The sequence below is a fragment of the Bactrocera oleae genome, chromosome 6 (genome assembly GCF_042242935.1).
Source record: "Bactrocera oleae isolate idBacOlea1 chromosome 6, idBacOlea1, whole genome shotgun sequence".
Lineage (NCBI taxonomy): Eukaryota > Metazoa > Arthropoda > Insecta > Diptera > Tephritidae > Bactrocera > Bactrocera oleae.
The window spans coordinates 41287082-41534749 of NC_091540.1; the positions used below are offsets into that span (position 1 = coordinate 41287082).

At 34.9% G+C, this 247668-nt stretch overlaps 17 protein-coding genes and 4 long non-coding RNA genes across 44 annotated transcripts; 7 read left to right on the top strand and 14 right to left on the bottom strand.

The window, feature by feature from the left end:
* Positions 1-74081: 74081 nt before the first annotated feature.
* On the bottom strand, positions 74082-97194 carry Tmep (Transmembrane endosomal protein). Of its 4 annotated transcripts, XM_036366706.2 has the most exons (10): positions 96998-97194; positions 96755-96852; positions 82744-83011; positions 82477-82642; positions 82144-82402; positions 81912-82081; positions 81670-81836; positions 80539-80613; positions 80401-80485; positions 74082-76376 (listed from the first exon to the last, which is right to left on the bottom strand). In XM_036366706.2, exons 3-10 carry the CDS (start codon positions 83008-83010, stop codon positions 76093-76095), a joined length of 1473 nt encoding a protein of 490 aa, XP_036222599.1. In that variant the 5' UTR covers position 83011; positions 96755-96852; positions 96998-97194; the 3' UTR covers positions 74082-76092. The 4 variants fall into 4 exon arrangements, with proteins under 4 accessions (XP_036222599.1, XP_036222622.1, XP_036222588.2 ...); XM_036366729.2 differs by lacking the exons at positions 96755-96852; positions 96998-97194 and adding an exon at positions 87175-87312; XM_036366695.2 differs by lacking the exons at positions 96755-96852; positions 96998-97194 and adding an exon at positions 83160-83224.
* Positions 97195-97558: 364 nt separating this feature from the next.
* LOC106616506 (putative uncharacterized protein DDB_G0282133) lies at positions 97559-124488 on the top strand. The gene is made up of 3 exons (XM_014233183.3): positions 97559-97754; positions 109520-109832; positions 120485-124488. Exons 2-3 carry the CDS (start codon positions 109690-109692, stop codon positions 124200-124202), a joined length of 3861 nt encoding a protein of 1286 aa, XP_014088658.2. The 5' UTR covers positions 97559-97754; positions 109520-109689; the 3' UTR covers positions 124203-124488.
* Positions 98986-120544, bottom strand: LOC106616507 (uncharacterized). Of its 2 annotated transcripts, none has more exons than XM_014233184.3 (2): positions 120454-120544; positions 98986-101157 (listed from the first exon to the last, which is right to left on the bottom strand). In XM_014233184.3, exons 1-2 carry the CDS (start codon positions 120478-120480, stop codon positions 100003-100005), a joined length of 1182 nt encoding a protein of 393 aa, XP_014088659.2. In that variant the 5' UTR covers positions 120481-120544; the 3' UTR covers positions 98986-100002. The 2 variants fall into 2 exon arrangements, with proteins under 2 accessions (XP_014088659.2, XP_036222698.1); XM_036366805.2 differs by lacking the exon at positions 120454-120544 and adding an exon at positions 108519-108655.
* Positions 124489-126170: 1682 nt separating the features above from the next.
* Positions 126171-127808, bottom strand: LOC138857767 (uncharacterized). Its single transcript, XR_011396942.1, has 3 exons — positions 127326-127808; positions 126928-127149; positions 126171-126861 (listed from the first exon to the last, which is right to left on the bottom strand). It is a non-coding gene; the product is annotated as an uncharacterized lncRNA (long non-coding RNA).
* Positions 127809-129298: 1490 nt separating this feature from the next.
* On the bottom strand, positions 129299-132356 carry LOC106616513 (DDB1- and CUL4-associated factor 11). The gene is made up of 9 exons (XM_014233199.3): positions 132213-132356; positions 131704-132113; positions 131372-131645; positions 131149-131295; positions 130495-131082; positions 130278-130433; positions 130048-130154; positions 129834-129983; positions 129299-129761 (listed from the first exon to the last, which is right to left on the bottom strand). Exons 2-9 carry the CDS (start codon positions 131902-131904, stop codon positions 129744-129746), a joined length of 1641 nt encoding a protein of 546 aa, XP_014088674.1. The 5' UTR covers positions 131905-132113; positions 132213-132356; the 3' UTR covers positions 129299-129743.
* A 91-nt stretch (positions 132357-132447) lies between these two features.
* Pex10 (peroxin 10) lies at positions 132448-133769 on the bottom strand. Its single transcript, XM_014233168.3, has 2 exons — positions 133380-133769; positions 132448-133324 (listed from the first exon to the last, which is right to left on the bottom strand). Exons 1-2 carry the CDS (start codon positions 133686-133688, stop codon positions 132698-132700), a joined length of 936 nt encoding a protein of 311 aa, XP_014088643.2. The 5' UTR covers positions 133689-133769; the 3' UTR covers positions 132448-132697.
* A 290-nt stretch (positions 133770-134059) lies between these two features.
* On the top strand, positions 134060-137527 carry LOC106616499 (E3 ubiquitin-protein ligase RNF10). Its single transcript, XM_014233173.3, has 5 exons — positions 134060-134645; positions 134708-135239; positions 135302-136398; positions 136465-136619; positions 136688-137527. Exons 1-5 carry the CDS (start codon positions 134561-134563, stop codon positions 137180-137182), a joined length of 2364 nt encoding a protein of 787 aa, XP_014088648.2. The 5' UTR covers positions 134060-134560; the 3' UTR covers positions 137183-137527.
* Positions 137528-137567: 40 nt separating this feature from the next.
* Positions 137568-139198, top strand: LOC118681605 (uncharacterized). The gene is made up of 2 exons (XR_011396943.1): positions 137568-137762; positions 138932-139198. It is a non-coding gene; the product is annotated as an uncharacterized lncRNA (long non-coding RNA).
* Positions 139199-139989: 791 nt separating this feature from the next.
* On the bottom strand, positions 139990-157494 carry LOC106616500 (choline-phosphate cytidylyltransferase A). 2 transcript variants are annotated; one of them, XM_014233175.3, is made up of 5 exons: positions 157357-157494; positions 145827-146684; positions 141629-141952; positions 141381-141543; positions 139990-140665 (listed from the first exon to the last, which is right to left on the bottom strand). In XM_014233175.3, exons 2-5 carry the CDS (start codon positions 146268-146270, stop codon positions 140094-140096), a joined length of 1503 nt encoding a protein of 500 aa, XP_014088650.2. In that variant the 5' UTR covers positions 146271-146684; positions 157357-157494; the 3' UTR covers positions 139990-140093. The 2 variants fall into 2 exon arrangements, with proteins under 2 accessions (XP_014088650.2, XP_036222675.2); XM_036366782.2 differs by lacking the exon at positions 157357-157494 and adding an exon at positions 149074-149533.
* Mesh1 (Metazoan SpoT homolog-1) lies at positions 152940-157504 on the bottom strand. Of its 2 annotated transcripts, XM_014233177.3 has the most exons (3): positions 157357-157493; positions 156953-157274; positions 152940-153600 (listed from the first exon to the last, which is right to left on the bottom strand). In XM_014233177.3, exon 3 carries the CDS (start codon positions 153576-153578, stop codon positions 153039-153041), a length of 540 nt encoding a protein of 179 aa, XP_014088652.1. In that variant the 5' UTR covers positions 153579-153600; positions 156953-157274; positions 157357-157493; the 3' UTR covers positions 152940-153038. The 2 variants fall into 2 exon arrangements, with proteins under 2 accessions (XP_014088652.1, XP_014088651.1); XM_014233176.3 differs by lacking the exon at positions 156953-157274 and having other exon boundaries at positions 157357-157504.
* A 2192-nt stretch (positions 157505-159696) lies between these two features.
* On the top strand, positions 159697-162561 carry LOC118681608 (uncharacterized). The gene is made up of 2 exons (XR_004977347.2): positions 159697-160371; positions 161000-162561. It is a non-coding gene; the product is annotated as an uncharacterized lncRNA (long non-coding RNA).
* pns (DENN domain containing pinstripe) lies at positions 161836-170927 on the bottom strand. The gene is made up of 19 exons (XM_014233178.3): positions 170493-170927; positions 170312-170395; positions 169734-170200; positions 169510-169619; positions 168676-168846; positions 168376-168614; positions 168020-168309; positions 166905-167949; positions 166626-166832; positions 165235-165400; positions 164863-165175; positions 164750-164785; positions 164563-164692; positions 164243-164493; positions 164026-164171; positions 163847-163965; positions 163401-163780; positions 163094-163343; positions 161836-162919 (listed from the first exon to the last, which is right to left on the bottom strand). Exons 3-19 carry the CDS (start codon positions 170134-170136, stop codon positions 162730-162732), a joined length of 4446 nt encoding a protein of 1481 aa, XP_014088653.2. The 5' UTR covers positions 170137-170200; positions 170312-170395; positions 170493-170927; the 3' UTR covers positions 161836-162729.
* A 181-nt stretch (positions 170928-171108) lies between these two features.
* Cdk8 (cyclin-dependent kinase 8) lies at positions 171109-174731 on the bottom strand. Its single transcript, XM_014233182.3, has one exon. It carries the CDS (start codon positions 174604-174606, stop codon positions 173323-173325), a length of 1284 nt encoding a protein of 427 aa, XP_014088657.2. The 5' UTR covers positions 174607-174731; the 3' UTR covers positions 171109-173322.
* Srp54 (splicing regulatory protein 54) lies at positions 171357-173136 on the top strand. Its single transcript, XM_014233181.3, has 2 exons — positions 171357-171746; positions 171795-173136. The coding sequence occupies exons 1-2, from the start codon at positions 171357-171359 to the stop codon at positions 172890-172892; spliced, it is 1488 nt and encodes a 495-aa protein (XP_014088656.1). The 3' UTR covers positions 172893-173136.
* Positions 174732-174769: 38 nt separating the features above from the next.
* Positions 174770-175513, top strand: LOC106616489 (uncharacterized). The gene has a single exon (XM_014233162.3). The coding sequence runs from the start codon at positions 174910-174912 to the stop codon at positions 175492-175494; it is 585 nt and encodes a 194-aa protein (XP_014088637.2). The 5' UTR covers positions 174770-174909; the 3' UTR covers positions 175495-175513.
* Positions 175514-175787: 274 nt separating this feature from the next.
* On the bottom strand, positions 175788-189796 carry LOC106616512 (zinc finger TRAF-type-containing protein 1 homolog). Its single transcript, XM_014233198.3, has 9 exons — positions 188812-189796; positions 180906-180964; positions 180579-180693; positions 180364-180487; positions 180147-180299; positions 179832-179992; positions 179636-179752; positions 178136-178221; positions 175788-178057 (listed from the first exon to the last, which is right to left on the bottom strand). The coding sequence occupies exons 1-9, from the start codon at positions 189316-189318 to the stop codon at positions 178030-178032; spliced, it is 1350 nt and encodes a 449-aa protein (XP_014088673.1). The 5' UTR covers positions 189319-189796; the 3' UTR covers positions 175788-178029.
* A 1254-nt stretch (positions 189797-191050) lies between these two features.
* lqf (epsin homolog lqf) lies at positions 191051-214204 on the top strand. 16 transcript variants are annotated; one of them, XM_036366876.2, is made up of 11 exons: positions 191052-191290; positions 202730-202912; positions 205305-205393; positions 205486-206141; positions 206201-206366; positions 206430-206924; positions 206987-207089; positions 207153-207400; positions 207522-207620; positions 208180-209112; positions 211469-214204. In XM_036366876.2, coding segments are annotated over exons 2-11 (2856 nt in total). In that variant the 5' UTR covers positions 191052-191290; positions 202730-202911; the 3' UTR covers positions 211535-214204. The 16 variants fall into 16 exon arrangements, with proteins under 16 accessions (XP_014088664.2, XP_014088661.2, XP_036222769.2 ...); XM_036366907.2 differs by having other exon boundaries at positions 191052-191239; XM_070111619.1 differs by lacking the exon at positions 191052-191290 and adding an exon at positions 191400-191745.
* On the bottom strand, positions 192048-195139 carry LOC138857805 (uncharacterized). The gene is made up of 2 exons (XR_011397000.1): positions 192791-195139; positions 192048-192719 (listed from the first exon to the last, which is right to left on the bottom strand). It is a non-coding gene; the product is annotated as an uncharacterized lncRNA (long non-coding RNA).
* Positions 214205-215226: 1022 nt separating the features above from the next.
* On the bottom strand, positions 215227-220411 carry LOC106616491 (transmembrane protease serine 9). The gene is made up of 15 exons (XM_070111965.1): positions 220134-220411; positions 219854-220051; positions 219651-219733; positions 219459-219574; positions 219247-219399; positions 219095-219192; positions 218807-218949; positions 218431-218601; positions 217629-217812; positions 217182-217555; positions 216985-217100; positions 216553-216705; positions 216036-216133; positions 215659-215819; positions 215227-215488 (listed from the first exon to the last, which is right to left on the bottom strand). Exons 1-15 carry the CDS (start codon positions 220198-220200, stop codon positions 215315-215317), a joined length of 2289 nt encoding a protein of 762 aa, XP_069968066.1. The 5' UTR covers positions 220201-220411; the 3' UTR covers positions 215227-215314.
* A 2767-nt stretch (positions 220412-223178) lies between these two features.
* LOC118681675 (serine protease snake-like) lies at positions 223179-225894 on the bottom strand. Of its 2 annotated transcripts, none has more exons than XM_036367133.2 (8): positions 225772-225894; positions 225426-225620; positions 224295-224371; positions 224091-224212; positions 223875-224027; positions 223722-223816; positions 223502-223662; positions 223179-223389 (listed from the first exon to the last, which is right to left on the bottom strand). In XM_036367133.2, exons 1-8 carry the CDS (start codon positions 225833-225835, stop codon positions 223219-223221), a joined length of 1038 nt encoding a protein of 345 aa, XP_036223026.2. In that variant the 5' UTR covers positions 225836-225894; the 3' UTR covers positions 223179-223218. The 2 variants fall into 2 exon arrangements, with proteins under 2 accessions (XP_036223026.2, XP_036223005.2); XM_036367112.2 differs by having other exon boundaries at positions 225426-225641.
* Positions 225895-230709: 4815 nt separating this feature from the next.
* Positions 230710-232830, bottom strand: LOC106616487 (trypsin-1). 2 transcript variants are annotated; one of them, XM_070111649.1, is made up of 8 exons: positions 232264-232830; positions 231984-232199; positions 231824-231900; positions 231593-231717; positions 231383-231535; positions 231218-231312; positions 230997-231157; positions 230710-230931 (listed from the first exon to the last, which is right to left on the bottom strand). In XM_070111649.1, the coding sequence occupies exons 1-8, from the start codon at positions 232328-232330 to the stop codon at positions 230749-230751; spliced, it is 1077 nt and encodes a 358-aa protein (XP_069967750.1). In that variant the 5' UTR covers positions 232331-232830; the 3' UTR covers positions 230710-230748. The 2 variants fall into 2 exon arrangements, with proteins under 2 accessions (XP_069967750.1, XP_069967749.1); XM_070111648.1 differs by having other exon boundaries at positions 232261-232829.
* Positions 232831-247668: the final 14838 nt, after the last annotated feature.

Below are 247668 nucleotides of genomic sequence, written 5' to 3' on the forward strand. Positions count from 1 at the left end.
TTTGGTGCAAGAAATTCCAGTAGAGAGGGACATCTATAGGTTGAAACTGTTTAAAAACCGGGAGTGGTCCGGACCCCTAACAGGTTTAAAATACATATTTCACAAACCATTACACTGAATTCGACCAAACTTACTGACATCAAGTCGTTCCAGCACCTTCTTATACAGTACGAAAGTGGAAGAAATCGAATGATAACCACGTCCACTTCCAACATAACAGTTATATTGATAACTACAAAAAGTGCGATAACTTACCAAATAAATGCGCCAGAAGCTAACGTGGTACGAAAGGCCTTCATAAAAAATCGATTACTGGCTATGTTATAATATAGTTTAATAAAGAAAATGTGTGAAATCGGTTCGCGAATTATTTTTAAACATTTTTCAACTAAACAAAATCAATCTTGCTGATGTTATAATTGAACAATTTTTTAAGCTTTTGAATTGCTTTCGCTAAAACTAATTTTAATAATTTTTTAAAACTAATTTTTTTTACCGGCTTTACCATATTAAAATAAAAATACTTAATACAGATAACTTCCACCAAAAGCATATGAAAATCTTAGCGTACAATAGACAAAAACAAGAAATAACTTTAACTTCGGTTGTACCCTTCACAAATACAAATGTTCCTTACAAGCACTTGATTCCGATTGTTCAGTTTGTATGGCAGCTATATGCTATAGTCATCTGATATCGGCCGTTCCGACAAATGAGCAGCTTCTTGGTGAGAAAAGAACAGATGCAAAATTTCAGATCGATAGTTTAAATGGTAGTATGGGACTAGTTTTTATATATACAGACAGACGGACCGACGGACATGGCTAAATCAACTCAGCTCATTATGCTGAGCATTTATATATTTTATAGGGTCTCTTATGTTTAATTCTGGGTGTTACAAACTTCATGGCAAACTTAATATACACTGTTTAGGGTATAACAAGTAGTGAAAATAAATTGCTTTTTATTGAAAACTCATTGGAAATCAAGAAACCAAAAACTTTTCGCATTCAATCTGTCTACTAAATGCCGGCGCCGCAATGGAGGCGCACAAGGCAGTCAGAAAGCACTTTGCCCACAATTTCACATACTCATGCACATACGCTAACACATTGGAACACCAACACACATATGTGTAAGTGTATGAGAATGCATGTTTGTGTGTGTATAAGTGCAAATGCGAAAAAAGCGAAGAAAAAGCTCTACTGATGATAATAAAAATAGCAACAGCCACATGCACAATGGCGAAAGTAAGTGAAGCAACAACGACAACAATGCACGGAATATCAACTGCAGCAGAAGCCAATGTTGGCAACATACGGTTGATGCTGTGGCAGAAATGGCTGCGTGTGCGGAGATGCGGAGATGCCGACAGACAGAAGTCGAGGCAGGGGCAGAAAAAGCAAACGTGGCAAGCGTATCCTTGCCGCAACCATACAGACATACATATTCTTCATTGTGTGTGTGCGAGTGTTTAAAACTTTGCAATTGCTGGTGCTGTGATATTTGTTGCGCTGTGGTGGGAGCGGTGGAGGGGAGCTGGCGCAAAATTTCCCCATGAAAATCCCATAAAAGCTTTTTGGGCCAACGAAACGGAAAAAGCAACAACAAAACAAAGATAATAACAATGCAAAAAGAAGCGCAACGGAAAGCAAAAAATCAGACCAAGCGCACACACACACAGTCATGCACACAGGGGAAACAAGATTAAAATAAGTAGCAAATAAAAAATCCAACCGTTGCCAACTTTGACTATGCGCTTTGTTGTTGTTGTTTTAGCGCCCAAAAATATACAATTTTGTTAGAATTCGGCTGACGATGGCGGCGGTGGCACAGATAACTATATGTATGTATGTATGCATGTAGCGATGTGTGTGTGTGTGTCTATGGTTGGCGCAAGGCGCTATGGAAACTGTTAACTGAACTGAACTGAACCAAATGTGTCGGTCGAGTGCCATGGGAAAAAGCCGAAAAAGGCATGACGCCGACGACTTGTCAGCGTTGCCACGGCGGCAGGCGGCATACAGCAAGGATGCACAAGTGGGGGGGCCGAGTGGGCGTGCGAGAGGCGCCACGCGCAAGTGACATGTAAGCAGCGTATGTCTGCGTGTGTGTGTTGGGTAGGTGTATTGTCTCCAAAGCGCTGTGCAGCGGCGACTGGAGCGTAGGATGCGAACCCAAAAGAAGGCAGAAGCTCAAGCAAAAGAAAATATAAAAAATGAAAGTATGACGAGAAAAGGAAAAAACAAACGAAAATAGAATGTGCCAGCAATCACCTGCATCAAACCGACGATAGCCCCGCACAGCCCCTCGGCTTTCGGTGCGCCCGCTTCACTGACAAAGTTTTTGTTGAATGTTGATGTTTTATATTCAGCGCTGGCTTTTGTGTGCGGAACTTTTTCTGCGTGTGTTTGCAAGTGTTTTTTGATGTTGCCATTTTTTTCATTTTTTTCTTTTTATTTTCCTTCGCATTTTATCTACTTTTGGTTTTTCGGCTTTTATATGCTTCACTCTGTGTATGAGGCATGCTTGAGTATATATCTGTTTGCTCGAGTTTGTTTTTGTGTGCATATCCTAGTCTGACTATGTGTGTATGTGTGTGTGTATCGCTGTTACATTTTGCTATTTGATTTCTTGTTTCAGCACTGCAGCACTCGGGCTGCTGTAACTGTAGTATTCTTTCCCGTTGCCCCACTCTCTACACTCTGCTGACAGTTATGTAACCGAGCATTGAGCGTATGCTACTGCAATTTAGAGAAAATCTATTTTATTCACAAATAAAAAAAGGAACGAACTTAAACAAAAATGTTATTGAAAAAAGAACACGAAAAACCATTACACAGCATCACAGCGAAAGCAGAAATGGGCAGCAGCAGGGGAAATAAGTAAAGTAGAAAATAATGAAAACGGAAGTAAGCAAAAATTAAATTGATAAAATTTTTGTCGAAAACTTCAGCTATAGAAAGTACATGAGTGATGTGATGATTGTGGAGAACATGCAAGTCTTAACTTTTTTATGTTTTTTTCTACCGAAAAAAGTACTACTGGTATATTTTTTTAATTTCCTTCAAGTAAATCAAGGAAAAAAAATTTAATTCATAAATAAATTATGTAAATCCTAATGCAAAAGTTATGCCCTCTTGGAGCATTCAATTGTGGGTAACATTTGTTTAGTTTCTCGAGACTTTTTTTTTGTACTTTCAAAATGTTTCAAATTCTGAATTTCAAAAATTTTGTTGCATAGTGTATTCTAAACTGCACGATATCTTTCTCGTTCGGGAAACCTATTTTTAGGTATAAAATTTACTAAGTTCGAAAATTTTCCGATTTTGTAGCACAGTGTAATCTGAGCAACAATTTTTTCCTACATTTTTCCGAAACATTTTTATTGCTGTATATTTTTTCGAGATGTGTTGCACGGTATAATATCTATGTCATACCCTACGCTTTCTAAACAAGAACACATTTTTGTCTAAAACTTTTCTCAGATGAGAAAAAATCATAATTTTCAAAGAGGACCAGAAATCCAAAATATTGTAGATACGATCGCCAGAAGAAGTTGTTTGGAGATGGATCACGAAAAGGTCAGTAGCTCTGCTTTAGAAAACAGTTCAGCCATTAACATTGGTAAAAGAAACGGTGCTTACCTGCCCAAAGGACGATATGTCCCGTGTGCAATATTGGAAATCTGCTCCCTTGTGTAAGAATGTCCTACCGAAAGCTACAACAAATATATGTCCACTCTTTACAAGACTTTATTCAGTATCAATTGAGGAAAGATGAACCGTTTTATTCGTAGATGGAGGAAAGAGGGCTAATGTGTTTTCGTGTGACTTTAGGACGCGCTTTCGGAATTCTCGCAGAATCACTCTTTCAGCAGCAGAGAACGCCTAGCGCTTTTTGCGACATGTGTAGTAGCACGTACAACTTTATTTAGAAGAGACGACAACTTTATGACAGAAGTCTCTACAAGTCGAGAACCGTTAAAAGTGATGTTGATAGAAGTGTCAGATCCAGGTATGATTTTAGTCAAAAAAGGCGACTTCCATTTATATACAATTTTCCATTTAAACACAAATCTACGGTTTCGAGATTGATTTGGTTATCCCTACAACCAAATTCCACTTCTGTTGTCAATTATTATAACTCGACAAGCCAAACAAGCCTCAAAAAAATCATATCACATATCACAATGGAAGTAAAATGAGATTTGTTGAAGCGTTCGTTACTCCTCGAATTCAATTACACTCTTTTAGCAATGAAAGACCACATTTTTGACCTCAAAACGCCCATCAAGTGGTTGTTGCGAGCATTACCCAAACAAAAGCGGGCATAAATTGTTTCGCACTTACATTTGTATTTTCATGTGTATGCCTGTATGCTTGTATATGTGTATGTGTGTGAGCGTTAGAAAACACCGCCTTAAGTGGCCGCAAAGAGCACTTCACTAACACCAAATGAACGCCGAAACAGAGAGAGAGAAAAAAAGAAAGAAATAACAAAACAAACTAATTCAAGGCATAAAAATAGAAAGAAAGAAAGAGGAGAAAAAGAACGAAAAAGAAGGGGTATAAAAATACACGACATGAAAAATAACCGAAAAGGATAAAGTCAAAACCGTTGCAAGCTGATTGCTATGTATTAGTGTATGTGTGTGTGTAGATGCGGTTTTATGCACTATAGTGCCTCCATCACCCTTCAAACCGCTCCTCATTATCAAACTCTCACACATTTTCGCATTTCGCGGTTGCTTTTGTCTGAGACTTGAAAGAATTTTATGCTGCAGCGCTTTGGCGCAATGAATACACTCGCACACATACAGATACATGCACACAACTATAGATATTGATGTGAGTGTGCTTTGGACTATTTAAAAAAATGTGTTGTTGTTTATACAAGTATGTGTGTTCTCATATTCGTCTAAGTGTCCGTTTGTATATTAAAGGCGCATAACAAAACCCATAAATGCCAACACACACGCACACGCACCCATACAAGCACATGAACCGCGCTATAATTTCGCAAGCGTGCACGTCGTAAAATCCTCGAACCGCACACTGGGCAGTTGCACGCTTGTGGTTTCGCACAATGGGACGGAATGATAAATATCGAGGAATAAAGAGACATACATATACTTGTATGCGAAGAGAACATTATTAGGTAGAGCTAAGACTTTTAGAAATGAAGTCGAGCGGCGCTTTCGAAACTTTTAAATAATAAAAAAAACATTTGAGGGTCTACAAATTTTAAAATAAGAAACTAAAGTAGTTTTTAAGATCATATACTGAGATTGGCTCAGGGTATCCCACTTTAATTGTTCCAGCATACGAGAGACAGCTATATAGAGTTTCTCTCGATCTAACCTAAAAATGGAACTAGTTCGAACAACTTGCACGTTTGAACTACAGGCAAGGCAAACTTTCAAAGTTTTATAAAATAAAACGGTTTCTCCATTGGCAGTCATCTGACAGATATGTTAATGTTACACCTTTAAACGTATTTCTGTAATGACAAATAATTTATAAAATTCCCTAATTATAATTTCTCAAATTACACCTAAGCGTACAAATCGTTAATACACCTCTTCTAACTAAGCTTCTAACTAAAGTATGTAAGAAAGAATTCAAATGAAACCGGAATTAGGGAAACATATATAATAAGTTAACGGAAGTGAAGAACTATTAGTTTAGTGTATTTGTAATGATAGAGAATGATGGAAAACTTTGATCATAATCATGTAATAACCCAACGACTACCCTCCTCCCGCCCAACCGCGTTTATATGTCAAATGTGCTAGAATGAGAAGTAAATTCATGACATATACGGCGGAACGGTTCGTTTAGATCGAAGTTTGATTTACAAGATTTTAACAGTAAAGGTCTAAACTGTATCGAAAAGGGAACCGGGAATTATAAATTTGATTTAAGACAGGATAAAAGAACTGCAAACTGTTTCATTCAAAACTTTCACTAAGAATATTATGCCATATGGTACAGCTATTGAGATTAAAAAAATCAAAAGCGTTTTGAGTAATAATTAAAAAAAAATTATACCATATAATTAAAGCTGATAGAACCTCAGATTAGCCTACAGCTCGTTCAGTAATTGAAGATTCTTATATTATAAACACTGATCTCACAAATTTTAAATCGTTTAACGAGAAAATAGTGCTAGTATTGGAAACAATTTTTTTTTTGCAATTTTTGGATTTAATTTTTGAAAACCTTCCAAGAATCAGACGACGAACGATTGACATGTATTTGGCTGAACTAATTGGTTTATCTACTCGTAGTTGCACGTGGAGTTTCGGCGTTGTTTTTTAACTTATCTTCAATTAAAGTCTATTTGAGAACTGTCTAGTAGCAGTAGTGTAAAAAAAACTACGTTCCAGACATAAGTCAAGGAAGAACTTTTTCAGAAAGTTGGCTAGCAACAACGATGTCCAATGAATTACAGATAAGTCACACTTGTATGTTACAGCAATAAAGGAAATGCGCATAAAGAAAATGCGCATCGCCACGATGTTTGAATATAAAAACGCTGTGGTAAAAAATATTCTTTCGAGCTTGATTTAATATTTCTTTTAGCTAATAAATCATTGTCAAAAGTTTGAATGTGGGAAATTTTCTGATATTTATGTCAAAATTTCTACATAACTACAAATATATAATTTTTAATAGGTAAATCGATCCTGTGTTTATGGGGTTCAGCTCACAAGAGCCCAAGGGACTATAAAATACTTAAAAGTCTTCTTCAATCTACTTCAAGTTTTTCTAACAGCAATACTTACAAATTTATGCAAAACTCATCGCCCATATTAGACACTGTGCACAGTCAATAAGTATAACCGAGTCACTCTATTCTTCACATAAGCACACAACGACATATTTAACAAACCATATTTTTCTACTGCAACACAGTTTTTATTTCCAAGCTTTTTTAGTTTTTCTAGGGAATTTGTTTGTTTGTGTGTGTTACACAATATCAGATTATATATAAAAAGACGTGTGTGTATTGCTGTTGCTTTCTATGCGCCTCAAGGATCATACCATGCAAGCGCAGCAAAATCAACTGCCAACCCAAAAGCAGCAACGACAGCAACAATAACAATAGCAGCAACAAACAGCAAGCAGAAGCACTAAGATCTCACTCTAACGAGTTTATAGTGAAAATTCCATGTGCTAGGACAACTTTCCCTATTTGAGTGAGAGTGTGTGTGTGTGTGTGTATAGTGTGGATATGAAAATTCACTAACTTGTGCGTGCTGTGCGCCTGGATTTGTTGGCCTCCGTTACAGACATCGCTCTCACTTTGTCAACGTGGAAGAGTGTAATGCGCTACAACAACAACCACAACAACAGCCACAACAAGGCAAATGAAGTCAAAAGCAAATGAATTATTAGCAGGGGGCGATACGATGGTGAAATGCTATTAAAAGTGCTGCCTGAAAAGAGGGGGGTAATGAAGAGTAAGAGAGAGGCAGCAGAGCATATGACAAACAAAATGTAACAGACGAGAGTGCGAGAGGCGCAGGCAACACAGTGTGGCAAGCTGGGCAAAGGTGTGTCAGTGGCGCCACTGCACAGTGGGTTCACAAAAGTCATTTCGTTTTATCACCAGCAATGTTGGCTGGCTCCTGCTGCCACTGCAACAACAACGAAAACGAATAATCTAAAAAAAACTCGATGAAAAAGCGAAAAAAGTAGCAGCAGCAACGGCACTAAGCCAGCTTACTTGTGTGGCAGCTGCCACAAGTGGGTGGCACAACAAGTACAAATTTAACACTTCACATCAATGGCGGCGGTGGGGGCTGCAAATTCAGGGCCAGAGGTTGTTGTTGTCGTCTCCACACTTACTCGCACTTGGATTGTTATTTTTCGCTTTTTTAATTTTTTTTTTTTTGTGTTTGCTTTTTCAGTTTCTGTTATAAATAGTTTTTGCTGTTGTTGCACGCGTTGCATGCAGTAGTTCTTTTTCCGGTTGCACGCTGTCAAATATACTGCCGCATAAGCGTAATTGTGTATATGTGTGTGTGCTACTGTGTGCATATTTGATGGCATGTTGTTGTTGTTGGCTTTTGTCATGTTACATTTGTAATAAATTCAACTTTTTTTCTTTAGTGAAATGAAAAATTACACAAACACACGCTTAATATGCTACAACAACATACTTTGTGAAAGATATATGCTCGCACACTTGTCGACAAACTCGAGTTGAGCTGAGCGTAAAACATTTCACGCATCACATAGTTAATGCTGTGTGTGTGGCATGAAATATGTGCTGCATACTTTCAGGCGTTGAAGCGTTTTTTGTCATATTTGTCGGTAAATTTATGCAGCTGCATACATATTTAGTATGTAAACGTGTGTATGTGTGTTGAAAAGTTTACATTCGTGTTATTAATTTTTTCAGCAGCACATAAAAGTGACATACATACACCAGCGGGATGGAGGGGATTCACGTGCGTGCATGCCGCTGTGTGCGCTGTCACATTAATGTATTAATTCTGTAGAAGTTTATTGTGCTCTTTTCACAGCATTAAAAAGTGGCAAGCAGCGGTTGCACTGGCGGTGGTTCAACATTTAATTTATTTGTTTCTCTCAATTTGCGGTTAATGGATTTCATTCATTTCATGGAAAAGCAGTCGAACCGAAGGTAACTTTATTATGAAGGTGAGTGGATAAATTGATCGGTCTTTTTCCTTAAAGCCCACTTCAAGGGCTCGGAAGAATCTAAAAATATACATTCGAAAAGAAAATTCATAGCTTACAGTTAAAACAGAGCCTGCGCAGCACATAAGCCATAGCGATTAAATAATAATAACTGAACAAAATTCGAAAGCCACATTGCAAATTATTTTAATATATTAAACCTAGCCTAGAACGCTTCAAAACAAAGTAAGATTCTGAAGTCGCTGGACCTGACATATACATTTTAGCAACTACCAATGTTCAAATGCGCTATTCGCATTGATCTAACCACAAATCCTAGAGATCCGCATAACAAAACCTTAATAGAACAAGAAAAAACGTTAACTTCGATTGTACCGAAGCTATAAGACCCTTCACAAATACAAAATCTCGTCAAGCTGATCATATAATATATACATACATTGTATAAGGTCTCCGACGAACCCTCTGGGTGTTATAATCTTCGTGGCAAACTTAGTATACCTTGTTCAGGGCATAAAGATACTCACAGATATCGACATGGCCATTCCAATTAAAGAATATTCTTCTTTTTGATTTAATAAAGCACCGATTAACAACTGTTCAAATGAAATCCCAGTGATTTCGGTTGCAGCGATCGACCTCAGTACCTAACCTAGCTAAGAGAAAATGAATGTAAAAACTATCGGAGCACCCTCTAGTCTCATTTTTAAACCAAAAAAGATCCATATATAAGTAAGGCATTCCCAACATTTTATTGTTAGTGGTACTACATAAGCTGTTGTCGTTTTATTTTTGAAAAATACTTTCCAATTGACAGCCCTTGGCCGGATATAAATTCGGGTCCCGTAAAATTATGTAGATCCAACTAACATGGGAGATTGGCTGAGACGAAGATTTTTGTTTCAAAACTAGTATCATGCCTAACACTGTACAATTCTCGGCTGGGTATTGAACTAAACCAAAACTATATATTTCAAATATTATTGGACCAGTTTTCGAAAATTCATCATCATATGATGGCTCCTTCATTCTTTCTCCATGCAAGGTATTGTAATATTCGAGGGGTTTTTTGGTAAAAGTTTATAGTAAAATACTCCAACGGATATCCACACAAAAAATGGGACTTTTACCAACAGACCAATATTATTTATGTCAACCTTTCCACACTTTTAATAACTTTTTTAAGAAAATAACCGCAGGCACTCCTCTTTATATTCGAATTTTTTAAAAACCAATACCTAAATCTATTCTATAGCTATATTCAACATTTCATACATTATCATTTTTTCGCAGCTTTTTCTTCTTTAAGATGAAACCAAGAAAATACTAATACGTAAAACATTCTGTTAAAGTCAAAATTATTATCCATACTTATAGTCGTCACTGTAAACAGCTTACATATACAAAAGTTAAGTCATATTTTCTCCAAGCATGCGTGAGCGACTGTTTTTCTTCAAGTGGCACAAAAGTCAAAATATACATGAGACCCTTTGGAATGCGTGGAGAGAATGGGAGAGAACTTATAACATAAGTTGCGAATAATTCTCAGCACAAAATAAACTTTACTTTTGTCACGTACCACGTTTTTGTTAGCAACAAAGTAACTAACCGAAGGAGCTCGCCATACATTTTCTCACTGGCGTTGTGAGAGTGTGAGAATTTTTTCCAATGCACACTGCAATCGTTTCTCATTGCAAATTCCTCTGCTTTGAGTTTATTGAATACGATTTGTGAGACAGTTTGCTACAGCATTTGATGGCAATAAGAAAAATTGGTTCTTTAATGAGACTAAAAGTTGCTTATACTCTCACAAATTTCCCCACAATGAGCGCAACGGAATGCGTACTTTGCTGCGAAGCGCTTTAGAGGCACCCAAGTCACCCTGAGACAATTGTATGCTTCTCTTTTCGGAGAATTTCATTTGGTGTGCAGAGGTTGCCATATTGAAATAATAATGGGTATAATATATAAAATTAAAAGTAAGTCTTTTCAAAAGCGTTAATTTTATAAAATAAAAATCGTTAAATTTTCAAAATTAAAAACTCAATTTGTCATCTAAAGATCTAGATGCGATTACAGAAAAATGAATACAAGGTGTCCCCGAAATTTAGTTTATATTAAACATATGAATATATTTGTCTAATAATCACATAAAAGTGGTAGCGTTAAGATCGTTCCTTAGAAAATGTTTATAAGACTCTCTTAATAAAAAATAAAACAAACTAAGTTCAGCAAGAATTTTCAAAAGACTAGCTCCAATCGAGCTCTAGCTAGCTCCTTAGAACTTTAGAATTTTATATTATATATAAATATATCGTGCGATTGTTGATGTGTTTTGGTGCGAAGGATTTGGTTTCGCATTTATTGATACCGATAACGGCCGAAAGATTGCGCTATAGGACAAAAGCTTTAAAAATGTCATTTTTTGCCCATTCTTCGACCAAGAAAGTTATAATATCAATTTAAAAAACGGGCTCACTTTCCTGCGAACATCAAAAAAATATCTTACTTAAATGTCCTTGAAGAATTTAGATTTTTTGTGGTATTGTTAACTAAGAGCCACACCTAGTGTTTAAATAGCAGATTTTTTCATATTTCGATAGGTTATATCATATATCGATATCTCAAATAAGTTTTGAAGTACAGGCTTCTAAAGCTTTATCCAAAACTGTATTTTTCAAACTTGGTTGATTGATAAATTCGACACTTTTTATAATAATAATTAAAGTTGGTCAATAACCTTCATTTATTAATTTTTTTGTTGAGGAGTCAGTTATGATTTTTTTTTTTGTAGAAATAGTTGCTCAACATCCAATTATAATAACTCCAAATACTAAACATATTTCACAAATCATTTTTGATAACCTGTATGTTATATATTAAAATACCATATAATTTCTTTCTAATTCAAACCATAAAATTTATAATTCGTATTTCGAAACTCTTCAATTCAAAATTATAATATTAAGCCAAAAAGTTTGTAATTCCCAAGTCTTCATGCAGAATTTTCACATGAAATTTGCTAAACTTCGTGGAACAACATTTGCCTGCAGATTGCAATTGGGATAATTTGCATATAATGAAAATTTCAAGCAGACTCCTCACGACACATAATTATTTCCATTAAAGCAAAGGTACCACCTGCAATGTCTATGTATGGGTGTGAGTTTGCGTTTGTCTGCCGCATGCACCACACAGCGTGCAACATGCTCCAGTTAAGTCATTGAAACGGCGGATTACACACTAGCATGGCAATATGCAAGCGTGAGTGCATCGGTATGCCGTAATATTTAACGGTACATGCACACACAGAAGTAATAGCATACATTTCGGCGCCGACGCTTGCGGCAATGCCGAGCGAACTGCTGCCGTTTAATGTCCACCAACTGCCATTTTGGCCCTACTCTTTCTCTCTTCTCTCACTCTCTCCGTGCCCTACTGCTGACTGCTGTTACTTTATCTAATTTCTTCTTCCTATTAACTTGTCTGCCTTTGTTGTTGCTTAAACAGTCTGTTATACGGAAAATGGAGCAAACTAACACAATCGCATTGGAAATTATGCTAAAACTCAAAGCTGCTTGCCGTATATGTGTATGTATATATATGTGTGTGTAACTGTATGAATTTATGTATATTTGACCAAAATAAACAAAGCAAAATGATAGAGATATACATAAGCAGCTGAGAGAGTAAGAACTAACATAGCGAGAGAGAACAACGATAGTCAGAAAAAATTATAACAACAACAAATTATACAAGCACAGTAGCAACAAGCAATGAATGCAGAGGGACACCATGTTGTATAAGTGATTTTTAACTTGCAGAGCGTAAGTAATTAATAAATGGAGAGCCGAAAAGAACGTACGTTATAAGCGCAACACTAACAATAACAGTAGCGATTTTATTCAGCCACGGACACCATGTCGTATAAGTGACTTTTTTACTTTGAAGAGAGTATCAAACAAGGAGAGATATTTAGAGCATTTGCAATAACTGCAACACTAACAAAAATATATGCTACAGTTTATAGAGACACCATGTGGTATGAGCGACTTTCTTATCTTAAAGAGGGTAAGTCATAGAAACAATGAATTGAGAGCATGCCAAAAGTGCTAACATTAGAGAGCAAGGCGCTGAACATAGCGATAATATGATAGACGATGCAGTATGTAGGTATAAAAAATATCTGCTGAGATATCTGATTTCTGAGAAAATTTAAGTGCTCAGCATGACACACAAATAAAAAAAAGTTGTAGAGAGAGTTAATCAATACTTTCAGAAAGAGAGACAAAAAATGAGGGAGTGAAGTAGAGCGTAGAAAGAATGAATTAGCAGCAACTACAATGTGATATAAAGTCATGCTAACAGCAACATGTCTACAGAAGTTCAAAAACACATACAAATAAATAAATTACTTATATATTTACATGAGTATATGTGTGTATATTTTCTTGTGATGTGTAAATACAAACATATGTACATATGTGTACTTGTGTGAGCGGACAAACATAAATTTGTAAGTCACTTTGTTTGTTTGCGTGTGACAGCCGTTAAACAGGTTCACTTCATCTGTGAATTGCCGGTCGGCTTCGTGCGAACGTTAGGTGCAAACAAAGAGAGATAACAACGCATGCGAGCCAGGCGGAAGGTAAGTGAGTGGGGTGAGCATAGCAAGCACATGGCTGTCGTAATTCACAGTATGTTGCGCTTATGGGTATATTTATACATGTGACTGTGAACATACCACAAAACACACACACATACATATATAGCAGAGAAACATTGCTGTAAGCGCGCCTCGTGCCACATGCATCTATAAATTTCTTTCTATTTGCAAACATAGAAAAGCGCGCATGTGGGCGCGGATGAGCGAGTGGGTGATTGTATAAGTTTGTGTTGGTGTGTATGCGTAGGTTTCGCATATTCATTGCAAGTGTTTGCTTTTGTTATCCTACGACTTGTGGAAGTTTCATTGTATCCTTATGGCTGCTTAAGCTTGCGTAAGTAAATACCTGTATATTATTATATGTGTGTAGGAAGTGTGTTTGTAAGCATTTAAATTGAAATGGCAATTCATGCAGCGCCGCATCAAGGCTACGCAAATTAAGTTCTTATTGTGGGCTGCTCTTTAATACTCATTAATAGTTGTAAAGAATTATTGCAATGTTATCGATAAATTTAACGATTAATTTACAGCAGTATTTACTACGTGAAAATGTGGCTAATAACAGTAAATTCAAATTCGTTATAAACTCGAATTTATTAGATTTTTTTGAAATTTAACATAAAATTTTACTTACAAACAAAATTTACCACACAGAAAATATCTTTTAACACTCTTTTAAACACTACCTTTTGATGTTCATGGAGTTATTATGCTGTTTGGCAATAAAATTTGGCCTTGGCGTTTATTATTTTGGCATCAAACTGAAGAATTTGGCCACTATGATGACTGTTTGGAGAGTTACTAAGCCCAAAGTTTCTTAAAGCGCCAATGAGAATTGATGGCAAAACTCACAAACTTCTAACTCGAGTCTGTAGCCAAAAAAATCTTTAGATTTTAGTTAATATTTGATACAAAGAGGATAAATTGACAATATAATCGGTCACGCAAAAGTAAGACACACAGCTCCAATTCTAATTCGGCAGAAATTCGCAATGTAAACATGAAATCTGGAGTTTGAATACAATCGATTTCAGCAGAAAATAGGAAGAAGCTAATGCAACGTTCGATCTCCGAAGAGTTACAATGTGAACCAAGCAAAAATGGATCATTTGTTTTTTTTCCAAGTCAAGATTAAGGGATCCTCAAATATATAGGTATAAAAGGTCAGCAAATTGGAAACGAGTTGGCTGATTGGGTTTGAGAAAGGTGTGATCGTCAGCTGTTTGAAGCAAAGAATGCTCATTACAAGTCATTTGTCTCATGAGATCAGATTGTACAAGTAAAGCATGAGAGTGACGAAACGTTGGATTGTTACCCTAACATATGCCTAGCATTCGGTCAATGGATAGGTAAGATTTTTTCCCAAGTACCAAAAATTTTTGGCCTGCCAAGGTTGAAAAGTATATATCTTATAATTGCACAAAAGACTCTTGAACGATATAAGGCACACTGGGAACATATTATAGCATTGTCTGGGACAATAATCTATGTTAAATTTCGTAAAGATATATTGTCAAATTAAAGGTTTTCCATATTAGGACTTGAGTTTGAATTTTCACTTTGCATGGCAGCTATATGTTATAGTAGTCCGATATCGACGATTCGGACAAATGTGTTGATTCTTAGGGAGAAAAAGACGTGCGCAAAATTTCAGATCAATATCGATCGCGGACCAGTTGGCGAATATACAGACAGACAGACGGACATGGCTAAATCGATTAAGTTCGTCTTGTTGATCATTTATATATACATATATATAATATATATACATATTTATTAAACTTTATAGCAAACTGAATCTATCCTAAATCTTATCTACACAGGGTTTAAAAATTTTACATTTTTAAATAAACCCACGTAGGTAAAAATTACATTTAACATATGGCAACACCATTAAAAAAATATCACTTAGTGTTAACAGTCAAATTGATGGCGAGTGAATTGCGTTGCACTGTTGTATTTGCTTCTTTTTTATGCAGTTCAATTTTTATTTATTTACCTTTATTTTTCTGTTATTGTTGTTTGTAGCTTATGCCTATCAATTCATTGTAACAAAAAAGCAGAAGCTTTCCTTCCACTATTAAAGGCAATAAAGCGACATATGCACACAGCAACCAATACATCGATTATACAAACATATGTACATACAAATTTACAATTGTGTGCGTGTGGGTGTTATTTGACAATGCGAATTTATTTGTATTTATTTGTAGCATTTTCATATCAGCCCACAAGAAATGATGGCAATGCGCCATAAAATTACACATATGATACATTAAAACAGGCATATGTATTTACATAACTATATGTACTCATGTGTGTGTTTATTGAACACCACCTTCAGTATATGCGTGTGTGTGTAAAGCTGGCAGATATTTATATTCCCACTTCCATTGTATTAAATTTACATTTGCTAGCAGTAAACAATTGCTATTAAGCGAATGCATATTCACCGATTTATTTTCACACACACATACATATACAAACATTCATACATACATATATGGTATTACTGCTTGTTGGCAGGGTTTATGACGTGCATGGTTACGCTTCTGTGCCTATACCATACATGTGTGCATAAATGCGAGTATTTATTCATTTTAAGTATGATTCCAATTACAGTTATGCGCTTTTTAAATGTATGGTACATATCTATACACATATATACGTGATACAGAAATAAACCATACATAACATCTTGGAAAAGTTTCTAAAATGGTTCAAAGAGTGTGGTTTTGGTAGCTGTTTGTCTACTACGCGATTGATTTATCTGGCTATTTTTATCATCGAAAAAAAATTTAACAACGAGTTTGCCTGAAATTTTGTGTTTCCAATGGAATCACGGCTAAGGAATTATTGAAAATGCTGCAGAAGTGCTTTAGGGAGACTACTTTATCACAGACACAGTATTTAAGTTAAACAAATCATTCAGTGAGTCAGTCAAAGAAATCATCGAAAACCTTACTTTATGCGAGCTATCCATCCACCTCTGTTAATAACAATAATATCGAAAAAGTTTAAGAAACTGTGCTTTAATGTCGTCGTGTTGGCATCAAAGAGATAGGGAAAGATCTCAATATTCTTATGGACCAACTCAACACATTTTCGTTCATGGTATATGGGGTATGAAGAGTGTCATTGCTAGATTTGTACCAAAAGACCGAAATGTTTCTCACAAACGACGGCGAATAGTGCGACGCTTGCCTACCTTCGTCAAACTGGTGATCTGAACCCCACGTCAGTGTGGAACTTTAATACAAACTAAACCTCCTACTGTCATGTACCGATCCGCCGTTACCACCGTCATATATACCGTCTGGAAGATGTTTGAGCAATGCTCGTACGTTTGTAATAGTTTAAATGCGTTCAGCTACAAGTTGCAATTACTTGATCCCACCTCTGTTGGTCTTATCTTTGAATTCAACCATTTAGTCTATGAAGTATTCAGGGGTTGGGTCTATACCGAGTGCACTTTAGAGGTATCGTCTCTCCTGGTCGTATTGGGAACAATGGAATACGTATGCTCTAAATTCTGAATTGTCTCGTCACCGCAATTATCGCATATATCATCATTTTTATGTTGGGAACGTTTCAAATATGATTTAAAACAGCCATGCCCTGTGAGAATTCGAGTTAAATAAAAAGCTACTTCGCCGTGTAGTCTTTTTAGCAATCGGTCAATGTTAGGAATAACTCGGAACGTCCAACGTCCTTTTCGACTGCCAACTCCCCATCGCCTCCATTCGTGTATTTCCTTGTTTTGGTCCATGGATATTAGTATCATTCGGGTTAAAGCTCGACATAGTTTTGAAACTTTTTCACAGGTGTAGACCAAGTGTTCCCTAAAGAAAAATCTTGCATCAAGAACAATTCCTAAATATGTAAGGGCTGCTTGTGTAGTTATACTAACACCTTTTATGTCCATTAGTAAAGTCTGATTCGACTTATAGACGTGAAATACGAAACTAACGAGGAACTTCACTTCTCATAGTGAATCCCCCTGCCACCACTGCTATAAATAAATATAATTACTTTATTAGTTTCAACAAAGTTTAACACGACAAATCCACAATATACCTATATCAACAACGCTGCGTCTAAAGTTAAAAGCAACATTTCTTTTATTTCTTGCAACTTTTACTTGCTTCTACATTATGTTGGTTTGCCACTTATTTTACCTTCATCAAGCGCTTACTATCTATCATACATTAACACACACGAGCATATAAAGGATTGTTATATTTGAGGTTGCACAGTCAGCAACGTTCGGTCGACAATTGTTGCAAGTGAATTTATTTATAGGAAGTTGTATATATTTATTGTATATATACATGTTCGTATTTATATATATATTTTCTCTCATGAATATGTAGGCATCGCGTCTGCTAAGAAACTGTCATGCAAACTTTGCGAGAAATGCAAAATCTACCTACCAGTAGACTTCGTAGTCGAACAGCCATAACAAATGTTCACAGAGTGTCTCGGAGGGAGCAGTTTTGTCGGATAAGTTGACAAGCTGGCAAACGTAAACACTTCTTTGTGGAATTATATGTATATAGAGTATGAACTTATACCAAACAGCCTTCAATTACAGTGTGATGCAAATAAAATGCACTGTGTTTTCGTTATAGATTTTCACGGAGAACTATGTGGCATGTTATGGAGATTTTTCTAAGTTAAGTTAGTATTGCTGCATGTTATTTTATGCCTTGTTGTGTTATGTTTTGTTATGTTATGTTTTTGTATGTAATATTATGTTATGATATGTTATGCAACGTTCCGCTTAGTTATGTTATTTTATTTTATAGTATAAACTTTTTATACTGTCGCAACATGTTGCTACAGAGTATAATAGTTTTGTTCACCTAACGCTTGTTTGTATCACCTAAAACTAATCGAGTTAGATATAGGGTTATATATATATAAATGCTCAGGATGAAGAGACGAGTTGAAATCCGGGTGACTGTCTGTCCGTCCGTCCGTCCGTGCAAGCTCTAACTTGAGTAAAATTAGATAAATTGTTTTAAGTGGGAGTGGTCACGCCCCTAATAGGTTTAATGTGCATATCTCCTAAGCCGCTAATGCTATAATAACTAAATTCACTGGAAGCAAATCTTTCTAGAACCTCTACCTACAGTGTGATAATGTGTGTGTATAGTTGAAATCCGGTGGCAACTAAGCCCACTCCCCATATAACGGTACTGTTAAAAACTACTAAAAGCGCTATAAATCAAGTACTAAACACGCCAGAGACATTATATTTTATCTCTGAGATGGTATAAGATGACTTTATAGGAACCGCGTTCAAAATTAGACAGTGGGCGTGGCACAGACCACTTTTAGGTGAAAACCCATATCTTGAGATCTGCTTAACCAATTTCAACCAAATTCGGTGCGTAACGTTCTTTTCATGTTTCTATGTCATAGTGCAAAAATGGGCGAAATCGGATTACAACCACGCCTATTTTCCATATGACACCATTTTAAATACCACTTGATTCTTTCACTTTCCACTATGCAAATCAAGCAACAATGATTATATCGGCGTAAAACTTTGCGTGAATAATAAGTTTAAAGTATGCCACCTTGTGACCACAAATTATCTAAATAGAACCAAAACTGTTCAAGCCCCTAGGTACTGAATATGTGAACCCCAGTGCTTTCTACCGAAAATATCGGTCAATCCACAAAGAAATCTCCGTTACCATTTGACTTTTCGAGAGTATAAAATGTTCGGTTACATCCGAACTTAGCCCTTCCTTACTTGTTTTTTGCTTTATTTTATTTCTCTTAAAATTATTAAAATTACTTGTTTTCTATAATTGAAAACTTGCAACAGTTTCTTTGCACACAACTGTATTTACACACATTTCTCTGTTCGTACATGGCCATAATACTTTTACAGCACGCTGTAAAACTTTTTCAGAAGTTGGTCCCAATTCACTTCATAATTTTGCCTCAATGAAGCATAAAGCTTTACACCTTCATACATACACACATATGTACATGTCTCAGAACACACATGTGTAGCAGCATACGTCCATATGTGTGGATGTATAAATTTCGTTACTGCTCCGTTTAACTGTCTTGCTGGCATAATTTTATTGTTTTTTGTCGTAATCGATATTTTTTGTTTGGCTTTTCTTAAACTGAACTTATTTTACCCTTATGGCCTACCACCGTACATACTATCCACATATGTACATATACTTATACACGTTTATGTCTACGCTTTATTCTCATACTCTTTGTTTTTGACACTTACATCGCAGTGTGAAAGTGTGGCGTTTGAGCGAAGTATAAATTGCACTGGAAAAGTTTTCGGTATTAACATTTACGCCATTGCCACACGGTTTGTTACTACTGTGAGTACTTTTGTTGTTATTGTTAGCACAAGCCAAGCTATGTACATTTATATAAGCAGACTTCAATACAGACACAACCAACAAGCACATAAAAAATCTGTATGTATTTACAGCGAGGCTGTGCACCGCGACCAACAACAATAACGGTAAAATAATATTTTTTCTGTTGCCTTTTGCATTTATCCACTTATCTACCCATCTGCTTCCCAGCTTTTGCCTCGCAATTCATTATAACTTTTCTTATGCAAAAATAAACGTGGCTGTTGTTTTCGTTGTTGTTGTTGCACAGCAGTGGCGTCTAAAATTCGGCTAAATTATTAATAGTAATTTAAATCAGCAGCTGGCGCTTAGCAAATCATTTTGTTTTTGCTACAGAGGTGAGCGAAACGCAGAAGAAAAATTTTGAACGGCAGGGCGTATACGCAACAATTATGATGTAAACTTTGGCTCTTTCGCTGTTCGGATTTAAATTAAGAACGAAATGTCTTTAGAATGCGTTTAAGTTGAATCCAAATGAAGTTTTGAAAATATTTTCGCCATTATATTATGCGTTCCTTGTGTGAAGAAACAAATTAAATGAAAACATGATGTTTTATGACAGAAATTATTTAATATTAAAAGATTAATATAAGAAGCAGTTTTAAGTAAATTTCCTTGATATGAGATTAAAACAAAAATTGCATGCTAAAAAAATATGTGAAATAAAAATTTTGAAAATTAAGAAAAAAAACTCAAAATTGGAAAATTAAAAATGGGCTCAAAGAGACCTACGGTTATTTCTTATTTTTTTTTTTCAAAATAACTTTGATTTTGTACTCAATCTAGTAGTATATTCCTTTCTATAAATAAAATAATCTATATATATTAAAATGAAACCCGTTACCCGTTGTCACGCCATAACTTGAGAACGGATAGACCGATTTGGCTGTTGTTTTTTTTTTGTAGTTTTCTAATACTCTACCTAATACTCTGTCTCAGAAAAATTGAAAAAATACATTTAATTTTGCCTTTTTTAAAAAACGCGCGTAACGAATGTCATCGTCATTCACAGCCAGAGACTATATTGAAAGAGTATCGTTTGTTCGGAAATGTGGTTACATAATTAAATTCTATCGCACTAATTTACTAGTTTTTGAAAATTACTCGCAACAATTAAATGTACCGACTTTGATGGTAATATTAATAATACCAGAGATGATTTCATTTTAATGTAAGTATTTAATAATAATAAAATATGTATACTATGAGTAAGATTTAAGAACGCAGTATACAAATTTCGCATAACCTAGTAATCTGTGGTAATCTGACACACATAACCTAACATAGCGCTAACAATAATTTTAGTAAGTTTTTGATAAAGTTTGCTTTGTTTTAAAGACTAAAAGTTTGTTGTTTGCTAATAAGTGTTTGTTAGTCACGGTAAGTTCACACCTTAATATCGATTTTTAGAAACTTTTGATGACTACCAAATATTAAAATTTCGTATACATGATTAAACAGAAAATATAAGGGAGTAATTTTTTATTTTCAGTTGGATTTTCATTTTTAAAATTGCCACCAAGCAGACGTACAAACTTAGACCGCAGAACCCGAAATACTGCAAGTCAAAGATATATAAAAGCAAATCAAACAATTTTACTGTATTGAATAGTATGTAATTAATGTATACCTTAGCCACAGCAACGCCTGGACGGGGTCCTCTAGTATATAAATAAAATGTTTCTTCCCACTTATTTAGCCCAACTTTAATTACCTAAGCTTACACCGAGTCTCACTCAATCCCTTCGTTGGTCCGGTACAAAACTAATTATAAACACTTTGTTTGCTGTCGGACTACCCAGCATTTTGTTGTTGTAATTTGTTGCGCGTTTTTTGTCTTCTACTTTGTCGTTACTGTTTCTAGCTTCTTGTAATTGCGTCAAACTACCTTTATCTTCTTATTCTTAGAATTCATACCTTCTAGTAAGCACTTTTTCCTTTTATAAAAACTTATAGCTATGTTTGTTCTTATTTTTAGTTTGCTTGGCAACAAATGAATTATTTTTGTGTGTTCACGACTATATATACTTGGAGAAGTGAATATCCTGAACACGCTTTGATTTAAATTCTCTTAATTTTTTTGATTTTAGAAAAATGATTTGGCTAAACCCCTTAGAGTTTTTAAAGATTCACTCACATATTTTCTATCCGAAATATTAAAATATTGTAGTATAGTGTTCAATAGAACAGTAAATGCTCGCTTTTATCAATCTTTAAGCGGTATAAGAGTTGACATCGAAGCAGGAAATAAGCTAAGCTCACTACTTTAAAATGGCCATTGTCCCGACGAGGTAAAAAGTGTATTTCAGAAATCACTATACAATACAATTATTTAATCAAAAAAATAAGACAAAAGAATAAAAATTCATCAAAAATTAAAAAAAAAAATTTTTGATCACGTGATAACTTGATTTTCAATCGTAATAACCCAGAACTTTATCCTCGATATATGACAATGGATGAAACATGGATCTATCACTTCTCTCCTGAACCAAGTGGAATCCAAAGCGGAAGCATGGAAAAATTAAAATTATGGTGTCTATATTTTGGAATGCAAATGAATTTTTCTCCTTTTCTCATATTTCAAGAGAATGATCGCTAGAAAAAAATTAAGCGGCAATGAAGAACTTAATGCGGATACTGAAGCTCGTCATTGATATGATGATCATGCTATAAATACGGTAAGCGAAAATTTCAAGTTTTCTATAAACGGAGTATCGCGCTTGTTAGGCATAAAGAAAATCTCGGCTCTCCTACTGAAATTCTTGAGGTTCAAAAGTTTTTCAAAAAAGTGTTGTTAGTACTCGAAACCCCAAAGGGATAATAATATTTGTGTTCTCTATTGACGACATAGTTCCACATTAAAAAGTTGAATTTGTATGAATTTTATTGAGGACAGTTTTTCATCCTAACCTCAATTTCGCTGTAAATAATGACCATCCAGAATATTTTACTTGATGCTTGAAGAAGCATCTAAATTGAAGGAACATATACTATATTTACATACATACATATATATGTACATATACGCGTTATTTGAATCTACTAGCTCCGCTTATTTTTTATCCGGAGGCTATTGGCGGTTCTCGGAAATGTTTACATGTTATTATTACAAAAATAACAATTATTAGTTTGAACTCCCACCAAAAACCTTATAATGTTTGCTTCCTAGTTATTATTGTTGTTGTAAATTTACATAGCGTTTTTGCCTTAATAGCGTTTCATCCACGCTGTCAACCGCCAACCTTTGCCAGACAAATTCACCTCTACACCGAGCAAACCTCGCACCCACCATAAACACATATACACATGCGCACACAATTGTTGCCATAACGGTTGATGTCAAAGTAATAATTTCCATTTAGCACCATCAACGTTGCACTTTTGCTCATTCACCTTCCCACACACACACCTCCTTGTCATCCTTTTCACTTGGTTGTACTAGAGTCGGCCTTCGCACACCCCCCACTCACGCTTGTTGTTGCTGGGGCACTCATTGTTAATGCCGGAAATGTTGTTACACGCTTGACAGCGGCGCACTTAAGCTTGCTCGCGCGCCTAAAAATATTGTCAATTTTATGCATAACTACAACAACAATAACAGTTATGACAACAACAATAATGGTAATAATAGCAGTGACGTACAGAAAAAGCAAAAACAAACAACAACAACCAGCTAAATAATCATGGTTGTTTTTGTAGCGCGGCGTAACAACAACAGCAGCAACAGTAATAATTTTCGCAAAAAGCGAACAAAATAAGAAAAGTGCGCATTTAGCAAGAATTATAATATTTCACCCGCACCAAGCGACGGCTAAACTTTGTACCGAACACACACACATACACACATACTCCGTAGTATATGTGCGCGACGTCTTTGAAAGGAGCAGGCGGCAAGTATATAATGTCTGTCTATATGCTGCAAATTGTCAAGCACATAGCCGTTATAATTTCATTTATACTTATGAAGCCAACACACATACCAACCAACCAACACACTCAAAGCACATTTGCTTACTTAGCTTTCTTCTGCGCCACACGACGCTGCGGGTGCTCAGGTGAGGCATAAATTTTTGATGCGCTTCGCTGCCACTTTTTATTAAGTCGGCTTTGGTTGTTGTTTTATTTCCATAGTGTACATATGTATGTGTGTGTGTGTGTGCATGTAACTACCGCCATACGGTTTGAGAAAGTAGCGCCAAATATAAATTTTGAAAGGTTTGGCGGTGTGGTGGCAAATTAATGATATAATTAAATTTTACAGGCGCATAATATCAGAAGAAACAGATTTCTAGCAGGTCGAATTTCAAACATTTACACACACTAATTTATATATGTGTTTGTCTGTATGTGTGCTCATTTACCCATAAATAAGTGAATCTTTTTGAAGCAGAGGAGAAATAATTGCCAAATATGTGTAGATCTATTCTTGGCTTGTATTAAGAGCACTTACCCGTATCACGGCATACTAGCTGAAATAGAAGGACGAAAAAAGAAGTTAGCATTCTTGTGACAGGAAGGCAGATAATGATATATATCAATAAATGTTGGAGTAATTTGAAACTTGGGTCTAATTAGCTATCATTTTTAAGCTCACTTGTCAAGACTTTTCATAACCCCACATCTATTAAAGTAGACCCACCTCCATTCTTTCGTTTACTCCGCCATCTGGTATCATTTTTAGACTCAACCTACTGAACACCCCTTTATCCCAAAATATCCTAATGCAGACCCCAAAAATATAAGGAGACATATAAAAAGAACGAAAGCCTAAGGCGAAGCTCAGGGTAGCCGGGAATTAATGTTAAGGGGTTGCTTGAAGCAATGAACTCTAATAGGAGTAGCCTCACGGTTCCCAATATTCGAATTTAAAAGATGTTCATCAGCTAAGTTGAAAAAATGCGGTATTTTATCCACTGAGATGCTGCATAAGGCTTATTTAGTTACCATTTGGGAGCATAATGGGTCTAAGGCATTCCTGTGCCTCCGTTCTCAACCCACCAAAGGAAAGCCTCGGCCTAATTTGTGGTTCCATAATACTTCTTATAACATCACTAAAATAAACTCAAAAATGTCCAATTAAGTACCAACTGGACCCGGATTTATATTCGGCAAAAGGACCGTCAACCCGCCAGCACTTATTAAAATTATTTGAACAAGAGCAATAACAACTAAGATATTGCGTAATTCTTATTAGTGAGCGAGGTTAGCGGGACCGTCATTAACTGCGTCGTAAATTGGCATCAATGACAAATAAGTCTAGTACTTCTCTCATATGGGCATATTAAAGACGTTTATCAAAGTTGGTACGAACATCCTATCACTCCCTGAACAATACACAATCCAAGTTATAATTACACTTCTAGAGTATCATTACTCTAATAATGATCCACCCCAATTTTCTCCTTCAATTTGATCATTGATTTTAGCCAGTCTTAACAAAATAATGACACATACAAAGGCGACCCGAGGTTTTAGACCATTTCCCAAGAAGTCTTAACAGAAATTGGTGTGTCTTAAAAAGCTTTTACACATCGAATTCGCACGTTTATAGTGTCTATTAGTAGGGTAAGTTGAATTTTGAAATTACCACAAATGACTGTGATCTAAACAGTATAACCCAAAAATGTGTATAAAATTTGCGCTGTAACAACATTTAGACATTATACAAACTGACTTAGGGCAGACTGAGAAAAAATGATTTCCAATTCCGAAAAGACTAAACTGGGCTCTTTGACTAATTGGAACCACACGAATTTATATTCGCCAGGGAACTTGGGCTCGCTATTTCTGAAATGACACCGGCTGAGACGCCGCTCGTTTAATCGCAATCAATTATGATTTCAAAAAACAAACGATTGAATTGAACTATAAAAACTATTAGATTAAGAAAAATGAGATCACTCATTGGATACTCGTGTAAAGATTTGTGTGAGAGAAGAGAATTGCACAAATTCTTCCTGAAATAATATGACTTCTTCGAAGAACTTTTGAGTCCATAGAACACGAAACCTTTTAATGTATAAGGTTCTAAAATGAAGGTATTTTAATTAGGTATTTAATTTAGTATTAAGGAAAAAGTTTTCATTTACAAACATCAATATTTAACACATTGCCGGTGCTTCTTTCCACAGCAAAAACAACAATAACAACAATGTTAGTAGAATATATTATATATATTTTTTTTATATTAATGATAAACGCAAAGCATGTACATTTCCCTAATTAAATAATTGTCCTTTCCTCAACGAGCAACCTTCAAATAACCTTCTGTGCCACAACGCCGTCGTCTGCTATTCAAAAATATCATACTACAATACCTAGACGAACATCTACGCGGTTAGTATTCCATTTAGCGTCAAGTTATGTGTACATAATTTTATAGCAAAGCAATAAACAGACACGCACACACACGCTTACACATTGAGGGACTTACGCATTTTTTGCGCACACACATAACAAACAACAATGGCATACACAAAGCTAGACTGGTAGGTGTGTGTGTTTGTTGTAGGGGACGGTATTAGTGGGTCGAGGACAAGTTAATGTTGACATTGCGCTCGTCGCTTTCTCGCTGCAGGAACGGTGAGTGATGTGGGGGTGCCATTGAGCCAATGTGCCAGTGGCCATGACTGACTGTTGAGGTGAAAATTATTTTGCGATGACACACACACATACATGTAGCGGTATGTAGCCTCTAGGCGAAAAGGCAATGAAGGAAATTATTATTTATAAATGAGCACGAATTTGTAGAGACAATCAAATAAATGCTTATGCACTTAAGCGTGGAACTTCAATATAAATTGGAAACCATCTTATTGATTGATATTGGAATTTTATGCGAAAGTTTTCATGCGTTATTAATGATTACCGTGAAAAGTTTCGGTTAAGCAAAAGCCGAAGGTTAGGGCAAAACTGTTTTTAAGCATTCTGTAAAGTGAATTTTTGGTAATTGTACATATTACAATCGAGATACCGATATTTCTGGCGGCTTGAGATTATCATTACCATTAGCAAAGCTAGGGAAACTATTTAAAAAATTGTGGATTCATAAAATAAATATGTTCAGTTTAGCGTCTTAGGAATGAGTCTGTGATTCCGTTCTTCTCATCCTAAAAACTGGTTATTATCAAAATCGTACATAAAGATGGCCTAAAAGGCCTTAATTTTGAATCAATCATAGAGTTGTATACGATATTTTGATCTTGGGCTATGTGGCAACTCTAAAATTGAAAGAAAATTCAAACGTAATCAAAAAATACTAAGCTAATCGAAATCTAGCAATTTTTTATTTCAAAAATTGGACGATATTGATCCACTGAGATTTTGATTTATAAAAATATATCACATCTTAATGTTATAAGGGGCTCAAATTTCGCCTAGAATTTCATAAAATGTAATTAATATATAATTAATTTAAAAACTTTTAGTAAATTTAATCATTCAGTAGAGGTCCATGCTATTTTTGGTGTGACACAAAGCAAGCTCCAGCAGTGATGAATGCAAATCGACAAGATGTCACTGGTTAAGCCGGAAGTTAAGAGTCACAACAGATTGGCGCTCACCCACGTATAAACCGTTGCTATTTTCAACCTGTACTCGCTTAGGCGAACACACACCACCTACTCACAGATTAATCACGTCACAGTCACCTTGTTTTTTTTTTTCTATCGCCTTTAGGTGCTACTTCCTACACCGGCATATGGCATCAACCTTAAGGTGGTTACTGGTAAAGTGAGTCTCCGGAATTTCAATTTTTGCTTCCAACGACGGGTGTGCTCCCAATAGTATAAGGAATTAATAAATTTTCGAGTTTTTCGTAAGTAGCATTTATAGTAAGTACTCAATTCCCAATCAACCTTAATTTTGTCAACAAAAATTTGCCACTATTTTATACTATTAAAATCCACCCTAGTAGCCTACGTCCACCGCATTAACGAAAGCAAACAAACATAAAAAAATATCTGCCCATAAATACACAAAACAAAATCCGCAATGGATTGTCGTTTCCTTGCTATACCGCCTTCTGCTGCTCAAGGATATATTTACATTCCGTCATATTATAACCGTTAACTGCGTTGTTGTTCTCTGTCGTTGGACACTTCGTAGATCCTTTGGCGGTCGTCTGCGTTTGTAGCACGCTTCGTTCTATTTCCATTTCCTTTCAGTTTTCATATTTGGTTCATTTGCTGGTTTCCATTATCCTCTTCAACGCTGTTGAATGACGTAATTATCAACGCACTTGCACTCATCATTTTCCTACTTTCAAGCATATCCTTTGGCGCTCTATCCCGCTATTGCTAAGTAATCTATTCAACGACGCTATGACGTACGTCATCGTTTCGTTTGTGGGCACTTCAATCATCTCACTTGCGTCTTTGCCCATAATCACAATAAATAACGGTACAAATGTGTATACGCTAGTTCGTTATATTGCACTCACACATACATTTAATAGGGTACTAAAAGTATCCCCATTGTCCCACTTCGGAAGTAGCTCCTAAACTCTTTAGCTCGCCGCCAAATTTGTTGCTTTAAGCAATATGCCGAATATGTATGATTGTGGCGCTGATGACGCATTTCATCGGAGCGGCACGTGTATTGAAGTTTCATACAAGCGTTTCCAAGGAAATTGGATGAAAGCCTTATACTCGTGGGTGTTTAAATTTAAAACGCAACTAAGCGATAGCATAAACACCAGCATAGTTACTATATTATTAGTATATATATTCAGAGAGAGGCATTTGCAGAAAGTAAAAAAAAAAACAAGTGTAGTGGAAAAAATGTTAAGCTCTCTTCACCAAGTCGGGTCATACTGACGAGGGATATAGGTATATATAGTGAAATCATTAATGTTTTATGAAATTTGAACACGTCTAACTAACTTTGGATGTAGTCTTCCTTAAGCTCTCTACATTGACTAATGAACCTTCGCCGACTCTGTTTAATTAAGAGAGAGATGGGAGGAGAGAATGTATGTGGGAATATTATCCCTTCTGTAACGATATACTTGTACGTCCCTCAAGCTATTTTGAAGTTATTTGACAATTAAAAAAGACAATTTTCGTTGCTTTTGAAAATAAAGCAAGAGTTCTCCAATTTATTTCGATTCTAATGAAAATAAATAATATTTTTAGCTATGGTATATGGTAGCAAGACCTTAAGAAATTAATTTGAAAGATGTAGTCATGTTTTTTAATATCCACTCAGAAAATATAATATGCTTTGATATGGCTTAAGACTTATACAAAAAAACATATAGGTGAATTTAACAAACAAATTTTGGAGCATAACTTTAATTTTGGGCAAAAATATATAGGCCACATATAATCTAGTTTTTCATCCAGCTCTGCACCTTTATAAATACTTTTGAAGTGGTTCAATGAAGTCCCTACTTTAGAATATAGTAATTTTCGAATGTTTTGTCATAATCCATCAGATCATTCTTCGTGGCGCTATTTCTAAATTGAATTAACAGTTGCCCATTCAACCGTTCCCTTTTTCTTTAACCATAGTTCAATCATCGATTAATTTTGTACACTTCTAATTCCCTCGTCTCAGAATATATCAGTCTCGAAATATTAATAGAACGAACTATACTTGACACGTATAATATGCACAAACTTCGCTATGGTAACGTTTGCTGTAGAATATAGAGCACTTCAAAGCTTATTAAAAGCTTTTAATGAGCTTTCACCCCAAAGTTAAAAGCCTTTAAAGCATTTTAAAGGGATCTAAAACTTCATAGCAGTTAATTGTGTCGACGCTTTAGAAATCATTTGCTATTTATTTTCCTCAAAGTCTAGTCTAAATTTACCGTTACATACTTTACAACCGAAAAATTTCCCTGAGAACTTCTTTTATTTTGTTCTTATATTCCATTCTCCACTAAAAATCAATTATTTCTTCTGCTACCGCAGCTTCAGTTACCAAAAACGAAACCGTCAGTGGATTACCTTTTACAGAAAGCTCCGCTGCTGAGAAAATAACTTCTAAAATTTCGCCAGCAAATCTGCCACAACAAAGCATCGCCTATTTTGCTGTTGCCAAAAGAAAAATGAAAAAAATACAAAGTCTGGATATAACTTTTGCATTATTCGCTGGTATTTTATTCTTTCGATTTGTCGAGGTGTGTGAGAAAGTAGGTAAAAGCCGAAAACGTACGAAAGCTGTAAAGATTGTGCTGTGATTGTAAACCGGAGGAAAGGCAATGGGGACGATAGCGGAGAAGTCGCTGGTATGCTATGAGAATCTATGAGGCATCGTAGGATTATTGTAAACAGGTCCACCGCGCTTTGGCCGGCCATGATTCTATGCAACTCGACTGCAGTTCTCACCACTTTACGTTGGTTTGTTGCCCGTTTGCTTACTCATATATGGCTATGCAGTTTATGAGCAGAATAAACGTCAGAGACACTTTTTTGTTCGATCTTAAGCTTCGATGCTCACAATTGAAATGCAAATGGAAGAAGATGTGTGAAAATTAGAAATCAACAAGTAAGGAAGAGCTAAGTTCGGGTGTACTAGAAGATTTCATACTCTTGCAACTTTGGAGGAATTCCTTAAAATAATTCATTATATAATATTTATAAATTTATCGCGCTTTTAGTAGTTTTTAACAATACCATAAGTGGGCGGGCGGGTTATTATCATCCGATTTCACTCATTTTTACAGTTTCAGTAGTAGTGCTTAAGCGATTTATACTGAGCGAATTTCTTTATTACAGCTATATTGCTATACATTAAACATGTTTTTGTTGTTGTAACGTTAAGTGATAGTTTGGTTGTCGTCGACATCATCTAACGGGAGGCCCAAGAAACGGGCTGTTTCGACAGTGTCGGACCATAGGGAAAAGGGTGTTAGATGAGTTGGGTTTGTTGGGCATGCAAAGAGGTGGTTAGTATCATGCGGGGCCTCATTGCATGCAATACATGTGTTTGGTATGTCGGGGTCTATTCTGGATAAGTAGGAGTTTAACCTGCTACAATATCCAGAACGAAGTTGCGCGAGGCTCACTCTGGTTTCGCGGGGCAACTCGAGCTCTACGTCTGCTATAGGTGGTGGTTTGACTCCTAGTACGCCATTCACTGAGAGGGAGTCGATGTCTGATGTCTGTCTGATGTCGTCGACGTAATCAAGGAATGACTTCTTGATGTTCCTAGGAGGCGGTTCCGCTTCAAGCAGGCGACTGCAGGGGTGATTTATGCGAAAACACCTCAGCAGAAACTGCTTGGAGAGGAGCTCATTATGTTCCTTAACCGGAAGCATAATGGCCTCACTATGTAGGTGTTCAATTGGAGATATCAAGAGGCACCCCGTGATAGTCCGTGCAGAGTGCAGTGTTCTGACAAGTCTGAAGCTTCCTCGTCTGCGTTGTACTACATCCAGGCGACCAAATTGGAGATGCGTAGTTTAGGACCGGCCGGCCGATTGCCTTGTAAGTTGCCAACAACGTTTCTTTGTCTTTTCTCCAAGAGCTGCCGGCAAGCGACTAGAGGCTCTGTACTTTGGCAGTTATCGCGGTCGTGTGAGGAGTAAAGAAGCACAGACTATCCATTGTGACGCCTACAATTTTAGGGTTATTTACTGTCGGAATTTTTGTGCCATCGACTGAAATGTTCAGGTCCAGTCTGTACTCCTTCGTCCAATTTGTGAAGATGATCGCTGTGGATTTAGTGGGGGAGAGTGTTAGGCTCCTTGCAGAGAAGAAGCGAGAAAGATCGGAGAGGTAGCTGTTTACTTTTGAGCACCTGCCATCGATTCCATTGCCCGACGTCAATATTGTGCAGTCATCAGCGTACGAGGTCACTGAAATTCCCGCTGGTGGCTGGGGGAATTTCGAAATATAGAAATGAAACAGTAGTGGAGAGAGGACACCGACCTACGTTTGGAGTTTTGACCTCGAAACAGTACGGATGAATGCCGACCGCTCAGGTAGTTCATAGTCCACCGCTTCAGCCCTGGAGGGAGCGTTGATTGTTCTAGGTCCTCAAGTAGCGTTGTGTGATTGACTGTATCAAAAGCTTTTGACAAGTTCAACGCTACGAGGATCGTCCTCTCGCAGGGTGGCTTCTGGTTCAGGCCATGAACTATCTGGGCGCTTATGACGCCAAGTGCTGTGGTGGTGCTGTGCACTTTTCGGAAGCCATGCTGATGGTCTGCTAGACTCAGATGGTGAGTAAATGAATACATTAAACCTCTTAGAAGGCGGTTCGACGTCCATTTCTTCAAAAAGTTTAGCCCACAGGTGCCCTTTGCTACTACAATCTCTTGTGCCAAATTGCAGTTCGATATCTTAGTTAAATGCTTAATTATGGCACTTTATAAGTTTTCGATTAATTGTGTTTTGTGGGCGTGGTAGTTGCCCAATTTCCAAGGAACACGGGTACCAAGTTTCAAAGCGATATCCCAACTTTTAGGCAATCGGAAATCAACTCGTCTTGTCATCAACTCGTGTTATCATATATTTCTATCTCGATTAGTTTTAGGTGATACAAACAACCTTTAGGGGAACAAAACAATTATACCCTGTAGCAACATGTTCTAAGAGTATAAAAATCAGATTTTTCCACATGCAACTACCATACCCTGTTTTAGAGATATAATGAAAAGATTAAGACCTTAAGTAACCTAGAATATAACAAAATAACCGACTCAATATATATTGTATATAAGTAGCATCAAAGATGAACAACATCAAAGAGCAAATAACGTGATATTTTAAAAATTTTCGTCATTTATCGTCGAGACTGGCCGTCATGTAAGCACTGTTTCGTTGCACAAAAATCTTTTGATAAGGTCATTTTCCATAACCATGTAGTATGGGGAGAATTTTCTCTTTCAATTATGGAACCAGAAAATATATGAAAACGAAGGTATTTATGGTAGGATTCGTCATCGAACGATGAAACGTTTTCAATAATACAAGTATATGTTATGAACTCCAACGAATAAAGAGTAAAACTTCGGAAAATAAATTACATAAATTTCAAACACTAACATCGGGGCTCTTATCGCAAATTGTCGTGTAAATAACAGTTAAAAGTAATAAATATTTACAACAATAACGAAGCATCAGCAAATGGTGACGAAGAGTCTTAAAGCGAACAATCAATAAAAAACAAAACACCAACAATTAAGTCAAAACGAAGATTACATTCAAATAAATCGAGGTCGGTGATGCAAATGAAATCATTTACCGAGAAATGTGAACAAATTCCTATAGCAAAAACAACAAATACAACAAGAACCACAATGATGATGTGAACCAGAACGATAATTTCAATAAAAAGAGTTCTCATGAAAAAAAGAACGAACGAAAAGTCAACGACGAGTTTATCAGCCAGTGCCATACAAGGAGAGCGAAATTTACGATAAACAAGAGAATGCACTAACGACGAAATAAAGAAGCGTAAAAGCCATAAAAAATGTACAAAAGATGGCATTAAACTAAAAGAACAACAATATTAAGCCAGTATCAGTCTTTGCTTGTGAAAAGTGCTGAGATAGGGAAATGTGCGGCAGTGGAAAGAGCAGAGAAAGCGCCGAAAGCATGCAAAATTAGAAGCATAAATAAATAACACAAAAAAAGCAGGCAAAACCATTGCCACAAATAAAGTTTCGAATTGCAAAATCTGTCTTAACATTAAATGTAAAGTCTTCGCACAGTTGCAGTGACTTTTACTAGACTAGAATTCGTAGAAAATGGTAATTGCGCTGACTTTCAACACTTGGCGGCGCTACACAGCTGTGCCAGCCGGCCGGTGGTTCCACAGCCAGCACAACAGTATATGGCTCAGTTTTCAACTTAAATCTGTTCTGCTGCAAAATCGAGTTCTTCTTATGCGACAGAGCGCAATTCTAGCCATTTGTATGAATATACCCAGTGAGCAAAAGCTGTGTAAGTTTTTCAATATATTGTTCCTCTCCTTGGCAAATGATTGCAACTGATGTGCTAAGAGGTCTGCGGAGGTATTTGAGTTGTCCTGATTGCGATTTTGACTTCAAAAATTGTCCATCACCTATAGCTATTTTTGTCATTTTGGTAAATGGTGGTGGTTTAACACCTACACCCCTTGACTACAGCACAAAAAATCCGACGTGTTAGAAAATGTTTACTATCATTTTCGGTTTTAGCAACCCGAAATTAGCAAGAAATAGCCTCTAACATCATAGTCGCAAAATTACTGTAAACTAGTTTTATTATTGCTAAGTTTTACTGAGGACTTTTTACTGGGGACTACCTTGGGTCTATTGATGGTTTAAGTGTAATGACTTGCAGTTCGGTATTCCTTTGACATCGCTTTTCACCTAACCAACGAACCGACAGAGAATTAAGATCACGCTTATATCTAACGGAACGCTTTTCCATCTCCATCTCTAATTTACCGACATGAAGTTTTCGCAGAATCTCTCTCTCATAGCTTCTTGACGAGCCGTCTCATCGGTTGTTATCATCGTCCAAACATTTGCTCATTATATTGGCCCGGTCATGATTAGAGACTATTAAAGTGTTAGTTCTGACTACATTTTATAATCGCCAATTTCGGATTAAAGCAAGCTGCTATAAAATCGACTGAGTTCTTCTCAGTGATAATGTATTATAAGGCATTGATTATTGGGATTTTTTCCATACTAATGTTTCCATCAAGCCAGAGGAATCAGGATTTGTACTCTTTGATGTTTTGAAGAATACATCAAGATGTTAACTGGCAAATAGACTCCTAAAAATTGTAAATCGACGATTACTGGGTATTTATGTGTGCGCCTAAATACAGGCGTGTGTTTTCGACTTGCGGCTGCGCAACGAATTTGCGAATATTTCCATGGCATTATTCCGTATGTAGAGCCGTATCCGAGCACAGCTTGTGCCTAGCACTCCGTAAACCCCTCACGCTGATACTAGCGGAACTACACTGCGGACTGTTACGAGATTGCCGCCGGCGTTTTTGTGATTTTTGCGCGCTTTTCTCGCTGCTGCAAATAACAAACAATTCAGGTTGCCACATCTTGTTACAAGCCAGTGATCTGCAACAGCGACAGCAAGAGCTTAGCCACAGTTCGGCAGTGATCAACTCCGTTGCGATCAACTTCAGTGTGCTCAACTCAACTTAGCTCAACTCAGTTCATCTTAGCCAGTTTTGCAGATTACTCTTGGCCTCACTTAGCCAATTGACAGTTATATGTCTGTATTATTGTTGTTGTAGTGCTGCTTATTTATTGTTGCTGTTGTCTCTTCATCGCCGCATTTTCATTTCCAACGCCGCTGGCGTAAATGTCTCTTTGTCTTTTTTGTTTTCTTCTAGCACTTTTGACAGTAAGCAATGTCAGCGTCGTTGCTGTTGTTGCTTTTATTGTTGTATTTTATAGCACTGTTGCAACTGCTGTGTGTTCGTTGCAACTTCACTGGCTTTATTGCACTTAAATATCATGTAAATAGACGGAAAATTTCGCGGCCATTGACATAGGTCAACCGAAACAACAACAGCAACAATTACCGTTAATACGATTATAGTTGTTAGTTGTCGTGGTAATTGCTTAAATTCAATCAAAGTAGTAAAAAAATTCCGTTGTATCTATGTACTTGTTCCAGGCTTGTGACTTCTTGTATCTCATATAGTTACAAGCATCTAGAAGCTTTATTCGACTGACTAAAGTTATAGAAACAGTGCTTGAAAATTGTCATATTGGAAACAGAGAAATATCAGAGGATCTCAACATCTCGAATGGATCGACTGAACATATTTTAGTTAATGTTTTGGGTATAAAGCGTGTCAATGATATACTGAATCTCTTGCAAAAACGACGTCCAGTAGAGTTCGCAAAAGAGAGGCTTGACAACGTAGCTAAGGACCCGACATTCATCAAACGTATATTACGTCGAAACTGTCCAACAATCTAGCGAATGGCGCTAAAAATGAGACGACATCGAAAAAAACAAAAACCGCTGAAGGCACTGAAGACCATCCTGTTCAAGGCTTATAACAAGTGAATAGAGAATTGTATTAAGCCTTGGCAAGTTTGTATTGGCACAGGAGCCAATCTTGAAGGCGATAATAAAGATTTGTATTAAAATACGTAAAAAAGGAAGTTTGTTGTTTAGTCCGGGTCAAATTTGATGGTATGAATGTCAAGTTAGTCGCGATTGGTCATTAAGCTGTAATTGTAAAATAGGTCAGGTAAGATTGGCTGAGGCAGATACTCAATCGGGGATCACATTTAATGTGCTTTTGTCTACAGAATTTTCTTGCAAAGAAAGAAAAACCTGTATTGACAAATATCCTGATACAAAGCTGGTAAGGCGACTAAGTTGTCAATCCTTAGATTGACGTAGCAATTTGAAAAATTATATGTAAATCTATGCTAAACATTTTCAAAGCGATACCTACAAACTGGGGGAATACATCATAGCTTTGTAAAGTTTAACAATTTTAATCACATTCAAATAAGAAATTAAGGTCTGAACGATGCCCCGATCTTCAGGAGAATATATTTCCCATAAAAATTCTGCTTGAGTTTACAAACAATTCGCTTTCGCAGGGCACACATATTTCCAGAAAACTGTCTGTTTTCATCGAATTGATATCTTCAAAATACACATAGCCAAAGCTAAGTTTAAAATGTGCATGGTTATAGATAAAGATATTTAAGCTTCTGTATATGTATATATATATTATTAATAAAGTTGAATGAATTTTTCAAAAAACATTGAATAACATTTTTCAAAAATATTATGGCGCTAAAAGAGTTGAATCGTTGCAAAAAAATCAAGAGTAAAATTTTTTCTCTCGTATTAATAAAACAATTAAATTTAATAAAATGTGATTGATGCAATTAGAGAACTTTCTGCACATTTATGCCTACACATACACATATGTATACAGCTTTATATTGAACATTTAAATTGTATTCTTCTTCTTTAATTATACATTTTAAGCAGTTTTATATATGTACGTGTCCGCGAATGCATTTAAACCCATGGACATCATTCTTCATTTGCCACAGCGAGTTACCCGCCTGCACACTTGAAATATATCATTAGTAGATACATAAGTACGAGTATTTTTAGCTTAAACGTCGTCGCCTCTATCCTCGATTACGAAGGCAATGCGATCGACAGCCAAGCAAGCAGTCAAGCGAGCGCGAGATTCGCACATCAAACGCCAGCGCAACTAAGATGGTAATGCAGACGCATGCGCAGCAGCAGTTACTATGAATATGACTATATATATGTATATTCATACCTACATACTTATATATTTATATGTGTGTGGATATTAATGTGCGCTTATAGCACACAGTCGATCAGTGAAACTGCGTATCAAAATAAAATTAAATGAAATGAAAATTATTTACGATCGTTTTGTCGCAATACAAGGCACACATAAACCAGCCACACATGTGTGTATGTATGTATGTTCCTGCAGTCCTGTCTTGAGTTGTCTCGTCGTTTTGTCGGTTTGCCTTTTTAATTTCTTGGAATACCTACCGGTGATGCTGCGAGTTTATCTGCCGGCATTGCGCGCTTCACATTCAACATTCAGTGATTGCATCTGCAGGCGCAAATGTGTGACGATGACGATATACCCAATCGTACACTTGTTGATCTGTCCTCCTACGCCCGCCGCCCTTCGCGCCAGTCAACGAGCGCCACGACCATCCATCGCCCAAGCCTGCGCCTGCGCCACTGTTCTCTCTGTGCTCGCTGCGGATGTGTGTCGGCTGCACATTCGCACATTCCCATCGTAGTCTGATCTGTGCGGCCGGTGACTGACCTGCAGCGCTTAAACGCCTTGACAGTCGTGTAGTTATCTGTCGTCTTGTCTACAGCAGCGGCAGTCGTAAATTTCCGCACAATAAAAATGCGTTTTGCAGGAATCAAATATACATAAATCGATATGCTCACCTACACACACATACATACATATGTATATAGATATATGCGTTTATAAGTGGTGGCATAACCGCTTGTTTGGGCGCTGAAATGCCCTCTGTTTACTCATTAATTACGCCAATTTACCGAAACAAAATGCGAATTTTGGTTTTTTCGCCGTCAAAATGCTTTCTTCGGAAATATTAACGAATATTCTTTAACAGACTGTCCCGTTGTGGAGGTACATGTGAGGGGGTGTAAAGCATAAGTAATTGTTTGGAGAATGGTGGTATTAAGAAGATTATTAAGTCTGTACTTATCACAGGCTACGCTACATTTGAGGCACGAAATCGCTGGCTATTATTTACTAATAAATACACGTATGTATGTATGTATGCATTTACGTACAAAACTCTAAAACATATACAATTTTAGTCCGCTGCGGCTTACTGCTATACCTATATGTAGAAAATTAAAATAATGGTAAAATAATAATTTGCCAAAAATATAATTCAAATTTTTAAGGAGAAAAGTATGCGAGTAAACACTCTTTGAAATCGGGCTCAGTAATTCACCTTTTAACTGTAAAAATGCTCATTGAATATAAATCACGAATGAGACTAAAAAGAATATGAAGGAACTGAAAGACTGTAGTGGATACCAGGGAAGTTTCTTTTGATAATTGCTAGATAAGACTTAATTGGTTACTACTTGGGTACACAATGGGAATAAAGATGATGGTTTAAGTACGGCCGCCTGCAGTCGGGTGCTTCTGCGCCTGTCTTTTCAACCAACCAACAAAAGAGCTCGAAAAGTCTTATGTTACAAGCCTTGTTCATTGGACTTTTCCGACAAGTTTTCTATAGACAAAAATAGCTGTGGAAATATTTAGGTTAAACACAGTAGAAATTAATACCATTTGGCTCTGATGAGCCAAATGAGTTTGGGGTATCCTATTAAACCTTACATTTGGCGAGGCTTCTAATTTTACCACAGCTCCAAAAGAATTTCCACCATGAAACAAAACCATATTTTCTGCTAAGCTAACATGAAGACACTCCGTTCGAAGCGTTATGTGTGAAGCGTGAAGAAAGATTGATCTAAGGAACAGTATAAGTACTTTCTATTTCTTCAAAGGGTTATGAAAGCATTTAAAGAACTTCGTCGAACAAGCTTACCAATTATATATTTTTGCATTTCTATTGCAATTTGTGCAACAACAATTGTATTAGTAAATAAGCAGCTTATTGCTGCACCCTACAATCCATGGCCAATCGGCAAACATATGTAAGTACAACAGGCGACAGACAGCAACTTGTCCTTCCAACACAATACGGTACAACAGCGTTGAACCGTAGCTTGAGTCCTTGAGCTCTGCAACGCAATGCACAAACACATTCACACACACATATGTGTTGGTCGCAATGACCGCAAAGAACGGCATGTGCAACTCACTTTGCCAAAACACTAACAACAACACACACACACGTGTGCGTAGCTTCGTCCGTCCGCACCTGTGAGCGGTTTGCTGCAACCACAACAACAACAACAACGACAAAGTGCGCTTCATATTATTCTCGTCTTGACTTTGTTTTAAATATGAGCGAAATATGCGCCCAGATACGCCGATACGACATGCATCAACGGGTGCGCGACATAAAGCCAACTGAGTTCACGACGGCAGTCAACAGTTGCAACAGATAATCGCTATGGCTTACCTGCTGGCCTGTCTGCCACGCCGGCCGCTGGTGTCGTGGAATTTTCGTTTCCATTTTTTTTTAAATTATTTTTTTTTACTCCTTTTTGTTTATTTTTAGGGAATGCTTTGCATTTTGTATTTAATTTCATTTTAATGGCGGCACAACGGCCAGCGCTTGCGAAGAAGATGCGTTCGCTTGCTTGCTGGTTGGTGTGTATGATGTATGTGTTGCACGTCTTTCTGCAACCGCAAGCGACAATAGCAACAAGAGCAACAGCAGCGACAGCAGCGACAGCAGCAGGCACAGTGCCGCCAGAAAAATTCGACAAAAACGCACTCTTTGATGTCCGCTGTCTGGCGGCTCGCCGTTTTGCCTTCATTATTATTTTGAGCCTTCAACTTTTTTATTATTCTCCTTGGCTATTTTGAGTTTTTCACTTTATGCCTTAATTTTTTGCATTTTTATTATTTTTTTGGTGCACTTACTTATATTTTTTGTGTCTCACTTATTTGGCTGCCCTCTTTTTGTACTTTATTTGCGCGCACTCGCCGCCGTCTAGATGGCACTGTGTATGTAAATGTGATTTTATGCGAAAGTAGCAGCATGCACCCCGCAGGAAATTGCACATTTCAAACTAACACTAAATCTTGAGAACTTTATATATATTTTTATTTAATCCTTAATTTGTAATTTTAAATTTAAAAAACTAAACAATTATAAATGATATTTTAATTTTTGGTGAATTATCTTTACACTAATAATTTGATTAAAAAAATATACCACATTTTAGACATGTAATTTGAAAACTTAAAAAAAATTTCAAAATTATTAAACTTTTAACTGTTCATTTTAAGGAAATTAAAAAATTGATATCATATTCACAACAAAGGAAAACAAAAGTGTTAAATTTTGAAGTAAAATAAAATAAATTGCTAAATTTTCCTCATTTAAAATTCCAAAATTAAATTTTTTATTCATTTGTGACTTACTTGCAGTAAAAGAATAGAAAAAATTTTATACGACTTTTATGAAGGTAGCAGCCTCACAAGTTTTACAGCATTCGTCTCCAAATTATTAAAAAACAGGTGATTAAAATTATTTTTGCAGAGAATTTTAACCTTTATGTAAAAATAAACCTAAACATTTAAGGGACCAATTTAGTTAAAATTTTCTGCAAGATTATGTCTTGTATATAACTAAGACAGTTACTTTAACTGTAAAAAATTGCATTAAAATATTTTACTGTAAACCGGAAAAATTAAGTTTATCACAAAGTTTATAATACCTAGAAAGAACTTTTGTATTTACATACATATATACTCGTACAACTAATCGGCGTGACGAGATGAGTCGATTTAGTCATACTAATCTGCCTGCTTGTGTATATGCGAAGTATTACCTCAGTTTTTTATACATCCATCGGAAATTTTACACACGTCCTCTTTCTTACAAGAAGCTGCTGATTCGAATAGCCGATATCGACTGTCTATCTGTATGGATGTAAAGGGATAAAGAAATTATATTCTGTAAGGAATCCAATATAAAAAGACTTCAATATAACAGAATATAATTCATTATATTTCGGAATTTGGTAACCCTGGTGTTGCTATTCATTGTTATACATACTCAGAACGTTTGACAGCCCCATTTTTGTTGTTTACAGTATCTTAAAATATTCATCTCGACCAAAATATGGAATTGAATCGCGAACATTTTCGTGCCATTATTTTTAACATCTTTCGACGTGGATTAATTCAGCAACAGTGTACAAGGTGATTTCCAAAGTAAACAGGACTTAAAAAAAAGAGACAGAACAAATGGTTTTATCGGCAAAATCAATTAATTTTATTCAAAAAAGTCTCTTTCTGCTTTAATATAGCTTTTTGCACGGTCCAAAAGCCTGTCGAACGAGTGTTTTAGCTCGTTGGCCTCCACGTCTGCATAACACTTTCCTTTCATCGACAAATGCAACAACAAACGCCAACTTCCATCTTCGCGATATTCGGGCCGAACACGTCGAATACGGCGCACCAAACGCTTCAAAACTCCAAGGTAGAATACCGCATTAACATTTTGGCCAGGTGGAACCAATTTTTTGTCGACAATACCCTTTGAATCATAAAAACAATTTTAAAACAAAATTTAATGTTGGCTCTTTGTTCGAAGCTCATTTTCGCAAAGATGACAAAAACATACTGACACTTAAAACGCAATAACTTCACTTCCAATAGATGAAATGTCATGAAATTTTTACTGGAAGTCGATCAAGTATAACAGATTCTAACGCACTAGAGTTTACTTTATTACTTTTTTACTGTTTACTTTGGAACGCACCTTGTATATCGATGGTATGGTGAATTCAATCGAGGTTGTTGACAAATTTCGTGCAGGTCGTCCAAAATCAGTTGTTGTTCCAGAAACTATTGATGCTGCGCGCAAAATTATATTGCAAGATCGTCAAGTGACCTATCGGGAGATTGAGACAATTATAGTCATTAGTGGAACTAGCACATATTCAATATTGCATAAACATCGATTGAAACAACTGCATTTTTAAGCACTCAAAAGATCGATGTGATGAGTCATCCGCCGTATAGTCCTGACTTGGCACCGAAAGACATCTATTTATTTCTTTACGTAAAAAAGAAACACCTGAAGATGCGGTAAATGCTTTCGAAATGCATGTTTTGGAGATATCTCAATCAGAACGGCGAAAGAGCGTCGACAATTGTATAGATCTTAATTGAGAATATCTTGTAAAACAATAAAGCGATTTTCGATGGATTAAAATATTTATTTTTGTTCCTTAATACCGAAATATATGCGTAATCCTCGTATAAGTTTAAAATACCTATAATCAATATACATTTAGTTTGAGTAAATATTTTATAATTTAATATATGTATGTATATTACAATATCTTTACAAAAACTTCATAAAATAACTTAACGCAGTTAAAATAAATTATATAACATTTAATAATAATTTCATTAATATCACTGCCTTTTTTTCGATTTAAATGCGTAATACAGTTTCTTAGTATACTCTGACCATCATCTGCCACATATTTTTCCTACAGGGATTCTTTGTATAAAACACCGATAGCAAAACATTAATACGTGTGTGTAGCGCTATGCCTTAGCTGCACTAATTTTTTGCTGCTACAATTCGCTCGATATTTTTTCTGCACAAAATATCGCTAAATTATCTTTCCGAATTTTTTCCCCTTCATTCTCCCGTGTCTCTTTTTATCAACGCGTTTTTTTGACATTTTTTGCTCGCTTCATTGACCGTCGTTCGCTGCGGGTCTTTATTTTTGTTTACCCAATTTGGTTCATAAGTCACTGCCTGCGATGCGGTGGTATGCATTACTGCCTTTTTTGTTGTTGCAAAGTGTTCTGCTACGCTTTTGTGCCGCACATTTTGCTGCTTTGACCAAAAATGAGGTTTTCTGCTGCCCATTCATCGTTGCTTTTGTTCTTACTTATTACCTTTCTTTTATTTTCTTTAATTTTTTGATGGTCTTAAATTTATTACTCTTTTACAGTTGCTCTCTGCACTTATAACGCATTTACATACACACACATACATAGAGACGTACATATATACATATATATGGATATTTCTGGACTTGTCCTTTATATAAATTAAATTTGTCGCATTTCTTCATTTCTTCGATCTTTTTATTTTATTTATTCATATTGTTTTTGTTTTTTGTTTTTTTGTCATCACTCTTTCTTTTATTTTTGCTGAAGAATTTTAATTGAAACGAATTTAAATTGAAGTTTAAGCAAAACTGCAAATTTTGCGCCAATATCGATGCTGGATGACTGTCAACTCTTGTTGCCGTTGAAGAGTGTCTCTGGGAGAATTGTTTTTATTGTTTGTTGTTGTACTTAATTTTATTCAACGACGTTTGCTTTCGCGAATCTTGAGTTTTTGATTTAAAATATTTAATTTTAACGCTATCTTTTTGGCTTGTTTCTTTCAACTTCTTAACTAAAAAGATTACTTGGGGTTAAGATTTCAATTGATTAACGGTTTTCTTTAACAGATATTGTGAGGATTTACCACTTTATAATTTTACAAAAGTCAACACTCTTCACTGAAGAATATAAGATCTGAGGGACTATTGCATAAAACCCTCTGATCAAATTTGACCCGGACCGTCCCATTTGCATTTCTCGAGAACTGAATCGAAAAATAGTTTTTCTGATCTCCATATGTCAATTAGTGGTGGTTGGCAGCTGATTGTTTTAGGGAGTCTACTTTATCACAACAAGTACAAGTCGCAAGTATTTGAGTGGCACAAAACATTCATTGAAGGTCATGAAGTCGGCGAAACTTGCCTCAAGCGAGTTGCCTATCCATCTCTGTTAATAGAATACCATCGAAAAAGTTAAAGAAACAGTGCTTTAATGGCGTCGTGTTGGCATCAGAGTGGTAGCAGAGGATCAAGCATCTCTCACGGATCGACTCAACACATCCTGGTTAAAGTTTCGGGTATGAAGTATGTCTAAGCTAGACTCGTACCAAAAGCCCTGAATCTTTTGCAAAAACGACGTCGAGTCGAGTTACTGGTGACCAGGGCGTGCGTCGAAACTATCCAACAATCCAGCGAATTATGCTCCAAAAATGAGCCGAAAGTTCTGGTAAATTTTGCTTGAGGGTCTTCAATAAATTAAGAAGAAATATTTTAACAAAATTTTAATGTCTAAAGAAAGTTTAGCGACAAATTGAAATCATAATAAAAACTCGAAATATTTCTAAAGATTTCAGATGCTTTGAAGCTCTAAAAATCTAATATGTTAAACTATTTATTTCTTATTTTCCAATAATATTTTATTCTCAGGGATCATCCAAAATATATATCAACCGTCACCAACAACCGTACGAAACTATACCATTTCGCTAAAGATCCTTCAAGCTTTCATTTCTTAATTTCTTTCCTTGCGGTTTATGACTGTTCACTTGCATAAACTTTATATAAATTGCATTGTTCTTGTTGTTTTTGTTATTGTTGCTGTTGACTTTGCACTTATGCCTAACTTTACGCAGTTGATTTTCATCATAAAAATTCAATTTGTATTAAGAGCAGTCGAAAATGCGTGCAAACAGGTCACACAAACACCACAACCGCCAACAACAACAGAAACATGAGCTTTCGTTGCGATACACAAGCTTGGCAAAGCTGGCTGATTGGTTGGTAGGTAACGTTGCAGCTGTTATAATTCCTGGAAATTGTCTTTAATGTGTCCATATTGTTATTGTTGTTGTTGGTGTTGTTTTTCTTTGTTGTTTTAATTTACCGACTGCTGCTGACCGGGTGATGGTGCAGACCTTTCTGGGTTGCTGGTTGCATACAATTGCAAGTGCGAATTTTGCTGACACATATGTACATATGTACACACATGCGTTTGTATGCGAGTATGTGTGTTTGTTAACTACTCATTTCGTAAATAAATGAGCACGCATAAATGTAACTCAGCGGTTATTGTTGCACAAAACAAGTGTTGAAAAGCTTTAAGGCACAGTGGTGCATTTACTGTAAAAATTTTAAAAGCACAATTTTTTTTGAAAGATTAACCAGAAAAAATATTTAAGAGATACACGAAAAAACGTTAATTTCGGCTTCACCGATGCTTTTATATCCTGTGAAGGGTATAAGCGTACATTTCTAATAGTATAAAAGGATCGGTCTGTTTGTGTGGCAGCTATATCCTATAGTGGTCCGATATCGGCGATTCCGATAAAGGGGCAGCTTCTTGGTGAGAAAAGAGCAGGTGCAGATTCAGATTTCAGATCGATATCTCAAATACTGTGAGACTAGTTCACGTATATACAGGCAGACAGGCGAACGAATCGACAGACGGAATTGGCTAAATCGACTTAGCTCGTAATGCTGATCATTTACGAATATATTTTATAGGGTCTCCTACGTTTTCTTCTGAGTGTTACAAACATCTTGGCAAACTATATTAAGTTCCTGTTCAGGGTATAAAAATACTAATGAAATAAAAATTGAAATAAATTTAAAGTTTTTTTCTTTTAATAACTAATAAAATACAGCATCCTTTGTGAGAGCAAATAGAAAAAGCAAGGTGATGTAAAATTTTTATATATAAAGTCCTCTCTTTGCACGCATGTTTGTCACACACGACTGTAAACGTTCACGTGACTTAATTGCTTCTGAGTCAGTGTCAAACTTCGTACTTAGCGTCACACGTTGCTTACTTAAAGCCGCTTCTTTATTTATCACATGAGAATTATGACCAAAATTTACAGTTAAAATGTGTAAGACAATACAGGCACAAAAACAATAGCAATAAACAGCTCGACAACGGTATTGTGTTGTAAATTAACTACCAAAAACAAGGCCGCAAAAAGTAATACAAATAAAAGAGCGCAACTTGTGCAAGTAGACAGACTTATTGAGAATTTTAAAGCCAAAAAAAACTCAGATTCTCCAGAGCTGCACTCAATTTATGAAACTCATTTGAGCCTTATTCTTCTATCAATTCTCGTAAAGCAAATGATAGCAATTGAACCACGAAAATTAATCGAAAATTTCTTCGGAGGAAGTAATGACGCATAATAATTTCGTTAATAATGGTGTTAAGTAGAAAATATTGCTGAAAGAATATTGGTTCCCGAAGTCAAGAGAAGAACAAGATTCGAAGACTTTCTTGGCAAAACAATTTAAACAGAAATTTTAGATCTGCATATGTTGACAACCTTGTTATATTCCAAAACCCTCCAATTATTCTTGAGACTGTATATTTCGTGTGTGGCATGGCAAAAGGCCATTTGAGTACTTGAACTAAGGTAAGGATATATTGAAGGTACTAACATAGAGAATTTTAAAAGTACACTTTCAATTGAAGATCTTTTGGTTCAATGACAGTCGGGTCTATATAAGAGCATGAAGCCAAGCCAAGCCAAGCCATGAGATCCAGGATTGCCACTTGTGATGTTCATCATAACGTCATATCAAACTGGGTTCCAATCTAACTTCAGAGCTTAAGAATACCTCGACTTTATATAATTTTGAGCTTTGTAAGGTTTCTGGAAATCAATAAGAAACCCCTATGCAAGACTAAGGGGAGAGGCAAGAAACCATAGCTAACAATTAAATAAAATTGAATCAACTGAGTGAAAGCAAAAGAATGAAGCATTTTAGAGATCAGTTTCAAATACAGCAAATTTAACTTGCAACAAATGTGACTTTCATTAGCGGAGCTTGAGACACCCGCCTGCTGCATATACGCCCATATGAGTGCCTGCAGTTGCACGTGCAGAAAACCACACATTTAATGGCACACATCAACATTACAACAACAGCAAGTGGAGAATGCGCAAATAGACAACCGGTGGGCAAGTCGAAGAGCCAGTGGTGGCACTCTTTTATTGGCTTGTTTTTGTAATGAATTTCGTTGTTGTTGTTGTTGTTGTTGTTGCGTTCTGTTCTGACTAACTCTGTGGCAGCGTACAAAATGTTCTTCAACGGCAGCAGCATCATTAGAATTTCGCTCATGGTCATTACATTATGTGCAACATCGATAGCAGCAACAAAACAGAAGAGCCGAAACAGCAACAACAACCAAAATCACTAAACTATTATGCCACTCATACAGAGCTGTTGTTGCTTATTTATGCTGTTGTATGCTCTGCGCTGTCGTTGTTATTTGTTGCTGCTGCTGTTGTTGTTGTTTCTGTTGCTGTTGCTGTTGCACTACTGCTTTCAACAGCCATGGCCGAGGTCAATACTACGCGTGGAATTCGATACTTTTGCATCTGAACTTAGAACGGCCACAGAAGTCCAAATCACATCACAACAACAACACACACACACACATTACAACAAACATACATCGTATGCAATGTTGTTGTTGCTACACACGGTTGAATAGCTGCATTAGTTGCTGCAATATGCTGCTTGTGCTGCTGCATTCACTGCTCACTGCCTCGTCTCGCTGTTGCATGTGGCAAATGGCAAGTATTTGCACAGCTTAAATATGAGATTGCAGTTAAATAGCCACAAAAGCACACAAACTCCACAACAGACCCCATGGAACGTGTAGCGCGGGCCAGGAGGTGGAGGTGGACAGCGACGGTGGTATAGATGAAGCGAGTTGGCAGCATGACACAATGCGGCACACACAAGTCCAACGGGCAACAAGAGGCGAACAACCAGCGAGCGACGATTGTGGCAGGCTGTGTGGCAGGCAGTTGGGTATTTTGTTGGTTTGCCGCCATTGCGACAAGGAAGCTCGATGCACATGCCAAAACAAACGTGCAACACGAAGGTGACAAGCAGCGGCAAGGTGTAAGGCCATCGCAAGCCCCTCACTCTGCGATTAGCACAACATACGCACACACACACATATATATATATATACATATATTCTGTGCCGCATCACGTTACCAATAACTTAGCCACTTATAGTCGCTGAGTGGCTGGGTTTAGTTGGATTTGGTGGCAAGCTCCGAAGGTTTGCTTAATGCTTTTTAATTTTGTTTCGTTGAAATATGTGTTGGTGTGCGTGTTTTTGTGCATTTGTGTTTATAATAAGCGATTTGTCCTCTGGCTAAGTTGCTTTGCTGCAATAGCAACAATAACAACAAGCCAGTAGGCGTAGCGCTAACGAAATGCGGTGAGATTCGCAAACAAATAGCCACCAAAGTCAATGACAGTCGACCATTTAGATATGCTAGCGTGTGCGACGCCGTACATAAGTGCAAACTACAACAACAATAATCCGCAGAATTATTAAAAACGACTATAAGCAATTCAAACGGAGCAGAAGCGAAGCGTGAAAACAAAACGCATAGCTCGTATTGAATCCATTGCTACTTATACATATACACACATATGTACTCATACACTCATACATATGCATATAATAATAAGTGTACTGTACACCGTGAATAATATTTTTTAACTTTTGATTTGGTGATATTTTAATAGATTTTCTTAGCAAAGCAAAAACAGTTAGGGTGAAATATATACAAATAGAGTTGCCATCTATTTTAGAATAGCATGAGATTATAGAGTTGTTAAAATTAGCTCACACTGATTTGTAAATCTAAAAACAACAATCAAATACATTGAAAAGGAAGAGAGGATTAAGTGATTTAGATTAAAAAAATATTTAGAGTTGAAAGTTTTAGTATATACGAGTATATAAAATATACTACTTGTAGTTAAGTCAAGGTTACAACAGAACTTAAGTTAAGAGAGAAAAAAAGTTGTCAACTTCTTTAAAAAAATGTCAATAAATATAAGAAGCAAAATATATCTATAACCCCTTTCATAGGTGCATTTCTTAGATCATAAAAGGATGTAAAAATTTCTTTATCTTGATTTTGATCGATTGGTTTGAATCGTAGCTATATGCTATAGTAGTCCGATCTGAACAATTTGTACGGAGATTTTAGCACTGCCTGGGGTAATAATCTATGCCAAGTTTCGTGAAAACACTTTATCAAGCAAGAAAGTTTTCCATGCTAGGTGTTGAGTTCAATCGGTCGGTTTATATGGCCGATGTCGACGGTTCCAGCAAATAGGCAGCCTCTTGAGGAGAAAAATACAATTTCACATCGATAATTCGAAAACTGAGGACTACTTTCCGAATATACAGAAAGATGGACAGACAAATGATATATATTATATATTATACCCTGTTCAGGGTATAAATAATCACGGCATCGACAATGTTGCTACCTTTTAATAAAATTAATTGTTTCTTGTTGAAAACTCGTCCGAATCTAATACACATAACTCAGAATGGGACTGATTGGTTTGAACGGAGTGTTTTCAATCAGTCGCCAGGGTCGAATTCACGTACCATGTGAAATTTTCATGTTCGCACGAACAATAAAAATCTGAAGATTATATATTTAATATTAGGGTCATAAAGGGTTCTTAAAGAACTGGTTGCGAAAAGTGTTTAAAGATCATAGAATATAAATAAGCTTCTACTTACTTAGCTTCAAGATAAGTGCAATTTAAACCACCGTAGATTTCTCTAACCCCACAACATCTCTCCTCTCGAGTCATATTACCAGAGACATATAATCACTCTCAACATTCCTTCAAACCAATTTCCCATTTTACGAGCTGTGAATGTTGCCAATTTACCTAATTTTCCAATCATTTCTTTCGACAACATTTCAATAATCAGGAATTATGATTATCGCTATTTCCTTTTGAATTCATTTGCTTTACTCTATTTTCGAATAGCCACACTTTCAAGGCGTTCCAGGCGAATCACAAAAACAAGAAGCGATGCAACCCACAACAATAGCCGTTGGCCTTCAAAAGTGGCAAACAGCGAAAAAATGCGGCAAACCAATTTAACAAAAACAACAATATGGATATAAATAAAATAAAGCAATAACAAATCAGCAACAAAGCAAACTGGTTGAAAGAAACAACAGCAATAATAACAAAGTAAAAGCTTTGCATATGTGCCGTCAAAGTACAAAAACATAAAAAAGAATGAACCAGAGTTGCATGCAACACTTAATCTTCAGATCAACTGTTTGCCACCGATTGGCGCAAGAAACGCAGAGCACATTCGTTGCAAGTTTCAACCGTGGCTGGCTAGATGATGCACCCATCACGGCCGCTGCTGTAGTGGTTGCATTTTTGACGCCAACAACAACAACAACCGCAACAACTAGGCAAATTCACATAAATCCAACCGGAATCAAGTCAGCACCAAAGCTTAGCGCTCAACGTCCAATGCCATGGCAGCAAGAACAAACAGAAATAGGCGACTTTGCTGCAGCACCGCGCCATTAAAGCGCTGTTGCAAGGTAAAATTTCTTCTCCTGCCATAAGAATTATATTTGTGTTGTTTTATTACTTTTTCGTTTTGCAATTTTTATTTCAATTCGCTGCCAGCTTCCCATGACAAAGTCGCTGCGCTGCTGCTTTGAGTGCTGAAACTTTTATTGCCACCACATGACGGTCAATATGCAGCGAATTGGCACTGTGATGGCTGCAAATGTTGCTGCAACATTTGCGAAAATTCCACAAGTGCATGCAATATCATAGATTGCACACACTGTGGTGCAGTGTTGGAAAACATTGACTTACTTTCTAACTTCGAGAGTTTATTGGAGAAAAAATAAAAAGACGGTCACGGTATTAGCCCGAGAACTGTGATACCTGTATACACTGCACTCATGCTAGAAGACTAGTCTGGTGAACTTGATCCGACAAAACAGAAGAACTTAAATTTTTTCAGTCAGCGCAGGGAAAGTTATTATTTACAATCACAATTCATAAGACCGAGCGGTTCGAGCCTCTTAGAGAATTAGCTCTTTTTTACGGAGTTTCCTCCTAAATTGAATATGAATTTGGTGAACACATTGTCTAACTTATTAATTAGATGGTAATATGTGTTATAAAAACATTCTTGTCTAATTCTAACTCAAAACCTCTGCTCAAATTTACTAGTTTGGTAATCAACACAGAAAGATATTAAGTACGTAAGAACCTCACCAAGGTAGTCTCTGAGATCAGTGTCTTCGGCGAGCACAAATCGATATCTGCTCAACTACTCGACTAGGACTCGATTACAAACGGAAAACTATAGGGTTAATCATCCCAGTCAATCTTAGAGATATGAAGTTGTCACGGGTCTGCCGCTTACTGATTCAAGCCTAAAGGTGCACAATAGTGTCTGCAACAGGACACTATGGTACACTACAGACGTCGCCGTTCATAGGTAGTAGTCCATTAGTCTTTGAGACGTTGGTGGAAGAAGAGGTGGTGCCTCAGCTTAGCTCTCATTGCTCAGCTTAGCTCTCATTGCCTGCCATTTATTTTCAATCTTTACGTATTTCTACCTCCCCCTCCCCCCTAAGTAAGTAGTGCCATTTCATTGGTGCGCCCCCTTCCAATGGGCTGAACTGCTAAAATAGCCGCTGCTGCTGCTGGAAAGCTTACAATCATATAAGATTAGCAATATCAGCGGCGCCGACGTCTCAACACCGCGGGAAAAAACTAAAAATTATAACAACAAATATCCAGTTTGCGCATTATAGTATTTGCTGTTGTTGCTTTGGCTCTCGCAATTCGCTATTTGCTCGCTGCAACAGTTGCTCGCTCTCTGCAAACACTTTCCGATTAGGCAAGCCCTGCAACCAGTGTCGTTCCTTCATTCCTTCGTTCCCTGCCCTGTTGTTCTGTTTTGACTTGCCTTCCTTTAGCTGCGCTCACCAGTCACTTTGTTGCAGAACTAGTAATTTTCTGTGGTTGAAAAATTTGCCGAGGTGACAATGATAAGGTGTGCTACGTAACGCGTGTGAATGCTTTGACTGACAGCCCAACTAACACGCCCACCACGCACGATGGCGATGATAAATTATGATTTTCTGTACATACGGCAACATGGCAGCGAATGATGGAAGGGTAAAAGCGAGCAAACACGATGTATTAGCGATGTAATGAGCGATATTATTCAAATCATTAGCTCAACTGAGGAGCATTCGTGTAATTAAAAACGTATTAATTAGTCGATCAGTTGATAAAACGGTGAAGGGTGAGTTAATATAAAAAAACGAATACTTCGGAACTTTTCATGTAGGCACAAAACGCTAACCACAAATGAATGAGAGTCTTTAGCAATTACCACTCAGAATTTCTTCTTTAAGAGTCAAGATTCAACGCGTATCCTTCTCGGGTAAGCCGACACCTTGTAATTGCAATTGTCTTTATGATCATTTTGGTCGATTGAGTGTTAAGAATAATAGAAATACATATAAGTTTGCAATGTAATTTCGTAGCAGAAAAAGCTTGTTAAAGACCAATGAAGATCTCAGGTCTTGCTTATAATCTTATAATTTATTAAATAACATCTAAAGACAGATGTTTGACAAATCTTCTTTTCTGATTTCACGTGATATTGTCTGGTAAAAAGGGAGTCCCGATTTCGAAATAACCTGCTACAATAATAATATTCTAATTTTCTAAATAGCTTTGTGGAATGTTGCAGTGGAGTCAATTCTTGGTGGGTCATAAATCGACGATTTTTATAGATTATCTAAAGCCGACTGACTTCGGGGCTGTCGTATAAATTGCCACCAAAATACTACAAGGAACAATTCAAAAGTTCCAGGACTTTTTAAACAACGCGGCTTCTAGTGGCGCCATCTGTCTGAAATTTTTATCCCTCAATTGTGTATTCTTCAGTGTTGTCATATAAAATTTATATAACAGCTGACTTGTATAACAGCTGAGATATCGCGCTACATGTGACATTACATTTGTAGTGTCGGTCGGAAAATGAGCATCGAACAAAGAGCCAACCTTAAGTTTTGTTTTAAACTTGGTAAAACTTTTATCAAAACTCATCAAATGATGAAACAAGTTTATGGCGATGATTGTCTATCCCGTAGCCGTATTCACGAGTGGTTTAAACGTTTTCAAGAGGGACGGGAGGACTTGGAAGACGACGAACGTTCGGGCCGGCCAAAAGATGTTGTGAACGAAAAAAACACGGAAATTGTGTGTGAATTCATTAAATAAGTGCCGAAATCATCGCTTAAATATATGGAATCGGAATTATCAATATCCGCAGCGTCGATTTATCGTATTTTGACAGAAAATTTGGGCCTCAGAAAGGTTTGTGCTCGATTTGTCCCGCACACTTTGAAACAACACGAAAAAGACCTCAGAATTCAACATTCAAAACCAAATTTTTGACCAAAAATCGCATACATATCATCAACCATTCCCCTATTCGCCAGATATGGCACCCTGCGATTTTTATTTGTTCGGAAAACTATATTTGGCCATGAAAGGAAACCGCTATGCTGACGTTGATGTCATCCAAAAGGCGACGACCGGCATCCTCAACGCTATACCGACAAATGACCTAAAGTAATTCGATAACCTTCTTGAACGTGCAAAACGTGGTATTCAGGCGAAAGGAGACTATTTGGAAGGCGACCAATAAATTTTTCAAAAAAAATAAAATATTTGTTTTTTAATAAAAGTCCTGAAACTTTTGAATTGCACCTTGTATATACATAGAGTCACAACTGCTGTAGATTGTATAACACCACTTGATGTGATCTAACTGCAAGATCGAATGGTATAGAGTCTTGAGATTATTATTAAGTTTGAAGATTAAAGAAATACCCAATATTTCCGGTTGGGGGCTAAAAATATCGTGACAAACTTAATGTACCCTGTTCAGGGCAGAAGTAGAAAAAAAAATTTACTTATAGAAGACAACTATAACTATGAATATCTGAAATAGCCAAAACGGCAACCTTAACTAAATATTTAGAAATAGGGTTGCCAACTCGATGATAATACAAATATTATAAGTATATATTATACTTATTTTTAAAAACTTGCACTTTTTGCAGTTCCCTCAAATGACTTATATAACAAGTTATCTGAAACTATTAATTAATGCAAGTGACACACAGTCATGCAGACATATACATATGTAGCATAACGATGAAATTAACTGTATATGAACACACATAATTTCTGCTTTCCCAGAGTTGCAAGCAGTACCCTTTAATACGCATATTAATATTCTTTACCTAACCATATACATAGATATGCACGCCAGTGTGCTCTTCCTACTGGTGATGGCTTTTCTTGTTGCCGAAGTCGCAACAACAATAACAACAGCGAACAGCAACAGCAGCAATTTTCCAATGAAAGCAAACCGAAAGAAGGAAATACAACGCAAAACTATTTTCCCGCGAGTGAGCAAACTTGGCCAAAAACGATGGTTTAACGATGCAAATATTTTGTGAAAGCAGCAACAATGTAATAACTACACAGATGCAGGCATAAGTATATTAGTGGACAACAACAGAACTGGAGGGAGGGAAGACAACACGCGGCAATGGTGCAACACTGTGAAATAAGACACTGCATGCTTTTGTACGTCATTAGCTCAACAGCAACAACAACGACAATAACAAGAGCAATGCAGCAAAACCATTGAACGCATGCCCAGAAAAGTATGTTTGTATATATAGTCGTATGTATATCGTGTGTGCGCACATTGGTGGCAGTGTGCATGTTGCACAGTCGCTTTGTTGTAGCTTGCCAACCAATGTTGCCGTTGGTCAAACATTTGTCGACTTTGGCAGATACGTTAACGATCGCTTAGTTTCGCTCTTGCCACTGCTGCTGATGTATTGTGCGATGGCATGGTGTGGCACGTTCAACAATGACGCTTGCTGCAGGCGCAACAGCCACAACATCCTCGTTTGTGGGTATGTATGTCGATATGTAAATATATACAGATATGTTTATGTATGAAAATTGCTGTAGTGTATGCAACAACAACTGGCAATAAGGAAACCACTACAGTAAGAGGCTAAAGTTTTTTTGAATCATTTGGCGAAATAAATAGATGTTGTGCTTTATTCGTGGTTGCGCAGTATTATTGCTTTTTTTTGTAATTTACCTTTCGTTGTAGATGTTGATTATATAATAATATATTAAAAGTTTCCGAGGTCTTAAGTTTTTTGAGGAGAGTGAAAGTACAAATACAAGTACAAGTATAAGTATAAGTATAATTACAAATAAATAATAAGTATAATTATAAGTACAGATACAAATACAAGTACAAGTATAAATATAAGTATAAGTATAAGTATAAGTATAAGTATAAGTATAAGTATAAGTATAAGTATAAGTATACGTATAAGTACAAGTACAAGTGCAAATACAAATGCAAATACAACTACAAATACAAATACAAGTGCAAATACAGATATAAGTATAAGTATAAGTATAAGTATAAATATAAATATAAATATAAATATAAATATACCTAAATATAAATATAAATATAAATATAAATATAAATATAAATATAAATATAAATATAAATATAAATATAAATATAAATATAAATATAAATATAAATATAAATATAAATATAAATATAAATATAAATATAAATATAAATATAAATATAAATATAAATATAAATATAAATATAAGTAATATATATATATATAATATATATAAGTATAAGTACAAATAAATACAAGTAAAAGTATAAGTATAGGTAAGTATAAATATAAGTATATAAGTATCATCATGATATCATGAGAAAGAAATTGAGTATAAGTATGAAAGCGAAGCTGAATATTACTTTAAGCATACGTACATATATACTTTTAAATGAGTAGTATACATAGCAACAATTATCTTTAACACCAATAATGAGATCAAAGTCACTTGTATTCATTTGTTAAGGCGAAAATAGAAATTAATTTTTCCCTACAGACCCTAGTAACTCAACCGAAACACTGCCGTGTTGCCACATAAGCACTCACTCATCAACTCCACCAGAGCGACCATTGCAACCATAATGAACTGCATAGTACGAAAAAAAAAAAAAAAAACAACAACAACATTCGCAATTATACACCGACTCTGCTGTGCCAATTGTAAGGCAACGCTGGCCTCAGGTGTCGTGTATTTTGTCAGCATTATTTGCGCTTAACTTTCCGCTTGTTTGTTTCTGTAGCTGCGTCACAACACCAACAACAACGACAGCAGCAACAACAGCTAGTATGCCAGCAATCAAATCATACCTCAGCACAAGAAAACAACCGTGCAACAGACATGCAGTCAGTCACTCCGAATGGCCGACAGGTAGAACGCATCGAACTGAAAGCGGCCGGCAATTGACGCCGCCGCGACAGCGTCTTGACCGTACGATCGCACAAATGAGCGCGGACGATGAGTTATTACAGGGCATCGTTTTCAACGCGGGCGCATTCAACTGTTGCGCATGCGCGGATAAACGAATGCATGGCCAATGTAGCCAATGTAGCCGCCCAGACGACGAACGAATGGACGGACTAACGAGCGGATATACACACAGCGAAGGCAGGGCAGCGGCCGCGACTGCAAAGCAAAATGCACAGCGCGTTGGAAGAAGTCAAGAATTTTTATTTGCTGCAATGCGCTTTGGACAGCACCGACACGTTGTCGCCACCGCCGCCAGTCAATTCTCTCACTTTTTTCTCCCACTCTTTGCCTGCGCATTTTTTCCTGGCCTGCGATTTGCGGTGGGCCTTTTTCTTCTTCTTCTTTTTCTTTTCCATATTTTTTATTGCGGTGTTTATATTTTTTTATATTTATATTTTAGTTTATTATTTCTTTTTATTTATGTTTTGGCTGATGATCGCCGACTACGACGGCAGATCAAACAGTAAAGTGCAATAAAGCGCAGGCGCAAGGAGCTGCGAATGTTACGAGCGCTGAGCAAAAAGAAAGTCAGCGCTTGTGACGGTAAGTAAGTGGTGCGCTGTTTGGCAGCTGTGCCACAAATGGCTTATATACACACGCTTGTGTACTCGCATATGCAACATGCAGCATGTGGCAAGTTGTTGCTGCACTACTGTCTTCCAAGCTAACTTTATGTGTGTGTTTGTTCGTGTGCTTTGAACTTACAAGTTGGTCGTTTGGCTGGTTGATTGGCTTGCGTTGTGGTTATTTAGTAAATCTAAATATTTAAATTCAACATGCGTTAACTGCTAAATGGTATTTACTTGTAGTAAATACTCAAATAAATGGTCATTGTGGTAAACAAGTTGTCGCTTCACTTTGGTCAATTTAGTGGCGAAAATTGTTTGCGCATTTTAAGTGAACATTGCACACGAGCACCAGCATTTCCTACACATATTTGTGGTACATTGTATTTATGCAAGTGATGGTGAGCTGAAGAAGACATTCGCATATTGCTATAATTATTTTCTCGAATAGCCTGCATTTTTGTGGCAAATTCTCAGCAAAAACTTTAAACAGCCAATTAACGACTTAGATTCGTTGTAATAAGACCAGTATAATTATATTTTAAGAGAGCATCAAAAGAACACTCGCTAAAAAATGTTTATGTAAAGATACCACTAGGTTATATTTTCGAACAACACACAAAATGGAGCATATATTCGCCAAATGGAGTGTTACCAGAGTTAGCTAAGAGAAATATTATCCTCAATATGCGCATTCTTTTGTCACTCGCTACATCTACATTTTTTTAAGTTGCTTGGGATAACAGAGTTTCTGGAAGAAATGAAAATCGTGTTCAATAAGAAAACAAGATCTGATCTTTCTTTCAGAGATTCATTATTGAAGTGCTTCAGGAGCTAACCTCACTTCAACGGTTCAGAAGAGGGGTAAAGCTTTCGAAAAATGGGTGTAAAACAAATTCCTCTGCTTATCAGAATGACGGTAGTCTGTGAAAAGTTATTTTCTAAAAAATGTTTATTGTCACTGGAAGTGTTGAATAACTTTTTGCTCAATAGGAGTGTCCAAAGCACAAGTTGGCGTTTTCGATCAATGCTAAGTGAGTCAACACTTGGTATTTTGTGGGAATAAAAGGTATTCCACATTTTTTTTATTTTTCTGCTGAAACTGCGTTGAGTATTGAGTTTTCGACGTCGCTAACTTGACCACTTTATTTTCATTCTTACGAATTCAACCAAATCTTAAGCCATTAAAACCAAACTCAGCGAAATTTAATATTTTTCCGTAGCAGTACGAAAAGAGCGGAAAACACTCATATGTAGGAAAACACTAGCAATTTGGAGACTGCATAAAACTGGTCGGTGACCTAATGAAATGAAAAATCCGGGAAAATATACCATGGTAACTGGAAAAGTATTCTTGTACAGAATGTTGGAGATTTTTGAGGTTAAATATCTTCTGAAATTAAATGTAATACTTTCAGGAAAATGAAAAAGCTTTAGTACAACAAATACCAATTTCTACATAGAAATCACGCAAAACGTCACTAGTTCGCTTCTTTTCCAAAAAAGACAATTCGCTGGGAACCACCAACAAATGCATCAATTTATATGCGACAACCAGAAGAAGCACTCGTCATATCACTACTTCGCACCCAAAATAATGTTGTAATGCATGCGAGCAATGTGGTTATTACAAGACGCTGGTACGCATGCGTGTGGCGACCGGCAAACAACTTGCAGGCGCAGGCGCAGGCAACTGCCAATCAGCAAATTGACCATTACCAATTAAAAGCGAGTGTACAACAAGCGAACAAGCTCAAGCAGGTATTAATTGATTGCACTATGAAAGCGCCGCGCCGGCAACCACACAATTAAATGCACTGCAGTGCACACATAAATATGTATGTTTGCATGGCTGTGTGTGTGCGTGTGTGTTTAGATAAGGCAAAGCCAATGACTTGCAAGGCAAGCATGCGCAGGAAACACTTCGACTTCACACATTCGCCCATAGTTGCTTTGGCAGTGCGGCATCGTTGGCACATTGGCAGCGCCTTTTTAGGGAAACGCTCAGATATTTCGTTTTTTGCGCTCACCGCAAACGCTTTTGTCGACGCTGTGCTTTAATTTACTTTTTCGCGGAAACGATGCGACAATGAATGAGCAGCTACCAACAACAGCAACAACAATAACTAGCTAGCGGCCGTCGTATCAGCGAATATCTTCCAAGTGCTTGCACCTGGCTGACAGGCATACGCACACAATCAGCTATTATATTTATACCTCATACGCATATACACACATAACTGCTTACCCATATAGATACACATATTTTAGCTTCACTCCCACCATCACGTTGCTGCCGCCCGTCCATGACAACCGAGCTGCATAAATGCGCGCACTTCTATGCCGGTTTGTGCGCATGCGTGCGTGTGTGTGTAGTGGAAAACCAAATACGGCGTTATTGCCACTACGGTTGCTGGCGCATCTAACAGTCGCAATGCTTCGTGCATATTTAATATATTGCGAGTGCAAGTTGTCACACTAGTGGTGAGGCCGCCGCTTCCAGCCACCACCAGTAGTATTCAGCTAACTGTTTTGGTCTGATTTGCTGCCACTGCAATTGCTGGCATTTGCTGCACAAAAATGGCAGTAAAAATGCAGTAATAAAAAAGTTTTATTATTTCTCAAAGCATTTATGCGTGTGTGCGCTTGCGCAATAATTTTCCACAATGCTTGGAGGTTAATTAAGTGAGCAAGGAGTTCTTTGGGCTGAAAGTGACTTGCACATATTGGAAAATAACTGGCAATAAATTAGTGTGAAACGGTCAGCATTCTTCGGATGTTGCACTTTTTCGCACCATTTCCGAGGTACGCAGATATTTTCCTTAATTAAATGCATTTCCTTTTTTTTGTTAGAAGAATTCCTAACAGGATGTGTTGGTTAGATCGTGGGAATAAACGTTTTGGAGATTGGTAAACAGTCTCATATTTATATAGCCGAACAGCTTGCTCATATTCGTATCACGTACCATAAGTTTTATTGTGATTCCGAGAATGATTATGCCTTTACTAAAATTTTGAATATGGCAATATAATTCGAGGAAAGTATATAATTACCAAGTAAAGTTTTGGTGAAACCTTACTTACCATATTGAACTCTGAACGTAAAATACCTTTTCTGTAAGCCATTAATGTCAGAATGGTTTAACTAGAAACTGTATGGACATGGAATTCTTAATTTTTCCTGGGAACGTGCTCGGCTCAAATTCAATACTGCGGACCGTTATCCATTTTTATTTTATAGGGGCAACTCTAACCCGAGCTCTCCTTAATAGGCTTTGGAGATTTGAAATTCTAAGGCAATTAGGCACCTTTAGAAAATGTTCTCCTGTAGAGATCTCAAAAGTTTTCTCTGGCTCCGACGAGGAAAAGCAGCAGTGAGCTTCTTACACGGAAGGATCGCAACTTAAGAGGAAAATTAAAGAGGGAGTTTTCTGTAAGGAGCTCTCCCTCAAGCATAGTTTTAGGTTACCGGATCACTGTAGCGTTTTTCAAGCCGAGGTGTCTGTCATTAAGTTAGCAGTAGATGTACTGCTCCGAAGTGCAACCTGATTCAGCGAGTTGGGCATCGACTTCGACAACATAGCGGCAAAACTAGATTTGAGCTCGCTCAGAGTGCAATCAAAGTTAGTTAAGGAGTGTCTGTCCCCACAACCAATAGCATCAAGCTATTTCAATATCAGACTCGTCTGAGTGTCTCATCATAGGTGAATCGCCGAAAACAACAGAGCCTATGAGCTCCCAAGAAAGGGTACCCTTGTCTCGTTTACATCGAATCGGGATCGAGTTGGGTCTCCGTTGTCCTCTTGCGTTCTAGCCCTAGGCCTTTTGAATTCCGTGGACATTAAAAGGTGCTGGTCTAACGCAAGAGACTTAATTGTCGCACGTTAACTGTCAAGGTTGTATGAAAGTAGGAGAGGTTGAAACATCCTAGCTCTCTCTTCTGCCTTGTTTAGCTTTTGCGAGACTGAGGTTGAAACATCTCGGCAGTCATAGTTTTCCAAATGGGATCCGCTTTAAGATCGCCCTTTAACCAAACCCTAACCTGTGTTCTATACTGGTAAAGAACAATAGACGAAAAGTTTAATTTTGCGTAAGACGACCATTTACCGCTGTCGGCTCGTCACGTCGCTTTGGAAGAAACTATTTCACCAATTTTTCCTTTGTTACATGCTCCATTAGACCAAGGACACAGTAAAGCGTAGAAATAAGACTTAATCGGCTTAAATAATTGATTCCATTTTTATTTATGTCTTAATAGTTTTAGACCTATTTTTGCTAGATAAGCTAGAGTAGAGAAAATTTTTCTGACAAGCTCTAGTAACTGGGCTAAAGACAGTTAACCAGTAACTTACAGAGAGTAATTGGTGAACATCATTTGAGTTCATGTTAAGAAGAATAGTTGTCAAACAATATCATATGGTTATCTATTTGAAACACTGTTAAAAAACAACAACTTCCATTTCGATAAGTTTTCTAGTTTTCAATTTGAGCTTAAATTCGATATTACTAATATGAGTTTTGAGCGTTTTGGTTTTGTTAAATACTCTTTTACTCAAATATTTCCGCAACACTTTCGATATATGACAGTTATTCCATGTTGAATGAACTTTGTGAGTAACTTGTCGAGTAAATTGAGCATCTTAATTTCACTTGATCACTCTTAAGTTCGAATTCCGCCTGTCACAAAATCGAAAAACTAAAGAAAACCGAATAGAAAATCCATCAGCTATTCGAAAGCAACTCAGAACTTGCAGCATCCTCCATTTGTCATACAACACAACGCAGTTTGGGGGGAGATACACCGTCAAGCTTCCACTTCAGTATAAGCGCTTCATTATAAACATTATTCTAGCATTGTTGTTGTTGTTTTTCCCTGTCATTGACTTCTGCAATATTTTTTTGTTTCAAACAACGTTTACTCCTTCTTTCGGAATTAATGACTGCCATTGCGGCAATGAATGCAACATAACACTTCATGCATACACAAACACATATATGCACACTAACATAGGATCATACATCTTTGTTTGAGACATTCGTACATTAATATATACATACATTTGTGCAGAAGTAAATGATTAAGCAAGAGCGCGAAACTGGTTTGCCATTCTATGCACTTGCAACTTGCAACATCCAAATGTATGTGTGCGGCAATTGTTACTCTTATTACTATTGTTGTTGTTGTTGCTGCTGCTGCACTTAACTTAAGAAATACCTGTTGGCCACCTCAAATGATTGATTACATTTCGATGCCACAGCCGCCAGCTTTCAATGCTGCCACAGCAATATGAGAACACTGCGGCGTTGTTGCCAATAGTGTTGTTGTTGTTGTGTTTGCAACGTTTTGTGTTTTAACTGTTAGCATAGAAAAAGTAGTTCTACCGGCTACCACCGCTGCGCTCTGGGCGCATTTTAATTGTTATACAACAGCAATCGCTGAGCCTTAAGTGACTGTTGACATGATTGGCGGCTTCGTGTAAATTACGTCTGTCGTCGTTTAGAGTTTATTATTTTTATGTGTAAAAGAAGTAAAAAAAAACGCTTTAAAGCTAGTAAAGCATAACGAAGAAACGCAAAAAATAGACTCCGCTTCTGAATGGCTGTCATATTTCGCAATTAACTGTGCAAGCGCAAATACACATGCGTAGCCACGCAATGGGCGCTAGTCGCCCGAACACTTGTCGAATACACATGCGCATACACGTGCGGCATTGGCTGCTGCAGGGCGCCACCACTCTCTATACGTTTGCGCAAATGCTCGCCTTCGTTTGGTTTTTGCCTTTGGGTATGTGTTACAATTTTGCTGTTGCTCTTGTTGTTTGCGCTGATAGTGCGCTATTAATTGTATAGCGTTTTCGTTATTAAATTATGGATTTGATTTATGTGCGGTTAATTGTTCGGGCAAATTGAATTTCATTGAAAAAACGCGTGTGCACGGCAATCCAGTTCAGTCTGATGGAAGTGTGACAATCTAGCGGGTTGTTGCTTTAACAAACAAATGTATACATGTTGTATGTTATTATATGCGTATGGATAATTGATTTCATCCCACCGTTGACTGCCAATGATTTATTTGCTTACATCGAATGACAGTTGTCGGCGCGAATTTATATTTTTTGTTAACAAATATTTTGGAGTTATTTTTTTGTGGCGATTATGACGAGCGCAAATGACGCATATGGCCAAAATTGATACTCAAATTAATCATATACTCATATAACGGGTGATCCAAGTAGAGGTACTTTTTTAAATAGCATTCATGATTGGATAATATTCGACGGAATAGACCATGTCCAGCACGCAGTGAAGAAAATATAGCGGCCGTAGCTGAGAGTGTACTCGAAGGCCGTGGAGAGGCGATTCAGCGCCGTTCATAGCAACTCGGACTTACGTATGGAACGACTTGGCGCATTTTACGTCGAGATCTTAAATTGATCTAAAGATCCAACGTTTTCGAGCCAAATTTTGTTCAGCGATGAGGTACATTTCTGGCTTAATGGGTATGTAAACAAGCAAAATTGCCGCATTTGGGACGAAGAGCAGCCTAAAGAAATTCAAGAGCTGACATTTTATCCAGCAAAGACAACGGTTTGATGTGGTTTGTAGACCGGTGGAATCATCGGTCTATATTTCTTCAAAAATTATCGATAACGACCGTTATCGCGTCATGATAACAGACTATTTGATGCCTGAAATTGAAGCTCGTGATCTCGGCGATATTTGGTTTCAACAAGACGGCGCCACTTCTCACACATCGCATTAATCAATGGATTTATTGCGAAAACACTTCGGTGACCAGATAATTTCACGTTTTGGGCCGGTCAATTGCCCACCAGGGTCGTGTGATATCACACCGTTAGAATTTTTCCTGTGGGGATATGTAAAGTCTAAAGCACATACAATCCCGTATTTTTTTTTTTAAAGTAGGAAAACTCGAAATGGATCTCCCTTTATATAAGGTAAAGCAAGAGCATACAACTAATTTTTTTCCATAAGAGTAATATTCAAAAGAGAGGTGAGCTTTGAGCTCACTTAGAATTACTGATAGGAGTGTCTATTCTTATTATCGAAAACATCAAACTACTTCATTATCAGACTGGACTTAGCTTAATCGCGGGAAACTATAAAGCCTGAGAGAAGAGAAAGCGCCCTTATCCCGATTACATCGGATCGAACTTCTGGATTTGTGAGCTTTGCAGAGACTGGTCAATTACTAGCTTTAAGGCGACTTCGAAATCTTTCTGGCCTAGAGTACAACGTAGGAGACCTCAAGCAGATTCATCTTGTTGCAAACGTAGGAGTTTTTGCTGGACATTGTTCAATAGGCGTATATGCGATAAAGCTGAAAATCTTGTCGGACGTTAACAGTAAAAGTTATGTGAAAGAGCCTTTCAGGCACTTTCTCATCCATTGTCCAGCTTTTGCAAGACTGAGGTGAGAATATCGTGGCAGTCATACTTACGTAAAATAGTCGGAATAGATATTAGACGCCGCCACAAATCTGACGATTTTTGAGGGATTTCCGATCAATACTTAAGAGTATTTATTTGTAACAATGGACCGGCGTTCTCAACTGGGATCATCTTTGGAATCCCCCTTCTTACCTAACCTAAGTTAAATTCAAGTGAAATATTTAAGATATTATGCCGAAACTATCCGAATTATAATATAAAATGATTATTAGTCTATATGTTGGTCCATTTGATAATGGATTTTAAAATTAGTTAGTGATTTAGCAGGAAGGAAGAGTAAGGATCGGGTGCAAACTGAGGGGAAGGGTCATGGGTCACATAGATTCAAACTATGTAGGAGTCAAGCGAGATCCAAGTAGAAACCAGCCGGCCAAAATCCAGTCAGTTAAGGAGTTGAGTTGTTCATATTCGGTATCTGAAGGTTTGAAGGATTTTTAGTTAAGAGACGACACTTACAGCAGAAGTTATCGCACATGTGGTTGTTTTGAACATAATATGCTTAGTTCAAATAGTTTTTTGAATTTATAAGGTATGGCATTAGCATATTAAGCGGCTATCGCTTAAAACACAAGTCTATTATAAATGATGGCAGTTATTGTTAAAGTAAAACCATTAATCCGTTCTTATATGCTTTTCAACCTGAACAGAAATATTTCATTCAGTTTTTTAATTTAATTAACTATTCAGATAACATCTCATACAAGGCGAAATATACACATATTCTGATAAAATGTGTGTAAAAATATTCACTCACTTATGCCTGGCATTTTTGTAGTTACACTTTAAGGTCAAACCAGCATTTTTCTAAACATTTAAGGGATTGTAAACACTTTCTTTACGCCAAGAAATAAAATAATATTTGATATTTGTCAGACAAGTGTGAAATGTAAACTATTATCTTATAAAACGTTCAGGCAAAAGACCAATAAACAATAAAATAAACGACAAAGGAAGTGCACGTATGGAATTCAAAGGCCACCGGTGCGTATACGCAACATTTTTGTATTGCAGCTACATATATTTGCACACAAGAACTCTCTCACATGTAAATTTTCCTTGTAGACCACCTTTGTGTTTTAATAAAATATTGGTATTTAATACTTAAAATTCAATTCGCATTACATAATAGTTGCAAAATAATAACTTTGATTGAGTGAAGCCGTACGAGTTGTTGCAATCAACCACACATACGTAGATTCTGCACTCGGTGGCTTCGTAAGTTTTGTTTTACAGCTTGTTGAAGATTTTCCAGCTCAAGTGAAGCATTTTAAGCGCAAAATCCACTTATGTTTATCAAATTAACAAAGTTTTCGTTCTCGCAATTCTATGCAAACAATGTGAGTGCAATTTCTGCAAGCAGCTTTTATTGGTATTTTTGGTTGAGGATAATTTTCAAGTAGGAAAGTTTTGTTTTTCTTTTAGCGTTGCGTAAGCGGCAGTCGTTTGCACCAAATTTATGCTCTACGTATGGGATAAGAAGGTAATTTTTCTATGGAAATTTAAAATAATTTTCGAAACAACTGAAAATTGTGAAAAATTTAGATTCAAAATTTTAAGGAATTTGCATTACTAGACATTTCATAAAATTAATAAAAGAAATTATAATATTGCCACAAGTTAATTTATGTATCAGAAATAGTTAATTAAAATCACAAGCTTTTGAAGTAGCCACTACAATTTAATCCATATGTTTTTTAATTCAGTAAAATCGTGAGTATTATAAGGTTCGGGGTTGAGCGAGATCGTATAGGCGATATTCGCATCGAAGATGACGGAAAGAAACTGTAGTCAACAAATACATCAAAAACAAAAAAAAAACATTATATTCGGCCTCTTTGAAAATATTCTATGCCAAATTTCGTGAAATTTCTTAGGAAGAAAACAACATGTGCACAGTTTCAGATCAATATCTCATAAATTGAGGAGCTAGTTCGCGTATATAAAGACGGACAGACGGACATGGCTAAATATATATTTTATAGGGTCTCCGAAATTTCCTTCTGAGTGTGACAAGCTTACAATATATACCCTATTCAAGGTATAAAAACCACAAAATAGCCTTGGATGTGCAATTTTTTCCTGTTTTAAAACCTGAAGAAACCCGTAGCTAGTACCAAATTTGTGGACGATAAAGAGGTAGTCACTTATGAGACTTATCTATAGGTTGTAGTAAAAGACAATTCGTACTACCAAGATTATATCTAAAAAATCAGTCAATCTGCATATTGTATAATATTCGAGCAGGTTACTCATACGATATGTATGACCATTTAATTTTGGGATTTTAGAGTTAGAAAAATTTACAGTTTTCCATAAAGACGTAAAAAATTAACATAATAAGACTTAATTATGTACCCGATCTTCTAACAATTATATTACCACTTTTATGGTGAAACATACTTTTTCATTAAGAAACGCCCAATAATGGTATTATTGAGGAAAGCCAGAATGAGAAAGCCCAGAAAAACAAAGAAGAAGAAGGTATTATAATTTGATTACATAAGCTTATAGAGTCTAATCTAACCAATGAGATTGTGTAACCAATTTAGAGATTTTGTCTTCACTAACAATGAAAACTGTGCAGCCAAAGGCGCTTTAGGCCTAAAAACATTTAATACGAGTAATGACATTTTTAATGCAATTACGAATGCTTATACCTACACTAAAGAGCCAAAAAACAGATACTGCGTACGTTGTTTTTGTAAAAGAACAAAAAATCTATAAATCTATGCTTATCTGGTGCTTGTATACAACAAAACTGCGGTATAATATTAAATTCCGAACTTACACAAATATTCGAGTAGTATGCAAATTAAAAGTTAAGAGCAAAAATGAATTTATCATAAGCGCACATTTATGCAAATCAAGGGATGGCAAATGGCCTGCAGGAAAATTTAAAGCAAGTTTTTATATAACAAAAAACAAAAAAAATATTTTTGCTACTCAGATTGTTCTTGAGTAATTCATTTCTATATTTAACAAAGAAAAATGTAAAAAGTCGTTTTTTTTTTTAAACACAGCCAGAGAGTGCGAGGATTTAAGAACCCAAGATCATCCACGAACGAAGAAATCAAGGTTTGAAATACGCGCTGGCGATACGAAAGGCCTGAAAATTTTTTTCATGAATAAATGCACATTTTTTGATAACAATACGGATCATTTTTTGACAAACGTCGAGGAGTTAATCAACCGGCTACCGTCCAATTCCAAAAACTTTACTATACCATTGAAAATATATATATCGCATGCGAAAAATTTCTCATCCGGCATTTTACCCACATATTTGCAAATATACGCATACTTAAATACTATAACTGTAAATGTGTTTATTTGCTCTGGCGAAACTTTTATACTCGACACGTATTGACATTTTTATTGGTTTCATATCGCCGTCGGAACGTGTGTAAACAAGCGCAATGTAATGTAATTATTTTAAAATTTATTATTTAATTAATTTTAATTGTAATAATGCTAAGGGCCGTACAACAAATAAACACACACACACGCTCACACGTGTGGCAGCAGAGGATGAGAATGACGCTGCGAATGTGCAACATGAAGCCACCGAAAGCCGCACGTTCGGCGGCCAGAACTCGATCAACCATTGCGGATTGTGGTGCGAATGCGTGCACAACTGCATTTGCATAAATACGAGCGAGTACGTGGCTACACACTCAGCTACACACACATGCACACATCACATACGTGTGTATTTGCAGTTGCATTAACAGTGCGCGTAGCAGCTTGTTTGCCCTTTTGTGGTTTACAATGCTTTTAATTTATTTGTTCGGTCGCGGCCGATGCACTCGACCACGCCCACTCCCAACACACTCATAGACGCACACATGTACATGCGTCCGCCCACTTTTGGCAACACTTCTGTTTGCTCATTGCGTGTCAACATGAAAATAATAATCATCATCGACAATAAGCGCTCGCAATCGCTGTTTGCCCTTACATCCCCATATACATACATACATACATAGTATGACCGCATGTGCGTGTGTGTGTATATATGGATATTGTTTACTTAACGTCGCCCTCACCGCTTGCACATTGCACCACATTCATCTCGTGAAAATCATCGCAATGCGCGACGCACTTTCTGCCACCTGCACACACCGAATTATCAGTGGTTAATTGTTTTTCGTGCAATGCTTGTGTGGCCGTGAATTGCTGCTGCTGCTGTTTCTTTTTTGACGCGAAATAATTCAATTGACTACAGTTACTGTTTCTCTATTAATTTCGTTGCTTTTAACATAGTTGCTCATGGCAAAATACCCAGTAGAAACATTTGTAATAAATGGAAAACCTCATCCCATGTACATATGTAACACATACATGTATAAATTTGAATGAATCGATAAAATATATTTCCTAAATAGGGACAACCTTTTTTACGTTCGTGTGAAATTCGATCTCCACATGTCAATTAGTTTGGGTGGCAGGGGTTGTCTGGTTATTTCTACCACGAAACAATAATAACGAGTTCCCCGGAAATTTTATATTTCCAATGAAAAATGAAAATGAAACAGAATCGTTGGTAATGTTGCAGGCATATTTTTAGTTAGCCTACTTTAGCAAAGAGGTAAGTATTTGAGTGGCACAAAGCATTAAGTGAAGGTCGTAAAGTCATCGGAAACTCGTGCCAAAAGATTTGAATAAAAAACCATTCCGAATAAAAGCAAAAAATATCCTGACAACGTAGTACCCTACATTCATCAAACGCTTCATTACTGGTGACGAGGCGGTTCAAAAATGAGCAAAACCGGACATTCAAGCCGAGGCTTATAATTGTGCATGGAAAATTGGGTAAGGCGTTGGCATGCTTGTATTGGCTCATGAACTTATTTTGGCTGTATGAAATTTGGATTTGTATGAAAGTACGTGAAAATGTCAGTTTTTGTTTTTTTTTTTGTTAGTCCAGGTCAAATCTGATTAGATATAGATATCATCGCAGGCAAAGTGCCTTAACCATAGGTATTCTCTAAATAGTACTGGCAATCTATAAACAGCTATTTCTATAGTATTTCTCTGACTTTGGAGCCACCGTGTTCTTTGTAATAGGTTTGGACAGAAGAAATTTGCACAGACAAATGGCAATGCATACCTTAAGGCACCACCATATTTTTCAAAGTTTTAATAAATTATAGTCACATACTCAGATCATGTCTAAAATTGTTGTTTCGTATTGTGAATCACTACTATCTTTTTAATAATGATAGTAAAAAGTGTATGCAATTGGGTTTCTAACCACCTTCTGGAGCTTTGAAAGAAATTTTGAAAATGAAAAAAGAAATGAAAAAAAAAGAAAAATTGCATCTACCACAAAATGTATAAATATTTGAAATATAATATTATCAGAAATCAAAAGGCTTAATTTTGTATATACCATAGTTCAAAGGGACAAGAAACATACAAAAATGTGTGGAATTGTGCACCTGCAGACGCACCACCTTCACTTATCGCATTAAGCACTTTGTATGGTGCATTCACGAAAGACAAAAACCTACAATTACAAAATATTATAATCCAAAAATGTTATACCTTGAATGTCCTTTCATCGCCAGCATGGAAAAAAAGCACTTCATAAGCTTTTAAGCAATAAATCAGCGTTACTGTATTCATATAATTAAAAGATGCACTTACGTGCTTTTCGGTAAGTGATGAATGCAAACTACGGACTTTTTTTTGTTTGTTTATTTGGTTGCACATATTTCCTGCTTATATATAAAAGATGTATGTACGTAGCTTACAGCACTAAAGTTCGCCAAAAGCATAAAACTCGTATCTCAAAGTCTCACTTAAGGCAATCGGAGTCACTGTTACGAAATCTAAAATCATTCACAACCTTAAATACTACTCCTAGAAATGATAATCATATCAATGGGAAACTCTTGCAAGTTTACGAAACCCCATTATTTCATTTACTTTAGCAGTTGAATAAAAAATATATGAATACTTTTTAAGATAAAATTGTAGCAATGATTTTAAATGTATTCTCATATGCGATTGACTGCGTGAGTCTCTGTATACTTGCAACACTCAATTACACAACAATAAATCCATTTTCGCCCAACAGTGCGTATGAGTGCTGAAAAATCTGTAATCACCATAGGTACATATGTATGTGTGTACACGGGTGAAAAATTTGCTGAGAATGAGCAGTAAACAAACATTCGCAAAAACTGAATAAAAAATCATTAATTTATTATTACATAACTTTTTCATAGATTTTGTCTTCACATACAAATGTTATATGTGTTATGTTTACAAGCGACCCGATAGGGAAAACGAGCACCTGCGATTCTAAAATATTAAATAAGTTCAGGAGTATATAGAAGGGAACCTAAAATTTGTATGTTAACAGAATAATAAAGCTCCTTTAGATAAATCGATATTTAACTGAGCTGAATGATTATTTTATTTGAAATAAATTTTAGATATACGAAGTAGATATACATATGTAACAATTTAAGATATTCACGTAGTTGATATCAGCAAATCTCTCCAAAGCCTTTATTTACCTGCATCAACAACTCAGTTTTATCCCTTCCTTGCAGTTGTCGAATGGATTAATGATATATTGGAACATAATTGCTGGTCTTTATGGAATTGTCAGTTAACTTCCGGAATGTAAAATATTTGGCGAGAGCAATTAATATTGCACTCATCTTTTAATTTTAATTTTTTTTTTATAATTTTTACATAAACTTGTATATATTCATATGGAAGCCATAAAAAGAACCAAAAAAAGTGAACAGCGACTGGTATCATTATCTTTGGTATATGGAGTCTAGGTGTAAGACTAGAACTAATTTTATTCATTTACTTAATTTTATTGGAATTGCAAAAATGTTAAATAATGTGGAAATATTTACTTTTCTTACATAGAATTATATAAATTGATATCGTCCAATCTTTCTTAATTCGTTTTAGGTATCGACTCATTTAAAGCTGGTGTTAGCTTTTTGATATCAAGTAAACTGATTTATATTAGGGTTTCATAGAAAATAGGGATGGTTGTGACGCAATTTTTATACTCTTGCAACATGTTGCTACAGAGTATAATAGTTTTGTTTATGATCAGGAAGAAGAGACGAGTTGAAATCCGGGTGGATGTGTGTACGTCCGTCCAAGCTGTAACTTCAGAAAAATTGAGATATCTTGACAAAACTTGATACAGAAATAAATGAATGCCCACAAAACGCCGTTAATCGGAAACCAATAAATTGTCATAACTAAGCCCCACAATAAGATACAAAACTGTTATTTGACACAACGAATCACATAAGTAGCATCTGCAGATTAGAATGTTTTTTTAAATGGGCGTGGTCCCGCCCTCTAAAAGGTTTAGTATGCATATCTCCTAAACCGCTGAAGCTATAATAACCAAGTTCACTCAAGACAAATATTTTTAGCACACCTACCGACAGTGAGCAAATGGAATCGAAATGGAAATGGGGTGATAACCCCGCCCACTTCCCATATAATGGTTTTGATTAAAACTACCAAACTAACTTATGAAATAAACTAGTCAGAGACGTTGAATTTTACACATACCATGGTACAATTAAGCTTTATTGGAGCCAATACAAAATTGGACGATGGGCATGGCACCACCCACCTTTAGGTAAAAACCCATATCTCGAGACCTGCCCAACCAAATTCGGTGTATAACATTCTTCTAACCTTCCTATGTTGCAATGCGAAATTGGGCGAAATCGAACTGCAACCACGCCTCCTTCCCATATAACCCATATTTAAATTTTATCTGATTTTTTGACATTCCAGTATACAAATAAAGCAATAATGAATGTATATAGATAAAACTTTGCACGAATAATTCCTTTAAAGTATACCACCTTATGTTCAAATCGAACCAAAACTGTTCAAGACATTAGCTACCGAATTTGTGGACCCTAGTACATATAGTTGACTTTTTACTGAAAATATCGGTCAATTTGAAATTCAGAGAGGATCCTCTCTTAGCCGCTTTATAACTAATATCTTATTTACGAACATCCGGCTTACTTTACTATATATGATTGGTAATAATATGTGAGGTACCTTAATGAAATGCTTAGAGCCTTTTATTAGTCTGTGGCATATTAATAGTATGTGGTATTGGAAAAAGTTTATAAAATTGTTGTTTGTATCACCTCAAACTAATCGAGTTAGATATAGGGTTATGTATATATAAATGATCAGAATGAAGAGACGAGTTGAAATCCGGGTGACTGTCTGTCCGTCCGTCCGTCCTTCCGTCTGTGCAAGTGGTAACTTGAGTAAAAATCCCCATATAACGGTACTGTTAAAAACTACTAAAAGCGCGATAAATCAAGCCCTAAACACGCCATAGACATTGAATTTTAACTCTGGGATGGTATAAGATGACTTTATAGCAACCGCGTTCAAAATTAGACAGTGGGCGTGGCACCGCCCACTTTTAGATGAAAACCCATATCTTGTGATCTGCTTAACCGCTGCAACCAAATTCGGTACATAACATTCTTATATTTCTAAATTGTCTAAATCGAACCAAAACTGTTTAAGCCCCTAGGTACTAAATATGAGGACCCCAGTGCCTATAGTTGACTTTTTACCGAAAATGTCGGTCAATGTGTAAGATATATAATTGAAATTTATATAATAAAACAAATAATTGAATCTCTCGATAATTATATGTCTTTGTGTCAAAAATGGGTTGAATCGGATCAATACTTCCTTTAATATAAAATTTTGCCAGCACCTGAAGGAATTTCCCTGGCTTCTTGATTCTCGCAAGTTGCAAGAGTATAAAATGTTCGGTTATACCCGAACCTAGCCCTTCCTAACTTGTTTCTTTTAATAAGCTATTTCAAAATAATTTCCAAGTTTATAATTTTAATTTAAATGCTTGATAAGGGCACATCTAGTGTGGTATTACTGCTTGAAATATTTTAATATTTGGGGGATATATTTTTATAGGAATAAAAAATTAATGTACATAACAAATTCCAAAATCAGTAAAATGTTGACAATACAATGTCCTACGTTTGTTAAAAGAATTGATATTTAACAAAATGGCAGACTCTGTCGTCGTTTGCAATACATTTGAGATAAACTGATTGGGCTGATTGGACCCAACGGCTATACTTTCGAAACTTGTTACTCAAAAAATATTTTTAATATTAATTTTACTATGGTTTTTTAAAGGGGGAGTAGAATTTAAAAAAAAAAATTACGCTTTCTCCTTCAAAGTGTTCCCAAAAAGTGAAAAATTTTAATTTCGGAAAACCCACTCAGTGTTCCTGGGCAAAGCAATTATCTAACGATATAATTTTGATTTTTTGATTTCAGATGTTCCAATACCGAGTAATGCACTGCAATTCAACTTGTTTCCGCTACAGAGTAATTGCTGCCACTGCCGTATTTTTTTTAAATTCTTTATGAAAATTTATTGATTTTTAAAAATAGATTTTAATTGTTGCAAAAATCATAAAAATAGGCATAGTTTTACACGAATAAACCCTTAAAAGGTATAAGGAGTATTCAGACCGAACATGTTAATCTGATACTTCGTTTAAACACTTAACTGTGAACATACTTTTTTTCTCTATATCAGTTGTGTGTTAAATTTTGTTCCAAAACAACTGATTCAATTATATTAAATACTTACTTTTAGAATAGTAGTCTCAAATTATTTTGTACAGAGCAGCAAATGTCGTTGCCTATACGACGTAAAACAAGCAGCTGATCTGTTATTACGAAGTAACGTAAAGATTACCAATCTTGCTAGACTGCTACTTCGTTACTTGGTAGAATGATAACCGTTAATTTTACAAAAACAAAAAGGCACGTAAATAACCACCCCTATAGACTTCCAGAAAACTATAGACTTTCAAATATGCAAGTACCATAAAATAATTTTTTTTCGAAATTAAAGACTTAAAACCGACACGATTCTTTCTCAACCCATTGCATTAGAACTAGTTGTATACTGTCGTGTTTTATTTTATTTGTATTTCTTGCATGTTCAAAAGCCGATGAGTATCTCATTCACAAATCGTTTTATTTTCTAATAGACTACTATTTCACACAATGTTGGTATATACATATGTATATATTTTCAGTAAACTTACATACATATATTATTAATAATTTATTTCAGCTTTTATTTTTAATATTTTTATTTTTTTAATACATTTTTATACAAATTTTCTTTACAGGAAAAAAGTAATTGTTTTATTTTAATATTTTAACATAATTCAATTTTCTGCGCTGTTATTAACCGAACGAGAGGCGTGTAAGAGTACTGGATGTAATGTATTACAGAACTGTACAATATTTCATTTAATTTGTAGTGTTGATTTCTCATGTGAAAATAGTTGGGGAACGGAATACCAAGCTGGAGGCTTCGAAATACTTATACTTATAATAAGAAATAAAATTATTTTTGAATTTGTATCTGTAAATGTGTATATACGCATTTTCAACTAATTTAATACAAAAAAAAATTTAAAAAACTAAAAATATATTAATAAATACAAAATAAAATAAAAAAATTAATAAAAAATAAATTTAAAAAATAAAAAAACTTTTAAAAAAATAAAAATATTTAAAAAAAAATTTTTAATTATAAAAACGTAAAAGTATTAAACAATTGTTTTTAATTTTCCTAATAAATTTTCAAAATTAAAAAACAAATAAAATAAAAAGACATGATGAAAAACTGTTTTATATAAAATATTCTTTTACAAAATTTTTAAAATTAAAAAACCAACGTAATAAAAACTTTTATGATGAATATTTTTATATTAATTATGAGTTCACAATTTTTTTTTATTTTGATTTCCTCACTACTCTCCACTCTTCAGTTCAGTTAATATACTACTTTCTTAAATTTCAGTGCTTTTTCTAGATTTTTGAAAATTTCTTATATCTAGCCGCTTCCGCTCTACTCAAATACAAATTGTCGCTCTCTACAAGTACCCACAAGTGTACTCTGCCCCTGCCACAACTTTTTTGAATATTACAATCCGTAATACGCTTAAAATTTGAATGCAAAGCATACATATTGTGGATTGTGGATTTTTATTTAATTTCATTTGCAATATATTTTTATTTTAAAATACACACACACACACGACCACCGAACGACGGATGCGTGATGTACAATTGTACTTACATACAACGTACATTAATAATAATACATAATATTTGTTGTTAATAATGTTACAATAATAGAAACAATTTTGGACATTTGTTGGTTTTGCTGTAGAGAAGCGCGCCAAGTTTACCTCAAAGGATTACATATTTTGCTAGCTTAATTACATACAAACATACAATAATTCTATATGGTAAGTAAGTGTGCGACTGAGGTCTATTAAAAGCACAAAATAAACAACGGCAGTTCAGTTCTGCATTTTGCAATATGCAATAATAACTTAACGAAATTAATTATAAATAAAAGGTAATAAAATAACCTCACTTATGGTTCAACAAAAATGTGGCATAAAATTGCATATTTTCTAGTAAAAATTTTATGAAATCTATAAATAGCACCTTAACTGCTCTTGCTAGCATTTAAAACTTTTTTTCTTTATACATATATACTCGTAATTATTTTTTGTACTGATACTACACATTTTTGATAAAAATACGAAAATTAATTGCTCAATAACAAATTAAAAATTCATTTGCAGAAAGCACATACTATTTGCAAAAAAAAAAACATATTCTTCCATTTTTCTATAAAATTCACCTTCGGCTACTAATTGTGCCAATCGTAGCTAATATCTGACAACACTTACACATCAAAAAATCAAAATAAGCAGCAAATCAAGAAGATTACAATCAAATCACCAACACACGTCCAAAGCATAACGACTCTTCCACCTGTTTCTTAAGTGTAATCAGTGAGCCTTTATGGTATTTAAAAAGTGCTGTTAGGGCGGCTCGCTTCCATTACTCACTTCTCGACGACACCTCGATCCAGCGTCGTTTACTGGTACTCATCATCGCTGCTCAGCAGCATCGTCTTCTCATTATAGTTCTGGCTGATAGTGGCGACCCTTTGGCCGCCGGGCATGAATTTCCGTTGATTGCCCAAGGTTTTTGATGCGATGCAGCCGGCGATGCTGCCACCTGGTGTGCCTTGGCTGGAGTTGCCCAAACTACTCAACGTGCCGCTATTGCCGCCTGTGTTGTTGCTGCTGGCGTGATGTGTGGCATTCGGTTCGTCCGGATCGTAGGAAGAGACGCGTATACCACGCGAATTTTTACCACCTAAAGAAGAGTTTTGAGAATTCCAAATTTCGCATAGAAATTAAAATGACGTTATATTTATGGAAAAATATGGCAACGCGCACAAAACACAACAGTTATTTATTGAGCGAGTAATTTGCAAAAATAATTTTGAGCATCTCATTCATGTCATGCCAAAAGAGTAGTGAGGTATTAAAAAAAAACAGTTAGTTTATAAAAATTTTAAAATAAAATAAGTACAAATTTTTTAAATTTATTTTTTGTATTGTTTTATCTGATTTTTTTCTTATTAGCGAAGATATTCTTAAGTAACGAATCAGAATCAATTCACATCTCAAAAGAACGCCGGAATTAGGTATCTACAACTGTAAACTGACAAGTGCACTTGGATAACAAATTAAAAAACAGTTAGTGCGAATTTATGGTTTTAAAAAATAAATATTGTTAAATTAATTAGTTTTCTATATTATGAAAATCTCTATGCAATGGTTCTGAATTTGAACGGTACATACAAATTATTTTAGTATATGTGTTCAAAGATGAAAGCACGTCAAGATCAGATTTGACCTGGACTGGTCAGTATATACATATATACTTCGTGTGAAATTTTATATATTCGGTCAATGGTCCCATGATACTCGTTTTGTGTGACAGCGCAGATCCATAAGAGAGCTTGAGATCGTCTACTACCTCTACTAACAACAACCTCTCTGATGCCAGCATAACGATTTTTAAGCACTGTTTCTTTAACTTGATGTTATCGTCATTAAGAAAGTTGGCTGGAGGGTGACTTGCATGAAGCAATTTTTCGTAGACTTCACGACCTTTAGTGACTGTTTTGTCAGTTTATATGGACCAATCTGGGCCAAATTTGATCTTCAGATCGTGATCATCTGATCACGTATATAAGACAATATTTCTGCAAAAAATTAGCTAAATTTTTTTTTTATACTACTCCAATAACTTAAAAAAATATTTAAAATATAAAAAAACAACAAATAATTACAAAAAAACGCATTCAATGATACTTATGCAAACATCTTTTATTTAATATTTATAATAAAAATTCATACAATATTTCATTTAAAAATAATTATTTTTATAAGCAATTTTCATATAATTTACAAAGTTTCATTTATATATTGGTAAATAATCTTTAGTACAATGATATTGTAATATTGTACAAGGTAAGCATAAAATTTTCACATGCGTATTGTATAAGGCTATCACATAAAAGCTAAAAAAGACTATTGTGCAATACTCGTACAGTAGTATATGTGTTTATAAAGGAAAAAACACAATACACACAAAAAAGTGTACAAACATTAAATAGAAAACCAAAAAGGTGTATAAAAAGCTAAAAAGCTGTTTATAGGGTGGTTAAAATTTGTATGGTTTAGTGCTATTGAAAACAAAATCAAAGCAAAAATATCAAAAACAATATAATATAAATAATATAATTTAAATTGAGGCAATTAAAATTTTATCATTAGTTTGTTTTGCAAAGACAATTTAACTTTTTATTTTTTTTATTTAATTTTTTTTTTTTTTTGAGAAATGTGTAAATTGCGACAACTGCAAATGATTTTGATAACTGTTAATAAATTATAACTGTGTACTTTTGGCAAAAAATAAAAATAAAACCCTTATATATTATAATTCTTTAAATCCGATAAATACAAAATTCTTTCAAAAGCGGTACACCAAATGAAGAAGCTTGTTAAAAACAGTAAAAATATCAAAAGCAATGATCAAAAAGAACCCAGAGGAAGTCTACACAGAAGCTAAAACTTGTTTAGTTCCAACTCATTGAAATCGCACGCTCTAAGACTCAAGCGGCCACTTTCAGATGTGCACCGAAATTTATCACCAAATTTTAAGCGAAATATGACGCCTTCCTACAGCAAAACTATGTATATGCTTTGATAAAATCTGGAAATTGATTTTGGAATTTACATTTGAAATTAGAACGCCTGAATATTTTAAAACCAAAGAAGAATCTCTTGAAATGCATAAGGATATTTATATTTGTTTTTAATAGAACAAATTTCTAAAGTAGTGAAAACAATACTTTTGCAATCAGAACTTCGAAAAACTGTTTAAAAATTACTAATGCTGTGACAACAACAATGTCGAACTCGAATCGACATGCCCTTTCATTTTCAGTAAATAAACAAAACAATTTCTCTTGGCGGCAGTCAAATTTTTGTTAAGAAAATAACACAGTATCGACAAAATTTGCTGTAAAACTAACGACACCAGAAATGCAAAGAACAATAAGCACGATATTTTGTAACAAAAAATTTATTTATAAAAAATTGTAATTCTTCATTGTGCAAGTTAAGTACTTTGTGCTTTAGGTTCATACTAAAGTAACATAATTTTTTTTCATGGATTAAGTACCAGAAGGAAGGCGGCAAAATTCAAGCAAGTTCTGTTTTAACCAAACTATAGATAAATATGTAGGTGCTATATTGGCAAACTAATTATTTTATTTGTTTTATAATAACCTATAAATATTTTTTATTTCTGCAGTTAGTAATAATAACCTACCTAGTGGGTAAACAATTAGATCAAATTGAAGAAGTTGCCTGGTAATAAATTTTTAAAAATATGTGCTACAAAAAAGTAAGAATTAAGAATTCAAAGAATATAAAATAAAAACCAAAGTACATATTATCTATCAAACAAGCTACGATTAACAGGAATATGTTTTGAATACAGTTGGCTTAAGCAGGAATGTATTGGGGCAAATTTAATTTCCTATTCATTTTCTCGATCAATAATATTGTTGTTAATATTTGTATTTTTTATCTGTCGCTTTGTTATAGCAAGGCAGTGCATTGGTCCAGGTGCACCTTGAGCTACGCCAAACAAACAACGCTTGTAGAAACTTAAAGGTATGAAATAAAAAGCAGTGTAAATACATACATATATATTAGAAAACGAACGAAAAACGCATACATCCTTCGCAATACACACATGTGTATGTGTGTGTGTGTCTAATTATATTTTAGTTAAACTTAAGAGCTACGCCATTTTTATCGTTTGCTTGAAACTCCTCTTATTTTTTTATTGATTATCGCTTTTAGTCGCTTATCGTTTTTCAATGTATAAATATATATTTATATGTACTCGTGTATGTTTTGTACAAGGCAATTTTGGTAAGCAAATGCACTTCGCAAAGGTATTTTGTCAACGCATTAGCACTATAAAAATATTGTTTTAGAATTGATTTTGTCCTTTTTTTTGCTTCTTTTTCAATTATTTTTATTAAATTATAAGTAAGTACTATTTCTTTTTCTGTTTATGTTCGCCCTCTTCAACGCTCATAACATTTTATGTCTTCCGGTCGGCGGCTCATTTGCGTATTGTCAGACATTGATTTTAAAGTTTCTCATAACGTTGAGACGAGGTAACTTCTGTAAAAGGAATAGAAGAGAAAAAAACAAGTTTTTGAAGAAACCTAAAGCGGTAGGTAACGAAAATAAATTGTTGGTAAAAATAATATGAAACCGAAGTGGAACCAAAACCAAAGTGAAAATAATGAAAACAAAACGAGTGTGTGTGTGTTTTTAATACATTATAAGCGCATTGGACTTGAACTTGGGTGCGCATTACAAGTGCGACCTTTCAAGGTGGATAGTGTCAAAGTAGGAGAATAGAAATAGTTTCAGCACGCGTGTGTTATAGCGGTTTTATTGGATACTCTATAACTAACTGCTACTCACTACCAACACCTAGGCAATTTTGGTAAAATGATGATAATTAAAATTAGTATTTGCCAGCCCAAAGCTGAACGCATTTTTGAAATTTTAGTTAATATTAAGGGAACATAAAACAGTATTTAAAAAGGTTTTGAGTGGATTAAGCCACGGAATGGTATAGATATACGATATAGCAGTGCAGATAAATATAGAATCATACAGTGAGAAAATAGTTGCAGGCAGGATGCATATTAAATTAACAGTTAAGAAAGCCCAAGCCACGTTCAAAGCATGCATATTAAGTAAAATATATTGCAAAGTGATGATAATGGACTTACCGGAACTGTATTGCGTGTACTGTTGGTATTGTGGATGGAAATTGTGTATAGCATCTGTCATAATATCCTTGGGATTCATAGTTTCCTGAAAAAGAAATATTTTTATAAAAATTATGTAACGAAAATGCATTCACATACTTTAAGACTGCTTGAAATTGATTGCATGGTAACAGAGCGACCTTGGCCATCGGCAATACAGCTGCGCGCATAGACCTATAAGGAAAGAAAGGTAGTATTTACAATATAAGAAAATTACAGCTGCAAACAGATCTGGGTATACACATTTAAAAGCAATAACAAGGAAAAACGTTAACTACGGTTTCATTTTTTATAGTATAAAGGAGGATAAAAATATCTGTATCTTGATTTTGATCGGTCATTGCAATATTTCTTGGAGATATCTTGTCAAATGACAAAGCTTTCCATACAAGGACTTGATTCCGATCGTTCAGTTTATATGGGAGCTATATGCTATGGTGGCCCGATATCGGCGGTTCCGACATATGAGCAGGACGTGCGTAACATTTTTGGTCGACATCTCAAAAACTGAAGAACTAGTTTGCATATACACAGACGGACAGACGGACATAGCTAAATGACTCAGCTCGTCACGCTGATCAATTATATATATACTTTGTAGGTTCTCTGACGTTTCCTTTTGAGTGTTACAAACTTCGTGGCAAACTTAACGACTCATAAACTCAACACTTCTGATAACAAGTAAATTATGTATATGACTACTAATACTAAGTACTAATAAATTTAGATCAATTGCAAATATGCATGATATGAGCACATACCACGCACGCTCACAAAGTGAGTACAAGAGATGAGGCGAATAAAAAGGAAATTAAAAATGCAAAATATTTGCCACGCTTCAACGCCTAACCATTACGCATATGCCAAAGATATGCCAAAGCACATCGCTAGCACTAGCAAACTTTCGATTTTCACCTAGTCAATGTCTAACTTTACGGTCCACGCTTTCTACTGGCTAATCGAGTGTGAGTTTTTCACTAGCATACGCAATAGTGTTAATTGCTTGCAAAGTATGTTTATTATGAGCTACTAATAATTTATGTTGTTGTTATTGTATATTTATCTTATCAATCGGCTATTGCATGTCAGGCAATCACGCCTAGCAAACATTTGCACTCGATGAACTTGCGAGTAAAGCGTAAATAAATAAAATATGCAAATGTTAGTCATAAACAATAATGACAAATTATAAAAAAGTAAACATAATTAAATCGTTATTATTTAACTCACCTGATAGGGGAATGCATAGCGCAAAGCAATCGCAGCAAACAACATTTCAATGCAAATGAAGAAGTTTTGATAGCCCGCCGAAACAGTACCAGCTGAGGTGACAGTGCCCATGCTGTCCACAATTGGCGAAATGACCTTGGCCTTTTCCAAAATGGCTAACATAACACCTGTAGGCGGTAAGAGCGTATAATTAGTAAGACACCAAAAATAAAGACACGTTTGGACTCATTAGAGTGACTCACCTTGCCAAAACGATAAGAAAATAATCGATTTGATTGTACAAAATTTCAATACAGGCTCGAATGGTGTGAGTAAATCACGCGTAGCGAAATAGAACAGATATAGACCGTAAAGGGCAAGAGTCACGGATATATTATAGATAACGGTTATGTAAATGTAGCCGCCGTTTGCGCTGTAAAACAGTATAATTTAATTAAATAAGTTGCAAAGAGTCTTTATTCCACATTTTCATACCTCCAATCACCATCATGATAGTGGCCAAAGGCTTGCAGAAATATAATAATAAATGCCACCAGCGGCTTCACCAAACAAAATTGCAATGTGGCCTGCTTGCAAAAGCGCAAGAAACCGATTGTATACGTCTTGCCCTTCAGACAGCAGGTGCCATACAGACACGAGCTCTTAATGGGTTTGCCGCGTATCTCGGACATGATATTGCCCTCGCCACCAAGGTACTCATAGCAGAGCGACAGGAAACTGTAGATGACAAAAGCTAAAGGAGGAATTATGTAAATAAAATTTTTCAAAAAAAGATATCAGCAAATCTTGGCAATGTCGTATGCTCACCTTCGTAGCAATCGCGCACGGTAAAGAAGTACACATACACATTATCCGAATTGAAGAAAAACAAACTGATCCATGAGTATGTCGCATACATGGGCACAATAAATAGGATACGGACTATCCAGCGCTGCTCCTGTGGATTTGTGTACCAACGCAGATGTTGATAAATCTACCAGCGTGTGGCATTGTGTAAACAGAGTGTTGAGGCAATATGAAAAAAACAAAGTAAAGCATTTCAGTTACATTTTTTTTAAGCACAAGACTACCCACCTGTTGGCATGTGATAAATAGTGCCACCCACACGAAGACGGTCGCAAGTCCTTGGGCGGTTTTTGTTTGCAGGAAGATACCATCACCGACGTGACTGAGCGGATCAATGGGTGACGGCATTGGTTTGGCTTGTACAACGATACTCGGCTTCAGCGTGGTCGATTCGGTCATCGTCGATGCGGCAACTGCGATGGCGGCTGCTGCTGTGCCATTCGTGTCAATGAAGCTCGTTGTACTTGGCGTTGTGCTGCTCACAACGCTGTTCATACTGCATATGAAAATAGAGTAATAATTTGTACTGTAGAAATGAGTTTTTTTTTAAGAGAAAAAAATTTAAAAAATTCAAAAATTAATGTTAGTATTTTAAATGCTTTCACATAACAAAATATTGACTTTGGGAAAACCCAAAAATATACTCAAAATTGCTTAAAATTGGTATAATAAAATCAGTAGTAAGAGTGGCCATCAAATTGAAGTGGCATTCAAGACTTCTAAAATCCTCATACTAAGACTCGTATATAAAATCCATGAATATCTGAAACATCAGTAATAAAATAAAATAAAGCGACATAAAAATTAGTATACATTTTTTGTTGGTAGTGCAATCAAATTTTATATATAATTTAACGCACATACAATATGTAAGTACACCACATTTTTATTTTGAATATATTCAGATAAGATTCTTTGTAAATATTCAATGAATTATGATTATGTAAAGAAGCTTTCGTTCTAAAGAAAGTTGCATGTACGTGCATTTTTTGTTTCTTATCGTCGCAACATCTAGTATTTATTTTTCTTCGAATTTTCTAAGGAAAGAAACTATAAATGTTTTTTCAATCGAAAATATTTAATAAAATATTAAAATTAACAAATTTCCCAGGAATTTTGTTGCTAATGCCGGACATGCTCGTGTTGGCAAACCATTTTCAAATTAATTCTAAATTAAAACGAAAATAACTTAATTAAATATGAACTTTAAAAATATTTCGCATAAACATGTTTTGGTTAAAATTCATCCGGACACGAATTATTTTTAGTCAAGTCTCAGACTTTTGCGACGCTTCCTAACCCGAGTATACTAATTTCCACATTTCCATTTAATTGTATCCGTTAATTTTATCAAATCCATATTGGTCATTCAATAAGTAGCTTCATAATAATTTAATTCACACTTTCTCTTAGCTTCCATATAAGGATTATACAGATTTGCACCGGTCTGGTTGACAATGTAGATTATATGGTAAGTGATGTCACTTAAAGGGCAAGGACAGTCTAAGATTTTTAAAATTTATTTTTTTGCTTAAATTATGTTTTCCTAAAACATTATTTAGTGGATAAAATGGTGAAGAAGAATACCACGTAAATTCTTAAACGCGTTTTCTTAAAGCTTGTAACACCCTAAAGAAAACGTCAGAGTCCCTACAAAGCATATATATAATTAATCAGCATAAAAATGCAAACTAGTCCCTCAGTTTTGGAGATATCGGCCAGAAATTTTGCGCACGTTCTTTTGCCACTACGACGCTGTTCGTTTGTCGAAACCGATATCGGACCACTATAGCATATAGCTGACATATAAATTGAATGATCCGAATCAAGTGCTTAATGGAAATTATTCAGATGGAAGAATTTATTCAGATCGGAGCCAAGCTTGCATGGAAAGATTTGTCATTTGACTAGATATCTTAAGACAAAATGCAATTTCTAAAGAAATGATTAAGATCGGACCACTATGACATATAGCTGTCATACAAACTGACCGATCAAAGTCAAGATAAAGATATTTTTATACTCCTTTATGCTATAGTAAAATTCACCTGTGAAGAGTATTATAGCTTCAGTGCAGCCGAATGTTTTGTTATCATTTCACTTTTTTGTCAAAAACAATTTATTGCTAATTTTTTCAGTCAAAAGTTGAACCTTTTTTACAAGTCCGTGATTTTGCGAAAATTTACTGTACCATTTTATCAAATCTGAACCGCACAGGCCCATTACAACTGCACGCGCAAACTGAATAGATAACAAGTAAGGAAGAGCTAAGTTCGGATGTAACCGAACATTTTATACTCCCGCAAAGTCAAATGGTATACTCGTTTGAGATTTCTTTGTGGATTGACTGATATTTTCGGTAGAAGGTCAACTATAGGCACTGGGGTCCACATATTTAGTACTTAGGGGTTTGAACAGTTTTGGTTCGATTTAGACAATTTTTGGCCGCAAGGTACTTTAATTGCATTATTCACGCAAAGTTTTACCCCGATATAATCATTGTTACCTGATTTGCATAGTGGAAAGTGAAAGAATCAGATGGAATTTAAAATGGTGTTACATGGGAAGTAAGCGTGGTTGTAGTCCGATAGAAACATGAAAAGAACGTTATGCACCGAATTTGGTTGAAATCGGTTGAGCAGATCTCAAGATATGGGTTTTCACCTTAAAGTGGGCTGTGCCACGCCCACTGACTAATTTTGAACGCGGTTCCTATTAAGCCAATTTATACCATCTTAGAGATAAAATTTAATGTCTCTGGCGTGTTTAGTGCTTGATTTATCGCGCTTTTAGTAGTTTTTAACAGTACCGTTATATGGGGAGTGGGCGGAGTTGCCACCCGATTTCAACTATTTTCACACCGTCAATAGAAGTGCTAAAAACATTTGCTTCTAGTGAATTTTGTTACTATAGCATTAGCGGTTTAGGAGATATGCACATTAAACCTATTAGAGGCGGGACCACGCCCACTTTTTAAAAAAAGTTTTAACTGCAGATGCCCCTCCCTAATGTGATCCTGTGTACCAAATAACAGTCTTGTATCTTATTGCGGAGCTTAGTTATGGCAAGTTATTTGTTTTTGATTAATGGCGGTTTGTAGGCGTGGCAGTGGTCCGATTACGCCCATCTGCAATACCAACCGTCTCACGGTACCAAGAAACATGTCTACCAAGTTTCATAAAGATATCTCAATTTTTACTCAAGTTAGAGCTTGCACGGACGGACGGACGGACGGACAGACGGACGGATGGACAGACAGTCACCCGGATTTCAACTCGTCTCTTCATCCTGATCATTTATATATACATAACCCTATATCTAACTCGATTAATTTTAGGTGATACAAACAACCGTTAGGTGAACAAAACTATTATACTCTGTAGCAACAGGTTGCGAGAGTATAAAAAAATGTCTTGACTTATAGAACCTTTTTTACGTTGGTGTGAAATTTGATCGAATGTCAATTTGCGTTTTCGACGCGACAACTTTGTTTGGCGATTTTTAACATAGAAAAAAAATTTAACTAATAGTTTTCTTTAAATTTGTGTTTCTAATGAAATCACGTATAAGGAATCATTAAAAATGTTACGAAGTGTTTTAGGTAGTATTTGAATGGCACAAAGCATTCAAGGAAGGTCGTTAAGTCATCGAAAACTGGCTTCCTGCGAGTCGTCCTCCCACCTCTCTTAACGACGATAACATCCAATAAGGTAAAAGAAACAGTACAAAGAAGTGATCGAGTTTGCATCAGTTAGACAGCAGAAGATCTCATCACCGCTTATGGAACGACTTAACACATTTTGGTTAATGTTCTGGGTGTGAAGCGTGTCTATGTGACGTATATTTATGAAGACGACGTCGAAACTATCTAACAATCTAGCAAATGGCACTCTAAAAATGAGCCGAAACGATGAGAAACAAAATTCACCTGAAGGCCATCACAGCCTGACTTATAACAAGTGTATGGATAATTGTGTAAGCGTTGGCATGCTTTTGTATTAAAATACGTGAACATAAAGTTTTTTTATATTAATCCAGGTCAAATTTGATCAGAAGGCAAACCTAAACAGGTACGTACTTTACTAGCAAATATTACATAGATTAAAATCCAGTGTTTTATTTTGTTGCAGATAGCACAAGTTTATGAAATCACAGCCGCCCGTGATTCAGAAGATGAGTCCACTCAAATGTGTGTAATAATATGAAAGAAAAAAGTTCGATTCCTTTTTCGTTACTCGCGCAATGCATTTTCATATTTAAACCTTATTTAGAGCATTAAATTTATGTTAAGCTTTTCTTCAGATAAGATTTTCTTGGAAAGTGCACAATCGAATCACAAATTTCCTCAAAACTGATTTCACTGATAACTGATTTCTAATGTCATGTTTTCACACTCGACGTATTGCACACTCCTTGAATGATTTGCGAGTGCTTATATTGTTCAATTTCAAAACTTGACAATAGTATTCATTAAATTTATTTTTAATTGTTTTTTTCAAACGGTTTATCAGTACTCGGCAACCTTATGAACTGGCTTCCTTAGAAGCCTAGATGATAGTTATTCACAACAACCCGACTATTCTTAACTTTACACACAATTACACACATGACTTCATTTGAAAAGTATTTAACTTATCACTAAAATTTGGTATGACATACCAACTGTAAAATCTCACTTTGAAATGCGATTAGAAAAATAGTGTTTCGCCGATATATTATTCAAAATTGCAACTAGAATTTTTTCCCGTTTTTTTTACACCAGTACACCTGCTAGACCTTTCTGAAGCCATAACAAAACTTTCTTACCAAACACTGATACATATTTACTCATACAAAATACTGATAAATATAAAGAAGAGCACACAAATACCCCTCGTAACTGTGACCACGCTAAGTATATAATATATCTTCCACGAAGTTTATTGCACTGATAACGTGATTGTAAATACGAGCTCATAAAGAATAACAGCATTTGACGGAATAGCTTTTGAGTAAAATGCTTTGATGCATTTGTAAATGAGTATATATATGTATATATGCACACATGTGCCACGGTGTTCAGTATATGCGCCATTAAAAGTTGAAGTATGACAAGATAAAAATTGAATTATATCAACACGCACTATCATTATATAGGTATAGAGGCATACGCCCATTCACTTATTCTCACGTTTACTCAGTCGGCTGTACACCGTCGTTAAGCGACGTTTTCCATTTATTGTCTCCCATCATATTAATATCATATTTGAATGTTGATAATGACAGAAGAAATGATGCGAATGCTTGTAAGCACACTTATAAGATATTAAATAGACCCTTGTAGCAGCACCGCTATACGAACTTGTAGTTATAACGATGAGACAAGAGAAAAAAGAAAAGCGTGGAGTTGTAGAGAAATGTACATTTTGAAAAAAACGAAATATATGTGGTCTTGGCCCAAATCTAAATTTTAAAGCCACCGTGTTATAGTAATAAATGGTGCGTATCACCATTACCAAGGGTTTCAGTTTAAACGTAGTTTCCGACCAACTTTAAAAAACGGTGTTAAACCTGGTCACTTCTACGCAGGCAATGGCATCTTGGACTTCACTTTACCTCTAAAAAAAATTATATGTTTTTCACGATGTTTCTCAAATCCCTTACTTTTTATAAAAATATTGATTTTGTGTTTCCAATAGAATCACGGCTACGGGATTATTGAAAATATTGCAAAAGTGTTTGGGGGAGATTATTTTATCTCCAACACAAGTAATTGAGTTGCACAAAGCATTTGGTGAAGATCGTAATGTCATCAAAAATTTCCCTCATGCGAGTCGTCCATCCACATTTGTTAATCCCGATAACATCGAAAAACGCAATACATTTGTTTAATGCTTTGGATATGAAGCGTGTCAATGCTATACTGGTACCTAAAGAACTAAATCTTTTGCCAAAACGACGTTAAGTAGAGGTCGCAAAAGTGTAGGAAGGATGAAGGACCATCCATTCAACAAACGTATCATTACTGTGGACAAGCCGTATGTTTATAAATATGTTGTCACAACTGTCCAACAATCCAGCGAAACGCTTTCCAAAAATGCAACGAAACCGAAAAAACCAAAACTTGCTTAAGGCACTACTTATAACTCATTTTCAATTTTTTTTCCTATGGTCGCTAGGCTGTGCTGTGCTGCTATTGCAATTAGCCTTGCACTCGCGCATGTACTCTGCTTCAAGTCCAGTTATGGTTCATGCGGTAGAGAAAGTGGATATACCATATGTACGCGATACTTGCCTGGGCTTAATAGATATGAGAATGAGCGAATTGAAAAATAATAGAAAAATATTAGATCATCGTAAAAAAGGAAAACCACGCGCCGCTGTAACTACTTGCTGTCTAGTAGTAAAAGCCATAAGATAATGGTGCAAATGAATTCAAAAATATATTGTATGAAGCAGGCATATCGAATATATAGACACGCATATGTATGTGTGTATGGTATAGAAAAAGACACACAACAGAGCCTACTTGTATTAATCGCGTGAAAATGATACTGAAGTGGCGGATAAAATACAGGAAAGCAAACAGGACACAAAAATAAACACAACAGCGCAAACAGTTGGATAAAAAATGCAGCAAGTGGTGTCATGAAACATAAATTTTTATTTTTATTACATAGGAAGCCAACTATTATTGCAAGCAGGCAATGCGAGTATACCAAATGAGGCGAGAGGATTACGTGTTATGGCGATAGAAAAAACAACGCCTCGTCCTTAAATGGTCACGGTCACCAGACGCTGCTCTATAGTTGCTCATATATGTATGTATGTAGGTGTGCTTAAGCAGCCGTGTATACACGTACTGTTATTAAGCGAATGTACAACATATCGTGGCTGAGCGAAAAATCGGTTAAGTGGAATTGGCATTTTTTTATTAAACTATATTTTTTCCAAGAAAAAAGGCTAATCAGGACATAGTTTTGTGAATATTACTGCATTGTAATCGACTATATACTTACATATACAAGTTTGATTACAAATAACAAGACTCGTGACACATGTCAAGCTCGAAATTTCAAAATTTACTAAAAGCACTTAGCAGGTTTTGTTTGTGAACCTGTTATAGACACATAATTATTTGTACTAGCACGTAGTAGAGGAAGACCCACGCTTTTGCAATATTTTTCATTACACAATTCCATACAAATATACTTTTATTTACTAATATCACTTTAGCACAATAACAACTAAGCCATTTCTCCTAGAATTTAATTATTTAAATGGTTGACTCTTGCTTTCACATGGTGTCGGTGGAAAATCGATAGAGGCTAACTTTAAAGCAGCAAGTTCACTGAAACTGCGAATCGAATTTATTTAATGCCATAGAAAATTGATAATGGAAAACATCATTTGCTTAATTGCAAAAGCAAATAATATTATAATTATTGTTAAACGGGCATGAAATCGGCAGCACAGCGGGCCAAAGGTCGATTTAGAGGACTGAAATTTTGAAATTTTTATTTATTATTTTTTCGCGATTTTAGAGGCATAAAGTAGGGCTTTCAAGTATCAGTTTTCGACCAATATTTTTATATTCTTGCAACATGTTGCTACAGAGTATAAAATTTTTGTTCCACTAACGGTTATTTGTAACGGGTGATCACCCCGCCCACTCCCCATATAAAGGTTCTGTTAAAAACTACTAAAAGCGCGATAAATCAATAAATTAAAAACGCCAGGAACATAAAATTTTACAAAAGGACTTTATAAGCTTTGGGGTCAAAATTGAACGATGGGCGTGGCACTGCCCACATTTCGGTGAAACCCCATATATCTGGACCTACTCGACCGATATCGACCAAATTTTTGATGCAATATTATCTTTACATTCCTTTGTTTCAGTGCAGAATCTAACACAATTTTAAATTCCATCTGATTCTTTCATTTTCCAGTATTGCAAATTAAGGACCAATGAATGTATCGAGATAAAACTTTACACGAATAGTGGCTTTGAGGTGCGCCACCTTATTACCAAAAATTCTTCAAATCGGACTAACGTTATTCAAGCCCCCATATACCGAATATATGGACCCCAGTTTGTATAGCGAACATATTATCGAAAATTTCGGTCAATCTGTGAGATTTACTATAGAAATTCGGAAAGAATCTTTTTCTGACAATAATATGTCTATATGTCAAAAATGGGTGGTACCGGGTCAATAATATAAATAAGTAAATTTGAATGAATATACAATATTGGATACACTATAATTTAATGCAGAAAATGTGTGAAATTGATCCAGAAACTACCCAAACTACAATATACTACACATATTAATTTTTTGATACCCTGAAGGTATTTCACTGCCTTTGATCCTGTCAAATTGCAAAAGTATGAAATGTTCGGTTACACCCGAACTTAGCCCTCCCTTACTTGTTATAACAATGACTCATTCATTTCTTAACGCATCTTAAAATGAAAATAGCGGTACTTATTAGATTCTGAGAGCGGTAGATTGAGTGTCAACATTTGAAAAGTTTATTGTGTGGATGACTCAACCGTAGTTTCGAACTCAAGACTACTTTAGCGTTTTTCAAGTAGTTTTGATTACCATTAGAAACCATAGATTTATTGCTTCGAGGTGCAACCTCTAATCAATAACAATTTCTTATATCTGCGTGTTGCGCGCAGTAAATCCTGATGATAATTTTCGAAATTATTCCAATTTTCTGTAGTAAAGTTTTCTAAAACTAAATAAAACGACATTGACTACATAAAATATTTTTTCTCTTTGCATTTGTATCCTTTAGTAAGAATCTCCGCAAAAAAAAAACGCAAAAAGGTGAGAGCACTGGAGCAACAAACTGCACCCACCGAAACACTGAGCAATTTGCAGACAATAAAACTTGCTTTTCTTTAAATCATTCAGGTTAAGTGAACTTAAATAAAGAAAAGCAAAAGTGTCGCATTAAACATGCAGATCTGTAAGAGTCCACACAAAAGCAAAAATACCGTTAAAAACTAGGTCACATTTTGGCACAGCTTAGTGAAATAAGAGAGTAGCGATTTTTCGTACATTTAAAGGGATTGCCCAAAAGCGTCCGGCAACAACAAAAGCAACATGCACACTTATGTCTGCACTCAGCTACTCAGGGTACTTGTGTCGTACGAAGCGTGTTGCAACAAAGAAACGAGGAATGTGTGACAAAAATGAAGCAAAAAAATAATATGTGAGGAGTTTGAACTGAAAGAAAATAAAATAGTTTATATCTACACAACAAAATAATGATAAAGGATAGCCAAATAAAGTAGGGAAAAAAGCCAAAACGACGTGCCTTTTTATTTACTCTGGAAAAATGAATGTAAATCATGATAGCGTTCTACCAAATAATCCACAGACGTTATGAACTGCACGCATACACATATACATTCATATACTAACATATGTACTTGTATGTATGCATACCCGAGTAACTGTCAGACTGCCTGGCTATGAGGGATGAGCTCTACTGAATACGGTAGAAAAAATGGCCACGCTGGCTTCCGTTGCAAGGAACTTGGCAGATGACACACCTTGAAATCCTTGAACATTCAAATGGCACTACGTCACGCACGCGAAAATAAAAGCATTTATCTGCACAAATATAATATTATAAAGGAAGTGCGAAGATACCAAAGGCTTTGTGTGTATAGAGGTTGCAGACTATAACATAATCCACGATTTAGAGATAGTAGAGAAATAATATGCGAAAATATTGGTTCGTTTTAATATTAGACTTTTCATAAATGTATTGTATGTCTATATGGCCAGATGGTTAAAAAAAAAACTTTCAAAAAATAACTGTTCACTAAACGTTGATTACTTTTTGTGGTCGTTCGCTTCTAAAAGCAGAATGGGAAACCATACACATTTGTTCGTGAAAATATCCAGCAAAACAATCTCAGATCTTTTTGTAGTATTCTCTGCGAAAGAGATGGCACACTTTTCCTTCAATCTTCCGAAATACTACAGTATCTATCTAACTTCAGCTCGTATTAAGCTGAACCTCTAATATATGGCGGACTGCCAGGCAGTATAACTTATCCTATTTTTTTGAAAAATTAATCAAAGCTCGATATAGCAAATGATTTCAATGTGATAAGATTGTAGTGAGTTGGAATTTTTTTGTTTACGAAAACTCGGTCAAATCTAATTGTAAAGGCGCTTGCGAAATTGGTTAAAAAGTAATATAGGATCAATGATGGTTTAAATAAGGATGTTGGCTTTGTATAATAACTTCGATTGTTGTTCATAATTATTGGATTAAAGAGCTTTAGTAGACTAAGCACATAGTGGACGACCTAGTGCACAGCAATGAAGTAAATAAAAATACTTCAGATACAAGCATTAATTTGTTTTTACGTGCACAACTAACTCTTATCAAGTTATCCATATTATACATATGTACATACTATAAGTCTGAAAAGCTAAAAAAGATAATTCCTCTCCGCGCTTATTGCAAACGTTTACGAGTGAATAATTTGCTACCAGTGATATAATAATTGTCTGTCTAAGCGAGTGTTCACTACTTACACACTTAAAATTTACATACCGAGTGTAGATTTGCCTCAGCAATGGGCTGTTTGTTGCTAATGTAAAAGGTAATGTTTCAATTTACAACAGGAAGGTAATTTGTAAACCCGCAAGAGTTCATTAAACTAAAGGAAAAAGGTAAAAGCAAAAGGCAGGAGCGAAAATGGGGAAAAAATAAAGGCGATGCCCACATAAGTTGTGCGATAATGAGCAATAGATGGTGAGCTGGTAATGTGCCCATGAAATAAATAAACACAGCTAAACATGTAGGTATAAGAAAACTTATATTAAAACAGGAAAATAGAGAGAGCCCACAGAAATTGGCAAGGCCAGGTAACAGCAGACATGAAAAGAAAAAGCGGTAATTGCAAAAAGGCGCTAATCCAACACCGCAATAACGAAGCTGATGTCACCTTGTGAGACCACTGCAGGGCGAAGACTGATGAGTAAGTAAGACTTGTTAACTGAATGCTAGACTAACTGACTGGCTGGATGACTGCTTGTCTAAGTAGTTCGCTGACTCGACGATTTGGAAGCACAAGCTGAAACTTATGTAGATTGAAGATTGAAATAGGAAGGAGGAAAAGTGATGAAGTTGTGGGTTCAGATACATAAGTAGTTGCAACTTTCATGTATTTATATGTGTAAGTCTGTGTGTGTTTTGGCGTACAGGACGTATGAATAACGCATTAAAACGAGATACATCCATATACGAGGAAATGGGTATGTTTGTACATAAGTATCTCTCAGATAGGTGTAGCGCAATTAGTATAATGTTTAACAGTTATAAATACAACAATATTTGTAGACAAGAACGCGGTGCTAAGCGTGCAAAAAGATATGAGACTGCAAAGTAGAGAAGACAAACAAAATTTATGATGGAAGAGGAAGTTCCTAGACGCTGCTGCATAACTGCGAACGCCAAACACCTCACCAACGCGCCATTCAATCAGTCAACCAACAACGCTAGCCTTGAGAAGCATGATGGTTACATTACTGCATACTGATGTGCGAATAAGAAGCAAAATAAAAATAAAAATAAAATAAAATAATATGAACCACCGACAATCGTAAGAGTATGGGAAATAGATAGCCACATTGTTGCAAAACGAAGCTAATGACACGTTCGCAGATAGTCAAGTACTTGGTGAGCGGAAAACATCTCTCGCACTGCCCGTTTCAGCTTCAAACAGAGCAGTACAATAAATGCAAAATGAAATACTTGCTAGTTAACAGGTTTTTACGCCAACAACAATTATCGGAATTTATCAGATAACAAAAGCTATTGAAATAAAATTCAATAAAATATTTTAGCGAAAAATATGAAAATTAGACACAACAGAAGAAGTATATGACATAGCCTAAAAAAATAACCATTAGTATTACAGTTAAATACCGTTTACATTAGCTATTTGTTGTTGAATTTAAACCATATGGGTCACCTTGTGAATTTTTGATTTCCAAACCATATCTGTAACAAATTTATAAAATACACTAGTTACCAATTTAAAAGAAAGAAGAATATGCACCCTTTAGTTCAATAACTTTTTTGTATTGTATATTTAATGTGATTTTACGATTTCGATTATTTTCAATATTTTCTCCAATTGAAATTGCATCTTTGACATCAAAATCAGTATCAGAACTATAAACACTATTCACATTTTAAGCGGTCTGGTTTGTGTTTTCGCCTTTGTCGTAAAATAGAGATTATTTTAGTAGCAGATCTTATTTTCCTAACGCCATATTGCGTAACTTTGCACTTATACAAAGAGAGTTACAGATTACTAAAGCCATCTATTGGAAAAATTAAGGATTTCTTTTTACTACCATAGACAGTTTAGTTTAGCAAACAGTTGTCATGTTTCAATCTCCTTCTCTTTAACGATTGACGCGCGTTCAATATTTATTTAATATTTGGCACGTGATCTATATTAACAATTATTGGAACCCGATTAAATGCTACACCTTCAATATTTACGGCGATGCGAATTTCAAAATATTTAAATATGTTTTGATATTGATCGCGATCCACCAATACACACTAACCGTTTAATAAGTATCGCTATCCAGAATCGCAGACGATATATATTGAACATGTAAAAGCCGACTTAGTAATTAAATTCAGGCAAGCTGAATAATTTATTGCCGTTATATATTTTTACCGAAATTCGATTTTATTATTATTACAGTTGCCGTGAGTGCGTGTGTTTGTGTTGGGAGTCATGAAAGTTTTACATTCTTCCTGATTTACTAAGTGAAAAAACTGAATTTATATAATGAAAGAAACAAAATCAATGATTTCAATTATATCCTTCATATGTATTAGTTTAAGTAATGTAGAACAAGATGAACAAACTCTCCTAGCTATAACTCATTAATTTAAAGGGCTGCAGAAATAAATTTTAATAGTTTATTTATTATTAAAAATAAAGGTTGCCCTACGTCAGGCGTTCACGTTTATGTTGAGCAGTAATTTAAAAAAAAAACGTGAATATTGCAAAAGCTGCATACCTTTAAAGCTGAAAAACTCGTTACTTATTCACGCGATGACCACAAAGCTTGATTTTGACTCATCGTTCAGAAAGAAAGCTTAATAAATGAAAAATACACATAAAGCATGGTAAGGAGTGTAAATTATTATATGAAATTGAGGCATATATTTGTTTACAATTATTTGTTACAAGCAATTTATTTTATTATGTGGCAAAACGGTAAGCTTTGGAAAACAAGTAACAAACTGTTCAACAAACAATCCACGGTCAAACAATAAACGAAAAGATAAATAAATAACGCAAACTTTAATATGTATACATTCGTATTCATAGGCATACAAAGTTATAATCGATGAAAATAGTGACAAAACCACGAACTTCACAAATAAAGGCAGTAAAAATACATACAAATATGTTTGTAAGTTTGTACGCAAAAGTGGGCAGAAATAGACATGAGAAGTAGAGAATAAAATAAGTAAAACATAAAAATTAAGCACCTGGAACAATTGAAGTAACCAGGCAGAATAATATAGAATATTTTTTTAATTAATAGCACAAGGAATTTAATATTTTGTATCTAGCTTGTGTCAATTATTTTTCTCCGAAAAGTTTTCAATTAAAAATTTAACACTATTAGGGAATTCCAATTTTTGCAAGAACTACCAAACCGAACTTCTAATATAAGTAAACATTGTGGAACAAACGTCGCGATAACATTCTTGAAGACACACGGATCCGCATGCAAATACACAAAATCAAATTCATGTGTCGTTGCCCCACGCGAACATATGGCTTCTGATATTTGTAAAAATGCACACTAAGCGACTATTCGCCTTAAAATTAGCCTATAATGCAGTATAATGGCCGTTAAATTGCTTTGATAGGAAGACCAGAGGGTCTTTAATTTTTATTGCAGATATATATCCAAATTCCTAATTCTTATGAAATTAATATATTTTTAATTTATGTATTAAATAACTGGAAATTAAAGAGAATGGTAAACTAATTGGATAAATAAATATATTAGAATATTTAGAGTCTGTACAAGCACTAAATATGCTGCTTTCGTTTGATCCATTTAAAATAAAACCTATTTTCAATATAAACATTTGTACATATATGTATTTTACTGAATATTACTATTCAATGTAGAAATTTGCACAGATATACAACTTTCCAATTCGCACTAACCTTGTTTGTCTGCGTCTTATTTAGGCTGTTTTTTTATGTATTTTTGTTGACACTTTTACAATTTTATTTTCTTTTTACAAAAGCGTTTGAATAAGTTGCTAAAAGTAAAACAAAATCAACCACTTGTCATTTATATGATTATTGTTAATTTCTTTTTTCTCCTGTTGTGAATGTCGTTGTAGTCGCCAGCGAATCAATTCGACAAAGATGACGTTTTTTCTTTGGCTTTGCGAGTGCCCTCACTTTAGATATTTTGTCTAAATACACTGATAAAACTTTAAACACTGGTAATTCGATTTTTGTGCGCGAGTTGTCCGTAATTTGTACTAAATTATGCGATTTTGTAAGCAATTGAACCGATTTTAACTTTTTCAAAAATCACTTTACGATCTTGGTGGAAAAACTCACTGATTACTATGAAAAATAAATACGAAATGACTGATATGCAGTATTGCCAAAACACAAAGTTAATCCAGCTCACCAACAGGTGGCGCGCAACTGAATTTCGTTAAAATTTTATTTTACGTTCTATTTACCGTGGAGCGCGTCTCTGTAAAATATTTCTATTAATATAAATACGTATATAACACCTTTATAATAAAAAAATTAATAGACTTTCGTGAACCATAGTCATATTAATATTTAATTTTTGCGTTTTACTAAATATTGTTAGCAGAGATAGTATTATATATCACGTTTTACGTTCTCAGTCAGTACACAAAAATGGTATATGCTACAAAACTGTGGCATCACTCAATCGTTGCAACACTGAAATTTGCAATATTGCCATGGCATCTTTAAATTTTAACGAAAGTGTATATCTGTATATTTGTCATATGATGAAAAAATAGGTGACAAAAGAAACTCTTGTTGCAGACAAATTTTGATGAACAATTAAAAGAATTTTACTGATAATAAAGATATTATAATCACGAAAACGAGTCCATTTGCTAGTGGCTTTATTGGATTAGTTTGTTTTCAATTTTTCTTGGTTTTAGTGGTGAGTAACGTTCAATGAAACTTTCTAAAAATGTCGTAATGAGTGAAAAAGTGTGACGCCGCCGTTTGTACGCTTTGCAGCGCTACGTTCGACGCTACTAAAACGAAAGTGTACAATAATTTTTATTTGTATTCAACAAAGCCCTAAACTCATTTATAATAATAAAATAGTTGTGTGCATGTCATTAACAATATATTGCGAAGTTCATTATTGAAACGGTGTGTGATTTAATGCATAAGGAACAACCACCGGAGATAATAATTTGCACAGTATTGATTGTTCTGCGGCTGCGTTAATACCACGTATACATTTATTAATTATTTTTACTATAAATCATTAATTGAGTAGGTTACAGCGTGCATGAAGCTCAAACCTCACCAAAAAATTGATATTAATATTGCTAAAAATGCATTAAGAAAACAATTTCAGTTATATTCCTTATTTATTTACAATAAATACATGGAAAACTGCCGTTCCCATAGCAGTCAGATGTACGTAACCGGGTCAGATTCTGATTTATAGTCGGCTAATAACTGTTGATTCGTCAGCAATCTTTAAAATTAGTTGCAAAATGTTTTCTAACGATACAACATACATCAAAAATATTACTGTTCTGTGAGCTTGTTATTCTGGGTGGATTAAACAATAAAAAATGGAAAAAGAGCTATTGATGAGTAGAATAACATTAAAATTTCAGCCCAATTGGATAGAAATTTTTTTTATCATACGGGTCGACCGTAAAAACGTTGTTTCGAGAAAATCGCGTTTAAAGTTTCAAAAACAGATTAAATATTTTTCATCGCATTATATTTATTATTATATATTATACTGCATTCCAATCGTCTATTCCTGGAGCGTATAATAAACGTTCAACTTCTTAGGCCTCAATGTTATTCACTTTTTCTGACTTGCGACTAATTCTGACAACTTGCAACTACCGTGCGGCTCAGCGTGTAGTACTACGAGACGCTCACGTATAGGTGCCAAGGATGACATGATGCGAGACTCATTTTCTCAAATTTTTCTGTTATTCTCTTTCCCTGATTATTTAGATTAGGGAATTTTGAACCGCTGATATCAAAAAAGGCGGGAAGCCAGAAATAAACCCGCAAAAAATAGCTAACAGAAGCAGTGCGAAACGAAATTTCAAGGAACGTGCATCTAAATTTATTTTGCTAATTTAATTGAAAACGTTAATCATAAAACCATGATATTTTATTATGACTTGTATTATTTCTTTGTTATAATTTTTTTTATTTATATATAATTTTTTTATGTTATATGATGTTTTAAAAATTTTATAATATGAATACACATATTTAGGGATGTATATGCGTTATATAGGCCTACTCAGGAACCGAGCACCTAAAAATAATAACGAAATGCAAAATACCCAGAAGTTATTTTTAAAATACTCAATCCTTTTTCTCTCGACAGTGGCATGATTGACAAATGTTTTAAAAAATGTGGGTTTTGGCAGCTCTCTCTCGAATCAACAAGTTTCGGATCATTTCATCTTTGTAGGTGCTATAACTTCGTCAATATTTAGATTTTCGTTCTAAAATTTTTACAGTGTTTTCTTAATATAATATATGTATAGTACTTTTGAAAAAAAATCGAACTTTCGAAATCAAATTACCAGACTGCTACCTTAAAGTATTTGTTTTATTGGTGTTACTGTTTAAAAATAATTGGTATAACTGTACCAGTTTGTGCGGCACATAAGTGTTCCCGAACCACATTATTTGCCTTCAAAAGCAATCATAATCTCAATTTAAAATAATATGTTCCAATTTTTGTTCCCCTTTTGGTTTTATTTACATTATTTAACTTTTCTTAAACTAACTAAATGCTTAGTAGTTGCATTCTTATTTATATTTTACTATTTAAAAAATGTCAAACGGAAGTTGCAGCAATAGATACTTTCTCTTACTCTTTGAACTCTGCCTAAAGCAAACCATAGTGTAATATGTATGAAATAACATATAGCTTCGATTAGGAAATAGGTAAATGTAAACGAAATATATATTAAACGAAAAATATAAGAAGAGATGTAATTTTTCTCACAGTTTGCGTATTGAATTTCAAAGATTGCGTATCCTTTATGATTACATACATAAGTGCATACAACAGTTGTGTAAAAACTTTTTTTTCGATCGTTTCAATATCCACATGCAAATTTCTTATATAAACATTTGCATTTGTATCTATGTTAAAGGCATTTGCATTTTTATTATATAATTTAGTCTTATCGATACTTTAAGCCACGGGATCTGGCTAAATTCGCCCTATTTGCACCTAATAAAAACGAACTTCCACGATAGGTGCCAATATCACTTCTATATAATGTTCGAGGTGTCGTGGCACCATTAGCATTAAACCCACTCCGTAAATTGGGTGCAACATACGGCCGTTGACTGGTGTAAAAACTCCCTCCTTGATCCTGACTTGTTGGATTCGGAGACGTTGGTTGAAGTGAAGGTAAGATGGAGTTAACGGAAAAATTCGGACGCACAAAAGTAGATGCTACATTTTGTGTACTGTTCGGTTGCGGCTGAGATCCTGACACCTGGGTTTTCTTAGTGATGGACGGTGCTATGTATGGCGTGCCTGGTGAATCTTCTGATACTGGTATATCATAGGAACGACCCGAAGATGGGTTTGTAATACTAACAACACCTTTTCCACCTTGAGGACAGGGTTTGAGGTAATCGTAGCCTCTCGAAACATCCTGTATATATTTCTCAAAATAAATGTTCTTCGGTGAGGTATAATTTGTATTATTTAATGCCTCACGCGTTAACTCTTTATTTACACCCAATGATTGCGAACGTGCATTTGTCTGATTCTTTTTTAATCCTGGTATTATCTCTGCATCACCTTTAATCTTTACCACTATTGGAGTAGTAGTAGTAGCTTCAATTTCTGATGAAGCCTCTGCAGTTGGCATAGTGCTTTCCTTTCTTGTAACGTCCTTTGGTTTCAAATTCGTAACTTCTTTCTTCTCGTCATTTTTATCATCCTTAGGTTTATTTTTTACAAAATCAAAGAGTTCATCTATATCCGGTACGTCTGGTATACCGCCATAGCTATCGAAATTATCTCTAAAAGCATTCGCCCAATCCTCATTCTTATGCAAATTTGGATTAATAACTAATTTCCCATTATTTTTCCCACTGTGATTTTTAATAACAGTTATAGTTTTTACACGTGTCCCTTCCTTGGAATCAATGTTTGTCGCTGCATAGCTAAGACTTGTGTCCCTCTTAACTTGACCGATAGATTTTGGATCGCTGATCTTTGTGCCAAAAATGTTTAAATCTTCAGTATTTGAATCATGGTTATTTGTAGCTATTGTAGATGCATCAACAAGTGTGAGTACTATTATTACGAAGGAATATATCTGAAAAGACAGTGAAAATGTAGTTGAGTATTTAAAGAAATGAAAGAAACACGGTAAGTTAAATAGAAATACTATGAAAATAAAGCTGCTTATTAGCATCCATTGTCTTATCCTAAAAGTTCCTATGGCAATGGGGTCTACATGACGAGATCAAATCCAAATTTGTATCAGTCGTATTACCGACTACTTTGTAGAAGCCTGAAAATTAATTGTAACTATACCTACATATATACGGACCAAATTCCAAAGTGTCGAGGATTTCTACTCTCAAGTAAACTATTTCTCTACCCGCAGAGTCTACCTAACCGAACCGGATCCTTAATTATATCCAACCAAGATCTATCAGCTTAGCATCATTCGTTAAAATAAATATTTCAGCTTTATATAAATTTTGCGCAGAATAAAAAGGGAAAACTACTTTTTCATTCCAAATTAAGATTTTGAAAGGGACACTTGTCGGGAAACTGTAACCTATAAAGACATATTTGTTCGATAATGTGCTCAATTAAACACGATCGATAATTTAAAAAATTAGTATTTAGAATAATAAATTTATAGTCAAAATTTATTGCATAGTTTTTTCATCGAACAAAATGTGAAATCAATAAAATATGAGTGTTATGAGCTTTATATGCCTCTTTGCTCTTTATTCGTTTTCATCAGTCGTTTAATCTTATGAGTAAACGGTTTATAAGTGATTTATTCCTTTACAGAATAATTTGTGGTTTAAGGGCATCGAATTAAAATATTTGATTTATGAAATTAAAATATTTGATTTATGAAATATTTTATTAATTGAAAAAAAAAACTTTCCAAAAGTGCCATTCGAATGTTCGAAGATCAGTGTTCTATCATGAAAAATAACTCACTCGTTGTAGTTCCAGCCCGAACTCAGTTTATTTAGTATAGGTAAGTACATGTAATGTTTCATATCCGGTAAAAAGTTTTCACTTACATTCGAAAACTTTGTGTTACAAAAAACTATATTCATACCTAAAAATGTGTATAATTGTAAAAGAGTTATTCTGCCCTACCAAAGAAAATTGTATAATATTTGGCAAAACTTCGACTCACAGTTCCGGAGTGAATTTTGAAACCGGCGAAAACACGAAATGCAATACTTAAGTTGGGGAAAGTGCAAAAACGTGATGAGGAAAGAAGCCCCTTTTTTTCATCTATATATTGCAAGTGAAACGATATTCAGTTATGTAAATACTTACTTGTATAAAGCCATATTATAAACTGTAATTTAAGTTTTCTATTGATGAATAAAACTTAAACTGGAACCTAAGGAACAAAATAGTTTTAAGTATAATGTTGTTAAAAAAAAGTTACAGTTAGTTGGTGGGTTGAAAATCGAGATTTTCAAAATGACATTGACGAGCAGCACAATCATGTTTCTCATCCCTTTTGAATTTGCATGCCCATAAATTTTTAGTTTCAATTCTTAATTACGATGAAACCATCAAAATTGCCTATTCACACTTAATACAAAAAATGTGTATCTACCATAAGTGCATACATTGCAAAAATATTTTCTCCATCAAAAGTAGAAGTCAGAGATGTGAACCAGATGAAAAAATTATGCAGTTCAATTTAGCAGCTCGAAATATGTATAATATTATAATATAATAATAATAATAAATATATGTATATATATTGGGTCATTCACTAAGTAATTTCGTTTGATGACAACAGCCAACTTCACATTTAACCGTTTTTGTTTAGTGCCCTATCGAAGATGGAAGAAGGAACAGAATTTTCGGCATATATAGATGTATATAAACAAGTCGCTCTCCCTTTTTTATGTATCAATCTGAAATTTTGTAAACGTTCTGTTCCCTCTAAGAAGGTGCTCATTTGTCGGAACCGCTGATGTCGGGCCACTATAGCCTTTAGCTGCCATACAAATTGAACGATCAAAGTTCAGTCCTTGTATGGAATCCTTTCTCATTTGAAGAGATATCTTCACGAAATTCGGCACGGATTATTGTCTCCGATGTTTTTATACCCTTTTAGGCAATAAATAATGTACATATGAAGAGTATTAGCCTAAGCTTTAGTTGATTTGTAGAAAATATATTTTTCATTTTCTACGTCGTTTATAATGTACTAAAACGTTCTACATTATTTTTTTTGGTAATTGTCGAAATATTTCTTTCTGAAAATAGTAAAGTTTTAAAGTGTAAAACTCCATAATTTTCCGTATGACCTTGTAACTTAAATATTTGGAAATGCGCCTGCCGTGGTACCATTTGATCAAATCTCCACATAACGTTTCACCTGCTATATATACCATCTGATCAAATATTACCCGGACTGACAAAAAAAAAACTCCATTTTGCAGTATTTTTTATAAAAATATCTATCACATGTGTTCGTGATAAAGTAGACTCCCCAAAACATTTCTGTAGCATTTTCAACAATTTCGTAGCCGCGATTCCATTGCTAACAAGTAAGAGAGGGTTAATTTGAGGTGTAACGAAAAATTTTATACTCTTGCAGCTTGCAAGGATCAAAGCCGGCTATATACATTCAGGTGTTGGTAAAACTTTATATTGAAAAATTTAGCGACGAAATCGGTATCATATTAACTTATTTTGTAGACTCACTTAGTTTTATTACTATATTTTACTTCCCGTCAACGAAAATTATACTTAAATCATCCTAAAATGAAATATAAGTGATGTAAAATTAACAGAAGAGGCGAAATTTAATATATTGAATTGATGTGAAAAACGTCAACCAAAAGATCGAAGTTCATTGTATTAGGGATCTGATTTTTAGACCAAGACCAATTTCACTTCTATTGAGCGCCAAACCATTAATATACTTATAAAGTTTTTAAGAAAATATGTCCACTAAATTTTATGATATATATATGGTATATAGTCATCTGGAAGTTTAGAGCTAAGGGAGGTATTGACCCGATTGAACCCATTTTTGACGCAAGCGTATATTATTATCAAAGAAACATTTTCCACGAATTTTAATAACATATCTCTCAGATTGACCAATATTTTTTTAGGAAAAAGTCAGCCATACTCACCGGGGTCCACATATTCGATATGTGGGGGCTTGCTAAATTTGTATACTGGAAAGTAAAAAAATCAGATGGAATCAAAAATTGTTAACAGAATGTTATGTGCCAAATTTAGTTTAAATTGGTCGAGTAGGTCCGGAGTTGTGCGATTTCCAATTTTGACCCCGGCTCCTATAAAGCCCTCTTGTATCATCTTAGGTGTAAACTTTAATGTCTCTGGCGCGTTTGGTGGTTTTTAACAAAACCGTTATATGGAAAGAGGACGGGGTTATAATGCGGTTTCATCCATTTGTCGATAGGTATTCTTATAGGATTTGTACTAAGCGAATTTGGTTATTGTAGCTTTAGTAGTTTAGAAGATTTGTACATTAAATCTATAGACGGCGGGGCCGCGCTCATTTTTATCATACAGGTCCCTCTTGCTACTGCAATCCCCTGTACCAAATTACAAATTCATATCTTAATTTAGTGCTTAGTTATGGCAGTTTAATAGGTTTTCGAATTATGGCGTTTTGTGGGCGTGACAGTGGTCCGAATACGCTCATCTACGAACTCGCTATCATTTTTTTTTTTTTAACTCGAGGTATTGCTGGCACAGACGAACGGACTGACAGACAGACAGTCACTCGGATTTCAACTCGTTTCATCATCCTGATCATTTATATATACACATAGCCAATAAAGTCTGCGTTCACCCGACTAATTTTTTTAAGTGAAGTAAAAACACAATATAAATAGGTAATTCAGTTCAAATTTTCTACATGTATTTCTTGTTTATGTTCTTAAGTTCAAAATGTATATTCTTATTTTAATTTTTGTGATAATGAGATTTTAGTGTAAGAGCAAGTAAACACAGGCACCATTAAGTCTGCGTTCAGTTAGCTTGAATTGGAAATACCGTTACTTCTCATAAATTTGTTCGTTCTTTTTGCGTAGATTCTATTGTGTTTTAATATAATTAGTCGTTTGAAGAGCTCGTAACGCGTTTTAATAATATTTAAAAAAATGGAAACCAAAGGAAAAGAAATTAGTCTGTCGGAAAGAAAAAGTATCATTAAGTTGTTGAAAGATGGCGAAAGTTTCAGAAAAATTTGGCAAACTATTGGAAGAACGTATTCTTCTGTCCAGCGCGTGGTAAACAATTTAAAAAAACCGGAATTTTAACGTCAAAACCGCGATCTGGCCGGCCGAAAATATCAGCCCGGGAAGAACGGAAAATAATAAATATGGTGAAAGTTAACTCTCGAATTACGTCCACAAAGATTATTGAAAACGTAAATATAACCATTAAAAAAGCAATTTCTGCCGAAACTGCTAGAAAAATTTTACGAAAAGCTGGATATCATGGTAGAGTCGCTCGGAAGAAACCATATATTTCACTTGTAAACAGGCGAAAGCGCATTGAATTTGCTCATAATTATATAAATAAGTCGCCGGAATTCTGGAGACAAGTAATATTTTCGGATGAAAGTAAATTTTGCATTTTTGGCATAAAAGGATCAAGTTAGGAACTGCCCTTGAAAAGCAAAATGGTACAGTTAAACACGGAGGTGGCGAAATTATGGTGTGGGGTTGCATGGCGGCTGGTGATATGGGTCGGCTTGAATTTATTGAATCCACAATGGGTAAATGGGGTTATTTGAACATTTTAAAAAACAATTTGAAACAAAGTGCAGAGAATCTTGGATTATCTTCGACGTTTTGGTTCCAACAAGATAATGACCCGAAGCATACTGCGGAAATAGTTAGACTTTGGCTCTTGTACAATGCTCCTAGACAACTTAAAACGTCCCCTCAATCCTATTGAGCATCTATGGGATATGTTGGAAAAAAGAATTCGTCAGCATACAATAACAAGTAAAGAGGCTTTGCGAAGTGTAATGAACGAAGTATGGTCCCAGATTACCGCTGAGGAAACAGATAAGTTGGTAAGATTAATGCCAAATCGATTGAGCGAGGTTTTAAAACAACGCGGGTATCCAACAAAATATTGAGTTTAATTTTTCTTTATCATTTTTAATACTTTTGTAACTGATTTTAAAGATGAACGCATACTTAATCGTGCCTATCTTGACTTGTTTTTACACTAAAATCCTTATATCACAAAAATGAAAATAAGAATATACATTTTTGTTTTTGAATTTTGAACTTAAGAATATGAAGAAGAAATACATGCAGATAATTTGAACCGAATTACCTATTTACGTTGTGTTTTTACTTCACTGAAAAAAATGTGTCGGGTGAACGCAGACTTTATTGACTATGTGTATATACCTATAACTCTGTATCTATCTCGATTAGTTTTAGGTGTTACAAACAAAACTATTATACTCTCTAGTAACATGTTGCAAGACTATAAAAATCGCTCTAGACAAACCTATTGCATCGTAAACAAACAGCTGCCAAAAACACTAAAATGCAGATTCACCCGAGCATAAAAAAGGTTGTGCACATCTTGAAAAATAATTTTGTGGATTAGTTTTGCACACGCTGTTTAAATGGACCGGTCCATGTCAAATTTGATCAGATGGTATGCCCTTAGTTTTGGTACACGCTGAAATACGTGAGTCATGTATTTTGTTGCTATTTTATTGCACTATCCCACTGTAAAATAGTCAAATATTTGAGTCTCAAATCTAGCAGGGATCGATTCAATCTACAATCTACCGCCTAACTTTTATCATGGAAGGAGCATATTTTGAAACATTTTTGTTTGTGTGGTATCTTGAACGCCCAAATAATCAATTAAACTCGTTTCGTTAATACATTTAGTAGACCACATCTGATATACATACATACATATGTACGTAAGTATTTCTTCCCATCTGTGGATTGTTGAATCGAAACAATCAACTAAAAAAGTTATTTTACATATTGAATGCAGATGAAAAAAAGTATTGTGCAACACTCTTGTACACCATGAGAGTCGGACCAATGGTCACATATGGAGAGGTATCTTGAGTGTCAACGAGTCTCACTAACACCTATTGAGAAGCTGACGAAAGTACAGAGGCTAGCATGTCTATGTATCACTGGTGCCATGTGTAAGTGCCCAACTGCTGAACCTCACTCTCACTCATTGTGAAAATGACAGCGAAGAGATTTGGGTATGTTCCGAGTCTCAATCGCTGCGGCAGTATAGCAATGCATCATATTCGACGCAAAAATGTTTCATTATACCTAAGTATCAGAAAAACAACAGTGTCCCAATATTGCTGCCGTTATTTGCTTGCTCGAACATCCTCTTTATCTTAGCCTTGTCGTCATCAGGACTTGGAAACAACAGGGTAATATGCGCTCAGAAACAGATTCCTTCGCCAGGAGTAGCTGTTTCTGGGAGAGTTCAATACAAAAAGATTGAAGCAATTAATTGTTCTCTCAGGGACTAGGTCCCCGCAGACTAAAATGTCATCTGCACAGATTGGAGTAATGTTCTACAAATCTATGTTGGTTCTGCGATCATGTGGCGGAGACACCAGAACACAACATCTTGATTGCCCTGCAATCGCAAAAAAGAGTCAGACTATCGGAGATCTCTATAACAATATTAAAAAATATAATATACAATTAATTATTTTTAATTGTATTTGAAAATTAAAAACCTCTAATCGATGAGCAGTGCTGGTAAGTGAAAGTTCAAGGGCCCGTAGGAGCTATTTTAAGCATCAAATTTACACAAAAGACAAAATGTACTTTGATCTGAGTGATTTCTGTGTCGCTTTTTCCATACGCGAATTTGCCCCGCCGACAACATTCTGCAAATATATATTTGAGATATTTTATGTCGCTAGATGGTTTCGATTAAACCATTTGTTATTTGCGCACACCAATGCTTACTGTAATCGTTTTGAATACTGTTCATCAGAAAGAGCTATATGTTTGCTGGTGTGATGTGGTAGCCCTATGAGCCACTAACTAAGCATTCGTGTTAATATAATACTAAGCTAACGAAATTTTACTATAGGTTAGATCACAACGGAAGGTATGAACTTCAACAAATAGAATTTGAAAATTTTTAGGTTATATGTACTCATAAATTATCCGAGCAGAAAATTAACCTTCAGCTCGGAATTTTGACACAAATTCGTCATGGTGGTTAGGTACACTTTTATTTGTATATATGAGCACAGATATTTTTGCAATTAGGAGGAGAAGCTGGACGAAACAAATTGCAATTGTTTATAGACACATATCTGATTTCAGGTTAATGAAAAATGTTTTGTTTCACTTATTTTGTTATATCATAAAGGAAATGTTTCATAAAACGGCCTTAAGTTGATTGATATATATACTTTTTTTTAAATTAAATTCAACTCACAATGCAAAAATTCATTTTCTTCAAACCAGTATTTTCCTTATATTTCGAACGACTATTTTTTTAGTTTACCGTTTGACCGTTACTGCACGCTTTTTAATCGTTTATAACCGCGAACAATGCTTGGTAAGAGCTTTTATACACAATGGTAAAAAGGAAAATGTATTTCCTCTACAAGTTTTATAATGAACTCTAGTGTTTTTTCGTTTCAATATCATTAGTATGATCTTCACAAAGATGCAATGGTCAATTACGTCTTGTTATGTCCACAAATGCAGACATTTCGTCTAAAAGTTCGTACATTTTGTTATTTTGTTTGATCTGCTTCGTAATATGCGTCGCTTTATATCTCCGAAACACGTTTAAGACAAGTTGTTAGGACTATTGGACCATTACACACACACTTACTTACATATGTATATAAGCTGAATGCATTTCAACAAAAGTAAATTCACTTTCCTCGTTTTTATATTATGATTGATTAAAGAGAGGTGCCGGAATCAGTTGATGTCTTCATATTTGGGCTTATATATTTTTATTTGTATTTATAATCGCCTAATCAGGAAACGCAACAATGTTGCGCCCCATTATGTACAACTAATAATGATATCAGCACAGGTTTTGGGAGATTCTCCTTATACAACTTTTATTTATATATGGTACGTACATACATATATGTAAAATGGAACTGTACCACTGATAATGTGTAGTGGGTGTATAAATAAACCTACGATAATCGATACATTCAAAATGCGCTTGAAAATAAAAATCATGCCTTTGGACCTCGCAAATCAAACTATTTTAGCACTAAATATGGCAGATGATAATATGCTCTCAATGTCTAAGCTCAGAATATCATCAATGTTTTTATTCCACAAAAAAATTCTTTCCGAATTTATATAATAATAACGCATACTTAAAAAATATATATTTTTTAAATTATTTCATGAAAAACTATTAGCATTAAAAAGTGAGGTTATATGTATATTTATGGTATTTTTCAGAGCTCGTGTCATCTCTACAACTAACCATATTGGATAAATAAGACAGCTTACATAAATACATATTTAATTAAACAACGCGAATAGCTATTGTATGGCTGTTCGCTAAATGGATGTTTTGAACCTGTAATAAAATAAATAATAATTGCGTAGAATTCTCGGACAAGTAAAAGATGAGTGTTATAATTCGTTTGCAAAATTTGCCGTGGTCGGCAAATGCATTGGATATACGGCAATTTTTCAAAGGTCTCTCAATACCGGATGGAGGTGTTCACATTGTTGGTGGTGAAATGGGCGATGCTTTTATCGCATTCAGGTAGATATTTACACTTCTTAACTTTAGTATTGGTTTTAAGAATAAGTTGTTAGCGTTAAATAAACGCGTTAGATCAATTGAGTCATTCTAGTTTGGCTGAGAAATATGAAATAAATAAATGGACTATGAAAAAGGTTATGTCGTAAAGGTAAGAAAAAATGTTCGTCTATTGAGACCATATACTTATTTCCTAAAAGGACGATATATTACCCCTAAACTTCCCTATAAAGACTAAAACTTTACAAATAAATTAAAAATGGAAATGTTTTGAATTGAATGTGTTAGAAAATACATGTGGAACAAAAATATGTGTCTATAAAGTATATTGAGGTGGAATAGTCAAAATTAAAATATAACGTATCCTATTAATAATGCGATGGACAATACTCATTGCATTTTACTTACGACCCCTTTACCTACATGCGAATTCTTTGGTTTCTAATCGCACAACTACAACAAATACAATTCAAAAAGCGAGTTGGTCTCATTTTTTTTTTTTTTAATCTATTTCACATAATTCTCGGATCAACTTTAGCAATACCAAAACTTTTAAAATCGAACTCCATTTTGACTAATTTGCATAAGTTCTAGAGGAATATTGTTTTTTTGAAAATTTGTGAAAAAAGCGAAAAATTTCTCAACATGTCTCCTTTTAGTTCGCTATACTTAACCAGACCAAACAATACTTCTACTTTAACCCGTCAGAAATATATTTTTTTCTGGAGGTCTGCACATAAGTTTGCTACCGTTTACTTCGTGGTAACGGTTTTTAGGTTACCTAGGCAATTGCTTTTCAAAAAATAAATTTTAACGGTCGCCATCGAAGTAGAAGAGTCAACGCATTCAAGATTCAAGTGGTCTTTGATTTTACTGCGCGATTTCTCTTTTAAAAACAAGCATCGAATCACTGTCAGATATTACTCAGCTGATATTTTTACAGTAGTCGTCTACGAGAATTTACTAAATGATAGTAAATTTCTCTTGCAATAGCATCGCTATCGTACGGTAAGGTTAAGTAGTTATCGGATCTCCGTGTATACTCCGAAAACGTAAACGGCAGTCCCTTTTCTAAAAGGCTCTAAAAATACAGTAAGTTGATTGACCGCGGACTTCACAGCGGCTAAAAAAAACCACCAACTATCTGTACATCTTGAGAAGGAAAATAAACATGAGGTAACAATGCCTTTGAGATTAGCTTTGTGTTCAAATAAATATTTCAAGTATCATAAGTATTAAGTACATGCATATGATCCCAAAATAGTCTATGACTGCTTTTTTTTTACTGTTATTGAAAAAAAATATGAATCAAGCGAAAACAATAATCGTTCATAATCACGTTGATAGTTGATGTCCACTATTGCTTGAATATAAGTAATGTCGAGATATTTTTAAAGAATCCTTGTTAGAAACTTGTACTTCATAATATAGGTACAGCAGGGCCGTAGAGAGAAAATCGGTGCTCGAAAATAATGTGATGATAGTGAATTGTTGATGAAAAAATTGTTGCAGAGCACCAGGCCCCCTTGAGAATCCCCCCTCTGCATCACTGAGGTACATGTAATCTCCATGTAAAAAGAAAATAATACCTTCCAGGTAGGCTGAAAAGGTCATATAGTTTCTATAAAAGTTTTTGGGAGAGTCCATAAATTTTGTAGTTTGACCTAACCTTCAAAAAGTATGTGCCGGACAATTGGTTCATTAGATATAGTGTTTTTAGCGACGAAGAAGTAAGTAAGTTATATTCAGCCCTTAAAGGCATATGAAGGAAAAATTAATATTGATCGAGGTAGCTGATACTTTTAAGACATCGAGCAAACGTGTTGGACATATCGTTGATAAGATTTGGTAATCAGGCATGCCACATGTAAAATGTACTTTTCCCTTAAACGACGTGAAGTTTTCACCCCCTCTTATACACTTTTTTTTTTCAAAAATCCTGTTATAAATTGAACAAAAATATATGCTGGCTAGTGAACCAATTTAATGTGTTTAACCCCGAATAGTCAACGAAGGCCCTAGGCTACAAAAGCCAGATGAAAATTTTGAGAATATTGTGATTTAATTTTCAAAATTGCTTCCTTTTAGCTCGATACACTTGATCCAGCACCACTCCAACTTTTTTAACCCGTCTGAAAAATACGTTTACATTAGGTGTGTATTAGGGGCGATAACCTTTTTATTTGGTTAAAATGTTTGCCCGTCTTTTTCAAATTTGGAAACGAAAATTAGTCGCGTGGGGCTAAATCTGGAGAAACCGAGGGATGGGCAGCAGTTCATAGCCTTATTCAATTAATTTAATCGTGTGTGAGGTGGTGTGAGTTAACAGGGCCTCTTTCACTCGCGGTTAAAAACTACAAACCAAAGTCTGATTCGGCTAAAATTTTGGCCCCTTACCTCTCAAAGGTGGTTCATAATTTTGTATAACCTTTGTCACAAAAATAAATTAAGTGTTCGATTAGTAAACTAAAACAGTGAGAGAAACAATCAATGATATCAATAAAGATTTAAAATAAGTTTGAAATGTCCAACAAGTCTACACTTTTCAAATTATTTTTTCACCGAATACTTTAGCGCTCGTATATTGCAAAGTATTTCTTTGATTCCCCCATATATTTTTGAGGAATCTATTGATTTTATCCTGCAAATGAAGATTTCTAAAAATATTAAGCCGATTGGAAATATCCGATAAATCCCTAGAAGAGCATGCATACGTATTATCAAAAAAGCATATGCTCCTGGTAAAATAGCCGAAATGGTTTAATTTATAAGAACTTTCAAAAATCTGTGGACAAATTTCCTTAAATGGAACCACTCAGATACTAAGTTCTGAAACCCGGCACTATATATCTCGGTTACAATGGAGACGATTGGTAAGTAAACACCGAATGTATTATTTGGTTATATAAGGTATGGATTCGATGCAGCCATCTGCCGGTTCACTTTGACCCAAAAGGTATAGAATACGCATATGTAAGACCTTTACTCCTAAATTTGTCATGGATGAAATACAGCGTCATAAAAGACTTTTAGTATGCAAAATATAATGCTTGGATGCTAAAGTTTACTTTAGATAAAAGGTATGACCTACTGATCCATTCAACATTTTAACAATGGACATAATTTTTAAATTTTTAACGATTGGTATACGGAAGCTGATTTTATCTAGAATGCCATAGACAGTCTAAGGTAAAAAGTAAAAGTCGTTTTCAAATAGTCTCTAACTTTTCGGATGGGATAGTAGTAGCAACACTGAGTCAAACACGGATCTCTTAATTCAATATCAAACTTAGGGTACATCATAACATTAGAATAAGTTTGAAATGTTCAAGATGACTTGTAGAGCACATGCATATAATACAATAATTGAATCCGATAATTTATTTTTTAATATCACTCTTTGAATTCTACTGCTCAGATCGGAACATATCCCACAAAGAAATATTGGTTGAAACTCAAGGAGTTTTAGTTTCTGCACGATAATTGAGTGATTCACTCTACCAAATGCTTGACTTAAGTCCATATATGGTAGACGTAACGTAAGTAGATAGTCACCGAAAAGCCTAGTATTTTCTTTGATATATCTTTGGGATCTGTTCAGTGCTTCAAGTAAATGCTTGTGAGCTATTGTACTTTCATCCCAGATAATAATTTTGCACTTTCTTAAAAATTAAGGCACTGAAGGAATGTATCTTTATGTTACAAATTGCTTCGGGATTTGTATATTTAAAGATAATTTAAGTGAGGAATGCGCAGTCTGTTCACCATCAAATAAGATTGCTCCAATGTCTCATGGAACAATTGCGAATGTCATAGGGTTTTTTGGTCGAATGCGTTCAAGAAACTAACCAACCTTTTCGTGTTGCAATTGATACGGAAGCAATCGTTAATTATAATAATTATTAGCAACAAAAGTAGCCAAAGAAGTCATATCGATCTGATGTTCGCATTGCCAATATTGATAAGCGGCATGTTCGAAATATTGGGTTGGCAATTAAGTAATTGCGGATTACACTTAGCTTCAGTTGAATTTTTAGGTTTGCTGGCGTCGTCCAAATGTAAAACACATTTTGTTATTTGATAGTTTTGCTTTTTTATTTTCGCAAAGAGAAAAACGCATCGTAAGCTCACAAAAAGTTATGTGCTGTTTATGGCGACGAAGCCATAAAAGAACGGCAAACGCTCTGGTCGTCCGGTTGAAGTTGATGACCTAATCAAAGCAATAATCGATTCGGATCGTCACAGTACAACACGTGAGATTGCAGAGAGGCTTCAGGTATCACATACATGCATTGAAAATCTTTAAAACAACTTGGCTATGTTTAAAAACTCGATACATGGTTTCCTCAAGAACTGAAAGAAAGCTGCGATTTGCTTAAGAAATTTAATGAAAATTATCCATTTTTAAAACGAATGATAATTGGCGATGAAAATGGGTTTTTTGCAAGAATATCGAGCGGAAAAGATCGTGGAGCAGGCCGGGTGAACCAGCTCAAACAACATCAAAAGCTGGTATTCATCAAAAGAAGGTTTTGTTATCAGTTTGGTGGGATTATAAAAGAATTGTCTAACGAAATTAAACAATGCAGTTGAAGGCTGCCCGAATTGATAAATCGAAAAGGTGTTCCATCATGACAATGCAAGGCCGCACACATCTTTGGTCACTCGGCAAAAATTATTGGAGCTTGGTTGGGATGTTTTGCCACATCCACCATATAGTCCTGACCTTGCACCATCGGATTACTTTTTGTTGTGATCTTTACAAAACTCCTTGAATGGTAAAAATTTCAATAATGATGATGATGTCAAATCGTACCTGATTCAGTTTTTTGCTAATAAAAACCAGAAGTTTCATGAACGTGGGATTATGATGCTGCCTGAAAGATGGCAAAAGGTCATTGATCAAAATGAGCAATACATTACAGAATAAAGTTATTTAGTTCCATGAAAAAATTGTCTCCGCAATTACTTAGTTGTCAACCCAATACAATGCAAATATTCTCAATCATTCTTAATTATTGTTTATTTTGGAATATTTAACATTGAACCGGGCAGACTGTGATACGACCGAAGTATCGAATATTCTATTTTAAGACCAGTTTGTAAGGATATTTGGACCTGCGATGAAATTCAGGAAAAAGAACTTCGTGTTAATCGTGTTTAAGGAGTTTTGAAGTGTGTGTAAATAACCACATTTACATTTTACGAATTTAGTACGGAATCTAAGTGAGTATTTTAGATAATTTTGTGTCAAAATTACATGTGCCCGTTACCACCCTAACCTACCAATTTATTTGTGTAGCTAATTCAAATTTAACAAATTTTTATACCCTAACAGGGTGTATTAAAATTGCCACGAAGTTTGTACCATCCAGAAGGAAATGTCGGAGACCCTATGAAATATTTTTATAAATTATCCGCTTGGCGAGCTGAGTCGATTTAGACATGTCCTTCTGTATATACGCGAACTAGTCCCACAGTTTTTGAGATATCGATCGGAAATTTTGCACACGTATTTTTCTTCCCATGTAGCTGATCATATATAATGCAATTGGCGATCAAAATCAACTTGTTATACGGGAAATTTTTTTATTTTCCTAGGCAACGCTACAATTTGAATGACCCATAAAAATCATTGTCATAAAAGATCTTTTTCTTTATTAAGTACCCTTAATTTGACTTGAATACTGATTATATCAAACAACGTGGGTAAAAAGAACTACCAAAAACGATTTCCGTTGAATGCAAACCGTTACCGGTTACGTTTTCAGATTTAGTAAGAGGAGAAGCTAGAAGAACTTACTCTCACCAAATTTGGTTGATATAACCTTAGTTGTTTATGAGTTATGTACCCTAACTCTATTATCTACCCTTTGGATTTTGTTGATTGATTATCTGCAGAAAATTCTGAATTCAATTCAATTCTGAATATTATTGCAGCTTTTTGGATCAGCTGGATGAAAATATTCGTGAGAAAATACCTAGTTTGCAGCACAAAAAATTAATTTTTTATAAAAACAGTGCACGTGCTCACAAAAGTGTTTCAACTGAAAAAATTCAACGAATTAAAGTACGAAATACTACCTCTTCAGAAATCCGAAACAATTTCTTCGTAGAAACCGTTTTTCGTCGAATGAAGAAGCTATAACCGCCGTAGACGAGTATTTGCAGAGCTTCCGGAAAGTCAATATAGGGTTGGCATAAAATTATTGAAGGATCATTGGAATAAGTGTGTTGAAGTTAGGGGAGATTATATTTAATATAAAAATATATTCCACACATTTCGAGCGCAAAAACTTTTCAACAAACCTGTATATACATATATGTAAAGATTAAAAGGGATGCAGTTATAAGTGCGAATTTCCACTAAGCGGAATATGGTCCGATCGTCCGATGGTTCTAACGAAGACTAAGTGGAAATAGGTGAGTTAGTATTCCAAACAACTGTGATATTCAGCCAATCATCGATATTGTAGCGTAGGATAAGGGTTATATAAAAAGTATGCTTTTGTTTTTAACTTCTGGCTTTCTTTTCATTAATTTTAAACACTTCTCATTCATGAGCTGCAATAAATACTTTATTTCTAATTGATAAATTCGCAAAAACGAATTTCTATATACCGATAAAAACTCGTTTGACCACGATGAATAATTGTCTCTTATATAGAGATATGTTGTTGACGCACCGTGTCATAGAAAACATTGACGATGTAAAGCATTCCATAAAATCCGTCAGTGGTTGGCCCTCAATTGCCGAATAACTTCACACCACGATTATGGAACTCCGTGAAGCTAACCCTAGGTAATGAGCTAAAATCTACAAAGGGTCTGGTTTTTAACGCTTGATATGGATAACAGCATTCTAACTGAAATTCCTCTTGTAGAAACCATGTGGGAATGGCACGACTATGGCCTACTTTGTTTTTATTTAAACAGAAATAAGCGCAATTACACCCTTGTTTTGCATCAATAGAATAGAATAGAATAGATTAATTTTGAGACCTAAGGTCTATTGTGCCCTCCCCTAAGTCATAACGACTCATCAAGCCCCAGCATGTTGATAAACTCCAATATTCTGCTGGGTGCTAGTGAAGCGATACAATCCCTGTTTGGAAACATGGATCGTAGGGCCTTGATTCTGCGTCTGCAGACTGCTGTGCAGTTCATGAGCAGATGTTGTGGGGTTTCCGGCTCCATGTCGCAGAACCGGCAGTTTGCAGAAGAGGCCCATTAGCAACCTGGCATGGTGCATGCCTTAAATTTGTTGCCAATGTATTTCCCTGCCTGCTCTTTCCTCCCTACGGAGCAGCTCTTTAATGGTATTTGGACCAACCGCTATGAATGGTTCCGGTCCTACCATGTTTGTAGAGGCTGCAGAGCGGGCCAACTCGTCAGCCGTTCTATACACTCCTTCACTAGAAGTGATTTGACCTCATAGGCAAAGATCACTTTTAGTGCCGTCTGACTATCGCTGAGAATAGCAATAATTCTATTGCGATAGTTGCGTTGGAGGTTTATCTCTGCACACTGATTTATAGCATAGACCTGGGCTTAGAAGATGCTCGGAAAACTTCCCATGATAACAATATCATCCGCATATCCTTGACAGCAGATTCCCTTGCTAGTTAGCAGCTCAAGGAGATCGTCCAAGACGAATTGTGGTATCTCCTACGAAGGTTTCAGCTACCCTAGTGCGCAGTCCGGCTGCAATCCATCTGCGTACCGGTGCTGCCACACTCCTTTTCTCCAGTGCTCTTGTGACGCTTTCGTGAGATGTGTTGTCAAAGGCACCTTTAATATCAAGGAAGGCGCATAACATCACCTCGCCCCCATCTAACGAACTTTGGATCTCCGAGGTGAGCTGATACAGGGCAGTATTTGTTGATCTGCCTGCCCTGTAAGCATGCTGCTATGCCTGAAGGGTGAAGCTTTCAGCACCTTCGATCGTATTTCGTGATCTATGATCTTTTCCATACTCTTAAGAAGGACGGTAGTAAGACTGATTGGCCTGAAGGATTTTGCCAATGCGTAGTCTTTCCTTCCTACTTTGGGTATGAAGATCACCTTTGCGGTGCGCCATGGTTCTGGGATATATGCCAGCGTAAGGCTATCCCTCATTAGCCGAACAAAGGGGGGCAGCAATACCTGCTCCTCCTGTTGCAGAAATGCTGGAAGGATGCCATCCGCACCCGCGGACTTAAATCTTTTAAAGGAGGCCAAAGCCCACTTGATAGAGTCTGCAGTGAAGAGCTGTTTTGCGACTATCCAATCTAAGCGTGATGGCTTTCGTTCAGATCTTTTAATTCCTAGTACTGTGTCCGTCTTGCCTCTGGCCAGAGCCTTATGCAGCCTTGCTGCCTCTGGCGTTGAGAGACGCTTTCACAGAACTTCTTGAAGCTCTTCTGCTTGGCTGTCCTAATCTCCTTATTGTAAGCAGTTAGGCTGCACCTATAGTCCTCCCATTTTTTCAGCTGCATCACCCTCGGTGGTAGTTTTAGGCTTAAATGGATCACCGAGCTGAACCTGTAGTTCAGGCGGAAAATCACTCTCCGGACGAATTTATACGATTCGTCGTCTCTGCAGAGATTGAGCCTCCACCCTGAATCCTCGGCCTCGCTACTGACCACCCGACAGGCCGATGTGCTGAGGCCCTCATTCTGGTTCCGGATGAGCCCGAGAGCAAATTCGTACGGCTTGTCTGCGCACCTGGGGAGGAATACCGTCATGCTATGCATGGGCGGAATTTCGTCCCCCTTCTTTGCGCAGAGGATGGGGCCATGCCAGCCTGCCAGCTTGGGAGCAGTCTCCCTCAGCCAAATAGCCGACCTCTCATCCTTGCAGTCAACCTGGCATGCTTCTTTGAAGTAAACCCCATGGTAGGAGGCTTTTTATCCAGACCCTCTGAACACCTCCTCCGACCCCAGCGTCTCCGCCGGGTAGTTCAGCGACAGCTCAGCCATACGAATGCCTTTGTGGGCCTCCGCATACCTGCGCTGTCCTTCCACAGCCCGGGGGATTTGCGGCGTCAGCTGTCCGCTTCTTCGTTTCGCCGCTTGAGTGGTCGAGGGAGCTGCCTTTTCGCAACCTCGCCCTGCGGCCTGAGTTGCACTTACTGGGCAGTGGCCTCGATTACCGCCATTTCGCTTCTTAATGGCCGCGGTATTCTTACCCTTCCGCTTGTTTGAAGCAGGGGAGACACCGTCGCCTCTCACCCTGTTACGCGCTAGTTTTTCGGCTTCCTCCGGATTTCTTCCCTCTTGGAGGTGCCTCAGGTACCACTTCAGGCTGGCACCTCTCACGCCTTTTCTTCTTGGATCATCCTGTCCTCCAGGACACCCAGTTGGTGGTAGGGGGAGGGTAGTTTGCCTCCCCTCTTCCTTCCACTTTTGCGAGCCCCTCCGGTGGACGCCCGTTGCGACTCCTCTGTGTCCGAGCAGTTTCTCCTGCTCGAGAGAGTCTTCGAGGGTTTCACCTTATCAGCACTGGCCGCAGTAGAAATCGCCTGCTGAGCGCCGCTGCACGAGGGCATGTCATTATCGTCATCCCTGGCATGCTCGTCGAACAGCGCACGCTCCTCTGGCAAAAGGGCGTCTAGGAAGCTGAACTTGTGCTCCCGATTCACTCTTACCTGTACCGTTACTTTTGTTTCCGTCCTTGTCCAAATTCGTTCGCTGTTGTTGTTGCCTAGTTCCATTGGTTTTTGTTGTTGTTTGTAGGTTATTCATCTTGTTCGTACGACCCTTGGCTCGACATGGCGAGCCGCCGAGTCAGCTTTTGTAGAGGGGAACAAAGAGTCCGCCGCGCCAGAGCCCCATGACGCGGTAAGGCCACCGTTACTTCCCAATGCGGCCAGGTGTTGGGAAGGCTCCGTTAGACTACAGCCGAATTTACCTCCTGGCTGCAAATCATCCAATGGGCACGGGAGTCGCATAACACCCTGGATTAGGAGGTGGCAGCTCTTGGTTGTCGCACGCATGCGTCTTCTGACATCCAGTGTGAGGGGTGCACGCACCACTCACCCCAGTTGGGAGATGCCGAAAATGCCTTGCGACTTAAGCCTCTGCAGGTGTTGGGAAGGCTCCGTTAGACTACAGCCGAATTTACCTCCTGGCTGCAAATCATCCAATGGGCACGGGAGTCGCATAACACCCTGGATTAGGAGGTGGCAGCTCTTGGTTGTCGCACGCATGCGTCTTCTGACATCCAGTGTGAGGGGTGCACGCACCACTCACCCCAGTTGGGAGATGCCGAAAATGCCTTGCGACTTAAGCCTCTGCACCACGGCAATGTGCCTGCCTCTCGCAGAGGCTTGCATCAATGCTTTCGAACAAATCATTGTCAAAATTAGATGAAATAAATATTTATAACTAAAGTAAATGATCTAATCAACAAATTGCAGACTAAAGCATAATCGTGAGTCCAAAATGAAGATTTTAGTTAAACTTATTTGCGAACTGAGAGTAAACTGAGAGTAAAAAGGTAAGATATCACCCCAAAAGTTCTAAACAAATTGGAAAGGAAAATATTTAACATATTATTAAAGCCCTGATTCGCTAAAACCAAAACGAAGATGACTCAATTATCTTGCTAATTTAGTTTTCAATATATGTAATGTTATACACACCTTTTGTATTTTTCCTTCTGTCCTCATATAGCACCGACGAAGATGCTCGTCAAGCAATGATGCATGATCGTGATAAAATCAATGAGGTTCAAGTGCGTCTATTACTTTCGTCGCGAGCTGAAATGCAAAAAGTGATCGAAACTGCACGTCAGCAATCTCTCCAAGCCCTCAAAAATGCTGGTTCGGTACCAGCTATCAAAACCACTGTAGTCCCACCCTCCTTATCCAATCCGCAGCCACCAGTCATTACACCAAATAGTCTCCATAATATTCTTTCGAGTGCAGCACCATCATTTTTGACATATCAAAAGCAAGCTGGCATCACACTTGTAGAAACGCCAAAGGAGCCCAACACTAATGAATCCGTGAGTACACATCGCAGCAGTGTTGAAAAAACTCGCGATCGCCGACGTTCTACATCACGAGACCGTCGTCGATCACGTTCACATGACCGAAATGAACGTAATGATCGCAATGGCTCACGTCGTGGTCGACGGGATAGAAGTCGCTCTCGATCGCGAGATCGCGATTGGAAGAGTCGACGATCTAGTCGACGCTCAAGAAGCCCAGATCGTAGTCATGACAGAAATAGAGATCGCAGTCCAGATCGTAGTCGAAACTCTAGTAGAAGCAATATGAATAGAGAACGGGAAAGCGGAAGTGGCCAATTTAATAAATCCAGCACAGATTTACTTGGTACTAAATCGCATACTAAAATATTAGATATAAATGAGAGCGCTAGCGCCAAATTAGGAAGTATTTCGCCTTGGGGTATTCCTGGCATCAACTCTTATCAAACAAACAATTCAGATAACGTTGGTGGAACATCTACAAATAGTTCTAACCCATTTTCTATCGCTGGCTCCAACACCAATAATATTTTAAACCCATTTAGTGTGGGAACTGCCATTCCGGGTTTACGAGGTTCGCAGTTGGCAAATTCATACACCAGCAGCGTCGGCAATAAAAGTCCTGATTCCCACTCTAACACGAGCGCCGTAAATATACCAGCAGGCAGCGCCATTTCACCATTCCAAAGCTACTCCTCTTCGATTGTGACCCCCAATAATTACAGTATAAATTTTTTGAACTCTAATTCAAACAGTAGTGACTCACCTAAGACCTTTGCATTACAAAATCCCTACACGGCGGCGGTACAACAGGCCACATTGAATACAAACTCAACAGATTCCACCAGCTCTGTAAAGCGTAGCCCCACTCAACAGAACAACAGTACAATGTTCCCTGGGCTTAGCTTAATAGATAAGAAGTCAGATGTATCTTTGGCACAAGGTAATGCATCGGCAACATTGACGTCTAATTTCTCGTCAGTGAGTCAATTGTCACAAGAACCAATCGCATTCGCCAATACCAACCCTTATGCCCAAATGTATCCGAATCTCTTCGCACAGGCCGCTGCAGCTAGTATTGCCAAGCCAAGCAACATCTCTCAGAAATCAAGAGAGCCGGAAACGCAGCGTTCTAAAGAGCCAGTAAAAGAGAGTTGCTGTATCAAGGTGAGCGACATGTGTGCGAGTACCACATATAGTGATGTGCGTAAATTTTTCATGGGTCTTTTCATCCCACACAACGGTATCAAAATGGTGAACGATAAGCATGGTCTGCGCATCGGCGTCGCTTATATAAAATTTTCACGAGCATCCAGTGTACATAAAGCATTGATGCGTAATAATTCCACGCTTAAGTCAAGAGCTGTAAAAGTGGAGATCGTGACTGATGAGGACTTCGAACAGGTGGAGGACAGTTATCGCCCCCAGGGACGATTTGACCGTAACAATGATCGTGGAGAGCGAAACTATCTCGATAATCGCGATGATTACGATCGTAATGACGATGACAACGATGGTGATACGAATAATCGTGGTGATCGAGTGTCGAGTTCCGACATTGAATTCAAATCGGCACCTTTTACCGTACTCTATATTGAAGATATACCATCATCGGCAGTTGAACACGATCTTATGCGCATGTTCTCATCTTACACCATTTTCGATATATTATTGACACCTAGTCGTGAAAATCGGCGAGAATTCAAAGGGCATGTGCTCTTCTCACGTGCCGAAGAAGCGAAAGCAGCTTTGGAGGACAAATCTCGGCATATGATTGGCTACCGCAAAGTGCGTGTTCGCCCAGCTACGGTTGATGAAATGGAAAGAGAAAAAGAGAAACTGCGTTTGGCTAACGAGCAATTGATAAAAGAAGAAGAAGCGCTCGCTGAAGCGGAAAGATTGAAAGAAGAGCAAAATCAAGGTGAAGATGATATGGATGTAGCGGATGACACGAGCAGTCTAGCGTGCACTGATGCTAATACCGACTTGCAGTTAGATGAAAATGCAGAACGTAATAATTCAACTGATTCTAAAAATACTAAAATACCAAGTCTTTTCGATATTGGTTCAGTAAGGGGTGATGATATGTCAAGAGGTGGTAATATACCAAGTGATCCCCGTCTGCGTCGACAAAAACCAAGCCGCTTTGAACCTTTAAAGCCCACAGACGGGATGAACCTGAACATGAATCTCAGCAACATGGGTATGGATGGTAATATGAGCCAAAATAACAACATAAATATGAACTCTCACATGAATATGAATAACAACATGGGCATGAGCAACAATATGGGTATGAACAGCAACGTGGGTATGAACAACAACATGGGTATGAACATGAATAATGGTGGGAATTTCATGGCGCCTATGATGAATAACAACAATAGAAACATGAACAGCAACAATTCGATGAACAACTCAAACGGCATGAATAATTTCATAATAATGAAAAACTGCGATTATAACACACGTATGAATGACATTGCTAATCTATTGCAGGGCGCATTTTTGCGTCTCAAACACATTGAGCCGTTACGTGGTGAACGCAATATGCCGACCGGAGAATTCATTGTCGAATTCCAAGATTCTCGTGATGCAGAAAGCGCCTTACATCAATTCAACAACACCACATTTCGTCAACGAAAACTTCGTATACGATCCATCATGCCACAGGAGATCGCTGACAAAATTGGAAAGCCCTTCATGAACTGTTACCCTGGTGGTGGTGGTGGTGATGGTTTTATGCCAGGTGGCCGACCATTCGAGAGGAATCCATTTCAGGGAAATAATAATGACGGACCACAGATGATGAATATGGGCGGTGGCTCTGGTGGGCGCTACGGTAATAACAATATGAACAACGATAACAATAATGGTCGTGGTGGTATGGGAGGTAATAGTAATGGCGGTGGATCCATGATGAATCGCGGTGGTCGCGGTAACAACAGTGGCTATCGTAGTGATCATTCAAGTAGTGGAATGCGCAATCGTAGTGGTCGCAGTAACAACAGTGCTTCAAGTCACGACGGCCACAATTCAGACCAGGATGATGAAGTACAAGTAATTGATGACAGCAGCAACGATGTTGTTATTAGTGGCGATAGTGGACCTAACCGTGGTGATGGAGATAGCAGTGGCATACCGGAGAAATTCACACGACCCGGCTGTGTGATAGCCATGGAAAATGTGCCCTACAAGGCCGAACTTATAGACATATTGAAATTTTTCGCTGGTTATGACTTGACTCCAGATGATATTATAAGACGTTTCAATGATGACGGCACAGCGACGGGCGATGCACGTGTGGCGTTTGAAACGCCATCGATGGCACGTTCGGCATACAATTCACGTCGAAGAAAACAGATTTTCAATCGTACCATACGGTTGTCATTACTGTAGGAAATTGAGAACTGATTTCAAAAGGGTGGCTGTAAATATGGGGTAGATTATATTTAGGTTTGCACATATGCATACATACTTACGATATATACACTAAGTTATCATTCTAAGATTTTCTCTACACAATATTCAATATTTGTATTTTGTAAATACGAGACAATATAATATGAGAAGTGAAGTACCACAATTAGAACGGTGTTATGCTAATATTTTATACGCAAAGATACTTACTTATGTTATAATTTAATTTGTTTAACGTAAATAATATATGTACATATGTACCTAGTATAGCTTATATAGCATATATATATAATAATTAAAATATGTTTAGCATATGCATAAATATACTATGGTTTTTTTAAACAACATATGATGTTTTTAAATAATAAAATTATACATAATAAAATATGTTTATATAGCTAAAAACTAATTTGGGAACTACAAACATATAGCCTTGGTACTTTTGATTCATCGATGCTCCAACTTCTTTAACCCATTTGGCAAATACGTTTTCTGCAGTCCATCTTGACCCGTGCGATAACCTGTCGATCAGCTAGCAGTTCGTGACCATTTTGGCCTTTCACCTTTCCTACCGATAGGACAGTATTCAACTTCAAGTCAGAACGGGAAAATTTCACGGTTTCAAATCGATTCACAAAACTACGATAGAAAATATCTCTTGCGATTGTAGAGCCATCGGATGATGAGGCTAAGTACTTGTCGAACTGCCCTATATTTATGTAATTTTAATATTTTTTTTTAAACCACTATATTGAGGTGAGGAGACAAAATTTTGGTTGATTTTTTGATATCTGCTATTATTTTGAGATTCCCTTTTCTTAATAGACTATGGACATGAATATTATTACTTTTTTTAAAAGGAGAGTGATAAATGCGTATAAGAATAGAATCAATGAATAGGTATAAATCCGCACATACATACAATATAGTGAATATTAGTACGGATATACATATGATATAGGTAAATCAAAATATGTCTATATGAGGTATGAATCAGAGTATACACCTGCGGCCACTCGGAACTTACCACTATACTTTCCAAAAGTTTTTGTTTTGATTTTTTTATTTTTTCGGGATGTTTTTAAGGTTTTTAGTAAGCACAAGTAAATTATATAATATTACCTAATTAATGAATTTAATGAATATAACACAAAACAGCTCTTTTCCTTGCGTTCAAATGCGTTCGATTTTATTGTCTTTAAATTAATAACGCGACTAAATTTAGTATTTCATTTTAAAAAAAATAAACGAAAATATTAATTTTATATATAGTATAAGTTTAATAAAAATTAAAAAAAAAAAAGTATCAATTTTTCATCGCGTGTCAGTCTCTTTTATTTCGAGCTCATTTTGTAAGTCTCACTAATTTTTAATAGTTTAGTCTACAACTGAATGTGTTTAGTATTTATTTTTTTTTTTAATAAACGTCACTTACTTATTTCTAAATAAAATAATTCGATACCGCAAAAAGTACCGCTATAAAGTGTTGCCAAACATGCGTAACACTTGAAATTTTTGAATGGTAATTTGTCTGTGGCTGCAGGTGTAAGTATTTGTTTATGGTAGTCTTGTCTAGTCTTGCGTGCAGGTATGAATATACATTATCTATACTTTAAAATATATACAGATATACGAGTATACATGTACAGCTGTGTTCATGAAAATAGTAATCCCGATGGGTTCTAAATAGAAAACAAAACAATCAAGTTAAAAATACAAACTACAAAATCAACAACATTTAAAAGTAATGTTTAGTTATTTCTACGTACATATGTATGTACATACACAGTGCAATTGCTTTAAAAAGAAGGAAATTCCACTAAATTTGTGATATGAACATATATAAATAATTAAAATTTATGCACAAAAAATTTTGAATCGCGCTAAATGGAATTAATCGTGTAAAAAATTTAAAATTATTTTATTTTCAAACCGTGTAATAACAAAATTAGGTGTATATATATTTTTTACATTCTTAGGTTTATTTGTAAAAACTTAGGAATTAGGTCTGTTCACGAAAATAGACGTGCCTATTTTATTAAAGAAAAAACAGAAAAAACCAGTTAAATAAAATTTCAAACAGTAAATGTTTTCGATAGAGTAATATTTTGTTGTACAGCCTTTATTCACTAAAACTTCCTTACACCGAGGTGGTATAAAGTAACTTATATAAGATCCTCACAATGTTTCATAGGGATTTGAGCTTGATGAGCTGTTTCTACATCTCGTTTATCATCTTCTCAAAAATTTTTTTTTGGTGAGGTATAGTGACTGCGCTGTCCAGGACAATACGTCAATTTTTTCTGGTAAACCACTGCTTATCCTGCTTGCTCGTATGTTTTCGGTCTTGGTTAAAATCTCTTTTATAGGTATTTTCCAGCTGGCACATGACAAAATAATATGATGATACCATCATCATATGATCAAATGTATAGGTCCGAAACCATGGTACGAAAAGCGTGCCCATACCATGTTGCTCAGATCATGTTTAACCGTTTTGGTAGTGTTCTTGGAATAATATTCTGTGTTTGGTCGTCCACTACCACATACTTTCTAGACCCTGTCCTTCCGATTTTTCCTGATCAAAAGTGGTACTTTACAGGGACTCCTTACCACCATATGGTTTTAAAATAGTCACCTACGATTTGTAAGAGTAATAATCGACAATCTTAAATCATTGTTTATAATATTTGATGATACTTACGGCTTGTTTTTAAAATATCGTATAATCTGTCTGTCCTCTAATATTGATTTGTTACATTCCCCCCCCCACGTTTCTTCGTTTTATCATTGTTCTTTTATAGCATTACATATCATTGTTGACCTGCAGCCTACCATAGCATCAATTCCCTTTAGATTCTGTTATGTTTCCTTAGTTTAACTATCAATTCTCAATTTTCGGTAGAACAATGTCTTCTTCTACCCGCTAAAAAGGAAATAGCATTGGGATTTCAAAACATTTCATCAGAAAATTATAAGTTCCCTTAAATACACTTACTTATCGCAACTAACTAATTATTTTTCATTTATCGAGCCCTAACGACAAGCACTAACCATTTAATGAATAGCTCAAAATTCAAATTATATCCCATAAATACTTACTACCAGATATTGAGGGATAAGCACCGTGTTCAATGTGTGCCAGCAATGTGAAAACATTATTTGAATAAACTTTTTTCATTTAGTATCGATAATGTGGAGAACATACCAATTCACATTATAACCATTTTAAGGATTCAGTTAAGTTGTGAAGTAAGAAATATGTATGTTGAATGCATTTTCAATTTCAGTAGTAGACAAATCTTGTACCACTGAACATACCGCTAAGCAATTTTTGTCCTGCAATATTTCGATTAGCTGGCACAAGCTCTATGCATAAATGTATGTGCATATATTTAAACTGATTGTAAACATTTGATTTGTAATACATACATACATACATATGTATGTACATAAAGAAATATAATTCTGTTAAAGATTGGCAAACTATCTGAACTCAAGTACTATTACGATTTGATTATTGACTGTTGTCAACTAAAATGTGATTTTTTAAAAGAGGATCGCTTTTTTAAGGAGGGAGTAGGGTTTTTAATTTTTTTTTTTTGCTTAAATGAATGACAATGATTCGTACGACTATTGTGTCTATATTTCCAATTTCGAAGTTATGATTATTTTTATATCTGTCTTATAACCGTCGTTAATGGTGCCCCTCATAACTTCAAAACTACTGCACCGGCCGTTTTGAAATTTTGAACACTATTGCTATACATAACGCTGAAGTTTTTTTTCGAATTTATTCATGTTTTATATTTTATATTAAGAAAACTTTCAGGTTTTTTCTTCAAAGTGTTTCTAAAAAGTGAATAATAGAAAATTCGAAAAACCCCCAAGCGTTGCGCGGGCAAACCGATTATTTAACGATATAATTTTTTGATTTCAGATAATCCAAGACTGAGTTATGATGAGCATCGCAACTCAACTTTTTTCCGAGACGCACCTGAATAGTTACTGCCATTACCGTATATTTTAATATTTCTCCATGAAAATTTAATGATCGCAAATATCATATATCAATAAATCATTGGTCTTTTCATAAAAAAAATCATAAAAATTGGCCTTGTGTTATACCAATTAAGATCATGAAAATGAAATGTCTTCAAATCCAAATAGTAATCAAGATGTGGCGTACGAACCGTTAGCGTTAACTGTGCTAACAAATTAAACGTCTTTAAACAGTCTTTATTTTTTTAAATATTTACATATATAAGTAAACAGAGACCGTAATGATTATAAGTTTTATTTTAAAAATCACTTAATAATAATTATGCTTTGAGTTTTATTATTTTTTTTACCGATAATGATTAATTTTGATTAATTTTATTATAACTCATTAATACTTATTATTTTTGAGCAAAAAAATAAAAATTAAAAATAATATTCTGAGATAAAAAAAAATATTAAATAATTATTATTTTTGATTATAATTCAAACGGTTATTTTTGATTTTTATTTTTTATTTTTTGTTCAAAATAAAACTCAGTTTTGATAACAGATTTCTGATAAAGTGTTTGCTGATTTTGTTGCATGCTCTTTTAGAACAAAAGTATATCTTCCTTTTCTCTTTTGTGAATAACGCAAAAATTTGTTAAGAAATTATTATTTCAATGAACTCGTTGCTGCTACAATCGCAATTGCCGACGAAAACTACTTTCTGAATAACTTTCATGTTTTGAATCCAATGCCGATAAAATTTGCAGCGGTCATGCAGACCAGGAAATATATCCTGTGTGTGAAATTTCCCCTAGCTCAATAATTATGGTTAATATTCGATTTTTTCTCCTTTTGGGGGGGCGTGGCAATACCATAACACAAATTTCACAAATAATGATTATTTTTTATTTTTAATATTTTTGCTCAAAAAAATGATTGTTTTATTTTTATTTTTTGCTCAAAAATAATAATTTATGATTTATTTTAAAATTATTCAAAATTAATCATTATCTCGTTATGTTTTTTTGTATGTCGATTCTAGTACAATAAATTTGCAATTAGGGATATAATGAAAAATCACCATATTATAGGCCTGAGTAAATCCATTTTTATTCAATTTAAACTTGTTCAATTAGGTTGAGTTACAAAACGTTGTTGACCTAATTAGAGCGGCAGTCAAAGTACTATTGTATTTTCACAGCTAAGTGAAAATTAGAAGTAAAATTTTGACTGCTGCAGAACACTAATTTAAAGTAATTAGATCACCTATTGGCATAACATTACATATTTACATGTTGCTACGTAAAATGATTTTAAGTTATACAACACTTAAAAATAAGAGTACAAACTAACCGAAATATATATGTATGCGCGTGGATGTGTATTTATGTACTGATTTTAAGTCAAAAGTATTTATGTGTATGTTTAGATATAGCTGCAATACATATGCTGATGCTGATTTTCTTACACCTTTCCATTATTTAAGTTTCTTCAGGCAAAAATCTAGTTATATGTATGTGGCGCAGACTGCTACCATGACTGCTCGGGCTAGAATTAAAACACACATATATGCTGGATTATTTTAGTTAAAATATTATATTTGAAATTGATGTTATTTACCTCATCTTCATCAGCCTCATCGTCTAAGTCACCGTTTTGATGCGCTATACGGAGCGAGCGTCTTAATGAGCCTTGATAGCCTGGACCAGAACTTGGTCGTTTCAATAAAGGATTATGTTTGAAGGTGTTTAGATTGACATGGGAATCCCACTAAATATATTCATTATCATAAAATACTGCTATTTACTTTTATAAAAGCATTTGCTCAACCTACCGATCCTGATACAATCTCTGATCGAACAGGATGCCATGACAAATCGCGCACAATGTCTTTATGGCCCTCAATAGCCTCTTTTATTTGCCCTGTCAACACATCGTAGACTAAAAATATAATAATAAATATATACGAATTATTATATGGGTTAGCTTTCTTAAATAGATGAACATGAAAAGTGGAGATATTTGAAAAAGCATGCCTTTATTGTTAAGGCTATAAAAACTTACTGATAATTCTGCCTGTACCACAGCCAGTGTATATGTAGCGCTGCCCAGTTTGTAGAGCTGGGGAGAATTTGGCTCGTAATAAACTCTTGGTAACACGATGACCACGATAGGTCATCACGCTTACATCTCCCTCCAACGTTGCTTTTGGATTGTAATCTAAAAATACATTCACGCTTACAACCATATTCATTTAGCGTAATGTAGACAGCAAACTCACATTCACGTGGTACTGTATCCCATCGATAATCCCATGGAATAAGTGGCAGTATTACTTTATTTAATTTGTTATTGGGAGATGTCATTCTCATGTCCCATATTTTAATGCTTTGATCTTTGGAGTTAGTTAATAAATAATGCCCATCGTTGCGTGGGTCGATGTAAGTAATGCCATCCAAGTGACCTTTGAATACACCCACTGGCATATGCTTGACGCTGGTGAAGTTATTTCTATTATTGTTATAACTACTACCTGAACCGCTTCTCCCACGGACAGTGCTACCAGCACACCGTAAATCCCATAACTTCAACACGCCATCATTGCAGCCAGAAACGAATATATTTGAATCTTGATCGCTTATAAAACTAACAGCATTTATATCGTCTTTGTGAGTCCGTTGTGTATTTATCATTCGTACAGCATGTGTCTCACGATCGACCACATAAATTAATGAATTATTACTCCCGCCGATTATATGTTGTCCGCAAGGTGAAAATCGCAATGAGAATATACCGGCGCGTGATTCTTCGGCATGTAAATTGAAAGACTGCACATCTTTCCCGTCACTATTTACGGGTAAAACAAAAACTGATGGAAAGCCGTTTATTCAAAATTCAAAAAAAAGTCAAACAAATATATTTAGTTGAAACTCACAAGCATCCGACCATGTTGAATATGCTAAGTATTGCCCGCAGGGACTAAAGTCTACATCCAAGATACTCCAGTTACATATATCCGTTACGATACGGTTTATGCGGTGGTATGTTCCCTTTGAAGAATCAAAAACGCGAATCACTGAATCTACGATGCAAAAGAATGTAAAATTATTTGCGTAGTAATTGCATATACATGTATATATGTTTGTAAGTAAAAATACCTTGGCAAGCAGTAATCAATTTACTTCCATCTTTATTAAATTTGCAAATAAAAACCTTGGCTTCCAATGACATTAAACGCTGGTCCTTGTTATTAGGCACAAATAGATTTGCAATGCGACGTTGCTGATTTGGTGTAAATGATCCGGCTGGATGTGCAGCTATTCCATTCTCCCGTTTAAACAAACCCCGAGTCAACGACCAACGATCACTGGGACGATTGCTGTTTGCTGGTAAACCACACAACGCTTTTATTTCTTTGTACAACATGGTGTGCTGCAACATGGGTTCAAGCATTAAACCACTATACGACACTTATATAGTATTAACTTACGCGAAAGGTTCGCAAGTCTGGTTTCTTTCGTATCACAGGCATTCGCGCTGTTGGTCTCTCCAAGGGATTCAATCGTTCCAGACGCTCAAGTTGACTCATTACAGTACCAACGGCCAAACTCAATTGTTCACCAAGCATATCGTCCACATCCTCATCATCGAAGTCATCTTCGTCAATTTCATATACAATATTATTACCCATTCCTGAAACTAGCAACTTCCAAAGTTTTCTATGCTAATCTTAGCGACAAGACAAAACTATATATATAGATGTACTCAAATATATGCAGATAAACGTTTTAGTTTTTCGATAAAAAAAAACTCAATTTGTTGTTTAATTTCAGCTAACTTTATGATTCCGTCAAATGTTATAGAGGCGCTGCGCAAGTAATCCGTATGTTTCATCAGCGCCTATGCAATAGTATTACAGAAACAAATTAATAAATGATTTGTTTAATATTCAAAGACGAAATGTTTAATACAATTTCTTATCTAAATTATATTAATTACCTCACAACTAGTGAAAATATTCAGTTCAGCTGCAGCAGCGCAACTATTGCGATGTCTGGTGAAAACAAAGAAAACAAAATACTCAAACGTATGTTGCCACCTGATGTATAATTTTTTTCGTTTCCCGTATTAAGATCAAATTCTTTTCATGTTGCCATTACTCTTCATTCGTAAATAAACCTAATGGCGAATCGAGCACTATGCTAATCTTAAAAGAATTTTACGTTCTCTGATATAGCTTTGACTATTTTTTTGTAACAGCTTTATTTTATTGATATATCGCCAAAGACGCTAATTTAAAAATATCAGACAAAATTTAGCGCAGTATGTCTGGAACAAGTCAGGAAAAGGATTTTTTGAGAACAATGGAACCCTGGGAACACTGCATCCTGGTACAATTTTTATTGTAAAATCTTACAAGTATTATTTTATATTAATTCATGTGACAAAAAAACACCCTATACCAACTTCCAAACAATTAAGTTTTATAAATAGTTTTGTAACGGAATTACATTAGACTTCTTTAGCTTTTCTCTGCACAAAGGGCATTCATCACGTTCATCCAGCCAATCAAGGATACAATTCCAACAAAATAAATGTCCACACGGCGTCAAAGTCGTATTAGTACGTGAATCAAGGCAAAGGATGCACTGTGGCGCCTCAGATTTTTCGAGATTTGCATTTTTCTCTGTGTTGATTATGCTTCTAGAAGAGCTTTTTATATTTTCTAACTTTTTTCTTTTATGTTCTTTCCAATATTCATATGCATTTATTATTAGTGACACAGTTACTTGTAGAAATGTTATAACTCCAAGTATTTTATAGCCATATAATGAAAATTCTGGTTGTAACCAGTGGCGTATTAAGACATAATTTAAGCCAGTAATACGTTTGGATATTTGGTATTTTCCGGAACGCAAATAAAATAATGATTTGTGTAAGGCTTTTATGTATTGTGGAGAGAAATGCAATATCCGCAGCACCCTTAGAAGTTTTTCCTTTGCATCCGGCACAATTTCCTCATTATCTTTGATGTATTTTTCAAGTTTTTCCAAAATTCGAGCAAATAAAGCGTCTCCACCAAATTCCAATATGATAGCAACTAGTTGTAACTGCAATTATTCATTATTAAAGAAAAATGCTCAAAAGGGGATATTGACAACATACCAAACGTGATGGAATGTGCATGTATGCACTATCAACTTGAATAATACCAGTGTATTCCTCACCAAGTGTTTGTAAATTATTAATTGACGCAAATCCATGATAAGTAATTTCGGCAAATAGCTTACACAATTGATTGTATTTTATCCAACTGCGAGAGCCTGTTAGACGCAGGAGATCCGAGAAATCTTCTGTCAGTTCCTCTGTGTATTTGGCATCTTTTTGAACAAATCGTACAATTTCTGGTTGACGTGCTCGAGCATTTCGAAAATCTAATGGATTATTTCCAATTAATTTACGACGTTGTATCATTCCTTTATTTTTCTAAAAAATATTGAAATACTAGTGGTAAATTGGCCAAAGTACGAAGTGATAACAAATGTCATGTTTTTTTTTATTATTTATTTTGGGGATAGTGTCATCATATGTTTTTGGAGAGTTGCTTATTTTAAGATTGTTCAGACGCTTCAATGTACATACATGTATGTAGTTTTTTTATATTTCAATTAATAGATCATCTCATAGCAATCAAGGATGTATAAGTTATTTTAAATGAATTTGTTTAATTGCTTTTTTTTTAATACTTAAGCAAACACAAAAGTTTAATTGACAAGCACATGCCATTCAGTCAATGTCAAATTGTACTCGTTGCTTTGTACTCGTTATGTAAAATTTTTTGGCCCGACCTCGTTCGTTGTTTTCACTTTTTGTTCCGAATAGCAAAAAGCTGAAGTTTTCAGAGTTTTTGGATATCTTCTGTTCACAATATTTACCAAAAAATTTTTACATATAAAATTAATAATTCAAAAGCTAATATATTAGTGCGATACAAGTAAAACTGTGCTAAAGTAAGCCGAAAAAGGTTTCTGAAGTCATAAAAAATTGACGACGTCATCCATTGATGTACTAGGTCTACTCGCCTACAAGTCTTCTCCTCGTTTTTTCAAAAACAAATATACTTCGTGCATTCAATTATATACGCGACAATTTTTTCGTGTATTTTGTTAGTTAAAATCATGGCTCAGTAAAAATGTCTCGCTTAAAAATTAATAAAGTGCATAAAACTCCATCTGGAGAAATTTTCATAAACTACAGTTCGCTGTCAAGGAATTCTTTTAATTTCAAGATTCCAAACCTTTGCCCAGCTACTAGCTGCGCTTCATCTAAAATATTTTTAAATAACAATGGAGAACAAAAAACCTCAAAATATTTTTGCACGCTCGAAGGCGTGTCAACCAATTGAGTCCTCACTCCGCAAATCGTCTTCAGGTAAAAATATATATTTTTTTTTTTACCTTGCCAAATTATTATATGATATTATTTATTTTTAGATTTACAAGTCAATAAGTGTTTACCTCGTAATTCCCGACGTCGAGAACAACCGTCAAACACTCGTAACGATTCGCAACGGAATTCGAAGCAGTACTCTTCAGCTAAAGCGCGACCAAATGTTGATAAACGACCACGCCAACGCGGCGGTGGTACCGGCAGTAATGTTAGCAACAGCAATGAAGCTTTCGTTAACGAAGACAATCTTACATGCGAGACTGAAGATGTTTCTGCTGCCAGCACCGGATTAGCCACGGTAGTTGAGCCGGTTGTGACCGGTGCATTGGCAAAAAAGAAGTCTCAGCAATATGCGGACTACGAATTGAACTCTGTGTACGCACCAGGGAGCAAAAAGCAGAATTTGAATCATCTGCTCAATTTTCATTACGCTCCGCGTGACGCTGACAACGTTTTTAGTTTTAATGTTTTTGGGCGGAATGGTGGTAGTGGCTCAACTGCGGCTACGAAGCGACATGGGGTCAGTAATGGCAGTAAACGTCATCGTTATAATAAAGAGCAATTCTTACAAGCTAAGTGAGTTATTTTTTAAAAACTTTAAATTGTCATACTCGTACAATGCAAACTTCTAATTCTAGTTTTCAATTTGTTGTGAAATCTGGTATTAATTTGAGTGTCTATTCATCGCCTGACAATTTAATCGATTGGAATCTTATTGAACAAATCAATATTCAAACTGAAGAAGAGCCGCAATGTCCCATTTGCTTATATCCACCTATCGCAGCGAAATTAACTCGTTGTGGTCACGCATATTGCTGGCCATGTATATTACATTATTTAGCGCTAAGCGATAAAACTTGGCGCAAATGTCCTATTTGCTATGAAGCAATTCATACAGCTGATTTGAAAAGTACTACAATTGAACAACAACGCCAGTTCAGTATTGGGGATGAAATTACATTTCAGTTGATGCGCCGCAAGAAAGGATGCATGATGATTGAGAAATTCGATCCTAATAGTCATCAAAATACTATGAATAGCTATCCATTGATTTCAGCCGACAATGATTCAAAAAGTTTTTCAAAAATCTTAATTGCCAATCGCAGTGACATTTTAAAGATAATTGATCGTGAGCAACGCGAACTGATTGCTGGGCAAGACCCAACAACTCCAGAATATATTTTCATACAGCAAGCTTTGGACTTGCAAAAGGAGCGACGAGAGAAAGTTGAAGAAATGAAAAAGGATAAAGAAGACGAACATTCAAATAAAGTTGCGAATAAGCTTAATGATGAAGAAAATGAAAATGATGACAATTTATTTACGGAAAATGCTGAAAGCCTATCATATGAGCGAGATGTTGATGTATCAGGATCTGAAAGCATCATCAGCAATGATGAAAATTCGCTAAATACTAGTAGCCTGGCGCTATCGTCCGTAGATAATGAAGAAGTTCATACAAAATATTATTATTTCTACCAATCTGTGGATGGGCAAAACATTTTTTTACATCCTTTAAATGTAAAAATGCTACAAGCCTGTTATGGTGCATTACAACACGCACCGTTGGTAATTAATGCACTCGTATTGCAAAAGGAGTACCACTCAATGGATGATGAACATCGCCGTAAATTTACTTGCCTCGGACATTTACCACTAACATGTCAGTTTGCTGTAATTGAGGTCGATATGCAACCACCAATTGTATCCAACGAGATATTACGTATATTCAAAGGTATGCCAAAATAGTCTCTTATTGAAACTAGAAGTTTATTAAATTTATATTACCAAATGCTTTTAGACGACATTTTTATGCGCAAGAAAGAACGCCAGCGTCGCGAACGCGAGGAACGTCGACGTGAAAAACACATAAATGAAATTAATGATCGTCAAATGGGAAAACTGATTGCTAGCACTGCAAATTTGAATTTATCATCCGCACAAGAGTTTCCAACAGTAAGAAATTTATTAACCTTATAGCATGATAAAAATATTAATTTTTTTATTATAACCGTTTTTCTTAGTGGGGTTTTGAAGAAGCACTTCCCGGTAGCAGCGCTACTACGGCGAACAACACCAGCAATCCAATTGCATTACCCAAGACAAAAACCCAAGCAACTTATTCAACAGTAGCTGTAGTCGGTGAATCGCCAAACGTAAAAGAATACTGGCCTACATTAGCATCGCCTGGCAATAGCAGCAATAACATGTATCATGAATTATCAACTTGGGGTAAAAATATACCCACTCCAAAGCCTGTTGTGGTCAACACAGCCGTTACCAATCGCACCATAAGTTCTGGTCGCTCAAGTGAATCCGAATCTCTTGATGGCTATTTAGCCGAAAACATTGGCTTCACAACACCATTGCGTACAGATTTAGGCGATGTTCTTGCCATGGCTATAACACAAAAGAAGCAAACCGTTGCCGCCACAGCAAGCGCCAGTGGTAAAAAGAATAAAAAGGCTAAAAAAATGACGCCACTCTTCTCCACAGGCATTAACTATGCTGGCAAATAAATGCACATGATCAGCAAATTATAGAATGAATCACCTATTTTTGCGTTAATATTGTTCAACCGTAATGTGCACCTATTTCAAAGTAATCTATGTAATTTCAACTATCAAAATTAAGTACTTTTTCGTTTTGCTTTCCTTAGTTTATATGTGTTTGGAGTGAATTATTAATTGAACAGACATGACATAATGCTAAAATTTTATTTTAAAAATTGTAAACGAACCACAACTTTAGACTATTGAATTCAAAATTCGCTGCTTATCGGAATACTATAATGCATAGAGCGTATATAATTGTGCAAATATTACTGGCAATTAGAATGTAATAAACTTAACTAATTGGCAGAAGTGTTACGTTATATTTGTTTAAACTACGAAAATGGTAAGTAAGTATTCGCATTTGTAAAAAGTCAGACTCCACTGGACGTTTTGAATATGGCAAGCAACCTTGTCTTCGTTGTCATGAGTAATATGTTCCTGCTATGGATCTTATTGATTAACACTCTAGCATGCTCCGATGAGGATGCAGCTATTAATAGCTAACAACAATTTTTGTCTAAATTATGAAAACGACAAATTTTCAGTAAGCAGCATTTCAGACATTTGTCAACACTTTTGTGTAAGACACTTGCATTTATTTACTAATCTCAGTTTGACATATTTTCATTATAAACATCACATCACATGCATTTATAATATTTCCTTTTGGGGTATTTTGGCGCCTAAACGCTCATATGCAATTAGTCATTTAACTATTGTTTTTGATTTCATTTTTATGTAAATTATAGTAAATTGTTTTTTAAATTTAAGTCAGTGGCAAAATAATCATATTTATAAATGTATATTCATTTGTACATTTCACAACTCGAAAAATGACAAATGTTCAGGAGGAGCAAAAAAACAGTTCCTGTAAAAATTATTAAAATTTTACAGTCAAATCGTCTTGCATAATGAAGAATACCTTCTTTAAAAAGATTCTTACTCAAATATGATTGATTTTCCAGTTCAACAACAACAATTAACGAAAGTGACACATTTCAAATAATACACATGATTAAACTCAGAATTTGAAAAATTTCGAGTTGTGACTGTTTCGTAGTTAAGTGTGCGATATGCATGCTATAAAGTATATGTATATACGTAGATATATTTCATTATAAATACATATATTCAAAGTGTAATAAATCAGAATGTTGGAGACTTAAAATTAGTGAGATTACGCGGATATACCTTTTTCTCAATTAATTGGCTTCATCGCAATTATTTACGCAATATAAATATACAATAGACATACATATGTAAATCGTCATGTCCTACAACCTCAACAAACTGCTGACTTATCTGCTCTCACACATTTGATTGGGCATTTAATTGCTTTTTTAAATTTATTTTTTTTTTTTTTGTAGTATGTATATGTACATACATATATATATACCTACATATATATGCAAGAACAGTTGCGAAAATGAGGCGCTTACCTAATGAATGCATAATTTCTCAAAAATGTTGTGTCGAAATTGGAGCAAAATTTACGAAATTTCATCTTGTCTTATGAACGTTTCACAAGTTTTTTTTTCAAAACTTCAGCACCGATCGATTTAAACACTATTTCATAATTTACGAAGTAACGCTGGAGAGCTTCAAATTTGTTAATATTTTTCATTATCGCTTTATTTCCTGTGTACCCAAAAAGTGGATAATTTAAACTTCGAAAAACCCCCGCGTTGCCTAACGATACTATTTTGATTTCAGATGATCCTGTACCGAAATATGAGAGGCACCGCAATTCAACTTTTTTCCGGGACGCTCCAGTGTAGTTGCTGCATTTAACTTTCTCCATGAAAATTTAACAGAATATTCTTCAGATGTCATACTATAATGTACCATTGGTTTCTAAAAATAGATTTTAACTGTTTCATAAAAAGTAATTAAAGAAATTATAAAAATGGGCCATTGTTGACGGTTTATTAACCGATTTAAAGCAGATTATAAAATAAAGTTGTTATAAAAAAGTAAAAATCTTTTGTTTTTATTTTATTTCAGTGGGTTTTGGCATAAGTCTTACTAATCGCCTTTTCATTTATTCATTCGAAAATATTCGATTATCACTTAAATTTTTCAGCTTTAAATATTCTTTAAACAATGTTTTGCCTTTAGTAGTGGGGGCCGGTATCCAGAACCGCCAGCGCATATATGTATATACTACTTAACATACAGTCATAAATAAGCACTTAGATTATTATTAAAGAATTTAATTCATCAAGATCGAGATTAACCTAATGGGTAGCCAATTGACTAAGCTACGTATATACAACTGTAGAATAAATAGCATCGTATTTTGTGGCATGTCCTGTTGATACTGTTATTCTTAATAACATGCTTTTGCAATTCATATCGTCAAACAGTTGTGCAGTGCAGTAAGAGTGTAGCAATTAAATTACTATTTGAAATTAATTTTTTAGTTTTTTTCTATTGAAGATATTTCGGAGGATATATTCATAAAGTGTAAATTCAAATAACTGTAAATACATTGCTGCTCTTCGGCTCGAAAACTCTAAAGTACATTTACTACTCGCGCTCAAACTCTGTTGCTCTCTCACTCTAACTAACTACTGAAGTTGCATCGTAAAAGCTGTCTGTGATCCTTTTTATTTATTAAACTTATGTAGATTCTTTAGTAACTTCGTTTGCACATAATAGGCTATATTTAGGTTCCAATTTCATTTTTCCACCTATGACTTATTTTATTTTTTTTATTCCTTGACGAAATATTTCATTGTTTCCAAAGACATTTGCATGTATGCAAATAATTGTATTTGTTATTCTTTAATGTAATTCTTTTTTGCTTTTCATTTCGCATTTTTTGCATTACAATAATAATATTACCTACGAAATATTTGGATATCGTATTACTCTAATTACTTCTATGCTCATATTCGCCATCATCATCATCGTCGTCGTCGTCGTTCACTTGTGTTGTCATTTTGGTGGCCTTGGCAGAATCGGCTACACGATCGGTTTTACCACGTAATGTAGGACTATCTGTGACTCGACTCCGCGCAGCAGTGGCCGGCATGCGTACAGTTGCGAAGTCGGTATCATCATCATCATAATCAAAATCGTCTTCATCATCATCACCATTTATAGAACCACTTGGACTGCCGGGTGGACTGAGCGCTTGAATTAATTTGCCCTTAGATTCATTCCACAAATGATTAAGACGTTCGCGTCCGAAAAGTAAAAGGAATGCATCGATAAAGTCACGAGATGCCTCCTCCCATTTAGTGATGATATCATCCTTCACCTTGTTCAGTTCGCGTCGTCCGCGATTCTTTAACTCATCCATTTTATTTTGGAATCGAAACTTCTTCTCCGAAAGGAATGAGACATTTAAATCTTTAGCCGAGTAACCACGCGCCAAATTTCGGCGTACATATAAGTCATAGTCCTTGACAATACGTGCGACAATATCTGAAGTAGATACGCCTGAGCGGAAATATAAGAAAAAAGAGAATTATTAAAAAACAAAAAAAAATTGTATGCACAGTTGTTGGTATGCAGTAAAATTAATAAAGAAATAAACAAGTACTACTGTTTTTTTGAATTCATATCTGAGGCAAAAAGAAAAGTAATTTATAACTCAATAAACTATCTGATCAAATTTGACGCGGGCTGGTCCATTTAAATTGCGTTTGCAAACCGAATTGAATATAAAATTTCTTCCTAGATTTGTACAACCTTTTTAATGCTCATGTGAAGTTTGATTTCCATATGTCAATTAGTGTGTGTTTGGCAAGTTTGCGTTTAACTGAGGGTCACAAGCATTCAGTGAAAGAACTGAAGTCAAAAAACGACGCATCATTACTGTTGACGAAACATGAGTTTATGAATATGCTCCAAAAATGACCCGTAACCGAAAAAATCAATATTCTCTTGAAGGCACCTTCGGAAGTTTATAAAAACTGTATGGAAATTTTAATTAAGCGTTGCCTTGCTTGAATTGGCTCAGGCCGAGTCAAATTTGATTAGACGGAATATATCACTAGATTATACTATAACGTACAAAAGTTTAGACAAAAACAAAACAAAAAACTCGAAAACTTATCAGTTATCACAAAATACTACCATAAAGTTAGTATAACACACCATGGAATAGCTAAATTATTATTAAACAGCTGTTATCGGTAAATAAAGTACTCACCTTCTGTGCGTTCTGTGGCAACAAACATGCCTTTGGCCTTTAATGGCGCATATATATCTTCCACGCCTGCGCCAGTGTATGGAATGTCATCGTGTGCAACAAAATCAATTTTGTTTGACGCAATAAATTCTTCACATAGAGTCCAAGGGGCATCCGGAACAATCTAACGACATAAACATATTTATATAAGTTTATGTTAGAATTTTTGTTTAATTTCCCAAGAGGTGTATTTTGATAAACATGCTCACCTCATCGACATAGCGGCAGTGACGTAACGCTTCGTAACGCTCTTGATCATTCATAACAGTACGCCCCTTCATGCGGTGTGTTAGCTCATCATTGCACACACCCACAATTAAGTAAACATTTGGGAAAATGTTCTTCGCCTGCATTAGCTGTCTGGCATGACCTTGATGGAAAAGGTCATAAATGCCATCGGCGTAGACACGTACGCGTCGTTTCGTTTGGCCAGACCGCGCCATTTGATAGGTGATTTTATAATTGTAGTCACATTTCTCACGCTCCACAACAGCCTCTTCGTCGGTGGACAATGGTGCTGGCTTACAAATTGTCTGCAATGAGAAAAAAGCAATAATTAATTTAATTCTTTGTATATTTATATTAATTGTAGACGAATTGTTTGTTTTTTTATAGCATATTTGTATGTGCATATATTACATAATCTTTGAAATCCATTTCCATTGGCAGCATTTTTAAGCACTGTGGTTTGGCCGTCACCAAATTTGTTGTCATATTTCACACGTTTTATAATTTTTGTGGCCTTTCGAAAAACGTTTCAAATTTTTTTTAATGAACTATAGCACGCAACTTTTGCTTTTTCTGGTGATTCTGATCTTTGATTTGTTTTGTTGAATTTTACGATGTAAATATGTAATTTTATTTTATAAACCAGCGATTATTTTTAAAGAAGCGATATCATGAAGTGACAGAAAATGCGTTGATATTACTTAAAATCCAAAACGAGTTCAAAAATAAAGTAGATCATAAAATTTATATGATTTTTCTGTCATGTCTATAAAAAGTAATAAGGCGTTTTTTTGTTTTTTTAATTGAAGAATACAGAGTGTTAAATATTTGGACCGGACATTTCTGACGTGGGTAATTTTTATAGAGGAATTTGGAATAACGTTCTGTTACTACGGAGCGTGCTTCCTCTTACGAAACAAATTTTCAATCCATAATGTCAAAAAACTGTTTTTTGTTTTTCTCATGAAATTTCTATTTACATTTTGATGATTTTGTGTGATTTACAATCTATTGAATACAGTTATCATAGGTAGGTCTGATGGTTTATAAATAGGGAAAAAAAGAACGAACATATAATCATGGAATTGATGAAACTTTGTTTTTAATTTTGAATATAACTTGGTTTTATCAGACAGCAGAAGTTTAAAATTTTGTACATCAATTTGGTTTTTTGAATATTTGTTTTGCATTTTAGGTGACGATATATATTGTAATTTGTATGTTTAACAATTTTGCACTTAGCAACCGTATTTACAAAAAATCCATTAATGTGCTAATTAAGTTCTTAAAATTTGGCGATAAAATAATGTCCTAAGGCGTGAAGTATTCAATTTATTTTGTTGGATTTTTTTTCAAAACCATTTTGCCATAAAAAAAGTGTCCCATCAAGACACGTATGTATTTACATATGACTTTCTAAATATTGATGTACTACTATGTATGCTTGTAGATATGTTTAAACGTACAATGCGTCAATTTGAAAGTGGCGTGATTTTAATTTCTATGTTGGTGATTTTTCACCTTGCATTGTATTCGTTTTTGATTTCTTGCAATCGCTCTTTCTTTGAGCGCATTTATACCACATAAAGAATAATCTTTTGCTCGTAAGAAAAATCAAATAAATAAATATGAATTATTTCGAAATTTGATCCTCTTTATAATATTCTTCATGACAATTATTTTACAATTTGGTCAGGTTTTGCCAGAATGGTATGCGAAAAGAGCTGCTAACTCGTATGACGTATATAAAAATAATTACTACAGTTACATGTTTTCCCAGAAATAGTGTAAGCTCGCCAAATTATTTTACATAATTATATTTATCGTGATAGACTAAGAATTTTGTTATTTTATGTAGCACTATTTACATTTAAATAATTATTATCGGGGGGTGTCATGTAAAACTTGCAAAAGTGAAAAAATTCACTACAAATAAAACCATTAAATCAACCGTAGGGTATGTGTGTATTTTCCGCATTATTTATAATAAAAACGCTTTCATCACATGGGGGGGTAGTACAATACTTAAACTGCACATTCAAGTCCACATTGAGAGCACACAAACAAATTATTATTACTCAAGCAATCAATTTAAGACCGACCAGCGCGGATTGTTTGACTTCGTCAATTTCGTTTAATTAAGCCCGGAACGCGCAACTGTCTGAATTGGACTTGTGGCAAAAATAGTATTTTCTCGTCTCTTTGGAATATACACCTCACTGCCATCCACATTGCGATCTGATCCTCGAATGACTACTTGTCGCAACCGAAGACTTGGTTTTATACAATTTTAAACAACATTTATACATATATGCCCATCTATTTTAAACAGTGTCATACTGCCTTTCAAGCCGACCTAGTATGCTAATTTCCCATATCAATTTTATCAATTGGGCTTTGCTCACTCGAAGTGTGTAACTACAATGATGACTGCTATGGTGATATTGGTGGTTAGGGAAGCAGTCACTGTCGTTAAAAATACATCACTGATTTGTTGAAGATTAATCTATTTTTGAATAATAATATTGCGATCTAAATAGATTTACATATGTATTTTAGGGAACATGTGGAGTAAAATGTTTATAGGCAATGTGTTGGTAAAATATGGTTGGTTTAATTGAACAAAAATAAACAATGATTTTTTACTTTGTTTACTCCAACAGAATAAAATACATATCGTATTCAATTAAGGTTTTATTGATAAATGATCCAGAATTAATATAAAATTTTAATTGAAGTCATACATCTCAAATGCTTCGAGCGCATACGTCTAACTATGGAGCAAAGCCAGAAAGGAGGCAATTGAACTCAGTTAAATTTATTTATAAGTACAGAAAATTGCATAAGATGCGGATCGGACGTGCAAAATATTTATTTATATAGATGCATATGTACATACAGAATATAAATTGACGTATAGCCCAAATCTGAAAAAAGAGAAGTTAAGTTCTCTTCATACTTTACGGGGTACCGATTAGATCTAAAACCAGAGCAGCAATGATCTATTACTTTAAACAATCTAGAGATTATTTTTAAACAATCTAGAGATAGTTTAGGCAATCATAGCATTGATGTTGCATCAGCATAAATCATTCGCCAAACACATTTTAATCCGATTGACTTACGTAGACACGGTTTATTTGTGGAGGCGGTCGTTCTAAACATTATAATGATCCAAAAGGTTTTAATCTACAACCCACCAACCTTGTATTTCTTATCTCTTTATTATTTGCTTTGAATTTCTTTGTTGTGTTTTATATAACTTTGAAAATTGCTGGATGTGTTTTCCAAAATATTTTTAAAAGCGCATTTAGTGAATTCAGTTGAAATTGCATTTCATTTTACTACGCTTAGTTTTTCCTAATAAAAAATATATCAGCAGATTTCCATGCGCAATGTTAATCTTTATTAGGCGATTTTATCGAATTTTTTATGAGCATAACCCCACTTGTTCATGCAATGAAATAAAACAACAATCATTCGTTCTTGTCTGAATTAATTAGCTAATCAATTTTAGTTGTATAGTTATAGAAAAAAAATAAAATCTATATTGTTTTCTTTTTATTTTTTACGCCTCAGAAGGTCGAATGATTATTAACATATGATAAAATTATTGCTTATTCGAAATTTATTTCTATTTTCATTTCTTATATTTGGATTTTCTACATTTTATTCCACAATGTCAGCACTTCTCGTATACATAAACTAATATATATATATATGGTATAAAGTGATTACTCGTTGGACATCAATTATTTAATGAGTCAAACAATTTAATAATTATATTAAGTAGCAATTACATATACCATATAAATTGTAGTAATTGCATAAGTAATTATAGCTTCTTGACGAATCACTAAATAAAATCGAACATTTGAACCTTTTACCCCATATGTGATATTATTGTATATTTCTTCATAAAATAAATATCTAAGAAATACATATGGTATATTAGCCCTTTAGATAAACAATGTGGTTATCTGGTTCTACCAAACTAGAAATGCTTAATTTATTCTTTGAAAAAAAATAATAATATCGTCAGTTTCGCTTTTTAAATTTTGTTCTCAGAACGTCCTTTAAGTGTGTTAGTTGCTTTTACTAACCGATCTAAAATGGGAATTTGTGCCACAAGAAGTTAAAACAAATACACATATATACAAAAAAAGGAGATGCACTCACCGCAAAATCTGATGAGCCACTACTGATCGTAAGCAACGGCTGTGGCACCGGTACGTACTCCTTCTTAACAGGACTATCATAGTATGCAGAGGATGAGCCGGACGCTTCCTCATCCGGTTCACATTGTGAAACTGTGCGTGTATAATCTTTGTTTGTTGTTGCAGCAGTTGCTGTACTGACACCATCCACATGTATATCATTGAGTGCAACATCATTACCATTCGCATTCATTTTGTTGGCAAGTGATGCTTTAGCTACAGCAGCAGTTGCTCCTCGAGATTTTGTTGCGACAGCGGGCATTGAGATAGCAGTCTCGTAGGTGCGTTTACGTGTTGAAATTAAAGTAGGTGAGGTAGTAGTCGTAGACGATGATGAGGAATTCACAGCGACCGCTGATGCTAGTGTCGAAATTGGATTGTTAGCGAGCACTGATGTAGTGGCCATAGCAGCAAAACGTTCAAAATAAAATTGTTTAAAGGAACAACAACAATATAGCAGCTATGATGAATAGTACGTGTGAAGATAGAAAGGATGATAATGATACGACGTACGAAATTGGCGAACCGACTGGCGTCTTCAGTTTTGAATTTTGTGCAGCACTCTCTCTCCTCTCACATGTATGTATGTAGTTGCTGTGGTAGTGGTGAGGCAACTAATTGAACAGCATGTGCGCCAAGCAATTGGTTATATATTAAAGCGACAATTGTTGTCTTTATTCAGTTTCGACTGTACAGATTCAATCATAAAAAACAAACTATTGTGGCCCCTGTAATTTCTCAATGCTCATGCGATAATTAAACAGTAGTTGTGCTTATGTCGCAATATTATTTTTTATTTGCGCGTTTAAATTAAAATGACCTGCAATTAAAAAGTAAAAACAATTACTTAATGCGTTTGTTTGTAGAAACATTTACATATGCACACAAATATAATATAATATACATACATACAAATGTGCTTCATGTTAAAAACAGACTCAGTTTTCTATAAAAATTATTTAATACTTTTAAAAATATAATTGCAGCATGTTATCATATAAGAGCTATTAAAAGTTATATTTTTTGGAATAACATATATTTTGTTTATTATATTTACATATTAATATTATATTAAAAGAAAATGGGTAAAATAATGATAAGTAACTAACTATTAAGTAGAAATTATGTTAGGTAGGTGATATCTTCACTATTTATGGTTATATGTATTAAAAATATAAGCGAAGCTTAATACTTTGAGAGAGATTAGTTTGGTGTAATCTAAGTTCAAGACAAAAAGGAATAGATTAATTTCATATTTCAAAACCCAGCCGAAGTTTTGTATATTATATACCCAACACTATTCGGTGCAAATATTACGTTATATCTTATTTAAAAGAGTAAGCTTTCATCGCCTTTTCTATTATATACTAGGGCGGAGCGAAAAAAAATTTTTTTTTGCTTAGGATGAGGGTCAACTTTGTAGATTATAAAAAAAGGAAATTTTTGGAAAAAAAATTTTTTTTTACATCTAGAGGCAGCCCGACCCACTCACTTTTAAAGTAAATTTCGAGTTAAAAATCTTTTTTGGACAAAAAAAATTTTTTTTGGTTTAAACTAATCACATTTTTATAAAAACTATCGAATTTGACGGGTTTTGACTCAAAATTAATTTTAACGCTTAAGGAAAGCATGTTGTCGTTTAAGAAATTTTTTTAAAACTCCAATAATGACCACAAAAATCTTTTTAAAGTTGATAACTTTTAATTGTCCAGAAAGAGGACTCTCCACAGCTTCTAGAGCACTTATCAAAAAATGTTTACGATTACGATTTGTTCAACATTTCCCCACTCAATTTTTTACATTTACTTTACAGTTTTTATTGCAACGAAAATAGTTCAATACAAAAATATTCTAAACCGAATTAGTAATTTCGGTGACAGTTATTTTTAATTTCGTTCACGTGGGTGTAGTTTTAAAGTTGCTTAAATTGAAATCTGGCTTCATACATTTTTTGGTATAATATCAAAACACAATGTAAGGAAAAAGATCTACTATTTTTTTTACTTTTACACTTTGGCTATACATATGATTATCTGATTACATACCGACTGAATTTTGTTAAATTTCTTTTGGGTACCCTATTTTTTCAAAATCAAAGTACAAAAAGTATATAAATGTAAGCATTGAAATACATGTTTATCGCAATTTCATGGTCCTTTTTTTCATATGCACATGTGTTGGGTACGCTGGGTGCGGTATGTTAGTATATATGGTAGTTCTATATAAGAGTGTTTAATATGGAGATTCGTCAGACGAGCTCATTAAAAATTACTTAAAAGCAGCTTGACAACGCGTAATTCAGTTGAAAGTCAGTTGCATATTTATCATTATAATATATGTATATTATTAAGAGGAAATTGAAGTTTTTAGGATTTTGCAATTGAATAACATTTATATCGGTTTTTTATATTTACAAAAATTTGTAATTAAATACGTGAAATTGTTGTTATTTTTGTCAATCCGAGTCAAATTTGGTAGGATGGTATGTAGCTCATTTAGCAGTATGTCGAGATGAATGTATATGTATATGTATGTAAGTAAGAGACATTTGACTTATAAATCGTTTTTTATTTTATAAACCTGCCTTATGATAAAATAGTAGTTCTGCTGGATAAATTTGACTAATTGAAGAAAAATTAAAATCTCTTCTTTGTTATATTGAACATTTTCTTTAGATTTTCTTTCATTTACTGAATTTTACATTTGCGTTATTGGCACAAACAAATCAATATGCCAGAACAAGTTTCAATTAAATGAAATCCTTAATATCTAAATGATTTTAATTCATGCAACAAATAAAGTGTAACATCAAATTGTGTTATTTTTATTTCGAAAATAGAATTAAATAGGAAAAAATTTAGAAAACCGCACTTAGATGCTCTCTGAATAAATATCACACTTTCAAACATAATTTCTATTAACGTCTCTTATTTTGAGATATATTAAAACTTTATCTCTCTGAAACTGTCAAAAAATTTTAGTTTCTTTCTTAAGTCTTTTGTTTTATGCTAATTTATCAAAGAGTTAACTTAAATAAAATGAAATCAAACTGTAATATTTGCAATGGTATCTTGCAATTATTAAGTAGCCATGTTATCAAAACACAATTCACATCTCTCTCAGAATTTAGCTGATAAATAGTATGGATTTTATTTTATCTTGATTAACAAACTTTTGTAAATAAAAAACATTTATTTGCCTCCCTGTACCTTTTTACTTTCCGGAAGTACTGCGATGTACATAAATATGTACGTATTAACTGCTTGAACGTCACAATTGTTACTATAAATAGTCTGGTCACTCACTTTGAAGAAAACGTTTCCACAGTTATATTATTATTGCTGTATTTCTTTATTATTAGTTTGATTTATTTATATTGTTGCATAAAACACGTGAAATACTTTCGTACGATTATTATTTTATAGGTTGTGTAAAATCTTCTAAATTTATAATACTGCGTAGAAGAAAGAGTACAATCCAAAACTTAACTAAATTGAATTGCTTTCACAATAGTGGGCAATAATTCTTTCAAATAGCTTGTTTGTGTATGTTTTTATTTAAATAGACACGTAGTAGAGTAGGTAAAATGTACGACTGCTAAAGCTCAAGTCAGAGGTGGGCAAAACGAACAGCACAACGCGAGTGAACATTAGCAACAGTGAAACAGCACTGACGGCGCTTTCTGATGAATTAGTGAATTGGACGATGCAAAGGCGGCGATTGCATATAGAAGCGAACCTACATAAATATATTATATATACATGTTTGTCTGTATTTACAAAAAAAGGTTGTGACATCTATGTGAATACGTGGTGTGTTTATATATATTGTACATATGTGGGTAACAAGTATAAAGATAAAATTTCCTCTCAATTCTATTTAATAAATGTAAGCATGTGCGTATACAGATTGGTTGAAAAGTTGGTTGGTCTCACCAAGAAATAGCACTACTACCTCCATTTTCTCAACTTGGTGTATAAAGAGTCCTCACGTTCAAAACGCACCGTTGAAGTTAGGGCTGGTGAATTTAAACGTGGTCTTACTAGGCTTGAAGGCGATCCACGCGAAGGATGACCAAAAACCGCAACCACTGGACAAAAACTGGATCGAAAACAAATTTCTCAGCATAATTTGGAGCGTTTTAGGCTGAATAAAAAAGATTTCTTGCGTCGTTTTATAACTATGGATGAGACTTGGATCTACCACCATGATCCTAAATTGAAACAAGAACGTTTAGGGTAGACTGAAGCTGGCTGTTCAGTTCCAAAGCAGGCGAAGTCACACATCACATCAGCAAAGAAGGTTATGGCATCAGTTTTTTGGGATGCAAATAGAATTTTGTTGATTGATGGATGAAAATGTTCGTAAGAAAAGACCCGGTTTGCAGTACAAAAAAATAATTTTTCATCAAGACAATGCAACTGCTCACAAGTGTTTTAACAATGACAAAATTCAACGAATTAAAGTACGAATTGCTTGAGCATCCACCGTATTCACCAGATTTGGCTCCCAGCGATTACTACCTCTTCCGAAACCTGAAACAATTTCTTCGTGGAATGCGTTTTTCGTCGAATGAAGCTATTACAGCCGTAGTCGGGTATTTTGAAGAGCTTCCGGAAAGTCATTATAGGGATGACATAAACTTAAATATATTTCCTACCAACAACAGAATTTTTTTCATTTCGAGCGCAGAAACTTTTCAACCAACCTGTATATTGGCTTACTTATTCATTACAAATTTATTTACAACAATGAGTAAAAAGAGAGCCACAATATTGGTCTTGGTAATGATCGTGAATACGACGATCAGCCAGTTGACAAGCGAAACAACAGTAAAATAGTCAGCGCGTCGTCGAACGTGTTGGCGAATAATTAGAAATTGCTAACCGAGTCATAATGAACCGGCAAAAATCCATGCGCCAACTTAGCAAACAGCAATCACTATCTTTTAACGATCGTGGCGTGATCAGGAATGCTTGTTCCGTTTCAAGCTTATCATTTTTGTTTTGGGCGAAAAAATATACAGTAAAATTATAGCAAAAATATGCAAATGAAAAAAAACCAAATATATTATCTCATTTGACTCATTCAATTCAAATTTGTGTGTCATACATTTACGCCACGTGTGTATATTGTTGTTTGCTCATAACAAAATTTTATTGGGTTTTTAGCATTTTCTATGCATTAATAAACATACATACATAACCATACATACATATGTATGTATTATTTATTTTCTTTTCTTGTTTAATTGTGCCAACATACACGTCATAATATGTTAATACATACGTACGAACATTAATTTGTATATGGTTATTCATATATGTATTAATGTGTATAGATATTGTTGTTTTCAGTGCGTATACGTAACATACTTATATATTAACCCTTTGAGTGTCGGAGGCCGATATATCGGCTCTTGTTGCACTGGCGAGAAGTACCAAAGCGGATATATCGGCCAGCGCCTTGTAGCGCTTTACTATTTGCTTTATTATATAGCAGGAGAACTCTATCGCAAAATAAATACAAATGCGTTATAAATGATATAATTTAATCACAAGATAATTAAAAAAATATTTTTTGTTTGAACTCTTTGTTGACGACGTTTTTCCTATCGCTCGCTTGGAAGTACCGAAATCTAACATAAACACCGTACCTTTAAGTGGTGTTTTGTTTTTTTATGTAATATTTATCTTGTTACAAAATATATATTGGAAATACAAAGTATATACAATTATGATGAAAATATGACTGTTTGTATGTGCAAATACGTTTTCTACAAGAGATCTCAAATTCATTTCATTTACAAACGTTTATACCTTTGTTTTTTCTATAATATTTAAATGACTCCGAAAAACTAGTATCATTGTTTAGTTCTGTATTTCATCCACAATACGCAGCTTTTTGAATCATGTAAATATTAATTCTCGTTTGGTTTTTACAAGCAGTTTTCCGAACCCTTGTAAAACTGTGAAACTGTGGCCCGGCACTAAAAGGGTTAAACAAGTGAGTTTGCCAAAAAATCATAAGTGTATCATATTGTATGCATTAGCATCATGCGATATTGGGGTATTTTTGTTTATCTGCTACATATTTTCATGTACTTATTTACAATGATATAAAAGCCAAAGGATGTGTAGTTGAAAAATTCATTAAAAAACCTTGTTAATGGGGAGACCAAAAATTAGATTTTTAGCAATGTTCTTTATTAAAATATGCCATGTCATTTTATGTTATTTCGAAGTTTTTATTAAGTATTATAAGTTTGCCAAGTATATGCTTTCTTAACGATCAAAAATTATTTTCTATTGAGTTTAAATTGATGTGATATATGTATATGTAAAATATGGCATGACAGAATTCGAAAATAAAAATGTTAACATTTTCGTAGAGTTGTTCATTTTCAAACCAAACAAAAAGGAATATAACAAAATATTTAAACGGCAACGATAAACTTTTGGGTGGTGCATGTAGAAAGATCATCAAAAAAATTATCGAAAATATTCTTGAAGCACCAATTACACATATTAATAGACAAGACAGTCAAAAGAAGCACGCATTGAATACATGCCACATTTCAGACCACTAAAGAATATACATATGTTGCCGTTGGCCAACGCAAGTTAAAATTCTAAATTTGTAGATACAACGGAAAATTCGCTGACGTTGTTGTTGTTGCTGACGTCATATTCTTTGGCAGGATTGTTTAGCGAAATATTTGTTTTATTGTCAAAAGACAAAGCACACTGCGGTCTGTAAACAATTCATAGGTTATGCTGTGATTTTTCAAGAGTGCAGAACTGGCCCAAACAAATTGTCGTCTGGAAGGCAGGCCTGGCTATTCTTCTATCGCTATCACTTGTGGAAATATGAGTTGAAGCAACATATGGTTGTAAGGTAAGGTAAGTCTGCTTCCGTTATACGTTTTCATTTTGATAAGCGGCTTAAAAATGTAAACAAACCTAATTAATTATAAATGTATATAACTTGGTACGTCGGAATAAATTACGTAATATATATCAGCAAATAAAATGGGGTATTTAGTAAAATGTATTCAATTAGCAATAACATTAAATGTGTGTGTATTTTAAAATTTGAATTTTATTTACCACAAAGCTTTCATTCAACAAATAATTAAAAATTAATATATATTTGGAAAGTACCCTATATGTATTTAAAGTAGTTTTTTCGCTTTAAAAATGTCATCTAATTTGCGCTCTAACTCTGTGTTTGTACCACGCATATTATCCACCACTTTCTTAGCCCAAACATAGTATTGTTCTTGACGCTCAGGCGTCCAACCGATTGGCGCTTTCCTGCCTAAATCTCGCAGATTGTCCAACTTATCCGCCAATTTCACTAATTTGGCATTCTTACTTGAGCTTGACGCATGTTCGATTTGCAAACGCTTGCGTTCTTGTTTCTCCAATGTTTTATCGTCGGTGACCTCACGTACAATTTCACAAATTTCCTCGCCAAAATGTTGCTCGATTTCCTCAAATGTGGCATCGGTATCCTCGACAGTGTCATGCAAAAGAGCAGCAATGAGTACATTTTCATCGGAGATACCACCTTCCACAGCGAGAATTGTTGCCACATTTATGGGATGATTAATATAGGGTGTCTCATTATCTTTGCGCCGTTGCGTACGATGCTTGCTGGCAGCAAACTGCAGTCCCTGCATTAATTTCACTGTAGGATGTAACGCTTCCATGTTAAGGACAATCACAGTCGGCCTAGAGGGAGTGCAATCAATACTTCAGCCAAAACAAGGTAGTATGAATATAATAATTAAAGGAGGCGTAATTAAACAATTTGAAAATAGCAAATTATTCTATCTGCAAACAGAGACCTTGCACGGGCCAAGTCTCTGGTATGCTTAAACGGTGACAAAGTTGATCATAAAATTATACTTCCACATACATACATATGTATGTATCTATGATATGTATCTATTAAAGGTGTATGTGCACATAACACACATGCGAGTATTAATTTCAATGTCAAATAACCACTAAACTTTAAACATTTGTAACGTTGAAATTTGAAAATCTTATCACTGGGTTGATAAGGTGAAAAATCCCCAGTTCGTTACGTAGACCAGCTATTTTTTCCATTTCCAAAAAATAATAATTAAAACAGCACTGACCAAACACAGCGGGCGAGCGAAAATCGCGATAAGCTACGAAGTGAAAACAGTCACGCCACGTAGCCGGCGTAATTTACGAATTTAGACGATGAACTACGAAAAAAAAATAACTTACAAATTTTGAATAAACACAATTTACTCATGATTCACTCTAAAATAAAACCATGCAAATTGATTTGATTCAAACAAAGTAAATGGGTTTATTTTAATATTAGTAACCCAGTAAACACGAGTTTGTAGCGTTTTCTGAGACAAAAATATTAACTCTGAAGTAAATTTACCTACAAACTTGTTTAGGAATAGTATATCCATTTATTGATACCTTATTCACAACACTTCATTAATAAGCAAATTTAAGTAATATGCACACGCGCTACTTTTTGTAGATTCGACGAATAATTAATGCACTCTACCTAGTTAGATAGTCATACATACATATGTACATTCCCGATTAATGAGTATACTTCCATATCTTACTAATTTAGATAAATATTATTGTTGGTAACATGCCTATAGATATATGAAAAAAAATCTTAAAAATACATAAAACAGGAATAACATCCAAGAAGGTTTAGGAAATGTTGCTATCGAATTTTATAAATTCCACTTGAATAATTAAATAAAATATAGATGCAATAAAACATAGATATGCATACATACGACTCATTTTACCATATATATTACTTATACTTTTTTTGGTAGTTCTTTTATTTAATCATTGCATATGGTGTCTCATGCACGTTTGTACTGATTTTAATTTTTTAATTATTTAATGCACGTGCTTGCATGCAATTAGCAACGGAAAACATACGAGTATGTACAGTATGACTTATAATGATCCTTTAATTATTATGTTGCAAATTACAATAGTTCTCAGTGATAGTAGATAACCAGCAATTTGGTACGTTTGACTCAACTGATGATACATTTAACAAGAAAAAAACATTAACTCCGGTTACCCGATTTAAGCCATGTAAGTCTTACGAGACTACACTTTTGGGGCATATTGGAAATTACCATATACAAGTATTTCAAGCATATGAATTTAATTTATGGTTAATTTGAAATCTATTTATATTTTTTAGTAATAATTTTAAATGTAAATGTTTTGATTTCTGTTTTAATCAGAGACCGTAAATAATGATTATTGTAGCGATTTTTAATTGAAAAAATCAAATACGTAGAATCGACATAGAAAAAACTTCAGAAGAACCTGTAATCAAAAGTGACTTTTACATTGGGCAAAAAAAATAAAAATAAACAAGTAAGGAAGGGCTAAGTTCGGATGTAACCGAACATTTTATACTCTCGCAAAGTCAAATGGTATACTCGTTTGAGATTTCTTTGTGGATTGACTGATATTTTCGGTAGCAGGGCAACTATTGGCACTGGGGTCCACATATTTAGTACTTAGGGGTTTGAACAGTTTTGGTTCGATTTAGACAATTTTTGGCCGCAAGGTGGAATACTTTAATTGCATTATTCACGCAAAGTTTTACGCCGATATAATCATTGTTGCTTAATTTGCATAGTGGAAAGTGAAAGAATCAAGTGGTATTTAAAATGGTGTCATATGGAAAATAGGCGTGGTTGTAATCCGATTTCGCCCATTTTTGCACTATGACATAGAAACATGAAAAGAACGTTACGCACCGAATTTGGTTGAAATTGGTTAAGCAGATCTCAAGATATGGGTTTTCACCTAAAAGTGGTCTGTGCCACGCCCACTGTCTAATTTTGAACGCGGTTCCTATAAAGTCATCTTATACCATCTCAGAGATAAAATATAATGTCTCTGGCGTGTTTAGTACTTGATTTATAGCGCTTTTAGTAGTTTTTAACAGTACCGTTATATGGGGAGTGGGCGGAGTTGCCACCCGATTCACACCGTCAATAGAAGTGCTAAAAACATTTGCTTCTAGTGAATTTTGTTATTATAGCATTAGCGGTTTAGGAGATATGCACATTAAACCTATTAGAGGCGGGACCACGCCCACTTTTTAAAAAAAGTTTTAACTGCAGATGCATCTCCCTAATGTGATCCTGTGTACCAAATAACAGTCTTGTATCTTATTGCGGAGCTTAGTTATGGCAAGTTATTTGTTTTTGATTAATGGCGTTTTGTGGGCGTGGCAGTGGTCCGATTACGCCCATCTGCAATACCAACCGTCTCACGGTACCAAGAAACATGTCTACCAAGTTTCATAAAGATATCTCAATTTTTACTCAAGTTAGAGGACGGACGGACGGACGGACGGACAGACAGTCACCCGGATTTCAACTCGTCTCTTCATCCTGATCATTTATATATACATAACCCTATATCTAACTCGATTAGTTTTAGGTGATACAAACAACCGTTAGGTGAACAAAACTATTATACTCTGTAGCAACAGGTTGCGAGAGTATAAAAATAATCATTAAATAATGATTTATTGTAAAATTAAAATTAATCATACTCGGTGAAGAAAATAAACTGAATACATAATCATTATTAAGTGGCTTTTTGAATAAAACTTATAATCATTACGGTCTCAGGTTTTAATTAATTTGTTGTCCAAAATCAAAGTTCAATGCTAATTCTCAATATAAAATCGCAAATGTAATTCCACATCCACATAGTATTGTGTATAAATTAACCTTTGTTAAATTGGCGACCTGATAAGCGCTACAACTTTTTTGACATACACTATCAGTAGATTTGAGCCGTCCGTTCCCACGACAGTCGGGTCTACGTAACCGGAACGGACCCGGATTTATTCCGGCTAAGGACTGTAAACTCGGCAAAATTCTGCCGCTACAACAACAACAACATTTGAGCCGTCGATTCAATCTCAGATTTTAATAGTGTATTATAGAGTATAGCAATGTATGGACATATGTGCACACGTACAAACATGTAGGTAGAATTGATTTGTTTTGTAGATTAATTGACATACTTAATCTTTGTTTGATTTGATTTGCTGCACGAAGATTTTTTCTGGCAAGTGTTTATTAGTATGCATCTATGTATTGGCAAATTGTGGGAACATCTTTATCCATAGTTATGCAATCAATACTATAAATGAACCGAAATATATATAACTAGAATGAAACCGATCAATTTTAAAGGCTTCTGAGACAGAATGAAATGTCTTCGTGGCATTTTCAGATAATCAAGTAAAAACTTTCCGCTCCAACAGCATATGCCGAATGCACACAAAAAAACTGTCTACGTTGTTACAATCACTTTTTCAGCCTCCCTACCCTGAGAATATATTGCTTTTGTAAAAAAAAAAACACAAAAGCAAATAAAATATTTGCAATTTCTTGTCTTTTATTAGTAAAAGATTTGTGTTCTTACCTTCGGTAGATGTAAATAAACGCTTTTATCCTTTTTATATTATTTGTGTTTAGGGTAATTGAATTGCGTTCTTAATTTGGGTCTTTATTGTTGATATTCTTTTTAAACGCAGAGAAATTTTATTACAGACGTGGAAAATCGATTTGGGTAAATTTACACATAATTCGCGCTGAACTTTGTCGATGATTTCACTTTGTGCTTTCGAAAAATGCAATCAAATATAAAACTTTTTAAAACTAAAAAGAAAACATTCTTCAACTGATTTTATAACGATAATATTTCAACTAATTTTTATTAGCAGTGAATTTATTTCGCGTCTGAACTAAAACTAAATATACGAATAACAATTTCCCCTCTTGCACTTTGAATAGAAAAAAGTTCGAAGTACCAGTGTTGCATTTCGAATGAAATGACACAGTGTTATTAATTTCGTAAGTTCGAAAAGGCGGAGAGTCTTCTCATATTACGGTAGTATTTTTCAGCTAAGCTCCTTGTCGAGTTTTTTTTTTAATTATACCCTGAACAGGGTGTATTAAGTTTGTCACGAAGTTTGTAACACACAGATCTCCGATGTTAATCCTATAAAATATATATGTATATGATTTGCATGACCTGAAATTTTGCCCATCCCTTTGGCCCAAGAAGCTGCTCATTTGCTGGAACCACTAATGTCGGACAAATTTAGCATATAGCTGCCACACAACGATCGGTATCCAATGCTTGTATGGACAACTTTTTTATATTTAAAGGATTTTATAGCTGCGGTTTAACCGAAGTTAACGCTTATCTTGTTTTTTATAAAATTTTTACAAAAATTAAAAATCGATGTGAATGAATGTGGCTATGTCAATTTCTGATGTGCTTTTAGATTATAAGTAAGTAAATACAATTGTATGAAAAGGAAAAAGGTGAATTTTGATTTTTCGCGGGCTGTGTACGATATTTTTTTTTTTGTTATATGCTTGCATTAGGAAGGGTGAGTCCACTTTGTCTAAAAAAAGTGTTTATAAGTGGTACAAGCAGAGAACGTAAAAGAATTCATTAACATTCTCTGGTACAAGCGCTTTACAGAAAGCCGAGAACATGGATAACAGAGATAAAGAGATGCCCCTCGTCTCTCACCGGAAATGAGAGCGCAATTGATAAACTCCAAAACGTACTGAACTCAAGCAACTGTCAAAGTTCAGTAGGTGTGACGTTTAGCAATTGGAAAAAGAGATTGAAATCCTACAGAAAAATAGTTGAACAGAGAGATTTGTTGCCGCTGTTGAAGATCACTAACAAAAATTAGAAAAAAATAAAAATGAAAGAAAACGCAAAATTGAATTGTATGTGATGAAGTCTTTTGTGATTCCAAGCCTAGTAGTATTTATTTTCAATTGAAAATTATAAAAAACTTTTACTAATTGAGAATTAATACATTTTTTCACCTTTTAAGTATTGAAATTTCAAAAGTCAGTTGTTTTAAAATGTCCCAATTCACAAAAATGGATTAAAATGGTTTTTCTATATGTTTAACGGATACATGTATAATAAATATAATTTTAATAATAATTTTCTCCGATCTGGCTACAGTGGAAAATGTTATAAAAACGATAATTTTGAGGCGCTCTCACACTGGAATGAGTTGGGCATCCCAATCATAGATAAAATGATCCGAAACTCTTCTCTTTGCTTTCTGAGAGAGCTCATGAACTTTCAATGCTGCCAAGAAAAACCACGAGTTCATGAGCTACTGAACAGATGACAAGCCAAAATGATTAACTGCCAGATAAAATCCCGCTAAAAATAACTGACAAAATCAGCATGGATAAAATGAGCCGAAACTCTTTGATTCAAGAGAGCGCTGTCAAAGTCCACATTTTTTATAACATTTGACAGTGGTGCCATTAAGGAAAGAAATAAGTTTTGAGATTTTTTAATGTATTTCTTGGGTATTTTTCGTATTAGTAAATTTTAAATTAATTAATAAATTTTAAAACTAAATTTAACAAAATATTTTAATATTTCATAACGCACAAGTTTTAATAACCTAAACATGATCCTTATTTCTTTTTTATATACTCAATTAACAAATATCTTTTGATAATTTATTGGGAAGTTAAAGCTTACATAACATTTGCTGGGAATTATAACCAAAATAAGTATAAACGATGACAATTGGTACTGCTAAGCAAAACAATACTCTGCGAGCAAATACCCGCTCTTTCTTAAAAACAAAACTATGTTAAAACTCTTTAAATAAAGATTACAAATATACGTAAAAGTCAACAAAAAATCTGATCTCACAAATTACCCACTGATTTCGTAATTTATGTCTGCGGGATTCTTAGTGGTAGTTCATTGTTTTGGTTGTCATCTGTTCAGTGGCTCATGAACTCGTGGTTTTTCTTGGCAGCACTGAAAGTTCATGAGCTCTCTCAGAAGGCAAACAGAGGAGTTTCGGATCATTTTATCTATGAAAATCAGTTTATTATTTTTCATAGGAAAGTTTTATGCTGAAGCAGCAATAATGAAAGTGATATTGTTTTCAATAAAATATAAAATATTTGTTTAATTGTTTTTATCTATCTATATATAAAAAAATGAAACCCGTTTCCCGTTGTCACGCCATAACTTGAGAACGGCTAGACCGATTTGGCTGTTGTTTTGTTTGTAGTTTTATAATACTCTGTAGAAGGTTATTACGGAAAAAAAATATTAAGAAAATGTCTCAGAAAGATTGAAAAAATACATTTAATTTTGCATATTTTAAAAAATACGCGTAACGAATGTCATTGTCATTCACAGCCATAGACTATATTGAAAGAGCATCGTTTGTTCGGAAATGTGGTTACATAATTGAATTCTATCGCACTAATTTACTAATTTTTGAAAATTACTCGCCACAATTAAATGTACCGACTTTGACGGTAATATCAGAGATCGTATATTATAGAGAAGGTTCAATTGCGGACCAGCGTGTGAATTATGATATACGTTCTCTGTTAATAATACCAGTGATGACATTTTAATGTAAGTATTTAATACAAGCGACTAGTGGCCACCGCTCCGCCCCAAACCCCCCCCGGCCAGTGGAGGGACAGCGCAGGTATGCGGACGCCCTCAAAGGCATTCGCATGGCTGTGCTGCCGCTGAACTACCCGGCGGAGGCGCTGGGTGCGGAGGAGCTCACATCGCTCCAAGACTTACTCATGGAGGAGGTATTCAGAGGATCTGGATACAAGGCCTCCTTCCATGGGGTATATTTCAAGGGAGGCATGCTGCAGGTTGACTGCAAGGATTAGAGGTCGGCTTGTTGGCTGAGGGAGATCGCTCCCAAGCTAACAGGCTGGAACGGCCCCATCCTCTGCGCGAAAAAGGGGGACGAAATTCCGCCCATGCACAGCATGACGGTCTTCCTCCCCAGATGCGCAGGAAAGTCTTACGAGTTTGCTTTAGGACTCATTCGCAATCAGAACGATGGCCTCGATACATCGGCCTGGCGGGTGACCAAGAGCATAGCGGAGGATTCAGGATGGAAGCTCAACCTCTGCATTGATGATTAATATCGGTTTTTAATAACTTTTGATGACTACACAATATTAAAAATTCGTATACATGGTTAAACAGAAAATATAAGAGAGTAATTTTTTATTTTCAGTTTGATTTTCGTTTTTAAAAATACCACCAGCAGACGTACAAACTTAGACCGCAGAACTCGAAATACTGCAAGTCAAAGATATATTAAGAGCAATTCAAACAATTGTACTGTATTGAATAGTATGTAATTAATGTATAACTTAGCCACAGCAACGCGTGGACGGGGTCCTCTAGTATAAAATAAAATTGGAAAGTATGTTCTTAAAGCCGTAGCAAATATATGTGTCTAATTATATTATGTCATCATTGGCCGAGAAGATGTTAATAACAATGACGGGGTGCGACTACGTCAACAAGCGAAGAAAACAGTGGAAAACAATGTTCTTGAAAATCGTCGAATGGATCGATGGACGGATGTTTTGGACATGAAACGTGTGGCAGCGAAGTTTGTTCCGAAATTGGTTAATTTTGAGAATCATAACCAGGCTGCCAGATGAGCCAAGAACGAAAAAGGCACGTTCGATCAAATATGAAAGTTTTGCTCACTGTTTTCTTTGATTACAATGGTGCGGTGGTAATAAGGAATAATACAAGGAAGGTATACAACGTTTACGTGAAGCAATACGGTTCAAACAATCGGAATTGTGTTAAAACACATCGTGGATTCTGCATCACGATAATGCACCAGCTCACACAGCAATGCTTATTCGTGATTTTATGGCCTGTAATCATGCATCAACCACCGTATTCACCAGATTTGGCTCCCTTCGACTTTTTCGTATTCCAAAAACTGTTGAAAATGAAAGGAAAGCGTTATGCCACAATTGATGAGATCGAGTCAGAATCGAAGAAAGAGCTGATGGCCATACCGAAAAGCGCATTTGTAGTAAAACATAGTTTGTAAACATTTTTGTATTTTAATTTTATTCATATGCAGTTTTGTCTTTACACTTTGCAGAGATTCACATTTGAAGTTTTGTGTACATGTATTACATAGAATTGAGAATATTCCACATAATAGAGTATTAAATGTTAAGTATTCGAATGTTGCAAGTACATTATTCTGTATGTCCTAAGTTATGCACCTCAAAAAGAAGTAAATAATATCGTTCGTAGCAAAAATAAATTGAATGATATTTAGTCTTATTTTATAAATGAAAACAAAAGTCAACAAAAAAGACATATAAACATGTAAATAATCTCATATAAAATTAATCTTATGAAAATAAATTTGTGAATAAGCAAATACATATCTTTGGTATATTAAGGAAATATGTAAGTATGTGTATATATATAAACAAGCAATATACCGATAATAGAAAAAAATTTAGTGAGATTTGACACCGTGTGAGATTTAATTTTTTGAACACAGTATAAAAATGTTATTTTCGCTTTGACTTATATAAATATTAAATGATAATTGCACAAAAATAGTCAACTCTTAATTTTTTGGAATAAAATGTCTGTGTTGAGTATTTAATCTACATCTTAATAAATATATTATTATATAAGCAAAAATTATATGTAAACAAAAGCGAGCTTTTATCTGTGTGAAGTCTTTGGTTAACGTTAGTCGGCAAGAATCTGACTTCTAATTTATAAATTTCAACGATATTTCAAATATCATTGGTTTTTTTTTGTTCATGACAAAATGATACTACAATACATGACTTGCATCAGTAGCTGCACAAGAAAATATTTTTTAAAAATTATGTTCAGAAATCATACGTTTCTCTATCTTTGTTTTTACTTATAATTGTACATGTGTGCGAATTATCTCTTAAAATTAAATTAACACTGTGATGGAATGCCTTGAGTGATTGAGTTTTCTAACACAATGTGGCAATCATCCAATGGTTCGAGTATTTGGATTAGGAATGTTAGAAGATTTTTGCGCCGAAGAAAACTTTCCTCTTCATACATCTCATGAGTGATTTTTGTCATAGCCATGGGTTTTATCATGCGTGTTAGCAAATGTTCACTTTTATAATAAAAAGAATAATAATAATTAGTAAATTGAATTATATGTAAACAAATAAAATATATTTTTTTGATTTGATATTGACTTCAATTGACATACGCAAATTTCTAAGGCTTTTTGGAAATCGCTTAAGTTGTGCTGAATTTCATATAAACATGTTACACTTCAGCTTACCGCAAGCTCAAACAAATCAGCAACTGAAATTTTCCATCTTTTCCCAGTTGACAACCGGCTGCGTTTATCTCGTCCATTAAATGTACATAGTATCGCCAAATGGCAGACAATTCACGCCGTTGCAAACTATTTGCGCCACTCCCATCACTAAATGAGGAATCCATACTAGATGCGGAGTCATCCAACTGCTGGTAAAGTTGTTGTTGATGTTCGTGTTGCAAATACTGTTCAAACTGTTCTTTAATTTTAGCTAAATAAAATATATTAAGCAATGTAGTACCAAAAAAAATGTATGAGTTCAACTTACAAAAGTAATCCCATATATAAAGATTCTTCCCAAAGAAACGAGTTGAACGAAATCCACATAAGAATACACGCTCCAGGCATTTGACTAAACCGTCATCGCCGCAAAGTAAATTCGTTAATGTTCCGACATCACGGTCGCGACTCGGTTTATAGTGCCACTTAACGATGACATTCACACAATTGCCCAACTGATGTTGCAACTCAGAGGTGGGAACTGTATCCTGCCGTTGAATGCTTGGGCTGCGAGTGCGTGGTGGTGTCTGATTTGTGACTGTCGGCACCTCAGCATTCTTAGAATTTGTTGAGGCGCGTTGCCCAACTAGTAAACGTTCAGTAGAGTCATCATCGACTCCTTTGCCAAGCCAACGACCACAAGGAAATCTAAGTTTTTGGAAACGATTTCAGCAAATTTTATTTTAAAAAAATAATAACGGTTGATTTTCGTACTTATAGGTGTGGCCAGTAACTTCATTACGCATCACTACATGCTCCACTAGCCATTTGTGCGTAGGTCCCGAGTTATCGTGGCCAATGCGCATCGTTGTCAACAAACCGAGATTCTTATACTGTAATAAGTTTTTAACCATGCCAATGAAAACGATTATTTAAAAAAAAAGAAAACTCACATGAAAAATAAACTCCAGCGAGCCTTTGGGCACTGGCACCCGCTGTGTCTCATTCATAGTACCCGATACAATTATCCAAACATTACTGGAAGTATGATAGGAGCCATATTTACGGGATGGAAAAATTACGACTCGATATGGTAACTCTAAATGAAAGTAAAATTATGTGTTTGGTTAGAAAATATTTTTGAATTGCTCATAGTATAAACTTATTTACTCGTTGTTGGATAGGTATTGGTGAATGAGAAGTAATCCACCGTATTGAGTGTGAGTAGGTGATATAAGAATTGTTCCTTTTCTTCTTCACAACGCAGGAAAGCATTGCGTTTGTAAAGTGTGCGAATCAATGAGTCCTCCGAAAGTAAGGTTCTAAAATGACGCGATAGCAATTTTTTCTCAAGTGAGAGACGCACCCAGGCACGTGTGTAGCCGATGTGTGTTTTTATATCCGCCATGGCCAGAACATTCCTAAAAATATAATATCATTAAATATTTACAAACTCATGATTAAATCATTTAAATATAATCATAACGTACTTAACATCGAACTCCAATGACTCCGGCAAGGGGCATAATTGCTCAAGACCTACAAATTTATTGCGATCACGCGAACGACTGCGATTAGGACTGGGTGGATTGTCGACATCGGTTTGGAAAGTAGACAAATCTGCATAAATGTAAATTTATAATTAACTTATTTTTGTCAAGTACTGCAAATACTCACAATCCATTCGTTTGCGCATCACATTCCAGGCGAGTGCTATATAATAAAATATTATTTATTCTTTGTTTTCCTTAATCTTAATATTTTATACTACATTGTTATTGTCTACTAACCAGGTGTTGTACCGCCGTAATTGCCACTGCCAATTTTGTTACCTCCAAGCGCTTTGGGGGCAGGATTTGTTATTGTCGCCGTAGTGCTATTATTGGCTCGAGCATCTTGCAATTCCAGGTATGTCTGTAAATGACACCACAATGCCGATTTACCTTGTTTGGACTGTAGACCATGGGACCAAATCTTCTCCAGTAAATCACATAAGGAAGCAATTAAGGTATTCTCTTCAATACCATCGCCTTTAAGTCCCAATGCCACAGCTTCTGTGCCCATTTTCTCCAAAAGCATACGTTTTGTCTTCGATTTGATGTCCTAAAAAGAAGATAATATTTGTATTTTCGTTTATCTTAAATACAAATTAAAGTATTTACTTTAAGTAATCGTTCTACAAAAGTCCAATTGGCCTGTGCCAGTAAAGCCGGACTCACTTCAGCGGTTGACAGATTCGCTGATAGACGGTTCATCTGTTTCTGGTCTATGGATATTTCCTTAGCTCGCCATTTATTACCGTTTTTTACACGCCGCAAACTATTTCCCCTGTAAAAATACATATTACGCGAAAGAGAAAAAAAAAAACGAGAAAGAAAAGAAGAAAAAATACGCGTATTTGTGGCAAAGTTTTTGAAAGTTAGTTGGGTAAGTTAATTAGAATTTCTTATTAGGTAATGTTGTTATGGGGAACAGTCAAATTTTTATGGGTGCAATGTTTTAAAACAAAAAGGTACAGTTAACACAAATTTCATGAATAAACATTCTTATACATTAAAGGTTATGTTATATTAGTTAAAAAAATTAAGACTTAGTTACAGCTTGTATAGCTTAAGGTGCTGTATTTTTAGAATGCACAAAATATTTATTTGGGCATTGAGGGGTATTTTCAATTATTATTGTCAAATATTTGTATATAATTTGGAATTCAGAAATATTTATGAGAAAGTATAATGCTATTGTTTTTAACCGGTATTTGACATGATTTAAAGCGCCCATATATTTTCCTTTAGCTTATATAAATATTGCCTATATGGTTGCTAGCAAATGTTTAAAATATGAAAATATGTGTCTTATGGTTATATGCATCGATTTATGGGCAGTATATATTAACAATTGAAAGTCTAGCTAAAAAACGTAGGCAATTTTCATATCACTATTTCAAAAAACTTACAAGATATAGTAATAATTTTTAATTGGCATGCCAACAAAACAAAAATGACTTTACTCAATAGTTAAAACGCATTAAAATTTTATTGTCATTAACAGTTAATTCAACAAATGAACAAAAAATATAAGTGTTCACAGAAATATCATTGGAAGACCTTCGTTCTTGAATCATTAAGGATTTTCTATTCAAATATTATTTCTGACTACAACAAAAAATTAATAGTAGTTCTTATTACATAATAAAATAATATCAATCTGCAGCGATTTGCAGTTAAAAATAAATATTTTCCAGATTTGTGACGCAACTACTTAGTAGTGCTGGTTTAGTAATAGAAATATGAGTGAAATAAAAAAATCAACTAATTACATTACAACTCTTATACGCTACTATGCACATTATCATTGTATTTATATTTATACTAACAACACAAGCTGAGCATTTGACCATCTAAAATATTATATGATACACAATGAACAGAAATGGTAAACGCATAGACTTTTTACCCTTACAATTCGTGCATGATCTTTTTTAGAAGGTTTGCATATATTGTATATACCATATATGTATAATATGTCTACAACACGACAACAACGACAACACTACCTCGAAGCACACTCCTGATTTAGCACGGACTTTTCAAGTATGGGAAAACTACGAAAATATGCAGCTCTATTGGAGAGTATCTCACTGGGCGGTGTTACTTCAATGTCGATGCAATGTAGACGTTTCTCGTATACCTGTTGCGCCTCTTGTGACATAACGCAAGGCTCATAGCTGGTAGCGCAAATCATATTCTCACCATGCCGCTTTCTAGCAAACAAACAAAAAATAAAACAAATTTACCGATGAAAGAACTAAAAATCAGCGCAATAAAAGCCTCACCTAAGGAGTTTCACTCGCTGATCGAATATGCGTAAATTTACATCTGGCTCCTTCTCCCACATAGCAAGGATTTTGTTGTCGATTAATGTCGCAAACATTTGAGATTCGAGAAAGCGCGATAAAAACGCCCGATGATGTTCTGGTTGGTCAGATAAAAATGAGGACTTATCGAAGTTTTGTAAACTTTCACGATTCGAAATCCACTCGTCACGTGCTTGATTCGGATAGATAACAAAAAATTCATATGCGTAAAACATGTGCACGAAACGATTAAGAAATGTCTCGCGCAACGCATTATTTATACGCAAGTCCTGATAGTATTGCTCTTCCAGTGACAGTATAGTTGTTGTTTTTGTGTCCCTGCGTGCAGCCGCTGCAGCTTTGGTTGGTGACATTGTTGCATCGACGACATCGTCGTTGAGTGAACCTGCACCCGGTGATTGTGTACGTACACCTTTACGACGAAGAAAGTCTGCTATGCGCGGTACGTGGTCGATTTTCGAAGGATGTGCGATGAGTGGTTGGTATTCGATATGATGACCAATGCCATTATCTGAAGCAGTTGGGCTGCCATGACCGCTACCGGCCAGCGTGTAAACAGTCTCTTGTAGTTGATTAAAACGTTCCTTGCTTCGTCGAGCCGCTTGTATACCCGACGGCAACGTGCAACTACTAATCATAACGTCGTGATCGCGCGTCGCATAACCATTTTTGAGTATTGGTTCATATGATCGATCTCTTTCTATATCGAATTTGTCCAAAATCGATATAATTTCTGCTATGAAATCAATTTTATGTGGAAAAACTGGCAACTCTTCCGGCAGTTGTATGATTTTCTTATCTATATCGACAAAACAAAGTGTTGCCTCACTGCCGATCTTGTTAGTGGACTCACAATCGGCATGAAGACCCATTACAAATGGGACGGGAGCATCCAAAAAGTGATGGAGGGCAGCAGGTAATATTGGAGCATACACATGAGGCCATACAAATGGAAATAGAATTGAAGTAATGCACTCACCAACGATCATTAACTTTTGATGGTCTAAATGTGGTCCAAAAAAAATAAATTTACAAATTGTACTGAAGTCGAGTGTTTTTGGGAATATGCATACCATTTGAACGCAATAGAACTTGATTTTCGAGAAGGACACAAGTTAATAATTGTATTACACATTCTACTCCAAGGTATGTGAATAACAAACGTAATGGAAAGTCCAGTAATGGCAGTTCTGTGCTTGACTCAGGTCGTTGCAATACCACAGCTAAGGGTGGCAAGTGCGGCTCAGAAGGAGGCAAGTAAATTCTTATAGATTTCCCCGACTGTGGCAACATTACTTCGTACAAAATATTGTACACATAGGATTCGAGACTAATACCAGGTCCTGGTTGACGTGGAAGACATCTGAAAGAGAAATAAGTACAATTGGAATTTTTTATATAGCAAATTTCATTGTTCGAAGTTACGCACTTATAAAGGTTACTGAGAAAAACTTGAGCAGCGAATGCATACGGAACTTGACATATTAGTGAAATACTTTTGGCGACAAACAATTTATCTTTTGCAATGTCATAGTAACTTTGTGCTGATTGCGGTGCTTGTCCGGCTACTTTAAAATGCCGCGGAAGCGATCGACTTACAGGACTTTCCCTTACACGGCCAAGCGAATGAGTTTGTTGGCCGCTTGACAACTCCGTAATAAACATTGACTGCCGAATAGTAAAAGTTATTAATCAAATCGTATTGTAAAATTATTAAAACGTAAAATACCTGCAATGTGTGCATAGCACTACATATATTGCGATTACGTATTTCCTCATAGAACACTAAACTAAAACCATAACAACGCTTTCCATCTTCTCTAGTAGTTGCAAAGGAGTGAAATTTCGGTTCAATATCATGTTTCTGAGTTCGAAAACGCAATCCTTGGGGCAGTGAAAGCTGAAATTATATATATTTATAAGAACATAGAAAAATGTCTTGTATGGGCACAGACACATATCATAGATAATCTAAATCTATGGTATAATACTTTTGTAAACTATTAACATTCGATGTTATCTCTTCTAATTAATACATTATGAGTGGAAGAACACTACTAATATTTGAGCTTACTGATAAGATATTTATTGGGAATTTAAGCAGGCTATTTGTAAATATTCAAAATTTGAATACGTACTTTGAGAAAATTGTTCGAAAAGAAAAAAAAAAATTTTTTTAATATCTTCTATTTATTTTCATTGAGGTTGGAATTTTAAACCATGTATCTAGTTTACTTTTGTCAACATACGTTGCCAAAAATTTTTTTTGGTACTTTATCTCACCACTGTAGGTTACAATACGTCTTGTACATCACTGTTGAACTTAAGTAATTTAATCTTTAATTGAAATCAATTGAGGGCAGCTTTATGTGTAATAAGCAGACACATATACATAAATAGACACCAACAATGTACACATACACACATTTGTATATATTTTTCTTCACACTCCCATATATATGATCATAAAAAGTATATATATGTATATATTAAAGAAAGATGCTCTTTAACGCAAACAACCAAATAGTCGTATTTAAAATGGTATACATATTTCATCACATACCATACAAATACCATGTGCATCAAAGGGATTCCATTGAACATTTTCAGGGTAGTGTGCCAATGGTTTCGACTTATAGGCTCGATCCAGAGGCGAACAATGCAAATTATCACCTTAAATAGCAAGTAAACAAGAATGAAAAAATGTTGGTGAAAATTAATTAGCACGTATCACATTTAACATACTACTTTTTATTATACATACATATATTACAATTAATCACGCACCTGCAAAACGATCCGGCTCTAAGCCAGTATCTAAGTCCAAACCACATATCACAAAATAGTCGGCGAATCGGGAATATTGAGGATCAGATTCTCGTTTCAGCTGTCTAAGTTCGTGAGAACTCATCTCACCGGGTGAAGTTGGAGATGTGGCCACGCAATCAATCTTTGCCCCACTAGAACCAACTTCATTGCGATGGCAATTGCTAACAGTATTTTTACTACCACTTGCACCATTATTACTACTGTTATTATATTTTCTCATCACCACTTTGCTAGCCCGCTGATTATTGCTTATTGGCGCGGATGTGCCCGTTGGCGAATTTTGATGTGGTTGTTCATCAGCAAGAATTAAATTCGTCATTCGTTGAATATTGTTCTCCGTCGTCATAGTTTCACTATACATACATATGTACACTGCCTCCAAAATCACTGACAGTCCAAGCAACGTCAGTTACTTTGGCTGAGCACTAAGGCCCCAACAAAGTTAAGAAGATTTTCAAGGACACAAATGTAGTATTTTAATTCGTGAACGATTTTTTTTTTAAAGATAATTATTACATTTGAGGTATTAATATTACTTATATTTTTCTCCACTCCCCACTTTCTAAATAATTTATAGGTAATTTTCCTTTGTTTGATTATTTTCAGAAATATTGATTTTTCTGCAAGTAAAAAAGGAATGAACAAAGTACATTAAAAGTAAACAAATTGTTAAAAATTTGCCAACTGGTTATAAAATTAGAAATTTTCTTTTCTTACAGTATGGATTTGCGTACGTAGTTTATGTTTATTTGTTGTTGGCAGCAGCAAATGGTTTGTTGTTGTGGCTGGTCCAATTGACTCAAATATTGTTGAATTTTCTATTTCCTTCTGCCTCTTCTGCGCTTGCCTCTTTCGTTTCGGTTTCATCAAATACACAATAAACATTTTCACTTTGCCAAACCTTTGATCACAAACAACGCGTGTTAATTACAGTTTACCAATTAAAACTAAATTTTCATATTTATTTCGTTTATTATTTTTTATGATTATTTTTCTTAAGATTGGAGGAAACTGTTTCATACAAATTAATTTACTTCATCACCATCGTTAGATGGCAGCAAAATAAAATAAGGTCTAGACTATAGAGATTAAATATTCAACCAATTGCAGCAGTACAGATAAAAACTCTAATCCGATACGTGGATGACAATAAGACAAAATCCAGATTTAATAATTAAGAGGTAATTATAAATATTATTAAAAATTTGAAACATATTTTTCTTAAAAATTAATTTATGTGTACAGGTTATAGTGGTAGTGGATTAAATTTCTAATATCATAATTTGCAACTCTGGTTTGCAACCCTTCGTTAGTTACTGTTCAATGGTTGGTCTTTCATCGCAAAAAGATTTTGGTGCCGCTAATATTTTTTTAGGTTTTCCGCTTAACATTTTAGTAAAAAATATTAATTGCACAATTTTTCGGAATAAACATACATTTGTAAAACTTAATAGAATAATATTAATATAAATTTAATACTTGGGGTATCCGTGCAGTAAAGCTGTCGCACGGTGCCCATGTGGAAAATATATTACATTTTTAAGCTTTCCGACTCTTAAAATACAAAAACTTGATTAAAGAATGGCTGGTGGAAATCAGGCGCGCGTCATTCAAGTGACGAATATTGCACCCCAAGCCACAAAAGATCAAATGCAAACATTGTTTGGTAACATTGGGAAAATAGAAGAAATCCGTCTATACCCAACTGTGCGTGATGTGTCCTGTCCGGTGCAATCACGCATTTGCTATGTTAAGTATGCGGAAAGTACCTGTGTTCCAGTGGCCCAACATCTAACAAACACTGTATTTATTGATCGAGCACTGATTGTCATACCTGTGCTGGCAATTCCAGAAGAATATCGCGCGTTGGAGATGTCCAAAAATGGCACAATCGTACCAGGTCTACAAAAGCCGGATTCAAAGTTGCCTCCAGAAGTGATCAATCGCATTGAAGGCCAGTCCCCACAACAGGTTAGTGTGTATTTATTTATCTTTGCAATTATTAACTGATAAATTTAGGTTATAAAAACTTACGATCCTAAATTGTTGGACAACAATTTACCCGAATATCCAGCGTTGCCCTCATTTTATGACGCCAGAAAAATTGAAGAAATACGTAGAACAATAATCGTATGCGATGTAAAGAATGAATGGCGTCTTGACGATTTAATGGAATGTTTTCAACGAGCGGGTGAAGTAAAATACGCAAGATGGGCCGAAAAAGATGTTAAAACTTATTGTATGATCGAATTTTGCGACCAGCCAAGTATTATACACGCTCTTAAAATGCAAGGACACGAATTCAAGGGAGGATATTTAAATGTTTATCACTCAACTGACTCCATAACCAAGCCGGAAGCAAAATCAAATGAGGCAGCGCAAGCAGAAATCGAAGAAGCAATGACTATTGTAAAAGAAGCTCAAAATATGATTTCAGCTGCAATTGATCCCGTAATTGGTATGTTGGCTAAGGATAAGCGTCGACGTTCCCGCTCACGTTCAAGATCTCGTGATCGTCGCACGAGTCGTTCGCGTTCACATCGTTCACGCTCCAGACGTCGTTCTCGGTCTCGTACTCGTAAACGCTCCCGTAGCAAGTCCAAACGACGTTCTCGTTCGCATTCTCGTGGATCACGTTCACGCAAACGCTCTAGGTCACGAAAACGGTCTCGTTCACGCCGTAAGAGTCGGTCCCGCTCACGTTCTAAACGGCGGTCTAGGTCCCGCGACCGTCGTGCTAAACGTTCTCGTTCACGTCATCGTCGTAGTACCTCCAGATCACGTCGTTCCCGATCGCGTACTAAACGTTCTCGCTCGCGTGAGCGCAAGCGTTCGCACCGTACTCGAGATGAGAAGCGTTCACGCTCTTCGCGGTCACACAGTAAACGTCATTCGCCATCTCCATCAACTCGATCACGTTCGAGTCGCAGCAAAGATATTGTTCCACCTATAAAATCGTCATCGTCTAAGCGACGTTCGCGTACTCCGGATCGCAAATTAAAGCCCATTTCAGAAGATATAGAAATTAAAAGCACACGATCAAGTGTGGACTCCAAGTCTCGCAAATCTGTTAGCGTGGAGAAATCGGACAACATGGATATATCTAATTCACCATAACTATTCTCTTGGTAATTGAATGAACAAGTCACCCTAAGTTAAAGTTTAAATTTTTAATTTTCTTCAGTATAATATTATTTATATTTGATGTATAATAATTTATGTTCTAACATATTCTATTACATTACCAATTTTTTTACAATATTCAAAATTTCAAGAATATACTGTTTGAGAAATATAACCTTTATGTTTCTTCCGACAAAGCTATTACAATAAAGAATGCACTCTACCATATTATCCGCCACATTTTGTCTTTTTTTTGTTTTTGGACCAGAATTATATACTAAAAACTTTTGAAAGGGTTTTAATTTCTTTAGCTCCAAATTATCAACTTTGTACTTGTCATCGAGATATTAGAGATCTATAGTAAATTACATATTTAAATAAATTATATTAAAAAAATTTCGAATCTCCGCGTTGCATGTAATAATTAAAAACGTTGCTGAAAATTTTGTTGTTGATTGAACATCATTTGTTGTTGCTGCTGTTGTTGATGGAGAAAATCTTGAGTTTGTTGTACTTGCTGTGGTTGTTGACCAGGGCCAGGAGGCCCTGATAAACGAACTCTTTTAGCATTTGGTTCTTGTTGTTGCTGTTGCCTTTTGTTGTCGGCTTTATCTTCTTGATCATCATCTGTTAAAAATTCTCTCTTCGGATAAGGAATAGGAGTACCCGCAAATACGTCTTGCGTAGGCAGTGGATCTTCTTGGAAATATGGATCTTGCATAGCTTGTTCTGAAGTGATTCGCTTATTAGGATCCATAAGTAGAAGTTTTTGTAAAAGATGGAATGCTTTGCTATCTGGCTTAATTTTGTGGCGTTCCATATATTTAGCTAAAGAGCATGTCGAATAAGTGGAACGTTTGAAATCTTTTATTAGAGTATGATGTTCAGGCATTTTTTTGATGTCCTCCCAATCTTTGTCTTGAGGAAATCCCATTACATTAAAAATACGATCCAATTGATCATGGTGATATGGATTACTAGTTTTGATGTCTTCTTGCCTACAGTGGAAAATTGGCTCGGACGTAAGCAATTCGGCGAAAATGCAACCAATTGCCCAAATATCAATTGCTTTTGTGTAATGACGCGCACCTAATAGCAATTCTGGTGCCCTATACCAAAATGTTACAACTACTGGATCTAAATCTGCTAACGGCTTAAGTGGGGCGTTGAACAGACGGGCGAATCCCATATCAGCAATTTTTACGCGGCCCCTCTCATTGCCATCACCCATTACTAAAATATTTGCCGGTTTTAGATCTCGATGTAAAACCCAGTTACTGTGCAAATAGTGTATTCCATCCAAAATTTGATACAATAAACTTTTCACCATTCCTCTCGGTACAATTACTTGCTTCTTGGCAGCTTTAGCAGCGCGATGAAACTTTATAATGTGCCATAAATCATGTTCGGCATAATCAATTAAAAGAAATACTTTACGGTCGTTGTGAGAAAGGAACACCCGAATCAATGTGATTACATTTTGATGTTTGAGTTCGCGAAGAAGTGCTATTTCTCGACAAGCAGACATAGATAAACCAGTACCGTCTATCTGCTTCAGTGCGTATTCTTTTCCGTCAGTACGCTCTTTCCATTTCGCTTTGTAGACATGACCATATGTACCGCGTCCAACCTTACAGCCTTCGTAGTTGAAGAGATCTTCTACTTTGGTTCGTTCCATTTGTGTCTTCATCTTAAAATCGTAATCCATTGCAAAATATTATTTATGAGCCTTATGAAAAGTATTAGACGCGTTAAACTAAATTAATATACTAATATTTTTGCTATAGTGGCGTCTATCAGCTGTTTCACCGCCTGTCAAATGTATGGCAGTTAATAAACTGTTCCTAAGAATAGTTGGCGTTGCTTCAAGATTAATCGATTACAACCCGACTCCTGCCAAAAGCGCATGGTTGTCAAATAAATGAATCAATTCAAAAGAAGAATCATAAACAAACTATTATATATGAAAAAATTTAATTGGCGTTGAAAGGTGAACCACAAATTAATAAACATGGGAAAAGTTAATAAAAACATCCGAATGAAAGCCAAGGCGGCGGTATCAAAAGCGGCTGCTGCCACCAACAACATTAAAACAAAAATGCAAACTCTTGGCAAGAAGGATGATACGGGTGTCCTCGAGGACAAACTTCTCCTAACTAAGACGCCTACTAAGAAAAAAGCAATTACCAAACGCGAAAAGGTGCGCCAGAAACACAAACATCTTATGAATAAATTCGCATTGATAAAAAAGCAACGTAAAGAGGAATCAGCGCGCAAAAATAGAGAAAAAACGGCGGTTATCGGTGACTTGAAACCGCTGAAAGATGCATTACCCTCCTTAGATGAACTTTTTAAATTAAGTAAACAACCTGATAGTAAAACGGGAATCAAACACATCGATGAGCCTCCATCTAAGAAGAACCCAAAAGATGAAAAGAAATTGAATGCTAAGCAAAAGTTGAAGAAAAAGAAGGAAAAATTTGTGCGACAAGTTAGCTCTTACCAAGCTCTACTCAAAGATCCAGATTTTAAGAAAAATCCTCGTGATGCAATTTCTTATCATATAAAATACACCCGTAGCCTTATAGATGAATAAAGTAGAACTAAACAATATATGTATACATTGTTTTTAAAAACATATTATAGGTATTTATATAATATATATTATTTGTAGCGGAAAAACATTCAATAATTAGAAAACGAATTATTCGTTGCAACTCGGGTTATTATTTGTAATAGTTACCAACAGTGAGCGTACACTTTTGTTTAATATCCCCCTTTTTTTATTGAATTTAATGTTAATTCATTGCAATTACTAACTATCGGTTTCTGAATGTAAACCTCTTTATTGAATTTTTAATAACTTCGAAGAAATTCAAACTAGAAAAATTCATTTTTATCATATCATTTATTAATACTAATCTTGCGAATGAGAAGATTTGTGTACTTGAGCCAAATAATTGTTCTTAACTATTTTAGATCTACAAGCAGATTGAACTTAATTTACTATGGATGTGTATATGCTCTTGTGTAAATGAAATAAAATTAGTTGTTTTTTATGCACTTAAGTTGTATCTATAACTTTTCAGTAATCAATCGTACCAGCAGATATTGATATTTGTCACTCGTATGATAATTTTAATGTGGTGTACCTACCTAATAATCAATAGAGTAATTTTTGAATACAATACGAAATATTTGAAAAAACTGCAAGCTTAAATCATTATTCTTCAATCTAACACAAACATAGCTGAGCTGCAACAGCAAAAGCTTACCTATGTGTTCTTTTTTCGGACCATAAGCATTTTTTTATTAATATTTTATCATAAAAAAAACCTCTATTGTTAGAAAAAATTAAATACTTTAAATCTAAGCAGAGTATGTATGAATGCATACTCATATGTTTATGTCATGTAATTGTGTGTGTTAAATTAGTTTTGAGTTATTATGCAAGAACTGGGTTTAAAATATAACGGCCAAATATATTCTGGATATTGGTTAATTACCCGCATAACAGAATTAATGAAAAAAATCAGTGTGAACAAAATAACATAAGTACATATGTATGCTAATATAATATTTTAAACTGAAAGTAGCTGTTTGACAAGTAAATTAACTTTAAATTATGTTTTAATTTAGGAGAAAATGTAACTTTTCTTAATGGTTAAATACCAATTTATTTTATTAAATAAAACATTAAATGTAAGGTGTTCCAACTTTAATTTTAGATACCCGCTGTTAGGTGATCGGTAGTTAGTAGGTCTACCTTAAAAAGTCGATTTAGGTGAGTGAGAGATTTTAGTGCGTTTGATTTTATAAATACATAGCTAAATGAGGGTACACTTGCTAATTGTTTAACAATGTTTTAGTATTCGATGTGTCATTTGTCATTATATAACATATCAAGTGGTGTTGGCTCTTACAGTGACGTGACTTTTAGACACGGCTGTCCTTATTGATTTAGTAGAAGCATTAAAAAGTAAATTTGTATGTAGTACATTTATTTATTAATATATGTATATATGTATGTAAGTGCTGTAGTATACAATCTACAGTACATTGATCTATGTTTGTATGAATGACGAAAGTATTCATTACTTGTCTGTGTTTATGTTTTATGTATGAATTAATATTTATTTGGTACATCGACATAATTGTTTTGCTATTTATTTTATTAATAGATTAATATTTGCAATTATACATTATAGGTATTATTTCTTATATTCTGTTTTTAATTTTAATATTTTCGCAATGTTTGAGATCCTTAGTAATATTAAATTTACCCCATTTTTATTTATAATTGAATCAAACGACAGCGAGAATTGTGTTTACTGTATGTAATGTTGTTGTAAATGTATTATGAATTGTGAAAAACTAATATATGCATGAATTTTTCGTAAAGGATTTACAATAATTTGTGTAGTGATTGGATACATTGTAAATTAAAATTAATATTACACGTTAAAAATATTGTATATTGTAGTAAATGTTTGTGGTGAAATACAACTCAATTGTCACATAAGATTTCTTTAAAAGGCATAGTTAAATAGAAATTTGTAGAAACACTATTCCTCAAATCACTTTCGACCTTTGAGTTGACGCCAAATAAATATTGTTTTAATTACCAATTTACTATATAGTTATTTTTAGCCATATTCAATATCATAGTAACGTTATTTTTAACATATGTTTAGATGTTGTCCGTTTGTTTTTGCATATGTAAATATCAACTTCACTTTTTACTTAAAAAGTATTCATAATTATAATGGATAACTTGCTAGCGAAATAAATTTGTATGTAATTATGTTATACATTCGTGCATACGTACATACGTACATACTATACATAATACACACATATACAATATAAATATATATGCATGTAGTATAAAACCAAACGATTGAAGGGTTAACATTATTGGATACGTGCTTTGCCAATTCTTAAACCCACAATGCACCGATGCGTACTTAATGAAATTATTTTTAAGCATTACAAACGACTTATGTAAATCATAACTTAAACTATGAAGAATTATTTATGTTTTAATTGGAAAATATATATATATGTATATCTATATATAAATGTATATATATATAATTCTCTTGTAAGTATAAATAAACCAATAAAACATTTACTTGTTCAGTAAAAACATCAAAAGGCTGCAATGAGAAAACATACATATTATTAACCCATTGAAAATAATTGTTTATGGATAAATAAAAACCGTTGAATCTTACCGGAAATTGATTCCTTTATTTGATAGGAGCCTATTGCATTCGGAGCTATCCGGCAGTGGCAGTATATAGTAGTCACTTTCGCTGCTCTGTGGAGAAAAAAAGCATTAGTTGTCTAAAAATTTAGCAATAAATGATATATAAAGTAATTTCTTATCAATATTAATAAAATCGTGCCCCTGAAGATACAGTAGAGTTCTGCTGTTATTAGTGATATCAAGTTATGCTACAAAATATTATTCTACAAGGCAAATACATATCGCCAGCTAAAATGCAAAATAACGTATAATCTCTGCATAAGTTACAGGAGAAGTAAAAACGGCGTAAAATAGAAACTACTCGCATAGAAACAAAATTTTGCATTTGGTTGTTATTTGGTTATATTTGATGGTACGAACATAAAATTTTTAATTAACATTTAAATTAAATTTGTTTTTCACATATAATCACCAAAAACTTAAAAGTTATTTTTAAATTTCCAATCCCATATACTGTGTTGAAAAAAATGTAAGCCCAGAAATCGGACTTAAAATTTATTGCTAATTTTTAAACCAAACCTTATATTAAAATTTAAAAAATAACATTTAATTTAAATTTTTGCACGTTTCTGTATTTTGTGATCAACCATTTTGGTTATCTTTTGAAAAGGAAAGCTTATTTTTAATAAAATTCAATATAGTTTAGTTCTTGCCGTCTTATTTATATTTAGCTGCTTTTAATTATATTGTTATAATCAGAAATATGTAATGTATGTTCTTATTTCTTCTCACTCCAGCTTAAATTTGAATAATTTTTTTTACTTTTTATTCCAATTTGTAAATTAAACAAGAAAAAAGTGAACTTCGGTTACCCTTCACAAATGCAGAAGATTTCTTACATGAACTTTGATCGGCCAGTTTGTATTGCAGCTATATGCTTAAGTTGTTCGATCTCAACAATTTCTTCGAAGACTGTATCGATGCATTGGATAATAATATAATGATAAGACTCCCCTTCAAATACAAAAGTACAAGAACTTGATTTTTTTCGTTTAGTTTGTTTGACAGCTATATGCTATAGTGGTCCGATATCGGCTGTTCCAACAAATGACCGTTAGAAACGTCGTAACAAACTTAATACATTCAGTTCAGGGTATTCAAATATGTTCTTAATTTTAAATTAAAGATGTATTAAACATAATATTTAAAATTTTATTATTAAAATAAATATAAAATTTTCAATTTTTAATCCGAAACATCTTAAAAATAATTTAAAATTTAAATTTCAACACCAATTTCCAATTTTTCGATGACACGATATTTTGCATTTAAGGTGACAATATATTATAGATTATAAGCGTCTTTGCGATAGACGATAGGACACGAACAATTTAAATTAGGTATTTAAATCATTTTTCTAAAAGCTTACACCTCAACAATTTTGAATAGAAAATAAATATGTAAGATGTTCTCTCAATAACATCATTACTTATAAGACATAACAATTTAAATCAGTTTTACTTACTTGGTCCGTGAATTCATGCTTGTAAATTTGAGTGGACACTTTCATATCAGAAAAAGGTCCTTTTAAAGCAAAGAAGTGAATACTCATTGGTGTGCTGGTTTTTGTTTTCAATATAAGCTATAAATGTGAGAGTGTTATAACAATATTTTTGTAATTATTTAGGCAATAGATAGCAAAATTGCATGCATTGTATTACCTGATACGTTATGGTGCGCTCATTGGATTGATGTGGATCACGTTGGCTATTATTAATTCGAGCCTTCACCACCCACTGCTGGTTGAATGCCGTAAATCTAGCTGTCTCATAAAATAATTTGTGTACATACTCATCGGTACGATACGGTTTCATTTGTAAATCTGAAAAATTAGATACATATGTATGTGTATAAATAAATAAGTAAAAGAAATTAAAAATTACTTCAATAAGTTATCTTAATTTTTAATGGTAAATTCTGTAGTATTCTTATATATAATATAATATAAGCATAATTTAGGGATGTATATAAATTACCGTTAAATATAATTTTCTCATAACTCAACAAATCGATTAGGGTATTAAACATTTTCTTTTCGTCTTTAATTCTAGCGTCATGTGCTTCAAGTGCAGCCATTACTTCATAACCAGATTTGGTGGGATGCAAGCAGTTGCGCTCATGTTCGTTAGCTACATAGGCAAACAAATAGATTATACATGGACGTTCCATTTAACAAATTATGTAGGTACATACTTTCATGATTGGGACCACGCCATTGACAACCAATTCGTGAATATTTGCAATTTGTTGGCCGTTCTTGGCATTCATATTGTTCATGGCGATCTAGTGACTTGTATGGGAACTCTTTGTTGCAAAACTAAAAAATATGAATTGATAGTTTTAACATGTATAGGTATGTATATATATAAATGCATGTATGCAATTATATTTTAGAGTATTTGAAATACTTGACATTCGCTGGGCAACTCAGAGGCGGCTTTCTCCACGGCCAAATTACGCGATGCTGTGCTCTTCGAAATCTCCACACGACAATTTGGACAAGTGGCAATTTGATCACGCAAACTGTTGCAAATTATACAAATATAAAATAAACAAATACATATATGTAACTTTTAAATATAATATTTTAATCATTAGCTGTAAATGAAAGAAATGCTGGAATATTCACTTAATGGTCAATTTATCACTGATAATTTGAGTTGTATTTATATGCATGTAAATTTTGGTAGAAATATATATGCAAGTATGTATATATTTTTATATATATGTCATACCGTCCATCTGCGAGTAAATGTGTAAAACAAGCAGCACACATTAAATGTCCCATTTGACACTGTAATGAGAATGGTAAGTGGTAAATAGTTAGAATTTTAAGAAAATGCCAAATACGTTAATAAATAATTATTTGTTTGTAAATTTTGTGTATGTATTATTTTATTTATGAATAAATAAGTGAAATCCTGTAAACGGGAAAAAGAAAAAAAGAATCTATTAGTTTGAAATCTTTGACGATTTGAACAATTTTATAATAGCATGGCGAAATGTGCTCTCCACACAACATATTACTGATAGAGATACCACAATACCACAAAAGTAGATCGCATTCAAAGCTGTTCCATCACATAAAAAGGATGCGAGCCAAATCACTTTAAATTAGGTCTACACAGGTGTGGCGTTTTTTGCAGCAATAGGCAGTAGAAAATGTTGTGTAGGACAACCTGAGTATAAGTATAAATGTATGAATATATTGATTGTATAGAATAGCAGGATAGGAACTTGATCGCATGAAGTGTTGTGGAAAAATGAGTTTGGACAAATGCGTTGGAGAAATAATTAATAGGCTTGTGTGAAAAATATTGCTTACGTGGTGAAATTAAATGAAGAAGAGTGAGTATATAGGTAAGTTGGCATATGTATTAAGTAATGAGGATACTATAAAATGGAAATTGTGGAAATGATTGTTTGGTGGCTAAGTGAATAGATAAGCCGTACTTTTCTATATTTTTCTTTTAAATAAAAACAAGCGCATTGTTTTGGTTTTCAATTTATATTGTGAACTTTTTTATTGATTAACTTGTCGATACTTTCTAGTATTATACAATAAATACGTTTCATAGGCGAAAGCTAGGTGTTGTCATTTTTTTTCATTATATATATGTATATATATTTTTTTTTGCATTTTTCTGTGTTGCCTATATTTTTTTCAAATTCGCACTTTTACTTACTAAAATAGTGACAACAAAATGAAAGTTTTAATGCATATATGTATGTGTTGGTACAATTACAACATATTCACAGATTTTTTGCTATTTCATCACTTATTGCATAGTTATTGATTACATGTTTGTTTTTATTTAAAACATTTTGTTTGCATTTACAAAATGGTACATTTAAACATTTCTCAATATAGGTACTCATAATCATAGGTATCTATATAAAATATTTTATTCGTTAATTTGTATTAATTATCTAATTGATAAATGAACTACGGATGTAAATTAACTAAATAAAACTAATGAAAACATAATATTTGAATTTTTAAAGCACACGATAGTATTCTAATTAATTAATAAGTTAGATAGTAAAAAATTATTCATAGTCAACCATTTAAGTGGAAAAATAAATTAAAAAAGTGATTTGTGTATAAAATAAAAATAAGTGAAAACATAAAAGTCAGCAAACTAGAGAATCAAAAAAACATCACTAAAAAAATTATTAAAAATACTTTATAGAACGTTTTTTTATACAAAACTAGTAATGGATATTATGTTAGTTAGAAATTTAATCACATCTATTAACTACATTAACTAGACGGATGAAAAAAGATTTGAAACTGTTTAATTTCTATTATTATTCCGAATCTATTATTTAAACAACTATTTTGCAAAAAAATTAAACTAACGGTTTGCTTTAGACAACCGGTTGGTTATTTGTATCACCTTAGCAAAATGAACTGATTACAAAATGATCCGAGAAAAAAAAATTATTCGAAATTTCATATTGCAATTGCTGATGACTTATATATAATACCAACTGGCTGTTTAGATACCAGTTATTAGATTTTCTCCAAAAAATGTTTTTTTTTCGTTTTAATATAAAAACGACCCGAATTATACGATTTAACTTTAAGTAGTATCATTATATTCGGGATTTGTGAAATTTACCCAACCGATTTTATTTAATTTTAGTAATTTGAGAAAAATAAAGTCGTTCGTCATTTTTGCGATTTTTTGTTTTTTATGTTGGCTTTTCTGAAAATGTATTATTTTTCACGATTAAAGCGTGTTGGACAATTATAAAATTTTTAGCTGTATTTTTATTCCTTAATTTTTCGGTAAAATTTTAATTTCTTGTTTTAGCAAATTAATTTCCATTTAAAACTAGATTTCGATGGGTTTAAAAAATATTTTGCAGCAATGGTAGTTAATGTTTAAAAAAACACTATTAGCTTTGATAAATTGAAAATATACTCAAGGATCGGTATATATGGAATCTACCTTCGATTGGAAAGATTTAAAAGTATTTACATTTTCACATTTCCTTTTAGGTAATTGTTCTATGCACATGCATATATATGTGTGTACATATGTGCAATTGTATAGATATGTGTGCATATGTACATACATACATATGTAATAACATTGGAAACAAGTTGTATTTAAAGAAAACACGATCAGCTAAGGGTAGATCAATTGTGAAGAACATTTTTTCAAGAGCGAATAAAAACGAAAACTACAAAGCGAACAGGAGTGAGTTAATGTTGAACAAATTACTATCCAGCGAACTAGTGAGAATTGTACCAAGTACTAAGAATCTAATCAAAATACACTATGCTATTAAACTTAAGTCGAAATGCTTACACTTTAACAATGCTGATATTTTTATTATTTTTAGCAACCACAAAATGTACAATAGAACGAACACTAAGGCAAAGATATCAAAATATATGCACATCGTAGAGTTGATATGGTTGTGGCTCTCTCTCTTTAGGATTGGCCTCCCAATATGTGCCAGCATGTATGTACATATGTTTACATCTATTTTTAAATGAGGGAAAATGCCCCCGACCAAAGACAAAATATTCAAAAAAAAAACATATATTTAAGTTAAAGAAGAACTCTCTTGCCCACAAATATCTGCTAGAATACCCCGAAGAAATTCATTTAAAAGTTGCTAGAAAATTGGGTGTGGTGGTTATGACTGAAAGATTGCTGTAGAACGAAGGAGGATGAGTGAGAATTGAGTGTGTGAAAATTAACAATTTCTTTGTTTACGATCTTCATTGCATCCCATACAACAATGTATATGTGCATATACTTACATGCCCACAAATATCTCTCAATTTTCCATATACTTATTAATTCATTCACACATGCAGACTAATTTACATCGGTGTAATTGCATTTAATTGAATATATTTTAGCGTTGCAATGCCTATTCAATGACCATGACCATAGTATTTACCGCTATCAGCATCAAAATCAATATACAGCGAAAAATCGCATGCGTTTTGTATCACAAAATAATACAATAATAATAAACTATCGAAAGAAGGCAATATCATCGGCAACGAATATTGTTGTATGTATAATCGAATTTAGTGAAAAACTCGACGCATTATCTACATACAAATGCTAGTTCTTTGCTTTAATCGAAGAAAATTGTTTGTAATTTCTTTTTATTAGATGTTTTATTTGTTTTTGTAAATGTGTACATATGTATCGTGTACATGTAAATGTGTACATATCGCAGTCAAAGTCAAAGATTTGCAGTGTACATATTTAATACATTTTTTTCTTGACCAAGGAAATTCAGTGGACTTAAACATACATATGTATGTATATACAGACACATGTACATATGTTACTCTAACTATCGCACATGGATAGAAGTTCATGAAAATTAATTCAAGATTACTGCGGTTGAATGAACTTAAATTAACCAAAAAGCGCAGTTTTCGATGCAAAGCAAGATTTTTTCTTATGACATTGAAGATTTATCAGATACCTTCTAGAGCTCTTCGATAAATTGTTAAATTTAATATTTTAACTGGCACTACGGCCTATTTTACAAATGAACGGTAAATTAGAAAAATTAAAAATTCAGAGTTTATAAGTGGAAAAAATTGCTCGAACATTTAGTGTACAAAATACATGTACATACGTATTTGGTAGTGTAGGTACCCTTAGTGAACTATTAAAATAGTCAGGAAATTTTTAGTTTACAGCTACTTTTCTGCAGGGTATTTACATACATACATACATACATATGTATACATATGCATCAGTAAATTTAAAACTTCAACTACTTCTAACATCTATCTCTATTCTCTAAAATCGAATGTTCAAATGTATTTGAGCACTGAGGTGATGTTGTTGTTGTCGCTGCTGCAGCAGCACTGATGTGATCGCAGTGAGTGGTCATTCCATTATAAGCAGCACACAGAATACCAGAATACGGAAAGAGGATAGAAATCACCTTGAAAAAATAAATCTTAGCAGAAACGATGTGTAATGGCTAGAAAAATTTGCTCAAGTAGCCTATGTACTACGTGTGTAAGAATCTCCACTTTATACGTACATATATACATACATATGTATATTGTAAAACTAATGAAAACAATAACACAGAGTTGTAGTGTTTACAACAAAAGCTTTAACAATAATAACAACCTGTAAAACCAGTTTGTTTCTTATTAGTTCAGCTGGCTAACAATGATTGTTGTGAATTCTGTCAGTTCAGTTTGTTGGATATTATTTACCAAATGCTGCCGTTAGAGGACAACCTGTAACTCATACCTTGCCCATGCATACCAATATCGATGCAAGTATATACCACATACATAGATACATATGTAGATACAGGTGAATAGATACAATAGTTAATTATGGCTCATCTACTTCCACGTAAACAATACAATTTTAGTAACGATATTTAGAAACCCAATAAACAAGGTAATATGTAAATAAAAATTATTTAAAATTCGTACTGACTTTAATAAAAGGGAATAGTCAGCAAATTTTCTGCATACAAAAATTCTATAAAATAACAAATTTACATTTCATTTCACTTTTTTTTATTAAATCTAATCTACATATGTACATATGTATGTATGTAAATATATAACAAAACTTTTTGCCATATATTATATAACGAATTTATTATTATCATTTGTGAATGAATTCGCATTGGGCCAGCTGGATACAAGATCATTCAATGCCTATGTGTGCGTGCATGCTTATTCTATGAATATCAGAAACAGCTGACTTTTTGTACTTGCTTCGCAGCGAGTAAGATATAATAAACACAACATACATGCATACGTACATATACATATGTGCGTATATACAGAGTGGTATATATTGTTATTCAAACAAAACATGTACCTATATGTACGTATATAGAAGAGATAAATACGAATGTTTACAAATGCGCACGCAGTTCGTAATCAATTTCCCCACAACATTGTAGGTGTTATCACCTCATATTTGAGGCATTAGCGCATATAAATGTATTACTTTGTACATATATGTACATATGTATATAAATAATATGTATGTCTGATAAGAACACATACATAAATATCATATGTATATATGTATGTGTATAGTCTAATAACTTTATGCATATCTTTAGTTTACCAAAATATCTAAAATAACATAAAATAGTAAATAAAAATAGAATTTTATTAATTAATTAATTAAGATGGCAGTACAAAATTTGTATTACATTACAAAACAAAACCAAAACCAGATGTAATACATACTTGTATTGTGATTTCAACACGTACACTTGAGTACGTGTTTGTCACTATTTATGTGAATTGATAGGTATGTGCATACATATACATCATCATCATATAAAAAACAACAGAATATCACGATGACGTCAAAAAACGATCAGCCAACACGCGATTCAGCAGCTATTTTTTCCGCTGCTAATATAGTGGTGAGTATTGCAAACCGAAAGTGAGCATAAACGCGAGCCAATATATGAAATATTTTTATACTTATGTACTATTCGTGTACATATGTATGTATTTATATATGTATGCATGGCATGTATGTAGGTTAAATTTCAAACAAATGACTTGCAAAACCGAGCTGAATTTTTTTATATCCATACATATGGTATAAATTAATAATTAATCTAATGAGGAGTATTTAAAAAAATATCTATGGAATTTTTTAACCCATTAGTTCTTAATATTTTCTAATATAACATTTAATGAATTAATTTAACTGCAAATCAGCTGGATATTAAATTTGACCCCTTGACAGTATCAGAGAATGTTAATGAATAGAGAAGACGCAAATGTTAAGTGAAATCTTTTTGTGTACTCATTTGTAATTCCAGATGAGGGATGGTGAAATTTGAAAATAAATACATAAAAATATTTTCTAAACAGAAGCGACATTTTTTCATTCATGTCATAACTGAATCAACTAATTCTTGGGTGTTTTCTAAAACATATACATATATACATATACACACTTACATACAATATGTAAAAATGAACTTTATAACATTGTAAGAGGGAGCTGGGGCATACAAAGACAAATCCACCACTGAAAATAAAAAGACGCAATAGTGACAACTTAACTGCGCCGTAGACATTCATAAGTACTTACATACATACATACCGTATATGGTTACAGGGGCTACCATCAGTGAATGCATGTTTCAGTTCACATAATCAAGGGCAAACGAAATGTATTGAATAGAATATTTCACAAATTGCGTTTTTTTATAGTTTCTCCCCTCTTTCACCATATATTCGCTGTTCGCCTTTCTATTAAAACCAGTTACACCAAAACTATTACACTTCCACCGACGAAGTCATCACCAACTTTCATTCAAAATATAATAAAAATACCTAATTCTAATTCTTATACACTTTTGGTATGTTGACATAACAGATAAACTCATTTAGGTATCAAAAATATCAAATTCTTATCATAAGTGCCATATGACGACATGTGAATAATATATTCCTATATAATAAAGACCACTTCTCAAATAATATATGTATGTATGAATATGCTTATGTACATAAATACTTACATATATATCTAAATATGTACATACATATTATAAAACCCAGTAGCAGAACAGAAGCATCAAAAAGTTTGTGAACACAGAAAAAATATTGAGTTTACATACCTAAGCATCAACGTAGATATGTACATGTGTAAGTACATAAACGCTTATGTATGTATATATATATTCACTTTATGCTCGTGCATTGATATTCTAAACAAACTACGCAGTTCCCTTTGTGTATGTATACAAGAAGTAGATAAGTAAAAGCAAACTCAGCTGAGAATTAAGCCAATTGAGAATAACAAACAGCCGATCAGATACGTAACCAGTCAGCCGAGCATTTAGAAACAGTCCCACCCTACGTCCCTTGGAAAAAACCAAATCACTAAGGCAGCCATATTCTACTCACACCAATACATACTCTGGCCAACCAATGCCCAACGATTATTTTCCACCATCCCCAGTTAGAACAGAAAAAATTCTCTTATAAACAGTGGCAAAAAGTTTTCTTATTGGAATTTGGTTAGCTAAAACCAGAGAACGTTTATGAATATTCATAAACATACTTTGCTAAAAGATAGCCAAATTAAACATTTTATATATGTTTACGAGTATGAATCATAATAATTTTAAGTATGAAAAATAATAATTTTTCGAGTAACTTATGTAAATTTCTTATGAGGAAAGTGGAAGTAAAAAGGTAATTCGATACAATGGGAACAACAAAAATGGCATATAACAACGCACAGCTGATATTTAGACTGTGTTTATTTCATGAGTTAACGCCAATAATTGTTGTTAATTAAATGAAAACAAATTATATTATTTATATTGCAAAATTAGGTTTTCTTATACACAAACAAATTGTTGGCATATCATAACCAAAAACATTTTTTCTTTAGCTACAAATCCAGCTATTTATCTACCTGTTTTTTTATATACAACCGTTACCTTTTTACCACTATACTTTTACGGCATTTAAAACAGTCCTTTCTTTTTTCAACACTAAATGTCACTAAGTTGGCTTGAACAAATTAACTAACGGTAACAAATTAATTTTAATAAATAAAAAAACAATTAAAATGTTACCCCTACACAATGCTAATTTGAACATTTTTGTGTAACATTGGTACTCACCTGATACATTGCTGTCTTAGGCAAATCCAAGCAAACAGCACAACATAAAATCCCTCCCAGACGGTACTCGAGTTTTTCATGTTGCGAAGCACTATTCCCACTACCCGCAGATGTGCTCGGATGGTCGAGCATTTGTTTCTTAGCTGGTGGCTCACCAGAGTCCATTTTACCCCCACCAACACTCGATGGATTGCCACCACCCACTCCACTCCCAATCACTCCACTATTGACCAGACTTGAATTTTCACTAGATGCAACATCCAATGCCATAGAACTGGCATTGCTGACCGAATTCGAGGAAGTGCCAGCGCTACCACCATTTCCTCCACCAATAGCACCAGCAATAGGCTGTGATTGCTGCTGTTGCTGTTGTTGGAGACTTACTTGGGCACTATTGCTTTCACCGAGTAACTCGGCGGATGCCAATAGAGGTATAGAATTTAGGTTCATGCTATTAGCGTTTGTAGGTGGTGGCTGTACGACAGCACTTGATTCAACGTCAGCCATTTTTATAATCTAAACTGTGGTTTAAGTATGTATTTTTATTTTATTTTTTAGCAAAAACGTTTTTTTTATTATTGATTCACGAAACACAATTCTGAGCTTCTTCAACCAATATTTCGCCTAGTATGTATATATATGCGATTGCACTCCTCCTATTTGTCCCCCTTTAATCGATTTTTCGGTTTTACGGTGCCTCAATTTTTTCTTTGCTGACGAATTTATTTATTCACTCTTGCGTAAAATTTTGCTTATACAATTTCTAAGTAAAACAATTCTTAATTTGATCTCTTCTAGATAATAATTCTCTCTTTGTGTAAACTTTTCCGTTTGATAATTTTCAGTCTTCCAATTCCAAAAATAAAAGATTGACTGAAAACAAATGGAATTGTAGCTATATTCTTTTTTCTTTGTTGGGAACAGTGTTAATAAACCGAACCGCTGTCAAATATGTACTTATCGAGCGAATTCAACTCAAAGAATGAATACAAGAACGAATGGACAATGTATTTATATTTATGTACTCTTCTTATTAGACACCAGTGTTGGGTATTCTATAATTGCAGTGCGTTCAGATGCAAGATTATTGTTCCTAATCTTTCTTCAATCTCTTTGGTTCTATATATTTATTCGTTAAAGAATATATACAAAAAACATCAGAAAACTTATGCAACTGACTACACATAGTTCAAGTTTCGTCAACTTAGTGCTAGATGTGAAAATTTTAAAATAGAAAAATGTTTAAAAATTGAATTAAGAGATTTGTTTTTCTTCAGTGGCAACGCCACAATCAGCTGGATGTCATAAGCGAATATGAAACACAGAAAATTAAAGATTGATTAAGCAAAACAAAACAATAGTTTTATTAAGTTTCTGTATCTAAAAATTTTAATATTCATAATAGCGATCAAATGAACTTAGTTATAGTCCTATGCTATAGATAAGATATGTCCTTTGAGCTATATTTTGTAAACAAACATTAGTCCAATCAAAAACATGTCGAAAATAAACTTTGTTTCCTTCCCTTGGGCAAAATAAAGGCTTTTACGGTAAAGACAATGAGGCTACTTTTTAGCACACATATAGCTATAAGAAAAAATATCTGTATTGAACGAATTAGCAGTTCCTATGGCATGTAACTCTGTATATCGTATATACTTTATAGATGGTTAGAAAGCTTGCGTAAAATGGAGAATCACCTGAAAGTCGTGTACGTGTCCACAGTTATAATATTATATTATTATTTTATCTTAAATATATAAATGACATTATTTTTTAATTAAACCTTGTTACAAGTAATTTATTTTTGTAATTTCGTTTTGTTTATTTAATATTCATATTGTTATTTTCATATTATATTTAGTTTTCATAGAAATAATAATCCCTAATAGATATATTTTATCATTACCATTATAAATAATTTTTACAAGCGGGTTAAGGCATACCTAGCTATCATGCCATAGATGTCCCTGTCAGAGAAAATCATAATCGTGCTGCCAGCAGCTACAAAAGTTACTGTTACTCAAATATCATTAATCATGAGTTTAAATTTAAAAAAAACGCCACGACTTATTATAACAAATATATTTACTAACTCATGTTGGATTTGTATATTGCGACAAATAAGTTTTCAGTTCAAAAATTGCTATATTTGAACCTTTAAATGGAGATACAGCGCAATTTCTTTTGCTGGCTATTGGCATCCTTAGATGCAGCACTGCTGCTTACTTAGTGTTTTTGTATTCGTAGAATTGGAAAGTCTGTGCGACCAAAATTTGCTCCTGATTTTTGTTATATATTTTTATTAGAAACTTGTAAAAATTCTTTGGTTAAAAAATATTAAGCTATTCACGAAGAAAAAATATTTTAAATAAACTTAAACGTACCCGCATATAGATAAAAAAAATTTGGTTTCGGAGCTGAAAAAGTAAGCACAAGAAAAACAATAACCTTTGCAACATACGAATCATCAGCAAAGGTGAATGACAAAATAGATAGTTTTCCGAGTTTTTCTCTTAGTTTTGTTTTAATCATATTTTGAGTGATGAAAATTGTGGGAATAATTATTATTAGGAATTATTAACGACTTAACTGTAGTTTATACTATTTTAGAAGTGTAATTTAAAAAATCGCTATTTTCAAAAGCGAAATAGTACCAAACGAGCAGAAAATCTGCGAAGTATCGTAAATAGAAGAAAACCAAAAAACGTCATCAGTTGTCATCGTTTTACGTTTTGCGTTATTCTTCCACTCCCATTCTTAAATTCCTACTGGTCATAGAATGCAGACGACCTAATCATTCATCCAGTATTCGTTCGTCAGAAAATTTGGACGGTAATACTAGCAATATTGCGTGAAAATTTAAAGCGCTCGTATATAATATAAATTAATTATAAGTTGTAAAAAATCGAATAGTGTAAATATAACGGAGACGTAAGTGCAACGAAACTAAAATTGTAGAAAGGTGAACATATTACGAGTGGAAAAGAAAGAAAGTAGTAAAGAGCAGCTATAGAAGAAGGGGCAAACCCAAAACTGCAACCGAACACATATATGTAGACATTGGTCGCTATTGACAGCAATAGTTACAATAGCAAATTCTACACAAATTGCACAGAAAATCATCGTCGTGGTATCACCTGTCCTAGTTGTACTCCAACCGACAAAAGTTCCTCCTGAGTTTGCTATACTCCCCCATATGTGGTTTTACGTGTCATCAGCAATATATGCCTAGTAAGAAATATAAAAAAAATATATAATAAAGCGCAGTGCCAAAGTTATCATTCGAGCAAGTAGCTAGTACACCAAACAGGCAGTGTCTCGTGACATTGCTCAGCTGAGGCTTAGCGCGACTGGGGCCAAACGGAGAAACTTCTACAACAAGTTAGTGTTCGCAAAAAGGAAAACAGCAGTCAGACTGCAAGCAAGCAAATACCTAATTACGCATTCTACCTATAAGGCTCAGGTGAGCCAAATAATTCTTTTTATGATGATTTTTATTTTTTTGTTTTAAACTTATCAACATACTCACGAGCAATATTTGATTGCATATTTCAAATAAAAATATCGGCAAATGTATTTGCTTCTTTATGCACACCTCGATATGCAATCAATTGCTGTGTGGGATGTACATATTAATTTCGGACTCCAGCAAGTTTTACTTTATAAATGTTTGTTTAGTTTTGTTCGTAGTTTATTGTTTTAATTTTGGTGTGCATTGTTTATTCCTCTGTGTTGCCATTTCCGACATATAGTGTAACTTATTGTTAGATCACTTAGCAGAATTCAATTTAATTTTCTTTGTTCTTCGACGAATAGTTTTTCTTATCATAATATTATTTTCGTCGCAATGGAGTTAATTAACCATGCAAGATGCATTATGAATAAAGCACGGCTTAGCGAAAAAACTGGAGAAAAATCTAATTAGTATTCAAATAATGTCGCCGTCAGCTACTAACTTCAACTTGTTTGACCTTACCTGAGCAACTATGCTGCTGCTTCAACAACCTTAATTGTAACCTAAAACGCTTTGGGTACTCAGCCACGCCATATGCTGGTACACTACCTCTTCCATGCACTACATTTACGCTCATATTGCCGTCAGCCGGAAGCGTTACTAATCTGCTTTGCCGCTTTGATTTTGTTCTTCGCTATTATACACTTTCTGCAAAACCACATAGTTAAATATTTTGCTTATGTGGAGTGTACGTTTGACGTTGTTAGGAAATTGTTTTAAACTAATTTTAATTCTTTAAATATTTGTGTGATCCAAAGATGTTTTTATTTTTGTAAAAACGAGCGAATTTTTAGTAAATGATAACTGTAAATCAGCCCACATTTTGTTATAATCCACTTTAATTTATACTGCCTCGCATTTATTTACTTGTGAAAAAGCTAAGCTTATGTGACAAAATATCAATATCTCAAAATATTAAGTGATGTATATATATTTTTTTTAGTTTTGCGTACTTTTATTTTTAAGCAAGTCATTGCGCACGCAACTATATGCTTAGATGAAAGTAATGTTATGCTTTATCATCAACAGTGAGTTTTCTTACAGCTAATAACTGCAGTTGTTTTTGTTATGCTGATTACACCATCAATTGTTGCTATGTTGCACTGATGCAAAACATAACACAAAAGTGAACTAACAAAAAGCCGCAATGTGCATTCAATGTAGCGCATTCAATTTAGTAAATTTTATTGTTGTTTACTCTCGAGAAGATTTAGTTCAATACGGTTTTACCTTTTATTTGGAGCACATCAAATATTTCGTACAGTATATATTATACTGAATTAAAACTATTTTTACTTTCCCAAACTAAAATAATTTAACTTTCTTTTTTTTTTATTTTTTTTTTTATAAGGAATATTGAATGACTAGTGTGTTTCAATGAATTAAATGGCAAACATGTGGCTTACTTATACATATGCACATGTGGATATATAGTGTATGTTGATATTTATGTATGTGCAAATCTACATGTACAAATTGAGCTGTGTCATATGTTTGCTATCGATCATTATTTTCGTACTTGCACTTACGCACCTTCAAGTTTTTATCGTCAAAAGAGTATTGTTATACTCTGAACAGGACACTCTCGTTTTAGCCATATCCGTGTGCCCGTCCGTTCGACTGTTTGTATATACCCGAACTTGTCCCTCAGATTTTGAGATATCGATCTAAAATTTTGCACACGTCCTTTTCTCTTTAAGAATCTGATTATTTGTTGAAACCGATATCGGAGCATTATATTATATAGCTGCCAAACAAACTGAACTATTAAAATCATGACCTTTTATGAAAAACTTTTGTATTTGATTTTGGATGTCTAAAGCAACTGTATAATCATAGAAGAATGTTCAGATCGGACCACTTTAGCATATATGTATGTACATGTATGGCAGCTACAAATTAAGTTCTTGTATGTTGTATGGAATTTTTTATATTTATGAAGTTATTATGGTTTCGGTGCAACCTAAGTTAACGTGTTTTTAAATTTTTGCTTATCAGTTGGTTAGGTATTTAACCAGTCATTTCGCACTTGTTGAAATTCGAGAGCGTGTGATATTTGTCGTTAAAATTTTAAAGGGAAACACACGGAGGGTGGTGCCTTTGTTCGAAAGAAATGTAATGATATAATATTTTATATAAAAATAATGACATTTTTTATGTTGTGATATTAATATAATATATGTTACGTTAAAAAATATGTATGAACTTATAATTTATTGTTATTCTTGTGGCATAAAAATAGTTTTGGAGAATGCTGCTGAATAATCTTCATTTAAATCCATATTAAATTTCAGTTTCATTCTAACAATTTGTATAATCTCTTTGCAGACTTTTCAGGCCAAAACTTTCCTCTAGCCAACGTCAATTGCATCTTAAATAAGAACATTTCTAATTTTGCCCAGTACTTTGTCTGTTTAGAATATTTGATTTTTATCACTGAAATGCCCGATAACAACTACTTCATTGAGACAAAGAACTTATTTTGAGAAGTGCAATCACGACAACAAAAACATACTTCAAAAAAATATATTTATATATTTTTATGACTTTGTTTAGTTAAGCTTTGTTTTGTCAGCACCACTGCCAAAACTCCAGACACTTAACGCCCACTGTACTAACAAGCAGTTGAGAACAAGCAAGTGCAAGCTTTCGAGATCAATGTACAATGAGTAGAGGTTTTTGCGGATTTCTTTGCATTTAAATGCTACTGTGTGTGTTAAGAAGATAGCCGATGTGTGTGTTTATTTTATATGTATGTATATACACTGATTTAATTTGCCAAAAAATGCATTGAACTTATCACATTGAAGCTTTAAGCGCCAAAAGCCATTTACATAAATAAACTGTGTGCGCTCTGCTCTCAGCCTCGAGGGAGGTGGCGGAAAGCTGAAGTGAAATTGTCTGAAAGTCAAGTTCATGCACCCGTTAAATATTAACTACTTTCATCATGGCCATTGTATGCTTTCGCGCTACCACTACCAATTAAGAGCAGTTAAATATCTACAAACACTTGCAAAACATTTAAACTCATACGTATGTATATATATACAAATATATAAATATACATAGGTATACATTTGATATATACATGGAGGTATGTATTTCATTCTGCGTCATCTCTTGATATCACATTTTAATTTTCTCTTTGTGCTTTTTTTTTAAAAACCTTTTTTCTGAGAGAGGTACCCGTTAACCTCTTTTAACCGCCGACATACATATATATTGAATATCTGTATGTACATATGTAATTTTTAAATGTGTGCTCTTGGCGGAGCAGTTGTGCCTGTTTATGCTTTCCGTTATTTTTGTCAATTTATGCAAATGAAACGATGCTAACGATTTTTAATTAGTAAAAGCAAGAGTCGGTCAGTTTGCTGCACTCGTTCACACAATATAAGTTCATTCATAATTGCTAGCGCTTTGAATCAGCGGTGAAATATGTAAACTATGTATGTATGTATGTCGGCCATATCTGTGATAACGTCCGTCAAAATTATGAATAGTTTGTTTTTTCATTTTATTTTGCGTTCGGATTTGTTATGCTTTTTTATTTTTTAATTTTTAACACGCTTTTTATACTCGCAACATGTTGCTACAGAGTATAATAGTTTTGTTCACCTAACGGTTGTTTGTATCACCTAAAACTAATCGAGTTAGATATAGGGTTATATATATATAAATGATCAGGATGAAGAGACGAGTTGAAATCCGGGTGACTGTCCGTCCGTCTGTGCAAGCTGCAACTGCTTAGCAACCAACTTCGGTACATAACATTCTGCTCATATTTCTATGTTATAGTGCGAAAATGGGCGAAACCGGATTACAACCACGCCTATTTCCCATATAACAGCATTTTAAATTCCATCTGATTCTTTCACTTTCCACTATGCAAATCAAGCAACAATGATTATATCGGCGTAAAACTTTGCGTGAATAATGCGTTTAAAGTATGCCACCTTGTGACCAAAAATTGTCTAAATCGAACCAAAACTGTTCACACCCATAGGTACTGAATATCGGTCAATGTGTAAGATATATAATTAAAATTTATATAATAAAATAAATAATTGAAACTCTCGATAATAGTATGTTTTTGTGTCAAAAATGGGTTGAATCAGATCAATATTTCCTTTAATATAAAATTGTAGTAATTTCCCGGGCTTTGATCCTTGCATGTTGCGAGAGTATAAAATGTATAGTTACATCCGAACATAGATTATTTTATTATTTGTAGTACTGATATAACAATTAAGTGGCTTTGTTATGCCTTATATATTTTTTGTATTCTTCCAACCTCATATTGCGGTTGTAAATTTTTGCTACGCGGTAACCATAACCAAACTCAAATTTATCATCAGAATGTCCAAAAGTGTGCTGAGTAAATAGTTGTTTAACACACCTATGTGTTCTTTCGTAGAGCGTAGTTGCAGTTTTAAGAAAAAATTTAGTTTCTAATTTCAAGTTGTGTGCCTCGTAGAGCTCTCGGTCTCAATGCCTTCAAGTAGATTTTCTATAGAATTTCACCAATTTATTATGCACGCCATCATTTCGATCGGTATTTGCAGTTTTTTTTTTTATTTTTAATGAAGGCGAATTGCGCTATCACAAAAATTACCGTAATTTACACCTTTGTGTGATAAAGAGCATTTTTGACAACTTGCCATTTCATATGAATACTTACATATCTATATTTCTTTGTGTGCTTATATGGGTAAGTATATTAGCACGAAAGTCTTTTCGTCTATAATCAGCATACTTTAAATATGTGTATATACTTGTATATATGTATGTATGTATGTATGTATGTATGTATGTTGAACAAACAAACATCAGACGTTAAGGTAAAAAATCACACACACTTATACTCAAAAAAACTGGCAAATACTTGACAGCCTTCATTGCAGTTGATAAGATTACGTTAAAAATATTTATAAAACAGAAAATGGCATTAAAGCAGCAATGGCTGAAGGTAAGAGTGAGTAGTGTTCGAAAATCGTTGTATTGTAAATATACTAGTATATATTCACTAGTCATTGATGATTTCAATAGTTCTAGTGCGTAATCATAAGTGAGTGACGAGTAAATAGCCTTAATAAAATGCAATATTAAATAAAACAAAATGATTATTCAAAAAACATTGGGCAGTATCCAATATCAATTAGCCAATTATCAGTAGTTATAGTAGTCAGCAGTTAGTCAGTCAATTTAAATCAAATGTTGGCGTAAATATTTAAATCCACTTACAAATCAGAAAAAACGAATTTTTTCATGAATTTTTTTCGAAAAGGCTATTTATTTAATAAATAAATACAAAACTCTGTACGTGTACAGAATGTAATGTACTTTAATAATCACCGATTCATTTTGAAAATTTTTACATTCCCTTGAACCCGTAGTCGATCTCCAGGAGGATCTTCGTAGAAAGGTGTCTAGTGGAAAATTATTATCAAAAATCTTATTTTTTCGATCATTACATGACAAATATACTTATCTCAGAAAGTCGTGTGGAAACTTCAAGACGACAAGCTGTTTCGCAGAAATTTTCTTCACCGATTCTGAAAACAGTTTTGCGAGAAACACGCGTTTAAAGTTTTGAGGAGCCGAATACATTAAGTAAAAAACTCGTACAAATACCCTTATAAAAATATATCTGAAACAAACTATTTGCCGGACCAACCGGATCAATCGAATCAAATCTTCGAAGAATATTTTAAAATATCAGTACATACAATATGGATATATGCAAAAAAAGATAGATTTTTGGAAATTCACAAGTGGATATAACACTTTAATTGAATATTCGCTGCAACCGAACATAGTCAAAAGCGAGATTTGAAGTTAAAAACTCACATACTTGTAAAATAGTCTATGATTAAAAGTAAATTGTTCATAACGATAGTCAGTATTTCAACGCCCTTAGAAGGAAATCTTCTACTGCCGACTATTATGGAATAGTTAATAATTTTGGTTCATAATTCCAAAGTCATTAGTCTTACATAAGTAATCTCTGTTTGAAGTAAATGTTCAATACTTTTCGTCAATGGTCATTGTAGACTATAATAAAACGACCTAATCAAAGTCAGTAAACAAGTCAACAATGGAAAAATTATTAGTCTCAACAGTCAATAATCAATCAATAAATTCAGAGGACTATTTTTAGTAATTGTTAGCAAATCCAGTGTGTAATGCAAGCTTATTTGCCTTAACAAGTTTTTTGCATGTGAGTAATATTCTACACATACAAACACTTTTAATTAATTGTTTTTTTTTCGTATATTAAACCGATACTCTTTCCATGAACTCACTTCCGGTGCACAGCTGCATCGTATTTCCTGTGAGTAGTTCGATACTCGACTTGAAATGAATATATTACAGTTTTCTGCATTTCATTGATTTAGCATAACTCTGCAAATTAGTTGGTGTGGAGAAGTTGCATGTCGCCTCGCCTCAGCTTATGCCTGCTTGCCACCAAAGTAAATATCAACACCACGTGTTTGCTGTTGTTTACATGCCAATTAATTTATTTTTAGTTTCAGTTGAAGTTAGCAACGAAGGAATAAAAATAAAAGGGGAAAAAGAGACTGAGGCGAACTTGATAAAATCAAAAATTTATATATGTAGATATACATATGTATATGACCGGTAACATTCCCTGTAGTAAAAGTTGTTAGCCGAATATCGTCGTTCTATACAAGCAATTTGTAATTTTTGCATGGCGATATCACTTGAGATGTCAATTGTCAGAATTACATCAATTTTACACTAGTTCAGTATAGACCAAAACCGATATGGTAGACCAAAACAACTAAAATAGTTGGATTTTGAAATTGTTAAAAATAAATGAGCATAAAATTAAAGTAAGAAATCATATATCGGTTAATAATCGGTACGAGTACAAATATGAGTTTGTCGGACTACTTTCTTTTCAGTGTCGAATTTAATGTTGTGAACAAGTATTTTGCTCGAAGAAACTCGGAAGAGTCAGTCAATATTTTTTTCTTACTACTTCTATTTTACACCGTAGGGTAGTTACAGTTGTTGGTATGAATGTATGTATATATGATTCATATTTGCGGCCGCACATGGTCATACACTATATTGTAAATAAATCGATAAATAGCTTACCATGGTCACAGGTCTAACGTAGACGTAACTGATTAAATTGAATAATTAACTTGTACTTTGTTTGCGACCAACTTTTTTTAGTGTCTAGGGAATCTATTAGCTATTAGATAGCTTCATTTAATTTTTTAAGATCGCTAGTATACTGCACATTTTTTTGTTTTATAATTTTGTCAAGAATTCCCTGCAATTAGGTTTATTAGTCCGAATGCTTTCCAAATTGTGTTTAAAACAAGCGGTTATATCTATTATACAATTCCGACAGAAAAACGAGGTTTTTCGCGATTTTTTTGTAGAGGCACATTATTTAATAAATAAATAAAAATATTGAACAGTTTCGGCATTTAATGTATTTTAATAATAGTCGGTGATTCATTTTGGATCGCTTGATCCCGTAGCCGATCTCCAGGAATACCTCCGAGAAAAGATGTCTGGCGGCGAGGGATATTTTTCTGCATAAAATTATTTCAAATCCTAAAGAGCAAAAGTTTTATTATTACAATAGATAAATACAGGTAATGATCGAGGGATCAATTAAAACTTTAATTTTTGATAAAATGGCAGCTTTAAAAAAAATCGTTTTTCGTTACACTTGATAGTGACTATAAAAACCGCAATTATCATCAAAAATCTTATTCCCTCGATCAATACCTGAAATTTTAATCTTAACTCCTAAGAAACTCGTTTGAAGTTCTGAGATCCGATTACACTAAGTCACAAAATTCTTACAAATACGCTCATATCTCCGAAACTATTTGTCGTGTCAACTTCAAAAGTGGATATTACCCCTATTAATAGTTTTTCGCTTCCCAGTAAACTTATCCCACCTTACTTCATTTATATCCTCCAAACATATTGCATGGAGTATAATACTTGGTATTTATTGTTAAACCCAATTTAGTTTAACCTCAACTGTTATGTATAGCCGACAGGGCGTATGAGTAACTAATTTGGTGTGAAAATTTTCAAGGCATTCAATATGCGAAGCTTTCAAGTAATAGTTTTAATGAAATTGTTAATGATTAAAGATTTGTGTGGTAACTAGTTTAATCGTTATTATTTTTATTGGTTATTTTTTGCGGTTTAGCAATCACCAGATAATTCCGCTCTCAAGCCACTCAGTAGTGGTTAATGAAAAAAAAAATGATAACCAGCCCTTTTTAGCTAATTCTCCTATATTAATTACAGCAATCTTTTCCTGATGCTTATATGTACATAAGTATGCGTATACTTAAGTATACAAACCTAAAAAATCAGAAATATATATGCCCATTAAAGTACTTTTAAATCTACTGCCAGCTTCGCGGTCAGCTGTAGCGATTTCCCCTATTTATTTTAGTTCTTTCACATTGCTAGGGTTTCACCTAAACACTTTTGCTTCAACGTAGTGCTTTTTTCGCAATTTTGCAAATTGAATTATTCACTTTTTCGCTTTGTTTTTGGTTTGTTTGCCAATATGCTTACAGACTTACATGCATACATTTGTACATGTATGTATGTATTCGTATTTGGTGTGGTTATTTTGAATTGGTAAATGCTTTGGCTTTGTATGCGTGCTGTGTTTGGACTCTGGAGAATGGTCAGTGTGCGCTGACGTATGTACATATGTACGTATGTATGTATTTTTGTCGATAGTCGTTTTGTTGTCTGCGGCGTTTTCCATAATATTATTGTGTTTTCGTGTGTTTGATGTCTTTTGTGGTGGTGATTATGGCAATTCATAAAAGTATGCGTGTGTGTGCTTTCGCCTGCTTATTCTCATACTTTTCATATGCAGATAATTGTATTTAGAACTCAGACCGCTGCTATGTGCTTCAGTCATTACAGCTATTCTTTGTTGTTGTAGCTATTTTTTTTTTTATAATAATCGCCGTTAGGTTTGGCTGCGCATATGTGTATTTTGCCATTCTTGCTCTCATAGGCATAATTTTTCATACTCTTTCGGACGTCGGTAGGGCCAATGTGGTTTGCAAAGGTGTTGCATGACCTCAGTTTTCGCGTGAACTTGACGAGAAGGTATTGTACAATTTTTTGTGCGTTCCACTTGCTCAGTGCTTATGGTTTGTGCATTTTTCGGTAGTTTTTTGTTAAAGTTTGAAAATATAAAAACTTTGCGTTTGGTTCTGCAACACAAAGGTAATTAACTAAAACATGTGTTTATTGGTTTTTAGTGTTGTTGGAGCTGCCTTAAAAGTGTTCTTTATTTGTTCAGGGTGACCATTACATATATTTTTGCTGCAAATAAAACAGCTGTGTGTTGCTACAATGATCACTAATATTCAAGTTGTAAAACAAAGTTCGAAATTTTGTTGAATGAAGTACAAATGTGGTCTGCGCATGTTTCTTAAAAAGCGTCAATGGATTTTTAGACAACTATAAAAATCAAAACAAGATGTGTATTAATGACTATAAACAAATATGACAAATGTTTGCAGAGTAGGAAAAAAATTTAAATCATATTACAATTATGTATTAAAAGACTGCCAAAAATAAAAACACTAAAGTCATAACTTTGCAAACTACAATAAATATAATAAAAAAACAAGAAAAAGCGTTAACTTCGGCAGCAGTTTCAGATCGATATGGCGCTGATCATTTATATGTACATATAATAAAGGCAGATGTAGTTAATGATACCAATCTGTACATCCTTTTCCTTACTACATATACATCCTTTTTACTCTGTGAGGTGGATGAAAGCTGAGTTATGTATTGAGATTCAATGCCTAAATGTAGGCAACATTTTTTATTTAAGTAATTAAAAAATGTTTACATTCGACTGGAATCAATTTAGTAAAATTTATCAAAAAGTTGGATGTAATAAATGTTAGAATTTGTATGGTTGATTGCTGTATCCAAAAAATTAAGATTAGAAGGTTTTTTAAAAATATTATTAAAAAATAAAGCAGTTGTTAAATTCAATTTTTTTTAGTAGATCATATCTCATTAAGGAAAAATAATTTATTATAACTTAAAATAAGCACGTTTTTAATACTGCTGGTTTCACGCTGAGTTATAATTTTATTGTTTAGAAAAAAAATAAATTATCAATTTTTGGAGAAAAAACATCTATATTTTTGATCTCTAACAACTCTTTAGCTCTTTCTGTAGCTATCTGCAATTTTGCTTTCAATTCCGGCGTATTTCTATGTGTTCGCTTCGTATGTCCGTCCTAGTGCAATGTACTTTAATTTTTTATATAATATTGTAATTACACACAAAAAAATTTACATTATTTTTATTTGATTGTGTTATTATCTTGTATCTTGTATCTCATAGCTTGCTTTGGAGCACTATCTAAAAACAAAATCTACAACTCGACAAAAGCAAAAAAGTAAAAAATAAAGTAATAAAAAAAATAATAAAAATTTGCATTTTACGCAAAAACGCAAATCCATAAAAGTTTAAGAAAAAGTACATAAAGAAAGCAAAAAAAACTAAGCGTAGCAAAAACAATCAAAAGTAAGTCCTACAACAACTACTACCTACTACATACAATACAATTTTACAATTATTAGTCAATACTCGCTTTATTTTGCATATCTACATATACATATATATATATGTTAGTTTGTTTGTATCATTAGAAATTATGAAGTATTCTTCTAGTTTTATCATTAAATAAACGCATCAATGCAATGAAATGCAATTTACTAAATATCTATTCTTATTTACATACATAGTTTTCTTGTGCATCATATCGCCCCACACATACTCGTACTATATGTATTTGCATATGTATTTGAATTGTTCTCACATATATTTTATTACATAAGCATTACTGCTCATAAATACCCACAGCTTCGCCGAAATTCAAACTCTGCTTTCGGCACTCCATTCCCGTTTTTTGTTGTGTGTTCATCGAACTTTCATTTCTGCATATTTCTGTTGCCATTCATTTTATCTTCACATTTTAATTTATGAAATTTCGAAAAGAAATTTCGATGATCGGTTTAAATGTGAAGATATCGTTAGAGGATGATCTTTGTCGTTGACTCCTCAAGTCATTAACAAAACCAATTTTTGTTGAATTTCTTTATATTACATATTTCCCATTTTTATCGATCATCTACAGCAGTCTGTATGACTTTTTTATCCTGTGGTAGTCTCCATAATGGTACTTTTATAGTCATTGGCGACACATTTTTAAAGTACTGTGCTGTCTTCCGTTTTTCTCTGGTACTCCTGAAAAATTGTAAGACCTTGATATATGGTATTGGTATTTACTTACCATACTTACGAAATCCTGACTGGTCCGTTGAAATTTTTTTATTCGACCTTGAAAACTAAGAACATAGTTTCGGTATCACCACAACTACTTTAAATTAGTTTAGGTTATAATGCCATAGTTCTATTCTGTTTGGTTGAAATGTAAAAAATTTAATAACATAAGGCAAAAAATCTTTGTAATCGTAACACTTTTATTCATCGCACTTGCGGTATAAATAAGGGTAATACGTACATATTGCTACGACAATTGAACAAAAGTGTGAATAAAATGCAATATAAACATCGTTAAATTTTAACTGATTATGCTAAACACTCCTAATTTACTCCTAAATAATTCCGAATATATTCCGAGATTATATATTCCGTTTTCTCACTTAATGGTGACTATTCCGAATGTATTCCGAAATTAAAACAATTATACTTTATGATTAAATACTTTTGCTCTCATACATATGTATATAGTTTATCCCACTCAAATGCTTTTAGATCGTTTTAATTGAACATTGATTTCCATAAACATGCTTATTATATATGTATATGTGCCTATGTTCTAATGCATTTTCTGTATTAAAAAATATTCACATATATATATGAATATTTACTACAATATATGTTCCACCGTAGTAACATCAAAAACCAGTATTTGTCCATGTCATTCAAAATCGCTCATACTCTTGTCCATTGTTTTTAATAATTGAGTGCACTGGCATACAAAAAAATCCCACATTCTTATTTAAATTACTATCACAATAAAAAGTGTGCCTTTGGCACTTTAAATTTTGTGGCTGTCTTTAGAATGTTTTCGTTATCATTTCAGTTTTTGTTTATACTAATTTATTTCGGATCCATTAAGTGTACGGCACGTGTGAGACGGTTATGTTTTAGTTTGTGCAACCGCAAACAAAAATTAAGCTAAAGTAAATCAAAATAATTTTTAATATCGAAATTTTAATAAAATATTATTTTTGTTACTAAAATTTATTGTTCCCCACATACTTATACATCTGCGGCCATTCATTTTTAACCAAAAACGCAAGCATTTGTTTTTTAAATTTTTTATTATCATTTCATCCTCTAACTCCAAAGTGCTCTTCTATTTAAACTCGATAACACTGGTTGACAAAGAAAATCGCCAATGCAACGACTGCCATCGAATTCAAGTTTTTATTAACAAATGCATATTATATTCATACACGTAACAAAGAGAATAGCATGGATGCAATGTTTAAAAATAAAAAAAAAATTTCGAATGTAGTATTGAAAACTGTTCTTTATTGTAGCCAAAAATATTTGAGAGCAGAATTATGCTTTATTGCATACATTTAGGCGCTTATGCATTGTTATTTTACTAAAAGCGCTTAGCATGTTGCATGTATATAGGCACATAACAGTTGTTCTCTATTTTAAGCTTCACTGTTAACTGAAAGTTACTTACCAGCAACTTTGCATCCCTGCTTGTTCTTGATAACCGTTATGATATCTAAAAAATGTTATATTCTTCGTAGAGGAAACCCTATCCATTTGCATGTTCTACAAGCTAAGAATTCAAATGAATTGTTTTAATTTATGCTTAATAATACTTTTTTGCTGACATGAAATAATCGACTATTTATCTCATCCAAAGTGCGAAAACAAAAGGAAGACATGCAAGTAAATGTCGCTGGTTTACGTCGGAACATCAAAAATCTCGCGCACAACTACTCAGATGCGCAGGTAAGCTAACTCCTAACCTCAGGCGCTCGTTTATAGTTATAAATTTCTTCTAATATAAATTTTCGCGCTCGCACGTTCATCCTTTTTTACAGGTGAAAGTACGCGAGGCGACTTCCAATGACTCGTGGGGGCCATCGGCCACGATTATGGCTGAAATCGCCGATCTCACCTACAATGTGGTTGCCTTCTCGGAGATAATGCAAATGATTTGGAAGCGCCTGAATGATCATGGCAAGAATTGGCGTCATGTCTACAAGGCGCTCATACTGTTGGATTATTTAATCAAAACTGGCACCGAAAAGGTGGCTCAACAGTGCAAAGAGAATATTTTCGCCATACAAACACTGCGTGAATTCGTGTACTTTGAAGAGGGTAAAGACCAGGGCACGCATGTGCGCGAAAAAGCTAAGCAGCTGGTGAATTTATTGAAAGACGATGAGCGTTTGAAGAATGAGCGCGTGAAAGCTTTGAAGGCGAAAGAACGTTTCGCTCAACATCCCAGTGGTTTTGGTAGTGATGGTTATATTGATGGACCGACACATCGTGATATGCCGCCCGGCTGGCAGGAGGAACCGAAGCCGGTGTCCGAGCTTGAGTTGGTGCGTCCACAAACGGCGGGAGAAGAGGAGCTTCAGCTGCAGTTGGCTATGGCGATGTCGCGCGAAGAAGCGGAACAAGAAGAGGCTAAGCGACGCAGCGATGATGTGCGTTTACAGCTTGCGCTGAGCCAGAGCGAACAAGATTTCAAGTATGTACATTTGTTGTCTGTCGCCATTCCAAAATTCTTTCATTTGTCTACTATTTCAGAGATCAAACGGTTCCAGCTGCGGCGCCTAAAAAGGAAGAGCAACAATCACATCTGTTAGATTTGCTGGACATTTCTCTGGGCGCCACAAGTATTTCAAGTCCGCCATTGGGCGCTACAGGCGGCAGTGGCGATCCATGGGGCACACCGGCACGAGCTGCCAGTCAGGTATTTCCAACAACAATTTGCAATAGTTTACATATATTACTGTCTTATACACATTCTTTTCAGCTATCTGATCCTTGGTCGGGCACATCATCGCCACAAATCGATCCTTGGCAACCGGCCGCAGCTATGCGTACCGCCATCGCTCCAGCGCCGTTGGGCGCCGTCGGTGGTATAGGCAGTAATGGTGATGATGCCTGGGGTCTAACACGCACACAATCGCCGTCCGTCGCTTCTGGCTCATCGACTGAGGGTTGGCTGCATAGCAATGGTGGCGGCGCTGGCATTGCCGGTGCAGCAGGTAGCGCAGCGATCTTGAACGGCAATTCCATTGGCGGCGGTGCTATTGTTGGCCTAGATCCCTGGCTGTCGAAAGCGGGCGCTCTCGGTGGCGCAGGTGCAGCCGAGAAAGTTGAACCGACGGATCCTTGGTTGACGGAAAGTGTGAAACCAGTTGCTATGGCACCACTAGCGGCTGCGCCTAATGTCGACCCGTGGGCGCCCAAAGCCGGTGCGACAAGTGATGACCCCTGGAAGAGTAATCAAACGAATGCGGTTAAGGTATGACGACATAAAATTGTTTTCCTTCTTAAATCATAAACAACAATAACAATATTTTCCAGAAGCCTTCGCCCGATTTGGATGAGTTCGATATAATAACCAATCGTAATAAGACTGGCGATTTATTAACTAATAGCTTGACAAGCGCTTCGAACAACAATAACGGTAATTTTTTTTTTTGGAATTTTAATTTTAATTTGCTAAAAATATTTTGTATCTTTAACACAGCATCACTGCTCGATGAAATGGATCCTCTGTCTGCAACGAATTCATCGCTCAATGCATCATCAACGAATACGAACAAACAACTGAAAACACCGCAATCGTTCTTAGGTGAAAATTCGTCATTAGTTAACTTGGATAATCTAATAAAGCCCGTGCAAACGCAGTCACAAGCTGGCAATGCTGCCTACAATCCATTTAGCGATACTGTTATACCACCAAAAACAAATCTATTCCAACAACAACAGCCTGCGGTGAGTCATTTATGTAATATTCGCTTGTAATGTATTTGCATGGTGGAAAAGTTAGGTTATGAACACTCAGAAGCTATTAAAAGCTATAAAAAAAAATAACCTATACGTTTGTTTTCCACAGGTACCGTCCATTAATCAGCTAAAACAGCAACAGCCTTTTGCTATGACTATGAATCAGGATCCTTGGGCGCCGGTTGCTAACGCCACTAATGCGTCTCAGGTACGTTCAGCCATACAATTATAGCTTAATGCCATAATTTCAAAGAAAAAGCGAAAATTAATTTAAAATTTCTAGTAAACGATCTTTTCAAGCAAAGAAAAAATGTTTGAAAATTTTAATAGGAGTAATTTAAGCCAATATCTTTGGTGCATGGTCTGCTAGGGTCTGTAATGCATTATGCGGTTTTATGAAATGATTGCGAAATGTATAGGGGAATCGTCTTAAGATTTCAAAATTCTTAACTAAATACTATCGCCCACAAATATTTATTGCTTATTGTGATTATTTCGCTCAATTACATTTTTTATAGTGAATGTGCTCTTAATATATAAAATTTTTTCGTTTACTTACTATAATCTGCTATAATTTAACTTATATTTTCATTTGACTTTATTAATTCAATTAAATTCTACAATTATCAATTCTTTTTCTTCTTAAAAATTTTATTTATCTTCTCAATTCGCCAAAATAAAAATAATAAAAAATGATTGCTTACGCATGAAAAAAAACAACCAAAACAACAACGAAAAATTGTTCTTTTCTCCTTTTGACAACTAAGCCCTCCAGAAACTTTTTCACTGATTACGATAGCGACGACTTTACAAGTTTAAATAGCAGCAGCGAGCAATGTCACAATGACATACTTAATAACAGTAATAATAGTAATAACAAACAAGCCAACAACAACTACAATAACAATAACAAACCAGCTATGCAATACTCCAAAAGTGATTATGACGTCTTCAACTCCTCGTTTGTCAGCTCAAGCGACTTCTTTATTTATCCCAACAACAACAATCGCAATAACAACATTAATAAAAGTCAACAAGATGGACCATACCAATTCCAAACACAAGTGCAAATTCATAGTCAAAGTGTAGATAATATACGTAATATGCAAATTGCCAGCGACAGTGACACCGAACTGCACGATAAAACGCTACGCAGCTTCGAAGCCAACGGCAACAACAATACGCTGCGCTTGCAGCCGACACTCGCACCCACCACCAGCCAATTTGCGCCTTTTGCTGACTTCAGCAACACAATTAAGCCAGATTTTCCAAGTGTCAGTAGTAATTTTATTAATAACAACAACAACAACAATCCTTTATCGCACTACGCATCCGGCCAGCCATCAGTCGGCAGTGCAAATGCCAAATATGCAACAGCGTCGTTGACGTCAAGCTACAGCAATGCCTTGACAGCCGCACTAGCCGATACGCCGGGCATTAAAATAGCGCCGGTATCGATGCTGCCCACGTCAGCTACAACAATGCAAACAACATTTGTTAATACCGATGATTTTGGCAACAGCTTTGATAACAATAGCGAAGCTGGTGGTGTTGGCGGTGGCTCTCTGTTCAATTATGGCTTCTTCGATGCGAATTCTTCAATGAACCACAACAACAACTTTGTGCATAATCTCGATAATAATGCAATATTTTCGACGTCAACCTTATCGTCATCGTCGTTGGGCAACTGTAAGCTGGAAGTGAGTGTCCATTTAACATGCTCTGATTGTTCGAAAAAGAAATGAAAATAGTACCGTATTAATGCAAAGTTGCTGTACTTGTTCGTTGTACGTTGGCTATAAAGCGTGCAATACATATTTGTTGAGTTTATTGCTACACTCTGCCGTTGCTATGCTATTTGCGTTGAATTTGTTGCTGTGTCGACCATTTATTTTTACATTTGAAATTTGAGTTTGTTAATTTGAAATTAGTTACGTATTTTATTTGTTATATTGCCCCGATTTTATTCGTTGCTCGTTACTTGTTTTGTTAGTTTTGCTAGTTTTTTCTCGTTTTGTGCTGTTTTTAATTTTATTTGAAATTATGTCTTAGCCACGAACCAAGAGTATTGCTTATTTTTGCGTACATGTAAGCAGCGAGGAATTTTTAAGTGCGAGATCTCTCTATTCGGGGTAGCACAATTAGGTAGGTTTAAAGTGTCTAAAGATTGCTTTTAGTAGCTGACTTGTTTTAAAGTAAGCAATAATATTGCGCGAAAGTCCAAGGTTTGTGGTCAATGAATTATAAAAACAATTTTCTCTTCAATAATATCAAAAAAAAAAAAAAAAGCATTTAACGTCTGTTGCACCGAAGCTATAATACTAATATATTTATTTAATATAAAACAGTTTTCTATACAAAAATATTTTAATCGGTTAGTTTGTATGGTAACTAAATGCTATAGTTGTTTGTTCTGAAAAATTTGTTGTGAAATTGTAGCGTTGCCTTGAGGTATAATCCATGCTGAATTTCGTGAAAATATCTTGTCAAAGAAAAAACTTTTTATACAAGAGCTTGATTTTCATCGATGAGTTTGTGTGACAGCTATATGCTATATCGACGGTTCCGAAAAATGTGCAGCTTTTAGGAAGGAAAGACGTATGCAAAATTTCAGATCGATATCTCAAAAAGATATCTAAGCTCAGTCACGCTGATCATTATATACATTATAGGGTCTCCGATGTTTCCTTCTGAGTGTTACAAACATCGTGCCAAACTTAATATACCCTGTTCGGAAAATAAATAAATAATAAAATGCGCAGGAATTATGCAACGTTGGGCACAATCATTTAAAAGAACTTTTTTAATAAAAGAAAGTAAACGGCTAACCATGTAAAAAAAGAAAAAATACAAGTTTTTCAAGAAATGTAGAAATTATATCCGAAAACGTTTAATATTGCAGAATAGGATTATGGGTTACCAAATAATTACCTGAAGTCGAAAATAATCTTAGAAAAATGTTAAATTCTTAAAAATTACTTATTATTACTCAGACAATATTATAATATAATATATATATTTTTTATTTTTTTTTTATTTTTTTAAAATTTTTTAAAATTTTTTTTTGGATTTCTTTTATAGATTTTTTGGTTTGTATTTTGTTTTTATTATTCATTAGTTTCTTTTTTTGCTTTATTTAAACACAAATCAAAATTTTAAATATTTTGTATTTGAAATCCTCTAATCCAATCGAGTTTCAAATAATTAAATTTCCTGGGACACTTTAAAAAACTATAAATTTTCTGAAATAATAATACCATACTACTAGGTACAAAATTTTGCTAATTAAAATAAATAAAGTAACTTTTTCTGATTTATTTTTTTTACTATACCTTGATAATAATATTTTACAACAAATCTACTGTCTTTCTTGCTACTCCTCTCCTTACTCCTACCTTATGCGCTCCTTTAACCAACGTTTTTTCCTTTGACACATTTTTTTCCACATACACACATACATACATAGTAACATAGTACATATGTACAAGTATTACTTCCACATAATCTCTCAAAATTTTGTATCTTATAGCCAACAATGGAGGCTTGGACGCTTAAATAAAAACAATGGGTAAACTTAATAAACGCTTTAAACCAATCTTAATCGCATGCTACACGCACGCACAAATGCATAAAAAATACAATACATACATACATAAAAAAGAAAAATTAATTCGAAATGTTATGTGCTTATAGAACATTTCGATGTGTTTTTTATGAATAGCTGCGTTATTTTATTGTCTAACAAGTAGAAAGTTGTCGTTAGCTGCATGGAATCACTTACTTGTAAATAACTTAAATAATTGTAGCGAACAAACTAACATTTGAGAAAATCTGAGCTAAAAAAGAAATATGCATGAGAATTGCGGTGCCCTACTAAACCAACAACGTACTTAGTGTGTATATATATTATATATTTTTAGAGTTATTATGTATAAAATTAAATATTTCGTATTACAAAATTTAAAAAAAATATATTATTTTTATAAATTTTCTGTTTCTTATATAGTAACATTTCATGGTATTAGGAGATTAAACGATTTCCTATCTGCATTTCAGAACAACAATAATATGCCTTGGATGAACCCGGAAGCAGCATCGTCGTCAAATCCATTCTTATCGTAAAGTAGTTTTTTAAATGCGGAAATTTATATAGGGAGGGATATAAAACAGCGTGCGCGAGTAAGAGGAATAAAGAGTTCTTTTTTTTTATATAGATATACGCATAAAAGAAAGAAAAACTAACCCAAAAAAAATCAACAATAATGATAGTAAGGAGTATAAATTTAATATAAGTATTATAATTGTAATAAATGTTTGAAAATCGGTTAGGACGGTTGTAATTGAGCGTGTTAAACAAAGAAAGAGCGCGCAACAAACTGTTGTGGCGCATGCGCGCGTGTGTTTGTAGCGCCAAGAAATTCAATTTGTTAACACTTCAAAGGCAATGTAAAGAAATATCTATGCGCATTTGCCCCACACACATACAAACACAGCCACATTGCGCTCTACAAACGTTGCATGAGTAGCAGATCAATTGAAAACAAAGAAATTAACTAAAATCACACACTCACACACAGACACCTAGAATTATATAAACGTAAGAAATTAAGCTGTTACGGTATGCGAAACGATTGTGTAAACAAACACCAATGCTACAATGTTTTATTTCAAGTCTAATAGAAATTATAATTGTTTAAATATTTTATTCGTTGTAAATTTTCCATTATTTTCTCTTGTAATTTTTAACAAAGCTATATGTATACAAAAATATTTTTATATATACACAACACATACATACATATTTAAGAAAAACTACTATTAACAATGCTAGGTTGCAATTTGCTAAGCGGTAGAGAAATTATGTTTGTTGTAATACTGTTTTATGCGTTCAACCAATAATGACAGCTAAATATGTGTGCCCCTTATATACCTATATATTATATTTACAAAATACTAAACCAAAAGAAAGCGTTAACAGGCAGGCTAAATTAAGAAAGCGAATCAAAATTATTAAAATGTGCAAGAAATAGCCTACAAAATGCTTATTACTATTTACGAGCATATTATACAATAATTTAATGACTTATGTTTAGCTGGTAGCAGGTATCAACGATTATGTGACAGAGTATGTGCTACTAACTGTTTTATTTCATTTGTAATCACAACTCATACAAGCTATACAATCTAAGCGCTATAATTTTGTTTCATTTCATAAAATTTATAAAAAAAAATATTTTACAATTTAATATGCGTATTGTGTAGAAAACAACAACAATTGAGCAAATTTATTTTTAAAATTATTTTTAACTGCTCTTCTATGATGATTTATGTAATTGTAAATATTTACTTTTGCAAATATTTTTTATTTATTGGCTGAGCATTGCAGTGTTGTTGTTGTAAGTGCGCGTATAAAATTTAGTTCACATTTGTTGTAATATATGATTGCCATATCGTAATTATACAATCGAGAGCGTTTGTGCTTATTTAAGTAAACGTTCAATAGGATGTTGTTGTTATTATAACCAAAATCGGTTTCCAAGTAAGTTTAGTGTCTATGTGACCGGCACGGAACCGTTTTTAAATCCAAACCCTGTCAACTATCTATACCAAACTGAAGCTTTGGTTTTTGTTGTTGTAGCGACAGAAAACATTCTCCAAATAATTTTGTGGAATGCCATCGAGGTGGGCGGATACAGATCTGGGTCGATTTCGGTTTCGTAAGATTGACGTGGGAACGTGCCTTAGTTCATCAAATGGGTTCTGTAATATCTATTATTTTCCCACAATATGTTTGTTGTTTTTGTAGCAACAGAAAAAATCCCTGTTGAAATTCGGACGAATGCTGTCAATTGCCTGGATAAAAAGCCGGATCCGTTCCGGTTACGTAAACCTGACTGTCGTTGGATGGGATATATGTTGCGCATGTTTCAATTGGCCAAAGTGTGGAAGATTACGAACAAACAACTGTTATACCCCTGTAAATATGCTACGATCTAACATTGACCCAATCACTGATGAGATCCATAATATTTCTGTAGTTGAATAGTATCCGAAGCAACAGTTTCGCTTTCCTTTATATCTTTCTGACCTTCGTACTGGATTATATTGGGTGTTGTACATGTTATCGATTTTGTAGTGTTCCGCTAAACTCGGTTAACAAGTGACAAAAATGGGTCCCAATCGTCTTATATCTAGTAACTAACCATTTCAGGTCTGCAATCGGAATTTTACTAATCTAAACAAAGAGTGATAGGAATCTCGAAGAAATTTCAGCTCTTAATTGGCAATATTGTATATCCCAGCGTCTTACGGTACAGAAAATAAACTTATTATTCAAAATATGCATTCCGGGGTTGCCATATCTTTCGATAATTTAATAGTTTGTTTCACAAATTCAATTATAATTCTAAAGGCACGCGTGCTGCCACAGTATCGATCAGAAAAAAAGTTAGAAACAGCGCTCAACCAGTTTTGAGTATTTGGAGTGCAATTATATATATTAAATTCAGTTGCTCGACCAAACCGAGTTCGCTTACTTCCACTACAATGCTCACCATTAAAAAAATCATAAAATATAACACTGCTGTTCCATAAGTATTTGCTCCACACATACGACATTAAATTGAAATTTGAAAATAGGTCGGTGAAAATGGTAAACTATACAACACTCAAGCTTAGCAGCAATATAAAAACAACAAAAACGATAAGAAAATCAACTAAACTAATATAATTTCTTATTTATTTAGAACATAAAAATATATACAAAACCAAAAAAATTTTATAAAAATCAAATTGATGCATTTTTACTGACAAAACAACAACAACAAGAACAAAAGCTGCAATATGAAAGGAGAAAAAACAAACTGCATTGAAAAAGCAGCTTGATATGAAGAAGAAGCATAAATGCAGAGAAAAATGCAGTCCATATAACAGTAACCACGAAAATTTGCAGCGATTGAATTTAGGCAACGAATATCATGCATATGTATTAAGGTGGCATAAGTAAGTATAATATGCCCGCCGGCAGGAAAATTTGCTATTTATTTGACCGCAACAGCAGCAACATATGCATACATACATCTATAATATTGTAGCATGCGCGTGTGTGTGTGAGCACTGATTTTAGGTGGCGTCGACGTGCAATTCACTTTTTTTGCAACACCTCCTGCCCAAGCTGCCACATATGCTTACATATAAGTATGCATGCATGTGTGTGTGTTTCACTTAATTTGTATTATTTTATTTTATACACGCGGCGTGCCTGCTGTATCACGATTATGTTAATTCGGTGCATGAAAGCCTGCTGCAACAACAATAAACGACCACGCCACATCTGATGCACTTCTCCTTCGTGCACATGAGTACGATACATATACATATGTACGTATATATGTATGTAAATAACTGCACTCACTCCTCGTTGGCAATTCTAATAATTCAGCTGCGATTAGCGCCCAGAGCAAAAATTGCTCGTTTAGCCAATAAAATCTGTATTTAAATGTATGTGTGTATTTCGAGGCGTCTGGTAACGTAGTTGTGCGCAGGCGGAGGCGTAACATGTTTGGCATAACATTTGACCTCTGTTACACCGCATCTAAGCCCTATTTGGAACTATCAGCTCCTCCAGCTGTTTTGCGGTGACATCACACTACAAGCAATTTGACGGCTAGTGGGTAGAGTTTGTCAAAACGTGTCGTCATTTATGTGGAAATTTCAAATTTAACGAACCTTTAAGTGCAACAAAACAAAAAGCAAAAAAATATGAAATAACTGTATAGGAAGAAGCTCTTATGTAAGCGCCAGAAATGAAAATATTTTAGGTTAGTTTTCATTGAACTTTTAGGTTATAATTTTTATTGGAAAATTATTGCGTTTCATCAGTTACATTATTTGCTTATTTTCTCAGTATACGATTTTCTCAATCCAGTCTATATAGCTGGCGACACGTGTGTACACCCCCGGCACCCCAGAACCGCAACCATTGCCGAATGAGGTGATGCCAACCACGTACGGCATTTCGTAAAAGTTATTCTCATCACCAGTACGGTACATTATAATGGGTCCGCCAGAGTCCCCCTGCGGTTTTAAGAAAAAAAAAATATTTGTTACAAAATATTCAAGGATTAAATGGAAATTTTAACAAAAAAAAAAAAAAAACTTTAGCAATCAAAATTAATGAATTGGTGTATTCGATGTATTATTGTTCAAAATTCAGCAGAACATATCTTTCAAGATTATTTCCTCACTTGACAAGTATCGCTCATTCCAACTGTATCATTTGCGCACAACTGCGAGTGAATAATGCCATGATAAAGCAAATCGTCATCTTGCTCATAGTATTTACCGCATTCTTCATTCGTCAAAATAGTTAGCTTCGTCTTAATTAAAGTGTCCGATGCTAAACCAGCTAAGTATGGGAAAGTATACATACAAACTAAGTAAGTATAAATTTAATTATTTACTACTTTAAAACTTATAATTATAAAGTTAAGTAATTATTATAGGGTTACTTAATGCCGCACATTGGTGTGGTTTTATAAATTTTTAGCCAAAAATTTTAAAGATAGTTCTTAGAGAAGTTTTCTCTTGTTTTCTGATAGTCATGGTTTAGCTTTCTTCTCACCAAATCTTGTGCTTCCATAGCCGATAGCTGTAACATTTGCTGCGAACAAGGGTAGTGCCCAAGTGCAAGCCGGACCAGTGTTGTTGAAACTCTCGGCACTGAAAAAAAATCCAAAAAAATGTAAATGGGTATATTGTTTAATAATATAAATTTCTGTTAAAAAATTAGGAATGTCGTTTTCCTCTCAATCTAAGTGTTCGTTCCATTTAGCACTTAAACATTTTCTAGTTTGCAACAGCACTTCACCTTCTTGTTCAGCTAGACCTTTTCTTAACAATTGGCAAAGGTTATTTATTGTTCAAAATGTTTCCGAAGACTATCGTGAGTTGCTATTCATCCAAAAAGTATCTAGCTGAAAACAGCTAAACTCAAGTTACACTGTTTTTATCAGAATATAAGCTTCTTAACTTTTTATTCGTCTTAATAACTACCATAAACCAACCCCACTTTACTTTGCAGCGACAACACTGCTTTAATTAATTTTGATTAAGTAAGAAGTATTTTAACAAAATCTTACTAATATGGCTCCTTCAAGCGTATAATCGCAATGTCGTTGTAGGCGCTCGGATATTCATAGCCGGGATGTATGTAGATTTCATCGATTTCAAAATCCTTTGCGTACGCATCGGTTAGGTTGAAACCGCCTGGACGCACCACAATGGGGGGTTTACTGAAATTTCGGAAAATATTTTATTGGTGAGAAAAATATGGACAGCATATATTTGGGTGAGCCAAAAACTAACCTATAGAATTCATGGGTTAAAACTGAACTTTCACTTTTCAAAGCTTTTAAAAATTCAAATTTCTTAATTGAAAAAATTCCACTGGGGTAGATCTTTTAGGACATTTTATTTTATTTTATATTTTTATCTCTGTATATTTGTTAATTTTGACCAATGATTTCAATAGCTTAGTTTTTGGATCCCTCTAGTATGTACATTATACATACTTCGAATGAAAAAGACAATGCGCAGCTGTCAGCAAATATCTTCGATTGATTAAAGCACCGCCACATTTGTAGGATATGGTGTTCACCGCAAACAAGTCGCGCCAACCAATGGCGCCCTGTGAATATAAACAAAATAATAATAATAATTTAAAAAAACAAAATCACAACATTTTCAATCGCAAAATTAATTTACTCACCATAAAAGGAAATTCATTTCTCCTTGCCACTTTGCCATGCACTATTAACTGATGTCTGGTGTGATCTATCTCACATTCTGGGGTATATACAGATATTGAATTGCATTTAATAATTTGAATTATACATTCGCGTGCACTTATACAACAAATACAAATATTTTCCGAATAACACTCACGAATTTGCGATATTCTTTTGTCCGCTGGCACATCCTGATATGCACAACAAATCAGTTGTGTACTTTTGTTGTAACTACAGGCACCCAAACATATGTCTTGCGATTCCTTAGGCATCTGATGGTAGACATCGCGCGTTACATAGGCACCAAGCCGGTTTCGTGTGGTTAAGCAGCTTTGATATTCGTAGCAGCCCATCACTGTGAGGTCATAAAAATTACATATTCATTGCTGGATTTGCAAAACAAAACTTTTATATAATTTTTCAATTACCCAAAATTGAGAAGTGTACGACAATTAAGTCAATAACGCCCGCAAAATATAAAGTTTGCATATTTAAGCGAATTTCTCCCAGAATGTCAAACGGTAAACGTGTGTACACAAGGATGATAAAACTTGTTCTGACTTTTAGAGCCAGCTGCAAGTGCTGTAATTGCTGGTTTCCAAGAATTTTTTTCTACTAGCAACCACAAGTTAAGATTAAAAATTAGTATGAAGAGACGAAAAGGTATGCGCTTTTAAGTTGGAGTTTAATTTTATGAAAATTTTATGTTCTCATGCTTAAAAGTTGCACAATCTATAAGAAAATCCGAGTCCATGAAAAGGCGAATGTGCTTCCATATACGAGTAGATACCTTTATTTGCTTATTGAACATTTTTCGAACATCGAATTTGGTGAAGGCAAAATTTTTTTCTTTTATGAAGAAATGTATACTGATTTTGATCGATCAGTTTGAATGTCAGCTATATGCTTTAGTGGTCCGAATTAAACAATTTGTTCGGAGATTGTAGCGCTGCCTTGGATAACAATCTACTATGCCAAACAAGCCAATAAAACGTTCCATTAACAAGCTAACCAAGGGTTTGTTTACTTAAAATTATTTTCGAAAATTTGTTTCAGCAAAATGTGGCTTACATTAAGGGGTACAAGTAATATACATACATACATATATATGTTTTAATTGTCCAGTATATATGTTTATTTATTTCTATAAAATAATTAGGTTTTCGTAGAAGTTGAAACGCAAAATTTATTCGCTTATACTACAAGTATTAACCAAATGAAACATATTTAATAGTAGACAACTTTCTCAATCCAGTCTATATAGCTGGCGACACGCGTGTACACGCCTGGTGCTCCAGTACCGCAACCAATGCCGAAAGAGGTGATACCAACTATGTAGGGTACATCAAAATAATTCTTGCCGATATTACGGTACAATATAATCGGACCGCCCGAGTCACCCTGTGGGAAGTATGTTTTCAATAAATGATATTCACGTACATATATAAAACAATTTGATAAAATGAAGTAATACAAAATAATTGCACAAACAAAAATATGCGCGACATATTAAAAGAAAAATTAGATAAAAATACTTTCGAAAAATAAAACCAACTGGGCAAACATTTTTTAAAAATATCACCTCTTTCTCATATTTTCAACCCACCTGACATGTATCGCCCCTCTTTACCGGGTCATTTGCACATAACTGTGAATATATAATGCCATCTTCTTCATAATATTCGGCGCATTTTTGATTTGGTAGAATACTCAGGTCTGCCTTCATTAATTTGGAGGACGATAAACCGGCTTAATAGGCGGAAAAGGAGATAGAGTAGTCAGATTTATTATTATTAACATATATGAAATTTACCAAATGGTGAGTATAAAGTGTTGTATTTAATTTAATTTTAAGCAAAAATATTTTCTGAATTGTTTCATATTCCTTACTCACCAAATTGTGTATTACCATAACCGATAGCCGTAACGTTTGCCACCTGTAGTGGTTTTGCCCACAAACATGCTGGTCCAGAATTACTGGATCTCCCGGCACTGTTATCAAATTAGACTTTAGTACTACGAAATTCGGAGTGAAGTTCTACTTACTAATATTCCTCCTTCAAAAGAATAATTGCAATGTCATTGTAAACACTCGGATAATTATACCCTGGATGTATGTAGATTTGATCGATTTCAATGTCCCTCGCCGCAGTATCGTCTAAATCGAAACCACCTGGGCGCACCACAATCGGTGATTCACTGAAATGTAGAGAGTTCAAATATTTACTTTTAATTTACCGTTATATATGTCTACGTACTCTGAATGGTAAAGGCAATGTGCCGCCGTTAGCAAGTGCCGACTGGTGATTAAAGCGCCACCACATCTGTATGTAATGTCACTGCTGCCAAATGTAGAGCGCCAACCTATGGCAGCCTGTAAAGGGGGACTCAACACAAATGTAAATTTAAAAAAAAAAATTTATTTGTATGTATGTATGAAAGCTACTCACCATAAACGGAAATTCGTTATTCTTTGCAAGCTTGCCATTTGTTATGAATATAAAGGAGAATTTGCGGTGATCTCGCTCACATTCTGTAATGAGAAGGTGGAATTATCAAATTTTATAATGATTTAAGCAAACAAACAAGTAAGTACGTCAATTTTATTGCAATGTTTGCACTTTTTATTTACACATTTACTTATAACACTCACGAATTTGCGATATTCTTTTGTCTGAGGGCTCATCTAGTGAGGGGCAACACAAAAATCGTGTTGTTCCATTGTAACTGCACACACCCAAACATAAATCTTGCAACTCCTTGGTCAACTTGAGGTAATTAGCGCGTGTTATATAGCTGCCAAGCCGGTTTCGTGGTGTTAAACAAGGCTGATCTTCGTGGCAGGCCATTGCTAAGTGAAATGTGTACCATTTTTTATTAAAAACTTATATAATAAATGTAAACGATTTAAAAAAATTAAATTTTATATTTACTTATAAGTAGCAATTGTGCAACTGCTAGTAAGCGGAAAAGCTGTGTAAAAGGCGTTGGCCTATACATTTTGCAAGCGTTTTTCCTTTGCCTTTTATTTCAACTTCAAACGACCGCAGCGCATCTGACCGCAAGGATGACCAAACTTGTTCTGAAGACTTGCGGTTCTTCGTTAGAAGAAGATGCTGTTGAAGCATGTTTGCTTACATACAAGTATAATCTTACATACGTGCACACGTGTTCGCAACACTGATAAGAACAAATAACAATTTGACTAACCAGAAAATCAAAATAATAACAAAATTTTCAAAATAAAAATTTCAAATAATCAAAGAATATAAAAGATATCAAGCAATTATTTAATTATTTTAATTAAAAATAACAAAAAACTTTAACTTCGGTTGCACCGGATCTATAATACCCTTTACAGGTGCATTTCTTATGGCGTAAAAGGGTATAAAACTATCTTTATTTTGATTTTGAACCGCCAGTTAGAATGGCAGCTATATGCTATAGGTCCGATCTGAACATTATACTCGTAGATTACAGTGTTGCCTTGGAAACAAATCCAATCCAAATTTCGCGAAAATATTTTGTCAAATAAAGTTTTCCATACAAGGACTTGATTTTGATCGACCGGTTTGTATGGTAGCTAAATACCATACTATAGTGGGCAAATGAGAATATTCTCAGATCGATATCTCAGGGAGACAACTTTCGTTGTGATTTACGTGAGTACCTGCCGGCGACGGCCTTACCTTACGGTGCTCAAAAGCACAGCGTATCAACACAATGCCCCAAGCAATACGAGCTATTTGCAAATATTTATTTGGTTACCAGTGGCCAGTGTGTAGGGGCACACTGACCATCTTGGTAGGATTCGAGGCCGGCCTAAAACCTCTTCCATTTTCGGGTACGGAAACCAGTTGCTTGCGCAACTTCTTTTTTTTTTTTTTTAAATTTCAGTTTTTCCAGCATTTAGGTTTAAACCACAGGCTCCACGAATATCCCCAAAGGGCCAAATCCAATAAGCAGATTGGACCGAAGTCCCAGGGCATTCTGCTCCCCGTCGTACCAGAGTTGAGTCTCCGGTAAGACTGTGCAGCCGAAGCTACTGCCAGTTGAGCTACCCACCAGCTCAATGACTGGTGACATTTGTCGCTTGAACTGCAAATGTATTTTTATTTGGAATCTCGTTTAAAGTCTATAATATCAGATCAAGCTGAGTATTATAGCACTATTTCTGACATAACTATGCTGATATTTCTTGGCAAGATTTAATAACAGTCATAGTGCATTTGGATTTTACAAAGTAAACAGGACTTTAAAAAAAAAGATAGAACAAATGGTTTTATCGACAAAATCAATTAATTTTATTCAAAATAGTCTCCTTCTGCTTTAATACAGCTTTTTGCACGGTCCACAAGCATGTCGAAAGAGTGTTTTAGGTCGTTGCCCGGTATGGCCGCCAGTATGCCGATGCAAGCCTTTTGAATGGCCTCCACGTCTGCATAACGCTTTCCTTTCATCGGCAAATGCATTTTTTCGAAAAGGTAGAAGTCGCACGGTGCCATATCATTTGAATACGGGGAGTGGTTGATTGTTAAAATGTGATTTTTGGTCAAATAATCGGCCACAAGCGTCGATCGATGAGACGATGCATTATCGTGCAAAAAACCCCAACTTCTATCTTCGCGATATTCGGGCCGAACACGTCGAATACGGCGCACCAAACGCTTCAAAACTCCAAGGTAGAATACCGCATTAACGTTTTGGCCGGGTGGAATAAATTCTTTGTGGACAATACCCTTTAAATCATAAAAACTCATTTATGTCCTCACGACCACTTTGAAAACGTTGAAACCACTCGTGCACTCTGCTACGGGATAGGCAATCATCGCCATAAACTTGTTTCATCAATTGAAGAATTTCGGTAAAAGTTTTACCAATTTTAAAACAAAATTTAATGTTGGCTCTTTGTTCGAAGCTCATTTTCGCACCGATGACAAAAAAATACTGACACTTAAAACGCAATAACTTCACTTCCGATAGCAGATTCTAATGCACTAGTCGACATATAGATGGCGCCACTAGAGTTTACTTTGTTACTTTTTTACTGTTTACTTTGGAACGCACCTTGTAGTCGCCTCCTACGACATTCATACCCGCCCGCAGGGGGAATCTTAGGCAGACAGTCGGACATGGCTAAATCGGCTCAACTCGTCATGCTAATCCTTTATATAGTTATTTTATGTCTTCAACATTTCCTACTGGGTGCTACAAACTACGACCGTTTAAGAATAAGACCGTTTTATTACACTTCTTTTATTGAAGTTGCTGTTGCATTGTTCATCGATCTACTGTGCACTATCCTATAGCAGGTAAGCTTAGTTTAACTATGAGTATATCATTGCTATTGAAGATTATTTCATTAGCTTTATATCTCCACTGCTAGTAGCTGCTAACTATCATGAAGAAGAAAATTGACAGTTACTCTCACCAAGATCGAAATAACGAAAATGTACAGTAACGGAAAACTAACAGAAACTAGCAAGAAAATATCAAAATGTTTAACAAAATCAAAGCAAATGCGTAAAATATCGCTTGATCACATGTGCTTTAACAGCTGTCTCTTCATATGGCAGTAGATATTTTCTGCTAGTAGAAATTTCACTAGCAGAAACTAGTAGCTCTCTCAGCTTTTTACGCTCTCAACTTGTCCCCTCTTCTGTTAGTTTTTTGAGTTAAGAAACGTTTTCCCAGCAAAAACTTTGTTAGCTAGCAATAGTTAGCAGTTAAGATACAAACCTATTATGACTATTTTGCTTTTTAACTGAAACTTTTTCATTCAAAGGATTCTCGAGTTAAGATTTGTCCCATTTAATAACAAATTATTCTCAGTATAGCTCACTTATTAGTAGATACAGTAAATTCAGTATATTCCTGTGTCAGTTACCGCCAGATTTTTTTAATAAATATCAATCATTAGGAGTGTCCTAAAGCTCTCTTAGTTTTATATATAAAATTAATTAATATTAGATAAAATATAATTTTTGTCAATGCATATATTTCTACCTAAATGTTTGTTTATTTATAAATTGTTTCCTCAATCCAATCAAAATATTCAGATATACGTGTATAAATGCCCGGGGTACCTGTGCCGCAGCCAATACCAAACGACGTAATACCTACAATATAAGCCATACGACTGTAACCGTCGATTTTTTCATACACAATCAAAGGACCACCAGAATCGCCCTGGAAAATTAGGATAATTAGGTTATAAATTATTGTAAATATAATTAACGGAAAATGGTGGCATGTGATACATTATATACAATATATTAGAAAGAGTTGATTTTTATATTACCTGACAAGTATCACGCAGCTTTTCATAATCTTTTGCACATAATTGTGTAGAGACTACACCCGAGCTGAGCACTTCATCATCTTGTTCATAATGTTGATTACACTCCTCATTGGATATGCTCGATAAACTAGTTTTCATTAACAGTGGTGATGAGGTACCAGCTGGAAGATGCAAAAATATTAAATTGAATAAAAACTTGGCCACTTTCCCCGTTCCTTACCAAACTGCGTATTGCCATAGCCTATGGCAGTGACTTCCTGCTCAGCCAGTGGCTTATACCATACACATGCTCTAGCAACAATCGATGTGTAGCTACTGCAATTCAGTAATCTCTGTAGTCAATATTCTTCAAAATGTCTATAAATGCACTCACAGAAATACTTTCTCCATACGAACGATTGCTATGTCATTATATAGACCAGGATATATGTAGTTGGGGTGTTCAATAATCTGGTCGATATCATGATCAATCGCTGTGGTGCTATTAAGGTCGAAACCACCTGGACGCACCACAACTGGCAGATCACTGAGAAGTAATTAAAAAAGGAAGTTAAAAGAAAATTGAAAAAATAAAATTTCTACAGTCCACCTAGAGTGATAGAAACAGTGGGCCGCTGTTAACAAGTATCTGCTGGCGATCAAAGTTGCACCACACCTATAAGCTATGCTCTCTGTACCATCCTCTTTGGTGATACGCCAACCCAAGGCAGCCTCTCATTTAAGGAAACAAAATTTTGTTGAAATATTTACATATTTAAATATTTACATATGAATGTTTTAAAATCGAGCTTACCATAAATGGAAACTCATTTGGTTTAGCCACTACGCCAAATGTAATAAATTCATACTGCAAATGATCGTCTATGCATGCTGTGGGTGTTATTTAAGGGTTAGATTATTAAATTATTTACTATTTTAATTCAAAGAATTTTCAAACCGATATTAACACTGTAATTATTTAATATTTAATAATTTAAACGGGTGACAGCTCTTATAGACAAAATCTTTTTAAAATTTCACTGTATTTTCAATTTAGTTTAATTCATTAAAATTTGTAAATATGTGGCAACCATCTAAGAAATAGTTTTTCGAAACTCCGCAAATCAAAATTAATAACAATAATTATTTGTATTCTTTATAAAATAAATACCATCTAATTAAATTTGACCCGGACTGACACATTTTAATAGAAAAATTTATCATTGCCTTTACAATTGGTTCTTGAGCTAATACAAGCATGCCAACGCTTAATCCAATTTTCTATACACTTGTTATAAGCCTCGGCTGGAATAGCCTTCAGTTCCTTCATGATTCCACTGGGCTCAGTACAGACTTTTCAGTTTCCAAATTAAAACAGTCATAAGGAGCCAAATCTGGAAAAAGATTTAGGTCGTTTGGTTCGAGTGCAGCATCGACACACTTTATACTCAAAACATTAACCAATCCGTGTAGAGTCGATCCATTAGAGAAGTTGAGATCCTCTGCTATTTCTCTGTTGCCAGCACGATAATTTTCAAGCACTACATTTTCGCGAGTTTATCGTTATAAAGAGAGCTGAAGAGACAACTCGCTGAGACAAATTTTCGATGACTTTACGACATTCATTGAATGCTTTGCGTCACTCAAATATTTGTGTTTGAGATAAAGTAGACTCCACAAAACACTTCTGCAACATTTTTGAGAATTCCGTAGCCGTGATTCCATTGAAAACACACAATTCAATTTGATTGTAAATTTTTTTCACGGTAAAATTTGCCTGACAAATTTTTCGCGTCGTAAACTAACAGCGGTGAATATCAAACTTCACACGAACATTAAAAAAGGTTTGTGGAAGCAGTTTCCAGTACCAGTCCGGGTTATATTTGATCAGATGGTAATAAATAAATTAAAATATATGATATGCAAAACATACATATATACATACATTGATATAGTAAGCGATATTTTTGGGGTTGAAGATTGAATGTGCAACAAACCAGCGTCACGTTATTATCAACACAATTACCCTCACAATTGTTTTTCTGACTATCAGTAAGGGTTTGAAATCCCTCAGATGTGTAATAATATCCTTTAAAGTTTTTCGGTGTGTAACATTCTTGACTATTATAGCATGCGTCGGCTGTCAAAAAAAAGTGAATAACTGTTGATAAAATTATTAAAAAATTAGAAACGTCTTTTAATAAATACGCTAGTTACTTTATATTATTAAACTTATATTTTTAATTTTTTTTTATACAAATATATATAAAAATGAAAAGTAATCCATTTACCCAATATAAACCAATTAATGATGCCAAAATTTATAGATTTTGAATAATTGCCCAAGCGCAGCATCTTCTTCAACTTCTACAACTGACTGACTGCGAGTGAAAACAAAACTTGAATGTGAGAACTTAATGCTGCTGACAAACATTAAGCTACTAATCGGAAATAATTGCTGTCAAAAAATGTTCAGCTAAAAATAAGTGAGAAACGCCTTTAAACTTCGAAAACGCTTGAGAACAGTTTGTGAACAGGTTTCATACGAAAGAAATGCATTCATAATAATCATATTATTTTTTTTTTTTACTGAAACTTTTGGGTTTTTTCTTAAGAAATATTTGTTTTTCTACATTTCTTTTATTTTAGAATATTTTTATACACTGTGCGAAAATTTGTTGTTCGTTTTGAAGATATTCGAGTAAAGATTTCAGGTTGTTGATGTGAAAATAAGTATTCGACCAAATATGTAAAGGTAATGGAAAAAGCGCGAAATTTTAAGTTTATTTGGCCGATTATAATAAAAAAAATTGATTTAAGAAAATCAAATTTTTTTTGTAGATTTTTTTTTTTTTAAATTATGAAAAATAAAACAAGTATAGTTATTTCTACGTCTGTCGATTTGGTCTTTAAATGGTAGTTGGTTTCATCGATGTTTTTGAAAAAAATTGCATATAAGAATTAATTTAATTTGTGTTTAGAAAGGAACCGGTGGCCACCACTCCGCCTCAAACCACCCCGGGCAGTGGAGGGACAGCGCAGGTATGCGGATGTCCTCAAAGGTATTTGTATGGCTGTGCTGCCGCTGAACTACCCGGCGGAGATGCTGGGGTCTGAGGAGCTCACCGTGCTCCAAGCCCTACTCATGGAGGAGGTGTTCAGAGGGTCTGGATACAAAGCCTCCTTCAATGGGGTATATTTTAAAGGAGGCATGCTGCAGGTTGACTGCAAGGATGAGAGGTCGGCTGGTTGGCTGAGGGAGACCACTCTCAAGCTGGCAGGCTGGAATGGCCGCATCCTTTACGCATAGAAGGGGGACGAAATTCCGCCCATGCATAGCATGACGGTATTCCTCCCCAGGTGCGCAGGCAAGCCGTACGAGTTTGCTCTCGGGCTCATCCATAACCATAACGAGGGCCTCAGCACATCGACCTAGCGGGTGGATTCAGGGTGGAGGCTCAACCTCTGCATAGACGACGAATCGTATAAACTCGTCCGGAGAGTGAACTTCCGCTTGAACTACGGGATCAGCTTGGTGGTCCTGAGGCTATTTAAGCCTAAAACGACCACCGAGGGTGATGCAGGAGAAATAATGCAGGTGGATGACGTTGCGACTCAACCCGGCGTAAGTACGTCGAAGCTTAGACAACGGTGAAGGTCCCTAGCGAGAAGACGGGCAAGCAAGGGGGGGCGCTACCCTCCACTCAGGAGCTTCTGGAGGGGCTCATGGACCTAGCGGGGGGCATCGCGGAGGACGGTGAGAATGAGGACCAGTTCCTCATGGAGCCGATCCTGTAGTGGAGCCACTCATGGAAGTTGCCCAGGTGAACCTGCACCATGCGGCGTCGGCCTCGGCGGTTATCGCGAGCAGGTTCACAACGGATGGACTGGGCATACTGCTGATCCAGGAGCCATGGATCAATAAAGGAGAGGTCAGGGGCCTCAAAATGGAGTCGAATAAGGTAATGTGGGATCTCTCTAGTGAGAGACCTAGAACCTGCATAATAGTTAGGAACGATATGGATTTTTTTTGCATTTCAGAGTTCCTAACACAGGACCTGGTCGCTGTACAAGCAAGAAACGACGAAAGAGTGGATTTCGTCATGGCAGCGGCCTACTCTCCGGGGGAGACTCTGACAGCACCCCCAGTGGCAGTCGGCAACCTGGTGGAGTATTGCAGAAGGAATAAGCTGCCCCTCATCCAAGGATGTGACGCTAACGCCCACCACATCGAATGGGGCAGCACGGACTGTAACACACGGGGTGTGTCTCTCATTGAGTTTATAGCTAGTAAGAATTTACGTATTGCAAAAGTGGGGTGCGAACCCACCTTTGTAACTAGTGTTAGAATGGAGGTGCTGGACATCACTCTTATTAACGAGTCTGTGGCAGGGCTGATCTCACATGTCGGATCACCGAATCATAAGATTCGCACTGGCGATAGAGGTCAAACAACTCCCTCCCAAGCGTATCCCTAGGAACATGGACTGGGCCACTTTTAGGGACTCGCTTGGAACAAATGTTAGTAGAAGGGGGCAGCTGGATAGCAGTGCAACGGCTTCTGGATTGGAAAGCAGATTGTCTGCTCTAAACCAATCCATTATAGAGGGATATCATAGCAGCTGTCCCCTAAAGACAACCACCAACCAAGCTATTCAATAAGGCTAAGCGCACCGGAAACTGGGAGGGCTATAGGTGCAGCATAACTGCTTACAATAAGGAGATTAGGACAGCAAAGCAGAAGAGCTTCAGGAAGTTCTGTGAAGGCATCTCCTCAACGTCAGAGGCAGCAAGCCTGCATAAGGCCCTGCCCTATAGGCAAGATGGACACAGTACTAGCAATTGAAAGATCTGATGGGACAGAAGAAAGAGCCACGGCTCTTCTACTTGCGCATTTCCCGGAGACAATTCAAGAAGACCAGATCCGACCTATGGTCGAACGAAAGCCCTCACGCTTAGACTGGATAGTCGCAAACCAGCTCTTCACTGCAGACTCCATAAAGTGGGCTTTGGCCTCCTTTGAAAAATATAAGTTCCCGGGTGCGGATGGCATTCTTCCAGCATTTCTGCAACAGGGTGAGCAGGTACTACTGCCCCACCTTGTTCGGCTGATGAGGGATAGCCCAGTGCTGGCATATATCCCAGAACCACGGCGCACTGCAAAGGTGATCTTCATACCCAAAGTAGGAAGGATAGACTACTTATTGGCGAAATCCTTCAGGCCAATCAGTCTTATTTCCTTCCTGCTTAAGAGTATGAAAAAGATCATAGACCATGAAATACGATCGAAGGTGCTGAAGGCTTCACCCTTCATGCAAAGCAGCATGCGTACACAGCAGGCAGATCAACAAATATTGCTCTGCATCAGCTGACCTCGGAGATCCAGAGTTCGTTAGATGGGGGCAAGGTGCTGTTATGCGCCTTCCTTGATATCGAAGGTGCCTTTGACAATACGTCTCACGAAAGCGTGCCAAGAGCACTGGAGAAAAGGAGTGTGGCAGCACCAGTACGCAGATGGATCGGAATCCTACTGACTACTAGGGTAGCTGAAACCTCAGTAGGAGATACCAAAATTCGTCTTGACACAACAAGAGGTTGCCCACAGGGCGGAGTGCTATTCTTCCAACTTTGGAGCCTAGTTGTGGACGATTTCCTTGAGCTGCTAACTAGCTATGGAATCTGCTGTCAGGGATATGCGGATGACATTGTTATCTTAGCTAGGGGTAAATTCGTAGACACACTCTGCGATATCGTACAGAGGGGACTGGGGCTGGCAAAGGGATGATGTAGTGGGGTTGGCTTAAACATCAACCCCTCTAAAACTACAATCATTCCCTTCACTAGAGTCACTGCCAGGCCTCAGAAATCTATCTCTTGACGGCAGAGTGGTGGAGATGGCCAGCACGGTAAAGTACCTGGGCCTCACGCTGGATTCCACTCTACGATGGAAGCAGCAAGTGGACCTGACCCTATCCAAGGCTACGAAAGCACTCATGGTGTGCAACCGACTTGCTGGGAAATCCTGGGGGTGCTCCCCAAGGACTATCAGGTGGATATACACCATGATCGTAAGACCGATTATCACGTATGGAGCGGTATTTTGGGTTTCTAAAGCATCGCAGACTTCGATAGGACTTAAACTGTCGAAGCTGCAAAGATTTGCCTGCATCTGCACGTCGGGAGCAATGGGTACGTGTCCGAGTGCAGAACTGGAAGTCATACAAGAACTTACACCGCTACACATGGTAATCAAACAGACAGCCAAACAGACTCTACTCCGAATGACAGCAGAGGGAGTTGGCAAAGGGAAGGTAATCTCGTCCCAACAGATGAAGGCGCTAAGTGAGGAAATGCCACTGGCCCTTCTCCCAAGGGACAGCCTTACTTAAATAGTAAGCTTCACTAAGAAGTTCAAAGTTACTCTTGGCAGTAAGGCGGAATAGAATGATTCATCACTGGACGTGCTGCTAAGGGAAAGCATAGCGGTTGGTTCACATACCATTAAAGAGCTGCTCCGTAGGGAGGAAAGAGCAGGCAGGGAGAGACATTGGCAACAACTTCAAGGCATGCGTCATGCCAGGTTGCTAATGGGGCGTTACGACCTCAAACGGTTTAAAGCCGTAATTAATCTCTCGTGGAACAAATTCCGGCTGCTTGTCGCGTTCTACACCGGCCATTGCAGGCACAAGAAGCATCTCATCAACATGGGCTTAGCTTCTTCTGCAAACTGCCGGTTTTGCCCCAATGGAGCCAAAACATCTGCTAATGAACTGCACAGCAGTCTCCAGACGCAGAATCAAGGCCCTGGGATTCATGTTTCTAGATAGGTCGATATGCACAAAAGACCATAGGTCGCGGTGCATTCCTCAAAATTAATCTATCTATATTTCTAGAAAGGAACTAATGAATTTCCTTAAATATGCCTAAAATTATATTTTTAGACTATGAATAATACGAAGTATTCAAATAATTGCCAAAGCTAAGTAACCAATCCAAAACCACATTTATTCTAGAAACATTAATAACTGTCTTTTGTATTGCCAATGTTGTCTATTTTGAAAAACATTTTCATATGATCCATAAAACCAAATTTATTGCCAAAATGTCTGTAGCCTGTGCTCATATATATTTTAAATGATCAATCAAGTGTAAGTAGAACAATTATGATATACAAAATTGGGAAAATGATTTCAACCCATTTCCCTCTTAAGATTATTTTTTAACTCCGCTTTAGATGCTTGAAATTTCTTTATTATATTATTTGTTCTTCACATTGGCACAGTTCGATAGGTAACATTTTCAATCCAATCAATATATTCAGAAATACGCGTATAAACAGCAGGCATGCCGGTGCCACAGCCGATGCCAAAGGAAGTGATGCCAACAACATAAGACATGGGATTAAGATGTGCTTGTTTGCTAAATTTAATAATTGGTCCACCGGAGTCACCCTGTTGCAGTAATGAAAATTGAATAAATTTAATTTCAAATAAAGAATAATAACTTGTAATCCCACCTGACATGTGTCACGCAATTTTTCATGATCCTTCGCGCATATCTGCGTCGATATAATTCCATCACTCAGCACACCGCTGTCTGGCTCATAGTGTAATTGGCACTCGCTGTTCTCAATTGTTGATAAATTCGTTTTCATCAATAAGGGGGAGGATACGCCAGCTGCTTACGGGTAATATAAAGCGTGAAGGGGTACCAATAATAGAAATTTCTAATACCCACCAAATTGAGTGTTCCCGTAGCCCATGGCTGTAACATTATGCGCGGAGCCCGGATCACCCCAAAGACATGCCGGCTCATCATGAAACGGGTTTCCACTTTTTGGTCATAAAAATATTAAATTTTTAGCTGTTCATTAAATTATTTTCAAAAAAAGCATCCTCTCACCTAAATAGTGTCCTTAGGCGTATAATTGCAATGTCATTGTATACATTTGGATAATCATAATTGGGATGCTCTATAACTTCTTCGATTTCCAAGTCCCAAGCCTCAGTATCATTCAAAGCGAATCCACCGGGACGTACTACCACTGGTAGATCACTAATATTTATTTTAATAGTAAATAAAAAGCTCGTTTTTCTTTCATAATTTTCGTACCTCGAATGATAGAGACAATGCGCAGCAGTGATTACATAACCGCGATCGTATATAGTGCCCCCACATTTGTAAACTATAGTCGTGTTTCCAGTAGTTTCGTTCTTAACGCGCCAACCCAAAGCAGCCTGGAGAAGAAAAAAGTTTTAAAATTAGAAATATATGTTTCAAAGATATGATCTCGCATGATCACTATTTTATTACTCCTTCTGCACATACTAGTCTCTTACCTACCATAAATGGAAATTCATTGTCTTTGACCAGTTCCCCATATATGATGTAATTATGTATTATATGATTGTATATGCATACTGAAAGATATAAGAAAAATCAACAGTTCCTTGATATTATCATTCCTCTCTTTTTAATGTAGTAATAGAAAATCGCTCGATACCTTGTTCCGATATTCTTTCCAATTTGACTGTAGCATCGTATGCACAACAACGCAATCGCAATGAACTGTTATGATGACAAAAACCATCGCAAAGCGTTTTGGCCTCATCGGACATGTATCCATAAATCTCATCTTCCACATAGCGTCCGCTGTAGTTGAGTGGCGTTAGGCAATATTGTTTCTGATAGCAGGCATCAGCTGATTGGTAGTAAAAAACTGGAAAAAGAGCAGCGTTCGATTATAATTATGTTAGTAATGCAAAATTCACATGTATTACTACTTATTGCAAGCACTATCAATGTAGTGGCGTAGAAAAGTTGATCTTTATTAATTCTTCCCGGCCACATAATTTTATTTGTAGTATTTCAGCGTCAGTTTGACCGGTTCGTGCGAAAGTTATTGCTTGAATGCAAGTTTCTGAGGTTATATACTTTGACTTAGAACACATCTGAGTCAAGAACAGTGGGCTGTTAGGCAGTTATTGATAGATAAAAACTCTTTATATTGCAATTGCGATTCATAGTCTTCTTAGTGTTGGAATTGGAAAATTTATATATTTCAATTCATTGGGGTGTATTCGTTAGATTTCGTAAACTTCACTAAATTAATTTAGACGTTTTCGGACTCAAAAGATAGTAATCTAATTTTTGACATATACAATTCCAAACCAAGTTTTGTCTCTCTAATTAATTTTAATTGGATGGACGGAAGCCATTATTTGATTTGTGGGGATCGTTCAATTAGCGTAGACCAATTAACATCATATTGAGCCAAAATGTTTAAAATGCTTGGAAAATTTAGAAGTAGTTCAATCTTATGAAATATCTGTCAACTCTAGCACACTGTATAGACTGTAATCTTGCTTCGATTCTACGCAACAGTGTGATCTAAGTACGATACTATCATTGCGTGGATTGTGGGTTTTAATCTCAACCCAGGTTAGAATTAAAAAAAAAAGGTACTTTCGAATGACGATCTATCCCGTCTAGATCTCTTCAGGAAATGCAAAAGCTGGAAGGTGTTCTTACATCAGTCAGTCAGTAAGTCAGTCAGTGATAATATTCAACAGCAAGCGGATATAACTAACTTCTACGAAAACAATTTGAACAGTTTACTGTATTAACAAATTCCACATCTAGTTTATAGTTATGTATGTAAATACATTCTACAGTTTTTATGATACATATGTATTGTAATTGTGAATATTGAGAGAATATTGCGATTCCGGTTTGATAAAGCACGTATATAAATATATTAAGCTTATTCAAGCTTTAGTCATTTTCTTTGGAAATCCAATATTGTTAAGAGTTCTTTTTCTTTTCAAGTTTTAAGTTTTATTGTATTGTGTATAATAATGAAAATAACTTCTCTTATTACAATAAAAAAGTTTTCACCAGCTAATTTTGAATGGAGGCTAGGAAGGAAGACATAAGTTGGAAAGTGAACTTGAAGAATACTCGCAAATTCGGAAAATTTAGGTTTCCTTCTTTGAAGATTTGTATATTAATGATCATAGGTTCATACAGTTACTGACAATAAAATAGAAACAAAATTTTATTCACAAACTATTTGCTAAAAAAGGTGTTAGTACAGTTCTTAGGAGAAAACAATTATTATTTTTAGTAATAAAACTTATTTTAAACATTTCAAAAGCCAATATAACTTAAAATAAATTTAATTATTATCAGCAGATAACATATAAAGGAACTGTCACAAACTTCAACTGGCAATAAATTAAAATCATAGAACCAAAACTCTAAAATGCATATAAGTTAGAATTTTGTTACAAAACCTTTATTTGCGAGTACGGCAGTGCACCTTTTTGGCATAGATTTCACTAGGGCTTTACAGATTGAATTCGGTATTGAATACCAAACCTCTTAAACTTTTCCCCATAGTTCCTCCCACCTTTGTGGTTTAATGTGTCACAACTTTTACTTTACAATTTCTCACAGGGTTCTATAGGATTTAAAGGAAGTTGCGCCGGCCGAGTCATAGCATCGGTTGCTTGATACTGTAGCCAAGTCTTACGTCCGAGGTATGCTTCGGGCCATTGTCATGATGAAACTGCCAAATTAAAGCCCTGTTACATTCAACACTTGGAAGCATTACATCTTCTAAAATTCTTATTCCATGATTTCCCGAATTCAAAACAGCGGTCCAACTCCGTATCACGAAAAATATCCCCTTATCATATTACCACTTCCGTGCTTGGAAGTTTTTGTCGTGTATCTGGGATTCATTTCAGCATTCTTTGAACATCGAACCCAAAAGTTTCCATCGCTAACTACCATATTTATTTTAGATTCATCGATCCAATTAATGTGTTCTAAAGCAAAAGCAATCCGATTGTTTTGCTGTCTTTTTTACCAACATTGGAACTTTCCGGGACAACCTTCCGAAGAGATTCTTTTCTATAAGCCGACGCGCAACAGTTCGCGAAGAAATTTCTACGCGCGATTCTATTTTGATTATAATTACAATCCATTGTTTACTAAATAACACCTATAGTTGATACATTCCTTGATTAAATTTTTTTTGGCACGGCAACAAAAGCACTGGTTAATCACTTTGCTTTTATTTTTTATTCTTTCAGAATTCGGTTAGCAAATATAATCGAAATACAATTCATCTTATATATATAAATCCGATTTCTTGTGTCGTTTTATAGCTATGGATGTGACTTGGATCTACTACCATGATCCTTAATTGAAACAAGAACGTTTACAGTGGACTGAAGCTGGTTGTTCAGCTCCAAAGCAAGTGAAGTCACAACGATCAGCAAAGAAAGCGTTTTTCGTCGAATAAAGAAGCTATTACAGCCATAGACGGGTATTTTGCAGAACTTCCGAAAGTCATTAGAGGAATGGGATAAAATTATTGGAGGATTATTGGAATAAGTGTATTGAAGTCAAGGGAGATTATATAAAATGAAAAAATATATTTCATACCCAAAACAGTATTTTTTCATTTCAAGCGCAGAAACTTTTCGACCAACTTGTATTTGATACGGTTTCATTGTCAGTAACTGTATATTTATTAAGGTTTGAAATCTGCACTATTCAAAAATGGAATATGCGTTTTAGTGAAAAGAACTAAAGTTAATAACTCTTGTTTTGTCCAAAAATTATTACCTAAAACCGAAAATATATGAATTGAACAACGTTTTTCTTCATCAAATTCAAGCGAATTGCTTGAAGTCAGTTCCATTTCGGAGCTTGTTAAGTTTTAAGAGTTGTGGGATTTCATCTGCATTTTTTGCCACACTTTTCCCATACAAAATATCAACAAGCCCATTTTCTTTGACAACATCATTATTTACTGAAGTTGTTGCAGCATGGCAGCGCACAGCAACACTGCTCCACTGACCGAGTGCCATTAGACGAGGTGCATCAATTGCACATACACACTTAGACGAGTCCATACCTAGGCTTATTTGAAGGTGTAAAACGCCTATTTCACTGTAAGCGTGCTTGTGCGCATGTGTGTGTGTCCTTGTTGCAAGCAATTGTCGCTGGTGTTGCATATTAATCGCTTGTGTGCTACATAGCTCTCGGCGATTTTTCACTTTTCTCAATTACGCGACGCCAAAGTCAAATGCAAATGCAGCGAAAGTGTTTGTTGTCCGCGATCGCGTTGCAGTCACTATTTCAGTGTGGGTACGATTTTTTTATCTCTTCACCTTTATTTTTATTTAACCTTATTTTTTTTTTCTGTTTTTCTAATGAAAATACGAAAATCGTCGCGTGTTATTGAGGAACACACTTTGGCATATTTATATATGTATATGTATGTGTGTGTGGTGAATACCTTAGTTGTGAAGTGATTGGCCTGACAATTTTCTTCGACACTTTCGCTCTCCATTATTTATCACTACTTTTTGGTGTTTGTTGTGTGTTTCTTCCAAGTATTTAGCCCACTAACTCAGATTTGTTATACTAATTTTCGCAATCCATCGCTCACATTCCTCACTTTTACTGGATTCAAGAAATAACTAACTGCCAATTGCTGTCCGATGAAAGTATATGTATATGTAAATGTGTATATATGGTACATATGTAAAAGTTAATTTTGGAAGCATATGTATGTATATCTATCCAAGTGAGTAAGGAAGAGCTTAACTCTCATGCAACCGCATATAATATACTCCAGGAAGTGGTAGGATTATGAAGAGTTTCAAATTTATTTAGTTCACTTAATATTATATATATTCACACATTGTCCCAGATATTACGGCATCATGCACATAATCTGAGGTCATAAAATCCATGCATTTAATCCGGAGTGATAAAACGACAACAACATTTTCACGTATTTTAGTCCAATACTCTAATATCGGCTTCAAAATACTCAAGTGGGAGGATCTTCAGAACCTTCAATGCTTCAATGGATGGATAGCGCGTTGCCCGAAGCGGATGTTTTAGTTTCAAAACAGAAAGAGGTCACAGGGAGCCAATGCTGGCGAATACGACTGCTGAGCTATGACTTTCGTTTCGTGTTAGTCACAATCACGCTAGCATGTGACGGCGTATTATCGTATGGAAAAATCCATGAATCTTTTTGTTGATCTTTTGATCTTGTGAAACGAATTTGGTGAACCACCACACGGTAATCAAAGGAATGGCATCACTTTGATTTTTGACCGACTTTGATCTGGTTTTTTCTGGTTCGGCTTATTTTTAGAGCGCCATTCCTTAAAGTGTTGAACAGTATCGACGTCATGTTCATAAACCCAGCGCTCATCACCAGTAATGATGTAAGATCCTCAGCTACGCTGACAAGCATCTTCTTCGCGACCTCTACACGACGTCATTTTTGCAAAGGACTGAGACTGTTTAAACTCAATAAAGAATCTTTAAACTCTTACTGTTGGCGGGGGAATAATAAAGATCTTCATTGAGCTTAAAATATATTCATTCCAATTTTATTACATATTGGCTTATCCTTATATACTATTTAGAAATCTTACTTATCTAACTAAATATACATGTATGTGTGTATGTTTGTATGTATTGTCACACGACATTTATACCCTGAACACGGTATATTAAGCTTGCCACAAGGCTTGTAACACACAGATGGAAACGGGGGAGATCCTATAAAATATATACATAAATGATCAGCATGAGAAGCTGAGTTTATTTAGCCATGTCCGTCTGTTCGTCTGTCTGTCTATATATATACGTCCTTTCCTCACTAAGAATCTGCTCATTTGTCGGAACGGCCATTATCGGACAATTATAGCATATAGCTGCCATACAAACTGAATAATCGGAATCAAGTGCTTGTATGGGACACTTTTTTATTTGACGTAATATTTTTTCGAAATTTTCCATGAGTTATTTCCTAAGGCAACTAAGTAATCTCCAACCAATTGTTCAGATCAGATTACTATAGCATATAGCTACCGTACCAATTGAACAATCGGAATCAAGTGCATGGAAAACTCTTTTATTTAACGAGGTGTATTCAAGAAATTAGATTGGAATAAAGTTCTTGTATATAACTTTTGTATTTGTGAAGAGTATTAAAGCTTCAGTGCAACCGAAGTTAACGTTTTTTCTTTTTAATTTTGCCACTCAATACATGTGTGTGTGTTCCAATGTTATCTTTTTCATGTGATAAGTGATATGGGTTTCTTTTCAAATATATTTTTGTATTTATAAACTTGCCAATTTTATTTTAAACTACTTAACTTCTGAGCACTAAGTATCATCTACTTAGAAATGCAAACCCATTGAAATGAAAATCATTCTAGTATGATCCCTCTTACTGACCCATTTAAAGCAAGAAACACAAAAGAAATAACAGCAACATATCAGCAATAAGCAATTTAGCAATCATTAATGTCGCATAGCCATAAAAAATATTATGTGATCACTATAATAAGGAGATTAACATAAATTCACGAATCTATAAGAGCACAATAAAAATATATGATCATTGTGCTCGATCGCACAAAGCTTGTCATATATATGAGTAACCAGCAACCACGAGACCTAAAGTAGTTTTACACCCAGTCTGTAGGGAAAAAATATAATCGTGTACCAAAATCTAGATAATTCCGGAATTGAATTGCTTTAAGTAGTTGTGTAAGACAAATAAATGTATGCATTTATACTTGGTTATGCGAGTTGCTTGTTTGATTCGTCAGTCTCTAAGTATTGGTGAAATGAAGGCATTTCTATTTGTGTGTGGTGTTTCTATTAGAAATATGGTTTATTAAATTATGTATGGAAAACCAAAGTATTTAATTGTTCAATTTGGCACTCGGTTTGTAAAAGTACTCGTAGGAATATGTTGCAAGAGTTAAAAAAATTTTTTTTGAACTCGCAAAATTAAACCAAATCTAATCATTTTCAACAATGAGCTAATTTTGCGATCTATTAAAGCCAAATATTGAACATTTCTGTGTTTTATTAGAAATAAAATATGTATACCTCTAAAAACCACACTATATTTTTTCAGCCCGAAGTTGCTGTTTAAAATTACGGTTTATTGCAAAACGTTGTACTCTCCATTGTGACACATAATTGTAGTTTCACTTTTCACCTGCGAACGCCACGCACTGCTTCGCGGATGTGGCAACCATCACATGATTGTGAATGCAACGGTGTATGCTGCATGCTTTAGCAAAGTTTGCTGCCAAATTACCGAAACATTAATTATCGTTAATAAATGTTTAAACTTATTTATTGGCACTAAATCGTTGTTTAACGTGTCTTAAACATGCACTCAACTACACTTTGCCACTTCCAAGCCACTTCCAGGCGAACAACTGAATTTGAACTGTGCGCCATGTAACTGCCACCACAGAAGTACTCTCCAACCTTGTTTGTGTGCGAGTATGTGTGTAATTAATGCGTCGGTGGCTTTGCTGGCCTTTTGGCGATAACCGTTTGTCTGCGCAACAGGTTTTTTCCAATTTATCTGCGTTTGTTAAATACGTTTAGTAGTTTGCGTTGTTGTTGTTGTTGTTATTGCTGTCGCTTCTTCCTCTTTCAGCATTAATTTGAGTTTTATTGCCATTTTATATGTGTTTTGTTGGTAAAAGTGTGTGCAAAAATCGATTGGATTCGGGTTAGTGTGGAAACGATTGTAAAATAGCGTTAGCTCCTTGTTGCGCAGACAGCTGCGTTGAGGCAGTGATTTTAAGAATAACGTTCTTTATAACACAAAAGAAATTATTCCTCAGAATACTCGAAAAGTGTTCCCAAATCGATAATTCAGGCCCCTGTATTTATGTTGTTGAGATGCCAGAAATTTCAGAAGATGAATGGTATTCTTTAAATGTCCAAAACAGTGGACTTCTTACTTGACGACAACTTTTGAACGAACTAAATTTTACGCATCACTTATCTGTAAGCTGGTACAATTTTAGTGCAAGATACTAGGTCTCCAAAACTATTCTCTGCAAATTTACTTTGGGAAACTAAAAACTTGTCTATTGCTTTTAATAAATTGCGTCTGTTATTGCGATTGAACTGATTCTCTGAGCATTTGCCTTTCTTCCTTTATATTATAGAGAAGGGGTTTTCAGGTTCATTTTCGATGACTGCTCAGGCAAGACTCAATATCATTATTCACTGTTAGAAGCATACATTTAGAACACTTATTTCGTAGTTTTCCTGGACTATATGAAGTAATATATGAAGTTTCCTTTAAATTACCACAGAGTGCTATTTGGACTGAGTACGTCATTCATATAGAAGCGTTTGGAGGAAGTATCGATAGACAAAGGCAATATTTTACAAGTTTCTCATTATGGCCAGTCTAATAATTGGTGTAGAAACTGAAGTGTTACAGAGAAAAATTCTTGAAGAAGTTACACATTGGAATAGTGCGCTATATAAACCTTACGACAAATCTTATGATAAAAAGCTCATGGAACTAAAATCCTACCGTTATGTTGGTTATAGCATCTAATCCGTATTAATGACTCAGGTTTGGAAAGGTCAAGTGGACGAATGGAAGCTTAGATTTGTGTGACTAGTGCTCTTTAAGTTTCCATGAAGGAACTTGTTTTTTCACACTTGGTCCTTCAAAGAAGAGTCATATTGTTGTAGGAAAAATAATCATATTTATATAGATGTTCATGTCTGCAGAAACAAAGTGTCGTTCTTTCTCAAGAAATTCGCATCACAGTTACTACTACTACTCTTCAGTAACTGTGTACATACAATGTTATCGCAGTAACCTTAACACCTTTTAGCTTTCCTAGCGAATTCACATCATTAACGTTGACTATAAATGGAACTGTCAAAGTGGCTATTGTGTTTGTAGTTCCATCTTTTTTCACTTGCAAAAAGTTGAAGGCAGAAGAAAGCATGTAAGTACCATAGATATTTACGTGGTCCCAGTAAACGGCAGCAGCGGGGCGAAGAGCAGTCTTCACGTACGCCAATTTTAGTGCTTGGCGCACCAATGGCTGCCACCAAATCAAACAACAATTTGGAGAGTACCAAAGCTGAAGCAGCCGAAAATGAAGTTGCTGTCATATGCTGCCGGTTATAGTTGCAGACTTCAACCAACTTCCTTGCTAAGATCTCGTTACACGGGTATGTGGAGACTGATATATGTATACCTAGGATACACCAGTTAAATAGTTCCGGAGAGGAATTTAAGTGTTCTCTGGTTTGCTGAACATTATTAAGAATCTCCAAGTAGTCTTACACTACATCCCAAAATGTACAGGCGAGAAAGGGATAATAGAAACCACTTATTGGTGAAATCTGTCCATATAAGGAAAAATTTCGATTCTTTCGATGGACTACGTAGATATATTATATGACGGTAGAATTGAAGTTCTTCTCGGTCGCTTCTACAAGAACTGGTGCGACCAAAATAAGAGGAAACCGCCAACAAAGAGAAAATGACAAATACAGCCGTCATCGGCCCATTTAAGATGATAAAGATTACGAAGCCCTAAATCAATATTGTTTTAATGTGAAGAATTCGGACGGAGAGACAGACGAAGGCACGTGTACGCATAGCAGTGACTCTAGTCAATATGGTTTGTGGAGTAATAGCCAACGGATCTCAGGTACATTGCCATACTTTTAATTAATGTGTCCATTACTTCAGCTATCCACCTATACTTATGCATATACAAACATATATGCACACAATTGATGTTTCCGCTGTTGCTGTTTGTTTGTTGTGCCTTCATATTGTTGTTGTTGTTGCTTTGTTGCATGACAACCAAGCGGCGCGTTTTCGAGCGTTTATTGCCTTGTCAGTTACTACATGCGTTATGAACAGTGTTCTCTGTTGTTGTTGGCGTTGTATTTGTCTTGATTGCTAGCAACAGTCCAGCTGGTGCTTTCTTTCATCTGTCACTTTCTGATGTGCGAACTACGAACTTTCATTCTCGTTTGTTTCATGTCCACAATTGCACTTTTTTCATTTGCTCATTGTTGTTGGCATGGTACTTTTGTGCAACCGATCGTCCGACCGTTGGTCCGAGCTCGTAACGCACTACAACTTTCGTTTTTATTTAAACAGATTCACTTGTCAGCGGTGGCGGCACTGACAGTTGGCGGCATTACAATTGACATTGCCATAACAACAACAACAGTAAATACAACAACACCATTAATAGTAACCATACATAGTAGCAACAAGCCGTTAGTGAGCTTAGCCACCAGCCAACGTAACGTCCAGCCAACAGCCAACTAAACCAATCAAAACCAAACGGCAACAACAACGAACAGCAACAACCAATGGCAGCGAAAAAGAAGGCTATCATAGCCGCATATCTGTGACGGTGTCATAGCGCCCATAGAATTGCATTTTATTGCATGCGTTTTGTATTAAGATTTTACATTGTTTGGTGTCATCTCGCGTCTGCGGTTCGCTCGCAGCAGTTGCCACTTCATTGATATTCCAAGGTAAACTTGACTCATTTATTCGTGCAAATACGAGGCACATTCGATAAATGCGTTAGGTTATGGAAGGATAAATTTTAGAAGATATGTTAGATGGAGTCCGAGTCAGGGTATCGAAAATAAATTTAATGCCAGATTTCTATAGAAAATACATAATATTATAAATTCAATGAAACCTCAGGGCAATTCCATCTTAATTTTACGGAAAATATATTTTAAAAAGCTTCTTTTGCTTACCTTTCCACAATCAAACCTTCAGGACACAAAAACTACTTGTACAAATTTTTAAAGATGCTAAAAACTATTATTTCTGAAATAAATTTGTCATTAATTTATCGTGTTTGGTTATTCGGGTAGTTTACTACAATACTTTAAACCCCAATAAGACATAAAACATTGAAAGTTTGATCGAACAATTTTTTTATTATGAAACTTCTACAGTGAAGTATTTATTCTTGAGTTTCGCTCGCTTCAAAAACATATCTGCGAATGGAATTTCGAGGCGCAATGAAAATGTCAACAGATTATTGGTTTTTGATACTCAATCATCAGTGATAATTGAATATTGAATGCAACTCATAAAAGAAGCAACTAGGCAAAGGGTGAAATCTGGTCGAAGTTTCATAACATATTTGATTAAAATACTTACTGGAAGTGCAATGTTCATCCAAAGCATTACATACAAATATTTGGCTTAAAATTGGTTTTGTAGTCAGATAAAATTTTAGATCGATGGATACTTTAATAAGACTTATGTATGAAGACATGGAGCCGGAAACTTTTGAGCACCTGATTCTAGACTGCACAGCAGTCTGTAGATGCAGGACGAAGATCCCTGAATCTATGTTTATATCCGAAAAGGGATCAAATCGCCTCAATAAAGCCCAGCAAGAACGTGGAATATATCAGAGTGCTTCGCCTATGTGAGTCTATGTGACAGAGGGGAGGCCACAATAGATCTTAAGTCGCAGTGCAGTCTATCTGGGACTCAAATCGATTTTTGTTGACTATATTGTCAAAAATTGTGTTTTAAATTCGAAAACTTTTGGTCAGTATGAAGACATGGTACAGTCATAAAACCCAAATACTGTTCATGTTACCATTATAGAAATGGGTTTCGATTGGGTATTTTTGGGCAAGTAACATAAAGACGCAATTATGAAATTTTTATTTTTCTTCTTAGCCTTTCTTAAGTTTGTTTAGAAAGTAGTCCACGTAAAAAAAGCTAATTCCTTTTTTAAAAGGTGCTTGTCCCAACTCAGTAAATGTGATGCGCGGCTTGACTACTTCAACTAACGAACGAGTGCTACATTTTACTCGTATGAGGTAATCTTTCATGTCAAAAGTATAATCGGAGGTTTGACAATGTCTGTTGAAATTTTCGTTGCGGCACGCGGTTCACATGGTGACATGAAAATAATCACTTTGTGAAAGAATTTGCCATTTTTACAAATATGGTTGATATCGACCGCATCGTGTTTGCCGACGCATTTCGCCGTATTTATCGAATGGGACTTGTATATGTTCGTTAAATTGATATAACTGTATATATGTAGGAGTACTTGTACATCAGTCTATGAAATGTTTTCATCCAAGTTGACAGCCATTTTTTTTTTATAAATTTTCATATGTATTTGCCTTCTTCAACATCAACTTTTTGTATTTGTATTTGTATGTGTATTTTCATTTCATACTCTTTCATAAACGTAGCGGTTTGTTGTCGTTTGATTTTAAGTATTTTTTTGTATGTGTGGTTTTGTACGTACTATGATGTTGCTTGTTTATCTTTTCATTTTAATGACATTTCTTCTAGTCGTTGACAAATACTGGTTGTCCGTCTGTCATGTCTCTTCAATCTAATGCATATGTCAATTACTTCATTACGCTTACAACCGCAACTGTTCCTCCCCAAGTTAAGTTGTATGTGCCATAGGCTGATGAAAAGCCGTTTTATATGCGGTGTGAATGTTGTTGTTGCACAAAAAAGTGTTGGATCCGTTGTCTTCACTCGGAGTCTGCATAATTTAACGGACTTATTTAAAAGCACCACTGCGAGTTTAAGGAATTCTCGCGCTCAATTTGGAGATATTTTCCATATGTGTTTAGGTCTTTATAAACACTTTTAAACAAGCGCGTCGGCTTACATAAAATTATAGAAATTTGTAAGTATTTAAGTTTGTTGGAAAGGAGTGTCTTAAATAAATTAAGAGTGCATCAAAAACTCACTTAAGTAGTAAAATTTATGTAATGATTTCGATTGATTTAAAAGTTTCATTTAAATATATATTTTTTTTTCCTTCAAATAATAGAACATAATCGATAACTTAAGGTTAATATAACTATGATTTGAGTGTATCTTGCTAAGTTCACCCTGTTTATGTTTCAAGATAACCTTCGGCCAGCTCTGTATTAAAAAGAGAAATGACCGATTTTCATCGGCTTGGTAACCGAATTTACACGCTTTCAGATGTCCTTAGAACCAGAAACTCGTTATCTTTAAAGTCACAGACGATCTTACATATCTTGGAGTATACAATTTTCATTCGTTTCAATGAAGTTATTTAGTCGCCTTTTTCTCACTTTGAACTGATTCAAAATGCGTAACAGGTGTGAGTCATTCTTAACTGAAGAAATATGGCATTTTTGTAGATAGAATCGTTTTTTGAAAAAAATACTCTACCATATTGCAAACTCTGATTTCTTCTAACCTTCAGCTATGCTGTACTGTCTTTAATACTTCTTGCCGAACATTAACTACGCTATTATACACCACAACTAGCGTCTGAAGAACCTCAGTAGATAACAACTCTATTTAGAGCAATTACTATTTTTTAATATTTACCCTTTAGAAATTATCAAGTGTTTAACAAAATAAGTTAACATATTTTTCGAGTTACATTATCTGTAATCTAAAAACAATTCTCCCTTTAAGGGTCTAGTGTAGAATGTGAAAAAAAAACGATTTTTTCATAATTTTAAAGTTTAGCTATTTAAGGATATGCCAATGAAAGACTTTTTTTTTGAAAATTTAAATTATTTTCGGAGATATAGACATTTCACTGACCCTGCTATGTCTAATCGAGCAAAAGACTTTACGCGAGACTTGAAATGCGTTTTTCTCAGACCAGACTTGTTCAATACGATACCCACGATTTCTCGAGTTCTGTTGGACTGATTTATTTGAAATTCGCAGAGAATCTTTAATATTGTATGAACTAGCCTCATCCGCAAATTTAAAGTTTTACTATTTTTATAAAAAGAGGAGGAAATAAAAAAACTTAAATTTTTTTAAAAATATTTTTTCTGTACTCTTGTCAAATTAATAAATAACTGATAAAAAAATCGATCGTAAAAATATTGATTGCCTTTTTTTTACGACACTTCAAAAATTGCGTAAAATTCATTCAGTGTGTTCAGTCAGTTTTGCCATTTCATCATGTAAGAGTTATCATGAAAAGCCCATAGTCAAGGAAATATCGCTGCCGTTTGGCCAGTTGCGTCTCTCTCCGATGACACCATGACGAATTTTGCTGGTGGATTTTGCTCTGCATCCATTCAAGATTGTTTTAGTACAAGAGCTGAAGCCGACAGACCATTTGAAGCGTCGTAGCTTTGCCGATTGGTCGCTGGAAATTATGGGAACCAACTTATTTTATTTTTCCCATAATTTCATGAAATCGACGCAGACGATCTGTATTATATTTCCAACCAGACGGTGCACCGCCTCATGTTTCATGTCTAAACATGGAAACATACGTGGAAAGTTTGGCGACTCGTTAATTTCAAGATATGTCCCAGTCAAACTGCCGCTAAGATCATGTGATTTTCTCTGAGGTATGGTTTACGCCAATCAATCAGCAACGCTCTAGGAGCTCAAAGACAATATTCAGCGCACTATAGCCGAAATTTGACGTAAACGGGTGGAGATATGCGAACGGATCCGTTGCGTACATTTGGCCAACATTTTGTTGAAATCACCAAATGGTCTCGATATAAACTTTCCTTTGCTATTTTAGCTAATTTGAGCGTTTGATTCCCCAAAGTCCCATTTAAGGGCTTTTTGTAGCTCACAAGACACGGAAAGTAGCAAAATCCTGCAAATCCATAGCTCACAAATGTGGAGCAAAATTTCTTTTCCACAATTAGCGAACTCCTAAAAGGCTCTTCTCATATAACTAAAGTGCTCGCTTCGCTCGTCCACACCTTTCCACTCACCACCCACCCAACAGTTATTAAATACGGAAGCACTTCGGTGTTCGCCTTGCTCCATTTTCTTTTTTTTTCTTTTGGGCCATTCGCCTTTCCTTCATGGCAATCAAAGTGGCAGGGGCGATGGCGGCCAACCACAAATGGCAACATAAACTGTTCACCACTTTGGCGCTGTGTCTATAGTTCGTGAAATTTTGTTGTTGTTGGTCAATTTTTAAATTTGAATTTCATGTCCCTTTTATCTACGCTTATCAGTTGCAGAAAATACCAAAAAGGAATTATTAATTGGTCGGGCAGAAATTTTCGGTGTTGCGAGTAACAGTAGTCGCTGCAGTAGCTGTTGCAACGCTACTACGACAATGTGTACAACAAATTTCGTTTGCAACAGAGACTAATGTCTGCAAGCGTCAAATGGCGAATTAATGTTGCGCGCTCAAATTATAGTTTTTCGAAGGCAGTGAGGCGGGTGGGAGGTGTTGCAAAGGGCGACTGGTTGGAGGCTGGTGAGCTACGCACATAAATAGGTATACATATAGCTGCGCTTGGAAACCGAATGCAGCAATGACAATGTGGCGCTGAAAGCAAGAGGCGAGCGAGTGTGGCACGTTGCAGGCGGTGGCATGAACAGATTTGATATCAGTTTCGTTTTGAATATCTATTAATTTTTTGATCAAAAAAGATATCACTGTTGTTTTTTTTACTGAAATTGTTGCCCCAAAGCATACAACACGAATATGGCAGTGACATCAGTACCCACTACAAATAGCACAACAACAACATCGAATCTTGCAACATACAGATTTGCATTAGCAACACCAATGTCACCGTTAACATATGACAATTTGCACGCGGGCGGCGCTCTCTTCGTGTGTCAATTGCCGCTCGTATGCAAATGAAGATAAATCGCTTGCGTTGAGATCTCAGCACTTTGCACACCCCACAAGGAGCATTTTGTCCAAATATATGCCAAAAAAGGCCGGTGAGCACTAGCTCTTATTGGTGTTGTTGTTGTTCACTTTTCATTGTTGTTGTTGTTATTATTGTTTTTTTTATTGCTGTCACCGTGTGTTGGCGGCTGCGATGCCGCTGATTATTGTCTAGTTGGCGCGTTGATTGCGACTTGAAAGCCGTTAACGAAATTACAAACACACACAACAACAACGACACGAAGCACAACCCTCTACATACATATATATATATATATGTATCTCTCTGTGAGTGTGTGTGCGTTTAGTGTTAATTGATCAAGTAATTTATAAATGTTGCAAGCAGCCGAAATGAGGAAGTCCTTCTGCATCCTGGGTGCTACCAATGCGCCAGCAATGCTTGCAACACAATCAGTGTTCCTCGAAAATTTTCATTGATTTATACAAATTAACTGCCTTTGTGTTGTAAGTGGCAGTATTTATTATTGCCTTAGTGTTGTGTGTGACACCACAAAATCAAAAGAAAGAGAGAGATTATCAATGTGGTCTTTAAAAGAGTTGTGTCCACAAAATTTCAACTCATCATTCTACAGAAAATGTTAACAAATCCGGTAAGTACAGAAACTACGTAATGCTCTTGAACGTGAGTCCATCTTCTCGTCG

What these genes read in the sequence shown, in the direction of transcription:
- LOC106616487 (XM_070111648.1), bottom strand. Translation starts at nt 232,330, where the DNA reads ATGTGGCCGGGAAGAATTAATAAAGATCAACTTTTCTACGCCACTACA. An exon ending in CGCCTAAGGACACTATTTAG is followed by an intron (nt 231,313 to 231,382) that starts GTGAGAGGATGC and finishes ATGACCAAAAAG; the next exon opens with TGGAAACCCGTTTCATGATG. An exon ending in AATTGCGTGACACATGTCAG is followed by an intron (nt 230,932 to 230,996) that starts GTGGGATTACAA and finishes TTACTGCAACAG; the next exon opens with GGTGACTCCGGTGGACCAAT.
- pns (XM_014233178.3), bottom strand. Translation starts at nt 170,136, where the DNA reads ATGTATAGTGAAACTATGACGACGGAGAACAATATTCAACGAATGACG. An exon ending in TTGTAGAACGATTACTTAAA is followed by an intron (nt 165,176 to 165,234) that starts GTAAATACTTTA and finishes TCTTCTTTTTAG; the next exon opens with GACATCAAATCGAAGACAAA. An exon ending in TTACGGCGGTACAACACCTG is followed by an intron (nt 164,786 to 164,862) that starts GTTAGTAGACAA and finishes TTTATTATATAG; the next exon opens with CACTCGCCTGGAATGTGATG.
- Tmep (XM_036366695.2), bottom strand. Translation starts at nt 83,209, where the DNA reads ATGGCCACTCTTACTACTGATTTTATTATACCAATTTTAAGCAATTTT. An exon ending in CCAATTTTAAGCAATTTTGA is followed by an intron (nt 83,012 to 83,159) that starts GTATATTTTTGG and finishes TTTCATATGCAG; the next exon opens with TATGAACAGCGTTGTGAGCA. An exon ending in TTTCTTATCGTTTTGGCAAG is followed by an intron (nt 81,837 to 81,911) that starts GTGAGTCACTCT and finishes TACCGCCTACAG; the next exon opens with GTGTTATGTTAGCCATTTTG.
- LOC106616513 (XM_014233199.3), bottom strand. Translation starts at nt 131,904, where the DNA reads ATGGGTAATAATATTGTATATGAAATTGACGAAGATGACTTCGATGAT. An exon ending in ATTGATTACTGCTTGCCAAG is followed by an intron (nt 131,296 to 131,371) that starts GTATTTTTACTT and finishes TTTGCATCGTAG; the next exon opens with ATTCAGTGATTCGCGTTTTT. An exon ending in CAGAGATTGTATCAGGATCG is followed by an intron (nt 129,984 to 130,047) that starts GTAGGTTGAGCA and finishes GAATATATTTAG; the next exon opens with TGGGATTCCCATGTCAATCT.
- LOC106616489 (XM_014233162.3), top strand. Translation starts at nt 174,910, where the DNA reads ATGGGAAAAGTTAATAAAAACATCCGAATGAAAGCCAAGGCGGCGGTA.
- LOC106616491 (XM_070111965.1), bottom strand. Translation starts at nt 220,200, where the DNA reads ATGTATAGGCCAACGCCTTTTACACAGCTTTTCCGCTTACTAGCAGTT. An exon ending in TTGAGAAAGTTGTCTACTAT is followed by an intron (nt 217,813 to 218,430) that starts TAAATATGTTTC and finishes GGTTGCTAGTAG; the next exon opens with AAAAAAATTCTTGGAAACCA. An exon ending in CATTGTCTTTTTCATTCGAA is followed by an intron (nt 216,706 to 216,984) that starts GTATGTATAATG and finishes CCGAAATTTCAG; the next exon opens with TAAACCCCCCATTGTGGTGC.
- Srp54 (XM_014233181.3), top strand. Translation starts at nt 171,357, where the DNA reads ATGGCTGGTGGAAATCAGGCGCGCGTCATTCAAGTGACGAATATTGCA. An exon ending in AAGGCCAGTCCCCACAACAG is followed by an intron (nt 171,747 to 171,794) that starts GTTAGTGTGTAT and finishes TGATAAATTTAG; the next exon opens with GTTATAAAAACTTACGATCC.
- lqf (XM_070111616.1), top strand. Translation starts at nt 201,508, where the DNA reads ATGGTTTGTGCATTTTTCGGTAGTTTTTTGTTAAAGTTTGAAAATATA. An exon ending in CGGCACGAGCTGCCAGTCAG is followed by an intron (nt 206,367 to 206,429) that starts GTATTTCCAACA and finishes CATTCTTTTCAG; the next exon opens with CTATCTGATCCTTGGTCGGG. An exon ending in ACGCCACTAATGCGTCTCAG is followed by an intron (nt 207,621 to 208,179) that starts GTACGTTCAGCC and finishes TTGACAACTAAG; the next exon opens with CCCTCCAGAAACTTTTTCAC.
- Pex10 (XM_014233168.3), bottom strand. Translation starts at nt 133,688, where the DNA reads ATGATACAACGTCGTAAATTAATTGGAAATAATCCATTAGATTTTCGA. An exon ending in TGCACATTCCATCACGTTTG is followed by an intron (nt 133,325 to 133,379) that starts GTATGTTGTCAA and finishes GAATAATTGCAG; the next exon opens with TTACAACTAGTTGCTATCAT.
- LOC106616500 (XM_014233175.3), bottom strand. Translation starts at nt 146,270, where the DNA reads ATGGCCACTACATCAGTGCTCGCTAACAATCCAATTTCGACACTAGCA. An exon ending in ACTGCCGCTATGTCGATGAG is followed by an intron (nt 141,544 to 141,628) that starts GTGAGCATGTTT and finishes TTATGTCGTTAG; the next exon opens with ATTGTTCCGGATGCCCCTTG. An exon ending in TGCCACAGAACGCACAGAAG is followed by an intron (nt 140,666 to 141,380) that starts GTGAGTACTTTA and finishes ATTTCCGCTCAG; the next exon opens with GCGTATCTACTTCAGATATT.
- LOC106616506 (XM_014233183.3), top strand. Translation starts at nt 109,690, where the DNA reads ATGAGTGTTATAATTCGTTTGCAAAATTTGCCGTGGTCGGCAAATGCA. An exon ending in GATGCTTTTATCGCATTCAG is followed by an intron (nt 109,833 to 120,484) that starts GTAGATATTTAC and finishes GTCCTCATATAG; the next exon opens with CACCGACGAAGATGCTCGTC.
- LOC106616507 (XM_014233184.3), bottom strand. Translation starts at nt 120,480, where the DNA reads ATGAGGACAGAAGGAAAAATACAAAAG. An exon ending in CAGAAGGAAAAATACAAAAG is followed by an intron (nt 101,158 to 120,453) that starts GTGTGTATAACA and finishes CTGTCTTTTCAG; the next exon opens with ATATATTCCTTCGTAATAAT.
- LOC118681675 (XM_036367112.2), bottom strand. Translation starts at nt 225,835, where the DNA reads ATGCTGCGCTTGGGCAATTATTCAAAATCTATAAATTTTGGCATCATT. An exon ending in CATTAATTGGTTTATATTGG is followed by an intron (nt 225,642 to 225,771) that starts GTAAATGGATTA and finishes TTTTATCAACAG; the next exon opens with TTATTCACTTTTTTTTGACA. An exon ending in CGTATGGAGAAAGTATTTCT is followed by an intron (nt 223,817 to 223,874) that starts GTGAGTGCATTT and finishes ACTGAATTGCAG; the next exon opens with TAGCTACACATCGATTGTTG.
- Cdk8 (XM_014233182.3), bottom strand. Translation starts at nt 174,606, where the DNA reads ATGGATTACGATTTTAAGATGAAGACACAAATGGAACGAACCAAAGTA.
- Mesh1 (XM_014233176.3), bottom strand. Translation starts at nt 153,578, where the DNA reads ATGGAAGCGTTACATCCTACAGTGAAATTAATGCAGGGACTGCAGTTT.
- LOC106616499 (XM_014233173.3), top strand. Translation starts at nt 134,561, where the DNA reads ATGGAGAACAAAAAACCTCAAAATATTTTTGCACGCTCGAAGGCGTGT. An exon ending in ACTCCGCAAATCGTCTTCAG is followed by an intron (nt 134,646 to 134,707) that starts GTAAAAATATAT and finishes ATTTATTTTTAG; the next exon opens with ATTTACAAGTCAATAAGTGT. An exon ending in GAGCAATTCTTACAAGCTAA is followed by an intron (nt 135,240 to 135,301) that starts GTGAGTTATTTT and finishes TTCTAATTCTAG; the next exon opens with TTTTCAATTTGTTGTGAAAT.
- LOC106616512 (XM_014233198.3), bottom strand. Translation starts at nt 189,318, where the DNA reads ATGGCTGACGTTGAATCAAGTGCTGTCGTACAGCCACCACCTACAAAC. An exon ending in AGCATGAATTCACGGACCAA is followed by an intron (nt 178,222 to 179,635) that starts GTAAGTAAAACT and finishes TTTTCTCCACAG; the next exon opens with AGCAGCGAAAGTGACTACTA. An exon ending in AATAAAGGAATCAATTTCCG is followed by an intron (nt 178,058 to 178,135) that starts GTAAGATTCAAC and finishes TTCTCATTGCAG; the next exon opens with CCTTTTGATGTTTTTACTGA.